This window comes from Anomalospiza imberbis, chromosome 2, assembly GCF_031753505.1.
Source record: "Anomalospiza imberbis isolate Cuckoo-Finch-1a 21T00152 chromosome 2, ASM3175350v1, whole genome shotgun sequence".
NCBI classification, from domain to species: Eukaryota; Metazoa; Chordata; class Aves; order Passeriformes; family Viduidae; genus Anomalospiza; species Anomalospiza imberbis.
In genome coordinates, this window is record NC_089682.1 from 82533668 (window position 1) to 82822025 (window position 288358).

At 40.7% G+C, this 288358-nt stretch overlaps 2 protein-coding genes and 2 long non-coding RNA genes across 5 annotated transcripts; 3 read left to right on the top strand and 1 right to left on the bottom strand.

Annotated features, from left to right (window-relative positions):
- Positions 1-1657: 1657 nt before the first annotated feature.
- Positions 1658-138632, bottom strand: LHFPL6 (LHFPL tetraspan subfamily member 6). 2 transcript variants are annotated; one of them, XM_068182072.1, is made up of 4 exons: positions 138513-138632; positions 134788-135347; positions 15031-15129; positions 1658-2751 (listed from the first exon to the last, which is right to left on the bottom strand). In XM_068182072.1, exons 2-4 carry the CDS (start codon positions 135170-135172, stop codon positions 2633-2635), a joined length of 603 nt encoding a protein of 200 aa, XP_068038173.1. In that variant the 5' UTR covers positions 135173-135347; positions 138513-138632; the 3' UTR covers positions 1658-2632. The 2 variants fall into 2 exon arrangements, with proteins under 2 accessions (XP_068038173.1, XP_068038172.1); XM_068182071.1 differs by lacking the exon at positions 138513-138632 and adding an exon at positions 137836-138220.
- On the top strand, positions 48361-51809 carry LOC137466883 (uncharacterized). Its single transcript, XR_010995326.1, has 3 exons — positions 48361-48917; positions 49263-49383; positions 49785-51809. It is a non-coding gene; the product is annotated as an uncharacterized lncRNA (long non-coding RNA).
- Positions 138633-142666: 4034 nt separating the features above from the next.
- On the top strand, positions 142667-152799 carry LOC137466891 (uncharacterized). Its single transcript, XR_010995328.1, has 2 exons — positions 142667-142954; positions 152212-152799. It is a non-coding gene; the product is annotated as an uncharacterized lncRNA (long non-coding RNA).
- A 1026-nt stretch (positions 152800-153825) lies between these two features.
- Positions 153826-209490, top strand: COG6 (component of oligomeric golgi complex 6). Its single transcript, XM_068182105.1, has 19 exons — positions 153826-153995; positions 154552-154695; positions 155031-155102; positions 158418-158476; positions 169085-169196; positions 171235-171317; positions 171557-171627; positions 172786-172879; positions 177638-177766; positions 177873-177964; positions 182265-182329; positions 186220-186311; positions 187794-187911; positions 196690-196821; positions 197369-197536; positions 199508-199615; positions 201027-201080; positions 203499-203578; positions 207093-209490. Exons 1-19 carry the CDS (start codon positions 153867-153869, stop codon positions 207238-207240), a joined length of 1950 nt encoding a protein of 649 aa, XP_068038206.1. The 5' UTR covers positions 153826-153866; the 3' UTR covers positions 207241-209490.
- Positions 209491-288358: the final 78868 nt, after the last annotated feature.

Below are 288358 nucleotides of genomic sequence, written 5' to 3' on the forward strand. Positions count from 1 at the left end.
TTCTAGTGCAAAATGGATATCAGAACCAAAATGCACAAATACGGACAAACCTAATTAGGCTGTGATTGCTTTATTCATATCACAGCAGCTGAAGGCCATATGATAAACAGCTTCAAAGCAGGTGCAGCATATGTCATTGGCTTGATTATTAAAAATTGACATTTTATTCAAGCCTAAATTTCAAAAAGGAGATTGTATACAAATTCAGTCATGCTATAATGGAACTGCATTGCAACAAAACCCTAATTTTCTTCATGAAGTAATTGCAGGGTTCCAGTTTGTCATGATAAATCAAGCATGAACCCAAGCATAGGAAGAATCTAAAAAAAGTCAAAATGCTCTTCATGATGCACAGTCCAGAATATACCCTTATGAGATTCAAATGTGGAATAGTAACACACATATTTATAGCCAAGTCACAGAAACTTTCTGTAGCCAACCACAGTTTCAGTGGAAGGAAAGGCATGTTTCCACAGTAACGCACTGTACAAAGGCAGCATTTTTTGATTGAGATACACCTGCCAAAGATCTGACTGCAGTCAGGGGAGCCACAGTCAAAGTTGTATTTATATCTCCTTCAGTTTTAATAAAGCAGCAATTCACACCCTAACAGGCATATTTCATATTGTGAGAATATATGGGGTGCTGCTGACCTCCTACAGGAGGTTTGGATATGGTCCTGAGTGCTCATAAGAAGGGATGAGCCTTAAAACCTGGAATCTGGAGGGAAGAGCTCCTGCTTCTGCTAGTGCAACTGGAAGAGCGTGCAGGGAGGCAAACCCCCACAGCATGGTTGGTGTGCTTCTCAGCAGAAGTGCAGTCAGATGAGATGGGGCTATTATGGGCTAATCTGGGAATGTTAAGGTACAATTTTGTTTTCACTGCACAGCACCATAAAGCAAATAAATAGTGCTTAGCCTATAATAAAACTCAATAAAATTCCATTGAGTGATATCAGGATTGATCACTGTAAGCTGACATTGCTATTTCCACATTCCTCCAAAAATCTGCCCAGTGCAATGTACAAAGCACTGGCATGATGCCAGATTTGTTCAGCTCTAAGTGTTATTAACCACCAGAATTGCAACTGAAACATAGATGGTAACATAAATATACACAACAGAAATACAATACTGGGAAAACAGGATCAGAAAAACAAATTTGAAAGGGAATAACATTATTTTAGCTATGATTAAATAAATTGGTTATGAACTTGTAAATTAAGTTCACATTGCTTTAAATAAAGAAAATAAAAGATTGATTTTTTAAGTTTTTTATGTACAGTGCCAGTGTCCTGTGCAGAGAATGCTGCCTGGTAGGTATTTGATCAGAGTTACTGGCATTAAGGAAGTAAAGGCTAATTTCAGTTGGCTAAACTGGGATATACAGTTTTGTGTGAAATTCTGAGTCTGCAGCAGACAGGACAAAATGGAGAAGGTCTTGCTGAAATCTTTCAGGACACCTGACAGCAGCAGCAAAAAAAAGTGGAATACGCCAGAATGTCTCCAGTGGCGGGAGATGTCTATCCTCAGGCAGTGTAACAGAACTCTAAATGTGTCTGTGTTTTACGACAGCATGGTTATAAAAGTCCTGAGTATTTCCAGTGAAGATTTGGGAAGAAACTGTTTCATTTACTGGCACAACCATGCATTGCAAGTATTGATCAAGGAAAAATTTATTTACAGAGATTTTTCAAATACAAACATAAAATAGCACATATTATATATATATTTTACAAAAATGAATATTGAAATAATAAACATGGTACAGCACAATACAACATCAATGAGCTAAACATAACAGCAACAGAAATCTATGTCTGGAAAAAGTTTGCTGTTAGTTGTACATAACCAACAGAGCTCTACAGTACCGTGAGTGGAATTTCCAATGGACGGGAAAACGCCCATTTACTGCATTTCATAAAAAGTACTATAGTAAGGGTACATATGCCAAGTAATTATGTTGTATTTTGTAATAATGCTGAAAACACAGAGTCTTAATAAAAGTTATATAGGGCTGAATAAGCAGTGGATAAATGTTTGGGGAAGAAAAATGTGTAGAGATTATACAAAATACTGATAAAGTGGCTTATTGGTCCTTTTATTAAGTTTAATGTATAGATTAAAAAGTATTGCAACACCAAGTCTTAAACCACCAGAGAGAAGTAAAAAAAAAAAAAAAAAAAAAGAGAAAAAATTAAAAGGAAAAGAAAGAAGAATCGCACCAAAAAAAAGTTTCCCCTCTACTTATTTTGTGCCATGGTCAACATCTGTGCGTGCGTGTGTGCTTTCAGGAGCGCCGCACTGAGGGGCTGCCAGGCGCTACCCCAGCATGTGGGCGCTGCCACCCCTCACCAGCCTGTCCAGTAATTGGTGCATGCAGAATTTCACCATTTGCCAAAGCCGAGTTTTCCTTGCTTATATTTTTGTGGAGCAGACCCTGAGCAGGCTTGGGTGAGAGAGCCGGTCTTTGCCCAGCCCGGCCGGGTGGCTTTACACCACCTTTCACCTCCCTGCCACCCTGGGGCCTCCCGCCGTCCTGCTCCTGAGAGAAAGCACTTGAAAATTCCTTGTCCTTTGTTGTTGTCCAGCAGACCTGGGCGAGCCTGGCAGGGCCCTTGCCCGGGGCCAGCTCAGTAGGGGTATTGCTTCTGCTTCTTGCCCGAGAAGCAGGCAAGCCAGGTGCACACCAGCATGGCGGCCGCCGCGCCCCCGCCCGTGCAGTAGTAGGCCCAGCCGATGTGGCAGGTCCCTGCAAGGCAAACAGAAGGACATGGGTCAGCATTAGAAGTGGGGGGAAGCACCTCTGCCACCACCTTCCCCTTCTGCCTGCCCAGGAAAGCACTTTTCTGAGATTTCGGCCCACTTGTATGCCCACCTCAGACAGGCAACGCGGGGCATAATTCAGGCTTTGCCACTGCAGCGGAAGAGTTTGAAGCTGGATGCGACTGAGAATTGCTGGGTAACCATGACCCAGGGCATGCGGGACCTGCTCACATCCCCTCACACAGGCATTGACCCTGAGCATCCGCAAAGGAGCGCGGTGTCAGGGGATCACCTGTATGGGGACTGCTGTGGGAATGGAAGCACAAAGCCTGGAAATAAAAAATGAACAAATTTTCCTACCCCCGCCTAATGTCACAACCCATTGCTGAAAAATTCACTGATCTTCTGTCTAATGAGTGTCACAATATGGCTTTCAATCCATTTAAAGGCCTCAGCATCTTTATACAGTCAAACTCATCAACTGTAAACCGTGCTGGGGAATCCCACAGTGGAACATAAAGTGATTGCTTCCCTTTCAGGTACTGTGCCTGCAGTAGGGGAGGAGATCAGGAAAACAGCAGCTGCAGCAGGGAGGAAGCCTCTTTAGAGATCTCCAAAAGCAAGGAGATGGCTGCTGCTACTCCTCAGGATTTCAACCCATCTCAAAATCAATTTTCACTTCGGCTGCATCATCTTTGTCTTTTCTGAGTGCCTGGGACTTTTTACCACTGAGGTTCTTTCTGTGTTGTTGAAATCTTGAGTGATACCACCCTGCTTTGAGCAATGAGTGCTCTCAATAAGACACAAGCAGCAATGCAACACTTCTTTCCCAGCCTTCCCAAAAGCAGCAGAAACCATTCTTCCCTTCAGAGAACAGAAGGTATCAACAGAGTTTCCATCTAGAAATAGGTGTCATGCTGGTATTCTGTCCCAGTGGCATCCCTGAGGGCCAGGCTTGAGGTTCAGGCAATTATCAACTCAGCTAATCCTGCCTCAGGCACAAGAAATACAAAATGTCTGTTCATTTTAACATGTCCAAGGCATTTGCATACCTCAAGGCAGACAGCATCGTCACTGCAGGATATTGTCTGGCAGGCTTTGTAAGGAGACATTAGCGGGAGGCAACACTTACACTCCTGGTCACTTTGAAGATCTCAGGCTGACACCACAGCAGGAAGCATAATACTTATTTCATTTCTTTTTCTTCATAACCTTCACAAATTTTTATTTTAAAAATGCCCAGTGAAACAAAGATCCTGATGTTACCAAGAGGACTTGAGGACTTGTGGCCTTGGATTTAGCTCACTAGCTCTCTCCTTAATGTGCGGGAGCAGACACAGAGATTTACGTGGTTTGTCATCTAGTTGTGCTCTGTAGATAACACCATTCTTGTCTTCCTTACAGAAGACCACACAGAGAGCCTGACTTCCTAAAGATAAGGCCATCAGAAACCCTGGAGAGCTGTCAAGTGCCTGGCAATGTCCCTGATGCTGACATTGCCCAATCACTCGCAGTCCATGGAGAGACCTGTCTCTGGGCCACCTATTGCTTTGCCTGTGTACACACCCTGTCTTTAGCTTCTGTTGGGAATTTCAAAACCAGACTTAAGGCTACACCAGATGTTTAAACTCACTGGATCTCTTTGAAAATTATCACATTTATACCAGGGTAGGGTGTGTTACAGCATTTCTTGTGATGAAATGGACTCCATCTGATAGGTCTTTTTAAATTGTGAAATATTCCAAAAACTACTAGAGAATTGTAGTTGCAACTTGAAAAAGTAAATTTTTTCTCATCATGATGTTTCCAGGTAGAGAAAATGTCAAAATACTACCTTAAAAAGAGCCTAAAGGTTCACCTGGTGGCACTGCCCAAACCTGTAACCTAAGCAGGACAAAATTAAGTAAATTTGACCTTTTTATATGGTGTGATTTCAACTTTTGTACCTCGGCAGTGGGAGAGAGTATTTGTGATACATACTAAGAAGAAAGAACTGTTAAATCAGTGTCAGAGATGTGTTCAACAGATACAACACACACATTCACTCTTGGCTGAAGAGCGTAGCATTTATTTCTGTAGACCATGCTCCATCCCCCAAGGAAAGGAACCAAAGGACCACTGCCCTACTTAATGTTCTGAGGCACAGCAGGCAGGCAGCCTCTTGATCTAACAAATGCAGTGTAGTTCACAAGTGTGAGTTGGGTCAAGATGAACAAATGAAAGAATGGGAGAGCAGAAGAATGGATGAAAGAGCCATGAGCTTGACCTTAGAGCAATAATAACACAGCAATAAACCTGGCCATTATTTCCAGCCCATGCCAAGAGCAATGGAAGGAAGGCCTTGGAAAGAACAGCTTGGTCTGTACTCGGATGATGCTGAGCAGAACAGAATTTCAAGCTGTTGTGCTGAAAAAGAGCCTGCAACAGGGCAGGTGCCTGAGGCTTTAGGACTTAGCTACACTTTTCATTGCAAGTATAGTTAAGGATAGATACAAGACCAGAGATAATCCATCTCAAAGGTACCCATTGCAATGAATGCCTACATTGCATAGCCACGTGTCAAAATGAAACAATGACAGGCATTTCATAACCCTGTAGTACACAAGGAGGAAAACATTTTGGAGTTATTGTTTCTGCTTTAGTATTCCCATTTTACCACATGTATGGCCTATTTTAGTCTACTGCATCCTAAAGAAAGATTGTTGGGTATCAATAACTGGGTAATTTAGTTGCAGTTTAAATTGTAAAATGATTTCTGCTTCACATTGTTATAAAACACTCCTTTTAAAATGAACAGAAAGCTTTATAAAAAGCAGAGTGGAGAAGCTATTACTGCACTGACACCAGCAGGACTAGTCATGTTTCAGTGGTAAGCAAATGTTGAAGAGATTTGCAGAACTGGGGCTTAAATTCAACCATCAAATAGAGCAGTTTGCAGTCATGGAGCCTGTCATATAAAAGATTAGAAATCCAGTACTGCAGTTTCTCTTTTTTTTTTTTTTTTTAATGTCAAAGTTCTGAAATGAGAAGCAACAGTACCTAAATACTTGATAGAATTAAAGCAGTTGTTGAAACCATGTCAATTATCACACACACAAAAAGGCAGAAAAGCTTTGTTGTTTCCCTGAAAGATGCATTGGAATACACACATTTATATACATAGGTAGAGGAGTCCCCATCCATTGAGGGTGTGGAGGTGCGAGCAAGAATGTGCACATGCTCTTGCTCCTAAGATGGGCTAGATTTGAGTTTGTGCCAAAGTAAATTCCCAGCAGCTGAAGTGCTCTTCTAGCAGATAGAGATGACAAGCATCACAGCAGCTTGCTGCTCTGCACAGAACTGGTGTCGCTTTTAACAAATCAGTCTTCACCTGACAGGTCAGTATTGAGGGAGAAGCTGTGGCTTCAGCACTTCAGCACTTTGTTAATTCTATATTTTTTAATATATATTTTTAAGAGAGCATAAATAATTGGAGCTCTTGGTTGTTCAGTGAAGCAGGACTGTCCAAGCTGGCTCAGATAAGTTTGTAACCAGCCATTAAGAACTTAATTTTCACTTTTGTTTTACTGGGATTGGCAGCAAGAGAGTGTCAGTATGAACACTGAAATAACAGAATCATGGAGCTTGCAGCTTTAAGCATAGATGGCCATTTTCCAAGCTAATAAAGGAATGAAAGACTGGAAACATTCCACTCTTTCTTAAGAGAATTGAGAAAAATCACGGTCCCTGAGGACAGAGGACAAAAAATTATGGAGAGCAAGGACACTGTCAAAAGGAGATTTACAGAAGAGTCCCATGAAACATAAGACAGTATTTACTAAACCAAAAGAAATCAGTAAATGTGGAAAGGTAGTTTTTCAGTGATGAATGGGCTTACTAAAAAGCACTTCCATGTCTTTTCCTGATTTCTAATGTGAACCTCAAGGCCAGGATATGCATGCCCTTGCTTCCCTCCTCCTCTTGAAATATATAGGCAAACAAAGATGAAGACAAATTAGCAAATGAGTAGAATTTGGCAACAGAAAATATGTAGATACTTGATCTACTATGGAGCTGTGCCAGGATCCAGTTGCCAAAACATAATTTTACCAGGATTTCTATTCATGATGTCTTATAAATAATTATCACATATAGTTATCAAGGTCTTGGAAATAACATATGGTTTCATCTAAAATAACCAATAATTGCCACTTATGAAAAAATATCCTGAATATGAAAGTGTCTTGGATGCAAACCTGTTAATTGCAAGACTTAGTATCTTAAATATTTGTACCTTTTTTGCTGTTAATTTTAAGGCTATCCTGGACTCACAGTCTGGAGTATTTGGCAATCTCTAATCAATTAACCTTAAGTACAGCCTATTTTCCAAGTTGAAGGAGAAAAGGTTTCAGAATTAGCCAGACTGTAGAGAACAAATTATATACCTTCAAAAATAAAACGTACAATTCCTACTTCCAAGAAGTTGTGCAGGAATTCTAATTAACAGATTCACATGAGAGTACAGTACTATAGAGAATGTGAATTCACATAATCAATCAGGCTGTTGGAAAAGTAGTCAGAAAAAAAAAAAGTGTGATGCTAAGGGATATACTGGGATTTGGAACTATGAAAGACATAAACGGATGTAAAAGATAATTAGCTAATTAATAAGAAGTTAAACCTATTTTGAAACAAAGCCAAGATAAATTAAACAGTAGAAGATCTTTTTCTTGATACAGTAACAATGAAAAACTGTCATGTGAAATCAGCTGCAAAAGCAGGAAAAGAAGTTGAAACTTGGAATGCGTCCAGAAAGAATTAAAGTAGTTACATGAAACAAAGAAAGAACACTATATAAGGTAAAACTGCAGCCCAGCAAACAGCCTGATACAAAATAATGAATTCAGTGGAACTGATTACTTTTTCTGTGGTAGATACAACCTTCTCAATGGATTTATCTTTTTAAAAATGTATGATCTTTTAATGCATGTATATTTTTTCAAGCTATTTTGGTTATTTAGAACTGGTCTGTAACTAAATGCAAAAAATTTCACAAAGTTCTGAAGGGTAAAAAAGTGAGGAAAAAATGCCAAATTGAAATTCTTTAGTCTTGCTGTATGCAGACATTCATATATATGATGAAATCCTCCTTTCTTTAGAGGATCATATAATTTTGTTTAATCAAACCTCAAATTTGCTGTAGGTGTGCATTTATCATGGAGCAACAAAGGAGAAACCGATACCCAGTGTCAATTACAATGCTCAAATTCCCAGGAGCAAATAGCTTATGTGCTGCTAATGGGGAGCTCTCTCAGCCTTCTGCAAGAAGTCAGCAGAAAGCTCACCTACTCCAGAAGTGAAATCAATTTCCCCTCTCTTTGAACATAAACAATGCCGAGATTCACACTGGACTAGTACCCCAGACTCCCTTCAGAGACAATGAAGAAGAAAAGTCATTTGTATTGTGTTCTATTTCCTCTTAAACATGTAAAGTACAGCAGATGAACCCTGCTCTGGTAGCTCCTATTTTTCTCTTTTTAACTGGGAAGGGATTCCAAACAATCAGTTCAGTTGCACTTTTTGAATAATAAAGAGTACCAGATAGTTGCTCCAGGTGGTCTGAGTCCCTTCCTGGATGCTGCTGCTTATGTCTAGTGATTGCAGAAGATTCTTGCATGACCATGTCTAATTCAGGCAACAAAAGTATGTGCCTTATCATAGAATGATAAAATGGACAGGGCTGGAAGGGACCTTAAAGATCATCTAGTTCCACTCCCTTTGTTGTGGGCAGGGACACCTTCTACTAGACCCGGCTGCCCAGATCTTCCAACCTGGCCTTGAACATTGCAAGGTATGGGGCATCCACAGCTTCTCTGGGCAACCTGTTCCTGTGGCTCACCGCCCTCACAATAAAGAATGTATTGCTACTATCTAAACCTACTCTTTCAGTTTGAAGCAATTCCCCTTTGACCTGTCACTACATGCTCCTGTAAATAGTCTCTCCTTATGTTAGACAGAATATATGTGGACCTTGATATAATCACCAAAAACTTAGAAAGATTTAAGAATGGAAGCTGTTTGGGTAGCACTAAAGAGGAAATGTTTCTTGATCGAATACTTCCTTTACTAGCACGTAGTTTACTCAGTCATTTATCTAAGAACTCAGCAGCTGCAGCTCAAGTATGCTTCTAAAGGTTGTGCTCAGCCCCAGTCAAAAAATGAATGTCTGAAATCTCCGTGCTGTTTGCAGAGGATCTGCAAACAAGAAAAATGCCTTTTTCATATAGATTGCTTATAGAAAAACACCTTTGAATGTTTTGCCTTTAATAAGATTCTAACAAACTGTCCTCCCTTCTAAATCCTTCTCTTGATTCTTTGGCACTCAATGTCAACACTCAGCCAGATGCTGAAATGATGCCACCTAAGACAAATTAAATAATTGACAAAGCCTTTTTTACATCCACACTGCTTTCTGCTTTCTTTTTATGCTGTTTTAAGTAACTTCACTGTTTGCTTGGAAAGTGCTTCAAAGATCTTTTACTCTAACATTTCCACAGCAAAAGTAATTATGAAGTCAACAGTTTTCTTTAAGATATTTCAAGCCCTCTAAAAGTGGCAGAGGGGAACCTTAATAATAATGATTTTTTGAAACAAATGAGAGAAGTTCCTGAGAGCTTTGGAGGCCAATCCAGCTGCTTGTTTAGTTCAGGATGGGAGTCAGGCTTTTAAGCTTTTCTCCAGACAGAGACTTTGGCCAGGTGTGCTCTTTCACAGCAGTCCACAGACAGATGGGCTGCCACAGATGGCAAGCAAAGGTGTGTGTTTGGAGCTATCTGTTTTGGTTGCTGTTGCAGCTGGACCCCCAGGTCAAGGATGTCTCTGACCATGAAGGAAGAGATAGAGCTACTGTATTTTGTCAAAGAAAGAAAAAATATCTGCCAAGTAGTTCAAAAAAAGTTCTGTTAAAAAATGGAGTTTATCTTAAATTTTGTGTCTTCACTTTTCCTGGCTAATAAGTACTTAGTATCACTTCATACATCTGGTGGTTGGGAAATGGCTGGTGGCTCGTGATGACATGAATCATCTATGTTTCAATAAGTGAATCTTACTCTAGATAAACATTTTGCTGTTTGGGCTCTTAGGTATTGGCCACGTAGTGCTGTTTCACGAGATGCCAGCTGGGGCTCAGTTTTATGAGTTAAATGGAGCATGCCCTGACCTCTCTGAGACCTTCTGTGGAACTTGGCTGCCTCTGCACCTATCATATCAGAAACCAGCATGTAAAACAGAGCTGTTCCCTCTTGCACATCCAGGGAAATCAATGGACAAAAATGAAGTCTCACATTGATTTTAGACTTTTAAAACCAATACAAATGTGTTCACACATGTACACTCACGTTGCCCCTTTAAAACAGGCATGCAAGTTCAGAAGATTTCTTTACACAGCTTAAATATGTAGAATGTGGAAGCTTTTGCAAATGTATAGTGCAGTCTTTGCTTTTGTGCATACTCTCACCTTAATGCAGAGTCCCTCACTTTAATGAACTTCCTGATAAAACACTCCTTTTCATCTGTTTTTCTTGTGTATTACATTTAGAAATGAAAATAAAATTGTATTAGTGCCTCTAGCTCAGCAAAATTGAATATATGCTATATGATACGCCATAATGACGGTTATTTTTGGGAAATTGCCTGCTAATTTCTTTTGCAGACCCAGGGATTTCATAGATCTGACTCACTTTTACACCCTTCAGTGACCAGCTCCATCCTGCTGTGCCATGTCACTGCTGCCCTGAATGAGCCCACAGGCAAGTCCAGGGTGTGAATAATGCAACATAACAGTAACAGTTTGCATGGCAACAAGAGATTAGGATGATTTTAATCCATCCTTAGTGAAAGGCAGCCCCTTTGAGCACTGCTCATTTCCTACTCGAGTCTCCACCTCAGGCACTATTAGCCCATTGCCAAATTATAGTACGAACTTTGACTCAGCCAATAAGCAAGCAACTATGCTGGTTTAAAACATAAACATCTCTTTTTTCTTGCCCTCATTTATTTGAATTGCCCTATTTCTAGGAGTTAACACCCTAAAACAGTGGTAGAAGATTTTTCCTGTTCACAGTCTAGTGTTTCAGTGAGAACTCTGCTCCATGTGTGACCTGTGATCCAGATGGGATGCTGCAATAGGGAGCGGGGCTCCAAGGCCATCACAGAGGTCATGCTGACTGCTGGGAAGCTGGGAGCTACAAGCGGAGCAACACAGCACAGACCTATCATGGCCTTAACCTCTCAACAAGATCGGCAAGAGGTCATTTGTCAAAGGCCTAATCTATCAGTGGGCTTCTTTTCATGATGGCAAAACCATAGTTCTACAGAAGAGTGGGGAGCATGCCCCTACAAGTACACCAGCCTCTTTATGGAGGTCTTTATGGTGTCTATTTATGGAGGTTTTTCCCCATCCCCCTGTCCAAAACAGCTCAACTATTGAATGTAATTTAATCAACAAATGGAGTGGTCCTTGGCAGGGTATCTTCATTTGAAGAATAACTCCTCTTTGTCAGAGATGGATCTATACAACCACTTTTATTTGATTGAAAAAAATTAGCCCAATTAAATACATAAATGTTTAAGTGAATCCTTTGGACATAGCTCACTTAATAAAAACCAAATAAATATCCATTTTTAAAGAGAACAGAAAACTGCTGGGTATTTCACATCGTCAGCTCAGGTTTTCTAGAAAACGGTACTCAAATCCACTTAAATTAAAGGCATAGTTATTTTTCCTGCAGCCTTTTTAAATACTACTTTGGAATCTTCACAGAAATATGTGTGTTTGGCAGGGGTGGAGGGAGGGGTCCCCTCTTCACAATATGGGCCATCTCAGCACTATTTGGATTGACTATTAGTCTAATGCCTTTTCAGAGCACCTGAAGACATGGCATATCTTATCCAGCACACCCACTAAAGATTAGTCTTTTTTTTCCTGGGTTCTTAGCATTGCTATTTATTTATTCTCTCTAGTTAAGAGCATGTTATGGGGGCAGGGGTTTGTTATGTTTTCGTTAAGCAAAAATTTTCATTTAATTATTAATTCTAGTATATTTCTGGGTGACATTACATATCACAGTGCACAATTCAGCTGCTTTTCAAGAAAGTTCTTGTAGTCCCTCTTCTGTACTTGCTTCTCGTTCTTCTTCATCCTCCTCTAATATAGCTTGCAGCTCCTGGCTTTTATTTTCTACCTTCAGCCTCAACCCTTTTTCTCCCTTACTTTTTCTAGGTCCAGAACAAGCATCAGTGCTGAACCCCCACCTTTGCTGGCTCTGTGGTCAAACCTGTTGAGCTTTGACCCTCTCCAAAGTGCACACACATGTTCCCTGTAGCCCAGGCTGCAGCACTTGCTCTGCCATCCTGGAAGAGGAGGCTGAATGCTGTCTGCTCATCAGCATTCCTGTAAACACATCTCCTTTGAGAGCAACCACGAGCTGAATCATCCTCTCTGTGTCATCCTCACTGGCACCCACAGCAGCAGGGGGTGCAGGACTCCCACTGTCACCTTTCTCCCATTAGCAAACCTGTGCAGGGCTCACAGCAGCTCAGATTTTCTGAGCGGATTTTGAATGGAGCGTGGTTCTTCAGACAACCCATTTCACAGGCTCAGGAACAGAAAGCATATCATTGCAGCTTAATCAAATTAAATATTCAAATGAAAGCAATAATTACTTATATTTGTCTTGACACTTAGTAACATTAAATCTTTGAAACATCATTTTTGGCCTGTAGGCTATAATGAGTATGCCAGTCTGTAATAATTCAGAAGAGACCTAGAGGGTTGGGGTTATCACCAAATAAGAGGTATTTATGAAAGCCTAGCAGCATGGTTATTAAATGGCCCTCGGACAGTACCTCTTCTTTACAGATGGTTTAGATAACACACCATCAAACAGACACTGACATTAAGTAAAAAAAAAAACCATAGTTGAGCATTTAAGTTCACTGCCAATGTATGTGGAAAGGAGATGTTTAGTGGCAGGGCTGCCTAGCAGAAATCACTGCAGCAAATTTAAACTTTCATTATGATCTGTTAATTAATGTGTTGACATACAATTGCAGCAGATCAGTGAGACCAGCACTGCTGTCAAGTCTAGGCATGTGTCACACACATGGACTGTGTGCTCCAGCTCCAGAAAACACAGTCAGAGCCTTCACAGTAAATGCAAGACCTTTCATGGTACTTATGAGTACCTGGAAGGAAAGATGCCAGATTACATTTTTCACACTGGTTTCTTCACTGACTTTTAAGGCAGAGTGACTCAATTTATGCAAATATCTGACTCATGAGTCAAGATTGAGACAGTGAAGGCGGTCTTGGAGACTCTGCTTTGACTGTGGACTTGACAGTGTTTAAGGCTAAGTTTGTAACTGCCCAAGTGCTTTGAAGAGCTCACACTGACACAACACTCACCTTCTGTGACTCTGCAGAGAAATAACCTGGAAGGTAATATTCTGCACCTGGGAACAAACACGGGACACAAGCTGGAGCCCCAGAAGAACAGCTGCTCACATGCTTGGCATGGGAGAACAGAAACCAGCGTGCACCAGTGAGGTGCTAGCTGGCCTTTCAAAGGGTGCTCTGTTTAATGGGTTGGCCAGGAATTACTTCAGGCTTCCACACAGGATTGGCCATGGGCAGCGATGAACCTGAATCGTCCCTGTGATGGTTATCACAGAGTTTTGCCTAGTCTTTCTACTACATCCATTGATACATCTTTCCATGGAGCTGGGAATCTAAGTTCTGGAACATTTTTTTTTCTGCTAGTTAACTGCACATTTCTGTTCTTATTGCTCTATCTCCTCTGTGTTTAAATCTTTCTATTATGAGGTGAATAAAAAATATGCAGGAACTTTTTATACTTTGCTGAAGAGCAAGTTCAATATCAACAGCACAGAAGGATATTAGAGTTCAGAATAACAAGGTAAAGCTTCTAGAGTACCTTACACATCCCCTGAGCAACACCATAGGTAATTGCTGATAAGACATCAGTGGCACTGTAGCGATGGGTGCTAATACTGGTTATGAGAATTCCTGGTCCCCTGCCAGATCAAATATACTAAAAACACCACAGGAATTCTGTATGGGGAGCGGCCTGGAGCATCTCCCCCAAAGCAGTAGTTTTAAATCTTTCAACCTCAATTCTTTTGCACATCTTGAAAAGAAATACCTCTGAGATGGAAACAAATCTCTCTACTCCAGAAACATCAGTGTAAAATCAAGAGACGATGCAGCAGGTTTGTCTTTAACCCCAGGAGATCATTTTTGTCTACTATTCCTTGCACTGGGATTCCTTGCACAGGCCCTGCACAAGTCCTGCAGGCACACCTATAGAAAGAATTTTTATGCTTAACTAAGGTTTAGCTTGCAAGAGCTGGAAATGGGGAGCTCTGTATGCTTAGGAGCAGAAGCTCTCAAATCTGTGGCAGGTCAAGGTGCTCAGTCCCTCCTACTCCTTCAGGAGGATTGCAGATCCCCCTCTTCCTCAAGCAGCACAGGATCAGGGGGTACTTATAGACAAGGGTATCAGCAATTGCATTGATGCTTCCAGCTAAACAAGGACTCAGACATGCATTCAGGCATCAGATCCTGATCATCCACATTGCTTAATCCTCAGGTCGCTGCTGTTCCCTTGTTTTCTAGAGCCCCTGAAGAGAAAGCACAGGTGTGAGCCCAGTGTTGCTGCATCCTTGGTTCTCATTCCAGGCACAGTGCAGTCAGCAGCAGTAAGACAAGTAGCTTGTTTGGGAGAAGGCAAACAGAGGTTGCAAGTGTTATTTGCCAGCTTCTCAAGTATGTGAGTAACATACAAATACACTCTAGGCTTGTGTTAGAAGGCCATAAACCTCCCAGAATTCAATGACAGCCAATTGCACTCATGGAGAATTACCTTGACCTGTGCTGTGACAGGATGCCTCTGTCTACCCTGTCAAGACCTCCAGGAGTGTTAGCTCCCATATTGCAAGACCATTAAATCTGATTTATTTCTTAAAATACGCATACATACATATATATATATGCATACATTTTCTTTTATAATGTTCTTCTGGAAAATATTTCCAGAGATCCATCTGAAATCCCCTGCTTTGGCACCATTCCAGAATTATTCAATATGATTAGCCTATCACACACTGGTAGGTTGCTTCCCCAAGCCTGTGCTAATATCCTAGTTTGCTTTTATGGCCAACACATAGAAGAGTCTAATGTGGCTGAGATGCTCTGGTGATGACTCACCCAATTCAAACTGGTTGGAAAGGTTACCACAGGTTTGTCTGACTTCTTCACTGTCCCAGCCAAGAGGATAGAGGGCACAACCAGAGCCAATCAACAAACCTATGGAGAGAAAAGGAAATAAAAGTTTATATAAGCAATTGCCATTAGCTTAAACACAGGTTGCCACTTGGGAATCAATGTGTCAAACTGCAGTTTGGGAATCCTAGAGAAAAAGAAGTCTCTCCTTCTCCTAAAAACAGATGAAAACCATTTGGACCGCTGCCTTCTGCTGCAGTGTTTTAGAGGTGGTCTGTGGGCTGGAGCCAGTCTGAGTGGTTCAGTATCAGAAGACGTGGTCAGCTTCTGAAGCTATTATCGGAGAACTTTTAGACTCCTCTTCTACTCTCCAGAATGGCTTAATATGCAGTTTGGAATACACAACATGTGGTTAAATAGAAGTGTGTTAATGCCAGCATTTACAAGCTGATTGCTTCTGATTAATTAAAACAACAATCAATCAGGGTCCATCCAGGTTCCACCAGGAAAACTGACAGTTGTGCTAATCTGTTGCCATTTTGCTTTGTTTTTCACTCTCTCAAAAGCAAGGTAATAACGGTTTCATACCACTTGATCAATGCATACCACAGGTACACACTCCACAAACTTTTCCTGATTCATTCAGCAGAAGCAACAGAGATCTTGAGTCACGTTGTCATACTTGGTTTAACATTCACAAGGTGTTTTGCTTTCTCCAGACCTCATGCTGCCCCAAACAGACATGTTTTGGCAAATCCTGTTCCTTCACAAGACATCACAGGGAATCAGCAATGCACCCATGCACCATGACTGTTTTGCAGAAGTGGCATTTTTATCATACTGCATTCTCAGCTGTCACTGCAGCAGCTGCCAAAAGGCCGATGTAGCTGGCAAAGCATTTTACACAGACAGCCTAGAGAGAACATTTCAATGTATGTTACAACACTTACTTAAATGTTGCCTCCTTTGCATCAGATCTTATTTATGGGATTGGAAACAAATCACTGTGTAGATAATGGGCTAGGATCACCTGACACTTCACAGGCTGTAAAGCCAAGCAAGCCCTCCCAAGATTTGCAGGGGTGCTTTTTACCTGCTAGGCAGAGTACAAGGTTTCAGCTGTCACTTGCTGCCTTTGGGCATACCTCTTGACCTCACATAATCTTGCTCCTCTTCTCTTGATGATAAGGAGCAGCGTTCCATGGCAAAGCACTTCTGCTGCCGTGCTCCCAGGGCAAAAAAGCCCTGGGTGCTGTGACAGAGTCACTGTGGACATCACACCAGTCTAACAGGAGTCCTGAGAGGGATGATGTGGAACTTGCCATACCTTTCTACTGTCTCCATTCTCAAGATACCTAAGCTTCTCATATTGCTGTAAGATATTTCCTGAAAGATACAGAAATCATTTTATTATGTTCTTGATTTGCTCAAAGACACGCCTGAACAAGGCACTGAAGTACAGAAGTGTTATCTCATCTGTCTTCAAAAGATGTTTAATGCTCTTAACATCTTGGCTGTTAGCAAAGTAGCTCAGCACTTCTCTGCTACTCCTCCAAGCACACCTGACCCTGTTTAAGCCCAATATTAGCTTCCTGGATTTTCCTCCACTAAGTTCAAATTTCTTCTTGCTGCTCAAGCCTACTTCTTCCTTCCCTTGTTGATCAGTCATTGCCTGGTCCTGTCTCTACATCTACATCACATAATGAAAAAAATCCCTGAGGCAGCCCTCTCTCAAATGGAGCATTTACCCAACAGCTGTGACAGGAGAAAAGCAATTAAGGTCATGTGAATGCCAGGTATTTTCAGAACTTTGCCTGATCTGGGTATGGTTGCTTCTAATGTCCTCACTAATATCTTTCAAAATATAATTTCATTTTTCCCCCTAGGGCCATAGAGCTAGGGGCAGCTGGTAGAATCCATGTAAATGAGAATCACTTCTAGTTAAATTCTCAGAAAATATGTTTCTCAGACAAGAGAATTTAGGCCAAAACTGGGTCTACTTTTGTTAAAGGCAGCCTAAGATTCTCAAAAAAAGCCCCTGCTGATTCTCTTTTGAACTGTTAAAGCAAGAAAGGTGTTGTGAAGTGCAGACAGCATGGGTGGTGTGCTAGGAAGGGGCAGGACCTCACAGGGCAAGGAGAAACATCACCACTGATTACGAGAATGGCCGGGGAAGGGAGGAAGAGCACCTAGATTCCAGAGTCGCTTCACAGACCAATGGACTGTGGCAGCCCCAGCCAGTCCTGCCATGGTTCTGACCCCTTCCCACACTGCTCGTGGTGCCCAGTGCCAGCCCAGGCAGCCACAGCTCAGGAGCTGCTCTGCCCAAAGTGAACTGCCCTGGCTGGGCTGTTTGCAATCAACTTGTGCACTTGAACAGACTGTCTGGGAGACTTCTCAAACAAGGGCTCTGTTGCAAGGGCAGGGAGATGCATGCAGGGGGTAGGAAGGACGGCAGGCTTCCACCCGCTGGCCTTGGACCAGATTAAACTGCTGCCAGCCCTTCCTCACAAACAGGTCCTGGGAAAGCCTTCTGCCCAGTTCTTCCAGAAGGGCACAACAGCAGCACTGCAGGCAAGTGAAAGGACTATTAGCATAACAATGCTGCTCCTCAAAACCCAGAACAAGCTCTTACTCAGCCCTTGCCAATTACTCTCCTCAGGTGGCAAGAGTGTCTAGTGCCTATTGCATTCACAGACTGTTTGTTTTCAACACTCTTTAGGTTTTGTTGCAGCATCAGGTTGTTGTTTGGGTTTTTTCCCACGAGTATTGCTCACAGCACTTTCCACTGCCACGCTCCAAACACAGCTCATCCTTTTCCAAACATAAGTACCTGTTTGCTCTTTCTGCCTCTGATGTTACAGTAGATCAGTGATCACAAAACCTTGACAATTTATCTCCTCCTCTATTCAGGCCCCTCTTTTTGCATTTCTGTACATCATGTCTCTAAGTTCAAAGCCCAGTTTCAGTGAAAATAAATTCTGGGTACCAGTCAAAAATTCCTTAGCAATGCAATATACTGTAATGTTGAATTGCTCCAAAGGAGCTCACACATGGATGCTGGCCCTTAAAGCCATTCCAACACTGTCTAACAACCAGCCCACAGCATCCACTGCTGAGCCTCACCATTAGCTGTGCCTCCTATTAAGAGATAAACCAAATAAGGGAAAACTATGTCAGAAAGCCTCCCTATCCCAGTGACAGCTGGCTCTCCAGCTGGGTAGGGGCTTTATCAGCACTGAGTTTCACTTGTAGAGTACCAGTCACTGAGCAGTGCAGCTTCTTTTCCTCTTGCAGCCAGTGCTGACTGGGATGGTGAGCTCAAATGGGAAACTGCTGCCTATTGCTGTTGCTGCCACATGACCCCAAAGCATGAGTGGCAGCATGCTTATGTGCAAAGGACAAGGTATAAAGCCATGGGCAAGCTCACACACTTCTTTGAGTGAACACAACACCTTTCAGAGACCAACAGGGTGCCAGGAGTGCCCATCTGGAAAAAAACATTTATATAAATATTTGTTTTGTCACAGGTACCCACTGGCCACAAGACTTAAAGCTGTTGGTCTGACATGTCCTTTGATATCATTGGTTTTCAGCTGGTTTTGACTGACCTTCAGACAGTTCCCTTTTGTGGTACATATGCACCTGCTGTGCACTTGTGTCCTCCAGTATTTCTTGCAGGCAAGGTTCAGGCCAGGCTCAGGGATTTGCTTTCACCATAAGATTTACACAAAGATTTAGAGCCTGCTAGTCAGCAAGAAAAAGCTTCACAAGCTTTCCTTTATGCCCTGAGGTATATTTATATGTATGAGCATGTGTGTGTCATGTCTCATTGCTTTCAGCAGGATTCTACATGACTTCAATAGGGCTGATGCTGCCTTGGTCTGCATGGGCACTGCAGCTGAGAACTGGCATTTGGGCTCCCTTATTTTATGCACTGGAAGTGTGGAGTGTGCCTCAAAGCCCGTGGTGTTAATAGGATTTGGACAAAAGCCCCTCAGTCCCTCCCTTCCCTTCTAATCAACCCATCCCTGTTTGCAAGCAATTGTGTGGATCAGATCCTGCAAAATCAAAAAGGCTGCATACCATTACCACTAATAATTCATACATGCCCACAGCCAATTTATTTAATCACAGGATGTAGATCCTGCTGAACAGCTGCAACCTTCAGTGAAATATCCAAGTTGAATCCAAGGGCTGCAAACACAGTGGAAATCATTAAGCTAATTTTGCAGCTTCAGTAAAGAGCAGTTATTAGCTTGGCTCAGAAGTCACATTCTGGCCTGCTTTACAGTTATTGCATTTAGCCAGCTATGCTACCCAGGATTCCACACCCATCTTTACAGCTGCTTAAAATGCTTAGGATGACTATAACATTTTTTAAAAAGGAAGAAAACCAAAACCAACAATCTGCTGTAATTACCATCCTCTGTCATCTTCCATTATCCACTACAGTCATGAAAAGAAATTGAAAGGGGGAGGAAATGTGCAAATCTGTGAATGGCTCCTTCACAAAAGGGGCTGCAGCCTCGAGGTGTGAGGGACCCAGTCAGTGGGATGGGGTGAGTCAGCAAGTGGAGGTGCTGGTGGCACATGGCAGCTGTTTTAGATGACGTACCATGTACCAGTGGAGGTGCTGGCACTGTCACAGACCAGCTTTTCTGAAGAAGTTCCATATTTGGGAATGAAACAGGCTCCTTGCCTTGCTCTGTGAAACACTGCTATTGTGAATGCTGCATCTGGCTCAATGTGCTAGCAAGGCATGGGGAGAGACATGCAGGGCTGATTGAGCACAACCAGCCTTGACAATCCAAAGCTGGAATTAAGAGCTTGGCTTCAGTACTTAAGAGGGTCCCAGACAGCCCCATGGCTCTTTGTATGGTCCATGCAGAATGACAGATCCCTTCAAAAAGTGATCTAAAACCAGCCTATGTGGCTAAGTGAGGAGCTGCCCAGACCTACAGATTGTACAACTGCAAACCAGGGGGTCAGACAGTGGATGCCTTAATATTAAAACATCCAGAGTAATCCTTGTCCCTCCCAGATCGCTTTCCCTGTCACTCTTGCTGTGAGTATAATGCATGATTGTATTTTAGTAACACTTAGCACTTGAAAGATGATCTTGTCTGTCTGGAGTGGTGTTTGTGATTGAAAATAATTACATATAACAGGTTCTGCATATGGTGGATGCGGCAGGCAAGGGACAGTAATTACATTAGTGGCTTGGCACAGATCTAGGTCTCATCTTTGAAGTGACAAAGAAATGATTTGTGGCATGCAGCAAACAGCTTACTCCAAGAGGTAAAATATTAACCACTATTAATATCTCCAAGAATAGCCTGGATATGAACAAGTCTTGAACAATAAATACAAAAGGATTAACAAACCAAGAGACGTTAACCAGATTTTGCTGTGGGCAAAATGACTGCACTCATAAACACCAAGACCTATCAGCAAAAGCCAGTGCACAACAAAGGAAACTTGCAAATGCCTGTGGTGGGCTGTCCTCAGATTGCTGCTGAGGCTTCAATGGGAGCCTCCACTCAAGGACCTGATGTGCCTTAAACAATCCATGTAGATATCACATCATAAATTAATTGCAACTGTCCTGACCATTCATAGCTGAAAGTCCTGTTTTACAGCTCTTCCTCTTACTTGTTGAGGGCACAGCTTTCCCTGATTGCTAAATGGCTCATTCTTGGTTATTTTGTCAGTCCATTTGATGACTGCATCCCCCAAAAGTCTGTTGAATAAAGCCAAACCTTCTGTAGTCTCCTTCCTTCTCCCTTGCTAGGTTGATTCTAAGCACATGATTCAGCAAAGTCTGATGATGAAAGCCATCAGTTTTGATGAAAAAAGAGTGGTGGCAATGGCATTGAATGAGGCACTTAGCTTTGGACTCAGCCTCAGAGTCTTGATGCTAAAAAATGCACTTTAAAATGGTAACTGAACCCTTGGTGGCTTTCCTTGATTATGGGCTTGTTAAGAGTTTTTTACATGCATTCATTTTCTGTATATCCTCAGCTCCAGACATTTAAACCCTATGAATGCAGTGAAAGGGACCATAAAGGCCTCCTTCCCCAGCAGTTAGAGGGGTCTGCACTGCTGTAACAGGGACCCTGGGAAGCCTCTGAAGAAGGAAGGAGCCCTTCAGTGGGCCTTATCATTGTAAAAATCCAATTTGTATTTTCACTTAGAAAAATAAAAGGAATGGGCCAGACTTGATATATGTACTGCAAAGAAAAATAAAATCAGAACGGAAGTTTTCTTTTTGTACACTTTCTAGTGAGAAATATCTACTTCAAATTATCTTCCTCCTTTCTCCCTCCCCACCCTGTTATCTACTTTCTCCCCTTTTTCTTTTTCAGATCTGACCAAAAAGAAAATGAATTTCTAATGTATACTGTTCATCTGACAGATATTCAGGCCATATGGAGAAGATGACAGACAATAATTTGGAAGTCATCGCTTTCAAGACCATTTTAATGATGATTCTTCCTTTCACATTTTTTCTCTATTAGCCAGCCTAAATGTTCAAGGATGATAGAAAGTTTTCACATTCCCATCTGTCACTTGAAGGTGCAGTAATCTTGACAAGCAAAACAAAACCAATTTTTAGATGCAGCACGGACTTTGACTCTCTGTTTCTTGCGATTTAAAAACTCACCTCGCTGTAATGATTTTAAAGCATTTATTCCCTATAAAAGGGACTCCAGAGTGTGAAAGTAAAATGGAGCTGGCACTCAAAGTTATCTGTTGCTTTCAGACATACCTTAGCCAACAATGTGCTTAAAGAAGAATTGATTAAAAACTGGGAAGTGAAATACTCCAGTAGACACAGCTTCTGAAGTCCCTGTTCAAAGAACCCTCTGGGAGCTGATACCAAGCACCAATGGAGTGATAGAAGAGGGTCAGAACAGATTGAGACAAACTCCAGAGCCTGGGCAGAACTGCAGGACCCAACAGAAGAAAGAGGGGAGCAGGGCTGTGCCAGGTGCAGGCAGCCTGGCTCCCATGCCTGTGGGAGTCCAGCCTCAATTCAGTTATTGAGGGACAGTGTTTTTGTACTGGCAGTTCCCAGCACTTCACCTAGAACACCCCTTCTTTGGGTTACATTTCTACCTTCTCTCAGCACCATCACTTTGGTGTCTCTGTTGTTCTTCTGTAAAAGAAATGTTATCACACCAATCCCTTCCATTGCTGTTAGTATCTGTCCCTCAGGAAACCCAGACATGGAGCTGAAATGGGCTTTTATTAGGATTAAACACAAGATCAACACTTTGGGCAAAAGTTCTATCTTTAGATAGTAGTCACTAAACATGGGACATTTGACTGGTTCTTTATTGAGCCTGAGCTTAATGTGCCTCATTTGAGAGAGGGTACAATCCTGTGAATTCACAAATGTGAATGAATTCAGTAAGGGACTTCCTTGTCCCAGTGTCCAGGCAGTGGGGGCACACACAGTGAAATAATTCTATGCTGCACCAAATTTTCTCCCATTCCTCCTTCAAGGGTCATGACATGGGAGACAGCAAGTTAGTTCAGGGTTTCACTCAGGTCAAGGTGTTTCTGTCACAGCCGTCCTGTAGCAGGACATTAGAGGGACTCTTACACGCAAAGCAAAATGAAGCATAAGAACAACACAAACCAGAAGAAATAAAACGCTACAACCTTCAGCTTGCAAATCTTGCCTCCAATAACACTGCCTTATCTTGAGAGTGATGGAAATAGGGTTTTCGACCAAGGGCAAAACCCCACCACCCTTTCTCTTCTGGTTCTGGGCTCCAGTTTTTAATTTGCACCATTTGACTTTACTTAGGCCCCCTTTTCTGACCTTCAAGCTCCATGCTTTTCCTGAGACTTTTTGTGTTATTTTGGGTTACTCCACACCATGAGCATGCACTGCCTGGCACCTGCTTGTCTTCCAACCTCAGCAAACAGGCACAGTGAAGAAATGCCACCTGCCTACTATAGCTGTTGGAATTTGAGGCCAGTGGCAGAGGAAGCCTAAGAAAGGTATTACAAATATGTGACAGCATCCAACCAGCCAAGTGCTGTGTCATGGGAGAGTCACACCCCTCACTTTCACTGTGACAGAGCACATGGCAATGGAGGGTACAGATGGGAGTTTTCTGACAGATAAAATATCACTTCACTTTGTTTTTTGTTTGATCAAAGGTGATGTGCTCATTACTACAGAGGTGCTTCAGGCTCAGAGAAGGAAATTTCCCCATGCAGAGATGCTTCCTTTCTAGGTGCCTCAGGTGGCACAGGGCATATCAAACCTGTGCAGATGCCTCTGCAGGGGCAATTGAGTTGAGATCTTTGTCAGTACAATCAGGGGAGTCTAAAAGACATTTTTTCTCATCCTAAAGAATGCATAAACACAGGTCTGTGACTAGGACACATCTAAGCTCACATAAATCTTAAGTCAGCAAAGACATTCACATGGGACTGACAAACATCACATAGAGGCAGCAGGGAAAGCCAATGCATCTGGATTAGCAGCTGGAGGTGGAATAGCCAAAGGAATCTCATATGGCACTAGGCACTTGTAGGTCAATAACTTGAATTGTGCTCCACTGGCAGTACAAACCCAGAGTGGGATTTAACCACCCAAATATGTCACTTTCTGCCAGTTTAATTGCTGTTCAGTATCTTGCTCCTTTAGCTGCTTCTCCAGAGCAGTGTAATGTTCCCCTAAGTCCTCTGTCATACCTGCCAGCCCACACAAAGATTTTGCAGATTCTAGGGTATCTCTAACAGTGCAAGGTATCTAGATTTAGCCTAATGAGTTCCACCGTAGATATCTATTGATCTTAATGTGAGCTTAGAAACCTACCTCAAGGGAAAATAGCTATATAAAGTGTATGAACCCAGCCCAAAGTTACTTACACTTTTCTTTATCCCTTATCTTCTATCCCTCTGCCTTCATTCTGCCCTGAAGATGCAAATATTTCAACTCCTGTCATCAATTCTCTTCCTTTATGGGAAATTACCTGAATTTTAAGGAAGAAGGAAAAGATTGAAGGAAAAACTGTGTTTCTCCTGAGTGTAAACCTGTATGCTTGACTTCAAAAGAAAACAATTTGTATAGAAAAAGGTTGCTGCTTCAAAATGGCCTTGGTTTGCCTCAATTGCTACCAATCAGAACTAGCTTTGGCAAGTCTCTGTGTCATTTCTCCCAGAGTCTGTCACACAATAAAATGATTGACACCAATTGTTCTGAAAAGGATGTGACATGGTCCAGTTAAAGGCAGAGTGAGTCTGCAGAGTGGAACTGAAACGCTTGAAGAGCTCCAGAAAACACTCTGGAGTTTAACTGTCAGCTCATTTCTGTTTGGCAAGCCATGATCAATGCCTGTACATTATAAGCTTTATAGTGGGAAAAAAAAAAAAAAAAAAAAAAAAAAAAAGCCTGAGCATTATCACATGCCATCAGACTTCTTTGTGACAACCCATCTGTGTGCTCACCCCATCGTTTTGTGACTCAGAATCAAATGCTTGACAGTTCAAAGAGTCTAGATCAGCATATGGCATATGGCATAATGTATTTAAATAAATCATTCCATTAGAAACACAAGGGTGACTACTGTGATTAATAAAAGGTAGTTTAATAACTAACTTCCCAAAATGCATAACTCTTCATGTAGTCATAGTAGATAAGGCATATTCCTTTTTATTAATATGAATTTCAATAGCAAATGGAGACTGGCCAAAACTAGACAGAACTTTTCCGAAGCTCCATGCTTGAAGGATTTCCCAGTACGTGAACTGATCTCATGAAAGACTGTAAGGAGAGAATGAAGGAAATATATCCGGCATCAGTGAAGATGCCTAAGCAGAAAAACGGATAAATGGACAGGCATCCCCATATCTTTTCAACACAATCCGTTCAGACTAAGGACTAAGTCTGCAGCACCCTTACTCTTGAGCACTACTCCAGTGATTCCGCTGCTTTTGGAAATATTTGGTCAGGGTTAAACCAAATAATTGCTTTACCATGTCTATTAGTTCACTAATTTATTAAAAAGCAATTGTTTGTAGATGATGAATAAAACAACAAAAGATATCCAGCCAATTTCTTCACTTTGGTGTCATATCGCCAAAGTCACAGGGAAACTGGAATGGATGCAAAGCCTCTATACAGTGGGGGAGTACTGCATACCAGGCTTTTGCCTTTTAAAAGTTTTTTTTTTGGTTGGTTTTATTTCACTTGAGCTGTCCATGGATTAATAGAAGATCAACTGTTGCACATCTCAGTAAAGCTTCAGCTATACTTAAGACTTTAAAGTCATATTTTTAGTACATACTCTGAAGACCCTCTGGCAAACCACAGAGTACTTTCCTAGGAAGTTCATACATGCTACTAGGAAATCTATACCTGCCATAAAAACTGAATGGCTCCGCATTTCTACTGGATAGTCTCTAAGACCCCTCAAATCAAATGAGTTTGGAAATTACTTCTCTAGATAGGAAATAGAGTAAGAAAAATAATGTTGTAAAAGTCAGTGGCAGTCATCAAGCACAGCTGAGAATCACTTTTCATTTTATGCTTTTCTCACTGGTGCTTCACAGGTTTAAGTCTTCTACTCTGCAAAAATGTTCACACCAGCAGAGTAGTTGATACACAGAACTGCAGCCATCCACTGCATCTCTATCTGTACAGTGTATCCACTGCTGATGGATAATGCTCAGACAGCAAAGTTCTCTAAAATACATGGGAGCTGGTGGAGAAGAGGTCAGTTTCATTCACTGTTTGCTGCTATAGCTGCAGCATTTTTAGCAGCTTTTTAAATACCCTTTACATTCACAAGGCTACTTGCAGAGCAAGCAGCTAAGCACATGAATTAATCTATGCATGAACAAAGGTGCATTCAGTGCTCTTTGCCTTTGTGCTGAATTTCAGTGGGAAATCAAAAGAAATGGAGTTAAATCTAAGCAATAATAGACTCCATGTGAAATCGATTGTTCGTATGGCTTCCTCAATTAAACTAAAACCAACTATTACCCCATTCTCAGCTACTTTGTTTTCAGTAAGAGGGGCGGTAAGATTCAACACATCTCCAACTAGAACTGTGTGATACTCAAAATATTGTTTAATACTCTTAGGCTGTCTGTTTTGTTCTGCATGATTTTCACATGCTGAAAAGCTTGCATCATGAGACATATCCAAGAAAAAAAGATATTTTTATTTTTAAAAACAAATAAAAACACAGCTTTTTCTGTGCTTCCTATCCAAAGGCATTCAAATTCAATAACTGACCCAATCTGCAGAGGGAAAAAGTACTCTATCGAGTCAACTTTCCTCAAATAGATCCCATTTTTCAGTTTGCCACAAAATGTGATAAATATAAGTTTGGATAGGAGCTGCAGTTTGTTACAAATGTATTGCACATCTGCAGCTCAGAAAAATTTGGCACTGTCACTTATCCTCTTCAGAGAGACTCCATATGGACAACCTTACCAACATCTCAAACATACCTGACTATTTCTGTTAATGAAAACCAGTGTGTGAGAGGGAAGAACTGAGTAGAAGGGTGTGTTTCTCCCTTCTCATGAGCCCACCTTTGAAATAATTTTGAAATTAGTTTAGTTAAAAAACTAGGGCTGAAAGGGACATGAAAAAGTTATTTAAATCATCTTTCAGCCTCAAAGTTAGGATAAGTTCTACTTGCACCTTCTGAAAGAATTGTTTGTTGAGTCTGTTCTTAGGAGGCCCCTCTCAATGGAGATCTGGAGACCTTTTAAGAGATTCTGTTCTTGTGGCACTGTGTCTGCGACAGAAGCTTTTCACATTGTCTGACCAGTATCTTCCTGTGGCAATTTTAGTTCACCCCTTAAACTATGGACTCTGCTAAACCCATACTAGGGCTGTGAGAAACCATTTTATTTTCTTCCCTGTTTGCACCACCTTTTTCTATAATAAATTAAGCAGGGCCAATTTATTCCTTTTCTTTCTTGCTAGAACTGGCCATTCCATACAGCCTCTTTTTCCTTCCCAGAGGATTTCTGTGGCTGCTGGCTTCCAGTCTATTGGAATTTTCCCTTTAAAAAACAAAAAGCCATGCCAGAATACTATGACAGCAGTTGAAAAACGAATCAAAATTGTTGCTTTCAATGGAGAGAACCCAAAAGGAGAGCTAAATGAAATTAAGAACTTGAAGGTGATGATAATACCAACTAGCAAAACCTTAAATTGAACTGTATGACTCTTGGAGCTCATCTTTGTCCCTTCTTCCTAAAAACTTTTTAGAAATAGTGCTTTATGAGCAGTGGAAGACTCTTCTAGAAATTCTTCACTATAAAGGCTGTCCTTGGTAAAAACCAATCAATGCTTTGATACCATTGCCAGCACTCAATAGTTCTGCTCCAATTTACAAGATCATTGGCTTAATGGATTAATATTTAGTGAATGGAGCATGCAATTCCTAGATACAAGACATGAATTTTTATTTGGACCTAGGAGTAGGGAATGCTAAGGAGCAATATCAGCATTGGCTGGACCTCCTACAAGAATTTCAAGAGAATTTAAGAAAAAAATTCAAGCAGAAAATGAACAGGCTGTGAGGTGAATGCCAGATGGCTGCAGGAGCCACTAACGATGATACTTAGACCATTTAGAAAGTCTTCAAGGAGGAAAAGCCCCTTATTTTCAACTCTCCTCATACCCTGGCTATTGTTTGCATTCTTCTTTCAGAACCAGCTGACTCCTGTGACTTGTCCAGCTCCTCACTGGCCGCTTGTGCCAATGGTTCCTGCTTGAGTCCTTGCAATTTATCTCTCAGATATCAAATGAGCATCCTATGATTTCTGTGATGCAAATAAAACCACCTGCAAGTGATCCCAAGCCAAAGCTTTTGACAGAGTTATGTATTCAGCAAACAGCCCCTGACTGTAGCTGGAGTGCAGCTTTTGGTGTGCAGGCTGAGCTGAGCTACTTACAGAGGCTGCAATTCCTCTGCTGCTCCAGGTCCCAGCAGCTGCCTCCCGTTTTCCACACAATGCTGTACATACAGAACACTGGTCTGCTAAAGCATTCCAAAACATGAGCTCCCTTTATGGCTTGGACAGGGACTGGAGCAGCCATGGTCTCATAAGGGTTATAGGATATGTTTTTAAACTTGTGAAAGTATTACACTTAATATACAAAAGCATGAGTAATTTTCACTGCTGGAAATTGTTGAAAACCAAGTTTATTTTATCATGAGAGAAACCCTGTCACCCTTTGACTTTCTATTTAAAACTAGAATAATACACAGCAACTGCTTTAAGGGAAGGGATATTCCCTCCCTCCTGGATCTGACAAGACTTTTCCTTGTCTGACTTATGTACTCCAGGGACACACTGTAACAAAAATTGTATCCAAAAGCATTAGAGGAGCCCTATAACTAAGTCAGAAACATGGAGATCCCTTTACTCCTGACTTTTCTAAAACGTAAATATTAATTTTAAAGTGATACCATCACAGCTTCCAGGAGCAGCAGTTCATATTTTTCTTTTTTTTTTTTCTCCTGTCTCTTTTACCACCACAAAATCCTTGTTTTGAATTATCAGAACAATAATTAGATTCCAGGAAGGAGGAGGGGGCGGGGCAAGCATTCTTGTCCCCCTGAGAGGAAGAGATAAAAGTTTCATTTCTGAAAGCTGATGTGCCAATGGTGGATAATGGGGAATTGCGATTCCTGCTTAACTGCATGGGAGAGTTCAGTGGAGTTTATTAATAAAACAATTTAGATAAACTCCATTTATGCATTCTTTGTACTAGTATCTTGGCAACTGCTTATTTAGCATCCTGAACACATCAAGAATTTTAAAGAGAAATACTGAAATCTTCCCTCAGACTGTAAAACCTTTGACAGCAGTGAGTCTGGGAAGTAACGAAGAGTTTTCTTTTTCTGCTTCTCCTTATTTTTCTTCCTCCAACCAAAAACAATTTTCTAATATCTTTGGCATAACTACTATAATGAAGCATAATTTATTTGCTCCTTACACAGCCCCCTTAGGATTACTTCTTGCAGATAGCCAATTATAAACTCTTACATACTTTATAGCCCTCATTACGTCTGACAGAGGCACTCTAATAAATAATGCAAAACCCCTTTTGTACCCAGTCTACCTTTAGAGAATACCGGGGTCTGCTAGGGAGGCAAAAAGTGCATTGTAATGCATTCCTATTTCCAAATGGACTGAAAAACTTTCTAGCTTCAGCTTACTTCCTTGGGACACTTTTTTTTCCCAGACTGGACTCCTGTGGTTTGATTCATTACCAGATAAAAATCAAGTTCAAATAGAAGTGGACCATGACATATGGAGTGTCACTGCCATGTCACTTCCTCGTGACATCCTGTCAGCTGCAGACAAGAAAGGAGGTCTGAAAGCAGAACAGCCAGGTTGAATACAAATGAATGAATATTCAGTTGTAGGCTTTTCACAGTAACGAAGCAGAAAGGGTCAAGGCTCAAGGAGCATATTTCACCCTGCCTGTGCTGCCTTTCTAGTGCAACTTCCAGACACTGCTACTGCTCAGATCAAGGCTCTGGAGGAGAGCAAAACAGCTCTGACCATCCCTCAGGTGTTAGGATTTAAAGAGCAGGGTGAGCAACTCAGCCAAGACATGGGGTTGAATATACATAGATAAGGTCCTGTTGGACTGCTTTATTTTTGCCTTTAATTGACATGGTACTATTTTTAAAGGCAAAAGCTGCAACTATAATGACTGAGAAATGTTACCAAGATCACTACAGAGACCTGGGGGGTCCTAAAGGTTACAGCCAAGTACTTTCCCTACCAGGGACTTCTGCACAACCACTGTGTTACTCATTTTGCCTCTTGAAGCCTTCTTTTCCCTACATAAGGAAGAGAGGATAATAGTTCCAAAAGGCACAGGGATTTCTTGCCTCTATGTGGTGCTTTGATGTGGATATTCTCAGTTCAGTCAGAGAGAAAAAGAGAAAGATTTCTGCCAGACTAAGCCTGGGAAAAAGTCCAAGAGGAATGTAAACAATCTATTATCTTGTTTTCAGTTCATATTGTTTATAGATATGTTCTACCACACTGACCTAAGTCCAGTGTGCCAATCAGGTGAAATGTTTTTACTCTAAAACCAAAAAATTTAGTCCTCATGATGTTCTCTATAAAAGAGAAACATACTTTTAAATAAACATTCATTTACATTCTAAAATCATACAAGTCGTTTAGCCCATCCCTGGCTCAACAACATCACTTTGAGACCTTGAGAGAAGGTATTAAAAAGATTTAAAAATCAAAACAACAACCAAATAAACAAACCCAACTTTTCCAAGGGCATAGCTCACCACAGCCCTTGATCCTGGAGAAGTGGGCACAGCTGCTTTCGCAGACTCTGATATGGGCTGCAGAAAGCTGAAGGTTCAACTCCTGGCACCAAAACTAAGCAATATTCACTATATGACACATCTCCTCAGCTAGTGTCTTGATGGCCACGGTGAATTACACAGTCTGAGATTCCAGCAGACTTCTAGGTCTACAGTGTCTTTGATAATCCCGTGTGGCTCAACACAAATGTGGAATGAGCGCATAGAATAAAAGCCTGTGTAGTATGAATTCCTTAGATACAGTTAAGTTAGAGCCCTGCCACTGAGCCCTGCTAGATTATGCAATTAAATCAGCAGCCCTTCGTATAGATGGCTGTGGGGATGGCAACAAACAAGAGAAACAGGGACATTTGCCTTTGCATGCAGCTACAAGGAAATTATCTGCCATTTTAACCACAGGGTTTGACTAATGCACACTGAAGCACTCACCTTCAATTAGCCATTTAACCCAGCAGATCCAGCTGTGATCTGAAGAGGCTGAGATACCACTAAGTGTTTCTCTCACAGGAGCCATAGGGAATGGCCAGAGGATGTGATAAGCAGGTATAATCCAACAGCTGACTAGCTGACTGTTTCCAGGAATGAGCAAAATCCACAGTATCTTTTCAATTTTGTCCACCCCTCCACTTATGATAATCTCAGCACCTACATACCTCATTTGGGAACAACATGTCCCTGAGAAATCATGCAAAAGTGTCACTTGAAGATTCGATACTCTAACTCATGGTTTATGAATGTGTCTTTTGTTTCCTTTTAAAAAATGAAATAAGCATAAATTAAATATGAGAAATGTTTTGCAGTTTGCAGGCAGAAACAACAACTAAACTTTAAAGTGTAAATACCTGCTACTTTTGGTTAAGATAATTGTGGAAACAGCCTTTACATAAAACCTGATCAAGACAAGGTTGAGGTGTCCACAGTCTGGATATTCCTACCTGAAAAACCTGTTGGCAGTGTCAGGGTAACTTCAACAGGATCAACAACAGGAACCAGAATAAGGCCATCTTCCCACCTGGCTGTCACTGAGAGATGGTTTGAAAGGCTTCCTCCTCCCTGTCTGCACCCTTCTGCTTGCAACACTCCCATAATCACTTCTTCCTCACTTGTCCCAACAGGATATTGTCACAAGCATTTACATGGCTGCTTTGTAGAAAATAAGCATTTTTTGCTTCCTGAAGACAAGGAACAACATAGAGTCAGAAATGAGAGTCTGGAAGTGATACTTATTCAAACTTAAGATTAAAAAAATAAAGATTGTGCCATTGTACTCTGCAGCAGATGACTGTGTTCCAGGTCTCTGAGTCTAACATGCAGCAGACCTGCAGAAACTGGAGATGGAAATGTACAATTTGCATCTGGTCCCCAGCTCCCAAGGGGTGGTTCATTCTCTGAGGTAGTCTGCTGCAGAGTACAATTCAATTGTACAATTTCAAAGGTCTCCAAGCAATGAAGGTTTATGGCTTTCTTGGGGCAACTGTTCCACAGCCAAATGGCTTGCTCTGGTGTGATTTCAGGGGTGCAGTTAAATGGAGGCTTGTATCTCTGTCTCACCAGGAAAATACATCTGCACTTAAGAGCTCTCCTAGAAGAATTTTTTTGTGTATATATACACACTAAAGCAAAGCTGCTTCCCAATACTTCACGACAATCTTGTGTGCCATCACATTGACCTTTCATTTCCATTGAGGAGAAAAAGACTCCGCTTGTCTCTTGTTCCCCACCACACAAACACCACACTGTGAGAACAAGCAGAACAACAAACACCAATGGCATCCCCAGGCACAGCAGCCTCCTCTGGAGCATGACAGCTTACCACTGCCTTCGGGATTTGCTCAGTGCCACTTGCTGTGGCTACATGGAGAGCTGAGCAATCAAGACTCTCTCTTCCTGGGTTGAACTCCACGTGCTCCAGCTCATCGTGTGCAGTGCACCACTAACAGGCACAGCTGGTAACACAAGGGGCACCCAACAGGACTGCTCCTCCTCCTCACAAGCCTGCTCCTATACTGGTTAATGGCCACAAAACATGACTTTGGGATAAATTTCATATCACAGAGGATCTTATGTCATGCCGTTTCTGAAAAGAATAGTTAGGCACTCTTACACATTCCCAGCTACATCTTCTTACTCCCTTTCTCCCCTATCCCTCATGAAATTTCAAGATAATGTCAACTAGTTCAGAGAGCCACCCTGGCCAAAAAAAAATCACAACTTTTTACAGGGTTATTATTCTGCTGGTATTAACTCTCCAGGTTGGCATACTGATGAATAATGTAAGTGCCATGCCAAGGGCAAAGGGTCACCCCCTCTCAAGTACCAGTAAATCATCTTAAGCAAATTATCAAACCTGTTTGGAACCCTCCATTCAACCACACAAACACGTTGGGAGCCTAATATGGACCCATCAAAGGAACAAAGGGCGTCTAAACAGAGCTCTGGCACTTAAACAAGTCCTGGAGAGGTGGGCAGTGCTGCCCACACCTGAGAGTAGCTGTGGAGAAACACTGTAAGTGGGGCTGAGAAAAAAGCCTTGGAGACAACTGCACAGAAATAAGACAAAAAAGGGATCTGAGTGCTGCAAATGTGACATTGAGGGATATTCAGAGACAGACAAAATAGAAGCAGGATGAAAGCTGAAAGCTGAAGGAGAACAAACTTTCGAGAAGATGGGAATAGCTTCTATATTCAAGGCAGTTAAGAGGCCAAGGAGCAAAAGATTGTGACAGGAGCCATAAACTTAGATTACTTGCATCAATAAGGAAGAATAAACTGTTGTGTTATAAGAAGGGGCCCTGCAGTCAAAAAGCAATTGGTGTTGGAAAGGGGTTTCTTAAGAGATAATCCTGTCTCAGTTCTCTGATGTATTGCCCTGCTAGCGTACTTCTCACGTTTGTTCATTACAATGATCTGCCTAACTGCCTAATAAGCATCATTCCGTCTGTCATCGCAAAAGGAGCTCATGGCTGCAATAAAAAGCTTGGATGCAATTCAGCAATCCCAAACGTCAGGGCTCTAATTTATTCATTCATTTAGTTTTCAGCGGTGCAATGACACCGGCCACAATAGTATTACATGAGTCTGGTTTAAGTATCCAGGAGAGCTCAGAGAGTGGAAAATTCAATTCCCATTGCCATGGTGAGCGATGTATGCCACTGAACAGAGCTTAACTCCCAGGGTAAGAAGGGTGTTCTCCTTGCAATATTCCTTTTGAGCATAGCCACTGTACTCACAAAGAGCATTATCAAAACTCAGAACTCATTACTTTGACCGGGGTGGGGAGGGGTGTGACAATTCCTCCAAATCTCATTTTTGTGGAAACTCCTTCCAGCAAGCAGTAGTACTGAAAATATGGTGCTGAAAATAATCAAATAGACCTACTATATATCAGGCACTAAAAAAAGTCCTCTGCAAATATGGGCAAGGGAAATGTTTTCTAATTCCTTACAAACTGTCCCAAGACAGGCCTTCTGAGGACTCTTCATCATTACCTGTCACTCAACTGACACTAATTCAGCTGGTTTGGAGTGTTTTCCATAGCAGAAGGGTGTAAGAACATAAACAACTTCCTTTATTTACCTTTCACAACATAAAAAGGAGATGGGCAGATACTTTGCAACAGAAAGTCCTTGCAGTAGGTACAGCTCATTTTTGCTACACAGAGCCATGGCAAAAGTTGCCTTTGACACCCCCCCTGTAGCGATGCACCCCGCCTTGCTCTGATGCAGTACCTCAAAGCAGGGGTGAACAAAACACCACCAGTGACACACTGCATGCCTAGAGCCTGTGTTGCAGTGAATCAGGGACAGCTGCTTTGTACCCAGCTTTACATAACTCTTGACAGGCCTATGAGCATAAGTCAAGGGAAATGTTATTCATATAATTGTAAAAAATAACAGTGGTTTGCAAATGTTTACATGTTCAATTATATATAAGCCCTCCCCAGTGAGTACATTTGTCTCTTTTTGCTTTTCTCTGTCAGTCAAAATGCCTCTCAAATGCAGAAGCTGGATGCTGCAAATGAACATCAATGGAATTCTCCTTCCAGCAGGGCCCATGAAAAGTGGGGACAGAGAAATATGTATTTGTATTCTCTTCTGAAGGGTTCTCTGGCTGGAATTGCCTCAGTTGGAAGCTTGCTAGTTTTAAGAAGCCATTTTGCTTTGGTGAATGCTATGCATGATTTTTTTCCTCCAGTATTTGAAATCAGGGGCAGCCCTTTATCTGTTATCACTGCCTAGGTTACAGATCCCGCAGCCACACCTCTTTCCTCTGACAGATGATGCTTTTACAAGTAGACCCAGAATACTGATGCCTTTTGATGGGAGGAGAGAAAGGTGGCATGCTATATTACTAAAAGACCACTTTAAATTAGAAGGTAGGAGCAAGCTGCCTGCAGGAACAATCTGCCTCATAACAATGGGAGAGCGGAAAAGAGGAGGTCAGGGAAAGGCAAAATGTTTTGTATTTGTGACAGATAAAGCTGTCACAAATACAGAACAGCTTTCCCAGCTGTTTCAGGAGACATGGGAAACTGGATGACTATGACATTCCAAGGTGGAGGTGTCCAGAGGCAGGCTGACTCAGTCTTTGAAGAGGGAGGTGGTATCAGCCACAGGTGCTGCTGCTCATCAGCAAGAAATGAAATGCTTAAGACATTCCCTTATCAGAGTCATTAAAAGTCTATTTTCCCCTCAGTAAAAGAAAATAATCACAAGGTTGCTTGCCTTAACTTTTTTTATTTTAATGAAACTATTTTGCCTCAGTTTCTGTGCAGGAAGATCTTAGGTGACCCATTACAGGTCAGCCAGTGTGACTGATTTAATACAGATGGAAGAAGCTAGAGACAAAGAGTAGCAAAAGTATGACATCATTTTAAAGTAAAATTTATTCCAGCTCCTGGGGAGAATATTGCATTCATCGGGGAGCAAATGAAATGCTTATGTGAGGAGAGAAAGATTCAAAAATTTATTTGTGGGTCTCCTTCCTCACCAGAAAAAGAAGAGTTAATGCTGCTCCTTGGCATCAACTTTATAGTCAAGGAGATTATCACAATCCACTTACGGAGGTGGAGAACAGCAGCACCTTTCCTAAGAGGCAGCAGTCTGCGGGCTGTGCTAGGATGGGATATGCTTGGTGGGCAGCCCTGCTCTCTGCCTTGTGAAACCAAGGGTAGCCATTTGACACGCAGAGAAAAATTAGGTCAAATCACTGCATTAAAGCCAGGCCAGAGAAAACAGTGCCGGTGAGGAACAATAGCTGTGTGACCAATTACAGCAAATGTTGTGATGTGTGCAGGGGCTGCGTTAGATTTTCAGCAAAACCCTTGGGAGATATGTATTATTTATTGACATTACTTTGCCAATTATTTTAATGCAATATTTATTACTGCATTAAACAATAAGCCTTAGATTTTTGTAATGGAAGAGGAAGACGCTTGCTTGGTCTCAAAGCAGAACACCAAAGCACAGCCAGGTCCCACTTGTCCTCCCTCAGAAGTTTATTAATGAATGAACTGCTGCTAACAACACACTCTCTTTTTCTTCCCTGCCCTCCCCCTTTTCTGTCTTGAACTTCCAGCAGAGAATCGAGTCTTTGTTATCACTGAGGCCGTTGGTGAACTTTAACTCCCTGCAGCAGCCTCATGCTGCCCCATGGACCAGGTTCCAGTCCAGAGATGGGTGAAAACATCTCCCATCCACCCTGCCAGCAGGATCAGGACCCAGGGCTGTCCTGTGCCTGTGTCTGGATATGTTTCAGGGTTCTTCAGCACAGAAATGGGCTGGGTATTTGCAGCTATTGAGATGGTATCAGAAGATTCAAAGCATTACAGGGGTAAGAATGGGTTTAATGGATGTTCCTTAATTTCTAGGCTCTCTCTCCATCATATGCAGCCCATACCAAGTAATACACTGGCAAAAATGACGTGGGAAGAAGTAGAAGAAGCCTTGGTAACACCAAAGTGTTTCATTAATGGATCTTGGTTTTCTTCCCTTAGAATTTCTTCAGGACATTAAAAATTGCATTGTATCATAATTTCCTTTTCTAGATGTGAAAAATGCTGTGAGGGGTTCCTGCAATGCAACTAAATTACACTATTAATGCAACTCCAAAGCCTAATTTACAGGCACATTTTTGGATACAAGGCAGAAGGTTCAAAATGAAGTTATTACAGCTATAAGGGGAAATACTGTGGGTCCACTATTTACACTGCAGTGCCTTTGAGGGTTCAGTGGGATTAAGCTGGACTCCAAGGACATTTTAATGTGCTTTGGATCATGCCTGCATTAAGAAAGAGATCACAATGGTTCTTATCAATGTTTGTGGAAAGCAGATGCCAGGGTCTGGTTATTGAGGTTTTATTTCCAGGAAGCATGTAAATCCTCTATTTTATAAACACGTCTCCTTTTTATAATATGAATGACAGATGGAATAAGAGGAAATTGCATAATAAAATGAGTAAAAGCTGATATCAGTTTGAATTTGTTCAGACACTGATGATTATCTCATGCTTTGAATAACAGACATCTGCATGCTTCTCATTAAAGCAGGAGTCTCTGAGCTACCATGTCACAGCTGCAAATTTTCCTAAGTTTTTCAAATAAAATAACTGGTTTAACCAGCAAAACCACCATGTTGTGGTATCTCAAAAAAATTAAACAGCCTTGACTTTTCAGGACTCACTGGCTTGTTTGCATTAACATCAAAGTTCCACAAAAGGAAAACCCCCTGTGGGATTTATAGCATGTAAACAGTCAAATTAATCCAGAGCTTGGTGAGAGATTGACACAAAAGAGTAGAAAGGTGCAAAGCACAGCTTAATTAGACCATTATATTCCACAATGACCAGCACATGGATTATGGAAATCCAGCTTTATTAAAGTCCTGGATATGCTATTTTGGTAGAGAGCTGATATTCCCATTTATATTAAGTTCAGAGAGTAATAATAATAATAATAATAATAATATTACTACATGGACTGAATACAGTATGACCACCTTATGCAGGGAAGCACCCATTTTTTACCTTTTCAGCATTTAAAAGCACTGAGTAAAATAATTTAGCTAAAGTAAGAGCTAGTGTTTTGAGACCGGGGAAAGGGAGAAACACACCTGAATTTCACCAGAGCAATCCAGAGCAATCCAGTTCTAAATCAGATTTGCTTGGACTGGGCCCGGGCCTAAGTAATCTTTAGTTATCACAGCTGGGGCCATGATCAGTGACTGAGGGACAATGAGCTTCATCTTATTTTTTCCATTTCCTGAGGGTTGCAGGCTGCTGGGACTGGTCAGTCATGCCTGCTCACAAGCTAGGTGGGTTTGCTGGGCAATTTTAGGAAGAAAGCTGTTCTTCAGAATAGCCTTAACCAACTATGAAAATTCACCAAAAAATAGGTAGAGTTTGAGGAGGAGTGATAAAGACAAGAGCCAAAAAGATGCTTGGAAATAGGAATGTTTGTAAACTAGGAAATGCAGGTTTTGAGAGCCGAATGGCAACCCTGACAGAAGCATTTGGACAATACTCGCAGGCACATGGTGTGACTCTTTGGAATGGTGCTGTACAAGGCCATGAGTTGGACTCCATGATCCTAATGGGTCTCTTCCAGCTCAGCTTATTCCATAATTCTGTGATTCTGTGAGGTGTGAGATAACTTGTGTGAGCCAGCAAAGACATGACATGATGGAGAGAAGAGTTCATGTAGGAACTGCCAGTGGGTACATGGGAACAAGACATGAGCACAAACAAAAGTGTCTATTCAGTAGATTAATGCAGAGTCAGGAAACTCAAAGGAAATTATGGGGACTTTTTTTTCTCTAAAGGTTAAGCAAAACAGTTGTTCCATAGGAGTATTCACAGGATTAATCATGCTGTTAAATAAACCCCACATCAGGATGCAAGAGTACTGTACTTTGGATGTCCACACCATCCACCCTTCCGAAGCCTGAAACCTTTCCACATAGGACATGTTGCTCCCACTAGCACCATCTCTGCATGGTCCTGGAGGAACCAGCTGTCCTGAAGCCTGCTCAACAACTCCTTACAACTCTGCTAATTCAGGAGTAATTTTAAGTGATAATAGAAGACCCATTATGCCTAACTCATTGCTTTTTAACGCCATCAAAATGGAGGAAAATATTTCTAATGCATGCAAAAATTCAAGCCCTAAGCTTCTTCAAAGACCCCAACAGCTTAGTTGCTATGAATCACTCAGTTATGAGTCATTATGAAATCTATAGGGCTGCTTTTTATCCAGGAACAATCAAAACCTTCATCACAGGACTCCCTGGTGTATTAAGCAGTTGCATATTGTCACACACAAAAAAATTCTGAGACTGTTTTTTCTTGTAACACAGTATTAACTGCATTTGTACAATATAGAATTATATTATTTTCAGCATGGTTTTGTTCCCAGCCACACTATCAGAAAAAAAATACTTATCATTTAGAAATGTCAGCTGAGAAAAATAAATCTAAGGCACATTAAATCATACAACAAAAATTCTGTAAGAAAGCCCCTTACTGCTCCATTCATGTCCTGGAGCTTGCTGATCATTACATATAAAACACACGCTTATTCTCATAAAATGCATTAAGATTTTATGGCACAGTGTCTTGAAATCACTCAGAAACAACCTAGAAATGTCATTAGTGGGTGACTGTGCTATGTGAATTATAGCTTTTGCCCAGTATATTATTTCATACCCTGAGAAATTTGATCTACTCAAATCATAATTATTTTCATTTTCATCTGAACATTAACCCTGCTCCATCTATGGGTGAGTAACTACCCTGGCTCAAAGTCCATTCCCCTTGGAAAGCAAAGCGTACACCAGCACATTAGGAAAACAAAGAGCCAGTCAGTCTCTGTTTCATGTTAAGCTGAACACATCTGGAAAAATAGGTCTTGTTATATTTGGTGCACACTGCATGGCTGCTCTGAGATAGCAAGGCAAGCACCACTATTTCAGATTAAAAAAAGAGTTATAATGTGTTGTTTTCTGACTTGGCAAATAAGATGCTAAATAAATCATGTGAATTATTCAGTGTTGAGAGACAGGTTATAGTTTCTATTTCTGCTCTTTGCTCAGTCTCACATGATTTTAATACATGCAGAGGTGAGGAAAAAAGCCCTTCTTAATCTCTGAAGTATGGCTTCCTCAGTATTGACTGTAAATTGGGTTTTTCTAGGTGAATGGTCAGAATCTGGGTCTGCTGAAGTGACTGCCAGGAATGACAACACAAGGTTAGATCAGCATCTCCATCCACCTAAAACTTCTACAGTTGGGCAAGTCTTTCCCATCTTCCTCCTTTTCCTTCCTGCATCTTTCCAAATGGTGTGCTGAGATGAACACTCATGTTGGCAACTCCCTCTGTATCCTTATATCACCCCAGAAGTCCTGGGGGAGAGGATGACCACCAATGCTATGCACACGTGCTGCCAAATCCTGCTGAAGAGGATTCAGCAGGAACAGCCTGTTCAGCAGGAACAGCCTTCTGCTGGATATTTATGCCTCCCTGCTCAGAGCTCAGGTCTGACAAAAGTTATGATACCTGAAAGTACTCCATCAGAGTAGCAATAAACATTCCCTAATGCAACAGAGTGCCTGACTTACATGAAGCCTTTCTTCACAAGCACTTTAAACAGAGGATTACGGTTCCCTTGACACAGCATAAATCCTAGGTGACATGCTGGATGCCATGAATCAAATCAACACTCCAAGGGCTGCACCAGACAGTGGCTGGCTCCTGAAGGCAAGGGGAGAGAAGAGCCAGAGGAACGCCCCTTCACTGCTTTGTTGTGCTCATTCTGCACAAGAGCTACAAGGCCACTGAGCTAATCACCACCATAAAAACATTATTTCAATGCCTCTTACATGTGACAGCATTCTTTACTACTCTGCCCTGCTAATTTGTCTCAGCTCTCCTCTTTGGTTTTCCTCACTCTGAGAGATACTCTATCAGTACTGGGCCTTTTGGGTAATTAAACCTGCCAGGACGCCTGCCTTTTGTCCTGGGACAGGTGTCCATCACCAGCCAAATACACCCAACAACTCCATTCATGGCTGTCTGTAGATGCACATTTTGATGCACATCACAGGACTGTGAGGCCTTCCAGATTTCACCTTCTCTGTGTGACTTTTGTGATATGCTAGGACAAGGATGGATGTGACCATTCTCTGGCTTAAGACAGGGACATGTGAGAGGAGAGTTTAGATCAGAACCCCACAGGGCATTGCAAACATTGCTGGTCGGTTCATCAGAAAGGCTCATCCCAATAACTGGAAGAGAAGAAGAGGAGATTTTATTGTTTCATTGGCCTTTATTGTTCACTCAAAATTTCCCATCTCATTCATAAATGCATCCAGGCTTGCATTTGGGGAAGGACAAAGACTCAGCTCTCTATTTAAAGGTAAGGATTTTGCAGTACATGTTTCAAAATAAATTGTTGTTGTTTTAAATCACAAGGTTAGACCACATGTAAACTTGGACGAGGGATTACAAGTTCAGCTAAGAAAGACATGCTTTTCAGGTGCTCTCATACACCTTATTTGACTTGCTGGATACTACTTCTTTGGCAATTCTTTCACGGTAGAAATTTTATAATCCTGTATTACACAAATATAAATCAGTGAAGCAGATCAAATATAAATAGATGTAATAATGGCAATAGACTGTATTTTGACTGCTTGTCTTTAAAAAAGAGTGGTTACAGTATCATCCATATTAATACACTTTCCTAGCAAGATTTGAATAATGGCTCAAATGTTATAGAATCAGATTTATAGAATCATAGAATAGTTTGGGTTGAAAGTGACCTTTAAAGGTCATCTGATCCAACCCCCTGCAATAATCAGAGACATCTTCAACTAGATCAGGTTTGTCAAAGCCCTATTCCACTCGACCTTGAATATACCACATACTTCTGGTGTGAAACCAGAAAACTTGTTTAGTCAGTGCGGATATTTGCAATGCATTAATTGTCACATCTCATAGGTATATAGCCTTCCTTGGACATGATGCTACAAAGGCATAAAAAAAAAAGAGTGTCTTGTAATGTAAAAAAAAGGAAAGAGTCTAAAGAACTATGTAAATGGCAGATATGATACAAAGACATTGAAGGAGATAAGTAATCTGAACATATGTAGTATCACAAACACAAAATATAATTTCAGACCAAAGAGAATATAAGAGACATAAGTGACAGCTGTACAGCTGTGTAGATATAAAGATATAGAAATATGGAATTCATATTATAATATCCTTTCCACCTAGAAAGTTGTGGTCAACTTAAGTCGTATTTCTTTCTTTAGAATAATGCAATTGAAACCCCCAAAAATGTCTCTAAGATAAAGAAGTACTTCAATGTTATCATCTATGGTGAAGAGTAAATAAAGAAAAAGTTAAAGAAGTGGTGAGGAAGGACAGAAAGATGCTGGAAGAGCACCCTGTTTAGTTCAACAATACTAGGAGATTCATATTGATCTGGAAATAAGAAATCCATCATCTAATCCTTCTGTGGGGATGGTACTCATGCTGCTATAATAACCTTGGAGCAACTGAGATGTGGAATGCAATTAAAGATGGTGGAATAAAATAGATTGAAGTAAATTATTTTATACTGGAATCTGTCATTTGTCAAAGAATAAACTTTTCCCCTTTCATTCTAAAATGTTCCATAGAATGAAGATCAAACCACTGCCCTAAAATGAGGGTGAAAGCTCCCCCTCTGCAAGTTCATGCCTTAAGTAAGTTTACAGGACATGAGAATTCCAGGATTTCATAACAAAAGTTCAAATTTTTTTCCAAGGGGTAAGTGTCCCCTCAGTCAGATCAGCATCTCTTACCTGACTGATTCCTCTCTTTTTAGCATCAATTGATCTTTCTCATGTACAATATAAAAGTGTACAAACCACCTAATGCTCACATTTCATTTACCCCTGCTCCTTTTTTCTTTTTTTTTTTTTTTGTAAATATTGAGACAAAATCTTATCATTCAAAGTATAGGAATGTTGTGAATTCTAAGAAATTAAAATGAGGAAACCATGTTGCAAAACAGGATGCTTTCTCCCTTAAAATCTTCCACAGAGCAACACGTAAGTAAGTCCCTACAGGCTAAAGTAAATTTAAACACCTTTTGCATTTTTATCAGACATTTCTTTCTAGATTAAAAAAAAATATTGCTTAGTGTGCCTAGTTTCTCCTTCTAGGCTGACACACAAGCTAATGTGCTGCAAATCTTGTGGACTCCTCACTAGGTAGAATTACCTCTTTTTTTTTTTTTTCTGAATTAGCTACATAAAAGATAGAACTTTTACACTCTACAATCTGCAGCCAAATGCAGTGAGACAGCTGCAGTTTTAGAAAGCATCCTGCACTAAATGAAATCCTAACAAATGAAAGTTTAGCGCTTAGAAATATGTCTTTTCAAACTGTCATGTAAAATCTTTTGCCTTTAACTTGTGTTATATCAAAGTTTCCACTCATATCTAGAGCTACAAACTAGATTCATTGCCAGTGTTAGAAATGGACAAGTCCTTTAAAAGCTTCTCCTTTAAAATAATTTTATGTAGTCTTCAAAGCTATAACATCAGAGATATTAACAGCCCCAGAGGCTTTATTTTAAAGACCACATAGAAAAAAGGAAATATTTTAATATTAAAAAGTCTTTTATATAACCCCCTCAGACAGGGAGAGGGGGGAGAACCTCTGCTGAACTTTTTCAAAATATATGAGCCAGTTTTTGCAGCAGATGCTGGAGTTTCTCAGACTGGATGTCAAATTGTATTAGCTACCCTTCTGATGCTCCATCCACTAGAAGGGAAGCTGAGGGTGTTACTGCTATTGGCATATGCACTGTGACAGCATCGGTACAGGAAGGTGTATCCTGGAAAGTACAGCAGTCAATATGCAAAATATAAATCGATTACACGTTTTTGTAGCTTTAATAGCTGTTGTCTGCCAGCCTGAAGCTGTTCAGACTTGGTTACACATCCCTGATAGCACTTGGATGATATAATAGGACTTGCTTTCAATAGACATTACCTATCTTCTATTAAATCTTCCTCCTGTCAAATCTTTTAACCTGTCTGTGAAACTTCACTTCCAGTAACCACGAGAATGTGAACTGGCACTCCTTGCTGCAGGCTAAATTCCATGGAGAAATATTTTGCTATGACCAAACATTTATGTAGTAACCAATGCAATGTCAACAACTGAGGACAATGAAAGATTCCCAGAATGCTCCTTAGACCTCTCTGATGCCTGACAACTCACTGTTGGGTGAGGTTTGCATTTTTTGAAGCTTCTGGATCACAAATGTTCAAGGGGTTCGCATTCTGAATCTGTATTAAGCTTTAATTCAGCCACATTTTTCCTAGGAATGTGAGTTGTGATGTGTTGGGAGTTGCTTCACCACTCAAATATTTTCAGGAAAAAGAGTGATCTAGTAAAAATCAAAGCAAACAGTAGTTTCCATCACTACAAACAGACTGAGAAAAATAAAGGGAAGGTTACAGTGATTTCACAGCCAAATCATACCAATTCCTACTTTTCAGTACATAAGCATCTCTAAGACACCCTCAGCAAGCTTTCTAATACTCATAGGTGTTATCATGTACATGCAGTATGAGATACCTTGCCCTTAACACCTTTTCCTCAAAAGCTAAGGCAGAGTTCATGACAACGTTAAGAAAACACTTCTCTGAAGCAGCAGATGTCAAATCATACTCGCTCGTCTCAGTCTGTGTCCTTACTTGACATAGGTCAAGTCAACTGACCTGCAGCAGAACTGAGGACAGAGCCATGCAATGACTGCTTCAACATCCACATTGAAGGGCCCTGTCACAGGCTGAGTGATTACATGCAAACCAGATCCCTGCAGGTGTGTAGCCCCTCAGTAAGGTGTCTCTAACACAGAGCAATGGAACAGGAAGGCACTATTTCACTTTGCTGCAATGCTTCTGTAGTTTTGTCCTGCTATTCATGGCTGAAGCCATCCATTCTGACTGAAACACATAATTATTTCTCCTATCTTTATTTATTGTTGGTTCACCTTGATTGAAAAATGGCCACTTCCCTTCTTTGAAAGATGTCTGGTGCTTTCTAACATCGGCTAATGGACATCCTTATCAATAGCTGTAATGTATTTGGCATCTCCATGAAGCAGCACACCTTGCTGGACCACAAGAGGAAACTGCAAGCCTGTAAACATCCCTGTCTTCTTGTCATTCTGCTCTCCAAGGATGCCTCTGAGAGATAAGAAGCCTGACAGAGTCTGGACTGTACTGGGAGGCAGAGCAAGGAGAGAGGAAAACCCACTGTGCTATCTCAGGGGTCTCCTCACCAGAGCTGTTATGCAAGCAATCCCTAATTCCAGATGCACATTCAAGAGAAAAATGCGAATGCTTAGCTGTGTTCCTTAAGCAAGCCATGTGTCACATGGGTTTGATTTGAACTGGAAGAGAAAAAATAGGGTACTAGACACCTGGGACTTTCCCATTCATCAGCAATGCATCACCTGGATCTCCCCTGACCTGTTGTATTTTAATCCTGCTGCAAAATCTGAAAGAAAAGTTAAAGTAAATTTCTGACAATCCAACTGCATTAAAGGGGATCACAATTCTACCATCTGACCATCAGGCACTTCAATTCTAAAAAGCTTTCCATTTCTCTCCCCTTTCCAAGGCTTGTGCCAGAAAATGTCACAAAACATACACAAATGAGACATGGCAAAAAAATTGTATAAATGCTCAGCTAAAAGATCTTCTCTAGCAGGTTAACAGGTCTCTGTTGAAGAAAGAGGAAAGCACTTCTACCCCGCAGTGTTAAACAGATGTGCTGGGAGCAGATGTCTGAAAAATTATAGGTTGTATGGCCAGAGTGAGTAAAATTCTTTGTCATGGACACTCCCAAAAAAGAGGGAAAATACAGTTCACAATGATCTGACAGGAAACCTGCAGACCTCCACAGACTCTTAAAGTTTGTTCCAGATGCATATAGTACTCTAAAACTCATACTCTAAAAAGAAGGTCTTGAAATATAATAAGCTTCTATGAAGCTTTAAATTAAGGATCTACATTTATCACACTTTAAATACAACAGATGGGTCCACATAATTAGCAGTTTATCTGCATATATTTGTAGAAAAGAAAAGAAAATGCTTAATGAGCAAGTAAGAAGCCTGTATTTTTCTAAAACTTCCAAGCCTTTGGGCCACAGCTCTATCTTTGCCTCAAATACAAGAATTCCACTGGCATCACGAGGAGCAGTACAGATGGAGGATTCTTTAATCTTTTAAAAGTGAAAAAGGCTTTCAGATGCCCTGCCTCCCCATCCCCACAATTTCTGCAATTCAAAATATGAAAGGAGAAGAAAGAACAACTTTAGGAAAGACTTAGCCTTACTTCAAAAACTGTTAGACCATCAGTTTTAACTTTTTTATGCCTCCACTAATTGCATAGAGCTTTACAGAGCTGCTACTATGAGCCTGACATACTTAGGTTTCTGTTGTAGCCAGTAGTTTTCAGAAGAGACAAACCATTTTTGCCAGTATGCCATAATGGATGTGCCAGGCACAATAAATACCAATGACAGATCATTTTACTTCTTTGATCAGAGATCAAAATTAATCTCATCCAAAAAAAAGGAAGAGAAGTCAAGAGACTATAAGGGCTTATAAAAAAATGTATGAAGGTGAACTTAGCCTTGATTCCTGAACATTCAACTTTCTGTGCTTTAAACCAACCACAATTTCAGCTGTGGTATCACCATTATTCATACACTGACTGAAAGAAGCCTATAGTTTGTTGACTTTCATTTATGCTGCCTTGAACTATTTAAGCACATGAACAAAAAGTCACACACCAATGAACAAGCCAGGTGAGAGGTAAGGAAATAGTTATAAAGTTGTTTTACCCTTACTCAGATGGGAATAATATCCACCTGAATGTCACTATTGCTGAACTGTGGCCCCAAGAGGACTGTGAAACAAGTAAGCATTTAGGACAAACTAGAGGAGACAAAAGCTTGTGGGCTGTTTAGAAAATTCCATGAGTGAGAGAAGTGAAGGAAATACTCCTGATAGCTGGGGAAAGAGGTGGGGAAAAATGAATTGAACCAATTAATAAATGAGGCCAATCACTCTTGTAAATTGTTCTAAGTTCGTTCTTCTTGTAATGGCTCTATATAGAGCAAGAAAGTGAACACTTCATATTTTAACTTGGAAATTGGGCCAGTCTTTTTAATAAACATTTTAGCAAAAAAAAAAAAAAAAATTATACTTGAAATTCTGAATGTGATAGTTTCTGACAAACTTTGGAAGGAAAGTCAGACTTTAAGTTCAGATCTGAATAATGCAATTACTGAGCAGCAGGTACAAGCAGTTACAGACATAACGTGCTGAAGATGATGAAAGTCAAAAAGACGTGTCCTCAGCTTTAGCATGGCAATTCTTCTAACATTTTTTTTATTTAAAGAAAATTAAACTAGGCACTGTAGGCCAGCAAAGGAAACTGGAATCCTTACAGCTAGAATACTTTTTCTTTTCTTTTTTCTTCCTCTCTTCCTCCCCCACTTTCCCCCCTCATCCTCTTTTGTTTTCTCCCTCTCAAAAATCTCTTTTTTAGAAATTGTACAAAAAGAGCAACTGAACAAAAGAACTATCATGTCAAACTATATAAATAACAAGTTCAATAGTTTTTCTGTCAGTTATTCAGAAGAATTTGAATCTATTAAAAATCTGTGACTTTCAATGTATTGAAATTTTATAGGATTAAAAAATCTGAAATTTTAGATTGTCTTATGTCAGTATTTTTCATCCCTGATTTTGTTTCAGGAAATAAATGCTAAATACTATATTTTGCATATTAAATGGTTTGATTTTGCAGAGAAACTAAACATATTGACAATGATATACTCTTTCTAAGGAACAGGTGAATCTTCAGCTAATCCACCATAAGAATCCACTACAGAGCTTAATGGGGTATTAGCCAACACATGACAGTGCAGAGAGCGATGCTTTTGCTGAAATACAATTAAGACACCTCTTTTAAATGAGAGCCTTTTGACAAAGCCATGTATGAGGGGTGCAGACTTATTTCAGGCCTGTGTTGTGCTGCATCTCTCCCTTGGTGCAGGGCAGACTCAGCCAAGGGATGATAATGGGGGATCCCACAGGCAGCTCCCATTCTGCACCAGTGATTACACATCTGTGTGGCCATGCCTTTATCTCACTGTGCACCAACAAGATCTCACGTGAACATCCTCTCTCTGTTTGGCATTGGAAATGATGAATGAGTTGTTTTCTTGTAAGAACACCTTGTAAGAGCTGAAATTACTAAAATGAGGTGAGCACTGCAGAGACAGGGTCTGCCTGGAGTGCTGCACCTGGACTGGAGCTCCACACTGCACACACAGCTCAGCATCCCTGGCATCTCACAGCAGACAAGATTATTTATGCTACTGCCTTTATACTGTTGGATCCACCAAATGCCATCTGAATTGATTCTTTGCAGAGCCTGAGTACCTTTCTTACCAGGGTCATAACAAATCAGCACCTCCCAGCACAGCACAGGTGCCTATGCCTGTGCATCAAAAGCCATTCTCCAAGGCAGCCTTCTGTCTTTAAAAAACTGAGTTTGAAAGGAGCTATAGTGGGTCAGTGCCAAAGAACAGAAAAGACAAAATCATTCACTGTTCTTCTGTACACACGGATGCTGTTAATGTTACAAACCGTATTTCAAAGTGAGTTGCAGCTAGTGAAAATACTTCATTTGCCAGTTCACCCTCTGCTCTAAATTCCTATCAGCTCTTCTTCTCTTTTCACTAACAAAAGGAAAACGTGGGTGATGAAAATTAATGTAAAGAAAATAAAGAGAAAATGTCCCTTTTCAGAAAAAAAAAAAAAAAAAAAACAAAAAAAAACCAAAAAACACAAAAAACACAAAAAACACAAAACAGGGATCAAACTGCTGGAAAAAAAAAAAACAACTGCTGCTGGGTCTCATGTCTCCTCACAGGAAAAGTTTAACTCATTTCTCCAGGACTCAGTGAGACACAAATAATGGTTAGAGGAAGGCAGAGACTCACCGTGTTATTTCATTTGGCAGAAACAGTTGTTCGACCCTCCCCAGTGACAGTAAGACACCTGCATTGAGGGAGGCTTGCAGCAGCAGAACAGTCTCAGCTGAGCCAGCCTGCAGCTGTATGAATGGGGTTTTAGGGTCGCAGAGGGGGTGGATTTAGTGGTAATTCCTCAGGATTGGGTTACAGCCTGTGCAGCCTCACTCATCCAAGGGGTTCTCAAATCCACAAATGCCATTTTGATGTCAGGCTTTCCAGAGTAGGCAAACACACATTACAAAATCTAGTAAGGTGTCTCATTCTGCTGGCAGATATTCAAGTAGGTCTCCAGAGCAGATACCTCAAACCCAGGCAGCTGCCACCTCTAAGCCTTGGTCTTAATTTTTTTCCCTGAAGGTTGCCATTCTCTTAGGCACATACAAAACATCACTCAGAAGGTAACTTTGTGAACTTCCCAGCTGATGGCTGCTTGCTTAAACTAGGTCTTGTTGTGACTCACTGTAGCTCTTGGCTTCTTGGTCTGCTGCCATGTGAAAGTGAGATGATTATTTGGGGACAGTTTCAGGAGAGCTCAGTCCCAGCATTGCCAAAGGCGCAGAGGATACTCTGATCCTCATGAGGGCTATTGACACCTTCGGACACTGCCAAGTCTGTTAAAGAAGTGACATAATTAACCAGGCTTAAAATAATTTAGAGTTCATCCAAAACCATTCCTTTACTGACAACTGTCTGCCTTTACAGTGACTAAGTGACACTACAACACTCACACAAAATCTCCATAGATCATGAAATATGTATTCGAGAAAAGTTTGCCATTGAAAAGGAAAGCAGTTAGAACCACTTGATATGTCAAGTACAACAGAAATCAACTGCATCTATGAAGGAGAACTCATAGGAGAAACAGTAAGCAGTTTCCAGAACTTCAATTTTTCATTCTATTTTCCAGGCTGTCTGAGTAAAGTTCAAGATGCACAAATGACTTATCAAAAGGGATCAGACATGAAGGAAATCAGTAGTCCAGGACAGGCCAAGAAACAGCTTGTGGCAAATCAGAGTATTTTACTCTGGTCAGTAAAGAACTAGCTAGTGAAATATTGATGTGGAACTCCATTAAAAAAAAAAAAAAAAGAGCTAAAAAAAAAAAAAAAGAATGCATAAGAAATATTTTGGAGGCTGTAAAGAATATTGTCCAGAATACTTAGCATGTATAAATACTCAAAAGCCAGAGGTGCTGACAATGATGTTTGAACGAATACAGAGTAAGTTTTAGCATTCCCTTGCTGACTGATGTACTTTCCTTTCAGCATTCAGTTTCAACACAGACTGGAGAGTCATTAAACATCAGGAAAGATCCTGTTTTGGAAATGAAGATGTCTGTGTGGGTGTAAGATTAAATGTTCTCCCATCTTTCAAATGACTCAGTGTCTGAAAGACCCAAATGCAATATTTTGGTTGAAATGCTGTTTAATCCAAGCCTAGCCATAATTTTAAGCATTCATAAAGATCTGCAAAAGGACAAAGCCTGCTATCTGTCATTCTACTGACTTAGGTGATTTTACATCCCTTCTGTTCAGTGCTTGGTTCCCTTGGCTGTGTCGTCAAGATGAAGCAAAACAGCACAGACAGCAGGATTTTATAATGTCATTGACATGGCTGCTACCACCTCTAGTTATTGTTGGAAAGCTATTTGTCTGAAACCTCAATCTGTTTAGCAAATGACAAAAACATGAAGCTGGGAAAAGGAGAGCAGAAGGAAATTTTCTGCAAAGAGTGTGAATTGTGGTTACGGGATGCTGCTGTGTATTCAGGATTTGAGGTACTGCGTAGGATTACACGTGGGCATGGGTCCTCAAGACTCTTTATCCAGTTATAAGGTGCCTTAGAGCAAGAATTGCAATAGGCACACAGTATAAAGAAGCAGGTGAAAATTCACTATGTTTATTTGAATTGGACTAAAATTTTGAAAGCATTATTTTTTACTTGAAGACTTTGTTTCAAAAGACCTAAAGGAACTTCAGGCTGGGCTACATGTCATCTGTCACCCAACAGCCAGCACAAAGCTCAGTGTGAACCTTGGCAAATTCAGTAGGAATATGACCATTGCTTAGCACCTGTCCTGGATCCCCCTGGAACAGCCAGGTGATTTTGCAGTGTAAATATCCAGAATTAATGAACATGGAATGCTGGCCTGATTTCTCTTCCAATAACTAATTGGTGAGGAGCAGAGCTGCTTCCCCAGAGCCTGTCTGGACACACATGCTGCATCAGGCATCACTAATGAAATGAGGGGGGCTTAACACGCTTCAGCTGAACCCAGGCCTGGCATTAAGTGCTCCAACTCTGAAAGCAGCCTTTCCTGAGAAGATCCCACCAGCTGTGAGGCACCATAATCACTGCTTACTTTTGAAATTATTGGCCATGGGTTACGACCTCTGGATTTCAGAAAAAACCACCTGTGACTGTGATTTGTGGTGAGCGTCCTTTACCCAAAGCATTGCAGGCTGTGGAGATTAGAACAGCATGCCTCACGAACTCAGCAATTCCCCCTCGATGTATTTGATGGATGGAGTGTAATCTTGTGGGTACAATATGTTGTTAGGTCAAATCCACCAAACTCCAGCAGCTACTAATACTCAGAGTAGCAGAGAAGGGGCTACAGGCGTGAGGCCAGAGTGGAGGAAAGCCAATCCCAAACCCCCCCTGACATTCACAGCTCTGCATGAACTGCTGCAGGCATACAAGGCAATGCTGCTGCCCCAGAGAGACTCGGGGAGCTGCCACCACCCACTTGTAAACTCAAAGTCCTTCCCCAGCCAGCAGCTCCAGGGCTAAGCTGTAATCCTCTTTCCTAGCTAGAGACAGGGGTTGTGCTACAGACCTTCTCCAGGGCTGAACTCAGCCTGCTGTGGGAAGGCAGTGGGGAGTGGGAGCTCAGTCCCACAGACTATGAAGCTCAAAAGTCATCGGGCAAGTGCATTCTGGAAGCAATTACAGTTTCCTTTCTCCAGGGAACAAGGCTCTCAAATATTGTATTACCTTTCTTCCAGCAAACCCCATGATATTTATTTGCTGTTACACAGTATATACATTATCTACATGAATCTAGTGCTAAACAGTGTTACAAAATGAAAAAGCAGATGATAGTGCTGTCCAACAGCATTAAGCTATAAAATTAAGGCGGTTTGTGAAGTTAGTAAAGCACCAAAATTGAAAATTAAACAGGTCTGCAATGAAAGTGCAGTGAGGGAGAAACAATTATTGAGTAATTATTTCTAGCAGGGTTATGTGATAATTGGCCCCTGAATCAAAAACTAAAACAGCATTGACTTGTTAAAAATTATAATAAATCAGGTGAAGCAAAAAGTATGGTTTGTTGGAGTTTTTTAAAGTATTTGTCATTAAAACAAAAATCCCAAACAAATTTATTTCTGTGTCAACACTCTGAATAACAACAAAGGCCACAAAAACCTCATTTTTTGGCAGATTCACACAAGAGCCGGGCCAATAGCCCATCAGTTCACACATTCAACCAGGGCACCTCAGCAGCAGATTTTGTTCCCTCCTGGCCTCCCCTGCTCTGTGTTGAATTCAGCCCTTGTGAGTCCCTGTGCTTGGGCTTGCATGGAAGAAATAACTATTCAGTGAAGCAAAGAGTGAGAGAGACTGCTTGGGAGGGGAAACTCCTATTTTTCCATCTAGTGCAACAACTATTTAAGTACTTCATATTTAATAAAAGTTTCCACCAGTAGGACAGAAACCAGTCCCCCAGGGAATGGTTTAGCTTTCCCAGGGGACAGAAGCTTGCACCCCTCTGGCATTGAGGGTAACAACTGGTTTGGGCTCTCACTATCCCTCCCTTGGTGACCCTCATCCTGAAAACATCTTCAGCAATCTCAGGGCAAGCTCCCAAATACTTCAAGGATGACTAAATGTCATGCTTTTCAACACAGCAACTACTCGGCGGGGGGAAGGGGTAGGAGGGACGCTGCTTGGTGCACAGGCTTGCTCAAACTGGACTGAATGCTGTATGGGCCTAATTTTGTCATCATCTGGTTCACTGGCTGCTGGGCTTTCATTAATCAACAACAAACACCATGATTGGGTAATTTGGAAAAGTCAATTTGTTTTGAGCTTTCACTTGCTTAGAAACAATCCTGGATGAAGAGAACAGCATGGCTAGAGCGAGTCTTAAGAACAAGCTTTCAGCATCAACCCCTGTTGTCAGGTGTCAGCAGCAGGGGAGTCCCCTGCTAATGCCTTTTACAAGCAAATCCTCTCCCCTCGCTGCAATATCTATCTGTATCATTGTTATTGCTTTCCTGACAATTCATCTGTCTCTCCAAAGAGATAATTGAAATGTCCTGCTGTTTCTCTGAGTTTGTCCTTTGAAGGCCATTAAATCTTACTCAGCTATGTATACCTTAGAGAAAATAACTGCTATGCCATGATTAATCATCTCAGATCCTGACTTATCTGGGAGGTGGAGGTGTACTGAGAATGACTGAGGATGTTGAAGGGTATTATAGCAAACTGAACAAGAAGGAGACAAATGAAAGCCCCTGTGCACTAACTAGAAGAGGGAGAATAAACAACCAAAAACCAGGATTAGAAAAAAAAAAAAGAACTACAACCCAAACAGAACCTCTTCCTACTACTTGCACAATGTTGTCACTGAATATCCCACTGATCTTAGGGAGAAGGTGAAAAGGAAAACACATGGAAATGATTAGTCACGTGAAGGAAGACACTTGAATAAACAGTGTCAGTAAGGGAAGGCAGTCTATAAGGGAAAGCAGAGCTTCTATGTAAGAAAGGAAAGGAGAAAATTATATTATTAAATTCTGGTATTTAAAATGAAGAGAGAATAATAGGTGTAAGGATTAGATTCCTCTCCTTTAAATAAAACCTACAAAAATCCAAAAAGTATATTGGTCTAATTGTGCCTTACTTTTAAATATCATGGGTCCAAGCAACTATCATCCTAATTGACTTTGAAATTCCATTTTCAAGCAAAACCCACTGTTGTAACACCTGCTTCTGGAAAATGTATGTGCCTGAAATGGTATATACCTGCTATGCTGTTCCAGTGGCAGTGATCTAGCAGGAAAGCCACTGTGGAGTTAGACCAGATGGCAAGACAGAAATAGGAAGTCTCTGCAATTTCTTTAAATAAAGAACAACTAGGGGAAAAGCAGAGAAAGCTAAGAAAAAACAAAGTGCAGAGCCAAAAAAGAAAAAAAAGAAAGAAAGAAAAGAGAGCAAAGTAGCAAAGTTTGGTGGATAATGAAAGGAAATGCAACTTGAAATCAGTGTGAGACAATCACTCCTTATCTGCACACAATTAACAGATAACATGGACATCAAAGGCAAACTCTGCTTTTTGCAGTTTCCATATGCTTGTTAACACAGGTTTCTTCATTCAGTAACTTTTCCTCAGTTTGACTATTCAGATAACATCCTATGGCTCTTCTGCCAGTTATTGGAAATGAGAAACCACTAAATCCAATTTTTTATTTGCAAAGTTCCTCTCACCCTGCTTTCCTTGTTAGGCAATTTTCAGACAAAACTTTCACTCTCACAAGAAGTGCTGCTGCCCAATAATTTAAAAGGTTTCCTATAGGACCAAGGTCTGAATACCTTAACTCATACACATTTGTGGTGCCCTGGTGTTGCCACAGAAGGAGATGCAGTCCATGTCAGACCAAACTACCAAGAAGGAGTTCAAAAGTCCAACACAAACCTCCTCTGAGGTGCCATGATCTTGTCTTCTTAAATCTTGTTTAACCTCTTCTTTATGGGGAGACCACCACAGCCTCTTGTTTTTATAGTTACTTTTTAAACAGTACCCAGTGGCCCCAAGAAATTCCAACTCCATCCAAAACTGTGCCTCCACTGCTCCCAGTGCAGGTCGGAGCAGCGATGGTCACTGTCAGCCACTGTCCATGCTGGGTCTGGCACAGGGCCAGCACCGTTTGCCTTGTTCTGCTACATTCACAAAGGGCCTGGGTCCCTTGGTCACAGAGTCATGTCAGGAAAGAGGATCATATTAAAAGGCTCAGGACTGGTGCCAAAATGATACTCAAACTATTCTGAATCCCTGCAATCAGCTTAAATATTACAAAAGAGCAAGCTGCATCCTAATCTACATACCCTCTCCCACTTCATTTATTTTACATTAAGCAATACATTCCTTAAGTTACTACGGAAATTCTTTCTCTGAGCACCATAACTAATTAATCCCTCTGCAAATGGGTAGTGTGGATCCAGAGAAACTGCAAATATGGTGCTTGTCAGTGCCTGATATATATGGCAAAACCTCAACTTTTTGGTCACAGTTGCATCAACACTTAGACAAATTAAAGTCCTCTTGGAGTTACAGGGGGAAATATATCCAAGGCCATAAGCAAGCATATAAAAATTATTTTGATTTTATTGATTCCCTGAGCTGGCACTTAGTCCCGTGCCTTTCAGAGATGTGCTGCCACTGCATATTACAAACACGCCTCTTGTTTCTTTTCACCTTCCCCTCAACAGCAGCTGCCTTGGCAGTAATAAGAGGATGTAAAACATGAATCCTATCCTGCAATGAGCACACATCAGAAAAAAGGCCCCATATCAGAAAAATTGTCCCCACCAGCCATCATGTCACAGCTTTCAAGAAGTCCCAGGAACAACAGCATTTTGAGGCCAAGAATTGCTAAATGATTAAAACTCAACCAGATGCACTGTGCAGCAGAAGCAGCAGCCTCTGTGGAAAATTCAAGAAGGTTATCCTTTGAAAATGCTAATCAAAAGAAAAATGATTCGCTTTGGTACCAGACACTCTTTAAAATAACAAAGAGTGTGCTCATTTGGATTGCAAGACTATTTGTGTAAAGACAGGAAGAACATGGGTTTAGCATAATGATGAGGTCATGTCAGAAGCCAGCCCAGACAAACGTGTCCCCAGGGGCCACCGGTTTAAGGCAACAGAAAGAATCACCATGCTGGACTGCAGGGATTATTTTTTGCTCTGCAAACAGCACACTCCACTCTGTATCAGTGAAAACTTTTTAATCATTCAGCAACACGTGGGCTTTGGCACTGCAAACTCTATGACTTTCTCGAAACACCAATGAATAATAGATGCTGTTGATAGGCATTACAAGAAGCATGTGTTCAGTGTTTCAACCAAATATGGCTGGCCTTGACGTCCAGGACTGTGGGCGCTTGCCAAAACAGAGGAGACATTACCTTTGTTTTCTAGTAGTTCATCATGAAATTCCCAGCTTTCTCCATGCTTGTTGTTCTTAAAGCTGCTACCAATAAGCAGAAGAGAAAGAAAGCCCTACTTGCAGATCAGAACTTGACAAGTATTTGGAAACTACTTTTAATACAGAGCTTCCAATGAGAGCATTCATTGTTCATTTCTTAGCACATACACAGGCACAATATAGCCAAAGCCTGACTTCACCTATTGTCCAAAGAGATAAAGCAGGTTTAAGTGCAAAACTATTAAAATATATTACTGTACAAAGAAGTATTGCTTGGAGAGTGCAGTCCTCAGAAATACATCTCTGCAAAAGTGAGGCAGTGTCATGCCTCACTCATTCTTGAAGGTATTCAAAACTCACCTGGACACAGCCTGAACAACCTGCAGGAATTGTTTTGAGCAGGGGCTTGGGCTAGAGACCTCCAGAGGTCCCTTCTCATCCCTGTGAGCCTGTGCTTGTGGCTCAGTTCAGCCAGGCAGAACTGAGCACTTGCACCTCTGCAGAAATATCTGTTTTAACAGCAGAAGAAATAGAGAAGAAGGTATCATTTCAAACAGGAAAACCACTTAAACATTCTGATTTCATATGAGCATAGTTTAAATGTTAGCTGCATGTTACAATTCAATGAAGCACATTGCCAAGGGCTGGAGCAATATACCCAAACCCACACAATAAAAACAATGTATAGTCCCGAATCTCAGGGCATTTCTGTTGATGACCTTGACCTTAGTCCTTTATTCCATGCTATATCAGAAAAATCAGGGATTATCAGAACATGACAGTTAAACAGGCAACGGTTCATATTTTGATCTCATTCAAAAGAGTTGTTTGAAGTGATTAACTTATTTCTGCGTTGCAATTTCATTCACATACAGTGCAAAGGTGGAGCATTCTATAAAATGGAAGCAATTAGAGCCTGTGCTTTTGTCCAACTAAGTGACCCCTATCTCCTTCTAAGGAAATGTAAACCAGAATTAAGATGATTCTAGGCAGAAAAAAAAAACAAAACATCAAAACTAAACTATAACAGTAATTCATACTAGTTGGCTCTAGATGAGGTACTGAATTCAGATGATAAAGTCAATTCTCTATCAAAGGGTCTTATTAAACCAGAGTGTGGGAATACCCTCCTATGATAAAAGCACATATTAGTCAAGAAATAACTTTCAAGGACGGCTGCTACCAATGAGCATAAATCAAGGACTGCAATTGATTAACTAATTTAAACACTAAAGACAGCTTTGGTTGCTATGGCAATAAAAGAAAGGTCAAAACCCTGATGACCTTGGAGGCTTATGATCCTCTGGGGATTTCAGAACCTAGTCTGGAAATATATTAAAAGATATAATGCTAGCCAGATTGCCTTGTAATAGCTTGGCTGTTTTTTCAGCTGGAAGACCGACTTTGCAGCATGTTTCACACCAGTCTCCAGTGTGCAGCTAGCTCCGACTATCTGATATCTTTTCAGCCTCAAAAATCAGCTGGGATATCTGAAAGCCTCAAACATTTCCTTTGTGCTCTATTGTTGGCGTGTTACTACTCTCAAATTTCAGTTTCCTTTCTCATCGAGCACTTTATTATCAAGTTCTTATTGCTAAGTTAGCTTCCTGGGTAGCTGCTGCTGAATTCATTGTACTTTTCATCCTACATACTACTTAGAGTTTTTCAGAGTCTTTTGATGCATAAAAAGCCACTTTAGAAAGTGGCAGAAAAGCAGCACCTGAACATCCCAGGAGAAACCAACACAGGCCACTGAGCTCAGTGATTTGTTCTATCTGCAGCACCTGAGGATGTGGCCCATGATACTCAGGAAACCTCCTGGCCAAATGTTACTCCTGACTGCTGTTTGACCTCCACTGTCTTCAGTGAGACTTCATTAGGATCCTCCTGCTTTTACCCACCCAACCCAGAGTGCAGCAAGGAACTCAGAAACTCTGCCTGTATTGCGTCTGAATTCAGCTATCACTGAATAACAGGTGCAAGAAGCAAGCAAAAATAAAATGACTGTGTGACCACAACAGCCTTATTGTGGAAAGCATTTGCCAAATTACAATAATTATATAGACAAGCCTATTAGCCTTTTTTTTGAAAACATGCTCTTCATTTCAGGACATACTAAACAGTCATATGTCTTGTGTTTGAGTGCAAACACTGATTTCTCTTGTCAAGATGGTAGGCAGTTTTTCTGAAGACAGAACTACTTCTGCGCAGAAGGGCTCTGCTGTTTCAAAAAAAAATGCTGTTTCTGTGAGGAATTTGTCAGAACATCAAGATTAGCTGTTATTCCCTACTGCATTTGTAAAGACTCAGATTACATTCCAATCCTACTTTCTAGAAAATATCAAAGCATGCTTTCCTCAGTTTTTAATTAAGATGTTTATCTGTAATTGGTATTGCATTAGTATTGTATTGTATTGTCTTAACCAAGGTAGAATACACATTTGTTCTGTCTAAAACCACAGCCACCAAAATTGCCAGCTGCAAACTGGTAAAAACCTTGAGACAAATGCATTCTTGATCATTTGTCTTTAGACTAGTCCCTTAAGCTTATTTATTTGTTATTGGGTTTCAAATTTTAAAAGCTGATCAATTAATTGTAGGACTGTTCTTACCTACCACAGGGTTACTACAGATTTTACAAAGGGTATAGAAAAAGTTATATTTGACGGGCATCACAGAGCAAAGCAGGACAAGAGGGAATCAGTCAATTCATTGGCTGAAGGAAGTTGAAAAGATTCATGGTTTGAGGATGACACTTGAAGCTTTGTGTTACAATGATACTCTAGACAGTGCCTGATTCACCTTCAGCATGCAGGCACAGGGCACCAGAGAACATCAGTTCAGCTAGCGAAGTGACTTACTTTGTTGAAAGGAAAGCATCCAGTTGGCTGGTTCTACTCTTCCTAACAAGAAAACACTCTGGGTCAGCTGCACAGGACATCAGGCTCACTTGAATATTAAGTATTTTAATGGCCACATATCTTCATCCTTTCTTTTTTCCTGCCCTGAATCCATGAAAGCTTTTGTGACAGCTGCATAGTATTTATTTATGTGAGAGCAGATTATGGCCCACTTGGGAATGTCAGTCTTGATGCACAGAGCTCACTCTGCATTGCTCCAGCAAGAGCAGAAGTATTGAGCTTTCCGCCATAAAACTGGAGGGTCCTGGGAAGAATTCAGCCATAAAATTTATAGCTATCAACATATCTACAACCTTCAACCTTACAGCATAGTATTCATATGCTATAAACCTCATCTCCATCCACAGGAGAGCTGCTGGCACTGAGGAAATGAAGTTCTCCCTGGTAACCACACAGATACCCACTTCTTTTTCCTTCTTCAGAGGAGGGTGTAGCAGTTTGACCTTGGCTGGATGTCAGGCACCCACCAGAGCCACTCTATCACTCCCCTCCACAAGTGGACAGGGGAGAGAAACTATAACAAAGGTTTGTGGGTTGATATAAGGTTCATGAGAGATCCCTCACCAAATACCATCACAAGTGAAACAGACTCAAAATGGGGATATTGATTGAATTTATTACTAACAAAATCTGAGCAGGATAATGAGAAGCAAAATAAATCTTAAAAACACCTTTCCCCTACTCCTCCTCCATCCTAGCTCTGCCTCCTACCCCAGCAGCACAAGGAGAAGGAGAATGGGGTTGGTCAGTTCATCACACGTTGTTACTGCCACCGCTCAGAGGGGACAGCCCTGTGCACGTGCCTCTCCATGCACCTTGTGGTGCTCCTTATGGGGCTGTTTCAAAAGCCTTTGGCTCTTCTCCCTGGTCTTCCTCAGGCCGCAGCACCAGGGCATGGTTCAGTGTATGATCCTCACGAGTGACAGTATCTGGGGTGGCGAGGGTGGAGAACAGAGAGACAGAAAACATACAAGCTACCTGTGGACTCTATATCCCTCTTCCCTGACTTTACTTTCCGCCTGCGCCCTATTTCCTCCTCTTGTCTTTGCTCTTGTCCCCCTGCCAGCAGCAGCAGCAGGTGACATCCCTGCCACCACTGCTGTCCCACATTACTGCTGTCCCATCACAGAAGCAAAGCCTGGGCTCCCCCCTCCCCTCTTCCCACCCACCCCCAGCTACGTGGCACTTGCTGAGGTTTACGCTGGAGGAATGTTAATAGGAAAAGCCGGTTGAGCCAGGCAGGCATTCAGCAGATTTTCCACTCTGTGCTGCTGGCAGGCGGGACATGGAGCTCTTGGAACGTGGGCTGGTGACTGGGGCTCCTCGACTGCCAGGCAGCCCAAACGCTGCAGGTTTATCACCTCACCCAGGGACACTGGGGCAGGGAGCGATCGCTGCCACAGGTCACAGGTGCTGTGTGTGTGTCACAGGACTCTTCCAGCAGCCCACGGCTGTGCACTCTGCATCTTGTGGCCATGGATGTGCTATAACAAGTTTAAACAGTGTGGTTTTACCAAGTAAAGGGTGAGTTTGTGTAACATTTAATAGTTTGATTTTCTTCGGACTTTTTCTTAAAGTACATTTGGGCACTATAAGTGTTAAGCTGCAGGTCACTGAGTTTCAAGAAGAGATTTTGGTTGTCATTAAATAATTTAACGTGATTTCAGATTCCAGAGGTGTTACCTCAGTCAAAGTTTGCGCCCAGTTCAATGAGCACATGACCAGAGGGTTGAAGCCCACCTGCAATCCCACCTGGCCCAGCATCCCGGCTGTGGTGGCCTCAGTGGGGACAGGCATTCAATGCCACTGCACCTGGGCAGGTGCTTAAAGAAATAAGGAAGGAAGTCCAGCCCACATCCACACACTCTTGTCTCTCTAGGATGGGTTGAGAGCCAACCCACTATCTCTTACCCCCCCTAAGCTTGAGCCAAACAAGAAGCTTTCCACAGAGCCCAAGAGGAAAGCTGTGAATGAACTGGAAGCTGCTTCTCATGGTGAACTGGGATACAAGGGAAATGACGAGGCCAGGTTGCATTTTTAGCCTAGGCACCAACTAATTTTTCTTTAATCATTTTATGTTTTGCAGTCTCTTTGCCTCTGGTTCTTTTGTATCCTGTATGGAAAAGTTACACACACTATTTATTACCATGGACCACCCAATCACTTTTATTTCACAAATATAGTCTTCTCAAGAAGTCAGACCCAGCAGGGAGTAATTCTCAGTTGTTCCCAAGTATTTAAAAGAGCTTCTGTTTTGATAAAGGAAATACCAGTGCTACAAACCTGCTTTTGTCTAGAATATTGCCTCAGTCACACCAGCAAAACTGGCTCATGCACGCTATTCTTGGCTCCGTAATTCCTGACATGATTCAGTAACCCTAAGCAAAGGCAACATGTTACAATCCATTGCTGGACCTTATCCCATCAGTGCCAAATTGTTATAATTTATCACTAACCCCAGGCAGTCCAAGTTTATTCCTTTCAATATGCAGACTGACATTCACAGTTCTGGGATATTTGATGGTTTTTGCCAGTTTCCCATTTTCAGAATATGTTTGAGCTATACATTCAGCAAATCATGGTAATAATATTAAGACAAAAGCCATCTTATGCAGTTTGGGCACAGGCCAGTTTATACAGCAGAATTTGATGTGAGTAAGCCTTGATTGATGCTCACTACATAAATTCCCCTAGTAATTAACCTGGAGTAATAAGTCCCAGCCATGCTTAGGAGACCACCCTCTTGCCCTCCCTGGCTACAGACTCATCATTTAAATGCTTTAGTGGCTGCTCCTGGCAGGCTGAGGAGGAGCAAAAGCATAAACATTTCTGAGAGTGAGAGAGAAGATGGTGAGGAAGGAAATCACATATCAGTCAGTCCCAGCTGATATCTTATTTTTGTAAGAATGGTATGTCTTGTTCATTTTGCTGATGTGAAATAGAAAAGAGGATGTGGGATATAGAGGATGAATTGATGATGGTGAGAATGGAGGAATTCCAAATGACAAGACAAAGCAGTTCTGGAAATCTCCTTGACCAATTTGCCTGCAGCAGTCTAGCAGGCTTGATTCTCCATTATGCTAGAAATTTCATCCTACTCTGACAAAATAAGTGAGCTTTGCTAACCAGTAAGATGCTGCATTTTTAGAAATATGAAAATCCAAGAAGAAAGAAAAATCCCAAAGGTATTTAAAACCAGGAGAAATCACCCTTCTACTACCTATATAGGGCTCCCCTCCCTTCCTCCCTCTCTCCCTTTTGCTGTGCCTTCTTAAGGAGCAGACACAAGGAGCAAAGAGAATAAAGGCTGTCATGCTTATGGTCCTCAGGATAAGGAATGCATCAAGGGCATAATTGGAGTGTGCTGATCTCCTGTTACTTGTTTTCCAAAGCCTGTAGAAAGATAAGCATAAATTAGAGCAGCTCTGAAGTGGCTATCTTCATATCAGGGGCTGACAGTCTCTGACAATACTCTCTGGAAAACACTGGACCCAAGAATTTCCCATGGCAGCTTATGCTATCTTTACCTTTCCATGGCTTCCCCTAGCACAAACACAGACAATTAAACCCAGTGCACTTACTCACAAGTGTATGGCTGTGGGTTTGTGATTGGGAGGGGAAAAAAAGAGACAATAATAAAAAAAAGTGCTTTTAAATGCACTCCCGAAGCACAGTACTTTAAAAGCACAGGAACAGGATTTTATTCCTTTGTGGTCACAAGCCTCCCAAGCCACAGCCACAGCAGTGTGCAATCCATATGGTTAAACCAGCAAGCAGCAACGTGTATGTGGAAGAACAAGAAGATATTTGAAAAGGTTTTGAGATGATCCTTCCACAGATGGGTCTTTGAAACAGATGCAGTGGGACAGAAGCTCTTCCTGAACTGTAAGACCAAAATTAGGGATTTATTGGGTCACATCAAAGTCCCGCCTAGTTTCCCATCTGGCCATCTGAAGAACAGAGCAAGTCTGTCACAGACCCTTCTCCAGATCATTCCTCCAGGCTTGCAGACTCTGCAGCTCAAGGACTTTCCCAGCCAGAGGCAATGCCCTTATACTCAACAGCCCTTGGGGGATTTTCCTGCCATTAATTACTCTCATAAAAGAGACAGTTCAGCATTTTAAGCAATGCTATGCATGTTTCTTACTACCTGGGTAAAGAAACACCTCCTTTTATTTGTTTTGAACTCACTGCCTGCTAATACTTTTTGATGCCCTTCAGCTTTTCTAATGAATAGGAGAGTCTTTTATTCACTTTTCTTTCTTTCACATTTTTTAAGTCTTTCACATAACCTTTTCAGTAACCTCTTTTCACGCTGAAAAGTCCTACCTACTTAGCCCTTCTGTAGAAGTTATTCAGTAAATTTTAGCCCATATTACAACTTTCATTACACTCTACTTTTTTTTTTTCTTTTCACATTCTAGTCCATATTTTTAGGGAAGGAGGGGAAAGAGAACCAATATTAAACAATATCCATAAACTGTGGAAACCACAGTCTAAGTGAGGGTCTGGTATGCCCTAGAGTCTTTCTCCCACACAGAATCTGGATTGAGCCATCCCAGCCCCTGCAATGTAGTTATGCTTCCAGGACCTGAAAAGTCAACTATTTTTAATGGAAAAACAACATACCAGTTCTTGAAGAGGTTTAACCCATCTCCCTCTTAGCTCCAAAGAACTCTCTGGTACCCCTTCCCCACAGGCCTTTGGTTCTTCCAGTGGCTGTGCTATTCTCAGGAAAGCTCTGAAGGGACCAACAGGAAGCCTTAATACTTCTTCAGGCTCAGCACCTTCTGCATTACCTCTGTGGTACAGCTGGTCTGTCTCTCCTCCAGATATCAGCCACAAACATCACTGCCTCACAAGCCTCTCCACACTTGTCTACCACCCATCCAGTATTATAGTATAATATACCTATATTACATTTCCATATGCTTCATAACCAAGCAACATGAAAGCTTCTATGAAATCTTTTCTTTCTCTTCCCAAAGAATCTACTCAGCTACAAAGAGATTCCCATTGCTGCCTACACCTTTCCCCCCTCTCCTCTCCTCTTCTTTCCATGCAGGCACAATTGCTGAGGCAATCTTCCTTACATATGAGTGAGTGTCTGCTAAAGGTGTTCCAAAGCATTATGGAGAGCTGGGAATTAACAAAAACAGAAAGTGCAATAAAATAATATACACAATATATGAAAAATATTGATTGTGCAGCTGACATTAAAATATTTAAAAACCATGTTTTTTCTATGCTTAGAATTGCCCACCACCTGATTTTGGACAAAGCTTTTGTTGAATATCTTAGTTCAACTTTCTTTTTGTTGTTTGTGATCAGCTGTGTATCCTTGTGTTTGCCTTAGTGCTGTCTTTCAACAACACAGATGAAAGTCTGTCAGAGCATTATCACTTATCACTGTGGCTATATAAAGAGATTTGAGGGCTCTGGGTCTGTTAGGAGTTTTACATTCAATCGTGTTCACCTTGAGAAGGAGAGTTACACAACTACTCCATGTCCATGCAGATAGGATTTCTTGTGAGCAGGAACTAGCACTTTGGGGGGTCATTTGCATAAAACCTTATTAACAAAAGCAAAATCATTTGATCAGAATATCAGAATACTGACTTTCTAATGAAATAAAGTTTGGATGTTGTAAGGAATGTGGATTCCACCTTGACAAATCACCTACGTTCTTTCTTGTTGATCTAGCACTGTAATAAAAGACAATGATCTGGGTTTTGGGTTTTTTTGGTTTTTTTTTTCTCTTTTCCATTCAGCTGTAATAATTTACAACTGATTTTTTTATTTCTTTTCACATAGTGCCCTGGGGCTGCCTCCAACCTTTTCCCCAGAAGCAGTAAGAATTTGGATCCTTTGTTACACAGAAATAAATGTAATATTCATTGTCCAGCAGTGTGATGATTGGTGTGAGGCCATTCAGACTCAAAGCAGCCTCTGCATTTCCTCCTCACTCTGAAGATTAATTTCCTCTCCTGTATCAAGAGCAGTTTGCACTGCCGTCTGTGAGACTGGGAATAAAACCATCACTGCCTCCAAGGGACTGCTCTCTCCTCTGTCACACAGAAACCAGGAGGTTCTGGGACATGTGGAACCCATAGCAAGATGGGCAGAAGCACCTAGAAGACACAAGTCCTCTTCTTTGCAGCAGCTGAAAGGCAACATGCTCCCCAAGGACCTCTTTGGAGATACAAGGCTAAAAATGGCCTCTGGCTGCCATGGATTCACAGCAGCGTGGCTGGTAAGGGCACACGGATCAAAACCACCAATGTCTTTGGAACCTGGCTTCTGCAGGACCTCCAGCTGGAAGTCAGATGGAGAGTTCTGACCCCAATGCCTAAAGATTGTAGTGAAGCTCTCCTCACTCCTTTTCACCTGCACTTGCCCATACCTCATTTTTAAGAAGTCTCCATGGAATCTCCTTAGGCACTGAACAAAGCAAAGCCTGCATCATGACTCCATACCAGACAAGGCAGAATAATTGATCACTTTAATTTGCATCACTCCTTTGTCCCGTCTCTCCATCCTGACATTGTAGGTAACAAACCTATCACCATTTAAAGCCAAAGGGTTAACAATATCATGCATTTCAATCCATATTTGACACTCAAATGAAGAGACTTCACAGTAGGGGCAAGGATCAGAGGAGATTAAAAAGACTCCACACCTCCAAATACCAAATGCCTTTGATTTAGGATTTTATGACATTTATGACATGGCAATGTCAGATTTTGGATTAAAGGTGCCTGAGTCCATAAACTCTGCAGAGGAAATATTCTCACTGGCAAACAAAATAGAGCCAATGGAGGAAAGCAAAGAGAGCATTAATCTAATTCCATAGTGAAAAGATCTTGCCTCCCCCTATATTTAGGCTTGATACAACATTTCAGTAGTAAATAACAACTGTAAAGTCTTGAAAGTATACTGCTCAGGATAGGGACTTGCATTCTACAAGAGGGAAAATGATATTCAGCTCTTAAACAACTGAGTATGAAATTGTTCCATAACACTGAATTTGCAATGTCGAAAACAAGTTAATCTCACAAACAAAAGACAAGGCTACAGGGAAGCATCTCATCCCTGTGCTATTACTAATGATAAACGTATGTGCTCTCAGCCTTGGCAATACAGTGCTCTCTCCCCAGATGAGTAATATGCTCAACCAACCAGCCTTGGAGACAGGAAATGGACAATTTATTTCATCTTTATTTAATGGTCAGCAAACAACACATTACAATTAAACCAGGTCCCATCTTTCATGCCATGCACAAGGACTTTAATCTCATGGGTCTACACTGTAAAGCAAGAGGGAAATTTCTAAGGAAGTTCATTAGTAGAAATGACATTTTACAAATGAATTAAAATATATGTGCACTGTCTGAGACTACAGCTTGGAACACAAACACTTGCAAGGGATTAAGAAACTTCTCTGCTCCTTATTTTCCTGCTGTAGGTTATGAAGATGCAGAATAAAAGATGTCCCCTCCCTTTACAGATGTTGTAGACAGTCAAGAATGGGAACAGGTGAAGAAGCCTTCAAACCTAATGGCCAGTAACATGAGATTCTTTACTGTTCATTCAGGGCATCAGCAAATTGCTTCCCAGTGCCTAAATATAATAATCACTTTTTCTGAGGGATGCTGCTGAAGGCCATGGATGTGTGCTCAAAAGACTACAGACTATGTCCATGCAAAGGGTCAAAAAGAGAAGAGTGGCAAGAGGTCATGAGAATTCCTGACTACTTACTACCTGCTCTTTTCTGAAGATTTGCAGATTCATCATTTTAAAAATGATGAATCATCATTTCAGATTCATCATTCATTCAGATTCATCATTTGCAGATTCATCATTTTAAAAATGTGTCCTGCAGGAAAAACTTCAGGAAGGTCCAAGGCACTCTTCATAGGAATCTCAGATGGGGGGCGGGGGGGGGTGGAGGGTGGGGGGCGGCACTTGATCATCAGCTCCACTTTCATGGGAAAAGTTAGGAAATAAAGATCCTCTTGGGCTTCCACCATGAACAGTAAAAGTATATGGAGAAACACTAAACATATTCTTTTGTTTGTTATGGGTGAAAAATATCCAGGTTTTGTGAAAGTAGAAAAAAGCCAAAACCATGTTAAAAATCCCACAACAGTTAGTTCATTTAATTTTTTTCTGCTAGAAACCAGAGACTTTCTGAGAGTTTTTGGTATTGATATGCATTAAGCAAACTGAAGCATTTCCAGTGCTGGTGAGGAACAACTAGTCCTTCAAAATCACACAGAAACTAAAAAGGTACCTCGAGTTTATGTTCTTTGATTTCCTGTTTGTTACAAGCTTTCGGTTTTAGTCAGATACCAATGCTGCATTACAATGAAGACTACCTGCACAAAATAGAGTTAGTGATATTTACAGCAGGAAAGAACCCGGTAGCAAAATTCCAATCTCCTCTAAGGATTTCAGTTCTTCATTGAAGACTTGAGTGCTGGGCCACAACTAGTTACAGAGAAAGCACACCTCATCCACTCCAGTGACCATTTTCATTTAGTTCTTTTGCTCAACACTCAACAAACACCCAAAAAAAAAGAAAAAAAAAAAGAAAAAGAAAATAAAAAGAAAAAAGGGGGGAAAAAGTCTTTGCTATCACTCAGACATTCCTCAGTCCAACAGAGTACATGCTTAAATTTCTGATGTCTCCATCTCTCCAAGCCAGTCAGATGCAATCTGGAAGCTATGTAGTCCTATTAATCTGGCACAGTGTTTGAACTAATTATGTAGAGACACAGCAATTTTGTTATTTCCAAATACAGATGGATAATCTTCAGTTGGCTCAAGGCTGCATGTACTGACCCTTCTGCACATTGCTAAGACACTTAAAAGAAGTGGGAAGTATTGCAACATATCCAAAAACCAGACTAGAATATGAGTTTAAATGGCTCCATATTGTGCAGAAACATAAAAGCAAATATCTCACCTGGCAAGGGGTTTACATTCTTTAGTGAAATACTCATAGGAACAACAGACTGGACCTTTTTTCCAGGAGTCTAAAGAACAGGCCAGCAGCTATATTTAGTCTTGGTGCTATTAAACCAGTAATGTCTCCTTCATGTTTTTCCTCTAGTCACACACTGATTTTCTCATTTCCTGAAGTCCAGATGAATTCAAGTTTTTATTACATATGCTGTGCTGCAACAATCTGATTTTTATGAAAGACTTTTCACACACACAGAAAGGTAGACTACACACACACACATGTATGCTGCAATTGCTGTACACCAGGAGAGGACTCAGTTCCACATGGATGTGCTCACCTGGTCTTCCTTTGCAGTCAACTGACAGAAACCTTTTGGTGCACAAACTGGAGTTTCTGCACCAAAGCAAGATGATTAAAATCAGCCAGATGAATTAAGAGCCCAGGAGCATCTTCTTCTCCTTCTAGAGTGTACAAAGACATCAATTTCAGGCATAATCATAATGCTGCAAGCATTCAAAGCTAGGATAATGAGTCCCCAATCTAATATTTTAGCCTAAGTATCTTTGTAATTTACACTGTTTCTAGGGCCATTGATTATGAGTTTGACTCCATCTCATAAATACATGATACATTCCACCTCCCTCTGATACTAAGTATACTAAGTATAAGAAAAGTAATTTGTGAATAGGTTTTTGTCATTAGACAGCAACACATAGGTCAGATTCTAATAAGTCTGTGGTTTGGCAAGAAGGCAAGAAAAGTTGGGATTGAGACTTCTGCATATTGATAAGGAAAGAGTACCTCTTCTTGGATCCCTTCTTCACTGTGACTCACCACATCTGCAGCCTACCTGAGGAAATTCTGCTTTTAGGAAGTACCTGATGATCAGCAGGTCACAAATGTGGTAGGAGGTAAGGCTATAGGTCCTGCTCTCTCCTAGCCACTGAATCAGGGACACAGTTCATCCCTGAAGACTGCATGAAAGCTAGGTTATGTACCAGGTGGGTTATCTACCTTCTGGCCTTCCTCATTTAAGAATGATGTACAACATCAGGGCATCTCAGGATGTGGAGGAATTGATGTGGCTTTTTTGTGCCATCTGAAAATACTATTTCATACAATTTAGACAGAGTTTCCAAAGCAATCTTTTCAAAGCTGTCAAAGCTTGGAAAAGTTTTGTTTAGAAAGACTGAAACAATTTTCAGAAATTTTAAAGTCACCCACAGACTTTAATTTTTTAATCACATGATATGTCGGTTTGCAACAGCATCTACCACAGTGCTTTCCTAAGAGCTACCAATAAATAATGGATGGCTCACTCACTGCCTTAATTCTCTTTAAATAAGTAAAGAGGCTCTGAGCACACCAAATTACCACATCATTTCTGATGTCCTAATGGAGTCCCCACTTAAATCAGTTTGAGACAGGAAATCAGGAAAGTACAGTGATCAGACAAGTTTTCCAAGCATTACATTAGCATCAAAAAATAAGCCCAGGAGTGAAATTATTTTACCATATTATGAAAGGCTTTTCCTGAGCCCTGTGAAGCTATTCTAGTTAATTCTTCACAACTACTCCATGCTGGGTCTCAAGTAGCACTAACAAGTAGCAGCTTATAGTAACACACATCTTGACAAACTTTAGTCATCTGAAAGTTAGCCACTTAATGTAAGCTATCCATCAAGCCTCCCCCTTCAATCAGCGAAATGAAATAGGTGCCTGGAGTGATCAAAATTTCTCCAGACTATTAATAAAGGTTGCTCAATTAGATGCTGACTGCAACAGCAAAAATTTTTTATAAGATTTCCATTTCCTATCACTCTAAAGTAAATTTTCACACTTTTGTGGTCCAGTTTGCCACTTCTTAATCCTTCCATTACAGCTATTTATGGAACCATGCTTTTAATCCTGATTTAAACAACTGATGTAACAAGTGTAAAAAAAGCCTTTTTGTGGAGCAGTCCCTAATCAAGGAATAATTGTACAGTCGATGTTGGAAAGCACCTCTTGAAATAATTTAGCCCAAATGCTCTGCTGAATAAGGGCCAGCTAGACCAAGTTGTCCAGGACAGTGTCCAATCAGGTTTTGCATATCTGGCTACAGCCTTGGGCAATCTGCTTCAAAGCATGACATAACCTTAACTCTCATCCAGTGAGTATGAAGGATCTGGATCCATGAGTCATTTTGTGTCCATGAAAACACACATTATTACCAAGTGGTCTGGCCCAGCCTCCTCCATGCTCTTTTCTGTGACCACCAGTGCTGTCATTCTGGTGAGTGCAACAAAACAAAATCAAGGTCACAGTGCATCTAAAGAAATTATTATGCTTGGTAGTGCCCATATTCCATTTGATAGTTTCCCTGGCAAGTTCATCATGCAAGTACAGGATCTTTGTGCTGACACAGAGAGAGGATGGAAACACACCGGACATGTTAGGGAGGGCCAGACCATTCTGTCAGAGAGGCAGAAGGAAGATGACCCAGACCTTCACCTTTCAGTGTCAATCACCCATTAAATCAGCTCAGCAGGCTTGCAAAACCATATCCTTAATTTCCACAAGAGTCTCTTGTGAGGTTAAAAATTAAAAAAATCCATTCCATTTCCCTCTTCTAGCATGGTCCCAGCAACAGCTGTACTAGCACATCCAAAGGGATGGGAATTGCAGATTCAGGAGCAGAAACTACTTAAACCAGGTCTGTCATTGAAATCAGCATCTTGTCAAATGAAACCTCTAAAGACACCTCTTTAGGAGGAAATTAACTGCCCTTTGGAGGTTATTTTTTCTCTCTAAAGTGACTAAAGACATAGCCTAGGTAATTAACTCAGCTTAGGCAGCTAGCATGTAGAGAGTTAAAGGCTGAGATAAATACCCCTCCTGCAGCTGGGTGGACTAAGAAAGCTTGGCCTGCAAATTCATTTGCATTTTGCACTTTTCACAAGGAGAGCTGAAACACCCTGTCCCTTGGCAACCACCAGAGGCCATTTATTTAAACTTGCAAAAGCTTTTGACCAAGCCCCTCTCTAGAGACTTATTAAAAATGAGTAGTCAAGGGATGAGAGGTAACATTTCGTCATGCATTGGAAAATGGCTAAGAGACCGAGATCAAAGATAGTCAGCTTGCTTTTACTGTAGCAAAAGATTAACAGCAGGATGCCTACAATTTCCACTCTAGAGACATTGGTTATTGAATTTATTAATGTTACAGAGGCAAGAGCAACAGCTAGCACTAAAGAAATTATTTATGCTAACCTGTCAGCAACATCCAAGATATAGGAAGCAAAAGCATGAGGTATTTTGTAAGATACACATGGTTCCAACTGATAAAGGTTTGAAAGTGATCTTCTCTTCAGCACCAATATGAAGCATGCAGAAGTGTTTTCAGATGTACTGACCATTATGGTGAGAGGATATTAGATGAAATTCACTTAGAGCATCAGAACAGATATTTCTTTGCTCCTGTGTAATGTTGAAGTCAGCCAGTATACAAGGACATAAGGTTTTGGCATGGAGAAGACAACAAGAAACACCCCGCAGTCTCTCATTCTAGTATTTATTGCTTAATGGAATACCATCAAATTAAACAACATTGTGATATCTCCTGTGAAAGCCAAACTGCTCCACCTTCTGCTGCTTTGACATCTAACTTAGATGACTGTCATCCAAGTGTCCCAATAAAGTTAGCAATTTACTTTTCTTTTAGTGTCTCATAAAGTTAATCTGCTTGAATTAAGTGTGGCATATCATGGTGTTCATTGGCTGGGATGCTCTTTAGGCTCATAATACACCTGTAACATATGACCCCAGTAATACAATTTTGACAGAAAAAATAGCCCATCACAAGGAGAAATTCACATCCAATTCCTGAAGCTGCAGAACCATCACAACATAGCAAAAGCCAGTCTATTGCTAAAGAATGGCAAAGTAATAACATAGAGAATGTTTCCCCCCTGCTTCATGTGGTTGGACACCTCTAAAAGATTCTTTTCAGACACAAAGACAAAAGCTGCAGAGTTACCCATAGGGTATAATTAATCCTACATCATATTAAACCACAGGAAGTAAAAAAGTTGTCCCAGAACCCAGAACAAAAAATTGACAGGCTTTTTAAAATACAGTCTGCAGGTGGGTACATGAAAGTTTTGCACTAAAATGATGGGGACTTGCCATCTGAAATGCATAAACCTATACAAAGTCTAACTACCTCCTGTAAATTGAAGCACCATAAAAATAAAATTGAACAATTACCTTTTGTGGGCAGTGTAGATTGAGCTATATATCAGATTTAACATGACTCCAAAGCAGTAAAATTCCAACAAACACAGCTGAAAGAGTCACAGTCAGCACCTGATTTAAACTTTGGACTGAGGGTACAGAGGGGGTTCAAGAGACAAAATTATCAGAGGGATCATGGCAGTGGCAGGGAGCACAGAAAGCCATTGTGTCACCACATCTATTCAAGAGCTTAAAAGGACTGGAGGAGTTCAAAGTGAGAAAAAAAAATAACACAACAGAGAAGCCACAAACAATAAGGTACAATTCTGCTGCCTGATACATACACAATATTCCAAAAGATTTCAGTGTTCTGGATGAAGGGCAATGAAATTGTTCATGCTTATAATAGCTTGTCTTTCTTTCACTCCTTCCTTTGATATCTCTCCTTAAGCAAAACTGGGACTGGACAAAATCATTCTTCTCAGGAACAATAGCAGGTCTTTAGAGAGAGTTCTCTATTCACTCATTCAGAAGGTGCCTCCATTTGTTCTTTATCTTGTTTTTTAAATTATGCTGACAACCCTGCTAAGGCAGAGAAAGGTGTGGCTGGGAGTTGGGGGGGGGCTGGATTTCTGGGTTTGGGCTCTGTGAGGATTCTCTGTGGGACCTCACCTGGCTGAGTGAGAGCATTTTGTCACTGCAGGGGCATAAATCCTCCAAGGAAATGATGTTAGATGCAATCTTATTCCATCTTGCAACAGAGAGAGATGTTTAATGCATATCTAGCAGACTGGTATGCATATTGCTGAGCTCTACTACTTGTAGTATGGGCTGAGCAGACTACAGTCTGCTCTGATCTGGAAGCCCTTACAGCCACATTACTGAAGTAATGTCCTTAAGCTCAGTCCTGCTGCAGGCCTTTGAGTTAGTACACTATGAAAGAAGGCATGTTAAACTCAAACACAACCTGGCACTAGAGCAGTTTTACGGGTCGTGAAGCCATGATGCTATTCTGTGTCTGGCCAAACCAGAGAGAAAGCAGAAGACCTCACCTTAGCCTGCTCTCACCTGCCTGAAAATGTTCTTCCTTGAAATCCAATGAAACAGTTAGTCCAAGGAAGACTTATTTGGCAGAAACAGGCTTTGTGAAGCTGAGCTGGAAGCATCTGTATTGCATGCCACTGTGGAATGATTCCCATCTTAGCCCTGACAGTCTACCTCCAGCTGGGAAAGTCCCTGATCCCCAAAGGACTTTGACTAAGACAACCACCACAAAATAAACACAAACTACCACCCATAGTCAGCTGCAGGCAGCTTCAGCTTCTGCCCACATGTACACAAATATTTCCATGCCAAAGTATGCAGTAGGGTTTTTTGTTATATCTCCTGGCCAAAGTTAATCTGAGAGGGGGAAAACAAAACCTCTTTTTTTTTTTTTTTTTTTTTTTTGTGTGTGTGTGTGTTAACACTTATTATCACTTACATCCCTCATAGCACTTAAAATTCCTATCCCTCCCCAAGCTTTTGGCTGCTCAGAATTATGATCTAGAAACATGTTTGCCATTCCTCAAAAATTCCTGGGATTTCAAAATTGTTTCCTGTCCTCCTTTAGAATTATCTCAGTATTGACTTTTGAAAAGTCATGAAATGCCTACACCAAACCTCTAAGCACTCCTTCTCTACAGCAGCCATCAGACAGGTTGGTTAGAGCTTCTCTCTTGGCTGGAAGGTTGCAACTGATGTCCCAAAATCCAGTGATTCAGATCAAAGACCTGAGAAAAAGATTCTCACATCTGATTCTGATAAAATGAATTTGCTTCCTCAGAAAGCCCCCAGCCATCATTGCTTTCTATGCCTGTCATATTGGAGGCAGGCAAATGTTTTTACATCTGTTTTATGAACAAATTAGCTAAAAGGCAAGATAAAAGGTTGAACCTCTCTAGGGTCATCTTGAAGATAATGGTAAGGTGTCTTCTCAGCTAGAAAGATGTTAAACGTGACTTAGTGACCCTTTTAGAGACAATTGCTGCTGGTGAGCACTGCAACGGTGACCTCCAGCTGACCTGCCATCAAGCACAGTTTGACCAGGTCTCCACTCTCTTCAGTGAGTGCAGAAGCTCTTCTCCAAGCCGTTTTAGCAAGCCCAGATCAGGGAATTTATGTTCTAAGATGACCAATGAAACTGTGTCATCATTGAAGGGCTGCACCTTGAGGCTGGGGTTAGATGGCTTGCAGCACTTGTCATTTAAGCCAAAGGACAGTTCCTTTCCTCTACCTCCAGGGATTTGTGTGCCACATAGAGGGCAAATGCAGGGCATCCCATGGCCTTTATTTTTTAGCTCCTTCCCTGGTTTTGGTTTGATTGGGTTTTTTTAATGTTTGTTTGTTTGTTTGGGGTTTTTTTTGGTTTTTTTTTTTTCAGCCAGGCCAGTTCCCTGGCTCGGTTTGCTATGTAGTTTCACAAACACCAGCACCAGCACAAGGCTGGGGCCAGCAAGAGCTGTGGATGGGGACTCCCTGAACCCAGTTGAAAAGACTTGTGTGAAACAGTTTGGGCTGGAGAGCACTCAGCCAAAGAAGGGCATGTTCAAACCTGGTAAAAGCTATCTGTGACCTGTATTTTCAAATGTATTTGAGGCATTTAGAGATTCAAGATTGATTATTTCTGAATAACAGGGTAGAACCTACAATAGAGTAGGCTCTCATATCATGTTTGGCTTTGGGAGTTAGCTTGGAAGCTTTTGCCAGTATACTTTCCCAAAAGCTATTCAATCTAGTAAATGGTAGTACAGTCTATGACCTGCCCCTCAAATAATAGGGTACTTAATAAAGATTTTCTGAGGTGCTATCTTGCTTGCTATATGTTTAGATAGCAATTCAGAGACCTAAAAGAAATATATTCCAGTGATTGCACCCTATCACAGTTCCCTTTAAAGATACTTTAAAAAAAATTAGTAGGTTTCAATACTATCGTGATTATTTAAGATTGTGTTTAAATGCCTCAAGGTCAGGTCTGACCTTTTTCTCCCACATAGGAATGTAAGACCTCAATTACACCCCAGTGAGAGAATGCACATTTCCCCCTACTTAAAAATCCATAATGTCATTAAAAATGTATACATTGTTGTTAAATAAATATATGATGCAAAGATTAAATCTATTTGCATTTCCTGCCCTCTGTCAATTATTAATATTGCCCATAACAGAGAGACTAATACCTACACAGTGGGGTATAAACATCCAGAAAACAATATAAGCTTTTCCTTTTGAAAGAGAATTATTTGCTCAGGTTTCACACCTAACAGGAAGCAATTCTGAAATAAGGAGCCTGGTTTTCCACCTGTCAGCACATGACTGAGCAGAACGAGCTGCTGCTCAAATCTGGTCACAGGACCTGGCAAGGGCACGGTCCAGCAGTGGATAAAACCCATGTGTTTGCATTCACAGAGTCAATATGGGAGGAGAAATGTGTATCTGAGGACAAGAACTGGAGTCAGAAACTAAACAATTAACATTGTTTTCATGCCCCTCTGTAATTAACACAGATCAAAGAGGACCTGAAACCATCGATTTTACCAGAAACAGGAGGCAGCAGAGTAAGCACCAGCACTAACAACTCCACAGCGGACACAAAAATACCTATTACAGGCACAGGGCTGCAACACCAACACAAAGCAGCTAGAAAAAAACTTTGAAATGAAATAACAGAATTTTAACACTCCGAGATCTGTCAACATAAGGACAGTGTATGAGAAAAATTGTTGTTTTATAAAGCCAGCAAATAGGGTTTACAGTAATGCAACTTGTATTTGTTACTCAAGGATGTGATGAGGAAGAAAAGCAAGAAACACTCATGCTATTGGTAAAGACATTAAATAAAAAAGGTATATATTAACAGAGACAAGAAGGGAGAAAGGGAGATGTGTCATAGTTCTTTTAATTTTGTGTTTGCAAGCTGATTTTCCTTGCATGCATCAGCTGCACTGCTACCAGCATTTTCTTTCTGTAAAGAGCATTACATTTAAATCCAGCAGTGATGAGTTCTGTGCTTGGCACCACCACGTGAATGTATTTTGACTTTCCATCTGTTTGCCCATAAGAAACCAACAAATGCATGGTGCTTTGCAATCAAGAAGCATAAAGCTCAGACATTACCTGGAAAAGAAAGCAGGAGACATTGCTTGGAACACAAGTAAAAGGCAAAAAAGAATAACTCAAAAACATGAAGGTGATATGCAACAGCCATAGCTCTTCAAAGTCGAGAATAAGCATTTGTCCACTGCATTATTCCATCTCCACGATTGTGTTTGTTTGGAAAGTGATGCCTGTGTGAGCTACACTCAAGGGTGATGTTAAGGGTAATAAAAGTGCCACAACTACAAATCAGCAAATCAGTATAGCATGTGTGAAATACAGAAGAGGAGGGAACTACAAAGTATGAAAAATTTCCAGCAGGAGATAAGGGACAATGAAACAGAAAGTGCTTTTGGCTGTATCTTGTGTTTTTTTGATAGCACTGCCTGGTGTCACTTTATCTTTCTGCCCTTTTGATGTGCCAGGTGAAATGCTCATCTGCTCCATTATATTTTTACACTGACTCCACAGAATCATAACCTATTTGGTTGGAAGGTATTGAAGATGAAATGACCAGACCTTGTTCTGGCAAGGATCAAACATATTTTATAATTTGTGCTAATTTCAGGAAACTTTGGATTGGCAAGTAATTTCTAGACTGAACTTTGATTTCATCATTTTAAGTATGGTGGGTCCAATATGTGCTTTTACCTAAGTACAAATAATCATAACAGTACAAACAATCATTCCATTTCAAAGATTGTTATGATGGTCTATTATTACAAAGCTGCATTAGCTGCTGTATACTTTGTGCTGATGAAGCAGTGGTTTTTGTTGGTTTATACAGTTTCCTGAAGATCAGCCCTTTGGCTGTGCACACCAGAAGACCAATAATGGATTTTTTATTCACTAAAAAATATGTTGTTTGGCACATCCATGGACTTCCGCGTACAATAAATTAACATCATAGCGGAAAGTGAAAAATTGGTCAGATTAATTCTGTGCTTTGCTTGAGCATCTTGCCACAGATAATATTAATAAACAAGATAAGAAATAAAAATATGTTTAAAGCCTTTAAAATAATTCCTATTCATCTGGCTTTACAAAGGACTGTGATCAGTTACAAACTGGATCTTTTATATTTAGATGCCAATAGCAGTTTTCTTTTGATTAGTCTGCCTACAGATGAATTCAGACCCACTGAGAAGCTTTAGTGGTAAAGCTTCTGAAGTTTCTGAATACTGCTACACAATGTTTGCATGTATCTGATCAAAAATTACCATGAAATATATCTGATAAGTATTTATTAAAAGCTGGAGCATGGCAAATTGCTAACTGTACTAGCTTAAAGCAGGTTAAATAGAATATGGCTTCTTGTTATGGTGATATATTCACAGCCATTCCAGATGAAGAGATCTTTATAATCAGAGAACTTCAGAGAACAAGCAGTTGTGACACATAACTTCTGCACTTCTATCTGCTGCCTGGGCCAAAGACAAATGCGCAGCATCCAGTAAGTGCCTGCTCACACCAATATCTGTCACTTTAACCATCAACTGTTCAGCCTTTATTTTTCCCATTAAACTGTGCTTCTCTTTCACTCAGAACAATGCTGCCTACTTTTAAGAAAACTTGAAAAAGGCTTCATCAGAAAAAGCATAGTGAAGTGCAGCTGGTTCATTCTTGTCTCTTGTGAAGGCAAGCAAAAGAGGCAATTTTAAGGCTGCAGAGAAGAGTCACTTTAACCTGGCATAAATCCAGACTGCTTAAAAGAGGTATTCTGGAACTCTCCTGGCTCTTCTTTCCAGCTGTGTCAAGGTTCTGGCTCTAGAATTCATATTGCTGCATGGTGGGGCTCATCTCATCAGGTCAGATAATATTGTTCTTTTTCTTGTTTTTTGGGGTTTTTTTCTGTACAAGTTAACTTCCAGCTGCATTATGAGGTACCTAGCAATGCAAGTTTATGAAAGCTTATGCTGCTCAACAGAGGTGCCAAGAATGAGCCCACTGAGGCAAAGAAGAACGTGGGCCTACCACTCTCAGAGGTAGCAGTGATGTCTCTGGGATGAAAGATCCTTTATAATCATAGTTTCATGTTCAAAAGGCAAAATCCTGTCATGAATGCAACATTCTCAGTGATGGACTTTCCCAATTTAAAAGGCAAACTGCTATCTCAAATTAAAACATCTACCTTTTAGGTAAAGTTGTGCATAATGTGATGACCTGTGGTAAGAGAAGACTATATTCAGTGATACAGAAGTTTCATTTCAGTTTTACAATTTCATCATTGCCACTTAACAATACACTGTTACTAACTTCAGGATCTGTGTTCCATTCTAGTAATGACTGTAACAGTCTCCTGAAGACCAAATATAATTGCAATCCCTTAAAGAGAAAGGGGTAGGGATGGAACTGAAGCTCTGAGCCACTGGTTGTCCCCACTGCTCTATTTTTCACAACTGCAAAAATAAGCTTTCTCAAAAATTACCCTAGGACCTGCTTTAGGGGTCCTAAGTATCACCGATGCAGCCACGCAACCCCATTTAGCCTGGGGTCCAGGGATTTAGCAGACACAAGAATTTAGAGACAAAAAATCCCTGCCTGAAGAAACTATAGTCTTAGGTCTCTATTATCCAAAGTCATGCCAATGGGTGCACGGAGCCTTTCTGAAATCCTGGGAGTCCTATGGGGGCTCTATAAATTTTGGTTTGGACCAGATGTGTAATTAGGAATTCAGGGAAGGCCAAGGAAATGAATGTCCTACAAATCTTTGGGGATCAACTGGCTTGATCCCAAGGAAGATATAAAGGAAAAACGAATTAAGAAGTATGCGAAAGAACATATGTGGAAGAACTGCCTAAAGTAAAAAATGAAGAGTTAGGAAGAAAGGACATAGATACAAGAATGAAAAAAAAAAGAAAATGCTTGGGGGTAACAAAAAGAAGGATTTGGGCCAAAATGTTTGTCAAGCACTCTAAGGAGAAGCAAGACTTGACATTAGTTTGTAAGAGCATAATGTAGCAATGTGACAGGATGGATCTGAGTACAGCAATAAGATCCCAAAGAGGGTGAGCATCTGTCAGAGTCAGTCTCTGTCCAATTTCACGCTCCAGGGAGAGTGGGGAAGCTCAGGCCACCTCATTTTCCACCCAACCACATCAGGCTGACACCCTGAGGCACGAAACTTTCCATGTTGTAGGTATTTATTCCTTAAGCTTGTCACCCCATAATGAACAAGGACCAAAGCTAGTCATCTGCTTATTTGAGAGGGCGCCGGGATCTTGACAGCCTGCTAAGCAAGCAGCAAAGCTAGGGAGGAGTGGAAAAGGTGTGGAAAGAAATGTGAGAGATCTCACAGTTAATATGGAGTGGAGGCAGTGATGTAGTTATAGCCCTACTTTTATTTTCACTCGATGGCACAAAAAGGAAGGTGATGAGAATCTTTTAAATGAAACATGGCATTCCCTTATTAAAGTCTGATTTAGACTTCAGCAGTCTTTCTGCTCTGTATGTGTTTCAGTGCTCCCACACCATGGTCAGCCAAACAGAAGAGTCTTAATAAAATAAATTTCAATGGTAATTACCTGAACAATGAGGGCTTGTTTTCTAAGCAAACAGTCCTTTTGGTGTTGTTATCAAAGATGACAGGGCTAGCCATGTTGTAAATATGAAGAGAAGAGACACGGTCTCATTTATAGATTTAAAAGTCCTGCTAGGCATCTTTGTTTCCTGAGCAAACAAATTTATTGTGGGGACTGCATAGAAAAAAGTCTCATGATCCAGTTTTGTGGGGGCTGCTGCTGCTGGAAACAATTGCCTTGCTGCCAGTTTGTCAAAAGCATCATTGTCCAGCAGCAGGCTGCTGTGGCCCCACCAAGGTCCCAGCATCCCACCCATGTTGCAGTTTGATGCAAGCAGTTCACATCAAAAGTGGAGCAGAGTCAGCATTCTCTGCCCTGTGCTGGAGTGAGCATAGGTAACAAATCTGCTGTATTCCTGGCCTGTGATCCTTGGAGTCACAGGCTTTGCTTGGGCACAGAGACAGAAGTAAGTAACCCCTTCCAATCATTTACAGCAATCTCTCTTACCCACTGTGAATGACATCCCAAGCAGAGTGTTTATATTAAATATATATGGCAGGTGGCCTTAGATCTGAGGATAAACTAGAAAATAACTGGACAACCCTCAGAAACATTATTAATAATGCTTCCAGACAAGGAAGTGTGGGTTTCTCTATCTCATCAGCCTGCCATTGCAGCCACGGTTTGCCATAATAGGATTCAAAGCTACTCCTGAGATTGTATCTGCCCTCAAGGGTAAATAAAGTCAGAGCTGGAACTTTTTGACACAACTTCGTCACTGTCTTATTAATATTCTCAGGTAGTGACCAAAGAATGGACGACACCAGCAATTTTAAGGAAACAATATCTATAATGAAAGTAGCAGCAGTGATGGCCAACAATTACACAAATACTGTTGGGAAGCTTTTCCTCACTTACTTTTCTATGGAGCCCACCTTTCTCCAATACACAGTGGGAGACCACTTAGTTGTTGCTGAGTTCAATGGAAAATGCACAGTTGCCACATAATTCAATATTACAAGCATTTAGGGCCTGACCCAAAGCCAGCTGACATCAATGGCACAACTGCTTTTAAAACTAGGAAGGACTGTGGTTTGGGCTCTCACAGAGAAGTGTTTCCAAGCATAAAGCTTTACAGAAGATTTTTAACTAATGAACAACAGCACTGGAGGGGATGCTATTTGGAAGGTAACATTAAGATTTCAGAATTACTCACTCTAAAAACTGTTGTTTGGTTCAGGTTTGAAAGTCAGTGTGTACCTAAGGAGAGCTATGAGCATTCATTAATCCTTATAATCCCTTCCAATTCACATCTGTTTATAAGGATGCTATTCTGGTCTTGCCGCAGAGAGATTTTCGGGCCAACTCCCGAAACTGCAATGTGGTAAGCACACTGCTTAAAAAAAAAAACCTCTCAGAGGTCATGAGTTTATGCATAGGTATTTTAAAATGCTGCAGTAAAAAAGGCCTGATGCTTTCCAGCCTTAGAACATAGCTCAGGGTTTATAGTGGCTACCTGAGATATGGATTAAATGACAAGGTTCTGTAGCTCCAAGCCACCTCTGCCACTCTAGCCAGCTCTGCATGTGCTCTTGTTTCCATGGCAATGCCCTGGGGTGCATCATGGTCCTCAGGGAGTAAAAAAAGGTACCTGAATGCCATGAGCAGGTACAGAAGTAAACACATGCTGCACCTGGGACCAGCTTTTCTTTCTGGCTGGCAGGCCATGGAGATGAGAAGGCAGGACAGTACTGTTGTGGAAGTGACTCTGCCAGTGCCCCTGGCTCCTGCTCAGTAAAGCTTTCTTTCAAACTAGTGGCTCTTGCAGATATGCAATTCTCTTCACACCTGCATGATAAGGTGTATGCTACTAAAGGCAAAAGATAATTCATCCCAGCATCATCCAGAAGCTCACAAAAGCTCTTTCACTACTAGGGCCCCTTGCTTCTTAGTCAAAGAAGAAGTTAAGTCTCTTCATCCAGTGGGATTAGACCACAATGCCTTCCACCAACTCTGCTGCAACAAACAAGCCCTTTTCAGTGCAAATGCTTTGAGAATCAGGAAAGTAAAGAATTCAGTATGTTGAGATATGGTAGCTTTTGCACTGGTACCTTGATAAGAAAATGATTTAATACAGATATGCAGTTGCATCCTTTGAATTCTCATACACTCTTCAGGCAACTCATGTCACACAGAAGGCCAGCTCGAAGCCTAAATGCAATAAAGACATTGAATGGTTCTTACCTGATGCCTATCTGGGTCTTGGCCATGTGTTTGGAATTTAAGGTGTGTTTGTGGGACTTTAAAGATATGCTGGTTCTGTGCTTGCTTGCATGCTGAATTACTTGTAGTGAGGAACCTTTCTGAATGTCCAAAATATCAACATTTAGCACGGTTGCTATTGAAAGAAACCAAAGATCTCCTGGAAGATTTCTTTACTAATGCATACATCATCATTGCATAAAAGGCTCATGAAAAGGGTTTCCTTTTGTGACCTTTGTCACAAAACCCTCTGGGCAAAGCAGTTTGCAAAGGGTTGTGCAGGGGACTTTGACTGAACCAGTCATGTAGTAGTGGTTTTCCTTAAAAAGTACAATTCAAACTCCAATAAGCTTCTCTACAAGTTCATTCCTCCACTGTACCCACAAGATTTGAGGGCCACAGAGACCTTTCCCAGAAAACTTTGCAGGGAAGTTTGCAAAGACACCAATGACAGAGCTGCAGACACAAAATCTGCTGCAACCTCTCCTGCAGGTTCAGGTGCCCAGCAGCCCCACAAGCTGCATCCCCCCTAAACTGCTGCGTCCTCTTTTAAAGAGACCAGGCTGTTTTACTTTGCTGGAGACACAGGGGAAGGATCTATATGCCCTGCACTGAATGATCTAATGATCTAATTTAATGTGGGGACAAAGCAGCTATTAATTACTTCTATTGATATACAGTAGCTTTATTAATAGAAAAACTGCCAGCAGTGTCAATTGCTCATACACATATGTATGCATATTCGATACAAAGAATTGAAAATAGACTTCCACCTTCTATTGGAACTGTAAGTGGTAGAATAACTTCTGAAATGTGGGATCAGCTTTTAATAATGTTAAAATACTGTTTTGTATCACTTGCATGCCCTAATTTATCTCTGCCAAACAGCAAGGCAGGCCCAGAGCCTTCTAAATTCTGTGATTAACTAGCTTGCTGACCATTTGTGTATTAACATTAGATCTGTGATCGTTTCCCATTGTCAAACTACATACAGAAGAGGATAAAAAATGAGCTGATCATAAGTTTTTAAGGGCAGATGGCATATCTGATGGCAAGAGCAAGCTCTTTCCCCACATCTCCCTTGTACAGAAATTGGAGCATGTGGTGTGATTCAGCAGTTTAAACTCTTTTCCTCCTCCAGCTGTGAGTGCTTACCATTTTCCAGGGCTCTGTCCCAGACTCGTGCACTGCCTGGCAGGGTAAGTGAGTTAGAGAGGGCAGCAGGGATGCATCTGGGTCCCAGTGAGCAGCTGTCCTGCCCCAGAAAGCCCTCTGCATGCTGAGTGCCTTCCCATCCTTTGCCATGCTGAGGAACCAGTGCTGCCAAGGAATACTGGAGCGATGGTAAGAAAACAGGTTCCACTGGTGCCAGTGCCACCACACCATATGGCTGTTTTTGATGTCAGAGGGCTGGATTTGGTGATCCAGGTGTCCCTTGTCTTTCATATAAGAGATGAATGGTATTTAGGTACGGAAGATGTTCAAGAGCAAAGCCATCTTCTCCATGAATGCTGAATGCTGTCACTGATTGAGAAGGCCATCTCACCTGACAAACCTTTGATTTCAAAACACATAAATAAACCTAAAAATCTCCACAATGCAGAGGTTTTTGATGAACCAATTACAAGTTTTTCTTTGCTCACCATAGGTTTTTTCCATTAAAGTCAAACCAAGTTTTCCCTGTGTTAACTTACATGCCCCAGAAGCCGAAATTCTGTGGAGGCTTAATTACAGCTTCACACTGCCAACCCCCTTTGGTGCATCTCCTTGTAAGTCAAACTTAACATATGTTATCAGCAAACTTAAGGCCCTGCAGCAACAACTACATCAACAACTAGGCCCCTGCACAGCTATCCTGCACATCTAGGAGCCTCCAGGAATGGAATACAAAACATTTCCAGCCAGCTTTCATACCATTCAAGTGATGTAATTTATTTACAAGCCACCTTGAATTCCTGTGCTCCTGCCACAGATACCAGGCTGCAGACACAGAGCTATCAGCCCAGTAACAATGTGCTTGCTGCAAGGACTCCTCCAGCACGAGGTCACACATACCTTGGCTATACATCTGCCATGGTATGAGCCATGTGACTCATAAATATTTCTCGCCTTTGGATAAAACAAAGGAGATAACTGCAGCATGTTGAGACAGAGGTTTTCTACAGGCAACCCTGCCTTCTCAGCACAGAGAGGCAGCTCAGCTGCTCTTTCACAGCCTGAAGCATCCCTAACACCTCTACACCCACCAGGACAAGAGAACTCATCAAAGCTGACACATTAGGACCCTGTGTGCTCTTGGCAAAGTCATCTTACCTCCTTAAAACTGAGCCACAAAATGAGCTGAAAGTAGGTAATTTATAAATATATATATGATTTCTACATTAATCCAAACAAGCTTTTTTATATAACTTCATTTTTTTTCACACAAGAACAGATTAACATAGCTGTGTGGAAAAATCCCTACACTAAACAGAGGACACTTTTTTGAGCTGTCCACCCCTTTAGAAGAGACTTGGAAAATCAATTTTGTGCTAGATCACACTTCATTTTTGTTATCAAGTTGAAGAGGGGAAAAATTTGATGGTTATCATAGAATGTTAAGAAACTGGTCCCAGTCCACACTGTCATAGGCAGGGACACATCTCACTAGATCAGCTTGTACAGACAATCGATTTAAAAGTACCTTTAGAGCAGGTGAAGATGGATCCTGATTAGCTGGAGCACTAATCTTATTCCACGTGACCATACTGACATCCTAATATGATTTTTGACTAACGTTCTTAACTTGAATACCTGTCTTAAGTTTTATGCAGCATCCATTATGGAGCTATGAAAGCAATATGGCTCAAGGGAAGGGAGTAATTCTGAAGTCTCAACATGCAGTAAGAAGTAAGATTCTTCTCTTCTCTAGAAGGTTAATTTCAGAAATCCTACAGTGAGGTTGACAGGATTCGTTTTCCAGTTGCCACTGACTTTGCAAACATAATACCAGATGAAGACTGGAGAGAGAGAGGAGGGGGGAAACTGTCTCTTCAAAATGCTGTTTAATTGCAAAGTATCTGTATTGCTTAAGATGTGACTTGCTGACAGGGAGAAAAATATATCAAAGCACAGAGGAGATACATCAAAATAGAAAAATTTAGCTGAATAAATCTCAAGGGATGACAGAGGATCCATTGCTTAGAATTCATATAGAGGGATTTCTTGTCCTGCTTGCATCTTGCATTAAGCAGACTTTTCTTTTTTTCCTTTTTTTCAAGACCAGCCAGAAATTACTCTACACAGATCAGGAGTTGGGATTTAAAGCTAACTGTTGGTGCAGATATAATATCCATGAAAATCAGTTTGAATGGGAGGTGGCTGCTTGCTTGCCCTTGGAGGTGCACTACATTATGCATGCAAATACTATTCTAAAGGCAGATGAACTTCCAACAGATCAGAAGCAGCTGCTTTAAAAATACAAATATGTCACGTAGTTTCATAGTCTAATGTGAGGGCTGATCCCCTCCTTTGAATTCCCTGCCCTAGGCTAGGGTGAGGTAGCAGTCTCATGCAAACCTACTTCAGAGACCAAGGCAAGGAGAGGGTGAGACATTTTCCCAGGGAATTGCCCTTACCAAAGAAGCTCACAGCTAAATGCTAGCTAGGAAATTTCCACCGGCCTGAGTAACGCTTCCAATTGCCTGAATCAGCTCAATTTCTCCATGCAAAGTTACAGTTCCACCTACTCATTAGCGATCAGCAGAAATCAATACTCTGCATTGGCAACTGACATCCTCCATCTAATGGATGAACTGTCATTGCTGTGGTGGCTCAGTGGCATCTGAGGCTTCAAAAAAGAAGCTGAAGGCTGAAGAAAAACTTGTTCACCTAAAATTGATGCCAAAAAGCCTCTTTTAAAATAAAGACAAGGGGAGTACTGAGCTCAGATTTACAGCAAAGGGCATTTGCTGTCTGTCCCTCTCCCACTTACCCCCATGTCTGGGTAAGAATCTATCTGAAAGCCATTTTGCCCTCAGGAGGAAGCAATACAGAAAAAGGCAGCAGTGGAGAGCTATTTTTGGCACGGTGATTTATCAGAGTAGGTGGTTTTCACCCCAACAGCCTCACTCTGTTCCTGAAGGGCAGTAAACCCCATGTCCTCTCGAGCCTCTATTTGTACATCATTCTGGTGGCTTCTGGGTATTCTGTATCCATGTGGTGGTCCTTCTTCTCCTAAACCTCTCTTCCAGAGAATGCCTGGGGAGGTGTTTGTCACCATCACTTTAGGCTTCCAGTAATCAGAGCCCAAGTGACAATTCAGAGAAAGAGCAGAACATTCAGATCTACTCTGAGACACAAAATGGACCACCTGGTGCAATTAATAAAAAATGATGGAACAAGCCTAGGCCATTTGGTTCATCAGAGTTCACTTAGCTTTTCTATTTAACAATCTATTTCTTCCAAGAAGGCAACTTATGATTTACCATGAAACACCAGTGTGTTTCTACCTCGATGGCTTTAGCTTGGAATGCCAGCTGAAAATATGTTTTATTGTTTGTACGTGCGTAGAGACCTAGTTTTGTGGTGAAGACACCTAGTACACACCACCTCTCCTTCCATTCCCTACCTGCTGGGGGCTACTACCACTCTAGGTCATATAGATTTCTCACTTTTCACACCCTTACCACCCTCTAGCCCAAAACTACATCCCATCCCAGAAGTCCTCTGGCACTGGACTAAAGAAGAGGAATGTGCAGGTGTGCTCCAAACTTATCCTCCCCATTACTGCTGAAACTTGGCATGCAGTGTCCCACCCACTTGGAAGAAATGTCCTGGAGTTACTCCTGAACTTAAATGCCATGATCTGGAAATAACAAGGTGAAAAAAATAAGTTTTCACAGTTTTCCATTTAAAATTGATTTCCCCAGTTTTCTATCTGACATTCCTCAGTCAAATCCCAAAGAACTTCTTGACCTGCAACTGCCTATTCATATCAAGGAGTGCATGCAGCATCCCCAAACCTCCCACTGTGTACCAGGGAAATCCGTCTGCTCCAGATCTGCCATATTTCCTCCTCCTGGTCCCCTGGAGCAGCTGACAGCTTTTAACAAGGAGCTCTTTGTTCGATCAAGTACTACACTGGATATTACCAGAACTTTTAAAATGCATGTTTGAAAATTCTCCACTGCCTTTGTAATGGGATTTCTCCCAAGGCCTCACAGGGTCCTCTCCCTTTGCCTTAATGGACACAAGCTTCTGCAGCTCTCACCAGAAAAAGGACTAAATTCAGTTTTCTTCAGCTTTGAAGACTGGCAACAACAGCTGAAAACAAGGAAATCTGAGGAAATCCAAGGAAATCCGAGCAGGTGTCATATCCTGCTTATCCGCTCCCTGACCATAGCCCATATGATAAAAACAATGCTTCTGTACTGAAGAGTAGCCAGATATCTTAGCAGTGTCTCAGGTTTTGATTTATTTCCTGGAAACTGATTTATCAAATGTTCAGCTCTTTTGGTTAACCAGGCAACTGCTACTCCAAAGGCTTTGCTTTGTGAGCTGTTCTCATTAGGTTCATGTGTTTCATGTTTTTACCCACCATTTTCTTCATATTTTCACATAAAATTCCATTTGCTGTGCAGTGACCCAGTTTCACAGCACATCTGACATGCCTTTGATTTTTTTTTTTTTGCTGCCTGCTCTTCACTTACAGGTAAGAGCAAACATAAGAAGTCTGCAGCTGGCTTCTTTGTGCGGGTCATTTAGACAGATTAGAAGCACTGAAGGAAACACTAACTCCGCTTCTGGCTTCAATCAATACTTCCTCTGAGTTTGACACAAGTCTTCTCTATTTTTTAGCAATCCTTTGCTATGTGATACACTGACTGCCTGATCTCTTCAGGCTGAATAGCAACCTGGCAAGTGGCACTTCAGTAGGTTGCTGCAGAACCCAAATAACATGTCCTGCCAAGTCCTATCATTACCCAGCCTTCTTTTTTACGTATGTGTGTAAGTGCCTGTTATGGCAGAAGCACTAGAAGGGAGAATAAAGTGAACAGAAGGGAGAAGACATGTCAGCCTTAACCATGCTTTCCCTGATGGTAACAATTGAACAGTTTCCAGCAAAAATATTTAGTTATGTTCACTGTGTGCACGCTTCAGTATCTTACTGTCGGAATGCATTTGTTAAGTCACCCCAGTAAGTGGATGCATGTGCATATCTATTCATTTCAGCTGAAATGTTCAGGTGTCTCATGCATTACTGATGACTCTGGGGATGCAAAAGGCACTTCCTTCATTTCCTTCCCACTGCCTGGGGAGAGGTAAGAGTCTTGGAGGCAGCAGTGGAGGCATATGACCCAGTGATTCCCCTCTAATCAGCCTTGCAGCAGAGGGAGATCATCCATTTTCTCAGCCACCTGAGGGTAAAGCTGCAGCTGGTTCAAAGTGGTTGACACTGGAAACAGAAGGTGCCTTGGTCACGATGGGTCAGGTAACCTCCCCTGTCTGCTTCCCTCGGTGTCGAAGTCCCAGCCTGGAAGTCTCTGCATTCTCCCCTGACGTGGCTGCAGTTTGGTCCCTTGGGGCTGCTCCAGTCAGAGGGGCTGTGCACCACAGCCAGCCCGAGCCCCCTCCACCTCCAGCTCTGCACACTGGCACAGGCACAGGGATGACCCAGGAGACAGCTGTCTTGGAGGTCTTTCCTCTTCCTTCTCTAGGAGCAAAGCTATGCTCACAAGGGTGCTTTACATTCTCCCCCAGCCCTGTATGTATCCAAGCCTCACACAAGTTAGCTGTCTCTTCAGATCCTTTTTTATCCACTAGGTTTCTGGAGCCACTTCTCCTGTGCTTTGCAGATCAGCATTCGCTGGAATGTGGATGGGGAGCCTACAACACACTGGGATAACAACACACTATAGCAAAAGACAGCTCTGCCTTTCTGAGCATTCCCTCCAGAGCATTTCTCTCTCCGCTTTCAAGATCTCTCATCTCCTAAAAACCCTCAGGCTTTTTTCTTTCATGGCTCTATACTCTTTTAATGTAAGCATGAATCAAATTCTGTTCTTTGTCACTCCCATCTCTAGACCCAGAGTCGCAGAGGAGATTTAAGAAGTTACGCTGGATTTACACCAGGATAATGTGAGAAAAAAATTGGCCGTTTGTCTTTATATTTTAACTGCTTCCCATCATATTTTTTATTTGTGGCAGTGTTATTGTTAGATTTACTTTGATGTTGCTGTTTGAAATTCATTAATCTACAGCGTGCTTTAGGAAAGCTCTTTGTATTTGCTCTTTACTTGGAATATGAAATTACTTTGCTTTAGAAAGTATGTTATAATATTCTAAATTTATGACATTACTATTATCTGAGGAATCTCCAGCTATTCATGCATATTCCCCCTTTGTTTCAGGCCCTTCAAAGTTAGTACAGCTAATTCTACATTTTCTTCTCTTGGCATCAGTTGCTAATTATACTGAATACTATTAAATTACAGATCCCCCTTTTCCTGGAAACTTGCTGGCTGGCAGGGTAAGATTAGATCTGGATATTATATGCAAGATTTTTTTAACTTATCTTAGCTTTAAGATGCAGATACTATATGAAGCTTCAGTGTGATGCTGTCCTTAAAAGCATTAAAAAAATTACATTAAGTAAAATGATGTCACTTCTAATCAGAATTTTTATCCCTTTCTTTCCTGATTAGTGCAGCCTTTAGCAGATTTACTAAATATCTCTGCTAGCTCCAACAGCTTCACTTCATGGCATCTTGAGTCAGCATTTCTGGCAGAAAGCACAGCCATCGAGTGAAATTCATAATGTAAATTAGCATTCAGCACTGGAACCAAGGAGGTCATTAGCAAATGTTTCCAAATGACCTGTGGCAAACCCACTTCCTCACCAGGCCTGGTTTAGGAAAAATCTTAATTATTCCCAGAGGGAATGGGGAAAAGCCTCCTAATGTTCAGCTGGACAACTTGGCAGAGGCAACGGCAGCAGCTGTGCTGGGCTGTGCCAGGGGTGTCCATGCCAGCATGTCCCACAGAGGGCTATCCATGCCTCTCTCCATGCCCAGTGGTCCCTGTGACAGTAAATAATAGTCCTGGTGGCAGGGAGCCACTCTCCACGGAGGACACCTCTCACCCTTGCATCCTTTAGAGGAGCACATCCTGACACCTCCCACTAATTCCCCATCAGGAAAAACTCAGACAATCTCATGTGTCTGTTGTTATTCTCAAAATTAAGTAATTCAATATGTTTAATATAACTTATACTGTAGTAACCTATACATGTGTGACCTACTGCATTTGTCAATTATTGGATTTTTGAGAATTTTCTCACTGATTTTATACATCCATGACTGCATTTACCCATGTCAAAGCTTTTATTTGTAACCTAACTGATAAAGCCAATAAAAACCCATCTACAAATTTGCAGCCTACAAATTCATTCTCTCAGAGGTCCCTATGTAAAGTCCGTGCAGTTGCTTTCATAGCTTTATTTCCTTTGGAAACAAACAGAATTATCATTTTATATATATATAATTAGAAACAAACAGAATTATTTTTAAAAATACTTTATGAAATTTTTAATGTCAGCAGTGAGCTCATTAGCTATTATTTTCTTTACTGGGAAATGCCAAGTGCAGAGCAAATTGCTATCCCTGGCCAAGTCAGGATGGGAAGATCATTCAGCCCAGCAATCCATGAGATGGGCCAAAGGAGAATGCTGGCAGACTAGTGTGACTCCAGACAAAACATACTGAGATATTTGTGCAGAAAACATAGCTTTATCCTGTAACAAGAGTTTGTAGCTCAGGGATTTCCCAAGTCAGAGAGAGTCTCCACATAAAGGTTTACAGTCATTTTCTGCAGCATCTCCTTTCCCTCACCCTTTGCCCAGGTGCTGTGGCCTCAGGGCACTCCCACGCTGGTGGCAGCTGCTAAGATAAGCTAAGGTCAGACTCTGTGTGCCAGGGCAGGTTAGAGAGAAATAAATGGGATTTCTCCCGGGACAGACTAAGGCAGATCAGGCCTCCCTGTGCCACATCTGTGTCCCATCAAAGCTGCTGACAACTTGGCCCTGCAGTGGCATCCAGTGCTGAAGGAGATTCTCCTGAGATTATGTAAAATAAAAAATACTCCCTGCTTGCCACTGGCTGATTCTCCATGGTGCCTTCACTGAAAGGCTGGGTTAGAAGCAGGGAGTTCCCAAAGGTAGTGATGGTGACAACAAGGATGGATGGATGGATGGACGGATGGTGGACAGAGAGACAGATGGGTGGGCTGCTTGCTCATTTACCCCTCCACTACCATCTGTGTGGGAGCTGCTCTCACCAGGGCTTCCTGTTTACTGATGATGTAGATTTAACTTTGGAGGCTTCACCTATAGCCGTTTTTTGAAGCCTGTGCCGGCCACGGGGGTGAAAGTCATGCAGGGGACAGGCAGTAATTAAAGCTGAATTTTGAAGCAGAGGGATTGCTCCTCCTCTTTCTCTCACCCTTTCCTCAAGCCTAATTGCTGGGACAATGTTTCCAGAGCAGATATTTCTTTCCCTGAGTTCATTAAAGAAAATGCAAAGGTGGCAGGACAGGACTGGTGGTGTTGATGAGCTGCCAGGTGACGTGGGATGGCTTCAGGACTCCAGCACTCACTGTGCCTCAGTGCCTCTCCATGAGCAGGACCCCATGCTGTGTACAGCACCGACCCAGAGCCTCTCTTTCACCCTAGAGACATCAGAAGGATTTGGCACCCAGCTGCCCATAGGGCACGTGAGAGGCTGCACACCCTCCTGCATTACCTTCTACCTTACAGTCAGGACACACGACACAAAAGATTCTCAGAGTCCCAATTAAGTGCATAAATCATATAGAACAACACAAAATACGTCTACAGCATTGAAAGACTATGACAATTTCAGGCAGATGGCAAGATAGGAATTAGCACTTCTTTGCAGCACCCAGCCAGAACAGATGCAATACATAATGAGGGTCAGGCAGCAGCACACGGCACAATTCCCTTTGCACTCCCAGCAAACACAGAAACACTAAGTCACTGTGTCACTACAGATTTTGTTGCTGGAAACACGACGAGTGTCAGTTGTCAAGGTAAATTAGTAATGCTGCATAGGCAGGAGCTGGAGGTAGAAAGGGAGCGGTGAAGAGGCAGCTCTAGAGACACAATGCTTCTTAAAGAAGTTTCTCTAAACTCTTCCTTCTCCTGTATACATTTTGCTATTTGTGAGAGGTGCACAAAGTCATTAACTCCCTCTGAAATGGTTGTTTGTTTTAAATTCCTGATGGGAAATATATTGAGTTAATTAAAATTGTTACAACGGCAGTGATTCATGAGGCATCGGACTGCAGAAGAATAATGCAGCTACCTGGCTACCTGTCTTTGGTCCATTTCTTTGTGAATTGCTGTATTTTAACTCTTGAAACAGTAAAACATCAGAGCAAAGCAATGGAAAGTTACTGTGCACTTAACTGTGCAAGAATTATATTCAGAAAGGAAAAAAGTATAGGCCTAATTTGTCAGCAGGTATAAAAATAGATCTTGAGGCATTATCTGAACTTAGGAAAAATTTTTAATTGGCTGCCTGGGGCCCTCCAGTATTTTCATTTTTCTAAATGAATTATGGTATATTCATTATACAATAGGTGACTACCAGTGTGGAAGTGTTTCTGTGCATTCATTCGGTGTTTCATTCACAATCTGAGAAACAAAGCCAACCAGGTGTAACAAGAAATCTCTGTTTAGGTGGTTGAGTTCATTCTTCTTTGTTCTGCTTTTCTGCTGGCGGTACATGAAACCCAAATTTACATGAGTGAAAAATCTTCCTTGGGAAAACTAACTCACACTTTGGGGATCCACTGCCTTGCCAAATAAATTTAAGCTGCTTAAATAGATTTGCAAGGTAGATGCTCAAATGCAGATTAAAATGTGAATCCACTTCCTAGAAAATCATGTAATTTATAAAGGAGAAATCTTCAGACCTTGAGGTAGCCAAAGTGACTTGGCTTTTAAAGGAGATTATCTACAAAAGGCTCCAGCTACCATTCTGTGGGAGATTGGATGCACAACTCTTAAAGCCCCAGAACAAAAGATCAAAGACTGCCTCAGTCAAGCAAAATATTCCAGTGCTGGGTAAATGACTTCTGCTCTGCAAAAGGTATTTTCCCAAACGCTGTATCACAATTTAGATCTACTGACAGGTGCAAACACAGGCTGGAAGAGTGTGAGAAAACATGTCCCATGACTTGTGAGAATGAATTGGTTACCTGAGCACATTCAGAACCTTTGAAAACTGGAGTACAGGGGCCGTAATACTTATGAGAGTAGTGACATAACCTTAGCATAAGTCAATGCTAGTTAATGGCAGCATTTTTAAGGCAGAAGCCTCTGAGGTGGCTTAATGGCAGAAGCCTCTGAGGTGGAACTTTCAGATGTCCAACCATCACACAACACTAAAGGGGCAGCTTTGCAGACCCAACTGTGCCCTTAAAAACTGCATGTCCCTCTTCTCACCAAGCCTCACACCACTACATAGGTGGTAATATCTCTGGACACAGGGGAAAGGTGAGGAGGGACAAAGTAAGGAAATGCATGGCCACTGGTGGGGACAACCTCACCCTTGAGAGGGGCAACAAGTACTCAAAAGTCCCTCTGTCTGCAAAGGCTGTCACATGGGCTTCATACATTCCTGAATCACCCCACCAGCATAAAGACATCAGGGACCAGATTCCCACCACACCGTCTGTGGTGAATTTTTGCAATGTAAAATGAGTGCAGGAGGGCTTAAAATGTGAGTGAGGTTTTAAATAGCCCACAAGGCATGAGAGACACTGCAACATCTGGCTGCTCATCTTCTTCTATCTCAATCAAGTCCCAGATATAATTATGAGGACAGGCAAGAAGCAGACAGGAATAACATGGGAGGAAGACAAATCCCTTCAAACCTGAACATGAAATCATAGCACTTTTATCCTCCAGAGGTTCAGGCAGTCCAGTAAAAGAGTCACATCTAAGAGGCTTTGAATCTGTGTTACATGTGCTATCAGCCTAGCACAGAGCATCAGCACTCAAATAATTATTTCCCCAGCAATCAGCATCAAATCATGGTAAAAGAGAACTGAAGAATTTCTACAAAAGAACATTAACCAGAGAGCTAAATTATAAACCCCATAATGTTGACACAGTCTTCTTGCAACTCCCAACAAGCATATTTTGCATTCCAGCTGACTCAAGGCATGTCATGGGTAGTGGATAAGAGCACTCAGCATGCCTCAGAGAAGCTTGACTTTGAAACAGCAAGCTCTGGAATACTCACTGGAGAGCTAACACATGTCTCCAGAATAAGAAGCACAGTGGGGCCTTTCTGCACTGCCCTGCTTTCTTCCTCTTCCACTAGTGCTCACAGCAGGGGTGGAGGGAAAAAAGAAGACTAAGACATTAGTGCAACAAATGGCAGCCAGCCCTGCAACATCAAGATTTTGTACAATCATTGCATTTAACCACAACATCATGAGACGCGCCTCAAAGAAAATCCCTTTGGCCCACTGTACCTGTTGGCTTTTGGAATGGTTTGTATCATAAAGACAAAAGAGAGCAAGAATACTTCAAAGCAGCAAGGCTTATTGCTAGGTGTACAGGAATGGGTTAAATCACAATGAAAGATAGTGCAGTGGTTGCACATTTTATAATGATTTTTCACAGGTTTTTTTTCTGCTGTCATTTGCAGTGCCTTCCCTAGGGAAATCATTTCTTCACCTCTGTGATGGTGGCATGAATGAAGACTGACCGCTGCCTAGGAAGACACATTTAATTATGTAAGGTGATTGCATCCATACAATAAAAGCCATTTTTTGCCAGAATTCCTATATGTCTCACTTTTATTCCCTTTTACTACTTCTCTATTTTTCTCTGCCACTATTCTAGTAAATTAAATTATATTTTACCTTTTATTTAATTTGATGCCTTTATATAAATCTAATTCTCTAAATTTCAGGCTGTATCTTCTCTGTCTCTGTGGTTGACAAAATTTTATCTTTATAATTAGTAACATTTGGCCACAAATTTCTTTCCAGTCACTCCTATGCCAAAAGAATCCACCAGTAAGCAAAACTTAGCACCTAGACTGGGAAAGTCTGAAAATGCTTTGATGTGAAATAGTTTTATTAGATGCAGACTGATTCTCAAGTGAGTCTACACCAGTAGGCTTAAGCAAGATATATACTTTTATGTGTGCAATAAATCCCACCAGTAGAGAGACTCTGAGGAGAGTTACCACAGAGCAGTGAGAGCACAGTAAATTTGTGCATGAGCCTTATCTTACCTGGGCAGACAAAAGCTTTTATTATAACCCCCATTCCATTAGTAAGTCTTGCCTATAAATATTAGTCATGCAGCACAGAAGAATCAATTTTTTTGATGATGACAAACTAAAGGACAAAATTGAGCACTTATATGCAGGTTGCCTTTGGGCCTTTTGATGATTCACAAATTAGTCCTGACCCTTCTGGATCTAACTCTAAATATTTCACTTCAAATGTTTCTACTCTTTCAAGTACTCCTTAACATAGCTGGAATTTGATCTGTCTACCACTAGAAAATGATTTGACACAGCCTCTGAGTACAGAAAAATGGATGTTTTCAAGAACAGACTCTTTCAATTCCTGTATTCAGGGGAGAAAGATTGGTTTAATTTAGTTTCACATTGTAGGACTAGACTTCCCTTCTATTCAGACTGAGTAGTCCTTTATTTTTCCACGTAGTTCTGTTAAAATCAAGGTTGTTTGTCTTTATCTTAAGCAGAAGCAGACTACATTATCTGAATTATTTTGGTTTCGCATACAGTTCTTCCTTCTAATGGCATAATCTGATTTTTCCCAATGTACTAAGCCACTTCACTTAGGCCTGTTTATGTTGTACTGCAGCTCAAGGCATAACATCTTAAGTTTTATGCTCTTTGTATACACATGATCTGTCACCCTGGCTTAATTTTAGAATGTTCTGAGTAGATCTTTGGCAGGTACAAGGCCTCTTTGGAAACAGTAACAGCTTGTCTGACTTTCACAGTTCGCCAAGAAATAGACACATACAGGACATTTTTGTGTCTTTTAGTGGGATGAGATCTCACTTCTTTCTCTTTCCTCCACAATGCTGGGCAAGTGCAAAGATATTTTTATTGTACCTTTGTGAGAAAAAGATTACATGGGAATATTTTGTTTGGATTTTTTTTTTTGCTAAAATCTTTGTTTTCAGGGACACAGGCATTCAGGATATATCAGAAAGCTTCTTCCTGCTCATTCTGGTTAGGTATGATAATTTTCAACCTTTGGCTCATGAGTTTATTCCCTAATCAGGGCTACAGCACATGTCAAAGCTGTTCACTTTGAATGAAAGGCTTTTCCAGACTGAAAACTCAATTTACTCCTGCTAGTGACATTAAGATAAGCAGTCCCTCAAGGGATCCCAGTCCTTATCTGATATACTGTGTTATTTGCAAGCTCTGGCAGACATTAAGTGGAGTTTCATGTACACACACTTGGGACATGTGTACCCTACTGAACAGCGCTGTTCATTTGCACATCAAATGAAGCTTCCCAGTGGCTCAGTCGAGTCCTGTTCACTTGCTGAATATCATCCCTGTTACAAGAGGCTATGATAATGGCATGCCTATATATCCTAAAGACAAAGGATTACTGCTCTGCAGGAGGTGGCTATCAACCCCATGCCTATCATCTTGTATAATGAATTTCCTGTAACAAAGTAATATCTTTTTATATCCTTTTTTTGAAAAATGAGTTATCCCCTAGGAAAGCTTCATCTGATATCCTTCACAGCCCTCGTCGCAATGCTGACATCAATTACTGATGTTAGCAGCACCAAGGAAAGGTGATGTGCAAACCCAGAACATGTGTCCATACACAACATGCCCATGCCCTCCCACCATTCCCTTTCTCCCCTGCTATTTAACCTGATCCAGTCTCTCCTTCAACTTCATGCTACAAAAAGGCATGCTGCTAAGTCTGAACAAGGCTTTGTGCAGACTTTTTCTGGAATCAAACATAGGTGAATCCATATGAGGACAAGATTCCTAATCATGTGAAGGAATTAAGAATATTAATACAAGTATATTAAATTTAACATTGAAATTGAAGTCATTCAACCAAATTAAACACATAAGTAGGAGCTGCCCTTGAGCATGGAAATGGCCTTCTTTCCACTTAAAGGAGAATTAGTTGTGGAAGCTATCTACCACTAACACAACAAGAGAACCAAGAGCCCGGGGAACTCTACACTTGAAAATGTTTTAGAAGACTAAACAGGGAAATTGTTTAGTCGGAAACAGATTTTTTTTCCTGAGCCTTAGACTCAGAAAAAAAAATCCACTGAGGAGCTGGACTAAAGAAACCTACAGACTGTTGCTTCAATTCACCTCCTAAATATATTACCAGACACATCAGGCAATGTAATAGAAAAGAACAATATTTTCCTGGGGATTTTTTAATAATCTCCCTGCACTGTGATTGATGTCAGTCTCATGGCATGATGCAAAATGGTTCACATTACCTTCAAAAAGGGTATTTCCATTTCTTAAAATAGCTTCTCAGTTTTAGAATAATTTTTGTAGAATCATATTAGACAGCCTGAGAGTGTTAACTTCATACCTACTGAAGATTATAAACATCACCATAAGGAGCCACGGTCAAATGCTGTGTGAAAACTGAGCTTGGCTTTGCAAAAATATAGTGAGTATTCCTGACAGTGGTGGGGGGAGTCAATGTCCTATTTGATGGAAGAACTGATTGCTCTAGGACTAGATAATTTGCACTCACTTGGCCATGGGAAGTCTTAAGCTCCCTCTCTAGGTGATTTGTCACCTGGAGCTCAGGATGTGCACTATAGATCATGAAAGTTCTCAGTGGAACCATTTCTAAGTAATAGAAGAAACACAATAGGTTTCCTAGATAATTAGGAGAAGATATAAGTAGTAAAGGACTGAACCACAGTATAAGCAACAGAGAAAATTGAATACTTGTTCAAAGTGGGCAAGGACTTCACTAGATCAATGTCAGATTATTATATATGCTAGATCAAGCTTTATAATAACTGTGATGGGGAACAGTAACAATCATACCTCAGAGAATTTCATTGCTTCTTTTCAGGTTTTACTTCAAGACAGAGGCCACAATTCATTGCTTAGAGTAACAGAATGCAGTATTTCCTTGCTAGAGGAGAAGATTGTGCATCTACCCATAGCACAATCCTGAAGCTGGGAAAGCACACACAGGATCTAGTTTTTCCATTAAATATCCCAGTAGTGTTAACAAACTGTTTCTTTGGTTTTTCCCAAAATCAGATGATATCACAGTCTTTTCCATAAGCTGTCAAAGCTCATGAGAAGGGATATCAATGTCATGACCCCCAGCTATTGGAAGAGGATGATAAGGTACCAAGCTGTGAAAAGACTTAATTACAAGCATCCAGGAGTTGATTAGAAAAGAAAGAAATCCTGATTTCCAGGCAATCCTTTCTCCAACTCTTGGGCTTGTATTCCATGCAACTGGCAAAGGCAAAGCAAGGAAGTCTACAGTAGGTTTTTAAAAATCTCTCTTGAACCTGTGTTGTCCTTCTCTAAGCTCACATCTAATTCAGCAAGGTCCAAAAGATGCCCAAACTGCTACTAAATGGGTTAGCCTATGTGATGGAAGTTAGTTGGTTTTCCACTAAGCAAGAATTAAAGGCTATACTCAGACTGCCTATAACAAACTTCAAATTTCTCTCGTCTCAGTGAATTCAGTCACAATCAGGCAGTCAAGTTAACAAGAACTTGAGTCTAAACATAAGCATAAACATAAGCATTTGGTGCCACCCAAAATTCCCTAGGGTATCTCAGATCACAGGCCTGGCATGTGTGACATAAGATCTGTGGGAAATCCACGCAATTCTGGAGTGGCAGCTGGAGGCCAGGTAAGGCTCTTTAACACATCTCAAATGATGCTAAACACCAGTGTTAAGGCGACAGAATGGAGATTTTTATCTCCCAGCTCTCTGTTACTTGATCCCTTCTGCATTTCTCAGCTTCTCTGGAAATTGCATGGAAAATCCTGCCACTGAGATTCTGAAGAACTTTGTATCCACTTTGCAGAAGTATTAATAATTATGCAAGGAGGGAGGAAAATCAAGCATCTTTTCTTCCCACCTTAGAGAGATATGAAAAATATACTGTGAAGAGTTAAATACTTGAGTTGGATTAAATTTACCATGTCTGCAAAATTTTCTATCAAAAGGTTACCTTTGATATAATCTTTCAGCCTGCAGACTTCTGCTTCCCAGCCATTAAATTCTGGTGCAATAAACTTTTACAATATGCATCATTATAGGAAACTTAAATAGGCTTAGCTCTTGAGCGAGAATCACAAAGACAGTAGAAGAGAGGGAAGAAATGCTAGGTGTCTGGCTTTTTGAATATTTAAGAAAAGGTTCTTCTTTATTAAATAATGCATATAAGGAGAGGGATTTGGAATTCTGAATTTTCAAGGTCAGGGTGGAAGGAGGCCTGTCTGGAGAGCCATAAATTCCTGATCTCAGCCCTTGCCTCTGCCTCTGTCTTTGCCACATGGCCCTGTGCAGATCAGAGGACTACCCCAACACTGAGCCCCTTAGCTGCAATTGCGATTGAGCCCCTGGGACAAATGGGTTGTTAACACTCACCCCTCTCAAAGAAGAGTCACGGCAATTGCTCTTTTTATTCTTCACAGTATAGTTCTGATACCTGTGAGGACAGGCTTAGAAAAGGTAAATGGCTCAGGTTTATAGCAAAATGGTTGCTGGTGGTTTAAAAGTAAAATTCAGAACCATTTTTCAGCTTATAATGAGCATTGCAATGTAGAACGGGCAGTGGCAGAAAGTCCAAATGAGAGTCAGGAAGGATCAGCCTCCTTGTTATTACAATGGTTTATGGAGATATTTGGCCTCAGATACATTCTCTTTCCTATTCAGCTGGTAATTCATATGTTTAAAGTGTAATGTAATTGTCCACAGAGACCATGTTACACTCCTTTCCAAACCTCCAAGCATGTTGGTTACTCAACAGACCTTCTGTCACACATGGATAAAATGAGAATTCCCTTCCTGAAGAAGAGTTACATTTCCTCTTACATTTGTTTTAGGTATTTATATCTTATTTTGTTCTTTGTGTCCTCTTGGAACATCAGCTATCAGCCTTAGGATGGCTAGGGAGCATACATCAGCCAGTGCTGCATTTCATGGCCAAGTATAAACACAGAGAAAGATTGCTGATCCTCACCCTGTATAATGTGGACTTAGACAGGGGTTGACAAAGTCCACAGTCTTAAAATAACAAATCCTTCATCCTGTCTATACAAGGAATGGAGCAGAGGCACTGTGTCACCTTCAAAGTCTTCTGAGAGGTAGAAGGAGGGAAATATTAAGACAGAAAAACTGTCCTGATATACTCCTTTTCCAATTATTATTCTGCTTCCCTCCTCCCTCAGCCTACAGACAGTTGCCTCAACAAGCAACGCCTTATATTGCTCAAATATTAGATTCCTAGGATTTTCTCCCCTCCTATTGTTCAACAGATTTCAGCTATTCAGGATTTTGTGGGCTCACATTTGGCTTGGCTGTGTGGGTCACTGTGCATCTCTGGGAGACTTAAATCCTTCTTTGATTAAGTGAGCACACAGAGATCACTGGAGTGGGAAGAGGGGAAGAGAATAGCTTGAAACATTGCTCATGATTTGCATTGCAGTGTCATTTGCAATCAACAAGACTCCAGTGCCCTCCATTTAAGATGCTGGATTCCCTCCCACTAGACTTGGTAATACACTTAATTCTTAAAACACCCTGGTGCTTCATTTTATTTCTGGCAGTGCTTATTCTAAAGGTCAAAGTCCTCACTGACTTTCTCAATTGGCAATACTATTTTAATTCATTTTTTTAAACGGCAGAAGGCACACCTCTCATCTGCCCTGGGCCATTTTTGCAAACACAAAGGAAATACAGGGTCCACAGGGCAACCTCTGTAAAAGAGTGCCAACAGGGACACCCCAAACTAGTCCTTCAGAAAAAGCCATAGTAAATGAACAGAACTGCTGGTTAAGAAACTCAAAATATGACTCAGATGCAGAGTGACTATCAAAGCAAAGGGTCCCACAAGTTCCCATCCAGGAGGCAGAAATATATAAATGTTTATTGTGAGTGACATTTATTGGTGTTGGTTCTGATTAAGGGGAACAAAAAAAACCAAGGAATGTTCATTGATGTCTCCACTCTGGCTTTGCAACTTCATTTTAAATCCAAAACAGTGCCTGCCAACAGACAGGGAAGGAGACTCGTTGAAAGGTGAACTATACTCTGTCTTTAGATATATGTTAAGTGCTGCCACACTGAAACCAACTGAGGCCAGAATCTGGCCTTATAAATAAATCTTGGTAGGTTCTAAGTTGGCATATAATTTATTATGAAAGGAAAACTCCATTTTCCCCAGCTTTGAGAAAGGAATAAGGACTGGTGACCACTGCAGATCCTTTCACCCCTGATGGTGAGGTCTAGCACACTTTGCTAAGGTCTGCAATAATGGACCTCAATTTTGCTGTCTTCTGACACTGACTCACCTGAGAAAGGTAATATCTATTTCAAAGAGTTTGTACCTCATAATAAAATGTAAGCCAGTGAAGTCTCTAATTTATTCACATAGGCAAATTAAAAAGCTTTGCCTTAGTCTAATGTGTCAGTTCTTGCAGCATTCCCCCTGCTGTAGCTAATGAAATGTTAACAATTGTGATGCTCTGAAATCTGAGGCTGGGGATGAAACACCCTCAATGCAATGTAAAATACAGAGCCCCCTGTGTGGGCAGGCAGTATTCCCCATCAAGTGACTCCCCATTCCCATTTTAATTTCTTATGAACTTTTTCCAATATTTTTACTTCAAAATTATTCATCTGGAGGTGCTGTCCCATGCAAAGGAAGGCAAAGCTCCTTTTTTAAACACATTGGGGAAAACAGTTCCTCACCCTCATCTGGGTTTGCAAACCAGTTCAGTATTTACCTTTGTCAAAGGAGGAAGGGAAGAGTGTTTGCAAACTTCTGTTTTAGCACATTTGCCTTCTTTGCTGCTGGGAGGTGCAGACTTTGCTCTGAGTGTGAGCTGAGCTGAGTGCTGGGTTTGCTGGTTTGAAGAATGCCTTTCTTCCTGGCCAAATCCCTTGTTTGGAAGCTGCTGCTGCTGCTGCTGCTGCTACTGCTGCTCCCATAATTGCTGAGTTTATTGCTGCCCGAAGCAAATGAGTGAGTAGGAGGAAAAGTAGGAGGAACAGAAAGTGCACTAATCTACTCTTTGCTGAGTTTGTGAGGGGAATAAAGACAAGTATAATTCCTGTAGGCACTCAGTATGGTGATGAGCACGGCAATAGCAGTCAGATATCGCATACTAGCATATTAGCAGGATGAAGAAGGCAAAGGAGGTCTCAGATGGTCACAGCCCAGGAAGCCTCTCACCAGGGTGCTCTGCAGCATGGGTCTCACTCAGGGCTGCACCGACTCCGTGTTGCCTTGCAAGTCCTGTGGCAGGACCTGGTCCCATACTTACTTCATTAAGTCAGGATATGGCCTTGTCTCCCTGAAAAATTAGAGCTCTCTTCTGCAAAGCACAGTGGGTCAGGTCTAAAATATATATATATCAAAGAAAACTAAGAAATATGAAGATATTGACTTATCTGTAAACATCCTTGCTCCAAGACATGTCTACTCATAGATATATTATCTCAAATTTTTTTCTTAGACAAGACTATCTATCAGTATTCTGTACAAGAAGGAAAATGCAAAATGTAGATATCTATCTTTTACTGTAAAGGTCACTTAAACTTATTTCCAAATGATGCAAATTTCATAAAAATGGGAACTCATTCTGTGATCAAAATAATTAATGTGTTTTTTAATAAACCATTGATAGTTTTCCTGCTGCACTGGCCATTTCTCAACATAGTTCTGATATAATAGAGACCACTGAAGGATCTCAAAAATGTGACATATTCAGGAAGATACAATATCTTTTGTTAAACCAACTGATTCAGTTGTGAATATAGGCAGGCTTTTTAGTATCCCAGCTTTTCTTCAAGAAATTTCCAAAGAAGCAAAGTGGTTAGCCCAGCAGTGGAAACACTACATGATAAAAAGCTGATTCACTGGAGACTGAAAACCTGCACTGATTAATGTAGAAGGAAGCTCACAAGTCCTCTGTAAAATCCACAAGGGTTGGGAATGCAAAAGACAAGGTGGGGCAGCAGTGGGCACACAAGGCAAAATTTTTTGGCTTCAAGGGAAGCAAATTACAGGTAGAACCCTAATACTGCAAGTTTCAGACTCCTATCTCTGTGTAACTTGTAATTACATGATTTATTAAGTAGTTTTTCATGTTTAAGTTGACAGAAGGAGATAAGCAAGGTCATTGAAACGCTACAGCCACTTCATGCTCTTGAAGCATATTGGGAATTGCGGCACAAGAGTCCGCACAGAGATGAAGGAGCCCTATTTGTTTATGCTGTTGCTGACTGAATCTGCTGCTGGCATCACAGTTTAAAATTTGAAGCGTATTTAAAGTGGAATTGACTCAACCAAAACATCCAGCAAATCCCCGGAGATACAGATGCAGAACAACAGTGGCAAACTTCCAGCTGCCATAGCAGGCATTCAAAATACTCTAGAAATAAATGACTTAAAAGCTTTAAAAGGATAAGAAAGGCCTGCAAAGCCAGATAGATCTCAGGGCCTGTTCCTGAAGGCCCCAGATGACTTCAACTGATTTCCAGTACTGTCATCTTTCCAGGACAGGCATTAAGAAATGCCTGCCTTTGTTCAGGGGGTTGCCTGCAATTACTACCTTCTACCCCAGCGCTGTGGTTTACATGAGGATGTATTTGGTTCAAACAAAGGGTCTGCCTAGCCCAGTTCCAACCTCTAGCCGAGCCATAAACCATATCCATTGCAAATGAAGAAATGGGGGAACATTTACAACATTTCCCCACACACACTCTCTCAGCTTCTTACTCTTCTCAACTCAGCAGGGTTTCTAAACCTCATATGCTTCACCTGCTTAATGATCCCTTGTAAATATCTCTTTCAAGTACTCCTTTTCAGTCTCTCCTTGAACTTTTGCATTCATAACACCCTTTGGCAGGGAAACCCATGGGTTCATTGCCTGTTATACAGAGAACCACCTTCTTCTGGTAGTTTTGAACATGTCTCCCAAGCAGTCCAGCTGAGGGACGTTTATCCTTGCCCAGGATAACCCACTGAATGTTTAGCCCTTATTCACCTTCTCCATATCCAGGATTTTGTAATTCTTCAGCGTAGCCTAACTATGTAGAGTTTTTCCAGTTCTAGTCCTAAATTCGCGCTTTTTCCTTGGCCCCACAGCCAGGCAGAGACATCTGCCAGATAGGTACAGGTGAGCTTAAAGACGGAAGAATGCCTCAGCACCAAACTTTGGCAAAGGAGAAGAGGTCAGACCCAGCCCCACGTTCAGAGAAGCCTTGCTAGGTGGCACATGCACCACTCACAGTCCAGCTTCTGGTGATACCCGGTCACAGGACACAGCACCGCGCACCTCCTGCCTCATGAGGCAAGGGCTCATCTCTGCAGTTTGACTCAGTGCAGCCCTTCTCCATGGGCCTGGAGACCTGCCAGTAACAAGGTATCAGGCAGCAGCAACCTCTAACACAGACAGGAGCGCCCTGAGATGCTGCTGAGATGCTGAATGGCAGGATGGTCCTTTGTCCCAGAGACTGCTCAGTCTCAAGTGACAAAAACCAATGGGCTGTAGCTTACAAATGTTGGCTATATTTCACCTTACATGATTTATATAAGAGATGTGTGACATGAGTCATATAGAAATATATCCCATATATCCCATATGTCTTTACGGACACACTTTGTATTCCAGACCTATTCTAAATACCTTTGCCTTGGCAGAAGGTGTTTGTGTGTTTGACACATCCTATGTTTTATTTTCATAATTCCCAAGAAAATTAAACTATTTGCACAGAACAAATCAGCTTCTCACATTTAAAAATAAGACAAGTACTTTCTACAATACAAGCTTCCAGAATTATTGTCTGTTGTTTGTGAAATAACTGTACTTTCATTAGACAAGGCAAATTATCTATAGCCTCAGGAAAAATTAATTTCGTGGGATGCAAAAGATTGAAGACCTATTGATAGAGTACAATATATGCTTGGCAGATGTCCCTTGCCTAAGGCATGAAATGGCCTGACTATTATCTTGTCTACAGTTCAAAAGTAATTGTACACATTGCACACAGAGCACCATCCACCCACAGAGCAAACACCTAGTGATGATGGATATCACTATTGATACAATTCACATCTTAAAACTAAAAGTGCTGGGAAAAGGATTGTGAATTCTAAAGGGTAAAATGAATTCATTAACTGCAAAGAACACACACAGTTGCATTTAAGTAGAGCTGTGACAGTAATTGCTGAATTGAATATTTTTTAAAAGCCCTTTTGTTCCTATTGGCATCAAAGCTATTGTTGAACTGTGCTGTACTGTCAGCAACGTGAATATTAGGGGTTTAGATCCATGCATGCAAAAGATCAAAAGTAGTGATGAAGGATTCTGTAATTATTAGTAATTGCTTCCCAAGTGGCCATTTTTTAATAGATTCTTCATAACAAAGTGTTCACTAAAGACTATGGGTTGAACTTATATTTTTATAGCAAGTACATGAGCCCATGGAAATTATTTCACACATTATCATCATAACTGGAAACTACTACTAATAAGAAATACATATGCTACAGAAAGTCTGGGTATCATGATTATGATTATTGTAATTTTAATACAGATGGTAATGTTACATTTTCAATTAGAAGAATTTCAACAAAAAAGCCAGTTAAACTTGGTTTAGACTGAGTAAAGTCTTAATTTCTCTAATTCAGTGTTCAAAATTGCTTCAATCAAGTAAAATATTAATGATGCATCACCTGTGAACTGCCATTGACTCATAAATGGTACTTTCTAGGCTCAAGTATCTATCCACTTAAATGGATGTGAATCCTTACACAGACATACAACCACAAGCACAGGTATGAAGAGAATTATAACAAACCAAAAAAAGGGTTTAAAAGCTCTGTCATGCCTTCCTCTCACATACCAGTACCCATTCTCTTGCCAAATGCATATCTTTAGAGCCTTACATCATATTTGATCCTAAGGTTTGCTTTGGAGCTGCACTTGCTTATTCCAGAACTGATTTTTTCTTGAATAAATAAAAATTAGAACCATGGCACTATTAAAAATAACTCATACATGACAGTACTAGTCCACTAGGTCTCACTGAAAAACACTGAAAACATTTAAGAACTTGAGTGTTCTGCTGTCCAGATGTGGCATTAGGCAGCTTTCTTCAATCTGCTGAGCATGGAGATTATCTTTGAGTACACAACCTACACAGCAGCTACATCTCAGTCAAACCAAGCACCAGGAGGAACAGCTCCACCATGAGCTGGTGTATGTCCTAGAGGGACATTTGGAGTGCCTAACTGCAGCTGTACAGCTCCAGCACTTCTCCCTTCCTGCATGTCAAAGCCCAAATGCAAAGGGTCAGCAGACCATAGAGTAAGAAAGATGCTGACAGGGGAGGCGAAAAGTTTGGGCTTTGTGGGGCAGACACCACAACTTTGGAGAACCGGTCCATACCTCTCCTCTACATCTGATTCTAAAATCAAGATGTAATTTTCAGTGCCTGAAATGTCCTGTTAAAATCACTGCTAGGATTAATTATGCTCTTATGCTCCTCAGGGTAAAAACCCTACTGTGTCTGTCTTCAAAGTCCTGTTTGAATGCCAAGCAAACTAATAAAGAATAATAACAGTGGTGCCTGCACGAAAAGCCATCTCATTCTACTGAAACCAATGGGAAAACTTAGTGCCTTCCACTATGTGCAAAAAGCAATATTCAGCGGTTTGTTTATGACCTCTGAGAAAAACACATTAAAAAAACCCTTCAAGACATACTTCAGTGTGGCCAGGCTTTTTGTTTCAGTTAGGTTGCTTTGCTGAATATGTTAAAGCACTCTACTAACATTGTCACATGACATTATTTCTTATATTATAATCTGCTATGCCTCACAGAATAGCCTCCTTTACCATGACAAATAAATTAACTCTCTTGCAGTTTTCTTTCTGTCAGTCTCAGATGGTTCAGTCTCCCATCTCACTCCTAAGACATATTAGTATCATAATATATATATTTGCTCCAGAATAAATACTAATTTATCATAAAGGCTAAGTGTGAGTTCTGCCCTGACATATACCAGGCTGTAACAGCAGACTTTAGTCAGTCCAGTAGTTTCATTATTGTCCAACAACTTCCTCAATATAATTTCTCAAAATAATTCCTTTCTTTTCACTTTCATCACTGCAAATCAGGAGTAACATCACTGAACTTGATGTTTCCCTTCCAGTAAGGAAGAATTAGGACTGGTATCTCCATGAGGTAAGTGGGGAAACAAATCATGTCACTGTTTTATTTATGTCTCATTTAATTATTCAAGGCACAGCTTGCATTCATCCTCCTTAGTGCCTGTCTTTTTTTTGCATTTCTCCAGCATAGCTTACCCATTCTTCAGTAGGGATTTTGATATCTGTTTAATTCACCATGACTTGTGCCACATTTTTCCCTGCACGCTGCATATTCTGTGCCAGGTGGAGAGGACAGGGGGAAACCCAAAAGGGGAAGCACTTAGAAAGCCCACCAGGATGCATCTTAGATGACAAGAGACTTGGAGGCCCGTTCTCCATTAAGTACAAGGGAGATTTACACCCATAGCTCCCATTGTCATTAATGTAGTTATACATGTAATTTGTCCTATACACTGAGAGGAAAATAAACTTGAGAGAGGAGAAGTAAAGGGTATTTGAGGGGAGAACTATTTAGTATGTAAAGCTTGTGGCTGCCTGTTGGTAATGAATGTGGCAGACATAATAATGGTAATAATAGGAAAAGACACCTACATATCTGAGTTAGGGTTATTGTAATATGGCATACGAACAGAGAACTAAACCATCAAGGAAACCACTAAATATCATCTTGAGGATACAGAAAGAAAATATACTTAAGACTAAAGAGAAAATTAAAAGGAGAGCAAAAGTAGAACTAGGAACAAGCCAAGGAATACAGCAGAGAAATAAGGGGTGCTTTCACCGAAGGAAACAGCAGCTCTCTGAGAATACCAGCTGGCCTGGAAAGTGGCAGAAATAGATGGGATGCCATCAGTGAGAGGCAGAAAGCACAGAGATATTTCTATCCATCAGAACACAAAAGCAAACACATTCAGAAGAGACTGGAATAAATTAGTTTACAGCATGACAAGTGACTCAGACTGTTCAATACAGGAATGTTTAGGTAATGAGATTATGGACCAGAAATAACCACAGAGGCTAAAGCTTAGAAATCAGCACTAATGGAGGACTCCTAAGAGCTTTGTGATTCAGATACTTCACCAGCTCATTCAGTACAAAACATAAGCAGAGGAGCTGGGATAGCACTGATGTTGCAGAAAGACACAGCATGTGAAAGCATATGTCCTGGTGTATCACCTTCCACTTCTTCCTGGTGCCAGACTCACTGGCATTGCTCCTTTATACAGGAATAGCAGTATAGATAAGCACTACAGATACAGATACAGCAATACAGATAAGATGCAATTGCAGCTGTGCTAGGAGTTACCATAAGCCAAATATTATCAAATACACTTACACAAAAAAAAATGCATTTTAAAATGGCTCTATTACTTGAGAAATAATTCTCAGTGAGGAATCACCACCAAAGTAGGGTGACTTTTAGGCAAGTTTCTGACACTCATGAAAGAGCACCATGAAGCAGAGCACCAAATACCAGAGCATAGACAAATGATAAAGCCTTCATCATCTAGGACAACTATTTAGGATAGCCTCTGATTGATGAATTGTTCTCTCCTGTGAGTGTAGACACAGATCACGCATGCAGCTATCTTGTCTTGCAGGTGGGTGAATGCACCCTGAGAATGTTGGTCAGGATCACAAAGGAAGTCTCTGGTCTGAGTCCTGCTCTCAGGCATCTCCTCAGATGCCTTGTTCTATCTCTGAACTGTTAAAACTTTTTCACATGAATGGGGCTACATGAATTTTACGTAGGGACTCGACCCATTGTATGCAAAACAGAACATAAATCAGGAATAATTATTCTAGCATAAAATGGAAAACCTATTTAAAATACTGCTGAATCTTGGTTCTGTAGAAGAAATATTACTGAGTCTAAAGCCTTTAGCTGAGAAAAAGCAAAGTAAATTCAGGTTTTGGGAGGTATGAATTATGAGGAAACACTGATCAGATGTCGCTTCTATAAATAATAACAGCTCATTAATTCTCATTTTGATAATCCACACATTTAAAGAACTCAACAACCCCTTTATCCCCAAGGGTACTACTCATCCCACTTCTCAGCAGAGTTTTAATTTATGTTAGTAACAAGATCTCATATTTCTAGGAATTCATTACTTTTAAAAAACCTATTACACTATTTTATTGGCAGGCTAGAAGATATTATCATAAATAATTGAAACTCGACTACACTTGTTCAGACACTAACAAACTACATTGGCAAGGCATCACATTTGACTCCTTTTTTCAAGCATGTTCTTTCATTCATGGCATAATTTTATGCCTATGGAGTGAGACTCAAAGAAAGATCTACTGAATCTAGTATATGGGGCTTACATGCCAGACGTATGCTGAATGATTTGTTGTGCAGACACAAGTTTCCCAATTAATTGCCAAGCCTTATTAGTGAACAAAGGATGCTGTCACTATCCATGAGAGCAAGTTCACAGTTTCCTGTAATTTAAATGTACAGACATGGGGGCATCCAGTGAAGATCTTGAAACCGAAGTAAGAAAATTAGTAATGTGAGCCTGATGTTAAATAAGGCACAACCTGTAGTCCCAATATTAGCATTCATCAGGCAGAGCTCTCTTATGCAGGGATGATCTGAAGTGTGAAACACAGAAGGATAATCAATCAGGGGAACAGACCTTCCACATGGACAGCAGGCAACCACCTCCATCTAGAGTTGTCCTATGGGACGTAATCCGTGCAGTGGAGCATAACAGATGATAAAGCATTATGCCATGGTGTCATTGACCTGATTCTTAAAAAGATTCAAGGTGTTTTCATGCCCTATGAAGCCAGCTTGGAGGAGGATAATCATATCAATGTGTGATATGGGTGTACTCATAGGTCATCCCCTGGTCTTACAAGAGACTGACTGCTACCAAATAAGGTTGTCTGGAGGCAGCAGGATTCATCTCACCAAACTTTAGCTAAAACTGAAGCATCTTATATGAGCTAATTGTCCAGGCTCTCTCTACACTGACCAGAGGCACCTCCAAACTACATGTTCTCTCTTAATATAGATGGGATGTCACATAGGAGGGACCAAGCTTCTACTGGAGAGGTCCATCTCCCTACACTGCAGAAAGTCCCCCAACCGATGGCTGAAACCATTCACCTGAAAAACTGAGGGAAGCAAAAATTAAAAACAGGAGCAACAAACTTGTGCAAGATTGTCAAGGACTAACAGAGTGAGACAGACAACTGCAAACCCTGTCTCAAAAGAGGAGGTGAAACTACCCATGGTTTTAAACAAAAAAGTACAGAAGTAAACAATGGAAGTTAAGCTTGAGCTGAAATTACTGTTTATATAAATACATCAGAGCAGCTTAGAGCAGATCGGAAAAACAGTTATATAACCTAAGGTGCAACATTGGCCCAAGAATAAATAAGTATGTACTAAGAATACATAAATTCATCCTGAAGATTAGGAGAAGACTTCTAACCACCAAAGGACCAAGGGTCTGGAACAGCCTTTCAGAGTAGTGAGATACTATTTTTGGAATGTCGTTTTCTGTAAAGAAGCTGCTCTGCTATGGTTATGGCATGCTTTAAGACATTATCATGAAGCGTTTAAAACTGCTTGTGCAACCCTTGTTGAAGTACAGGATACACAAATATCAAGTAACTATTCTGAAAAAGAATATTTCAGAAAAGCCTGCTCCAATGTGAGAGATCGTGCATTTTAAAAACTACTTCACATTTAATTCTAAGTGTTAGGATAATTTATCACAGAGGTTTAAAACTGGGCTCTTTTTGTTTGACTGCCAAGTTTCAACACCAGCTTTCCTGAATGTCGGGATCTCACTCTGCATTGTTATCACTGTCACCGAGATCATGAAATTCCCCTTGTGCCCCAGTGGTTCCATAGAAAAAGCAAGTGATTGTGGACACCAGCTTCACAATGGGCAGCCATGAGGTAGAGGCTAACTTCAGCAGCCCATTGCAAATTTGAAATGGGAGGAGAAGGCTAAAATAGAGCACACTGAACTTCAGCTGTCATTTTGGTATTGTGGCTTTGATATTTTTATTCTTCTGAAAATTACATAGTTACCTGCCAGTGTCCAGTCCATCCGACTGGACTTCAAGCAAGCAAACATACAGCAGACAAAATAAGAGATGTGTAAATAAATAACACTGCAAGGCATTTTAAGGGAGAGATTTGAAATCCACTGGGTCTCTGGAAGGGCGTCTTATGTTTGCAGACATATGGAATAGTCATCTTAATTGGCGGTGCTCAATAATATACTGCATGGATTCCGTTCTCTCTGGGAAACCAGTGCAATTCTTTGTAACTTGGTAAGATTTCTGGAGCTGCTGACACCTCCTGCTCCATTATTTGCAAACAGAAAGATTCCAGAGGATCAAAGTCCCCGGAAACATAGATAACCCTGCCATTCTTCCTTTTGTAAACAAAAAACATTAGATATTGCAATCCACAGTGAACATGTTCTTTGTGGGTTTTACACCCACAAAGAGAAGATGGTTACATTTAGAGGACCATGTCTTAAGTTTAAAATAGAAGACAACAAAGGCAGATTAAATAGAGAAGCTACTAACATGGCATAATGGATCGTTTTGGTATAGTATGTTAGGAGGATGCTAACAGCATCATAAAGCACCCAAGCATAATAACAAAAACACTTCAGCTGATGCAGCTCTGAAAAATGCCTTTTTTATGAGAGTATACTTTGAAGAGAAAAACCCTCAAATTTTCACAGCCTGGCCGCAGGCATTAAGTAACAATCAGCTCTCAGAGAAAAGCACAGTTATGTATTACAGCATTTGGAGTTGCTGGGGAAGACAAACTGTATCATGATTACATGCAAAATTAATCCTGAAAAACTGCATTAGAAAGATCCATGACTTGAAATTTCAGATCTATTTGCTTCCCTCCAGAAAGTACTGTTTAAATGTTGGGTACAGGAATCCCACTGAAAAGAACTCCTGAATACAAGGTTCATACAATCCCGGAAAGAAACAATAAAATTGCTTTACCTGTGCTCATTAAATATAAAGTGCATAAACTCTGGCTTTGGAAATCTCATCAGCAGGAAGCTTTTTTCTTCCTTTCTTCTTTTTTTTTTTTTTTACCTACCCCCTGAGGATTACTGAAATCTCTGCATTAACCACCGAATAATGACAATGTTCTGCAGCCTTGAGGTGTGACTAAGGATTTGGTCACAGAGGCTACAGGGTAGGGAACCTAAAAGCTGCCATTGAAAAAATAGATTATAATAGAAATTATTTCCTTTCTAAGCAATTAAGCACCTAACCTTGTTTATCACATGTACTTCTCACTCACAGTGTGCACTTAGGAAAATCTGGAAATGAGAGACAACCCTGCTGTTTCTGTGATGATCATGTAAAAAAAAAAAAAACACAGGTTCAGCAAAGCTCCCTTAAAACTTCTTGCTCTGTAACTCCAACTGCTGCTTCTCAAGTGTTCTCCCTGAAAACATTCACTTTCCACATTCATCATCACCTGTATTTACAGATAGTGTTACATACTAGTCCTTTAGGACTCCACAGATGCTCTGACTGAGGGTCACGCCTTAAGGTTCCAAGTGCACAGACACTATTTTGGTTATGCATGCAGTTTCTGGCATCCTCCTCCTCAGATCTGGGACTGCTCATTCCCACTCTCACTGCATCCTTTCAACTGTGCCAGTGCAAACATTTATGCAGCCATGCTGGGAATCAAACAGGGAAATTGATCCAGCTAAAAATAACTCTTTTTTTTTCCAAGTTAATTTTCAGGCAGAGCAATTCCTGATGTGGCAGGGTGCTGGAAAGGTGGTGGGCAGCAGGATCAGGATGTGAGGCTGAGAGAGCAGGATGCCCCCCTGCATCTGGTTATGCTGGCTCAAGCCGATCAGAACATAAAGTACAAGTTTTCAAGAATTTCCTGTCTGACTATTGAGCATGCTATTTATTGCACTGGTCTTTCAAGCAATAAATGGCTTGAAAAAGAAAAGAACATGAGAACTAGTTGCCCATGTTTTCCCAAAGTGTAGCACAGTGAAGTACAGGCATGGCCCAAAGTGCTTACCTCTTGAAGAAGACAGAAAATACTAAAACATACATTATAATCTGAAGCACACAGGTACAAAAGCAGCAGGTGACATTGCTGATCAGTGCAAAGAAAGGGATGGAAATTATGTCAAAGAAAAGATGTCTTTAACCACTTAGGGAAAGATGGAGGAGAAACAGCAGGAGACTCAAAGTTCCAGGCTGACCAACATGGTGTCGTTGGGGTATCCAGGCTTCAATCACTTTCCAACAGCTCCCTTCATCTCATAGAATCACAGAATTGGTAAGGTTGGAAGGGACCACAGGGGGTCATCTGGTGTAGGCTCCATGCTCAATCAGGATCATCCTTGAGCAAATTTTACTGAATTGTGTCCAGGCAGTTCTTGAAATATCTCCAGTGAGGGAGACTCCACAACCTCTTCAGACAATCTGTTCCAGTGCTCAGACATCAGCAAACTAAAGAAATTCCTCCTTATATTCAGGTTGAACACCCTGTTCTTTGGTTTCTGCCCATTGCCTCTTGTCCAGTGCTCGGCACCACTGAGAAGAGCCTGGTTCCATCCTCATCTTTCCTTCAGATTCTTAAATATAGATGAGGTCCCCTCTCAGCTGTCTCTTGAGGCTGAACAGGCCCAGCTCCCTCAGTGTTTCCTCACAGGAGTAATGCTCCAGTCACTTAATCATTTTTGGACCCCTGCACTGGACCTGCTCCAGGAGCTCCCTGTCTCTCTTGTACTGAGGAGCCCAGAATTGGACACAACACTCCAGATGTGGCCTCAGCAGGGCTGAGTAGAGTAGCAAGATCACCTCCTTTGACCTGCTGGCAACGCTCTTCCTAATGTACCCCAAGATCCAATTGACCTTCTTGGCTACAAGGAGATGCAGCTCATGGACAGCTTGTTGTCTTTCTCCACAGAGGTATTTTCCAGCAGGTCAGCCCCCAGCCTGTCCTGGTACATGGGATTATTCCTCCCCAGGTGCAGGACCCTGCATTTGCCTTTGCTGAACTCCAGACAGTTCATCTCTGCCCATCTCTCCAATCTGTGGAGGTCCTTCTGAAGGGCCACTCCTACCAGCTTTGTGCCAGTGAACTTTCTGAAAAAGCATCTACACATTCACCCAAGTTGATGAGTAAGTGAAACAATACTTGCCCCAGAATTGAACCTGGTGGGACACCACAAGTGACAGGCCTCCAGCTAGATCCTGTGTCCCAGATTGCAAGCCTCAGGGATCTGCCATTTAGAATCCACCTCACTGTCCAATCATTCAGTCCTGAGTTTGCCTATGAGGATGTTGTGAGAGACAGTGTCAAAAACCTTGCTAAAATCAAGGTAGACAATGTGCACTGCTCTACCCTCATGCATCCAGAAAGTTGCACAAGATCCATGAGTAGTGGCCAGTGTGTATTTGTAGCTATGAATCTGGGCTGAAATACTCTTATTACTGGGATGAGTGAGGCAGCATTGGTTTGCTAATAAAAACACCAAGAAAAAAGAAGCCTTAAAAAAAAGCCTTTCACAAAAAGTTATAATTTCTTACAAATTATTTTTCAAAAGCAAGTTTTGAAAGCAATTTTTGCTGTCTCTCCCTCTGGGAGCTGCCTTTTTTATGCCAGTAGGTAGCTGAATGGCATGATGAGGATTAAGGCAGAGCAAATCCAAGTCACATTAGAAACCACTGAGAAATAAGTCTGGTTCATCATTGTCTTAAGGTTAAGTTCAAGGAATTTTTCTAATGTTTAGATCAAAATAAACAGATTTTATCCTACTGATGAATTAATTACAATGTTTGCTTCTTAAAATTACAAAATAAACACAGTTTTGGAAATGGTTAGTGGCTCAAAGTCACAACACTAATTTAAAGGACATTGATCACAGAAAGAAAGATATAATAATGAAAAGGAAAGCCAAATTATTACCTTTGTAGACACACAATACATGTCAATAAAGTTTTAATTTAGCATTTTATTTTCACTAACCTTAGCAACTGTAGATCCAAGTCTCACCCATGAAGAGTTAAGATACACTCAAGGCTAAAGACAAATAGCCCACACTGGTCAAAACCATTTTTTTGTAAAGGCACACTGGGGTTGTGCCTGTACACCCAGAAAACAGGCAGGTGCATATCTGGATTTTGGTTACATGAGGAGTGAACCTGGAGAAATCCCACAGGAATCAATGATATTGTCCTAGCAATAAACAGGTGTATAAGAGTGTAATTTTAGCTAACAGGCATACACACACTCCAGTCTCTCCAGCACTCTTTATACGGCATCAAAAAGGATATATTAAATAAGTAGCATGGTAAGGAATATCTTTATTCTGTACCAAACCCTGCCTTAGAGGGGGAGTTGGAAGCACTCTTGAATTTTAAGTAGCAAGAACTTCAGTAGGAGGTTCACTCTGGCAACAGTTGAAAAGGCTGAAGAAGACAGTCAAACAAAAATGCATCAAATTCCAGAAATTTGATGAGACCTGGTTATGAAGCTGAACAGGGCTGTTTAAAGCAGCTGGCAACTCTCTAATTTATTTCACCTTCCTTTTCATACTGCCAGGGAGAGTCTGCCCCACATGTGAGAACCAAGTCACATCACTGCAGGCCTGATACCATGCCAACTCTCCTGAATAGCTAAAAAAAAAGTCTATTCTGTTTAATTGCCAGGTGTCAAGCAGTCTCATTACAGTGTACAGAAAGCTCTCTGTGCAACAGATCAACCTGAAGAAGCTTATCTTTGTGGTTGCTGTCTATACAGTCATAATTAAATAAAAGCAGATGGAGGAGGCACTAAATAATTATGACTGCAAGATAAATAAAATGCTGGGTAAGTAACTTCAGAAGTATAATTTAAGCATCTTACATAAATAAAAAGTATCAGCATCTCCTGTGATATGTTTTCACACTGAGGTAGTTCAGAAAATTAAAATAATCAAGAAAACAATGAAGTGAAGTATTAAACTAAAAATATTAAATACGTGTGACACACGCATAATAGGAAACAGGTACAAAGTCATTTTGACTCACTCTTCCCACAGGCAAATGCAAATTTTCTGTGTCCTTTGCTAATGCATGTGCCAATTAATCTTGCAATCACAATATCACAAAACTGTGTTGTTTGGCACTTCTTATTTCACAGAACATAAAAGAGTTTCCCCTGTTCTTTACAGCCACAGCTCCATAGAGATCCAATCACTGGAACATGCCAGGGGGTCACTTTAGCTGTGCTAGATCTTGCCTGGCAGGCCCAGCTACGCAGGATTTCCTGTCGTTTTTGCAGTGAGATGTATCGATGCCTCGGTCTTTCTTCAGACATCAGACATAGACCCCAAGGAACTGCGGTGCTCAGTGTATCAAGGTCCCACTTCTAAAAATGGTAAATTTTCCATCAACTTCCAAGCACTGTTTTCCCACCAGGTGCTCAAGGCACAGACACCAAGGCACAACAATCCATTGCACTGCCAAGCTCTTCACACAATGAACTCATGCATGGTGCAGGGGGCTGCCAGCCTGGCTGTGGGCACCTGCTTTCATACCCACTCCCAAAATGATGAAAGGGAGAAAATCTGTTTCTCTTTGCACTCACCGTGATATATGGGGGCATATATCAGTAAAACTATTTCACTCCTGGCTGAGGTGCCCAGCTAAGCATCCCTTCTGGAATCAGAAGATTAAAAAGAAAGAAGAACTTCTCAGATTCCTGCAGCCTGAAGGTTAAAATGCAGGAAGACAGTATATATGGGGAGTTTTTATGCAATGTTTTTCAGCTGTGTTCCTCTTAACATGGCTATATGTAAAGACCAGTTAAGAACATGAGGGTTTGAAGTAAAGTGCAGTGCCAACCTAAAAAGCATGTTCAGTCCACCACTGGTCTTAAATGTTTCTTTCTTTGTAAATATGATGTTGTGTAGCCTGCTGCAAAGTATTGTTTGTTCAGTGCCAGGTAATCTGCAGAGCTATTAATTGCTCCTGTAAAAGATCCAGTTAGAAAGTGGGACAAAATGCTTGAACAAGCTTTTGAAAGAATGCGTAATCCACATTGCCTTAACCCTCTAAATACTTATCTGCATAACATAATAAAAGTGAAGGTATTATGTACTTTACAGATACATAAGATGACCGCTTAATGGCTCTATGAGATCTTTGATCCAAAATCTCCTTTCTGATCTGTGTGACAGATCTATTCCTTGCTTGCATGTTTGCTTGCTTTTCTGGCCAGAAGTTTACAGGACTACTGTTCTTTGTACACAGGGAAAATAAAATGTCCTTAAAAAAACTCACACACATAACAAAGCAGTTTGAATCTACAAATATATAAATGGAAAATGTTTTATTTTCTAAAATGTTCTCTCAGCGGGAGTGACCCAAGACCACAGAAGGTGTCACAAACTCTTGTTTCATCACCCACAAAAGGTAACTAAGCACAGCAAGCTCAGCCATGCTTTTCAGCAATCTAGGGAGTCAACCAGACAGGAAAAGTTGAAAACCAGTCATCTAAACAAGCATATATAATCTTTGTACATAAAAGAAGCTACGACCTCTTTTGAACCATGGGATAATATTCATTATTGCAAGAGAAGCTTCAAAAAGGAAAGAAAATTAGCTGTGTCTTTCAGTTATGACATGCCTTCTGCACAGCTGGACTACACAAAGCCATCTAATTATGGTTGCAAGGAGCTCAACAGGGTAAATTGCCTTGAGAAACAGTCTGTGTTAGCTTGTGACCAACACTGCACAGTCACCATCAGTTTGGGCTGCACACAGTATAAATTTTTATCTGCCTTAAAAATGCCCGGCAGATAATCGTTTACTCATGAACTACTGTAAGGAAGCAGCACATGACACCTGGGTCAGTGGCTACACTTGAACCTAAGACTTGGAAGGCCTCCATTCAACACTTCTGTAAATATAACCTTCAATAAGTTTCTAGCCTCCTAACTGTAAAAGGGAAAAAATATTCCTTTCATCTATGTTGAGGCACTGTGAAGATAAAGATTTTCCAGGAAGATACTTCTATAGCTTACAATATAGAATTCTGTCAATCAGCTTTGCCAGAGATGACATCAAACTGTGTACTCAAATAGTGAGGGAAAAAAAATAATTATGCAGTCTTATTCTCCCTCAAATCTTTCCTATTTTTTCCATCCTGTTTTGCCCATCTCATCCACCTCACGGACTGATTACCTTCATTAGAGATGCACCTGTCTTCTCAGTTTTACTTGTGAGCACTTGAAGATAGGCTGCAATAAAAAATCTGATTGCATCTTGTGAATTCACATTCAAAACTGCTGAAACCATGGTCCTGTGGCAACAGTTGCTTCCCATTCTCATTTATCCACTGTTCAAGATCTCTGGAAACCACACTAACAGTCCCTTTTGTTTACAGCAATCACAGTCTATTTTCAAAGTGGACTTACATTCCCAGTCTGGAAACAGCACCTCTCACCATGTTTGAATGACAGAAGACTCTCCATTGTCCTTGTGTCCTTGTGTCTTCAGAGGTTAAGAAAAATCTCTGATATTTTAAAGAGAATCTAAGTAGTCTGTGTTTAAATGGGAACAACCACTACCATGAGGACTAAGGAATGCTTGCTGGATATGGCATAACGTATTTCAAAGAGTGTTCTGGGAGGAGAGGGGGAAAATGTGAAGAGGAATCAGAGATTTCATGTGAGAGACATGAATGGTTTCCAGATGTTAGATCAAACCCAGGTCACTGTGCCAATGGATCAGTAGACAGGTCACCATGTACTGAATTCAGAGGTAAGTTGAAGTAGTGGAGGCTGTTATGCTCTTGCCAAAGACTAAATTAAGACAATTTTCACAACAAGCAAGCAAAAAAATATAACAAGTTAGGAGGGAAGAAACTAATTACGTCCAGCCTCTTTTCACCCCAAACTTCATCCCCTCCTTGGTCTTTCTCTAGCTTTGGCTTTAGTGTTTGCAGTGGCAGCTGATTCTGTGTAGATTCTTTTTATTATTTACTTTTGCCATGTTCACTGTGTGTTTTTTCCAGAACAAAAGTATGGCAAAAGATTTGTAGTGTCAAAACTAATTAAACAATTAGCTGAGGCATTGTCTCCACCTAAAAATGATGGCCAGCTTCACAAGAGACAGACGAGCTACACAATCTTTCTGTTGGGAAACAGAGACACCCATCTACAGACACAGAGTCTGTCATATCTTCCTACAGGTACTTGCTGCTATTAAAGCAAAACTACTGCTAATCCCTCATTTAGGGTTCTATTTAATGGAACAAATAAAAAGCATGATTTCTGAAAAGGCATCCTATTTGATCTGATGCTTTTCAAACTGGATCCTAACAGCTTTCACTGAGGCTGAATTAACATCTTTTGAAATTTGTAAAGATTATCGCTGACCTATTTAAAACAAAGACAAACAAAACTAATGGGGGAAAAAATTCATTCTGCTCTCTTATTTTTACTACAAAGACAGACAGTTCCACAGCCTAAAATCACAATCAGGTATAAATTTTGACCATTCTCATGAGAGCCACTAAGATGAAAGCATTTGCTTGCTGAGCTTCATTGGCTGAAAAACACTTGACTGGGTACATTTAAAAATGCTGCTTATCTGAACTGTTTTAAGAGATTAGTTTGCATATTTAATGTGTTAATGTTTCACAAGTAAGAAGATTTGCAATGACTTATTGCAGGACATATAACTTGGCAGAGCCCTGAGTCATTTAAGCTGGTACCTTAGTCACTAAATGCCAGCTACACTATTAGACACCACCTCAGAGTCTGTCCATGGCAGTAAGCCAGTTTCGCAGATCCTCTTCCAAAATCCAGTTTAGAGTCTGTCTTTCAGCAGGATATTTCCCAGTGGTTTATATTTTCACTGTCACTAGCATGTCAGTAAGAGTGCATATCTTTTGAGCTCTGATTAATTTTGCCTTGACACTACTGAAAAGCCAAGTATAACTTTAACTCAGGTTCTGAAATGTTAATCAGTTTTGAAATATCCATAGATTGCATATATATCAAGGCCTGTAAGGACTCAGAAACATCTGTCAGGATCCACATGGCATTGGCACTCTCGTTTCTCTCTAGGCCCACAGGGTCAAGTGATCATCAGCACTGATAACGAAATATATAATCTTGAAACAGAAGGATGTGGCCTTCTATTAAAGTTCTTTAAGATAAAAAATATGAATATATAACTCTTCTAAGATATACATTAATTTCCATTCTCAAATAATATTTTGATTACTTACTCTTTCTGAGCTGCCACTGGCCACACTGGTAAAAAAATTTCTCTCTAAATATTGATGTCCAAAAAAAAAAGAATCACAGAATCACAGAATAACAACCATTACCTGAATTGGAAGGGACCCACAAAGATCACTGCATGTGATCTTTAAGTGAATGGCCTATATGGGGATCAAAAATCCTCTGTCTTGGATCTCTGCATAATTAGGTCATAATCATAATATGATTTCTGTGGTTTAAACCTCTACCATTATGTGAGGTATAAAATGTATAGGAATCTCCAGACTTCAGGATATGAAATGCTCATTCTTTTTGTGGAAGAGGAAGAAACTTCCCCCAGAGCAATTTTATTGCTGAGCAGTCTGCTACACTGTGTTAGGCCTGCTACTTATACTGGAGCATTTCATGCTGGAAACACCAAGATTCTGTACTTCAAGCCCTCATGCTAAGACAGAGAATAATATTTATTCTTATATTAAGTCCATAGCCAGAGATTCATGCACTGAAAACTGTGCTCTGGAAAGACCATTCCCAGAAGAAAGGGTAAGGCCATCTTTTCCAGCCAGATCCAAGTCTCAGTGGCACTGTGACAATTTGCAGTGGCTCGGTACCCAGCTCACCATTCAGAAGTGGCAGCTGGAGCACACAGATCTTGCAGCAGCCACTGCCCTTCAGAGACACAGTGGATGCTTGCAGTCACTGCCACAAAGACCCCCTTGCTTTCTTGGTGCAGCTAAGCCTCCTCCTTCTCATGGAACTCAAGATGCAAACTACAGGGAACTGAGATGTAAACTACAATCAGCCTATCCACCAAAAAATGTTGTGCCAGTGTATGTATGGGATTGACCAGTCCCATCACATGGGGAACCTCCAAGAAGGGGGTGCCTTGAGGAAAATTCCCAGCAGATATTCTCCCACCAGAAACTACAGAGCACAAAGGTCTCTCCTGCAAAGAAGCTGGGGAACTGTCCATAATCTCCAGCTTTCCTAAGGTGTTTAAGAAAAACCTGACTTGTTTCAGGATGCTTAAGACTGTGTACATTTGGAGACTCTTTGCCTACAAGGGCACTGTGGAGACCTTAGGGTGGAGGAAAGCAAGACATTCCATTAGTAAAATTGAAAGGACAAGAACCAACACCTTCTAAAGGGCATAAGGAAAAGTTTCCTCAATTAGAAGTCTCATTCTGAAAATAATTTATGGTTTCCCAAGCTTGGCTGCCTTTGCCTTGGCAGTGAGGCACAGATCTGTTGGTCTCTGAGTCACCTCAGAATGCGCAGCTCACTTTTAAGAACTTTTAAGCTTCAGTTTGAATTACTTTTTAATTAGGTATTTTTAAAAATTTTACTGAGAAACCGTAACACATTATTTTTGGAAGTTCAGTTTGGCAGAATGAAAAAGAGCTAGCACTGCACTCTGCAAATAAAGACCTTTTAGAGTGCACCTGAAAACCACTTATACTTTGGCAAAACTACTTATAGCTGTACAAATTTGCCCAGTATTCATTTAGAGAAATGTTGCTCTGCACTGGGGACAAGAGATGCCAGGGCCATGCTGGGGTGCTCGTCTAGCCTTACCCCACCTACCAAAGACTGAGTATCCAACACTAAAAGGAAAACAACTGCATTTGCTGTCTGTATTCCTGTGCTCATATACACACACACCTTCTTACCAAACCAATGTCCTCATCTGTTTTTGATAATGAAACTCACACAGACTTGCTAAGCAGTCTGGGTTGCAGACTTGTCTAACAGCTTTGGGCCGTCAATCCAGCAACAGTCCACTAGGTCTGCTTTTAAAATGAAGCTGTGATTAGCTTGAAGGAAATAAAATTTGCCTCTTACAGCAAGCTCTTTAACTGCACTTTTGACAGTCTTCAATGATACAGAAAGGGAAGGAGCTCATTTTTGCTGTCATGTGAAAAACACTCACAAGCTGACCTGACTTCTCATATATTACTTTTGTACAGAAATTTGCAACAGTGTCTGAATTGTCTTCCCCCACCTGCTCTGCCAAATTATTATGGTACAAGCACTTCAGGAAAAAAAAAGCACAATTGCTTGAAATTACACTAGAGTCAAATGTTGATAAAAAGGTGTCACAGAGGGAATGAAAACTAACTGCTGTGAAATTTAATGAAACCCACTGTGTGCCAAGGGCACAGGCAGCCAAATTGAATTTAAAAAAGTGCCAAGCAGAGAAGCTTGTAATCAGACTAGCCACTATGTTAGATGAGATAAGCAGAATGACTTTTTTCTATCACTAGATCAAAACAGACTGCAATTCTTATGCATGAGATGAAAAGTTACAGTATTTATCTTCCCAGCTTCCTGTGTTCTTAGCACCGGATCTCTGGATTAGTGGCATGAAATGGAATTTGCTATCTCCAGTGTACGGCTTGTCCCAGCCCTTGCACGGTTCTTTACTGACAGTTTTTATTGCAAATTGTTATGGAAAAGAGGAACAAGCTAATCAGAACTGTTAATGGCTCAGCATAAACTATCTTCAGTTGTAGTGTCCCCTTCCACAGCCTGGGCAATGAATTGATGTCAATAGAGGGGAATAGGAAATATAAGATGATGCCAGCATAGGAGAAGGACTCTGTTCAACAGTGCTCACACAGAGAACAGTTGCCAAAACATCACTTCACTGCAGCCGGTTAAGGAATCATTTTACTCCTTAATTATTATAACAGCATTCTTTTGAAATTGTGCTAAGAAAAGCCTGATCTCCCAAAGAGAACTGCTTGCATTCATTGTGGAAGTAATCCCTCAAACTCTGGTTAAGGACATGGGACAAAAAAGCTATGCAGCCCTCTTTGTCGGAAACAGCTTCAGTACACTCATTACTTCAGTTGTTCAGGGGGTTATCAGTAGTCTTAGCTCTGGACAACACAGAGTCTGCACCTTTACCTCACTGATTAATTTTAACATTGCAACCTGCTTGAATTTGCCTGGCCCAAATAGACAGATTCTTCTTTTAATGGTCTGCTGGTGACGCTGGAATACTTTCTGGAGAGAAAGAGAGATTTCAGTACTGAACAAAGCTCTCCAAAGGCAGCCATTGTGTTTCTTATAAAAGGATTTCTCATAAAAATGCCCTGACTTTTATCACGACCTCTTGATTTCGCAGAATGTGCCTGTAATAGTTTCAGGGCTTGTCTTGGCTGTAAAGAGTTTTATGCCAGTATTTAGTGCCATTCATCATGTTTTAACTGCTCTGCCAGAAAAATAACTTGAAAACTAACAGAATTCCTTGAAATCTAAAGCACACTATAGTACAGAAGCCTTAAGTTTCTGATTTTCTTGTGCATAGCCCATGCCACATCTGAAATACCCTCTGCAAGTCAGCAGTACCGAAGAATCCATCTGCCTGCAGGTATGGCAAATGGAATTTTACAAGGAGGTGAAACTCCTCTCCTCTCACAGCCCTCTCCATTCCCACTTCCCCTGCTTCCCTACCCTACCCTGCCTCTGACTGCTCCCTCCTCTGCTCATACCTTTCTGAGGATGCAGTTGAAGTAAATGAGCTTTTAAGGGAATGAAGGTCATCTGAACTTTACCCCCTGAAAGTAATACATTTATCATTTGTTACTAAGTCAACTTACTCCTCTACAAAGCACACAATAAAAGTTTTATCATATTAAAAATCAAATCAACCCAAATCTGCCTCAATTTCGCCTTTTGACTTGTTTTCAGTGAGGACTTCTTTGGAGCAGCAGCTGCCTCTGCCTTTTCCCCTACCACAATGGATTTCAAGAGTTTCATACATTAGAACAACAACCGTAACAGAAGCAACATGGTACACCTGGGAACATTTGTACAAATTTGACAGACAGATTGTACTAATCTCCAAATGACATTCAAAGCTCGTAGTCACGTAGCAGCACCTGGGCCGAGTCAGAGCAAATTTTGAAACAATAAATTTTCTCTCATAGATATACTCACAAAGATTCCTCATCATCACTCTACCCTGGTTTCTATAAATTTCCCAACACAAAGCACTTTTTAGTACATCCTAGTAACCACTCCCAGTGACTGGCATTCAGCTGTATTGTGCCTGACCTGAATGACTTGGGATGCTCTGAATATCAAGTTCATTCTCAATTAAAAAAAAAAAAATTATAAATAGGCTTTCATTTGCCTGAAGACTTGGACAAAAAAATGGAGTTGTGAAGAAGTCAGGCAGTGCACTCCTCAGAAGTTGTAAGGCCATTTCTTATCCATCGCTATGTTAGCAGGTTTCATAGGGTGCTGTATTTCAGAAGCAGCATCTGTTATTCCAGACTGACCAATCATGGCTTTATCTCAATACTTTCTCACTTTGCATTTATTAGAAAACTGTTCTTCTCAAATTAACAATACAAATTTGTATTCCAAAGGCATCTTTATTGGGAAACAATGCAAGACAACTGAACTGTCAGCTTGCAAAAGAAAGGGTCAAATCTTTACATTACTGTAGAAACTACACTATGCTTATCAGAATTCTATATTTTCTGCTTAGTTCTCTCTGAAGCTCTTTGGATTCTGCTACAAGATAAAATAACGATGATTTCTAATAAGTTATTGTTTAGGTTTATATTCATTATAATTTTTCTTCATATTCCTACAAATTACTGCCAAGCTTACATAAAAGTCTGTTCTCCTAGTAAAGAATTGTACCTGCAAATCAATTCAAAGTGGTCAGTCCTCATGAATGATTGGGGCTTATCAGGCTTATGCAAGAAAATGTGGACTCCTCTCACAGTACAGCAATCCTCTCAAGAAAGAGTTTTGTGCTAAGGTGTTAGTCCTGATGGAATAAATATTCCATACCTGGGGAATTAGGTAGAATCTGGTATCCCAAGAAGGTCTCTGCACTGCCACACAGCAGCAACCTCCTTCAAATCCCTCTAGTCACAACAAGTAGCAACGGCGCTGAGCTCCAGATCCTCTCTTCCCCTGGGTTCCATTGCAGAATACTGCTGTTGATTTCAACAGGACAGGCTCTAAGGAAAAGCCAGTCTGGAGGGGAAAAAAAGTCTGCCACTGTTCTCAGATGTACCTGTGACATCAGGGGACTGACAGTGGAACAAACAAAAAAGGAGATCTAATCAAGCCTAGTGAACCAGCCTTATCACCAGCATTGTCTGGGTGCAGTGACCATGCCCAATTTTTCATGCCTGAGAAGATACAGGACAACTTCTAGAAAGGATCTGTCAAATGTAATATTGCCCCTCTGATCTGTGATGTCTTGTGGTGGCAGAGTCATCCCAAAAACAAGGAGAGGATCCTTTCCTGGTTCTCTGTGACTTAAAGCCCTCTTCATATGATCTGAATGTCACTTAGGACCATGCACTTGTGCAGCATAAAAAACATCACTGAAGTCAACAAAGCTGCTCCACAGAGCCAAAGGAAATCCTTGAGCAGGAAGCCAGCCAACACAATGGTCACCACAAGCTAAGCAGCTGTGGTTAGAGTTTTGGTTGTACAAATACACCCTGTGTTTGTTCATTACACCACACTCCTTCCTAATCGCTTGCTGCATGGAATCAATACATTGGCTGCTCTTGAGTTCTACTCCTCACTTCCTTGAAATGATGGAGTTTGAAAACTGCCTTATTTTACTTTGTGTAGCCAAAGTTAAAGTCCTTAGAAGGCAAAAATATGTATTGGAGAAATAAAAGGATGTGAGCAAGAAAAAGAAAATACTGGTTGAATACTGTAAAAAAATTCCATGTGGAATGCATAGTAAGCTCAGTTTCCTAAGAGAAATGAGAAAAAAAAATACAAATTACATAGACATTTGACACCAGACTGGACAAAATCCTGGAAAATACACCACTGGGAACAATTCTATTCTGTCTGTAGGGCATATGACTTCACTTGCACTGGAAAATATTGAAACATTTTGATGGCTAAAAGCAGTTCCAGCAATATTCAAATATCCATTGAAATATCTCAGGAAGCAAAACAAGCCAGATCTCTCAATGCAGAAACAAAATTGCTAACTCCAACCCAGATTTGTTCTCTAATCAATACCAATGTAAAGGATCTGAAATGAGGTACCTCTGAATTTACTCTGATTCCACACAAGCAAAATAGATTATTTGGTCCCCTGCCTCACATTTTCTGAAGTTTCATTAGGCAATGCAAGCAAAACCTTTTGAAATGAAAAGTGTCACAGAAGTGCTGAGCATCATTGTTTCTTTCTAATAAAAAAAGGATAAAACAGCAGGAAGACTGAACTTCATTCTACAGATAAATAAAACACTTTGGGACTTCTTTAGATCAAAAATTCTGTTCTTAATGCAAAATTCTGCTTAAACACAACACAGCTGCAGCAATATTCAAAACATCACTTTCATATTCAACATTAATAGGACAACACGAGAAGTAAAGAGATTCTTCACAGTATTTTAGCAACATTTTTTTAATACATCAGAATTTCCATTTTAAATGTGCTTCCAAAGCACCTAAAATTTTGCTTGCAGAATTTGCTCCAGGCTGAAACTCTGCATGGGGCTTTTTCTTCCTCTGTATTTAGTCAAAATTTATATTAGGATTAAATATAATTTTTAAAAAAACAAAAATGAATATGTATTCAAAATAATTCAGTATAAACAAGTTAATTCACTGGGGTAGCTCTTAAAGAAGAAAGTCATGATGATAACCACACCTGTTTTAGACTAATGTCAAATCCAATAATTCTAAAATAAAAATAGTGATGTAATTTGTACTAAGTGTTACTGACTTCAAAGGACACAAAAAATTTGCACTTGTAAGGGCCTTGATGCCTTTTTTAGGAAGATTTTGAAACACCAGAAGAGTTATGTGAAGTGGTTGAGAACAGAATTAAAAAACTAAGACAGTTAAGTATGACGGCTACTCTCCACATCAGTCTTCTTCAAGTTACATCTCTGTTTCAGCAGGATTACAACCCCTTGTCTGCTCTATACTGCTTGTGACCTTGCTGGCAGGGATGGCCTGCTCAGAGCTACTGATTCTGCACCTTAGGACCAGTAATGTTTATTACTGATCCTTCCTTGCTAATCTGTTTTGTTAAAATGGTCAGTGTTAGCTTAAATTACAAACTTTGCTAACCACGTTTCCTTCAGAGGGACTCTAGGGAAAATCTCACAAAAACCTGTGCTGTTAGAACTGTCAGGGCAGCAGCCTTTAGCAAGGCAGCAGCAGGAACTTCTGTGACCGAGGTGAAGGCAACCATGCAAAACAGTATAATCCCTTGAAAATATACAGAATCTAAGTCTGCACCTTTCTTTACCTCTTTCAGGTAAGTACCTGCTAGCTGGATTCCCTATCAGTCAGACCTGATGGCCTATGCATTCAGGAAAGATTCAAGTAATGCAAGTTCCTATCTAATTAAGAGAGTAGGAATCTAAGTAATGTCCTTTATAAACTGACAGAGGACATACATTGCATTGGTTCATATATTACATGCAGGCTTCAATCCTGAATTTGTCTTATGTTTTAATTCCTATCTGAACACAGCAGAGAGAGAGCTGGCTTATCTTCAACAAAACATATGCTACAGAATCTTTAAGATAATTTCACTGTCTAAATTCCCTTGTCCTGAACATCTTCCCAAACAGTTATACTTCCCTGCCTTACTTATTCTGGACTCCAAACCTAAATCCAAGAAATTGACTCTATGCTGTGCCACAGTATGTGAAGGTAACTTGTAGTGCTGAGAAGCAAAGATTGAACACAGGCACAAGCAGTCAGAGGATTCAGTTTAGCAAGTCAAAGTCTAGCTGAAAAGGGATGAAGCTGCAAAACTACTGCATTTAATCCTTTAGTGGATTGCTAGAAAAAACTGGAGAAAGAACTAGTGTGAAACACACCAGCTGCAAAGCAGCTTCTATACAGGTTGTTCTGGTAAAGAAACCACATCAAAGCACAGCTTAAATGGATTAAAAGCAACCTAAGTATCAGATCTTAAAAGAAAAAAAAAAAGACAAAATATTCCTTGAGAAAGCATAATTTCGCAAGGCTATATTCTTGGTGCTACATTTTTAACATTTGCATTAATGATCTGGAAGAAAAGCAGTCAGAGTAATTCACCACTGGAACAATTTATGGAGATCAGGCTTTTCTCGAACGTACTTAAATTGAGACCGGAAGTTTTTTCTCAGAGATACACTCTAGTTCAAACTGAAATTATATGAAGGCTGTCCTATGACCCATGCTACTGCAGACCTCAGACTAAGCAGTCACAGTGTTCTCTGCTGACTTTATTATTGCTGAATCAATGAGCCTATGACATGACACACAATTACTCACTAGCAACTTTTAACAGTGCCGCTTTCATTGTTTTCTCTTCTTCTGTTACCTTGGTGAGGCTTCTTGTCCTTTCACTTGCCTCTCCTGCAGTGTCTATATGTGCACACATCTGCTGGATTTGTACCCAGCTTGCAGCTTGTTTTTTGTCTAGGATGAGGACTGCCCCATCATGTGCTTACAGGAGTACAGCAAAGTCACTGAAGTTTTGCATCCAACGAGAGGAAGGTGTGACAAAACAGCCCTGAAAGCTAACTTGTGGGTGAAGAAGGGGCCTTGGTGTTTGACAGAAGCAATGACCCTGGCTTGCCTCTCCCCACAGGTTAGCCTTTCAAAAAAAATTTTAGGCTGAAGAGAATGAAAGAACTAAAAGGCCAATTTTGCCTTTTTTTTTAATGTCTGTTTTATTTCAGGCACAAATTACAGGAAGAGATAGCAAGAATATGTACATATAGGGGAAAGGATGAAATTGCTTGGGAAATCCACATAAGAGTCTGAGGTCACTGTTTTCTTTATAGAAGTCCCTTGACCATCTCAGATCTTCCCTGTTCCCACAAGGCTTTTCTCAGTTACATTTTCTCCCTATAGGCAGCAAATTACACTGATCTTAGTCTTCCCAGCAGAAAGCAGAGAGCCTCACTTGAGCTGTCAGATGAAATAATGGTTATAATGCTTACTGGTCAGTGCCTTTTCCTCCAGCTGCACAAAAACCTTTCCTAGAAGTTTCTGGTTTCTGTAGTCAACTGGAACTAGTCTCCCCAGAGCCCCTTTCTTAGCCAGCCTCAGAACCAAGACTGTTTTGTTCCACCTGAACCCCGGAGCTGTCTTTAACTGCCAGCCACACTTCTTGAAATACAACTTTGTTTCAGTGACTCTGTCTCTCCCAAGAGCCTCTTCTTAGTGTTTTAACTGTTTCCCCAAGCAAATCCTTTGAGGGAGAGCTTCTCTACATGACCCCACAAGGCTACAACCTAGTGTTCTTTCCTCCTCTGTCCCTTACACTTCAGTATCATATCACCTGCAAAGTCAGATTTGGCCATTAATATGCCATTAACTTGCAGATTTTGTTTGGACCTCTGTCCTTAGAATCTTTAGACCAAAATCACAAAGGCTTTCTCTGAGATTTCATGACAGACAACACAGAACTAAAATATCACCCCACACTCTCCATTCTCCTTATCTTGAGGGATCGGTCCCTATTTTTCTGCCCTCTGCACCCAGCAAACACTTGCCCTGAGCACCTTATGGGTGATGGAAACTATGATGGCCTCTATTGGCACACAACACTCAGAGAAGGATTCTCCAGCAATTTCATGTACTCCTGAGAACATTTTTCATAAGGCCATGTTTTATTTTCTGAGACAAAATCAGAAGTTGCTAGCAACTGTGTCCCCTTTTCTTCAAATAAAAAAATGTGCCTTTCACCACCCCCTGCTGCAAGAGCTCTCCAGATTTTCTAACCAACAATTTCAAGGACCATAGTTTCAGGAGTTTCAGCACTTCCATGGCACACAAGGGAAGCAAGAGAGAGAAATAAGGAGAGGAAGAGTAGATGCTGCTGAAAACTTTCTTCATTTAATGAAGGGAGTAGCAAAACTTGTGCTTCTTTAGAGTGCAATCAATGAATACTAAAGATAACAGTAAACATGCCAGTTGCTGACAGTCACATGGCTACCCCATAATCATGGAAAGGGTTCACTTCTCACGTGGCACTCAGAATCAGGGTCATAGTGTCAGGTTCAGAGAGGTGTCTCAGCCAGCAGATTGTTCCACGGTTTGTTCCCTCAGATCCATACTCTGAGCTTGGTTTAGCTGTTCTACCCAGCAAAAGGGAGTTCGGAGCTAGTAAAGATTTCATTCCCATCTGCAGACCACTTTAATGAAAAGCATCATCTTGCCAGCGTAATGCTCTTTAAATTGACCATCCTTGCAGTACTTGTGCCTTTTGATCCACTGCCTCTCATAAAACTGGCTAACCTTTAAGTTTATTATGTTCTTAAAAATATTGCTATGTTCTTAAAATCATTGCTCTGCATTTAAAGAGTAAAACTGTTCACCAAATTAGTATGTCATATCTGAGCTACCTACCTTTAAATTTCTAGTTTCTCCATTTAAGTGGAATTGACTTGCCATGGCACAATGAAAAGAAGATCAATAATTAGAGACTCCAATTTGCGATAGATTTGTTAAACTTCACTCCCTGCTGTCATATCCTCAATAGTTATGGTCAAAGCTACATCCTCGCAATCTGTTCTAGCTGCATTACATATGCCTCAGTCTTCCAAACAGACAAAGGAAACCAGCTGGAAACACTGTGCTTAATGTTATCAGTGAAGACTGTATCCATCTACATGACTGTGCCCTCAAGAGGTTACAGACAGCATAACTTCCACCTCAGTTGTCATTTCTTTGAAGCAGTCCAAGACAGATGCCCAGGAAGCATGGTCTGAGAAACCACAGCAGCAGTTTGCCAGCTGTGGACTGCAGACCACTGACATCCACTGCAGAAAAGGCTGGCCTTGGGGAGTTGGACACTTCTTGTCACCCCCAAATTGCCTTAGAAAAAGCTAAAAGCATCGTTTTTCATGTAAGCAATTGCTTTAATGGCTACAGAGCTGCCACGTGATCAGGTATGGGAAAGAAAGAGGCTCCCACAATTACAAATGGGAGGAAAAGTCTATGACGCAATCTTTCTAGTAGGAACAGAAACTCGACACATTTCATCCCAGAGTCACCTTAAAATACATGTATACTCTGTAGCCAGGATCACCTGAAATAGCAAATACAGACTAAGTACATAGGAATAAGCAATATCCAAAGAGCCCTTCTGACTCTGACTAGATCTGCAATTTCTTGCAGGTTCTGCCATTCAATTTTTATCAGAAGAGCAGATTTATGGTAAAAGCACTCATGAATAATTCACTCCCTTGAGCTGCCACATGCAACTTGGGGAAATCCCAGCTATAAAACCTTGGCACCATTTAGCTAGCACAAGCCACACTACTTTTTTACAGGTGTTATTCCACTGACCTACTTGGGAGTTATTCCTCCTTCTCAGTGCTAGAAGAAAAGGATCAGGCTGTTTGCTTACCACCTCTGGTAAGCAAACCTCTCTGCCACGTCTTCATAGCAGTAAAAACGCTTCTAGTGTTGGACTAAGTTTTAGCTTCGGCTCACCACAGCTTCAGTGGCTTGTGCATCTCCTCTGGTCTTGGGCCTCCCATAATAATCCATTATTCATTGGCTAACTTCCTCCTCAAGTCCGTGTTTTTAAATCATATTGAGAAACTTACTTGGATCCTAAACAAAAGGAGCACAAGTAAAGCCATAAACAGCTACACTGAACCTGTCTTTATGTTGGTTTCTAACTTAAAGAGAAATATGGCTTATTCCAACACTCATCCTCTGCCACTGGAACAAGAACCCCAGCAGGGTATGGGTGCAGGTGCCTCAGACAAAAAGAAAGTGAAACCATTTAGCGAACACAGAGGATGAATTAATAGCATCACTCAGTGGCTGCTTATTTTCCTAGGCTTTTCCATATATAAAGCTAGGTCGGAGTTCTTCACAATTAAAAAGAAAACATTTATAAGGGTTTTATTTGATTAGATCTCTAAGTGGAAACCAACTAAAATGACAATGACTGTGCTGCCACCAAGCCACATTCAAAGCCCACATCATGGTATACAGCTATACCTACAACTGCATTACAGGGAACAAAGAGCTGGCATTCCCTGTTTGTAAATAAAGTGTACAGCTCACAGCTATCTTGACATAAAACAAGATAATAATTATAAGCCTAAGTTAGACATCTGAGTAAATGAAGTAATGTCATTTAAACAATTAACCTACACTGATTTACAGTAGCCAAAGATCTGATGAGGGATGTAAGAAACTCCTCTTTACCCTAATATGTCCCTTCAGTTTATCCAAATTACTGGCTTTCACCACCTGGCCTCTCCCTTGTGCCCTCACAGTTAGGTTTTAAGCAGGTTAAGAAATGACAGTCTTCACTTTGGTCTTTTCTTACACACTTCCAGCAGTGCTGAATGAAATATGAGACAACCATAAAAGCCAGTAGAGGAGAAAATTAGACATGCTGTATAACTAATTTCTGAACTGTAAGCAAAGTTGTTGGCAATTTTCATTTCATATCACAGGTTCACATTTCTTTGAACTGCCACCTACTGAGAACAAGCACTAGCTGCTCATGCCCTTCTAGACAGGATGGGATGCTGCCTGGTCAGCTTGGGCAAGCTTCAGAGGTTGCCATGGTGTGCTCTGAAGGAACCTCTCACCTCCTACTCCAGGAGCCACCATCCTTTCTCAGAAAAGGGTGCATGACTGCAACCCACACCGGTGTCATGGGGAGCAGGGTTCCTCCTGCGCCCCCAGGCCACGTGCCCACTGCTGGAGCTATTTGCTGGGATGGCTGTAAGCAAACGGCTGTAAGCTCCCCTGCCAGCCCTGCTCCACAGGCACGCGGGGGAGCACGGCCACGAGAAAGGGGCCCAATGCAATTAAAACCAGGTGAGCCGAGACAGCAGTTGGAAAGAGGGGGTGGTTAAAGCCTGTGACGGCTCTAAGTGAAAATAGTCAGACAAAGCGGGCTTGCAGATTGTCACCGAACTGAGAACTTCCTCCACCCCCAGCTGCCTGGCTGGAACTGTATAATGGAGCAGGTTTCAAGAAACCGCAGCTCCCAGCAGAGTTAACTCTCCAGCAGCTGCTTTACTTTCAAATTGTCAGACAGATTAAACATAGAAATGCCTGTTGGTCACAAAGCTGAGGGAAGGGTGAAGTGATAGGGTCAGCTTGCTCTAAAGTGCAAAAACTACTCAAAAAGTTGGAGACAGGACTCCCTGTGGCCAGGAGGGAGTTACATTGGTATTGTCTGGCTGAAAGCTTGGCACAGGGCCCTTTCCCAGACTCAGCTGTCCTCACCAAGCTGGACAGTTAGTGGAGTTTTTGTCTTGTGCTTCCTTATAAGCTTCAGTCACGGCATGTAACCAGATTGCCCTTGCAGGGCCAGCGCCTGTTTGGAGGGGAAAGAAACGAGGGTTCCACTAGAGTGTCTTTTGGGGCATGAGCCAGGGAGCCTGGCTGGGACCAGATGCTGCAGGGCACCCAAAAATCTGGCACCAGCACTGCCTTAGCACCCAAAGCTCAGAGAAACACATTACCTTATGGGGACAAGTGCGTGTGTGCGATGGAGCAAAAGTGAGTGCCACTGATCTGTGTGTCACTGGTGACAAGAGGGTGATGATTTACTGGGAAAAGTGCCCTGTAAAAAGCATGCTTGTGGATCCTATTTATTGTCTCATACCCTTCAAATACTCTTACAGTTACAAAGACGCCACACAATTACAAGTGAGAAAAAAGAGCAGAGGTAATTCTCCCACAGTCTAGCCCATGGAGCCAACAAACCTGTGGCACCATCAGCAGGCGGCATGGGTCAGCCAGCCCAGCAGGGCTCCTCCCAGGAGATGGTGGGCCACCTCCACCAGGGATAAACAATCCACGCTTCAAACCTGGGCCAAAAGCTTGTTGCCAGATCCGTGCAGCTGCAGAGAGCAGAGTTGGAGGGAGCTCTGCCAGTAATAGGGGTAAGAAGGAGAAAGAGAGGCTGTTCCCACACAACACAGCCTCTCCTTTGCCAAACCACAATGCTTCATGTGGATCTGTAGCCCACATGCTTCTCCAGGTACCTCTAACTCAGCTATGCTGTGCTGGAAACTACAACCCACAAAACTGCTGAGAAGATGCTGGCCCACAGAAGTCAGCTTGCCATGCAAGCTCCCAAAGGTCACATAATGACCAGACAGGGACTTGAGCACAAGAGAGCACAGGCCACTGTGTCTTTGGGCCACATTCAGGCAGCCACACAAGCAGCTCAGTCGCTGAGGGAGCCAAGTGGTCTCCCTTGCTAGAAGAAAGTTTGAATCACCCCCTCCTCTTCCCAAAGCACCAGAAGAGTCTCCACACGAGCAAACAGACAGCCTGGACATCCCCATCCCCTCACTGCAAGAGCACTTACCCCCCAGAAACTGGATTCCTCCTGCCACCCTGCCCACAGTCCTGGAGATGAGCTCGGACACACAGCAGCCCATGAGTGCTGTCAGGGCCACCAAGAGAAGCAGCCCGCAGCCCAGGCCCGTCACCACCGTGCAGATCCTCCACTCGGCACTCGGGATGGCCTGGAAGGAGGCATAGCGGCCACACTGCTCCACCATCACGGTCATCTGGCGGCTCTCATCCCGCACCGGGTAGGAACACCTCCGGAAAGTGCCGAAGGAAACAGACTTCTCCAGCTGAGACCCCAAGAGCCAGTAGGGCATGAAGAAGCCAACACAGGAGGCAGCAGCGCAGAGGAAGGAGAGGAATGCCCAGACGATGCCGGCACAGGTGAGGCTGGAGGCCATCTTTGTATCTGCTCCAAGACCCCTCACGATGGGAAGACACAAAAGTAACTGTGTATTTTAGAGGAGCTTTATGGATAATCCAGAATCTCTCAGCCTTGACAAATCCTCACACTGGGAGAAGCTTGGATCCTAAGAGCCGGGGGGATATTTCCTCCCATCATGAAGTCAAAGGTCCCTAATTAAATAACAAAACACAAAAAAGGAGAAAAACACAAGTTCAGTAACACTAACATTAGAAAAAAATATATTTGTCTGCCAGAGTGTTTTTCCTTTCTAGAAGACTTCTGAAGAAGATATGTCACTTTTCTGTCCCTAAGCAGACCCTACAATCGCTCTCAGTCACACTAGCTTCTGTGGTCAGTGTGATGGTGGTGACCAGCAGCCCAGCTGGAACAGGCTGCTGTGCACATCCAGGAATGCTCTGCAGTCACCTCCAGGGGTTCCCTCACTTTGAGGGCTTGTGTACTTGCCTCACTTTTCTCCACAGTAAGTCCCAATCTTTCCAGTACTGATAGACAAAACAGATAAGATCTTTCTTATCCTTAGTTAGCTAGACCTTCCTCCTGCAATGCCTGGAGAATGTACTTCACTTTATAGATGATCCTGCAGCTTCACTGCAGAACCACCCACAGTGGCTAAGGCATTTCAAGATCAGACTCTTGTGACACAGGTAAAACTTATTAACACACCCCCAAAAGAAGTATGTCATATGAGATGACTTTTTTTCCAGCACTCCAAGTTGTTTGGCATCCCTGTGCAAAAGGAGTCTTTTATCACTTGATGTCCCAAAGTGCCACGCCAGGTGGGCTTCTGCTAAGTGAAGACATTGCCACATCTTTTGGATTCACCCCTACACAACCTCAAGAAGCACACAATTAAAACACAGAGGTCTCTCTTAATATTCCAGCTTGCATTCAGCCCAGTTCTTTTTTGCCTCTTCCCAGCTCAAACCCAGAAAGGAGCCATAACCCCTTTGTATCCTTCTCAGACAACTCCCAGCCTCTCAGCTCAATATCAGTGTGCCCAAGTGCATTTGACTGTCACAGAAACCTACATGCTATTCCCAGAGGCTGGGGGTGTATTTCTCGTTAAATTCATGTTGGATCATTATTCTAACTGCATTTGTAAATTTATGATCATTTCTCACAGTTGCTGCCAAATTAATTCTGATAGCTATTTACAGGGGCTTTTTCTTCTAAGCATGATTAGACGCCAATCAGTGAATCCAATTCATGAAAAGCCAATAAAATGAATACTATTTCAGCACAAGGAGGGAATGTAGAGAAAGTCTGTAAGTGAAATTAGCCATGTGCACCACACAAAAGTTTTTTTTACTTTTAAAACACGAAGAAAAGGAAGTATCTTCTGTAATATTAAAAAGGCCAATACTGCTACTGAAGAAGAGTACACCTATCTACCCGTAGCCTACCCACAGAAATGTCTTTCAACCTGCAAACTGCCAAACCCCAGGGCATAAAAACTTGCCAGAGAGGCATGGGGGGGGGGGGGGTACCATTTCTTCAGAAGCATCATCTAGAGAAGGATCTGTCTGTGTCTTGGCGTGGTACCAAAAGTCTAAGCCAAAATGGGTCGCAGCAGTTAGAGGAGATCATTCCCTGAATCGCAGGAGGAGGTTCGGCTGGAAACAGGGGACAACATGGAGTGTCCCAGGGTAGGACATTGCAAATCCTGCGGCTTCAGCGGGGCAGCAGCTCAGGCTCCCTGGAGCCTGCCAGCTCACAGCCTGGGCGCTCTACCGGGAGGCGGGCTCACCCCTCCGGCCCCGAAACCCCGCTCCCCGCCCTCCAGGGGTAGGAGGGGGCGGCCGAGAGATACGGCTTCCCCCGAGGGAAGGCGGCGGCCGGGAACCAAAACTCGCCGGGGTGATGCCAGGGGAAAACTGCGGGCGAGCGGGCGCAGCGCCCGCGGAGCCAGCAGGGTGGGAGGGTGCCGGGCGGGGAGGGCTGGGGTGCAGGGGACCTGGGAGGGGCAGGGGATCCTACAGGGCCAGGAGACACGGGAGGAGAAGGGGTTTTGGGGACAGGGGGTCCAAGAGGAGCAGAATGGGAGGGAAAGAAGAATGCGGCCGGGGACGGGCTGGAAAGGCAGATGTGCCGAGAGTGTGGAGAATCCCAGCATCCAAGAGGACGGAGAGTCGGGAAACTGCGGGGCCGGGAAGGGAGTGCGGTCCGGAATGGCAGGGAGATACGATAAAGACGGGGGCCCGGGAGAGGAAGCATTCGGGAAGACAAGAGGATGAGAGGACTGGGAATCCGAGCAGGGAAGGGTGTCCAGAGGGTCCGGTGCAACGGGCAAGGGATGCGGCTAGGCTGGGTGTCAGAGCGGGGAAAGGGAATGCAGGAGAGAAAGAGGGTCCGGGGATGCAGGAGATGTGGCCGTGCAGGGTAGGGAGGGGTCGGGGAGAGAAAGGACGTTCTGAAGGCTGGGGGATCCGGAGTCATGAAGGGGATGCAACGTACCGGGAGCGAGAGAGGGCAGGGGTTCGACAAGGGAAGGGGGTGAAAGGGGTCTGTAAGGGACAGGAGATTCAGCCGCGCATGTAGTGCGAGAGAGCCGGTGTCTGGAAGGAGCAGGAGCGGCGAAGGGTCTAGGAGTGCCAGGATGGGGGCAGGCGCGGTGCCGGAGAGCGAAGGGCTACTTACGGACACGCCGGGCGTGGAGGCTGCCCGCCGCGGCTGCCGGGAGCACATGGGCGCGGGGCCGGCGGGAGGCGGCCGCCCCAAGCGACTCTACCCACGGTCCCGGCGCGGAGGCGACGCGGGTGCTCCGAGGCGGGCGGGACCGGGACCGGGACCCTCCCCAGCCTGGCCCGTCCTTTCCTCCGCGCGTTCCTCTCTCCCCCCGTTCGATTCCTCGGGAGGCAGCGCACTCCGCCGCCTCTCCTCCCCCTTCTCCGCCACCGCCTCCCCGGGCGGGACCCGCCGCGGTCGGCGCAGTTGCGGGGCCGCGGACGGGGCCGGGGGCGAGGGGCCGGGCGGCGGCGGGAGAGCAGCGAACGGGAGAACGGGGGCGCGTCCCCGAGCCCTCGCGGGGCGGGGCGGTGGTCCCGACCCCGCGGGGTCGCTGCGGGGGTGGGTCCCGGTTTCCCGAGCCCGCCCTGGGCTGCGACGGGGGGGTCTTAGGTCCCGGGGCCGGAGCGGTGGGTCCCGGGGCCGGGTTGGTGCGGGGCTGGCGGGGAGCGCTGGGCTCGGCGGCTCTGTGCGGGGTGCAAGGGGCGGTGAAGCAGGGGACGGAGAGGAGGAAAGAGCGGGAGAGGAGAGGGGGGAAAGACAGCGAAAAAGGAGTGTTTTAAGGAAAGGGGGAAGGTTGCAGTCCCTACATGGGAAAATATGGTCTAATCTCCTGATGGTGTGCGTGTGATAAGAACTGTGTCTGTCTCTGCATGCGAGCTGCTGATCCAGCATTTTGATCGCGACAGTTCCCGAGTTGGTCTACAGAGAGAGTAAATGTGATCATAGTACCAAGCAGCTCCTCCCGGATGGGTTAGGTCAAGCGGAGAAACAGGAGCTGCAGCCCTTTCCCAGAGTGTCTTAAGTGAGAAAGTTTTGAGGGGTTGCCTTCTGCACAGAGAACCTCTGGGAGAAAAAGACATTTCCCTTTCTGCTTTTTCCTCTACGCCCAGAAACGTAAATATATTTCTCACATACAAGACAATTTTATGACAAGTTTAAATTATGTCAGCACCAGACATGCAAAATCTCTTTGGTAATGTTTCTTTTACAGTCCTGGTGTGTAATTTAAACACCATTCATTAATATTAGTAATGCTAAATGGAAGTGAGGTTTATTGCACTCCGTCTGCATTTACACCATTTAATAGTAATAGCAGCTATTTTCAGAATTGAATTACAAAGTCACTTTATTGTATTTTTAAAATTACACTTCCATTTTTTCCCCTGTAATGCAAAGTCTTAAAATCAGAATATTACTGAAAATGCATACTTTCTCAAGGGATAAGAAATGGGTTGGGAAGTATCTAGCATGATCAAGTTTTCCACCCTAACATTTCAAGTGTATTTAAGGAAACGTGCTCCAAAAAATCAAAGAAGTGGGTAAAATGTAGGCTGAATGCTAGAATATATGCAATAAAATACTCCACAAGGAAGACAATGAAGGCATAACCCCAAAGCAGCCATACTAACAGCTGACTACCCCTAGACTACATTCACCTAGTATACATCTATATTAGCAAGTAATGTGGATCAATCTGGTGTTGGATCTCATGGTGTTGAGGGCCTAAGTGATGTTCACACTTTTCAATAGTTTTTTCTTCAGTTTTACTCCAGGCTGGGTCTGTGAACTGAGCACTCCATGAGAACTCAGAATGCATCTGATACACTCCTGGCACCTGTCTTTTGCTATATTGCTGTCTGAAACCACTCTGTGTACTCACCTCTGCTGGGTAAAATAAAACGTGGTAAGTGAGGATGATCTGGAGATTCACTTCAAAAGCACACCCTTGATCCTTACCAAAACATGAAAGTGGATGTGCCCACGGGGTGTCTGACAGAAAGGGAGCTGGTATGACTTTCCCAAAGCTGAGAGCTGAAGCCTGCTCCACAGCATACCATTCCAGCATCCTCGCCTCAAATCACCTTTCCTCCTGGTGTTGTGCCTCCATCCCCAAGGATGCATGAGCTCTCAGGTCTCCACTTCTGCAAGGAGCTATGCACTTTTTGTAGAGTGTAGACACTCCCTGTTTACCGCTCACATGACTTCACTTGGCTCAGTGTGGTGTTCTACCCCCTGCTATTCATTTTACCAATGCCTAAAATGACAGGGATACTAAGCTAATACTCTGTCAATGGAACTCTGCTCTTAGTGTAAAGAAAGGGAAGTATTGAGAACTGTTATTAAATGGTTGTTTAATTGTTTAAAGACTAAGGTCTGTCATTCTTTTCTTAGCCAAAGGCTTGGGTTATAATGAAACTGTGATAAATATGTCTAAATTAGGCATGTGTTGGGATCAGACATGGGTAGAAATTGCCTGGCATTAAAATGACTGTGGAAAAACTTCTGTTTCACACATGGAAACAGTTTCTCAGTTAAAATTGGCATTGGAAGCCTAGGGAGAAGCAAACAAGCATGAATTTATTCATGCAGTTTATCTCTTCCATGGTATATGCCAAGGTCCCCAAGTCAGTGTTTGCTTTGCTAATGGCATCTCTACAGCAGTTCATTTATTTGCCTTATATGGCCTGTACATTCACTCCCTGAGCTGCTGCCATTCTGCCTTCCCTCATGGAAACTGTACATTGAATTCTGCATCTCTCCTGAAGCATCTCATTTTGCCAACTTTCTCTGAATGCTCCCACAAGTTTGCTTCATGGCTTAGTCACTTGCTAGGAAATAAGCTTTATTTCACAATTCATTTTCTCTCCAGCGAGTTTTGTTTTGATTAGGAACAAATTAAACACATTGTGTATATAAGGTAACATCCAAATTCTCATTCCATTTTCCCCTAATGTTTAAAACTCATCATGCTTCAACTGTATCAACATTTGATTCGTCTTTTAGGGTCATTGTGCATGGAAGTACTTTTCTTGAAAGTTAGCTGAGATATTTCTATCCCAGTCTAACCTGTTCAAAAGAAAAGGGGAGCTATTACATTGTGCTTAAGGATTCACAGTCTTTCTTGCTACCACAAAAGCAGATACCTCCTCAGAATATAGCAATAACAAAACACATGGTCCCTAGGGTCTTGTCTATACTGAAATAGCAGCTGATTTTAAAATTGGTCCTGGTGTTTTGAATTTTAAAATAATCCACTTGTGAGAAATCTTCCTAGCTGGTCAAGGGAACCTGAGCCACAGATTACCCTCTGCTACAACCACTGAAGTCAGACTAAATCAAACACCCATGAATACATTGTCAGAAAACTACCCTAGCAGGGAGATGGAAAAATGCTTATAGATTTTACCATTTTACTTCTCAATCCATTGACTAAGCTGCTGTTACAGCTGGGGCACTACAGACTTGATGGAGCTAATCAGCACAGCAGAATAAAGACAAAAAATCCTGTCACTGCACCTAAATCAATCCTGGCTAATATACACATCACAGGCTCGACCACAGACTCTTTCACTACAGTATGACTTGTAAGACAACATAAAATGCCATAGGGGAATGTTCCTGAACCCAAAGGAAAATGAAGCAGCTACCAAACCTCCATCTCATGCTTCAGTCTTTGACCAGAAAACAAACCAAAAGAGTTTTATCTTTCAGGCCACCATATGTTTTTGGTTGTGTGGTCTGCAGAAAAGTGATCACACCAACATGGTTCCGAGCATCTCACAAAACTGGATCTTCAGGTCGTGTCTGTACTCGATTTTAAATCAAAAAGGAAGGTATAGGTACAAAAATAGACTTGAGGCTATGCACTGGGAGCAACAGAAAGTCAACCCAATTATTCAAATATAGTCACTGAAAACCAAACAGACAAGTACTGTTAGAGAAACAACCTGATAATTAGTATATTTGCCTGAAATTATGTCCGATCTTGCAGCAGCTAGGGAAAAAAAATCAACTAAACAGACAGGAAAAGAGAACCTCAACTCAAACACCTGAAAATTTCTCAGAGGAAGGTAAGAAAACAAATTCAAGTGACCAGATCCTGTCCATCTGTATGGTGTCCTTCCAAGTCAAAGAAATTGCATATTTTCTACTGTGGGTGGAACTAGACACCTTGGGTTTTGAGCTGTCCCATCCAGACCTGAATTTTGGCCTATAAACTTAGCTCTAATCCTCTCTCCACTCTATTTTAATACTATCCTATCATCAACACATTTTTCTTGTGGTTCTAATAGTGGTAAATTTTGTGAATTCTCTTACAAGCAATTTAGAATAAAACTTGCCATATTTCTGAAAGACAGTTGCCTTACACAATGCTGTTGTTGCTAACATCAGTCTTTTAATCTCTGGGTGCATATAAAAATAATACGTCAATGCAAAACAAAAGAGGAAAACAATATTATTTGCCATAAACCCTTTGCATGTTGTTGCATCTTTATGACGTTATTACTTATCATCTATTATATAAAAGCCACCAGGTGCTCTACATTTTGCAAGACTCTAAAATAGTAGCTACAGCTATTGATTTTCTCTTTTGTGTCCTGTTGTTGACAAGCCTGGTGGCTGTGGGATAGGCCAAGGAGCTTTATTCTGCACCAGCCCCTTGGCTGAAGAATTCCGCCCTTGCAAACACAGCCAAAGTGACTGAACTCTGAGATAACAAGTCCCAGACCCATCCTCCTTTACCAGGGAATTGTCTTAGCACAAACTCATGAAAAACATGGCTGGTTTCAATCCTAAATTCCCACTATTCTTAATTGGACTTTTTAAAATAAGTAACATCTGGATGATGGACGAGTGATCTCCCAGTAAGAAATGCTCATCTACTGGAAGCCTGCTTTCTGTGCACGTAGACCCAATACAAATAATTTAATAGTGTCATCTTACTTATGAGTGGGACACCTGTCTATCTTCCCCAGATGCTGGTAAAGAAAGCTGCAGGGAACGTACCGAGAGCAGGTCTTGCCGCGGTGCTTTCCCACACTAAGCGGTGGGCGCGTTTGGAGACGCGGGTTTGTTTAACGACACGTGCAACAGAAAGATGTTTCTTTTCACTTTAAAGCCTCAGACTGGGATCAGCTTTCAGCAGGAGGTCCCAGTTTCCGCGCAGGGCCCGGAGCGCACCGGTGCCCCGGCGATGGGTGCCCGGGGCGGCGGGCGCGGGCGCTGCGCTGCTCGACAGTGACACTCGGTGGGCGGCGAGGCCGGAGCAGGGCTGGGCCGGCCGCGACGGGCGAGCCCGGGGCAGGGGGGTCTCACTCCTCCCGGCCCCGCGGGGCTGCCGCGGGCTCTGCCCTGGCCCCTCCGGAGCGTTTGATGCGGCTGCAGACGAGGAAGGGCGTGTGTGTGAAAAGCGGGGGCAGAGAGCAGAGCGTGCTTCTGTTCTCCATAAAACCTCTGCGATTTGTAACCGCCCTGGGCCGCCGTCCTGAGGCTTCCAAGGTGCCTTTGCAGAACCCAAAGGTGACTTTTAGCGGTTTGGTTAAACTGGGTGTATCTGAGAAGGGGGCTCAAGGCAGCGTCCTGTTCCTCCCCAGTCGTTTTCCACAGAACTGGAGCAGAGCTGCCTCTCCCCGTGAGTTCCAGCAATCACTTGCATCTAGGTCACCCTATTAGATCACATTCCCAAGGATATGGCTAATGATTTCTGGGGTTTTTAGAAAAGAAAGCTGAAAATCCTCGAGTTGGGGACAATGGCCAATTCTTTTTCCAAGTGGAAGCTCATTTCCTCCCCTCCCCTCGTAGCCTGAGGGTTGTACAGAACTAGGGGACTCCACGAAGCTGGAACTTCTGAAATCTCACAGAGATTCACCCACAGAAGAATTGTAATGCCAGCTCTTGTCAGCTGATACCCAAACAGAACCCACTTCCAGGTGTATCAATGTCTGAAACATGTTCCCATTGGGGGAAGAACCAAGTTCTTTTATTTTACAACTCTCCAAAAGGCTTGTCCTTAGTAAATCCTGTATGTATGTAGCACTCATATACCTACAAGGGCATGCATTTACTAGATATACGTGAATACAGATATAGGGATTATATACATATCTCTATAATACATATATAGATATAGAGACAGGAGACCTGTCTGGTCAAGCAAGAACTGCCTTTTGTAAATCCATGTAGGCTGGGCTTGATCCCCTGGTTGTCCTGCATGGGCCATGCAATGGCACTCAGGATATCTCTTCCATAACCTTGCCTGGTGCCCAGGTCAGGCTGACAGGCCTGTAGTTCCCCACATCATCCTTCCAACCCTTCTTGTAGATGGGTGTGACATTTGCTAATTTTCAATCAGCTGGAACTTCTACAGTTAACCAGGACTGCTGGGTGATTGAGAGTGGTTTGGCAAGTTCTTTTCAGGAGTTCCCTCACTACTCTGGGGTGGATCATCAGGGCCCATAGACTTGGGCATGTCTAATTGCCATTGCAGGTCACTAATCATCTCCTTTTGTTTTATCGGGGTTTCACTCATCTCCCATACATGATCTGGGAAGATCTCTTAACCCTCTCTGGGAAGGTCCAGCACTGAGAGTGTTCTCTCGATATTATATTGTAATTAAATAACCTATTCATAGATTGTGCTTTTGCAATATAACTACATATTTCAATATTCCTTTTCCTGATGAAAAAGCTAATTAGCAAGGTCGTTAGTTACCACTTATAAGGGGGAAGATAGTAATTCCACTAATGTGCTCACAGGAACTTCATTTATATTACCTCTTAACCTTTACAAGGATATTACAATTTCAATAATTAATTGCTTTTTGCCATTTAATTTGCAGTTTACCATTTTCAACGGAAATTGCCCATTAAAGCAAGGACTTTTTTTTTTAAGGAAAAAGTTCTTTGCTCAAGGATAGATCACAAGCTGGCCTTACAAAAACTAGATATTTGCTAAGCCATTTTCATATTTGAGTAGAGAGAACTCTGTGCTAGCTCTGCATATTAAAGAACTGCCCACTGCTTGAGTCTTTAGACATTTGCAGAAAAATGAGGCAGAATGGAGCTCAGAATGGAGCTTTGAAGGCAGTGACAAAAAGGGAATTAATTCTTATCCTCTTCCTTCAAATTCTCAAAGGCAATGAATCCTTCCTCTCTTATTGATGCAGTAAGAATTTATTTTCTTCTTCCTTTGCAACCATCTTGTTTCTTCAACTGAAGTTAATTTATGCTACAATACCCATCCATGAGGGCTTCTGTTAACTTCAGTGACTGAAAAAAAAAGAAAAGGAACTTTGGCTCAACCTCATAAAACACAGAAATTCTGTCCATGAATCACCAAGAACTTAGGTATATCCTCAAGACAGTGCCTGACACTTTGGAAAATGAAGCTCAACATATGTATTCCTGCTCACACTCAAGTCTCTTGTAAAACAGCTACTAAATGAATCAGACATAAGCCAGTATCCCTGTGGTAGTATGCTGACATATCTCCACTACTGATAGTAGAAATTGTGTCCAAATCCCATCACACTAAAAGAAATTTAGATAAATATTTGTATATGAGAAGGTGAATAATGCATTCCAAGTGGGCATGTCTGTGATAGAGTGAAAGACATACTTCTGAGAGAGGGATTTGCATGGAGATGGACAGAAGGTGACCAAGAGGCACAGGAGAAGAGGGAACAGAAGTAGCAGTTATGAACTAGACTGCAACATTGATTTATGAATGAAAATGTAAACATTTTTTCTGATTCAGGAGCAAAAATTAAACTAGCCCTTGGGCAGTTCTACCTTTTCAACTGGCAAGTCCATGATATGTCATCCAAAATTATATACATTTGCATGATATGTCACATGCCTACAGGCAGCAACTAGATAATTTTGCTGTGAAAACAAGACATTTTATTTTTTAATTGTAAAATCAAACCTCCTGGGTTTTTTATCCCTTTCCCAGAGAGTATAAGGAGAACCTGGGGTTACACTGGGATTCAAATACAGTATTTCATTTCCACAGTACTGAAGCTGGGGCATATTTTTAGAATTATCTGTAGAGAAGTCAAAAGTCACTGTCAGACAAATAGGGGTAAAAAAAATTGTCTGCTCAACAGTCCAGCGCACAAGTTTTCTATGCAGTCAGAGGAGAAGACTGGGTAGGAATCTGAGGACAAATTGCATTCTGAAAGTGCCTTTCTTTCCATGCTCTGATAGGTGATTAGCTATGGACTTTACTTCTGACTTTTAGGTGTTAGAAAACTGCTGAGATGTATCCCTCTAAAAGTTCTTAATTTTGTCTGCAAGTGTCCAGATATTCAAGTTGAAGAGAGCAATAATAGATTCAGGCCAATTAATATTAAGAGCTCCATATATCAGCAATGGATCAGCAATTACATCACAGTAAAATAATCTGCTTTTTGACCAGTAAAAGGAAAGTCCAGCTCCAGGCCAGCATGGGCATTCTTTGTCATAAGCTTTCTTCAGTGAGGCACAAATATGTTAATTTTGCCAGTTAGCACTGCAATCTTGTTAAAGAACCTGATACTTTTCCTTGAGATATTACCTTGCCCGTATTATTAGTACTCTAGACATTATCACATAAAAGGACATGTATGGGACAGAAGCAGAAAGAAACCTCTAATCATCAAAACTAATGTAAAGATATCCTTTCCAAACCTCTAGACTGGCAGTTCACTCAACATGACATTTGCTTTTTGACAGGCATGTGCTCTGCATGCACAACAATATTTTAAGATGGCATTATTTAAAGAAAGTTGACAGTGATGAGTAATGTATATTCAGACTGATGATACTCTGAAGAGAGCTTTACCTGCATGGACAAGAAAGTTGCTGCTAGTTTGCATGCAAAAGGAAGCTTGGGGTCTATTCTGGGGAACTTGATAATCTCTTGTAATTAGTACTGTAATTGGAGGTTGCTGGAAATGCTCCTTGAGCTTCTGCCAGGGAATGTGAGTGCTTCACAAAGCTGTTGACACCATTCTGTACACCCAGCCTCACCAACCAAGTCAGCTGCAGTAGATGCCAACACAGAACTCCTGCTTTGTCAAAACTCTTGTCTAAGCAGAAAACATACAATGCTTTTTCCTTCCAGTGTAGTCACAGAGCGACACCAGTACTAGCCAGCCCATCACCATGCTCCCCGCAATGTCCTGCAGCCCACTGGTGATCCCAAGACACACTAAGTCACCATCATGCTGCCAGTTCTTGGCAGACACTCACTCCATCCCCACTATTTCAGACTGTAAATTGATAAATATGAGTCACATATACCAAAGTTCAGAAACAACACTTGCCTGCCCTTGGGGACACAATTACTTGTTTCCAGTGCATCAGTCATGGGGATGCTAGTTCTGTAATAATGCCATGAAGGTAGAAATGACCACCAGAAAGGGATGCCAGGTCATTTTAGCAAGAAACAGAAGGTTTAAATGTATTTCATCTGGAGGTGAGCAGATCTTTGCATAGAAATTGTTTGCAATTTGCAGTCAACTGCAGTGACTGCAACCAGTGTCAGGCATTAAGTAATAAGTTATTTTTATACACAGCAGCTCTCCAGAATCTCTGAGGGTGATGGCATCTAGCCAAGGCTTTGGAAGGGCTGTATGAGCTGACACACAAAGATGAATGGTTGAGGCAAGCCCAGATGACAATTCTGATTCAACTTTACAGAAAGAATCAAATCCAAATATACCAGGTAGCTCCACACTGGGGTTGCTGAGAAGCTGTTTGGCTAGGCTCCTGACAGATGTCTGAGAGTGTGACTTCTGGCATTTTGGAAACTTATATTTTGCCTGAAGTAGAAATAAAGTCGCATTAAATTCACCCAAACAGAATTGTTATGAGCACTAAGAAAAGCTATTTATGGCACCCATACCTGTAAAATTAGGTTGATGTTGTATTACTGCTATGAAAATTGCCGTGATCGTCAACATGCTTTTTGCAACTTTTACTAGCAACATCCCTCAAGTGCTCTTTCACAAGACAATGGCTTTTGTGGTGAAGCTGTACAGTTTTTGCCTCATGCCTCACTACTGCTTTTTCCATCAAGAGCTCCTTGTATGCTCATGGCTCCAGATACACTTTTGCCTGACAAAATTGTTAGCTGTCATTTAAAAGGGAGTTTCTACCTGCCAGATGTCCCTGACAATATAATCTTGTCTGTTCTGTGCCACTACAAAATTTGTGCAGGATTTGTTGGGCTAGCAAGGTGAGAATTCTATCATCTTATGCAACTACATCCCAATCAACAGCTACCAGATCCAGCAGAGCAATTACTAACACTAAGGACTGTACTTTGGATACTGACTATGGTAAAGAAATTGCCAGGAGCTGAGAGAAGCCTGTCATACTACCCTGCTTGCGTGGAAGAAGTATGTGTGTAGGTGCAAAAAGGGCAAGAGGGCAGAAGCTGTGTAACAGGAGTTTAAAAGGAGCTTTGGAAAATTCAAATAGGCTTGAAAACACAGACCAGCCAGTCAATGTAATAAAAAAAGGGGGAGGGGAAAGGGCTGCAAAAATGCATTTCATTCTACATGTATGCATCTCTGGTCCTGCGGAATGGAATTATACTATCTTGGAGTCCTGTATGAATCCTGAATGACAGAAATATATGCTACATTTATCACACATCTTCAGTAACTTGAACTCCAAAAACAAAGTGACCACAGTGGTTGGGTTCTGGGAATAACAAAAATGCTTCAGTGGAGAATAGTCATGGTTGATCACTAGCTGGGGGGGCTTAAGGCAATACCTGAGTTTCAACTAAGGCATCACAAGAAACATACCAGAAAAGACAAAGGAGGAAAAACTAAGAGATTTGACAGAGATCCATAAGACATGGATGTTTGACCCACAGGTCAAACTGGATTAAAACACAGCAGCTGGAGTCAAAGTTTGCAGTGGTTATGGTCTTTGTCAAAACTTGTGTTGCTGATGTACTGACTCAAGAGGTATTTTACTAATGCCGTCATTCTTGCAATTTATTAGATTTACCTTTGGCTTGATCCACATCATGACCCTGTCATGACCCCATAGAGGGCCTTTTGGTAATCAGCTGATCTGAGGGCACTGCCCAGTAATTTAGGTATTGCTCTCCAGATTTTCTTTGCTAGACATTGACTTCAGCTGATATCAGGACATAATGAAGGGTACTGGTTTGTTTTCTGATGGTGAATAGTTGTAATTTTTGTTCAGTTGTTTGGGTTATTTTTATTTCACCTATAAAACAGAACACATTCCAGAGACTTTTTGCCAGCAGACAGTCATTGCTTGAAGAGATAGGTCAGCAGGCCTGGCACACATCATTATCATATGTTGTGTCCTGCTTGTACCTTCTTCTGCAAAAATATTCCTTTTTGTTGCTATATTGTCATTATAATGGTAAGCATACTAGTGAGCATATGCAAAGGAAGATAAGCTTTATACTTCAGCCACAGAGACGTGGTGTCGCTAACGTGACGCCATTCATCAGCCACAAGCAGATATTTGTTCTCACATCTCCATGATCTAAACCATGTGTTTCTTTTTTTTTTCTTAGGTGAAATCTGGGCTCTCACTGAAGTGAGCGGCAGTGCCATGACCAATGTAATTGACCTTGCCAGGGATGTGGCCACATACTTTAGACAACCACTTGCTTAGAAAAGTCCTTTATTCTGTAGTGTTCTAGAATCAAATAAATTTAGATTAAACCCTCTTCGTTTTGCTGATACAGTACTTCCCTTGAAATCAATGGTTGAGTTTTTTTAGCAGGAGATGAACAGGAAGATTTCATGGGTTTTGTATGTATTAAAGGGCACACTGTACTGCTAGTGTTATCTTTTTAGTGAGTTATAACAAACAGAAGTTTTATAGCTCCTCAGCCAGGTGGCTGATTCAGCATCACATATATTACAGCCACTACTGCTGACTGTGAGGCATGACAATAAATCCTCAAGTGAGATAGAATGAGCTAACCTAAAACTTCAGAACTGTACGTCCCACTGGACCTTCAAGAGACACAGACTATATGACTACATATTGCTTGTCAGGGTGACCTTTGGCCAAATCATTTCCAGAGTCATATTTCCAATTTCCAGATGATGTCAGTATTGTCTGAGACTTTTTTAAAAAAGGTTAGCTCAGGAAATGGATTGATTTGGAAATGGTCAGGAATGATCAAGAAATGGTCTGGTGAAAAGATTCTACAATATTAACCTCAAGAAAATAAATCATTAAAAAACCCAGCTCTAATTGACTTAAAGACACAGAACATTTTCACGTGTTCCTATATATTGGTTGGATTTTCTAGTCCAACCTTAGCACAAAAAGACATCAAAATACTGGAGAAAGCTAAGGAATAATTTCATGGCAGAGAATTAGTGAAGATTATAAGGCAGTGGTGGATTTCTTTTGGGGTATGCTGTGTGCAGTGGAGAGCCCAGCATAGCCAGGTTCCACTCACCGGATCATCTATAGGGACATCAGCATAAAGGGCTGTAAACATTTTCACAAGGATGACATAGTTGAGCAGCAATATATCATAGCCAGCTTCCTTCAGATGCTCTCCTTCACTGCAGGACCTGAAAATTGTATGCAAAATAGCATTGTCAAATTCTTTTTATCTATTATACTGTAAGAAAAATACAATGAATTATGGGCATTTGTTATATGACCTTTCACGTCCCTGACTTCATAATGCTTCCCATTCCTATGTGCTCTGTGCATCATATTGAGGAAAGTTCTGCATTAGTCCTTCCTTCCTTCCTTCCTTCCTTCCTTCCTTCCTTCCTTCCTTCCTTCCTTCCTTCCTTCCTTCCTTCCTTCCTTCCTTCCTTCCTTCCTTCCTTCCTTCCTTCCTTCCTTCCTTCCTTCCTTCCTTCTCCTTCCTTCCTTCCTTCCTTCCTTCCTTCCTTCCTTCCTTCCTTCCTTCCTTCCTTCCTTCCTTCCTTCCTTCCTTCCTTCCTTCCTTCCTTCCTTCCTTCCTTCCTTCCTTCCTTCCTTCCTTCCTTCCTTCCTTCCTTCCTTCCTTCCTTCCTTCCTTCCTTCCTTCCTTCCTTCCTTCCTTCCTTCCTTCCTTCCTTCCTTCCTTCCTTCCTTCCTTCCTTCCTTCCTTCCCTCCCTCCCTCCTTCCCTCCCTCCTTCCCTCCTTCCCTCCTTCCCTACATTTCCTTTTTCCTTCAAACAGAAATCTTCCTTTCTCACTCTCATTTGCCTATGACAACACCCATAACAAGAGCTATTCCTTCTTCTTTGTGTTTAAGAAAACATTTTCTTTATGCCCTGCTCTGTCACTCCTCTTTTGTCACAGGGTAGGGAAATACATCCAGCCATGTGTTTGACCCCAGTCAGCCTATTCATCCACTTAGGTTTTATTACTACTTAGCCTTTTGTGGAACAAATTCAGGTCACTACTACAAACCTTTCTTTGTCTTCAGAAAGTGCATGTACTCCCAAGCATTTGAAAGTACAGCAGCACTTACTAGCTTTGACTAGGTAGACAGCAGGTGACATTCCCGACCACACCTTGTTCTGCAGGCTGAACTGTACTCCTGTCTGTGCACCAAACGAGTGGTTTGTGAGCACTTTCACCAGCTGCACAGTGGTAACAGCTGTCAAACAGTTTTGCTGTCTGAGAGGGAAAGCCCACAAAACCAGAAACCACCATAGTAAGGAACTAAGCAAATGAACAGAAAACACCCTGTGCCAGGCATTTCTGTACTGACAACTGTAGTTCTGCTGCTGTGTCAAGCTTTGGTAAGTTAACTTGCAGTGGTGTAAATTACACACACTACACAAACTGTCTACCATTGACACACAAAAACTGATAAATGAAATCAAAGTACATTCTGGGAGTTACAGATCACAAAATCCCAAGCATTTTATCCCGCAGCGTACATCCTATTGATTTAACAGGATGTTTGATGGTGGGCAAGCAGACTGGTAAGAATGTCATGCCAAACCCATCTTTGAGATGAACACAAGACATGGCACACCAGCTGAGTTCTAGATGCTGACTTTGTTGCAGTCACATTTAAAGTTCTGTTAAAAAAATCTGTTCTGAGGAAAAATCTACCCTGCAAAAATTATTTGCATCAGAGAGGATTTCTTTTTATAACTGCATCTAATATTCCTAAAAGATGAACAAGATATAAGCACTGGTATCCTCATACAAACAGCTTTTAGACTTGTGAGGTTAAAAAGTGTTCCCTTGATTATTTCTTCTCATTTTTCAAAGGAACATATGCATAGATAAACACATGCTATTTCAGAACTCCATTGGTTCCTGTCAGCCCAATGTTTTACATTAGCTAGAAGCATTCTGGCTCACAAAACACATTCTTGAAGAAACGCACACCCATGAAGAAGCATCTGAAAACAGAACTGGTTGCTTCAAAAGAAAATGCATGTACCAACTAATAGAGGGAATTCTTTCTGGCTCCTCGTATGTTTGTGGTATAACTTGTTGGACAAGACTTGGCAATGGTCATGACTTATCTGACATTTGTGTTTCAGATGTTGGAGCCTTTCTGACTTCAAGGTGTGCCTTCACTCTGTCAACTCATCCATCAGGTTAACAACATTTGAAGTGTTGTTCAAACAACTAACAACATCCAGCTTATAGGTGGGAGGGGATCCTTCTAATAATAGGATTTTCTTGACGTGCTTAAATATTAATTGCTTACACCTGTGATGACTGCAGGCTGTTTTATCTCTTCTGACATGGAGAAGGGAGATCCTGGCTCCTGGAAGCTTAGTCAGAAGTAAAGGACATCTAGAAGGAGATAACATCAGTGTAATAGGGCGGATGAGAAACAGAAACTAAGGAAAACAACATGTCTGAAAATGCTTGAAATCCTTCTTGCTGACTAGCCAAGAATAGAAACAAGGCACTACACAGACTGTTCAGAAAAGCTGGCCTTCTATGTAGAGGATCCATGTGAGGAAGCAAACAAACAAACAAAAATGAAATAGCAAAATATCCTATCACTGTCTCCATCACACTAAGATCTCAAGGGCTCTGGTCATACAGTTTTTTCTTGAGGTAAATGACTCAAACTAAAAGAAAAAATAATTAATGAATAAAACCATCCAGAAGCTTAGTGCTCCACCTTGGGCATAAAGGCAATGTCTACTTGATGTGCTTGCAGTTATTTTCAGCAAGGGTCTTCAGAAGAGCAATGTGAAATCCCCAAACTCCCAAAGAGTTAAGCTACTGCTTGAATCTTTGGGTTTTGACCACACACCATTAGACAGTTGGAAAGGTGGTGCTGTTTTCACAGCTAATACCACGGTGAAACCCGTGTCTTCTTATATAACAGCTGTGCACTGTTGGTCATCCTCTCTCCATGGCATCTTACCTTTATCTGTGTACCTGCTTTCTGTCCTTTGGAAAAGCCCGCAGAAATCCTCTGCTGCACCTCAGCATTTCACACGGGACAAGTGACAATACAACAGGTCATGGTCTTAAGCTGCAGCAGGGGAGGTTTAGGTTGGATGTTAGGAGGAATTTCTTTGCAGAGAGGGTCATTGGGCATCGGAATGGGCTGCCCGGGGACGTGGTGGCGTCACTGTCCCTGGAGGTGTTTAATGAACGACTGGATGTGGCACTCAGTGCTGGGGTCTGGTTGAGGTGCCGTCAGGTCGTAGGTTGGACTCGATCATCTCAGAGATCTTCAGCTTAATTGACTCTGTAATTTTGTGCTCTGGAGTTGTGAGGAGACCTTGGGAAGTCACCCCTGTGTCAGTAAAGGCACAGCAGAAACAAGACAGCCTCCTCATTTTGACACATATTACAGTCACTGCTGTCAGCTTATACAACAGAGATCTCATTTATATTTTCCTTTCTAGCTGTGCTCATAATTAAAGCATTTGTTTTGTGAAATAAATACAGCTATCTGCTCTCATGAAGTGAACCTTCTATCATCCACTCAAAATCCTTTATGTAGTGAGTACATGATTTTTAATTATTAATATTTTAATTTTTATGCATTTTTAATTTATCAGTAAAAACAAACAAAGAAATAAACAGAAAAAGCCCGAGTGCCACCTTGCACCAGGTAAGGCCTGGCTCTACAGCCGGCCTGCGTTAGGCCGGAACCCAATGCTCGGAGCGCGTTTCCGCCGGAGCCGCTCCGTGCGGCGCCACTGTGCCCGGGAGGGCCGCAGCCATGGCCGACACCGCCGCGCCGCCGCCGCCGCCTGCCGCTCCCGCCCCGGGGCTCCCGGCTGCTGCCGGCACCAACCCGCTGTCCCGCAAGCTCAACAAGATCCTGGAGACGCGCCTAGACAATGACAAGGTGGGTCGGGCGGCGGGACGGGGCGGGGGCCGGATGAGCCGTCAGGGGCCGCGGGCCCCGACAGGCTTCGCGGCGGGGAGGCGAGTCCTGCCGTAGCCTCAGTTCCGCTGCGGAGCTGCGGGCGCTCCTTTGCTGCATTAATTACAAATAAAATTAGTTTTCGCTTCTCCAGCAACATGCCGCGCTCCTGTTTTATCCCTTCAGATCGTAGGGAGGTTTGTATTACTTGCCTCGGAAGGGCACTTGTCAAGCTTTTTGTAATTTAAATGTTTTCTTGCTGTGGATAGGTAATTAATTCACAGAAAGTGGTCTTATTGGTTAAAGGTACTGCAAAATTGTGGACAAAGTTTTATGTCATAAGAGAAGAAGAAAGGCTCAGCAATTATTTTAGTTGTTTGCCAACTGATGCGGACTGTGTTAAGGTAGCTTTTCCTGTAAAACCATTTATTAGATGTGCTTTATTTTTAATAAGACCGTGAACTTGGGGTGGGTACAGACTGTTTAACCTCCTTCTTTGTAACTGCATGCAAACTGAAGGTCCTTTGTTATTTTCTAGGAAATGCTGGAAGCACTCAAGGCTCTCTCAACCTTTTTTGTGGAAAACAGTTTGCGCACCCGAAGAAACCTGCGTGGAGACATTGAACGACGAAGCTTGGCCATAAATGAAGAATTTGTGCACATATTCAAGCAAGTTAAAGAGGTAATGTTTTTGCAGGATGACTAGCTATTTTACAAGAGTACTGCTATGTGATTTAAAGATTAAAAAAAGAAAAACTGTTAAAAGAGATTTTAACTTTCCAGGACAGATATACTTTTACAGTAAAATTGTTTCATTTGTTGGAAATTGGATGTTTCAAACAGATTCAAGTCCTGAGTGAATCTTAATGTTTACAGGTGCATTACTCTGCACTGACTAACAGGCAGCCTAGAGCAACAGCATTCCTTGTAACTGGGGCATCTAATTGTGGTGGGAAGCTGGGCCTGGACGCAGCATTTCTGATTAAAAACACAGTTACTGTTATTTGACTTACTTAGGAACTTGAGAGTATAAATGAAGATGTGCAGGCAATGAGCAGCTGCTGTGAAGACATGTCCAGTCGTTTGAAGGTAATATATAAATGGAAGTGCTTTGAATATTTTTCCTTTTGAGGTGTGACTACATTCTTTTGAAAGAGAGGCGGAGAGTTATTTTTGAGGATTAAGAGCAGCAGTAAGATGTTTCCATGCTATGCATGTTATGTTACTTCAGGATATTAATATGCTGCTTCTTACTTCTTTAGAAAATGTATCAAGGAAGAAATTTTAATTTCTTCCAAACTGCAGTTCAAAATGCAGCCATGTACTTATTTTGATAATAGCAATGTGATATCCATGTGTATGTCAGTGGAGAGAAAATATTTTATTAGATTGGATGTGTGTGAGATTTAAGGGTTAATTTGTGTATTTCCATTTAAAATGGCTTTTGTATTGACTGTGTCTCTTGAGTTATGTGTCCGTATAAATACCTCAAGTATGTTCATGGGAAAGTATCTGGTAATTCAAAGGGGGAGACAAATCTGGTGTGCATCTTCAGTTTATTGGTTTTGTTTCTTAACATTGTCTCGGAATGCTGATATGCAACGAAACCAATTCTTTTTCACCCTAATCCTGAATCTGTAATATTTCTGGCAGGGCTGGGGAGTATAGGAAATTTGTGTTTTATGGTGCATTACTAAATCTGGCTTGCTTTTAGGGTACATGTTCAGAATTCAGTGCAGTGATGCATATAAGCGGCTTATGGATGCTGAAGTGTAGATGTTTTGCCAAACCAAACCTGTTCCCAATAGAGCACATAAGTTATAGTATGTGAATAAGAATCCTTCACCAAAAAATCCTGTGAAAACAGTTGTTTTCCTCTCCATATATGTCCGTGTGTGCGGATATTAGATGTCCTCCTACTTAGATAAATAGGTTTCGCAGTCATTGTAAAAATGCTTGTAGCTTGATGAACTTGTACCAAAAAATGTTAGAGTACAGTGTAGCCAACTGCAGTACTTAATGTTCAGTTTTGGAAGGAACTGGGTAATGCACCTCAGAGGTCTCAGATCTCTTTGAACATTGTTAACGTGGATATATTCCCTATTCCCTAGTGCAGTTCAGGAACTGTTAAACTAAGCTCTTAGATGTGGAAATGAGTCAAGTGTCCATGCAGATTTTTGCTCTTTTCTGTCTTTAGATCACGAAGTGTAACTGTCGTCTGTGATATTTTTTTTTCTTTTCCCAGAGTAGAGCCACCCTGCAGAGATTTCTTTTACTGTTGAAGTCAGTAGGTAGTTTTGTTCTGTGCCCCACAGGAGGTTTCCTCTCAAGCCCTGTAGAACTCATAACTTGTCTTGATTCAATCCATATTTTCTTTGTATGAATAAAGTTAATAAGCTCATGAACTAGCTCTCAGTTGTGAAATACTCTGGTGCTTTATCTGTAGTAGGACAGGAAGACTTGCAGGCATGTGCTCAATCTGAGTAAGACAAAAATGAGCTAAATAGAGCAAATAGAAGATACAAAGAGGAGGATTTGGGGCACATAATGCAGAAAAGTGTGCAAAGAGCAGTATATGAAGAAAGCAGAACAAATGTAGGACATGCAAGGGAATAGATTTGGATAAGCCAAAAAGCTTTTTAGCTATGTTATTTTGTAATTTTATAATACCATCTGATCCAAATAACCATATATTGTCACATCTGATTTTAGGACAATGACTTGATAAATACAGTGGCTGAAAGAAGGAGCAAGTGCTAAAATGTAATTCAGTAGGGTTGAAGTATAATGAAATTGATAACTAATATACTGAGGTGGGGAGGAAGAGAAAACAGATCTTGTAGATCTGTTTTGGATCTACAAGAAACATCAAATACCAGCTTCCTGATTTTTCTAGCATGTCTGGCTCATTTCTGATAGTAACCTTGTTAGGTTAGATGTAAGCTCTTATATTTCATACATAAAATAATAATATCTGGCATGTATTTCAATGCACATATGTAAAATCTGGCTTCCTCGTATATCTAGCTAGATTCAGAAAAAATGCTTTTCTTTCTTTTCTGCTGTCCTACTGTTAGCATTGTTCCTGGTAATCAGTACTTCTGCCCAGAAAGTACTGGAAAGGAAGCAAATTTCCTCTTTTTTGTTTATTGAAATTTGCAGTTAAGTTGGATGTGAATTGTTACAGTCCTACTTTCACCTTTCAAAGCATTCCTGTACCTTTACTGCTTTTCTGTTGTAACTAATGTAGTGGCAGATAGAAAGGCTGAAATGAATTAGTGTGTATAGATACTTTTGTTAAACCTCTCATGGGTCTCAAGACTGGCATCTTCAATTTGGCAAGCTGTAATTTGGCTGTAATACAGTATTGAAATTATTCACAGAATGTCTTTATTGCCATTTCCACCTCTTCGCTTGCAGTATTATTCTATATTGAATACATTTTGATTTTAGGATTTTTTTTTGTTAAATCATCACAGTTTTTCTTCATAAGGGATCATTGGCATCCAGTGTGGAGCCAAAAAGGCCAGCTGTCTGTTAGCTTTTCACAGAGCAATAAGTTCCAGAACCCTTTAGTTTCAGTTGCAGCAATCCTTTTAGTTATGCAGCTGCTGTCTGATGTGGAATTGTTTCTGCATGGATTCCCTTGCACTGCCATCACTCAATATTTAGGGCTGTGTTGAATTTCCTAAGTTAGAATAGTAGAATCATTTAGATTGGGAAAGACTTCTGGGATCATTGAGTCCAACCCAGCACTGCCAAGTTCACCACGGTCCCATGTCCCTCAGTGCTACACCAGCCCATCTTTTAAATACCTCCAGGGATTGTGACTCAGCCACCTCCCTGAGCAGCCTGTTCCAATGCCTGACCACCTTTTCAGTGAAGAAATTTTTCCTAATAATTGTCCTTGGTCCATGCAGTTCTGTAAGCTGTTGGACTGTAGAGCTAGGCTTGCTTAGACTAGCAGAGCTGTGTTCATCATCTTTTCTAAAAAGACTGAGCGGACACTGGTACTGGGTAGTTTAGCATCCACAGATATTTGTTTGATTTTTTAATTTTGTGACAGCAAACGATTTACAGTTGATGGGCAAGCAAAATAATTAGAACTATTTCACTAATATTTATAGTTTCTGTATTGAATATAAATGATAAATAAACTGTGTGAATATAACTGTATATAGACATGAAAATATATATGGATAAGGATAAAAATGTATTTATTTTACTACCAGGACAAAGGGAGAGTTAATGAATGCTTGTTTCAAGAAGGCATTTTATTTCAAAGAGTATAGTCTTTAAATTGCCTATATTCAGCTTCAAAAGTATTACCTATTTTAAAGACTGTTTAATACAGTTGATAAGTTTGTGTTTTAAGCATGCTTAACAATTCTAATTTTTTTCTAGGCAGCAAAGGAACAAACTCAGGACTTGATTGTAAAAACCACAAAACTCCAGGCAGAAAAGTATGTATACTACCTTATTTATTTGATAGAATTTTCTTTTAGATGCAACTCTGATACTTTGATTTATGACTCCGTGATTTTTTTCAATGCTATATGTGTTTTTAGCTCAGTTGTACTCTTAGCTTATTGCTAAATGATCCAAAAAGGTAAGAATGTGTGTTATTGTTTGTTTCAATAAAAATTGGTTTTTTAGGAAAAACAATCATTTACAGTGGTAGCACATGCTAAATATGGATGTGGTTTGTCTAAAGTCTGTTAATAATGTAAGTTATATTGTGTCTTAACAGATGTGGACCAACTCAATTTCTGATCAGTTTGACAGGCTTCTTGTTATTAATGCTTGGTATCCAGTGGAAATCTGTCTTTTTCAGGGGCTGTATGAGGGAATGCCAAGTTGGAGTCTAACGTACTCTGCCATGTGTAAAGCTGACTAAAATACATGGGTGCTGTTTAATGAGCCTAGCACAGACCACTTTTTCCATTGTTTCTCCAGCCTCCTGTGGAAGAAAAAAATGTGTATTTTTTGCTTTTCAGTATTTTTATTCCTGAGAAGGGGATAATAGCCAATGATGGATTCAAGCAGTCTTTATTGTTTTTATGGCTAGGATGTATGGTTTTATAGCTTCAGGTTTTCTCGGTGTAGAAGAATGAATCACCTTGCTTTGTGAGCTTTCTTCAGAAAATTATGTACAGTTCACTGGAGGTTAGAAATAATTATTTTGCAGCAGTAAGTTTCCAGTAAAAATTATGGTTTTGGATTGTTCTCGGTGAGCTTTCAAAATCAGTAGTTTTATGATATGAGGTTCAGTAGAAAATCTGTACATATTTTAAACATTGAATGTAGAATAACTGCATAAAATGCAATGCTGTTTCATGTAAAGTGAAAGATTTGGTAACGACACTTTAAGTGAGCAGTAGTCTTAGAAAATACATCATTTTGAATATGAGTATGTAAAGTAGTAGAACATAGAAGTGGTCATATATTTTGTAGTCTCAAGACAGGGAAAGCTGCTTTGATTCCTTGTTCTGAAGCAAAATCTACGCCAAGACCAGTCCTAAGTGGTGTGTGTCTAATTGGCCTTAAATTCCATTAAAGGAGATTATGCAGACTGTACATCAGTACCTCCGCAATATAGCCCTTACTTGCACTAAAGTTTACTTAGAAGCCTTTCTGATAATTCCTTTAAAAGACAGAACATCTCCCTAGTGTGAAGAGGAAAAATGTTTAGGAAATAGTCTGTCCTTCTAAGGGTCTGTGTGACCTCAGAGTGCACATGACCGGAGTGACCTCGTTGTAGGAAGAAGTTTGTAAGTTTATTTTTGAAGTATACCATGAAGTACCCATAAGCAGAAGCCAGAAAGTACTTGTGACTTTTACAGTCTGATAGTTATGGAAGATTCATAATGTCATTTATTAGCGAAGTTGAATTTTTCCCTGCCTAAACGTGTGAAAAATTGTGAAGACTGTTCCATTTGGTTCCATTTGGGACATTTTAGTCATTTGTTCTTTTAACTTGTTAAAGGACTTTTTGTTCTGATGCATTCCTTTGGTTTACATCAGGCATATGAAGAGGCATCTGCTGCCAGATGTTAGGGGATTCTTGGAACACCTGAAATCTTGCCTCTGAAAAAGTGCAGGTCCTAAATTGCTGATGCCTTCAACTTAATGTGACCTTTATTAGCCAGCCAATGAGTAAGTGGTGAAACTGGAAGGACTTGGCTTCTCTGTCTTCTGAGGGTTGTCCCAAAATGCTGTCTGGTTGAAATGAGATTAAAACTGGACCTGTTCTATTATGTTCTTCTATTAGGCTTAGCATTTATGTGACTTACTTTATCTGACCTTGATTTGTAGCTGGAAAAATGTTAGGATTTTATTAGATGATCTGAAACTGAAGGGAGACTGTAAACTTCCAGATGTATTTCATGTATTAATGTTAACTAGGGATTTAAATTATTTTCCTTTTTTTGCCCTACGTGAAAAGGAATGGCTGTCTCAGTGGTTCTGTGTGGGTACTAGGTTTTTAATACTAAGTAGTTTTGTCATTGTATTATCATCATCATATAATTAGTTGTAGTTCAAGATGTTTTCAGTTTTCAAAGCTTCTTACCTGAACTCTTGTTAGTTATTGTAGTCTCTCAGGTTTGTAGTGTGAAGTTAGAGCTGCTCACCTGGAGTTCCCTGTAGGTAATCCTGATGAGCGCATTGGGACTTCCTTTATTGGTGAAATGTGTGAATTTAAGGTATCTGGGTAAATATTTGGGATAGAAATTAGATGTTTGTGTCAGATTTAGGTTAAAACTTCTGCATTCTTGGGTTTTTGCTTTGCAGCATTTTTTTTGTTTGTTTCTTAGTTTGTGAGCTATAGACCTGCTTTGGCATAAATGCTAAATGTAGGGTCTTCCTTAAGTAAGAAATTTTAAAAGTAATTTATACAACTGCATTTTTATAATTGTTAATATGTCAGAGGTGGTGCATTTCTTTGGTCAGGTTGCTTATTCTGAATTTATTTCTTCTGTGAAGTCTAGTTAAAACTACTGTACATCAGAAACAGTTTTCCTTCACACTATTTAAATTATAGTATATGCTTAGCATAGGAACTAGGATGATTTTTTTCCCTTTTTCCTTTAAAACTGAGATTTAACATAACTTAATAGAACCATGTAGTGTGAAATAAAGTAGTCCAGACATCCAACCCATATCTTCATAACAAAAGGTTAAGTTATTGCTTCTCAGTAACACAGAGTCTTGAATAGAGTGTTAATGTATTTAATAACAAACTTTTATTATAAAAGAAAAACTGAGTTAATTTAGACAATTTCTGGTAATTCTTAAAAATCCACTTCTATTTCCGTTATCTTCAGTAGATTACTTCTATTGAGTACACTAATATTACTTTTGGGTTGCATTAGGTTTTTTATGTATAGTAATGAGGAGCTTTGTTTTCAAACAATGATCATCTGTTGTTCTTTAAAAGATGTTTAATTGCTATTGCTAGTAGGCTGATAGAAAAAGGATCTTGCTCCTTGAAGTGAGATTTTAATTATAGCTTCCTCTGACTTGTTGGTTCTCTGGTTCTCTTGTTATACTGACTCTAGTTTTGTTTAATTTTTTGTTTGTTTTTAGTGGGTTTTGTTTATTTTTTGTTGGTTTGTTTGTTTTGGGTTTTTTTTTGTTTTGTTTTGTTTTTTTGGTTTTTTGTTGTTGTTGTTGTTGGTTTTTTTTTGTTTTTTGTTTTTTTTGGGTTTTTTTGGTGGTTTTTTTTTGCTTTGTTTTGTTTTTTGTTTTTTTTGTGTGAGGCTGAAAACTTACTTGTGGTACTGAACTACTTCACTTTGCATACGGGACAAGCGTCCCAGACTTCAGTAATTCCCACACCAGAGAAATAACTTGTTCAGTTCCAAATACTCTATGCGGAATGCTAGAAGCCTGTCTTCATAGTAATTCTACCAGCCACTTAATAATTAGATGATGTGAAAGGTGTTGTGCTGTTTTTGAGGTTAGCCACAAGTTACAGTCATCAATGAAACAACTGAGAGACTAGAAGGTAATACTTGCAATATTAATTCTTATAAAATTAAGTAAGAGCAGTTATGTAAGTGTGTGTATATGCTTGGGGGCTTCACTGAAAATAAGTGCAGAAATGCAAAAGTTGTTGAGGGCTAGAACTAATGTTCTAGAAGTAAAATCACAATATTCTGAAAACTATTATGAAAGAATGGAAATGGCTCAGATATTTCTTGAGTCAGGCTACTGGTTCAGAACTTTAGTGGAGATTATGCACTTGAACACCTTTACAGGCTATCTTATTTTGCTACACTCTCTTAATTGTGTTCTTAAACACAGTGAAATTTGTATTTTGGTGTCAGAATCATTGTTAGTTACATTGATTACAAAAAAAAAGCTATTTACATAGCTCTGGGATTGTTTTACTTTTTAAAATAAAATTGAATATGATTCCCAGACAGGAATGTAAGTGTGTACTTCAGTTTGTTTTAATTGAATCACATTACATTCAGACCTGATTTTTATTTTAAAAATAACAAACACTTGTTTGATTCTTGGAATTTAGTCAATTATTTATATGTCACCTCTGTGCTGAATACAAGCTTAGAAGTCTTAGGAAAAATGTTTCTAAGTGAACATCTGCTTCAGTATGCTGCACTACTGATCTCTCTTTCTTGTCTCTTGGTGGTGCCTTTTTCCTTTTCTAACAAATATCTTTTTTGCCATAGTCAATTTGGAAATTATGCAGGAAGTTCAGCACTATTTGTAGCAGGTTAGAGAGGTTTTCTTTTATCAGCCTGTGCTAAGAAAAGTGGTGATCTGGTGGTTTGCATTGATGAGATGTATTTCATGTGTTGACCTTTTGAAACATGTATTTACATTTATTCCCATGAATGTGCTTCATGAGAAAAAGCAGTGATTGTCTAACCTGAATTATAATTCTATGTGGGACAGAGTGAAGACTTGAAGTTCTGAGGCTCATTTTCTATCCTGATTTGTAGCAAAGTAAAGCATAGGTGACAAGGTGTAGCAGAGGAATAAAGCCAACTAAAATGGATCTGAAAGAAAATAAACAAAACTAACTTGTCACAGTCCAGCCACAACCAGCAGCGAACACACAAAGCCTTATTTTCTTGCTAGCTCTTCATCCTGGCAACTGTGTTGAGACATGAAGTACTCTTGGTCAGTATGAAATGAGGCATGGTTTTAGTTTGAGAAACATTCACCAGAAGTGCAAAATCAGTTATAGTATACCATTTCTGACCAATATTTGTCTGATCTGCTCTGAGGAGAAAAGCCCAGGAATAGAAGGGCCAGAGAGCCTGCAGTCTTACTGGAAATTGATTTTGGTTTTATTGTTTTCCTGCTATCTAATTTAGTTCTCCTTTTGCAGCAGCTTAAGCTCATTTGTTTTGATTTTATTCCAGGTGGATGTAGAGAACAGTGTGTAATTTCCATTCCTTTGGCAACATTGTTGAATTTGATGACAAATTTGGAGTTAGACTAAGCAAGCCCCTTTCAAGTGACTTTATATCAGATTTTATAAAAGATAAACTGAAGATAACAGTCTGTTTGGTATGGAAATATTAAATAGCTCCTCTCTAAAAGATGGAAAAGAATGTGTTCATTGGAAATACATTCCTTTTAAACTTAATCTCTGTGTATAACTTACAAACCATGGATCATGGATCTTAACCATTGCCAAACACTGATTTACCGTGTGTGTTTGCATATCTATATCTGTATATATCACATGATTTCTGCAAAGCTCTGCATATGAAAATTTTGCGTATGATGCATATGCATCATACTTAGAGGAAGCCTTATAAGCATAAAAGTAGAAAATTATTTAATTTCTCAAATTTATTTACAATATGTAAACTTTTTTATTCTAGTATTTGGTAACCTGTTTGGTAAGATTTTAATAATTTCAGTTCAGAACTATTGCTTAACTTTAGATTTAACCTTTTCAATTTTTCCCATTTATTTTTATCACCAAATAAATGTATGAGATGGCAAGGCTGCAGTGTTGCAGGCTATCTGTCTCCAGCTAGGTGTTACAGATGGGAGAGACATTCTAAGTTCAAGTCCACTTTCCTGCTGCCACCTGTTATTTGCATGATGACTTTGGTAAACTCATCAACTGTTCAACACATAACTAGAGCATTATTTTTACATGTTGTGTGTGTTGCTATTTGTGGAACACTTACCCCAAAAGCTCATTCTTTCCAGGAAGAGCCTTTCCCTCATTTCCAACCAAATTATTGGATACAAATTGACCGTTTTCTCATTGTGTCCTTTGTCTTAAGAGTTGCCTTCATCTCCTGTGATAAATTATTTTTTCCATTTCCATGATCATCCCGCTGGCTGTGGTCTAATGGGAATCCATTGTTCTTGCACACAGATGATCAGGATTGTAATCTGTTTTCCAGATGAGGTCTCACTAAAGCCTTCTTTACTATTTTTTGCTATTTTCTTGTATCCTGGAAACATTAGGCAATTCACTGGGTTTTTTATGTCTTCCTATTTTTTAAGTAAGGAGAACATTTCATAATAATCCATAGTGATGGAATGGGTCACTGAATACTTCCTCACAATATTTCAGTTCTGCTTCAATAAGAGATGTGTTTGATGGATAAAATGCAGAACAAAACATTTGTTCTCAGCATTTACAAATGCACTTTTGCACCTCTACTTATTCTTAAGAACGGTTTTCCAATGCTTGTGTGTAACTGTTTTGTTACGTAATATTGTATATTTGCCTTTCACATGACAGAAAAATAATTTTGCAGCTTTATACAGGTCTGTTAAAGATGATTGTTATTTACTTATGAGTTAGAAATACTCCATTATCCTGAGGCTTTAAAAATGTGTTGAATCCTCAGTACCGCAAATTGAAAGTAATTTCAGAATGACTGCTCTGATTCATCCTAAGTAGAAGAAACTAGCAGATTTTTATGCTGTATGTGGTGGCAAGATAAAATTACGCTTTGGAAAAGTCTGCTTCTTTTCCACCTCATTTTTGAGCTGTCTAGGTGATAATCCTAACAAACAGTGCACATTTGTATTTGGTTCAAGGGAAAAGTGCATGAAGTGCATAGTTTTCCCAGCCTCTTGAGTTCTCTTGCAAAAGAATTCTGTTTCCCTGGTAATGATTAAAACTGGGGAAATTGCTTTGTTGGAATCCTGTCCTTTGCCCAAGTTCTAAATTCTACCAATACTTGGCACTTCCCCTTTTGCATCAATGCAGGGCTCCCATAAGCTGTTAGTTTCATTCATTTATGCAGGATTAACTGTGTTAAAAGAAAAAAAAAATTGGGGTAACAATATGGTATGGCCTTTCCTGAGTTGTACTGCACTGCTTAAAATTTAGAAATTATTATATCTACAGAAAGGCCAGTGGGTCTTGAAATGTCCAGTCATCTGCACACAGGTACTGACTGCTGTGAGTTATATGTAAAACAGCCTTACATTGGCTTTTGTTGTTACCTGCATTGTGTTTTGTTAGGCACTTACTGTAGTGAAATGATTGTAGCAACCTTGAGTGACATTTTAATCCATTGCCCTGCCTTAGTAACATAGATTAAATTCCTGTTAGCTTGTATCTGAGGAAATAAATACATAAAAAAATATATATAGAAAAAACTGAATACAGATCTGAGTGTATTGGTCTCAGTAATACTGTACACTGCCAGGCAAAAATGAAAGGTATGTACAGTTTACATATTTTGTTTCTGATCCATCATCTAGGGTATAGGGTCTCTTTCTTGTGCAGATTGATAATGAAGGCAACTTTCACAGTCATCTCAAGCAGAACTGGCTAACCTGGGTTCTGAAAGGGAGTATCCTTTGAAATCCTGTGTGCTTTGTAAAGAGGCCAACAGAAACAGCTTTATCAAAATTCAGACACATGCTTTTGTTTAGGAGAGATGTTTGTCACCACTTCCCAGTCACTATCTTGAGAAAAGTGAATGAAACATTGCTGCCACCTTAAGGTTATATTCTGAGTGCGTTGTGAAGCTTAGCTTGCCCAGTGTGCTTGAGTTTAACGTATTGTCTCTATATTATAAAAGTTAATTATTGGGAGTGCACAGAGTCCATCAGTGTGCAGTTATGCAAAGCCTTAGCCCAAGACACAGCCAAGGATGGGAATGGCTTTACAGCGCAGTATTTGATCAAACCTTGTTCTCCATAGCAGCAAAAACGGAGGGAGGACTGTGAAGAGTGAGGATTTCCAGGAGGAGAGATACGGATTAGCAAGATTATTCTTTTTTTATAAAGGAGTAAAACAGGGCACAGAGTTCCAGGACTGACTCACCAGTATGCTGTTTGTACAGTTACTGACTCTGTTCCTTGTTCTACCACAAGCCTACTTCTACCTGAAAACTGAGAAAACCATTATGCCCAATATACTACACTTCTTAAAATCAGACTTCCTCCTACCCCCAGTTTGGTGGAAGTATACATTCAAAAAATCTGAAGAACAGAAGATAATAATAAATTGAGGTCTCCTATAAGAGCACCTTAAAGTTTATGCACTCAAGAGATACACAGGCTTAAAGAACAGAAGAGTTTCTCAGCATCCCATCTGCTCCTCTCTTTGTTGAAGATTTGTTTCATTTGACCCAAAGAAGGCCTTGTGTTTACCTTCTCTCATCTCTTTGCTACCTTCCTTCTCTTACCTAAAGGGAAGGGTAATCCAGTCTGTTTTCAGCTTTGTGGATTATAATAAATTGAGACTTCCATCCCAAGAGGAGAGACTCAGAGCTATTGAGTCTATTGTAGTTATTCACTAATTTACATTTTCTGTTGTTTAAACCAAATACAGTGGTGGTGATGTTGAGGCATTAGAGTTGCTCAGCAAAAAGTGTGAAACATGAATGCTTTTTTGAAAGCAGCATCACTGTGTTAAATTTTAAGTGTCCTTGGCTGATTTTCAATTTGAGTAGCCATCTTGATGCCTCTAGGGTTTTCTTGGGTCATAATATTTATAATTTTGATTATTACTACTAGTAGTTGTAACTGACAATTGAAATGAGCTCTTCTTATGCCTCAGAGGAGTTCCGAAGTGTAGTTTTCATGAGAGTCTTATAGCAGCAGTGAAGCCAGTGCCTCTTGCCTGTGACAGCTCCTGGTGCTGGCACACTCCAGGCCCTTAGCACAGGCTGTGGTAAACCCAAGGATTCAGTTTGGTGGTAATCTCCACCCCCAAGAAGTAAGAATTTCTGGATTTTTTTCCTGGCAGATTTATGATGCTGTAAACAATGGTGCTGGCACAGTGGGAAGGTCAGTACAGGTTAGGGATGAGCAGGGATGGCTGAGGCAGCCTGAATAGCATGGCTTACACATCATTGCAGTGAGTATATTGGTGCAGAGCAGACTTGCCCCATCTTTCATCTCTGTCGTGAGAATTTCATAGTTACCCTCAGAATGTCTCTCACAGCCCTAATATTGATTTTGAAATACTCTTTTGTTAATATCTTCCTGTCTGTTTCTTGTATGTTTTGTAGACCACTTGTCTATTTGCTTCTTACAGCATTACTTGCTCTCTTTAGATTTCACCACATAAATCTTCCTGCTGAAAATTTACTGAATTTGTTCAAAATGGTGTTGCTCCATTCCCCTTCCACTGTGTTGGAAAGTGCCAGGATGTTTCATGGATGCATCTGTCTGTATAAGTGGTTAAAATCATCCTCCATCACTCTTGTCCCTTCCCTGAGGAACATTTGACTTCATGGAGACCCAGAATTTGGAATTGTAGAGTTTACTTAGAGAAAATTAAATACTTTGACAGTTTTGCAATGCTTAAAATCAATGTAAAGATAAAATCATTATATTTGCCTACGACCCCAGTGAAACCTGAATTATCAATTCAAGATGTGGTGGTATTAAAGCATATGAGTTTTTTGTTTTCCTTTTTGATTAGGTGTCTGCTGTGTAACTTGGAAGTATTGGCTTACTTTCCCCTTTGATCTTCATTTATTTTACTATTAAAGTACTGTTGGATTTTATGTTACTTTCCCTCTCAATGTTCAATGTGCTAGAGTATTGACAATTGCAAAACATTTAATCTGATCTCTAAAAGAGTTTGTGGAACTGCAGGGTGGGAAAGTCATCCATGTCTACAGAATGGAAGTCTGTTTTCCATAATTAGTAGCTGTATGAAGTTCAGACACTAGTTGGATAGTAGAGAAAGGGTAAATAAGTGAAAGCTTACTTTTCAAGCTTTGATCTTTCAAGGAAATTTAATTATATGGTATATAGAAGTATACTTGTCTGTCTTACCACCCTTTTATAACTATGTATTTGTCTTGTAGTAATTATATCACATTGAAAGATTAAATACTCTTAAAGGAATTGAGCTTTATTTTTCTGCAAATAATTAATTAATGCCTTCTCAATGTCCTGAAAAAGTAGTCTTTATTTCCTGGAATACTGTGTGCTCAGATCACAGTTTGAGCAAATTTTCCGTTGCTACAGGAATCCCATTCCATTCCATTTGGGCCCTTCTGTGGTTGTAAGGCACGTGACAAAACCTGTGCAGGAAAATGCTGCCCATGAGATGGTGTTTACATATTGGCTGTGTTTATTTCAGGAACAAGAGAATTAGTCATTGCATTTTGATTGCTTGTGACATTAGTAAATTGATATCCCAACTGTCTTATGTTACAAAGAAATGGATCTGGTCTGCAGAAAAGTAGATTAATCTAGGGTTAATTTTGTAATTTGTAAGTTTTATAGGCTTTTTCTTTCCTTAGTGAATTGGAAAGGTAATAACTGCAAGCATTACAAATGTGCAAGCACAAAGTATCTGGATTAGATAACATGATACAAATGCTGAAGGAATATTATTTTAAAGAACTTAGTAATTTTCAAATGTGTTAAAATATCTCTACATTGTCTTTACTGAATCATCTCTGTGAGCTTAATAGAAAGTCTTAAATGAAAAAGCAGCTCAAGTGTTTGATGGCAAGAATGTGCTATTATAATTTAATAATACCAATTTCTGATGCTGGTTGTATTTCTGAAAGTATAAATATGAAAAATAAGTCTTTGAGATAAGCATAAAAAGCTAATATCCTCTTCACTTTGTTTTATTACAGTCAGAGATTAGAAATGAAAGCACAAGTTGCAGATGCATTCATAGCAAAATTCCAGCTGACACCGGATGAAATGAATCTGCTTCGAGGCACAAAAGATGAGCCAATTACTGAGGTAGCTCAATGAACATTAAAATCTTCACCCTGAACTAAAATGTAGAAATGCCCTGAATTGTACATGAGATATTATTTTTGGTTTGCAATTTAATTTTTAATTGAGGAATGTACCTTTTAAGAGAATGGTGAATTTCTGATGAGTTTGAAATGTGTGATGAAAGATTCAAGTAAAGGAACAGAAAACCAACATTAAATTCTAGTTTATGTAATGAGTTTGAGGCAAATGAGCTCTCATGTAATCAGTTTGAGGCAAAGGAGTTCTCATATAGTTCTACACTTCAAAAAGATCCTTATGAAGTCTGAATTTTCAGTGAAGACATTTTAAAACTTCATGACTCAAAGCAAATGAGAAGCTTTCAGCTCTCTAGCACTGCCACTGTTCATGTGTGTGTACATTTTGCATATTCATGTATATAGGTATTCAGTGACTTGGGACAATTTAAGCTGAGACTTTCCCTTAATGTTATTTAGTTGCTAAAGATACTAGGTGCTGATTCACTTCAGCCACCATCCAAAAAAAGTTTTGGAATATGTTATGGTTTGAATAAGAAGACACAGTAAAAGGACACTTGTTCTACAGTAAAAGCAAACTGAATAATGAAAGAATTGAGTACACTAAATAGACTTTTTTATTATTGTAGTTGCATGGAAAGCTTCACACAGTGTATCAGCAAGTAGTCCAGATTTATCTCATTTTCACAGGCATCCTGTTTGCAGTTAAAGCACTATTAAAAACATGGAACTGATAACCATAAACAGTTCTAATGGAAGCATAAATGGAATGTGCTAAATAATTGTGCACTTGAGTAATTGCTGTATGCTTCTGTACCACAATTAACATGAAAGAACATTCTAGTTCATCAAGTTTCTAGAGAGTGCCTATTGCAGGGAACAATGACAGCAACCCTGTGCCAGTTACTGTATGATTGGTTTGCAGCCAGGGAGGGCTGTTCTTTTTGATACTTTGTCTAAAAAATGTGCAGAAGTAACTGAGATAAAACAGTTGTTCTGCTTTAGTTGGCAGATTTCAGTAACATCATGTGTGTGCATTTCCCCTGTGACCGAGTCAACCAGTGTGCTTAAAACACCTTCAGTCAGTCTTGTGGTTTGGAAATTTTGTGTTATCCCGAAGGAAGAGTGCTTTGGGTTTTTATAAACATGGTCTTTAACACAATTGATGCAAGGCAGTAGATTAAATTGCTGGCCTCTTTTGCTTAGAATGTGTCTATTTTTATGTGATGTGAGCCAGAATGAAACTGTTTTCCAGATGCAATCTCTGTTCAAATCACAATAGATGTAACAAGCAGTTGTATCTGAAATAGCTGGTCTCCTCCAAGGCATTTGAAGTATGTCTTCATAAGAAGTCATGTTTGAAAATGTTACTAGCTTTCCATTTGCACTCGGAAATTAACAAAGTAACCTTTTTATCCATATGTACTTGTCTTCTAGACTTTGTGTTTGTTTTTTTTTTTTCACTGCTGCTGTTGAGTTACTCCACAGAGAAAGGTTGTTCTGGAAAACCATAGTCTAGTCTATTGCAAATGTTTTTTTTTGTTTGTTTTTTTTGGTTTTTTTAAAGAAATTGTAAAGAAATTGTTACTCCATTGTATGAATACAAAAAATATCAAACTGTAATCATTGTACTTTACAATGTTTCATTTTGGTCCTTAGTTTCTATCAGTAATGGGAGACAGTGATGTAATGCGTAGCAGTGTCCTCAAAATCTCCCTAGAGTTACCTAATGGATGTGAAACACACATACTTCACAAGACAGGTTTAGAAACACATATTTTTTTTTTCTCTTGTTGTGGATGAAAAGAATGATACAATGGGAAACCAAAAAATCCTACGGTTCTTAAGATGGAATGAAAGGTAAGTGGCTGAGGTGGGATGTGAATTTTAAAAGCAGCTTTTGGAACACAGACCTGCAAGAAACTTAGGAATGGAATTGAAGGAGGGAGTATGGAGTGCTAGAGATTTGAATAGAAATTACTGCTTTTATACACTGCTTGTATTTTGTTTTTAAATTTCTTTAGGATTTTTTCAAGGCTTTGGGACGAGTAAAACAAATTCATGATGATGTCAAGATTCTCCTCCGAACAAATCAGCAAAGGGCAGGGTAAGTCCTACTTAAATGAGTGCAAGAGAACCATTTACAGTTAAAAGCAGAAGTTAAAGCAAGGTCTCATTCTTTGCTTCATATGACAGAATTAATACACAGAAATATACAGAATATTTAACCAAAAATTTAAAAATACTCAAAATTTTAATATTGGTATGTTTAATTTGACTTGCACATGCCTTTGCTAGTGCTGCCTAAAACAGTATTTGCAAATAAACCTTTTATTTGTCTTGTAGCTTGGAAATTATGGAACAGATGGCTTTACTGCAAGAGACATCTTATGAACGACTTTACAGATGGACTCAAAGTAGGACTAAGAATGTTTTTATGTTTATGATTATTTTTATGATGATTCCAATAATTCCTTCATGGGGTTTGAACTTAGCAAAAACTCTTTCCAAGATACATTAACATTTTGGTTTCCTTCTTAGGGAAAAATGTGTTTTGAACCAGTTAATTGGCAATTCTCTTGTTTTTTGGGCCAATTTTATTATTATAAAAGTGGATTATTTGTTTGTGTTTTTAGTAGATGGTTTTCCACAAAGAACAACTACTACAGTTTGGTAGCCCAAACAAAATTTTAATTGTATTGAATTTCATTTCCTTGTGAGTTAGAGGGAAGTTGTTGGTTTTAATGATTTGGTAGTAAGATCTAGTTTAGTGGGAGGGGTGGTGGATTACTTTTAGAAAAGAAAAAATCCTTTTGTCAGGATGCTCTTTTGAATGATAGTAGGCTTTTTTTTTTTCCCATATGTACCCTGGACGTAACCATCCATGTTCATTGTAACACCTTTATAGTGCCAAATATAGTTGCTTTTTTTATTACTTCCCTCTTCTCCAAAGCAAGAGACTGTCTCACTTACAGTAAGATTCATGATTCATGGGGGGGAAATGGTGCAATGTGGTTTTTATATTATTTAGCTGTTCTCCAGGGGATGCTGAAACCTCAAATAATAGTTGTGGTTTCACCCTAATGAAAAGTCATAATTTTTCTGCCAATGTTCGCTTTAGTTTATATGATTTCCACATTCTTGCTTGGAATGTACAAAATTATATAATTATTTTGATTAAAGAAAAAAAATATCAGAACCAAATGGGAAAACAAACAGCTTGCTTAACTAGTTACTCCATTTTTTCTTAATAGTTTACCTGAAATGGGGTAAACAGTTACAGAGGAGCCCAATAAAAATCTGAATGTTGAATGAGTCAGCATTTATATGTGGGCATGAACAAATAGTAAGCTTCCTTTAATCTTTTTTTTTTTTTTTTTTTTTTTGATGGACATGCATTTTACAGTACTGCTAGCAGGGGAATTTAACTGTATTAACACTAACTAGCTCAGATAGCGTATTCTGAAGTCTTCAAGATTAAAAGCCTTCGAGTTTTTAACTCATTTTCTTGTTTGACGGCTTGTATAAAATGTATTACCGAGTAAAGAATGTGCTTTTATGTTGGTATTTTGTAGATGAATGTAGGACATTGACACAAGAATCATGTGACATTTCTCCAGTTCTCACTCAAGCCATGGAAGCCTTACAAGATAGACCTGTCCTGTACAAGTAAGTAAATGTTAGCTATCATCTCTGACAGAAGCTAGTATTTTGAGCATATTAAACTTAAAGATGGGCATGAATTACAGTGCCAAGGCTGGTGGCATTTTGGTCCTGTGCTAAATTCAAAATTACCCGGAAACTTAAGTTATAAAAAAATCACATTTTGACTACTTTAAATTTGAGAAGTCTTTTCAATGTAATTATGATATAGGAAATGTCATTGGACTTTTTCTAACTTAAAAGTTTCTAATTAAAGTAAAATGTCAGACTGTTTTTATTTAAATGAATTGTGAATTTCTGTTCTCTCATTCTAGGATTTTTCTGAAGTAAAAAAATCCTGTTCAAAACATGTGATTGTGTCATTTAAGTCCCCAGAGTAAAAAATTGGTTAAGGCTAATTAGCTTTTACTGAAGTGCTTGTGGTGGAAAGAATGTTTTCCATTATGAGTTATACAGTATCTATTAAAAAATTCTACATATAGATCTCTAAAGTGTAGAGGTATTTATATATGTGTATCTGTGTAAAATACTACTGTTCTTACTCCAAATTTGCTGAAGTGTTGTTGAAGTAAATGAAATGATACTTAGGAGAGTGAACCACCAGGTGGCACTGTAAGAACTGTTTATTGGGGTGACCATCCCTGAAGAGGTTATTTACACTTCTTTGGGTTTTGGCTTTTGGTTTTCATTGGGCGTTTTTTTGGGTGGTTTTTTTTTTTTTTGGTTTTTTTTTTTGGTTTTTTTTTTTTTTAATGCATTCATCACATTTTGCAACCATTGAAAAATACTTTAAGCCACAGGTATCCAGGGCAGCAGAGTAACAGGCAGCCTTTCAAAGGCTACCCTTGTGCAAAGGTGTAGGTACGTGATGCTGTAAAGCTCCACAGAGCCCTTCAGGCTTGTGGACCTGAAAAGTGCTGTCAGTGTAAGAGAAAGCTCAGATCAGGATATGCTCAGTCAGCTCTGCTGGTTAATGTGAGGGAGTAGTGGTGTCACTTGACCTCCCTGGCTGTTGGATGGTGTGTTGCAGTACTTCAGGCCATAGTTGGGAACTGCAGTCCTTTCTTGCATTCTCTCCTCTACACTCTCTTTTACAGCTGCAAAAAATCTGTCACTATGTTATTCACAACATTTTATAATATTCTTTTTAGATACAGTTTTATTTTCTGTCATAAATACTTTGTTGAATTATGATACTTTGAAACTTCATAAAATCATTGTTTTGCTTTCTTAGTTCAAGGAAAGAAAACCCCATCTTTGCATAAATCCACTGCTGGCCAGTTTAACATGAATCTGCAAAAGAGAATTTTTTTTTTTCTGACTCTTCTGTCTCAAACAACAGTAATAGTATTAACAAAGACAGAATTTGATAGGTAAGACTTTTCCTCTGCCAAAAGGGAAAAAAAACCCATTCCTGTAGATGATGCAGACATGTGTCTCATCATAGATTATCAAGCTTAATTACTTGCTGCAGCATATTATCAAAATTGCAGTACTGATGCTTTACATTTTAAATCTCAAGATTTAGTTTATTTCCTTCCAAAAATTTTTGTATACCTTTAAGTAACAAATTGCTGAGTTCATAATGTAGAAGTTAAGTCACAGAAGAAAATAATTTTAAATAGCTTTTTGTGTACTAGCACTGCTGTGTGAACTAAACACTTGCCCTCCAAATCACTGCCCTTGCATCTAATAAAGACTGATTCAGTTGGGTGAAAATGAATAAGATGGAGAAGGGCAAGAGTTTAGAAACAAATCTACAAATTCTTGTTTCCTTATATTGACTTATTAACTAAAAGTCTCAGAAGGATTGCACCATGGGTGGACTTTTTGGAACTGCAGTCAGTAGGGAATGTAAAATAAACTTTTCAAATTGGTTTCCCCTTCCTGGCTCTAACAGAAAAATTGAAAACTGTTTTCTAGAAAATGCATGGAGACATAGCTGAAAGCAGTGTTCCTCTTCCATCATCCACTTAGGTTAACAAAGTTTTTTTTCTTCCTCTTTCCCCAGTGATCGTTACTGTATATTTTAAACATTAAAGCTGGGTTGAAAAAAAATCCAAATGTTGTTTTCTTCTCCGAACATGAGTATGTGTAATAACATAGTAGTAAACACTGTGTTCTAGTGTAAATAATAGTTATTGCTGAATTTTTTAAGATGCAGGATTTTTAAATGGTTATACCCTGTTCTACTGAGAGCAAAAGGAAAATTAGTAGTTTCCTTTTTAAAACAAAATTATCATTATTGAATGCTGTTTTCAGAACTAATAATGATCACAAAATCTGTTTCACTGCTGTATATTTAATGATCTATTGTATAGCTCTTTATTGGAGAGGAAAAGAAAAAGCTGACTGGTTTCTGTAGACGCTTGAGATTTTTCACTCCAATACTGCTCCTTCTAGACAGTGGGCAGTTGTCAGATGCTAGATCTCTTCCACTTTTAATTGCGTAATTTTTGTAAATAGTAATTTATTAGAATTTTTTGTTAGACTTCTATCAGTTGCAGATATTTACTCTCCAACTTAACAAGTATGGTGTATGAGGAAAAATGCTTCCACAGAAATTTCCAGATTCTTCAATGTGCTCTTTCCTCACCTCTCTAATATAATAATTAGGATTAAAAAGAACAAAACTGAAGGTTCCTGACTTTTATAGCAGAGTAGAAATCTAATTGAACTTAATGTCAAACATTTTTTAAACCATGTATTATTTTCTTTTAAATTCTTTTAAATTCTTTTCTTTTAAATTCTTTTAAATTTTGTTCTCTACCTCTAATAAATGTGAATGCAGTGTTTATTAAATGCAGACTTAAATCAGTGAATAACATTATTTTTATTAATACTATTTTTTATATATATATTCCTCTGCTGGGTGTCATTGGTAAGTGACACCATGCTCACTCTTTGACATTTTTCAGTTACACTGGAAAAATAAACTGTAATGTGTATTTTCTTTCTCTCCTTCATAGTTTGTGTCTTGTTCAAAATGCTTAAATAGGTTTTTAAAAAAATAGAAGTGTTCTCTGACTTGCACATATAACTGGAGTGTTACCAGTGTTCATTTCCCATCCTTCACTTCCTTTCACACTTCAATGCCAACAGAAAGGTAGCCCTCTCCAGAAATGAGCCATGTGTATGTTATTGGCACCTCCTCTACCACCAGCAAGCCATTTGAGATAATGTAATCTGAGCTGTAATTGTTCATCTATTAAATATCTAGCTAAGATTGCATTGATTAAAATCAGTGAACAATTATCATATGAATATGTCTGTCCCTTGTAGTCATGCGGTAGCCTAGAAGGAAGAAGCCTTGTGTTACAGTGCAATAAATTGCTGCTTCTGTCAGTCAGCTGGACCTTATGCAAACAGGAGTGCCAAACCTGTCAAAGATGCTTATGTGTACAAAAATTGAAAAGCTGAGTTTTCATGTATTTGATTCTCGGGGGTAAGGGAATGGGAGGGTCAAGGAAGAGTTCTCTTTAGTATCTGTTTAGTATCAGAGTCAAGAAAATCACAGAGTATGCTGAGTTGGAAGAGACCCACAAGGGTCATGAAGTCCAGCTCCTGGCCCTGCAAAGCACCATCCCCAAGAGTGACACTATGTGCCTGAGAGCATTGTCCAAACACTTCCTGAGCTCTGTTAGGCTTGATGCTGTGATCAGTTCTGCTGGAGAGCCTCTTCCACTGCCCAGCCATGCTCTGGGTGAAGAACCTTTTTTTTAATATCCAACCTAAACCTCACCTGACACAACTTCAGGCCCTTCCCTTGGGTCCTGTCACTAGTCACCACAGAGAAGAGATCAGTGCCTGCCTCTTCTCTTCCTCTCATGGAGGAAGTTGTAACTGCAGTGAGCTCTCCCCTCAGTCTCCTCCAGGCTGAACAGACCAAGTGACCTCAGCCACTCCTCATATGGCTTCCCCTCAAGGCCCTTCACCATCCTTGTTGCCCTCCTTTAAACAATCTCTAACAACTTAATTTCTTGTTCTCTAACAAGTTAAAGTTATTCTCTAACAACTTAAACTTCTTGTTTATATTGCGGCACCCAGAACTGCCGCCAGCACTTGAGGTGAGGCTGCCCTAGCTCAGAGCAGAGTGGTACAATCACCTGCCTTGCCCAGCTGATGATGCTGTGCCTGAAGCCCTTCAGGACACTGCGGTAGCAGTCACTTCATTTTCTTCTCTCACCCTCTTTTCTTTGGTAATAGCAATCTGATCGTGGCAGGACTACAGCCTCTGCCAGTGCTTCTGTGTAGGAAACACAGTGCCAAGTATTTCTTTCAGTGTATTTTGCAATGGTATCAGAGGAGGCACGCTAGAAAAACTGTTCAAATTCAGTAGAAAAACTCCACAAATAATAATCTGACAGGTAATTAATTTAGCCTGGAAACTAAGAGCTATTAAGCCAAGAAAGAAGAGGAGAACAGTGTATATGTGTGCATATATATATATATATATATATATATATATGTAAGATTGTATATTGCAGCACCTGTCTACAATATCAGAAGTCTTGTCTCATCCTACACATTTGCTCTAGAGCAGACAGGCAGGTGACAACATAAAATTTGTCTTCTTTTCTCATGTTTGTCAGATGTACCATAGGCAGAGCAGGATGATAGAAATTCCGACATCATAGTAGAAGCATTGATGCGAAATTTCTAGAATTATAAAAATGTTTACTTGTATTAGCTGTGAGGCTGAACTAATCAACTCTGATAAGGCAGACTGGGTTTTTTAAATCTGTTTTCATGTTTCAATAACAGATACACATTGGATGAATTTGGAACAGCTAGAAGGAGTGCTGTGGTCCGTGGCTTTATAGATGCTCTTACTAGAGGAGGTCTGGGAGGTACTCCCCGCCCTATTGAAATGCACTCTCATGATCCTCTGAGGTACAGTACTAACAATAATATATATGAAATAATCTCTTTTTTTGGCATTTTGAGTTCCTGACACCATAAACCACTAATTTATACAGAAATTTCTGTCTTTCTGTAGGTATGTAGGAGACATGCTGGCCTGGTTGCATCAAGCTACAGCTTCTGAAAAAGAACACTTAGAAGCTATGTTAAAGCTTGTGACTATTCAAGGTAGTACTGGTTTTAAAACATAAATTGTGAAGTGATAGTAAGTCTGTGATAAGTAAGAAAGTGTGACTAATTTCTTAGGCTGGGCTTCAGTTACAAGTCTGAGTTTAAATTTTCCTAAAAAAAATCTCAGAATAGCTGGTGGTTGCATTCTACCAAAAGAAGGCCTGTAACTAAAGAGTATTTCAAAATGCACTCTATTTTACCGTACTTATAATAGATATGCATCAAATTTACAAAGGGACATTTTAGAGTGTAATTGAGAGTTCAGAAATTGTTAGTAATTTATATGAATACATGTCTCTTTGAAAACGTTACATACTATGTTGAAGATTTTCATTATGCCTTTGCTCTTTTGTTTAGTAATTTTTTAAAAATATAATTCCTTGTTTCTGTAAGTCTCCTTGTTCTACAAGGAAAATGGAATTTTCATCTGCCGTTTAACATCATTTCGGGTTTATGGAGGTTGACATAGGCCACTCACAAATAGGTGAAACTTTTTAATATCAAATCTCTCCTTCAATTCGGAACTGCAGATTCTCGTGCTTAGTCTTCAGCCCCTTTGCTTTGTTTTCAGTAGATTGAACCTATACTTTAAAGAGTTTTATCCTGCAGAAGCTTTAGTATGATTTGCCACCATAGTGTCAGAGAAGGATATTTTTTGATAAATTAAGCATATGTACTCAATTGTAACCAAGCTCATTGTGAGAACTTAAATGTGATCTGTACCTGGTGAGCTCTTCAGATTCTATGTCTCAATCCTACTCTGGGTTTTAAACTGAATATGTATTCTGATTTCCCTTACTGCTGTTAAGAATTAATTGCCTTTCGTAATTAATGGTGTGAGAAAAGGAGGCTGTTTAGGAGTTGTTGTAAATCAAAACCAGGAGAAATGCTGGTTTTTAAGTACAGTTACAGTGTACTGTGGAAGTGAATTTAATACTGCTTGCTGACAGTATTTCAGGGAGACAGGAAAGTAAGCCTCATAGTGGTTTTATGGTAGAGAAAAAGACATGACAATTCTTTGTAGATGACTGACCAATGCTTCTGCTGTAACTGGGAGCCCTTCAGGAAAAGCTCCATTTACATGGAGCATGTAAATGTGTCTGGTTCTGCTGTGGGCTGGACTTCTGCTGCAGCATTTTGTTCTGAAATTCTCCCACTTCTTTGTGCAGTGCTTTGCTTAACTAGGAAGTTCTTTGGCCTTCTGACAGGATGTTGGGCTGAGATGATATGACCATGGAATGAGATATATTTAGAGCATTTCAGCCACAGAGCAAGATACTTGATAATATAGAGAATATAAATATCTGGGGGAGAGATTTTCAACAAAAAATCACCAGGACAAAGCCTTTTCCTGGAGAGACTGGTATAAACAAGTGATTCAGTATTTTAGTCTGAAGGAAAAATATGTTTTCCTAAGCTCTCCAGGAGTGGGTCTGCTATCACTGTTGCACAGTTTTCAAGAAATGTAAAGAGGAATTCTTCGTTTCATACTGGGAGCAACAAACTGGGAGCTTGGGAGGTGCTGTCTGTAACTATTCCTCTGTGTCTTTGGGGAGATTTTTTTGATGACAAGGATAGTGATGTGATAAGGTCTGTAAGACAAAACAGTACTTAATAGGATACCACTGGATTTAACAAGAAACAGTTATGGGCAGTGCAACCCCAAAGTACCCAGAGATTATATATTCTTTATAAACACAGGTCCTGAGTTGGTAGTGAGGACAGCATCTGTGGTACTGAAAAACTCAAGCTGAATTTTCTGTGCTGTTGTGCAGTCTTTAGGTATCTGGCTGTGCAGGCTAGAGTAAAAATAGAGTTAATTTCATGTAGCCATTTAAAAAGTGGACATCTTGTTTATTTGCAGTTAGAGATATGGACAGAGATTTGCATCTTCAGAGTGCAGTGCTTCCTAACAAAATTTGAAACCTAAAGTAAGCATTTCTGGAGGCTTTAATCACAAACTGGGAGTTTTTTTCATTCCCCTATAGAGGGAGCCCAAGCAACTGCCATAGATAAGACACCTACCTGGCGGTCTGAAGTTAGGTCAGTCAGATATTTTTACTTCAATCTCAGCTTGAGTAGTTTTTTGCAGATGGAACCACTTATATTATTTTCCTTCAGGTGTGTCTGTACTGAGTTCAGATTTCTGTTTAAATTCTCCTATAAGCTCTGTGTACTTTCAGGACTGTGGAGAGTGTGGCAAATCACAGCTGTACAAAAATTTCCCTTCTCAAAAGCCAAGCAAAAAAAAAAGCCACTTGTATACCTGTTGGTGGATATAGTCCCACTGGATGAAAAACTGTATGTGTGGCACTTCTTTTTTTTTGAGAAACGTTTCCATCCCAGTTTTTACTTTAAAGTGACCAAACTATGTAGCCCATAAACCAGAGCATGCAAGGATGGCTTTTAAAAAGTTTTAAAATGTTAAGCTTGCAAAAATTAACTGTTTCAGATTAATCTGACCAAAAATGCTATTAAAATTTTAAGTGCTGAAAGCACATTCAGAAAAGTTTAAGTCTTTTGCTGGACAAGCATAAAGCATCTGGTTTTCCTCTTCAGAGTTTAGGTATTCTATAGCTATCAGGAGCCTTCCAGTCATAAAGAAATCTTCCACTTGCAAGGAATGGAGAATTGCAGGCATTTTAAGAGATGCAGTAGAAACCCATTTTTTGTGGAGTTACAGGAACTCAGATGGAGAACAGAAGCTAAACAAAGTACAAAAAAGATCTCTCCTTTTATAGAAGGATACTCAGAGAAAAATTATATATGGTGTAGCAAAGAGTTGGAAGCATATCTTCAGTTATGAGCTATATTCTAAAAGTTATTTTGGACCTTTGAGAATTGTTTATTCTGTAATTCTTTTGTGTCAAACTTGCACCACTTATATAACCCATTCTGCTGGAAGATTTCAGTGCTTTTGGAATCCAGATATTCTAATTGGACATGAAAATACATGCAAAGGCACAAGCATGTGGTATCTCAAAATTTTTATTCCCTGTCCTTTGGTATTCGAACTTGTGTATTTTTTGAGCTAAAATTTTCATACCAAACAACTTGTTTTTAAGTCAATCTGGTCTAGATACACTATTGCAAATATGTGCTAGGTACTTGTAACATTGATGAGCAGTACAAGTGTGACTGTTCCTACTAAAAAATATGTAAATTGCTAAGGTCTGTCTGGGAGCTAGCCATTACGTAAAAGAGCATGCATGCTGTGGTTTGTAATCTTACTTTTTGCCTTGATATCAATACTCAAGTATATAAGCATATTTTTATTACCAGTTCAGAATGTTGAAATTCTTAGAGCCACCACACTGAATTCAGTTGTTACTGCTTGTATGGCTTTTCATGTAACTTGGTGTAAAGAGGCATTGGCACAGATCTCTGATCTTTCATTATTTTTACTCTCTGAAGTAATCTGTCTCAGTCTGAAATAAGCAAAATATAGCTTTGGGTCACCTGATTTCTGTCACATGTCACAGTCAGTTTGTTTTCTTTCACTTCATGGGTCCCATCTGAAGATGAACTCCTGTTGACAAGTTTTAAATTAGAATTAAAGTATTGCTTTCTCCATAAATCTGTTCTGAGTTGTTACTGAAGTGAGAGCTTGAAGATCTGTTGCTTTCAGTTTGATTGATTTATGACAGCACTGGTTGCCATGCAACAATTCATTTGTGTTTCGTGATAAGATGGGGCAATATTCTCTTTTGTACATCGTTCTATGAAAGACGAGTTTCAATTGCTGCTGGGGAGGAAGCATTTGCCAGTGCTGCAGCACGCAGTAGTGTGGAGGTACACATGTCACTTCATTAGTAACAATGCCACGAGCTCGTCAGTAACCAGCGCTGACAGACACGTGCGTTTGCCAGTCAGGTCTTTCACAATGGGGTGTACTGCTGCTCCTTGAGCGTCTCACCAGCCTGCTTGTTTTTTTGGTGTTTTTTTAGTTTAAGTTCATGAAGTGCTAATATTGAGCCTTACTGACATAGCTTCTTGCTAAATCATTTATTCTTCCCCTTGCTGTTTCTACCTCAAATTCCCACGCACTGTGTTGCACTAGGAAGCGATTGCATAGCAAAAGGTAATGACTTTGGGACTGTTTTGCCATGCAGCTATTTCTTAATGGTTAGATTGGAAGTACGGTGGAGGTGTGAACTAGTAGTGTGGAGAAAAGAACACACAGTTCATAATGCTTTTTATGGAGGAGTACCTCCTACATTTGTTTATTTGTTTTATAGTCTTGAAGAAAAGAGAATTACATTTGCATAATCTTAGCATGTGTTTGCATTAACTATAGGTGTGGAAGAAAATATTCAAGAAGTAGTTGGGCACATCACAGAAGGTGTCTGCAGGCCTCTGAAGGTGAAGTATTTTGTTTTCCTTAGCACTCTAAATACAAAAGCTGTTCTGTCATGTTTTTTCAGAACTTGTGCTCCCATCTCTTCAGTGTATTTTCATTGCCCTTGGTTAAGAATTAGATAGTCAACTTCTGAAGGATTTTTTATCAAATTAAAGATTCCTTTGTTCATAGATGTCTGGTTTATAATAGTCATATAATGAGAGATACTAGGATGCTAAATTTGAGTCTTGATTTTGGTTTACTTTTCCTATATTGAGGAGTGCTGATGTGTAAAATTACAGCTTTGTGATAAGTGTATGGGAATAGCTGTAGTGGGTCAAATGAAAAATCAATGTAATTTACTAACCTGTTTTTCATAGTGATCATTATGCTTAGGGAAGAGTGTACAGGTTGTGCAGTTGTGTTATGCTTCTGTAGGATAGTTTCCTTGCCTCTTTTTGAATATACTAGGGACTTACTGAGCCGTAACGTCTTTGTGTATAATAGATCTCAATACTTGTTTTCTTGCATGAACATGTCAAATTGATACAAACTGATGATATTCACAACATATCCTTCAGGAGGGAAGAGAACGTTTCAACTCTTGTTGTGTGAAAAGCTAGTTCCTTTTGTGGTTTGTGGTGGTTTTTTTTTTGTTTGGGTTTTTTTGGTTTTTTGGTTTTTTTTTGTTTTTTTGGTGGTTTGGTTTTCTTGGGTTTGTTTTAATAAATCCACTTCGTGTTTTAAAGACACCATGAAAAATTGTTTCCTAATTACCATCTTTATGCTACCTCAGTTTTTCATATTTGTGACCTCTTTCTATACTTGTCTTTTTTTCAAACTACAGCCTTAGTAAATTTAGGGGACACATGTGATAGAAAACATTAATGATGATCCATCAGATGATTGACTGACTTGTCTGTTGCATGTGCTTCACATAAGCACTGAAGTAATCAAGGTGATGAGGCTGATACCAATTATTGCCTGACTGTGCAGTGTATAAATCCAGGTGGTTTTAAAGCAAAATCTACTGTGCCTAAATACGATTATAATAAATTTCTCTTAGGATTCTGTAGCTATAACAACCATATCCACTTGGCAAATACTAGTCTCAAATGTCAACATCTAGTTTGTTGATACTATACCTAAATTTCTGATAAGAAAAGGATAAAGTCTGGAGAAGGGTAAAATTCAAAAAGGTACCATTTAGAAAGTCACAGAATTACAGAATTGAGGTTAGCAACGATATCTGGAGGTCACTTGGTCCAAACTCCCAGCTCAGGCTGGGCCACCTAGAGCTGGTTGCCCATGACTGTGTCCAGGTGACTTTTAAATACTTCCAAGGATGGAGGCTCCACAGCCTCCCTGGGCAACATATGCCAGTGCTCAGCTACCTACCTATACAGTAAAGAAAAAGTGTTCCCTGATGTTCAGACAGAATCTCTTGTATTTCAATTTTGTGCCTGTTGCCACAGAATTATGATCATCCTTCACAACCTTTTAATTTTTGATCTGTTGGAAGACACCTGTCTTAATAGACACACAATCACCACAGCTTTATATTTTTGGAAGATATTTCCAAACTTTCTGTGCTCTTGAATCAGTTCTGTTAATACTGAATGCTGATGTTTGAGTTCAGTAATCCTGTGCATTCTAACAAAGTGATTAGGAATGAAATCAAACTCCTGTGTAAATCAGAGGAAGTTTTGGTCTTGATCTAAGTGCTTGTGATTTTTATAGCTAAGTACACAGTAACTTTAATTTCACTTGCCAAACTCTTTACACTTACGTCCTGCTGGTCTCTTTACAAATAATCCCCTGAAATATTGTTGTTAGTTACTGTGCTAGTAAAAAAAAAAATCCTAGAAGAACAATTAAAACCTTCCCATTGTATTCTGTGTTTTAATAGAATGCAACTTAGATTAATTCACTGCCATTCTAGACTTTCCAGTAAAAAGTATGAACTTTTTAAAGTTATTTAAAAAGCTTTTAATTTTTTTTTCTTTTTCTTGGGGAAACTTACTGTTTCCCCAGGGAAAAAAAAAAAAGGTAGAAAAAAATCCCCCCCGAGAAACCCCCAAGCAGAAGAACCTTGATATAATGCAGAAAAGGTAATTAGATAATTGCAAGCCACCATATTCAGAGGAACAACAGTAATAGATTCAGTTTGGAGGAGTCTTTTCTACAATACATTGTAGAAGGGTTATACTTACATGCAATCTAAATTGCCCACATTTATTACTGTTAGTTGGTTTGTGTTTTAGGCACTCAAGTGACTCTTGAATACTGCCTAGTGGTAGATCTTACCACAGACCTCATTTCAGATGGAGGTAGGAGAATCCTAAAAAAACATTTAAATTAAACTCGTTGTCTTTTCCATAACATTAAGATGAATTCAAAACAAAATGTCTTAGATGCCCTTTGTGGATTGCAGGTTATGGTTGGCTAATAACAGGACATACAGGACTGAAAAGTAGAAAGAGCTCTAAGTCCAGAGCTTCCCTGAACAGGTTAGGTTGTGTCACTTGCAAATTTTGGTTCTCCAGTGCCATGAAGACTTCTGTATGGGAAGCAGTAGTTCTTCTTTTCCCACTTTGTCTTTTTAATTTTTATTTTTCTCTCGTGACCCTAAAATCTAATTTTTTTTCCTCTCCTTCTTCCTGTTTAGTCTTGTTCAGTTTTTAATTATTTTATGTACCTACAGTTATTCCTTTTTTTTTTTTTTTTTTTTTTTGGTCAATGTATTGTTTTCCCTCTTTTTCCCCTGCCTGCCCTATTCTCAATTGCTGTACAACTAGAATATACTTAGTATTCATGCCCACAGGACCTTTTAGGTAACACTGGAGACATTTATTTGTATATAGACCTTTGTATATACAAACACATTGAAGAGCAAAGTTCACCTTTGTGTTGAAATAAACTTCATGCACTAAGTATTGCAAATAGAGTTAAAAAGTATTATTTGGTTTTGGTCTGTGAATTAGATGCAAACTGAAAGGATTGAGGAAACATAATCTTAGTTGATTCTCCCTGCAGCTGGCTCTGAGAAGAAGGGACTGCAGCGTATCATGTTCCATTGAATAGCAAATAACTTGGGAGAGTGGGTGGTGGCTGCTCATTTCTGTGTAGCCTTTTCACAGTCAGGCACGTGGGAGAGCAGTGCAGGGATAAGTCACTGTCTATTCTGCCTCATAACTGCACAAAGATTGACCCTGGGGCAACTTTTTATGAGTGGATTGAGACTCTGTACCATGGAGACAAGACATCAGCTGTCCAATTGTAAAGATACTCAGCACCATTTTGTTGTGTAGCCAGTATCTCCTGGTTGAGATAAATGGTCAACTTAGCTGGTTATTAGTTATAGATATATCTAACTAAATACTGACAGGAGATATATACACTCTCCTTTAAGGGAAGAATTTATTCATCCAGGTGAAATTTGTTTCTTAGGCAAAACACCTAATATTTTCATGTTCTGAATTTCCACGTGGTGCTAGAAATCTATTGCTATAGTTTGGTGATTCTGCAGCATTGCAGCCGTTCTTGCTATTCAGTGCTGGGGAAGACTCCGGTATGTACTGGTATTAATCCATCAAATTATCTCATTATTTTTAAATTTACAATAACAGCAGAAGTCTGTAGGGACTGTAGGATTTTTGGGAGGCTTTTTGAGTTTATAGTTTTAATTTTTTTAAGAGTGCATATACATTTGTGTTCTCTGCCCAGATGCTTGGCAGCCCAGAAGCACTTCAGTTCAACCCAAACATTAACGTTAACTGGACATTGTCTTTTAAAATTTATTTCTGGTTGAATTTATTTTTCAAAAATCAGAGATATATTACATATAAAGTCATAGAAGGCTGGCTTTGAGAATTTATGACCTGAAGGACGTTTATATTTGTTCATGCTACAGGTTAGAATTGAGCAGGTGATTGTTGCCGAGCCAGGAGCAGTTTTACTGTACAAGATTTCTAATTTGCTCAAGTTCTACCACCATACAATCAGGTATGAAAAATTTAAAAATATTTTTAAAATGCCCTTTTTTCCCTAGTTGTGTATGTAAGAACAAATCTGCAAGGAAGAGTACTTTTGTTGCTTAGTTGTTGCTCTGCGCTATAACATCAAGAAGAAACATATGTGATATCAAGCAGAATCCATTTACCCGTTACCATTCCTCAGTTCATATCAAAACTGCTTTGGAATACAGCATCAATTTGCCACAATAACTATTTCTTTATTTTTCTATGTAGATTCAAATAGTATACAAAAAAACTCTACACAACATTTCATATGACAGAGTCATATGAAATGTTTGGTTTGTTTGGTTATTGTTTTTCTTTTGTTTAAAACAGTTTTGTTTTGATAACTTTTTTTCTCCCTAATTATGCACTCCCTTATCTCACTGTTGAAGATGTACTGATTACCTTCCACGCTCTTAGAGGTCACCAGGAATACAGAAACTGGAGAAAAGCCAGAGCTGCTAATTTATATATATATGTTGTGGCATATGCTGTAGTTCATGTTGGTTAGAAATAGCAGTAGGAGAAAAATCTTCCTCCACAGCCCTGGACTGAACTGCTGAGAATTTGAAACATTAGTATTACTAGTTGAGCTTCTCTGTCTGAAAATACTTCCAGTGTTGGGCAGACTGGGATAAGTTGTTCTTGGGCGCCTCCCAGCTTGGTGCAAGCTTTGAAATGTGATGTTAAAATGGAAGGTCATAGGCAGTCTTATCTGTTGGTTTCTGTCTTGTTAACAGCACAGTTTTTAAAGACCACTGAAGTACCTTCTACCAGCTGAATAATTTCCTCTTCATAGGGAAGTTGCACCTTAGTAGTGAAAGGAAAAGCAGTTTGAGAAATGATCTATTAAAACAAGATTACAATCTGAAAATTAAGATATAGGTTTAGTCCTATTATGACCCAATGAATTTTCACCGAGAGTTTGTGGCTTAAGAGTGCAATTCCTATAGCCAGAGGGAGAGGACAGGAGCACAGTCCTGTAGTGCCATTTAAGGGTTATGTGGTGTCTGTGCTAAGTGTGATAGTTTAACACTCGGAATAGCAAGGCATGAATTCTTACAGTTTTGGGGATGCCCAGCATCTCAGTGAAGAAATGAGAGAAGTAATGCTATCCCTAACAGGTAGTGTGATAGAATGTTGTTAACCCTTTTTGTTATGTAATTTTTTTTTTTATAACAGAAGTGGATTTATTGCATAAGAAAGCAAAAATCCAGTCAATTTTAGTACTCTACAAAAAAGTTTGTGCAAGTTTGATAGCCTGTGTTCAATATTTGCTTAATGACATACTTGATGAATCTTGTTCTTACAGTCAGTTTATCTCTCAGCCATTATGGAAAACTGTTCCCTGCAATTATTTGTTCTAATTTTAAACTTTGAAAATAATATTTTTAAAATTATATTTAAGTATGTGACCATCATGTTGTCCCCCCTTTAGATTCGTTAAATAATTTTAATTTTTTTTCAGTGGTATTGTAGGAAACAGTGCAGCCACACTGTTGACAACAATTGAAGAAATGCATTTGTTGAGCAAGAAAATATTCTTTAATAGCCTGAGTCTTCATGCAAGTAAACTAATGGACAAGGTTTGTTTCAAAATTGTACAGCTTTCACGTTTCAAAACATGCTTACCTTTTGTCTGGTAAGATTACTAGGTAAATATCTGTTTTATATGTCAGCTTTTCCTAAAGGTGAAGTCTCATATTTTCAATATTTTAGTCATAGAACTACATTACAAACTTGCTGTTTATATCTTAATTGTAATAATAGTGGAGGTTTTGTACATTTGTATCTAAAATCCTGTGGTTAGCAATATTCTTTTGAAGAACAGAATATTTTTACATATTTTTAAAATCTACAAGAAGCAACAAAAATAGGAAATTTTCTTAAGTGCCATAAAGCAAAGTCAGGTGATTGAGCTGTATAATTTGTATTAATGCATCATCAGATCAGATTTGTATTAATGCATCATTAAGCATCATCAGTTAATTATGCATCATTCCTTTTTTGAAGGTGCAAGGTATATCCCAAAATGATAAGCTAAGTAAAAACCAAATTTGGGCTTTTCTGTCTATTATAAAAGTAGTTTTAACACAGGAAGATTGCTGTAACATTTGTAAATGCATTTCTAAATTATTTAACCTACAAAAAAAGAGAAAAAAATACTTCATTTTCCAGAAACTATTTTTTGTGTGGACTTGTAATTTGCTAACCACTCAGGTTTTCTGAGTTTTGTCAGTATTGTTCTGTGGTCCCAAATGAGTTCTGATTCAGACAGTCTGGTCCTAATTTCCTGTGTTTCTGCAGGGGCTGGGGAATGACTTTTTCAAAGAAGCAGTTGTTCTTCCTCTTCTCTCCCAGATATCCATCCCAGTGACTCCTTTCAGTGGTTTCATTTGTTGATTGGGTTACTCCTTAGCTGCTACCACCCACAGTCCATGCATTGTTGCTGTCAGGTATTTCCATTTGAATCCAGGATCATATCAGTAATAGATCCTGTGCTATTAATGCTTCTTCAAGGATCAGCTAAAGCTGTTCCTAAAACATGCAATCGCCAAGCCAACGTGAATTTACCAAAAAACGTTTCATTTCCCAGTAAGTAAGCTAGAATAAAATATCTGTGTAAATTTTCCTTACATGAAAAGAAATCAGTGATGGACCATATCAAAAATGACTGCTCTTTGCTTACAAAGTGCTTAAGGGAAAAAAAAAATCTTGGCTCAAAAACATCTCTTTATTCATCTCTTTTTTATTTATTTATTCTGTTGGGTATTAATTACATCTATACTCAATTAGGATCCAGCATGATTTTCCTACTCATGTAACTCACAGTCTGTGAGGTTTTGTTTTGGGTGATACGCTGTTTTCAGTTTGGAAATGTGTAGAATTCAGAAGAAGGATGATAAAGGAATTATGATCCCCTAGTCCATAGAGTGTGTTGTTTCTATTGTCACTGTGGGAAGGTTGTGTATTCCTCTTTGCCCTCTTAGTTCCTCTTCCCTCAGCCTCCAGTCTGGATGTAGCTGGTTCTAGATGCTGTCATTGTTTTATAAAGTAGTCAAATTTGCTATTACTGGCCTTAAATAAAGGCAGTGATTGCAATGCCACCTTTGGTGGTGTGTTGTTACAAGTAATGAATGACATACCAAGCCTACCATGTAATGGGAAAAGATCAGTATATTGCTCTTTCTTGGAAACACATTTATAAATTAAGTCTGAAATATCAACAATATTACATTGCCTATGTGCCCTATGAAGATCTTTCTTCAGAATATAATTGAGGTCAAAAGCTTAAAGAGATTTAGAGGACTGTTAGATATATGGGTAACAAAGGCTTCCACAATTATTTATTAATCTGCTTTAGGAGTTAACACTGAGGTAACTCTATGTCTGAGAAGAAATCTTCCTGTTCTAATGTGTAGTTCTTGTAACTGAGTTTTTGATAGTTCTCAGTAGCACCTTATATTATTACCCTTTATGAGTCGATTACTGAATTGATAGAATGATGTCTTACCTCTTCATAACTGAAATTAGTTTTGCTTCATAAAAAATACAAAATTTATAGGCTGATTGCAGTCAGAGAAATATTAGTTTGCATGAGATAAAGATGGTTCTTTTATCATAAATTTAATTCTCTTGTTACTTAGTTTTATGTGTAAAGATAAGCAGGTTTTATGCCTTTTCTTTGTCTTTGTAAATTTAGTAGTGAATGTCACAATGCCTTTACATTTTAAGGAAACTGAAGGTTGCTTTTTACCATGCTTTTTTTAAATGCTTATTCAGACCAAAATTGTGTATATGTATTAGTAGGATTTTCTTCACATCCCAGCCTTTTTCCAGCTTTTTGCCAGCTATGAATGCAATGCAATTGCTTCCAGATTTTTTTTTTATTTTCAGAGAACATTAAAACCCTGGAAGATAGACCTTTTGTGCTTACATAGGCAGTTACAAAAGCTTCATTGTTGTTCATGTTGTGCAGCTAGAGGATATTCACTGGGAAAATTAGTAAATTATTTTTCACTTGAACAATCTGGGACTTATGGTTTCTTACTTCAATTTAGATTATGCATCTTAAGGCATTGATAAGCCTGTTCCAAAAAATAACAATTCTCCCATACTTTGATTAAAATATGATCCTTAAGACAATTTGAATAATTTTGGAAATACATTTAAATGCAAATGGGATGTTCTGAAGTAAAAATACTTCTATTTCTATAATTTTAAGTGCCTCTTCTGTTTAGATTATTGGAAGGTGGTGAATAGTCTGTCAAGTTGAAAATTTTAAGAGTAGTATTTCCTCAGTATCATCTATTATTGCTGATAATTTTCTTTTTTTATATCTACATTGTCTCTAGTAGTTGATAGACCAGAATATGATTTAAGCAAATATTTCACTTAAGTATAGCTAGTGGGGAACATTTTTTTAAACAAAGCAGGTTTCATTAAATGTGCTAACTCCTCAAAATCCCATCCTTAGGATGCAGACAAATGACAGGATGGTAATTGGATGTCCTTATCGCCATAGACAATTTAATTCCCTAGATTATTGATTATCCTGAGTTGAGCATTGTCTTCAATCTGCCTGGGATGTAATTTCTAAAGCACAGTGGGAAACTGAGACTTCAGGCTGTTCTTTCTAGGACAAGAAAATAGCTTCCTCTTCACATCTATTTTTGAGAAGAGTCCCATATTACATAAGGAGTGTCACTAGTGTGGAGGTGTATGGAAGCTTTTAGGCAGTCATAGATCAGGATTCTCTTTCTTGGTTGTCAAGCCATCGGTGTAAATGATTGAGGGAAATCCCTGGTTACTTCAGAATACTTACTGGTTTGCCCAGAAGCACTTTGCTATGAACTTTTTTTTTCATTACATAAGAAAATCTCAAGCATCCTGGTTGGAATCTGAAAATAAAATACTCAGGAGCTCTCAACTTCCAACTGTTCTGAGAAAGCTTTTTTTATGGTGTTCTTATTCTGGCTTCTCAGGTAGCTCTGTTTGAGCTGAAACCCCTGTAACAGAAATATTCAGCAGACTGCTGAAAGTGAGTCCATTGTTACCAAAGAAATGCAATACACAAGGGAGTCCCATTGGTTCCAACACTTCTTGAAACCTGTTACAAAGCTTGGTAACAGTTATTGCAAAGCCGCTTTTTTTTGGGGGGGTTTAAAATGCCATTCACAACTTTGAGATTCTCAGGCTGCTGTAGGGCTCAATGTTGACATCCTACAGAAGCTGTGCATCACCAGCCACCTCCTGTGTCATTGAAGGTTTGGTGTATCAGCTCACTGGAGACTCTGTCTCTCCTTTACCTTAGTGGCTCTTACCCTTCAGAGCCAGTGTTGGGCATTCTTGCCAGTACTTTCTAGTTTTGGTAGCAATTGATTTGTTCTGGTTCTTGGTTGAACTAGAATGTTTTTTTGCCAGTATTGGTGTCCTTATGCTGAAAAAATTGTGTTTGTATTTGTTACTTTTTAGCTTTTTTGGACCCAGCCATGGGTCTACCAACCATGCTAGGAAAGCGGATCAGAATTATCATTAAAATCCTTACATATCCTTTTCCATGTTTCTTTTCACGCTGTGCTTATAAATCTAATGTATAGGAATTCAGGATTCTGCTTGTGTTACTCATTGTCTAATTCTAAGAACAGCCCATTACAGATGACTATTTTACAGATGATTATAAATCCAGGAGAAGATAGTGAATGAAAGTAATTGTCAGAAGAGCAGAAACTGTTCCAGTGAAACTGGGAGTAAAGTTCAGAGTACCTAATGGATTGGAGTGGATGAACTGCTCTTTCAGTCCCCTCAGTATGGGAGTCATTTAATATCATGAATCCATTGGTGAGGCATTTTAACAAGTGTGTTAGACCAACTGATGTCAACATTTTTTGTTGGACCACCTGTTAAATTAGGAGAGTGGGAATTTTCAAGCCCACATGTCCTTCCTCTGGTTTCACTAGTGTTCCAGAACAATTATTAAAGGAAAGAATAATTGCAAACATTTAATAAAATGGAATGACAATTATCATAAGGGCACTAATGAAGATTGTGCCAAACTCCAGTCGTCTGTTGTCTGAGCTGTTAGAAGACTATCAGTAGAGTATCCCAAATTAAGTTTTGGGATTATTATTCCTTAATGCTGTTCTTTTTAGAGTAGATGTATGCTAATTAAATGCTGTGATTGCATTATCTTTTAAGTTTGTCAATGAGAGAGATATTAAAATGTTGCATGGGAATAATTGTAAACTTGTCCTTCATAATTTGATTCCTGCCAGAACGAAACCTATTAGGTTTCTGGGAAATTAGATGTGGGGCAGATTGAATAAGACTGATTATTATTGTTGTGTTCTGAATGTTATTGTGCTTTTAAATGGATCCATGAGAACAAAGCAAAACCTAGTTATCTTTTCTTCCAAGACCAGTTTGATAGCTGAAAAGAAAAGCATGTCATTAGGCATTCTACTTTGTTGACCTCTGTAGGATCCTAATAGGACCAGAAAATCTTAAAACAGCTTCTCTGATAAGACATGCAGTCAGGTTTCTTGGAGTGCTGGTGAATATTGTCTCAGCTGAGGAGAATGGATGGACTCTGCAGTTGATGCTGCTCAGTGTTAACTGACAGCATGAAAAATTCATAAGATTTTTACACGGTTCCACTCTGTAGTACTTTGGATTCAGCCCCTGATGGTGGGTTTTTTTTAAAAGGCTGTATTTAAAGCTGATTAGGCTCTTATAAAAGCCACTAATCTTCCATTTGAAACTTGTAAGTAGGGCTTTCTCTATGGAGTTCTATGTTTTAAATTACCATTTTGTTTTATTTGGTAGTAGTATCACAGAATTAAAGAATGGATGAGTTCAGCAGGAAACTAGAAACCATCTAGTCCAAATGTCTTGCTCATGACACAGAGTGTCAGCTAGAGCAGGTTGCCCAGGACTTGCTCTAGCTGAAGTTTTAATATCACAAAGGATAGACTCTAAAACCTCATTGTGCAGCTGTCTCCAGTGCTTGACTAATCTCACTGTAAAAATTTTTTTCCTGTGTTTTAATCTGTGCCCATTGCCTCTTGACCTGTTACTGGACACCACTGAGAAGCGTCTGGCTCCATCCTGATCCCTCACTTCACATATTTATACACATTTATAACATCTCCCCTGAGCCTTCTCTTTTCCACGCAGAACACAGCCTCTCCTTGTGTAGGAGGTATTCCATTCCCTTCATGAACGTTGTAACTGTTGACTTTCTAATGTTAAAGTACCGCAATATATAAAGTTCTGGTCGACTGTGCAGTATTTTCAGAATAAAATTTACCCTTTCTTAAAATGTAACCTTTTCTGTAAATGAGAAAGGGAAACAATTAACATACATGCACACTTCTCAATTGCTGATGCTGCCTTTTCTTTTTTCTGTATTTTTCTTTGCTGTTTGTAAAATTCTATAAGACATCCTTTGAGCTACTTGCTCTTATAGATAGAGCAACCTGCTCTATGTTTGGAGGAAGATTACTGGCTTGGTATCTGTTTCCCACTAATTAATATGCAGAAAAGAAGATACAAATTTTTGTACTAAAGCTTATGTACAACTTTTAGGACACATTTCAGAATTCATTTCAGTTTTGTATTTCGGATTTTAAAAATTGATAATTTCTTGGGGTTTTTGAAAGGCTGAAGAGCTGTTTGGCATCATTTCTGTATGACTGAACTGATAGTTAAAACAAATTAGAGACTTAATACTGTGTTAGAGTATGTTTTAATACAGTTGAACTCTCTGCTGTGGAACTTCCCTAATCATGTTTTAGTTAGCTGCTGTCTAGCTTGCATCTGAAAGAGGTACTTCAAAAGTAGAACTCAGCATGTATTTGAAACCTATTTTTCTGGAAATAGGATAAATTATAATGATCTCTTAGTGCATGTAAAACATTCAGGGCATCAGTTCTTTTTTTATTAGAATAGTGATTAGTACTCATGAGTTGGAGTTCATAGGTTCCTGTATAAATTTGAAGTGTCTGTTTTTAAATTTTCTGGTTTGATTTTGAAAAAAAAGCCCTCACTTTGTATTTTTTTATTCTTGTGACAAAAGTTAGAATTTTTAAAATTAATATAACACTACTTTGATTCTCTTTCCACTTACTGATACTGTTGTCTCTATTGCATTAGTCAGAAATTTCAGGGTAACCCAAATAAAATCTAGTGATCTAAATCTTTTTTCCTTGCCATATTTTCTTCTTCCGTTCTATTGTTCCTTGTTCTTACCTAGAAGACAGTGGACTCTAAAGGAACAGGCAGGTGAAAGATGAAGCTAATTTAAGAGCTTCTGAGCACTAGCTACCTCAGGAGACAAAAATTCTGTGCAAAGCAGCCTGAAATTATAATTGCCATGATCTATTTGTGTGTTGGAAGTGAAAGCTCCATCAAACTCTAGTCTCAGAGTAACGCCAAAATATCGCTGAACATGGTCCAGTTCAAGTCTGAGAATGGTGTGTTCAGGACACAATCAATAGCCCTAATAATAATAAGAAGAAGCAAGAAGGAAGTCATTCAATGCTGTAAATTTCAGTAAACTTTACTGCTTATCAGCACTGAGTAAGTGCCTCTTTTTGAATTGCTGCTGCTTTATTGCTAGAATATTTGTTTCATGCTTTCAAGACTGCTTGGGCTGTACAACTATTCTTTGAACCTACTACATTTAGTTTTCCATTAGTTTTTTCAGTTCAGTATACTCTCTTTTGGAAAGTGAGAATAGAAGAACATTTTATATTCAGAAGGATGAAAAAAGTTTTTGTTAAATCTGTCACTGGTAACTGTGTGGGGACATGTATGGTATCTCAAATGTTTCAGAGCACAAAGTGTGAAAGTTCAGCCTGGTTTCAAAGAGAGAGATTTTTTTTTTTCTTTCTTTGTTCATCAGGTAGAGATTAATTTCTAGAAGATTCTGTAGTGTTCAGCTCTAAAGATGTTTGCTGTGTTTTCCTTGGTTTCTTTGGCCATCAGCCTCTGCGCCTTGGATTTTTTTCTTTTTTTAACTTTAAGATTCAGGCATCCACATTACTATGCCATTCATCAGTACTTCTCATTTGGGAAAGTATGGAACATGTTGCCTATGACTTGGAACCATTCAAAGCTGGCTGCCTTTTTGTTAGAGCTGGAGTCTTAAGAGTACTGCAGAAGTGCATGCTGCATTGCTCTTCTGTGGCCAGATACCCTGACTGATTCACATGGGCAAGTCCTGTCCAAACTTACTTCTCCCTACCTCCTTCTGGAGAGATTATGCCTTTAAGTCTTAATTTACTCTGTATTGCTGGGGGTCTCCTTACCCCCACATGATCCAGCCGCCTCTGTGTTTGCCCTTGCATGGGCAGAACAGAGGAAGGTGGGAAGTGGATTGTTGACAGAAGGCAATGAGGTGATAGAAAGGGTTTGGAGGCAGCAGGAAGCCAGTTTAAGGAGCATTGGAGACAAAAAGATGCAGCTATGTTTGGAGTGGAACCTAAGAAATGTGTGTTACAAAAAAGAGGTGCTAGATTTTCTAAAAATGTTTTGTTAAGTGTTTAATGAGTATCTCGCTGTTTCAAAGAAAAAGCTAAAGTATATGAACCTGGTTAAAAATAACACAGAGTTTCAGTCCATTTCAGGGGGCCCAAATTTCATAATGTGACTTGGAAAGTATATTTTTTTCCCTAATATACACAAACTTTCCTTCTTTATTTTTTAAACATCTGCATTACCTGCTTCTTACCTTTGCATAAGCTAGCATATCAGTTTGGGTAGTCTCGTTGCAGTTCATGTAAGTGTACTTGAGTTAGCTTGTGTGCAGTTCATTTGTGTACTGGCAGTTTAAGGTACAGACTTGCTGGGGATTGAGTCTGTTGCATTTATGACTGCAGCTTGCATACTCAGCATCACAAGAGCTGCGCAGTGTTGTCAAGAACTGCTGCAGCATGGCTCTCATCTCCCAGAGCCCTGCCTGCACTAGATTCTGAAGTGTTTGCAGGAGGTCCTGCTCAAAGTGAACTCAGTGGTGCCAACAAGGTGGCTACTCTTTGGCACCTAATCTAGTAAATGGTTTTTTTTTCGACTGCCAAAACCAGTAGAGTTTGAGTTTCTCCAAATGGTAAAGGAGGTATAGTCTGAAGGAAATGAGAAATTCGGTGTTGCTTGTTTGGCACTGAATGAGGTGGTTATGCTGAAAGTTGCAGGCAGTTATTGTCTGAAATGTGCTAGATTTGTCCAGTTTCGAATTAAAGTTCTCTGTATGCCTGTATGTAATTTTGTTAATAGCTCATTGCATTTGTGCTGACAGACTGGATGGTATTTGCTGTAAATTAGATTAATAAAAGTCACCACAAACAGATAATCTTGTTCTTCAGGTTGAGCTCCCACCTCCTGATCTTGGCCCAAGCTCTGCTCTAAATCAGACACTTAACTTGCTACGGGAGGTTCTGGCATCTCATGACTCATCTGTTATTCCACTGGATGCCCGTCAGGCTGACTTTGTGCAGGTACAAGAATGTTTGACTGCTCAGTTTGTGAAGAGGAGGGAGAGGGGCAAAAAAAGAATGTGTAAGTTAGCTTCAGTGTACAAAGGTAGATGGAGCATTAATCTTTTTGTCTGGTCCCCTTTTGGAGCTTTCTGTCAAACCAGAGTTTGTAATGTGCATAACAGGGTGACTAACAATATGGATAATTACAGTTGAGTATGGAGTGCTACTCTCAACACAGTATCTAAATTCAGTTATTCAATTACTACTCCATTAAGTAAATACACCCTCAAGATTGCACAATTACCAATTATCTAATCTGGGTTATTCTTCCTCCTGCTAGGCTGGAATCTGTTCTTGTCAGGTTTTTATACTTTCCCCATCACTGTGGTAGGTGATCACCTGCTGACAAATCCAGTAGAAAACTGCTTTCACAGTTGGAAACTCTCATTCCTCTTTATTCTGCTTTGGGGAATAAATACGTGATAGAGACAGAATGAGGTTAGAAGCCTCGTGTGACATGATTTCCTCCCTCCCCTCCCTCTTTTCTGTATGTTTGCTATTTTAGGTTCTGTCTTGTGTGCTAGATCCATTGTTACAGATGTGTACTATGTCTGCTAGTAATTTGGGCACAGCTGATATGGCAACCTACATGGTAAATTCACTTTACATGATGAGGACTACTCTGGCTCTCTTTGAATTCACTGACAAACGTCTAGAAATGTTGCAGTTTCAGGTAAGCTTTAGCACCCCCAAAAGAAAATGAACTTATTACTGATTTTTGCACATTGTAAGTTGTGCTGTGAACATATTTATCTTAAAATCAACCCAAAGACAACATTATCAAAAACGGGGAAATGGGATAAGAGGGCTTCTTATCAGGGACCATGAGCAGATAGCATCTTTCATTTTAAACAGACCAAAAATTATTAAAAGATTTGGGTTTGTTTGGTTTAGTTGCAGATAAACCCAGACCAATGAACATTTTCATTATCCTAATCATTCTAATATTTATCTGCAAACTGTATGAAAAGAAGCAAATGGAAATTAAAAGCTCAGCCAAATGGCTGACTGTCTTCCATCATACAGTTAGTACATCATCTACAGTTAGATCATCATCTGTTTTGTACTAGAATATTGGGTAGCTGAAGTTACTGCTTCAGTCCTGCTTTCTGCCTCACTTTTCTCATTTGTTTGGTTTCCCCTCACATCCCGGGATAATAGTTCATAAGTGGTACAATTTTGAAATGGAAGCCAAAATTTAGAAACTGTTGACTACAAAAACTTGGCCACGGCCCATTTATATTTTGCTACATGAGTATGTCTGCATTATATCTCAGGAGAGCCTTTGGAGCTGGGGGGCTTGAAAAAAGTCACAAATTCTTATTTGAAGAGATCAGCAAGGATTGGCTGAGAGCCATTTTTCACTTTCTAATCCTAATCAGAATTTCTAGCACCTTTTAGCTATGAAACAAACAAACAGACAACCTCACCAAACTGTCTAGGTATTTCTAATTTCTTTTATCAGAGTTCCTTTCACAGGAAATGTTGCAATTGATGTATTCTTCAGAAAAGTAGTAGAGCTGAAGCTTACACATTTAATACCATTTACTTTCTTCAAACATTTTACAAATACAGGAACAGACTGAAAAAATCTTTAAGATTATACATAAGTAGGTTATTCAAGTGGAGTTAGAATGGCATATTTAATAGGAGAAACATTTTTTTATAGAAAAAGAATGCACTAAGACATTTAAAAAGTACAAATTGAAATACTAAGATTTCCCTTCTGATTTAAAAAGGAAAGTGTGTTATTCCAAACAATTTTAGGAAGTAAAAAGGTGAGCTCTTTAAGTATTAGGCAAAAGAGTCTTACCTTTTACTAGAATTCAATATATTTTTTTTTCTTTTCTTTAGGATTGGAAGAAAAATTTGTGGGGTAGTTATCTGTAAAAATGAAGTAATAATGTATATATACTCAAATATCTTTCTGAGACTGCTCAAACTGAAAAATGATTGCTGTGACTGGATTTAGGGATTAGGTTTTCCTGCAAAGTAAAGATTCTGTTAAGAATCTAAAATAGTCTTACAGGTTTTTTCATGTGAAGATAATTAAAAAAAGTAGATAACTAATTTCATTGTCTGTTGTTCTTTCAGTTGACTTTTTTCAAATGTTTATCAGTATTGAATTTAAAATCAATTCTGAGTATGACTTAGTTTCAGTTTTATTTTCCTTATGAAAGACTGTCTCTTGTTTATTGTAAAATTGCCATGTTATTGTCAGTATTTTCAATAAGAGTGGAATGGTTTTTATCACATATTTTCAAGGAATTATAGCAAAATTAAATTATATAGGAATTTTTAAGATCAAGGCTACAATCTTCATTTTTGGTGGTGTTGTATTTACAGATACAAAATAATAGGTTCTTTTATTAGACATGAAATAATTCTCTGCATTTTTATTATTGGTTCTCTGCATTCTCTGTTATTGGTTCTCTGCATTTTTAATATTGGTAATATGGAAGATGTAAATGGATAAAATAATTATGCTGTATGTACTTGTAGCATTTCCTTGTTTGTTGATCACTCTCTTTATTAGTGTTTTCTTTTGTTTATTATTTGTGTTTCTAGATGTTTTAACCCCAGAACTTGTTACATTTAATATTCTCATACAGTCTTTATAAATACCTTATGCTTAACATTTCAGATTGACGCTCATTTAGATACACTCATAAATGAGCAAGCTTCCTATGTGCTAACGAGAGCTGGTCTGAGTTACATTTATAACGCTCTGCAGCAACACAAACCAGAGCAGGTGAGCTTACAGAATTTACATGAGGGGGTGCCAAACACTGGCCAGCTAGTAGAATTTTGGCACTAATGTTTTTGCAAATTGACCTTCCTCTGAAAGCAAAGGTTCGGTAATGTTGGTTTTTTCACGTAGGACCAGGACTATCAGACGCAGGCACCTTGCAGCTACAGATTTTTTTACTGTGTATTCAGCAGGCCTAGCAGGGTTGTTGTGCAACAGTCCTGTCTGGTACACACTGGGTCTGAATACCAGTACTCCCATGGCACCTAGGACATGTTAGACTTGCTTTGTATGTAAGCAGCATTCAGCTTCTTCATTGCCTCCTATAGCACCACGCATGGAGTCCATAGATAGCTGCATGCCTTTGGTAATTGCTTCTTTTATTCTTCTGTGGAAAGCTGGCAGATGAGTTTAGTAGTAGTTTGAAATAGTTTCTTCTTTCGCCCTTATTTGTTGCTGTAGCTATTCTAGTACCAAGACAGTGAGATTCTCAAAGTGAAAACTTGAGATTTCTTAGAGGAGCTGAAAACTGGAATTCAGAGCTCACGCTCTCCCTTTCTTGTGAAGCACAGTTGCAGTGTGGTAGGTGTTAATACAGCCCTTCTTCCCTTCAGCTGTGCTTATGTCCTTTTGTGATCTTTTGTAGAAGTGAAAAACAGTGTTTTCTGGAGAAAGCAGAACTCTCTTGGAGAGCTTTATGTTGTTTCTTCAGCTAATAATTTTGCATAAAGTGCCTAAACAGATTTTTATGTATAAAGATGAATAAATAAATGCATAAATAATCAGATTAATTACTCAACTTTGTTTTCTATTCACGAGCCTAGCTCCTGTTTTAAAACCCATTTCAAGTTGACTGGGGCAGGTTGTTAAGGGGATGTAGCAATTTTCATTTCTATCTGTACAGCTGCCTGGCTGCAAAGGTGATGTTGTCGCAGAATGTGCTAGGGAGTTGAGCAGCATTTGTGCATTGTACTGCCCTACTAACACAGAAGGGTTATTGAGAAGCAGGTCTGAATTCTTCATGGTCCAAGATCAGATAGATAGAGCAAGGTTGTTGTCTCTTACGTCCGGATTACCAAGGGGATGTAGCAGGTTTGCAGTTCAGTTTTTATTCTAGACCTTGTGGAAGCCTATTTTTTGCTTTATTTAATGGTGAAGAAGGAAGAAAAGCTTTTGAAAGGACATATTAAGAATTCCGTATTTTCAGCTTTTAATTTAAGGGAGTGGTAGAATACAAATGAGCTGTTAACAGCATTTCAGTACTGAAATGGTGATAGTTTCCAAACAGTTAAGATCCTGTAGCAGGACCAAATAAAAATTAACTACTGAACCGATTGTAGACTTTATGATTTTATCTTTTTCTATATGCTAGGATGACCTTTTTTTATCCCCTTGTTTGCTTATTGATTCTTAGGGTCCTCTTTCAAATTTGTCAAGTATGGATTCTGTATCCCTGAAGGTTGCAATGGTAAGCATTTATAACTTTCATATTATGGTGGTGATGCTGTGACATGGTAAAGAATACTGTTAATTATGTGATTAGAAGATATTCATCTGTAGTAGAAGATATTCATTTAATCAGTCCTACACTTTAAGAATAGCTGAATTGCATAGCTGGGAATACTTTCTTCATTTGTAGTAATTTGACCACTTGAAGTAATAAATACATAAATTATTTCTGAAGGGTAGTAGTAGAATATTATTTTCTAAGCCTTGAGATGCAGATCTTTACTTACAAGAATGCTGTCCCATGAGTCGTCTTAAATTGCTAAAAGCAAATACTTAGCTCTAATTAGTTTTAATCACCAAAGTTTCTTTTTTTGCCTCTATGCTTTGAAATATAGGTTCTGCTATAATTTATAATCTTAGTCCTAAGGCTTTGATTTTATGCAAATAGTTCAGCTTTACTCAGAAGTTAGATTCTGGGTATATGTCACAGTTATGGTTTTTTTTAAGTTGAAAGCTACAATATATTTTAAAGCAAATCATCAGCTGATACTTTTTCTTAGAGTGTGTGAAGGCTATTTTGCATAGAGATAGCAATACCACAGTTCAGTAGGCAATAATGTATAATCTCTCACTCTTCTTGCTTAGGCAAGTTTAGCTTTATTCTAAAAGTTTAACTCTAAAGGCCTGCTCATACAGCACTGTATGTACACACCCATGGAGAAAAAAGGGGATTTAAAAAGGTTTTTAAAAAAACTTGTATGTTGAATGCATCCCAATGTGTAACCCATTTTTTTCTGTTCAGGATTTAAACCAGCAATTCCCAAGCTGGTTGGATGAACAGAGCTCTGGCACAGAGCACTTAGTAGTTTACTCAGATCAACATGCATTCTTACTAAAACTTAGGAATTTTGCATTTAAAATATCTTCTATTTATCATAGTCTTGTAGACTCACAACAAATTTAAAGGCTGCAGCTTGGAGACCTTCTCTTTAAATCATACCTAAGTAACACTTAGGTTATCTGTGGTGGTACATAATAATTTCCCTTGAATAGTTAAGAATCCAGCTGTTTTATTTTTTTCATTACTGAACATCTTCTTCTGTGAACACACTTTAACCAGAATGGAACCAAGTATGCTGAAATCAAACCTCCATAAATCCCATCTATCAGCCTAATCTATTGGCTTCTCAGAATTTAAACCAGGGGGGAGTACTTGCAGCCAGATACACTGCCTCCCATTTATGCTTGAAAGTTTTCCAGGTTCCAGCCTTTTAAGTTGTTCATGTGTGCTTGCAAATGCAATGCTTGTTAAGTTCATACCCCTCTCAGCAAATGCTCCCTTGCTTTCCAAACCAGGACAAAAAACCCCCAAAAACTAATTTGTAAGAACTTTGACTTCATTACTCATTTTTGTCTATGTTTTAAACAATGGATCAATGGGGATTTTAGGATTTACCTGCTTGAGAATATTAATTCAGTGAATGAATGAACAGGAAGGTTGCCATCACTAGATAAACTTACTTAGGGCCTTGTCTTAGTGAGTAATTCCAAGGATGGAGATTATACAGGTTTTTTGTATAATCTGTTCAATGTTTGATGACATTCCTGATAAGAATTTTTCCTCTCACTGTCTAATTAAAATGCTTCTTAGTCTAATATGTGTTCAGTATTCCTTCTGTTTTCACCTGTGAGAAGACCTGGATTCATCTTCTCAGTAGTCACCCATTTGACCACACAGTCACAGAATGGTTTGGGTTGTAACAGACCTTAAGGACCATCTTCTTCCAACCTTCCTGCTATGGGCCAGGAGTACTTTCCACTAGACCAGGTTGCTCAAAATCCCATCCAGCCTGGCCATGAACACTGCCAGGAATGGGGCAGCCACAATTTTTCTGATTGACTGTTGAAGACAGGAGTAATGTTTTTTCTTAGCATCAAAGCACTGCTCTTCTTATCACTATATTCTGTGAGAAAGAGAAGTAGGCTTAGAAGCAGTTCAAGAAGCCTAAAGTGAAGGATTTGCTCTTTATTTTTCTAGCATAAGCAGTGACTCCCTGCCAAAAAGTAAAAAGAAACATTCAAAAAGAATCAAGCAACATGTCTAATTTGGACAGAATAGATAGTAGATAGCTCTGAAGCTGTCTTGTATTCCCTCTGCATCGAATAGACTCGGTGTGATCTTCAGTGTTGTATAAGTTCCTGCACCAGATGCATAGGAAGCTTAGATGAATAATTATAGAAGCTGAATTCTCATTATTTGCCCTCCACTCATATTCCTTAGAGTCAGAACCAAAATTTTGGTGGTAGAAGTACTGAAGTCAATAATTTGTTTTGGACAATTAAGTTATGTCAGAGATGTTTTCAGAAATTGTGGTTTTACCTATTTTTGTGTAATAGCAAGGCGTTAATATGTTGGTCTCATATTCTCTTCTCAAAGGCTCAGTTTGATCGCTATCTGTCTGCTCCAGATAGTCTGTTAATGTCCCAGCTGAATTTCCTTCTGAGTGCCACTGTGAAGTAAGTACCTTGCCTCTGAATTTCTGTTATGACTGAATAATGGTCACAGAGATGAATTTGATTCAGTTTTAGTGAATCATGATGAGAATTCAAGTTATTAGTGGTGGTGATATTTGCATTGTCCTTCAGGTCACAATTCAGTTGAGTTCTGACTCTCCTCTTTTTGAACAAGCAATGAGGAGTATCTAATTCTTTAACTTTCTGAAGTAGTTACCTTTGATTTTAGAGACACCATCAAGGTGAATTGCATTTTGAACGTATTCTGCTGTGTTGGCAGTTTTTTGTCAACTTAGTTGTAAATTGGTTTAGAACTATTTTGTAAGCTTTCCAAAGACAGGTGAAATATATAATTCTCCAAGTTTTCTTTTATCCCCGCTGCTTTGTCAGTTCTAGAATTTTTACCTTTGTTGTCTTCTGCTGTAGAATATTGGCATTCTGTCTCATTGAATATTTTGCTGAGATTATTTTACTTTTCACCCAATGTATTTTTTTAGCGATTTCTTCTTTGAAGTATGGAAGTAAGAACTTTATTTTTTATATTTTACCTTGTTTTTTGAATATAACTGAACCCCAAGGCTAGGGAAAGTGCCACGAATTTCTTTCCAATTAAATGTGAACCACATGAAGACTTTCTGTAGTACTTAAACTCAGAGCATTATATGTTGCACTGATCAAAACTTTCCTTGACATTATTTTTCACACTTTTGTGAAGAATGCAGGTAACCGAATATGCCAGAAACCGAGACAAGTACATCACATTTTACATAATGCAACAGTATTTGGAGTTTCATTACTGGTTTTTGTCCTCAGTGGGGTTGTAGAGCATCTTTAAATTAAAAAATTATGTGTCAGGGGAAAAATAATTATTGTTGGGAATTGAATAGGACAGTTCGTTTGGAAAGGACCTACATTGATCAGCTAATCCAGCTCCCAGGTTGTTGTGCTGCATTGCTCAGGTTGTCCTCATCCAAAGACTTCCAGTGTCACACCATACAGGTGGAGCATGGCTGGGCACAGGGAGTGCTGGTGTTTTTCAGTTAGCATTGGGTGTCTCTGCCAGATTTGCCATTCCCATAGCTCAGCTGGCAGAGCTGACCCTGTTGTGGGAGAGCTCTACTCTCTATACAGATGAAACAGGGTAGCTTGACCAGTAATGTCATTGAGACATGACAACTTCTGCTTCTCAGTGTCAGGGCATTAAACCTGTATTTTAGCTCTTGATGTATTTTCTTAAATGTGGGTCTATTTAAAAATCATAATGACAGTAAATGTATTTTGAAAGCCTCAACTTTTCATTGCTAACACAGAGGCAATTTTAAGACTTTATGCTACCATAATGACTGGCACAGTGAAGTTACTTGAACTTAATCAATCCTTCTGTCAGATGAACCAAGATAAACTGGTTATGTAGGCACTCTTAGCCTTATCCCATTGATAAGCTTTTTAAACCTCTCAGCACATGTTAAGCTGAATTTGTGTCATCTTGCAGCAGTGGACATTTGAGTGGTAAGAGGGAAGGTGTGTAAGGTGATTGCTATAGCTGCTTCAACTCAGCTAATAGGCAGGTTATTAACCTACTATAATCAGTGCTATAGGTAAGGTTCTGCTCAGAATAAAAACAATCAGTTAGCCCATTAGCCTTCAGGCAATTAGCTTTAAACACAAGCAATCCTTCTGAAATTAAAATACCCATTTACAGAGATGCTTGTAGAATCACTGTCTGGATAGTCAATATTTTTTATAGTAAATAAGCCTTGAAAATTCTGAATGTTCTCAAAATTCAAGCAAAACATTTAACCAGTGCTATATTTTTAATCCCTGGCTATAGTAGTTGGAATTTTCAATTTTGAAGGCATTTTTCTGAAGATCAGATAATTGAGAGCTCTAACCTATGAGGTCTTTGGTTCTCAGAATCAGACCACATGCTTTGATGAGGGACCAGCGTATTATATACTCATGGCCACTATCATTTAAGCTTTGCAACTGTGAATCCTTCCAACACTACCAGTGCATGCTCTTTTCTTTCAAATTCCTTCACTCATTTAAAAAGCCTTAAGCTATATATTCATATGGTTGTTGGTCTTGAAAAGCTCTTTTCATTTGTGTTGGATCACAAAAACTGAATGCTGAAATTACTATTTTTAGCAAGTGCTGCCATTTGTGTTAGTAATAAATGTATCATGTTGTTATGGCAACTGAAATCCTAATGTACTGATTAATGGTACTGACATTATTTGATTGAACAACACGTGATTCTGTTCCATTCTCTGAATATTTTAACAAACTTTTTTTTTTATTTATTCATTTGGTGCATTAGTTCTACACAAATTCAGTGTGCAATGCTTTCATAAAAGATTGTCATGTTACGATACCTTAGTGATCCCAAGCTGAGGTCAGAGACAGTTGTCTTACCTGAACACCCTGAATATATTTCTCTTGTAATAGGTTTGGATTTGCTATTATAAGTGCAGTCTTTTTTTCAGGTATTCTAATAACCTAGTAGTACTGGCATTTGATGCTGTATATAAAAAAACTGGATACTGTGTGTCAGAACAAAATGCGGGTTTCGTCTTCTAATCTGCTTTCTCATAGCTTCTGTTCCTTAATGTTTCCTGTAAAGACTAAGATTTTTATACTTGATCTTTGAAATTTCTTTAACTTGTCAATTCCCAGCAGTCTGTGAATTCAGCCCTGATTTTAGTGGATGCAGTTTTGTTGTCTTTGTTTCTCTGCTGCATATTACAGCCGGGCTGAATCTGGATTTGTTGTTACCTTGGTTTCTTCAGCTTCCGTTGGAGTTCCCGTTGCATGGGGTTGGCCGTAAAATAGTTGTAACTGCTCTTCCTAATAGATAAAAGTTCATCTGCTACTGTAAGCACCATCACCATGATGATTAAAGTAAACTGATTCAATGGGCAATGAAGATTAAAATTATTAGGTTGTCTTTAAAAAAATACTAAACTTTCCAGTTAAATTTAGCATTCAGTCTCTGCATTGTTACTTGTTTATCTTCAGAAAAAATAATAGGACACAGACTTCATAGCATTGTTGGTAAAAGGTTGTGTTTTAAATCTCTGACCACTATCACTAGTTTTTGTCAGATTATGGAATCATTATGGTATCTTGCTGTCAAGATAAAGCAAATAGAATATATTTGCTAGTAGATGAAAAAAAGGTATGTATTTACAAACACAATAAGAAGCCACTGGAGGCAGAAGATAGATCACTAAGTTTATCAGTCTTTTAAAAGATACAGGCGAGTGCAGGTGGGAAACTGATGTCCGCAAATCAAATCCTTCTATTACCTTTTTCTTGACTGTAGAAATAAAGAAGATTCTGTCTTGGTTATCAGGTCATATATGTGAGTTTATCTGTGTATGATACAACAAGAGAAAGAGCCTTCTTTTTAAAAATTTTTAATGTTTATTTATAATGTTTATCTTCAATTCCTTATTTGTAGTACAGTTATATTCCCTACAAGTTACAAATTATGTTATTTTGTTTTGATTTTTAGAGAGCAGATAATAAAACAGTCAACAGAACTCGTCTGCAGAGCTTACAGTGAGTTATATGCAGCTGTGATGGATCCTTCAAATGAATATAAGGATCCAGAAACCATCCTACACAGATCTCCTCATCAAGTTCAGGCACTCCTTTCATAGTCTTGCATCCCCCAGATTAATCAGAATCCATAATTCTGTATTTCTTGAGTATTTGCATTGAATTATTTTTCTGCTTTGAATTTGGATGTGTAACTGTATAATTAAAATATGTAGGAATGCAGTTTTCTTTAATCTGCTTGGCAGAAGTCTAGTCTTTCCTGTGTCTTTGAATTCTTTCAATAGGCCAGAAAATAGAATATAGATTGAAAATAATTTTAATCTATTTCTCTGATGGAAGTGGACCTTGACAATGTGCAATCTCTTTGAAAAAGGAGAAAAGCTTTTTTCCTTGCTGTACATAATCCTTTGAACTACAGGTTTAACTAATGTCTGTTATGACCTCACAAATATTTTTATTTGCTCTATTGTCTGTTCTCTCACTCTTTTTCTCAGCCTGCCATCAGTAAACACCGATAACTGAAATTTTAATACAACTGATACACTTTGAATGACTCATGCATCACTTTGCAGCTCATAAATCATTTCAGAGTATTTGATGCTCTTTTGCAAATCCTGTTGATTAAATCTTTGAGGCAAAATTTGTGTGGTTTTTTTGCAATCTGTTATCTGGTGTTCTCTGTCAGGAAAAGAAATGTTTGAACTACATGCTTGTATATAACTTGGAAGTTAATGCTTTAAATTATTTTTATAATTCTGTTTTACTGGAAGGATTTTGGTTTAGTGCAATTGTTTTCAATAAGAATCTTTGTATCATTTGAAACATACTGATCTCCTAAGGCTGGGACCAGTAACAATGTAGGTTAGGAAAGTGATTTGCACAACAGTATGGCCATTCCTCCCTCACATGTACATGATTTTTGTTTTGTTTGTTTTTATGTACAGAAAAAGTCCATCTGCTCTAGTACAAGTACTTACTCAGTTCATAATCCACCAAGAAGTTTTCATGGTTTACATGACTTGGGGAAGCTGGGGTGTCTAGATGTCCCAGCCTAATGCATAGAAAGCCATAAGTGAAGCTTTCATTTCTTTCCTCCTTTGGTGCAAGCTGAAGCTTCCCTCTGTAGAAGCCCTGATATTACAGAGTTATGATTTAGGGAACTTCTGCTTCCAGGAAAAGAGGAAAATAAGAAAGTAGGATATGTGTTCTCTGTTGAGTCTTGTGGTAATTATCTGCAAATTCCTTAAAAGTAGTTATTCTTTAAGAAAGTACTGTTAAAGAGAAACCTTCAGGAAACAAAAAGTTAGTAAAATGGATTTGTGACTAGGTTTTTTTGTTCATTTGTTTTTAAAGGATAATTTAAGCAAAGTGTTTTGTTGGAAGCATTTAACTTTTTCTTCTCTTTGTTACTGTAGGAATGCCACAGAGTTATTACAGTCACCTAAGTTTAGTCTCACAATATATGTGGCTTATTTTATGTACATCAAGGGGGAGAGGAGCAGTCATTCATATTGAATAACTTATTTTACTTTTATTAGTAGTAATAGTCCACATATAAAATACATACTTGGTGGCAGCCAAGTCTGCAGCTTAGTGTATGCTTGCAAAAGAGCGAGACATAAAGAATAGCAGCAATATATTCTAGCCGCTTGGAAGACTCATTGCACAAAATACATTCAGTGCACTCAGAAAGCAGCTTCTGTGGTAATGCCACAATAAAGCAATAGCTCCTTTTCCAAATGGGAGTAATTTGTTGGTATAGAAAGTGTAAGTGTCCCTGGAGTTCTTGGGCCAGGCATAAATCTTTCTGTAAATATGAATGTTAGATTTATTCTGTTTAAAATATCTAGACCTGTAAGACAAAAAATTCCAGAAGCTTAGAAAAGCTCTAATGGAAAATTAATAGGTAAGTCTCTTTCTATTACTCAGATTTTGCATTGCCATAGTATACCTTCAGGCGGCTGTTCATTGTTGTTTAATAATGTTAATATTGCTTAATATGCCAGTAATTGTTATCTAATATATGAAAATTATATCAGTTGTGAAAGGACTATAAATTAGCTTGAGATGAGCATACTCATAAGAGTGAACTTTTTCCTGAAATAACACTCAACCTCAGTCTCCAATAATCAGTAGCTTGCATGAGGATTTGTAAGAAGTTGCTTCCTGTGTTTGATTCCTTGTAGAGACGTACTTACGATTTAGTCTTCTCTTAGTAAAAATGCAAGAGCTATAGAAGTTGTAGTTTAGGAAAATTAAAGTCAATAGCTAATTTTGGTCTGTGCAATTAAAGTTAATGACCAATGGTCACTAATAAGAAAGGACATCAATAAAAATATTTGACTTACTGACACTTGTTTTCCATGTTGTTATTTTCTCTTCCTTGCCTTGCTATGAGTAGGAAGGAAAATATTGGATTATGACCTGCCTTTTCCATCTTGGTGTTTCTGACCCTTTTATTTTACAAATTCCCAGGATTACCTTGGTGCTGCAGTCCGCTGATTAGCTAGAGGATCCATAAGCATTTCAGTAAATGAAATTACTCTGGGTGTTGGTAGCTGGCCCATTTTCAGACCAGTTACTGCAGCTCTGACTTGAGCATCCCATGCCTGAAGAGATGCTCCTGTGGCTGGGCTGAGTCAGTCAGCCCTTCTGCTGTTGGTCCTTATCACTTTTCCTGGAGAGAGCGACTCCCCTCTCTGTGCTGGGCCGCAACTGAGGAAGGTGGGAAAAGAGAGGGGTTTGCACACTGCCCACAGTAGGCAGCACTCACTGTGTGTGACATGCTGACAGCCCTGTTCTGAGAACAGATGTGTTGTCTGGTACAAAGAGCACTTTCCTGGGAAGTGGGAGAGCTGGGTTCTGGGCCAAAGGAGTTTGGAATCAACATATCCCATCTTCTGGCAAGCACCCGGCCCTCTGACTGTTGTGCAGTATGAGATGGGGCAGGTCTGTTTCTTCTCTTTAGAGTTCAGCAGCTGTGCATAAATCAGCGCTAAATATGGGAGGCAGGAGATGGAATAAGCAAGGAGGAGTGTGGCCCTGTGACACGTACATAAGGGGTCTCTGGGACCTCCAAGGTCTGGATCTTCCTCCATTTGTTACATCAGGACCTTATGTTTGATTCCAATACATGAGTCCCTGAAATGGAATCAAGTTCTCAGGACTTTATCATCCACAGAGTATCCAGTAAGCAGCAAGATATGAAGTTGGGCTTGGGTTGGACCCAAGGTGGTTGATCTGTGCTGGTAGCAATTCCTATGTGTTCACTCCTACATGTACAATTTCCTCCTTCCTGCTTTATAAATGTGCACACCACTGAGGAAATACAATATAAAAGTTGTTTTAATTACAGCAAGCAAGCAGCAGTCCAGCCATGGTGATTTTTTGTTTTCTATTACAGGAAAAGAGAAGCTTGCAGGGGTTTGGAAAGGTGATAATCTATTTGTTTTCCAGCATTTCAGAGTGCTCCTCCCTGTTCACTAAGATTTATGACTCTAGCCCTGCATTTTGTCTGTTAGACTCAGCTGTAATTATTTTTATTAATGTTTTGAAATATGTGTTGAGGGAAAATATTTCAGAACTGCTAAACTTTTCCATTTGTTTAAAAAAATGTAACTGTTCTTTGATCCCTTTGCTTGCCTTGCTGAATCACTTTGTGGGCAACCCAGGGGGTGGGACATTTATAAAATTTTGAAAATTAAACAAAGAGGTTAGACATATTTCCATGAGCAAAACACACCCTCCAGAAAGGAACACAGAGATGGGTGTGGGTTTATTTGAAATCCACTGCCACCTGCTTCTGAGGGAAAGTGTGGGAAAAGAGACATTTGCTAATGATGAGAACACCCATCCAAAATGGCCTGGCTAGGGTTAGATGCTGCAAATGGATGTTTAATTGATGTTATGTTTGAGAAGTTAAGAGGATTTTCAAAAATGGTGTAACTCAGCTCTCATGTTGAATTTACTTGGTAAAGATTTCCAGAACTGCTCCATCTTTTCCCTACCAGTCTTAAGAATTTTGCAAACTTTATTTCAAGCCAATCCAGCAACTGTAGCACAAATTCTAACCCTTGAATATTTAGAGTAAAATGAGATGCTTTGAGTCAGCCAGTGCATACAAAGCGGTAGTTGAACACAGAGCAAATGTGTTTCTTGAAAGAATTTAAAAAAATGGGAAATTAATATAATTTGAACTCAGATATTTGTCCTGAGGGGTTGGAGAGGCAATGCCATTCATGTTGCAGGGCAGATCTCTCTGGTAATCCACTACACAGTAGCAGTCAGTTTCAGTTTTTCAGAATCAAACTCCTTGGAAGTTTTTAAATGTGCTCATTGTGCTGTGCTGTGCTAAGCTGTTGTTTGCCCAGCGAGGTGGCCAAGCTGTGATCCAGGGGGGATGTCCATGCCTGGTGTACGTTGTTACCAAATGCTCAAAAGGTGGGTGAATCTCTTGGCACACAAAGATCCTTTTCCAATATCCTAACTATCTCCATCCTTTAGTAAAAGAGGCACTTTGTGCAGAGCTAATGCAGATCTGAACTAAACACAGGACATTGCTCCTGGCTTGGTCCTCGTCCAACTGTTTATCCACCTGGAAATGGTGCTGGTAGATCTCCAGCAATCTGCAGAATCCTCTGGTGCAAAGCTAAGGAAGGGCAAAGTACAAAGGAGCCCTTGACACCTGAAAATACACACTTTTGTACATTACTTACATATCTTGTGTGCATTAAGGCCTAAATTGGGGTATGACCCCCTCATGCTACAGTTGTCACACCAATTTTGCATACACTGAAAAGATGAACCACAAAGGCTTTGCTCTTAAAAAAAGGAGTTTGTTTTGACTAGCTTGCTTTAGTAATAAGGAAACCTTGATGGAACAAGATATGGCTGAAAGGTGTTTGATAGATTACTGCAGAGGAGCTGGCAGAAAAGAAAGAGACTGTTGCATGTTTCATATTCAGACAATGAAGCTTTCACTTGCTGCCTGGTTCACAGATGTGGCATTGTCAAATTGCAGGAAAATGCCTGGCAGACTGTATCATTGACTATTTTAGGGAGGAAAAAAAATCAGAACACTATTTATAGAAGCCACACAAATAAGTACTGAGTTCTTATCAGCCAAAAATAACATTAGTTGTGATTTATCAAAGTAATCTTTATTTTATGGAAAATGGATAATAGGGTGTAATTTAATCCTCTGTGAATGTAATGTATATTTCAAAGGGTTCTTTTTTGTCAATAAAACCATTTGTTGTACTTGTTAAACTAATTAGTCTAGTTGCTGTTTCTTAGGACAGGATAAAAGATGCCCATTAATGAAAAAGGGGAGGAAAAGATGGGTTTGAAAGTTTGTGAAAAATTTTGTACTCATTGCAAGCCAGTTTTCTGAACAAAACAGATTTTGCCTCTCACTGCAAGCCTGTGTTAACTGAGTTTGTGCAGATTATACATTTTTCTTCTTTAATTAAAAAATAAACTATTACACCAAAAAATTAATCTAATCTGTGCTTCACCTGCTCCAGGCATCAGGGTCTCCTCCAACTTTTTTGGCTACCAATACTAGCACAAGCTACCAACCCCAGAGCTGAGCGCTAGCAGTGAGGGTGATGTTCCTGGCTGTTTCTTTCTCCTCTGCATTTTTTCCACCATAAGCAAACACATTCCAGGAGTAACAGAGAAAGTGAAAAGGGAAGAAAATTGAGCAGTCTGGGTGCATCCTGTGCCAGTCCCTGGCCAGCCAGGCACCTTTTGCTGGGTGAGGGAAAGTTTTGCAGGGGCAGAGCATGGGGCTGAAGCTCTGTTGAGTCTTGGCTCTGAGAGGGGTTCTGGCAGCAGTGCCAGACTGTAGAGGCAGGACATGAGATCATTCTTTGGATCTGCAGTTGACCTTAAAAGATCAGAAAGTCAGAAGTGGGTAAGAGTCAGAAGATAAGATATATTTTATTATAATATTTTCCTTTTTTCCTTAGTGTTCTGGTGTCCTTGTTTGTAGCCTGGCAGCCTCATGAACATTTAATAGGAATTTATGAATCATTTTCAGAGAAGGACTCTTAAAAGATCAGCTCTTAAAGGTCTTCTTCCTTAAAAGTGTCTCAGAATATGCTCCTTAGAAGGACCAAGTTATGGAGAAATTCTTAATGGTCTTTTCCTGGTTGTCTGTAGCAGTTTTGCATGATCATCCCAGTTTCTTGATTCTCCTTGTACTCTCTGTTGTAGAAACTGTCCAAGTGCAACATTTCTAATTGTGAATTACTGCATCCAGTGGTTTCAAAGGACCTCAGATCTCCCAGACACCGAGGTGAGAAGCCTTGGTCACACGTCCAGCTCCCAGGGCCCCACTGTAGAGCAGATCTGCCCTTTCCAGCCCTTCCCCACCTTGCTCTGAGGACACCTGCCTACTTCAGCAGGAGAGACTTGCCCCTGTACACAAAGGACAGTTATCTGCTGCCTCCATTACCTCTGTCCTGAGTACAACTCACAGCTTGGGATAGGGCTGTCCATCTCCTTCTCTGCTGAAAAGAACGAACAGGAGAATTACCAAGCTACTTGATTTTTGTAGGTGAAATAAAGCCTTCACTTCAGCAGCCATGCAGTCAGTAATCTGAGTGGCAAGTTCAACCCTTCTGCCTTTGGATCTGGTGGTCCTGCTGCCTCTTACCTAAATACTGTGGGAACAAAACTTTATCTCTGTGAAGATCCATCCCCAGCTGTGGCTCAGAGAGAAAGGCTCACCAGATCTGTGCCTCAGATCTGGTGCTCCAGTCCACCCCAGCAGAACAGACTGGGTGTCTTCTCACAGCAGCCCTGCTAACACTGCGAGACAGAGCTGAGGTACCCCATGGGCTTCCAGGACAGTGACCCAAGCAAATGCCAAGATCAGCTTGCCAGCACTTTCTTGTGGAAAGGGCTCTGAATCTGAGGATGCTCTATCCTTGCTGTGCTCCCTTTGGTTTCAGTAATAATTTCTACTTGAACACACTCATGCACCATTTGGTTATTTTATAAAATACATGAATTTCTGTTGATCCCCTTACCTAGGCCTTCTTGGCAGCAGTTAGAAATATCACAGTAGTGATAACAATATGTCAACTTTCTAATTAAATCAGATCAGTTTAGAAAGTTCTTTGAGTTTTATGTTTCTATACCCAGAATGACAAAAGGACTGAAAACTGCCAACCATACCCAGAGCTGCACCAAAAGCAGTGTGGCCAGGAGAGTGAGTGAGTTGATTGTGCCCCTCTAATCTGCTCTTGTGAAATCCCTCCTGGAGTACTGTGTTCAGCTCTGGGGCCCCCAGCATAAGTAGAAGTGGACTTTTAGAAGGAACACTTCCAACCCCTCTGATTGCTGAGGCAGAGCCCAGGGAGAGAGGTGATTTCCACACAGGGAAGTGCAGAATCTGTTCCAGTAATCCATACTGGGCAGAGAAAAATAGCGATTTTACTTTCAAGCTTACATTTTTATGTAAACACTGAATGAATGATGTAGCTTTTACTTTGGGGAATTGATATGGACTGAGAAAATTGCAGAAAGGTGAGATGTGGTATTTTTTACCGGTATTTTTTCTGTCCTGCAGAGCCTGTTGTCTTTCATAAACAGGTGTGGAGGTGTCTGTGGTTGTGAACATGTTCTTCCTTTTTCTTCTTGGAAATCCACTCTCAATTAGTCTGGAACATTAGATAAACTGGTGCTAATGAAATAAAAGGTTTTATTAGGTTACACAACGGTATGCAGTGACTTAGAGGACAAAGTGAAATATTTACTCAGGCTAACTTTAGGAAACAAAACAGCTAAAGAGATCACAAGTAAAACAGCTGAAAATAAAAATTGCAGGTGTCAGGTAGATTTGTAAATTAATTATGGGGATAAATAACATAAGGGTGTTATGTGGAGAGCAATTTACTTTCTTTTCTCTAACTTTCCATTCTAAGTCTTTGCAGTTACCTCCAAACACCCACTACATGATTGAACTTCAGATCAACTCTGCAAAACTCTTCAGCATATGATTAAGACCATGGGAATGTAAACATGTACTTAACTTGGAGTCCAACAGGTGCTTGAGGCCCAAAGGCACCTCTTATTCAGGACATGGCTCACACTGATGTCAGGAGAACAGGACTTGGTGCTCAGAGTGATGCTTTTCTGATCAGGTCAAGAAAATTGCTTCAGAAGAGATTAACTGTGCTGTGGAATTGCTTATCTCCCCCCACAGACACCACAGTGGTGACCAAACTGGAAACTGAGTTTGTTTGGGTTGGCATAGCTTTAAGTAACTAGAGATTCCAGCATGGCCTTAAATGCCACAATCCCAGCAGAAACAAAATAATTCAATGGGCACTTACCCACCCAGGTACATACACACACTCCTGTCTGTATTTTTCCAGACAGAATGTGTAGGCTGCAACCTTTCCCAGATATTTTTGAGCAATGTCCTCCTCAGCACGTCTGGGATGTCATGAGACCTAAGCTCTGCAAGTGCCAGCCTGGAACCCAGCTCATGAACAGCCTGCTGCTCCACACTCATTCAACAGGTGCTTACTCTGACTGCAGCCACAGCAAGAGGAGTTTGTACAGCAAAATTGAGGCTGAGACCTCCTAATTGCCTCACACTCCTCCATCTGAAAAACTCAACAGTTGGTGCAAACCCCAAACTCCTGAGCAGAGATGACTTTACATGATTTAGTAGGCATTTATTTCTCTCATCTCCCTTATTTCTCCCCCCCTATTTTCTCACCAGGTAAGCAAGTACACATTCCTGAGCAGCACCAGCATTTCTGAGATTGATTTTAGTGATTTTCTGGATGCAGAAATGCAGTGGATTTAAAACATGCTGTTTGGGTACTGAGATTTACAGAAGCAGAAAGTTTTTCACTTCCCACATACACTTACCCTGGGTACATTTTCTGTACTCATGATGTTCTTGGTCTAGAAAAGTTGCTCCAAGTGTTGCCTAAGTGGAAACCAGAATCAGCTCGGAGCTCTGTTGCAGGTGACTGAAGTGCGTGGAGTGGCAGAAGGTGAAGCATGGGACTGCCTGATTTTTTCATAGTTTGTTTTTCCATTGAGTTGCCAAAGCTGTAGAAGTTCCTACACACAATTTAGCACACAAGTAATCCTACTGCATGTATATATTTCAAATGCAGCAGGTGAATTCAAAGGAAGGGGACATGTGCACACCTATGTTCTCGTGGCCTCCATCCCACAGGCAGCTGAAAGACTGCAGTTTGTTTGAAGTTTGGTCCCTCAGCAGAGGTACAATCTTGAAATAACCTTTAAGAGTGTACCATCACACCTGAGTTTTTTCTGACTGCAACTGAAGACAGAGAAATAATATTCAAGGTCAAGGGCTGAATCCAACAAATGCACTTAGAGGAAAACTCCCAATCCAGCTCTCTCCATGGAGAAGACCACTGACCGTGAGATTTTAACAAACCAGTAGACAAAAAAATGTTCCTTTCTGCATTTCAGTGTATTAAAAATATGAGCAAAAATTTATACATGTATATTGGCCAGTGTTTACACTTTCAGAGAATCTCCCATTAACCTCAGATTTAATAGATTAAAATGAATATATTCACTGCAATTTTATTCCCTCCTAAAAGGAAAAAGAGACAAATTTAATAATTAACTGTGTAACTTAGACATTGATGCTGCTTGTTGTTAAAAGAGCACAGAACATGGAAATTCCCTGGCACACTTATTTTCCATTTATCTGTTTTCTAAACCATACTTTTCAATAGTCCACATATTTAAAGCTCAATCTTCACAGTATGTCCCAATTTTTGCTATGCAAGTGGAAATACATGGAGTGCTGTGAAATTTAGATCCAGATTTTTAAGACACCCATTCTGTCCAGTTTCAAGACATAATACAGAACATTTGCAAATCCTTTATGACTCTCCTATATACACATTGTTATTTTAGAATCAAGCTGTTAAATATGTTGCCTGTGGCTGATTCCTTGTGAAAAAATCTTAACTGCAGCAATGCTCAAAAGCAGGTTTTGGTCCAAAAACCCTGATGGAGAAAGAAAGCAGGAGAAAACAACATGTGCAGTGTACACTTCAAATGCAACAGAGCAAGAGTTAGCTTAAATACTTTAATCAAAAGGTGAAAAGCAGTTTGCTTTGGCAGTTTGTATCTCCTTGCCTGTAGATCCCAGCTCCTGAGAACGGGAAACCCTAAAATCACAAGTCAGTAAAGAAGACAGTCTATAGAATCAGAGGAAGTGTGCGGGATGGGAGCAAGGGACGATATGATTTGCAGAAAGACATGCATGGAAAATGCTCATGAGAGGCAGAGATTATTTCAGGCAGAAATTAAGATACAAGTGGCCCAGAAAACATGACAGGAAGCTGCTCTAGACCTTAATGGCAGAGTGAAAGACAGAGGAAGGGCTGGCAAGCTCAGATAAAGGAGGTGGTTGCAGCCTGAGTGATGGGGACGGGGACTGTGCAGAGGCTGCCAGAACACAGGGAAGGAGGGAAAGGTATTTCTGTGGATAGCAGGGCACTCTTTCTTCCACCGTTTCAGAGAGGTGGGGAGGGGGAGTGAGCAGCAAGATCAGAGGGTACTCGCTGAGCAATGAAACAGGAGAAATTTACACAGAGCTAGTGATCACTCTGGAGTGAAGGATCCTGCCCTGTGCTCGAAATGACAGGCAAGAATAAAGGTTTTTCAGGTTTCATGTAATGACAGTTGAGAAAAGCCCATCTATGTCAGAAACATCAATACAGTATATTGCAGACATTCACATGCCAGGCACGGAGAAAGAAAACCCCCTTCATTTAGAAAACACCAGAGTCACTTTCACCTTTCCATAAGCTGCCAAGCCCCACAGCTGGCACAGTCTTTGTTCCCATTTGCAGTGCCACAGGCTGTGTGATGCAGCCTGCAGATGATGGACACAGGAGGGTCTGTGCCTGTCCCCTGTCCCTGTGCAGAAGATGGAGGGGCTCTGGAGAGCCTTGGAGGATGCTTGGGAGAGGCAGTAGGGATGCACTCTGCCAGTGTGTGACCCTTTCTGCTTTTGACACCGGCATTAGAATTTAGTGAGCTCTGTGGGAAGAGAAAGGGAAGTGAGAAGAACAGATGGAAATTGCCCTGCCTGAGCTCCAGCAACCATGATGCCATTGTTTGCTAATGATGTGGAGTGGTTTGCTTGGAGCAGGGGAACAAGCAAGGGAGAGGTTTGCAGAGCCCGTAGTGGAAACAGCAAAGCAGGAAATCTGGGTTTCTTTTGTGGTTGTCACCACTGGTGGGGAAGTCACTTAATCTCTGTGCTTCAGTTCCCCCACCCTGGGTGTTGTAAACACTCTATGGGAGTCAAGAATAGGCTCTGGTCCTGGCGGGGTGGGAGTAGCCTGAACGCACACATGTGTGAGGAATGGGCTTCTCTGCTGCGTTTTCACATCCAAAACCACAGCTCTGAATAAGCAGATATTTTATTACCCTGATGCTGACAGTTTCATCTGAATCTTTCCTCTCTCCTTGTTATCTAGCCATAAGGTACAGGAGAAAGGCAAGGAGGAGGCTCTGCCCAGGCCTTCTCGTGCATCCACTTGAGTCTGCTTGCAGCAGGAGATTAAATTTGCTTACCTGCCCTTCTTACTCTGCCTCTCCAGCAGTGTTGTAGATGGATGCCAGATCTCTGCCGGAAATAGAGATTTTTGGTGTTTACTTGAGTTAACAAAATGAATTAAGCATTTAAGTTTTAGTTTGCAAAATTATGTGTTGAATTTTAACCTTTTACTTAAAGAAACCTCTGCCATAGTACAAAGGGCATAGGAAAATGCAAATTTCTGAAGCTTCTCACATAAAGAACAATACCAAGGGATGCAAAGAACCCAGATAAAAGGGCTCCTCTGTCTCCAAGCCTATCAAGACTGACAGACGTACTCAGATAGGCACCAAAGGACCAAAAGCGCACACACAAAGGAGAAAAGTTCAAAAGTTCAATCATGAGGAAGACCGCAATCTTCAGCCTCAAGAGACCACCAGAGACCCCCGCAGGACCACAACAGCAAACCACGTGTGCCCAGAAGGGCGTGGACATATTTAGTATGAGAGGCGAGGACAGGCGGGGCCAGGGGTTGAATATGCATGGAAAAGTTGTGTAATGTATTGCATGTGGAACACCTTTGTGAATAAAGGTGTGGGTCAGACCGAGTCTCAGGGCACAAGTTTTCAGAGAGATATCTCACTTGTGCCGGGCGCCAGCAGTACATACCCACTTCATAACTACCCGAGGTTGTGGAGTCTATTTCTTTATTCTGCGTATCGCTTCATGCCCTCATCTGAAGCACCATTTAGCAAAGACTATGAGGTAGTAAAGGGTAAGAATAGTTGCCTACTTAAATACTAAATGAGGTCCTAAAGCCAGAACAAGCAGCCTAGCATCAAATTATTTAGAAGGTAGCTCAGGTCTAAAGCATGAATGCGTGCCTGTGGAGGGCAATTCTAGGCTTATAAGCACCTACAGAAAAACAGTTTTGGCCCTGCCTAGGAATTCACCCAAAGTAATTGCAGCTTTAAGGCTTTGCTTATATTTTTGCTGCTGTTCATGTTTATTGAAAAAGATTATTTCATCATGTTCCACCTAGCCAGATGAAATTTTTCACTGAGAGCTGTGTCTGCTGTCTAAATAATTGTTTCTTGTACATTAGAGGCAGAACTGACTTTCTCCAGCCCCTTATACTGCTGGTTCATCCTATAAAACCATTGTTAAGCTGGTCATGGGGAGTAGAGATGGGGAATAGGAGTAGAGATAGCACAGATATTTACCCTTGCCTGGGTTGTCCTTATAAATATTTAAGATCTCTTACCTAATAACTGAAGATTTGTTTTACATAATACCCTTTTCCTATTTTCTTCTCTTCTTCTGCCCTTAACTTTTCTATATCAAAATCATCTGAGTCTCTTTATCTTGTCACTTTGGAACCGTTTTTTTGTTGCTAATGCAGTTTCCCTCTTTTATCTCCCTTTCCTTGCAAAGTCTCCTTGCCTTTGTGCCCTTTTCCAGGATCATCATCTTCTATCACAAACTGCAGACTGTATCTTTCAGCCTTCTTCCCTAGTGGTAGATTTTAATCCTTAGTCCTTGTCACTTGCGACTAATTGGATTGCTTTCATAACTCATAGACATTTGCACTGGGAATTTCCCCTGTGGTAATTTAAATTTAAGTAGCTCCGCTCTCAGTTGTTACTATTTTCAATCAGTTACTTTTCATTGTAAAAAATCAGGTTCAGGGTGGGTTTTCCTCTAACTTCTTTATTTTGAAGACCATTAAGGTGTATTCTCTAGAAAAGGGGATTTCTTTTTTAGACTTTTCCTTTGTTTTGTTTTTGTTTTCTGGTTTTTGTTTATTTGTTTGTTTATTTGATTTGTGTGTTTGCTTCTTTTAACAGTCACAAAACCTAGAAGAGAAGGTTTTGATTTAATTTCCCCCTCTTCCTACATCCAGCAGTTGCTCAAGCCCTTTCTCCTGTTTTCTATCTCTTGGCTCCTTGCCCCCCAGAGTTGCCTGGGATTTCTTTCATGGCACTGTGTGAAGTAGTGCCTTCCCTAAGGCCTCAATATCAAATCTCTAATTGCTCTAAGCACCATGTTCTTCCTGTGCTCTTTAGGCTGCATCTTCATTTTTCAGTGGCTTCTCTATTTCTTGTTCAGTACTGCTTTTACTTACAGATATTTTAGAATAATTCTGACCTTCTCGGGGTGTCTATACTTATTTTGGTGGGGATTTTTGTTTTGTTTTTGTTGGTTGTTTTGTTTTTAATAGATAGACTCTACATCTCATACTGGTGGAAACAGCCATCCTGTAAGACCTTGGTGCACCCTTGGATCTCATGCAGATGAGTGTGTGTTCTCTACACCTATAGGGGGATACAGTAGACTCAAAAACAGCTATAGGGAATGGCAATTAAAATGATGAGGAGAATGGAGAAAACTGCCTATGAAGAGAAACTGAAAAGGCTGGATTGCCTCGATTTGGAGAAGAGAAGGCTGAGGAAGGATATGACAGAAGCTTACAAAACATGAAGGGGACTGTAAGGAGAATAAAAAGCTATTGTTCACCTCATCCATCAGTAGAAGAAGTGTGTGGACTCAATGAAATATGAATGAATTTGTAACAGAGACTAGCAAGAAAAATTTTAGATGGCAAATAGAGAAATTTGGGAACTTGTTGCCACTGGAGGTTGTGGAGATGGACAGTACCATAAAATGCAAATGGCCTGGAGGAAAAAAGTCATGAACAGTAGATGAATAAACAGAATCTGAAGAAAATTAACCAGGATGTCCCCTCTAACCTCCCTAATCCTGTAATTGCTGTGTGGTGCACTGCACAGACAGTGGGCTTTGAGTGGCACCAAGGCTTGTGTGCTGTGCCCAGAGATCCAGGACACACAGACATTGATCTGATCTGATCTGAGAGGGCATTTCCTGCACTCTCCTGCCTTTCCTGTTTATTGCTAGAGATCATTAAACAGCAAGAATATTACCATGCAGAGAGAAGAAAGACCAGGAGCATGGCCTTTTGGGGAGAATGAATGCTCAGAGGATGGCAGAGTTAATAGGAGTCAACAAAATTTCAGAGGGCTCAGGTGAGGCTGAGACACTGAGAATGCTCAGCAGCATAAGGCAGAGGGAAGATGTGATGCAAATGGGTCTCCTTCTACACCAAACTATCTTGTTAGATAAAAATTGCAAGAGAGGAAAACTGATTTGTAGTTTTGCCCTACTGCAACTCACTGTGGTTGTAGTGATAATGAAATAATCCAGTAAGGAAATATGGCACTCCTGCAAACTGTTACGAAATGGACTATGGGTTTATGAGGGCTGCTCAATCTGTAATTTTTAAAAACAATATGCCCCCTGGTCTTTAGCCTTGTCTACCCAAACTGTGAGCACTTTCAGCCAGGGACCATCTCTGTATATCTAGTACCTGAGAAACATGATTTAATTTGGCATGTAATGCCATTCTGTAAGTACTTTTTCCTTTGAATGGTTGTGCTGTAATGTCAGAGTATGTAAATCCAGTAAATACATCCACTGATGTTATAAGGTGGGAAAATCATAAGTGAGCAAGAGAAGCATTTTCCTGTTGTGTATAATCACCATCTGGGAATTAGAAACACAGAGGTTTTAAACCACCATTGAGCATGTGCAAGGTGAATATCAGAAGTTTGTCATGGTGAATAAACTTTGTTTATTCAAATATGTGTCTTTTGCAAGACATAATATACTTCATGTTTAGAAAATCTCCAGCCCATGATGGAGCTGGGACCTGGTGTGAAGGTGGATCTCTTACCACTCCCCTTCATGAAATCCTGACCACCCTGCTTGGCTCTTCTCCCGAAAATTGTAAGCAGGAGGGGAGTCAGCTTAACTTTAGATCTGGTCTAGGATAGAAGATTTGCAACTCCAGTTTATTTGTAATACAGAAAATGTTAAAACATGCAAGCACATAATCAGTAACCAAAGGATAATCTTTTAAAAAACAGGGGGTTTTTTTTGTGCAAACCTGTTCCCATTGTCAGTATTTCTGCATGATTCCTGTTTAGCTTTTGCTAGAGAGTAATTTCACAATCAGCTTCAGCTAGTTCATTTTCCAGAAACCCAAACTGAAACTTAAAATAAAATTGACTTATAAAAAGAACTCTAAAATATGCATAACATAGGAAAAGAAAGGAGGGAAAGGTTTGCCTTGAACCCTGATAAAGAGGTGAAGTGTAATACTACCCTGCTCCCTATTTATCCAGTTCAACAAGCAGCTGTGTTTGGTCCAGCCAAGTGAAAACAGCAGCAAAATGTTCCTGTTTATACTGGGGCTCCTTTAAATCTGTTTTGGCGGCTGTTTCCTTAGCTCTAATTTATCAAAAAAAAACAAGACACCAGGAAAGAGTGGTTCTAGTTGAAAACCTTGAGGCAGGGATTTTTGCAGGCATCAGTGGTGCTGAGCAAAGTTGTCCAAAAAAGCTATCCAAGTCTCAGCCAGAGCCAGGCATTGCTGATCTCCACACACTGAATCTGCAGGAATTTGGGCGGTTAAAGGCTGGACACAAGCCAGAGGTTGTAAAACCAGGACACTTGAATCCTGTTTTGTGGCAGATGCTTGTGTTAGCGTCTTTCTCTCCTACAGAAATCTTTCATCTGTCTGTGTTAATTAAGACCCACCAAGAGCCAGGCTGGCCCCAGCAACAAGTCCCCTCACCACTGACTCCTGGAGCATTTCTGTCATCTAAAGTTGATGGTGTCTTTTTAAATGCAGCCTCAGCCCTCATGCAGGTAGGAAAAAAAATCCAACAAACAAACAACAAACAAAAAAACTCCTCAATTCCTTTTTCCCTACTATTCGACTTGTCAGAACATCAGCACTGAAGAAACTGGATACCTTTCATTTCAGCAAGGGGAGGAGAGGCACTTTTATCACCTTTTCACATCATGACTGAGGATAAATAAAAAAAAAATAAAAGAAAATCAAATGTTTCAAGTTGAGTGAATCCTCGGGAGGTGCTGCAGTTTGTCAGATTACATGAAGATTTTCTGAGACTTTCGAAATATTTTCAGATTAAAGACTTTCTTGGAAACTGATGTCTTTCTCTCCTTTTACCTGAGGACTGTAAAATATAGCCTGAAATTCACTTGGTTGGACAACAGAGAAAGAGATCCCCACCCCAGGATGTCGTTATTGAGTGCACCCTCAGCAAATTTGCAGGTGACATCAAGCTGAGGGTTAAAGTTGACACACTGAAGGATGGGATGCCATCCAGAGGGACCTGGACAACCCTTGGGGGCCCTGGGGAACCTCATGAGATTCAACAAGGCCAAGTGCAAGGTGCTGCACCTGGCTTGGGGCAACCTCCAGCATCTACACAGGCTGGGGGATGGGCAGATCGAGAGCAGCCCTGCCCAGAAGGACTTGGGGTGCTGGCAGGGGAGAGGCTGGACATGACCCAGCAATGTGCACTCCCAGCCCAAAAAGCCAAACATGTCCTGGGCTGCATCCAAAGCAGTGTGGGCAGCAGGGTGAGGGAGGGAATTCTGCCCCTCTGCTCTCATGAGAACTCACCTGGAATGTTGCATCCAGCCCTGGGGTGCCCAGCACAGGACCTCTTGGACCTCTTGGAGCAGGTCCAAAGGAGGGCCATGAAGATGATTAGAGGAATGGAGCACCTCTCCTATGGGGAAGGCTGAGAGAATTTGATTATCCTGGAAAAAAGAAGGCTTTAAGGGGACCTAATTGTGACCTTTCAGTAGCTTGAGGGATCTTACAAGAAAGGAAGGAGACTGTTCACAAGAGCATTTAGTGACAGGACAAGGGGGAATAGTTTCAAACTGAAAGAGAGTAGGCTTAGTTATTAGGAAAAAAAATCTTTACAGTGAGGGGAGTGAGACCTGCAACAGTATGCTCAGTGAAATTCTGGATCCTCCCTCCCTGAAGGTGTTCAAGACCAGATTGGATGGAACCTATGGCAAGGGGATTGGAATTAAATGATCTTTAAGGTCACTTCCAACCAGTCCATTCTATGATTCTGTGACTCTATGACTGTCCTTTAACCTGCAGATTATAGGAGCCAGGACTGCATATATTTGTTGGGGTAAAGTTGCTACCTAACATTTGTAGTTTGTCAGTCTGTTTTGTATCTGCACTGCTGATTTTTGCTTGGAATAGTCAGCCACAGTTGTGCATGGTATTGTGATTGCTACCTGCATAACCCCTGTGATTTCAGGTTACCTGAAGAACACTGTGCTATTGAGATACTGCTCAGAAATGCAAATATGGACTGTGGGAATGCCCAGAAAAGATGGTTTCCCGTCTGACTTCTATTTTTGCAAGGGAAGATAAATATTATACAGTGGAAAGAACAAAAACATGATGGGAGTTGAGAGCATGAGGCAACAGGAGAAGATAGAAAAGTTCTTCAGATGAAGGTTTTTGCAAAACAACAAATACACTTGCTTTGAAAGCCACAGACATTGTTTTCACATGACAATAGCTCTCATACAGGGGCCTCGGGCTCAATGTAATCTTATAAGGTATTTTTAGATGAGGGTGGCTATTGCTGCTATCAGAGTGTCTAACCTCAACTATCCCTTAGTGTGCCAGTTCCTTGCTTACTTTCCAAATCTCTTGCCTTGGCCTTCCACAATAGCTCAGATTTCTGAATCTTCTGTGTATGAGCAGATTTCTCCCAAATAGTTGTTGTAGTCTGTAATGAAAGTCTGTGAGTTCAAAGCAAGGCTTAGACAATACCAATACATACAAACTCAGAGGTAAAAGACAGAAAGTTGGAAGTTCATTTAGAAGGCATAACTATGAAAAGGTGAACAATTCCCTTTTTCTTCTTCTTCTTCTCCTCTGCCCTTTTTGTATCATTCAGACAATGTGGGCTTTTTCAAGGAGATGTTTTATCTATAACTTTGTGAAGTTAAGTCTATCATTATCTTCAAATTGTTGAGAGCTTCAGGAATGAAATGTTGTGGTCACCTAAAAGCTACTTTGCAAAACACTCTTGGTGCAACAAAACCATCATGTTATGAAAAAGAGAAAATTAATTAAAACCTGAGACAACTGCAATGCAACAATTCTGTAATTGGAAATAATTTCCAGCAATTAATTGATGTTCATTTACAGGGATGGGACTATGGTCCAAAACAGGACTTGCAGACAAAACAGCTTGCTCACTGGGTCTAAGGCCTTGCCCAAAGTGGATGGAGGAGAGGGGGCAATGTGGCAACGTGAGGTCTAAGTAGACCCTCAGCAAGCCAGTTTTTAGAGCAGCCTGGAACATAAGTCATTGTGTGGCTGAATCAATTTCAGCTATAAAAGTTGCCACCAAAGTGACATATGATTGATAGCTGATAACACCTTTAATCTTACGCTGCCTGAGTCATCCTCATTACAATTAGCACACCAAGAGCAGCTGGTAAATTAGGGGTGTAATTGCCTTAACATCCCAACAGTCAAGAAAGAGAAGAATGAAACTCCCAAATTAACCCCAGTTTCCTGGAGGTGAGTCTCCTTCTCATGGAGTGTGCACCTGCAATCATGAATCAGCTACACCTTTTTGATGTCCAAACTTATGCAGAGAAAATTGGTTTGGAGGTTATTCCCCAAAAAGTCAGAAGGCAGCAGGGATGAAGCAGGGTCTGTGTCACACAGGGAAGGATGAGTCTGTGCAAGAAAGGGTACCAAGGCATGAAAATCAGGAGTTGTGTCTGCAGCAAGGGCATGCCTTCTTCTGACACCATATTTACCAGTAGATCTCCTCTACAGTGTTTTTTTCAAAGTTTATACAGTCCTCCCCAGCAATGCAGGCAAGTGTCTTCCAGAGGACACTGGTGACAGAACTGTCATCTGCCACAACAGGTTCAGTTTCATCCATAACCTCAAAGGCAGTTTATCTCAGCTGCCCAGCATATACATTGCAATGATAGATAAATTGGTGCCTCTTCTCCTTAGTGGGGATGGAGCCAGTGCCTAGATCCAGCATTATGGATCAGAGAGACTCTTCAGAGAGTAATCCAGTGTCCCAAATATTGTAGAGCTAATAAAACACAGGGCACGCATCAGTCCCAGTCCTGTTGCATCTTCCCCCTCTTTGTTCATCTCCTACTGTCAGGAATGTTGATGCATTTCCTGTATAACCACCCAGCTCTTTCTGACCAGAAAAATGACTGCTCTTCCCTTTGAGGCTCTGGAGAACTGCTGCCAAGAAAAAGTAAAGATGTGTCTGGTGTTGTGGTGAACTGTGAAGACAAGGACAGCACACCTCTCCTTTCTGAGAAAACTGGGGCATCACATTCTCTCTTTAATCTCAGAGCTTTGTGATACCGTTCTTGATTTCCATAATATTTCAAAATGTTTGAGGGGTGTTGGGGATAGCTTAGCAGGGATACATTTTTGTACTCTTCCTTAGGTAAGTGTCACCACATCAGAAACAGGATCTCTGGGCTGCACAGGTCTGTCAATTCTCATCTTCTTAACATGCTCGTATGTATTTCTATGCCAATATTTTCCACTCGATGAAAGAGCTTTTTGAAATTTTACTCTAATACATTCACAGGCAACAAACTTATCTACTCTCTGTCTTCGATTTGCAAGACTAAACAAGCTGACAGCTTTCTCTGTCCATTCATAGAAAAGGTCTCATTTCCCTCAAACATACCCCACTGTGAGAACTCTGCTTGGAGAAGCCAAGGGATTCCTATGATGTGCGCAGAAAATTACCAGGCATGAAACATTTCTGAAAAATACTGTGGTTTAAGGCATCCTATAATCAGCATTTTTTACTTTTTCTTCTTAGCACATTGAGGTTACCTATTAAAATGGATAAATGTCCTAAAAAACCAATTCAAATCCTTAAAATGAAATTTCAATAAATAGAAAATCCATAAAATAAGTGTAACATTTATTTTAATATAAGCATTTTCAGTAAAAGAATTTTAATAAAACACACAGCCTTATGTTACAAGTCAAAATAGCATTAGTAGTTTCAATGATGCTTTAAATTAAGCTGATTTATACATGCATTATTTAATATCTTTAAGCAATATTTGCCTCATTTCATATAGATTTCAGGTTGCTTTTGACAGTTTATATATAGTAGCTAACTCCTTAACACATTTGTGAATGTGATTAATTTATTTTTAGTTGTTTATGGGAAGTTAATAGGTTTCTGTTAGTAGCAATGATGGTAAAATTCTCCCAAAGCATGGCAGTTACAGATGCAAGCATTATAAAGACTAAATAGTGTGTATCATCTTATAATTTTTTCCTTGAGATAATACAAAATGAGGCACAGTCAGTTAAGATATTAATCCTGTATGTTTAAAGTCCCTGACAATGAAACTATTTTATGAAATAGCTTTTAAGGCAGTTATAAGAGCGGTTCTCTCTCCATTAACACCCACACACACATTAAGCAAGCCTCCATTTCACTCTGATAATTTTAGAACTGGATAGATTTGTTATGAAGCTGAGAAAGCAACAAACTCTGTGTTTCTTTTGTGCTGCCTGCAAAATGGGGGAAATGATCTCCAGAAGCAGGTGTCCCTTATACAAAAGTGAGCCACAGACAGCAGGGCTTGCACTCAGGTGATGCCCCTGTGTCTCCTGAGGAGCTGCTGTCATTTTATGAGGACCATCACTGCTGGGACCCCAAAATAACATTTTGCAAACATTTAATGTCACAAAAATCGTCTGCTTATGACAGAGGTGGGACAGGGCACAAAACTGATTGTCAAAGGCTGCATCACTACTGCTCATTCCAATTCATCCTGGGGGGTGTATGTATGTATCACATAGTGCTATATATATATAGACATCTATATATGCACAGTCACATCTGCTTTAGAATGGAACACCAGTGAGGCACTTAAACCCAAAGTGATGGTCTGAAGAGGTAAAAAAAGGCTGTGGGGAGAGGCAGACCTAAGGCAGACCTCAGCAGGATGTGGCTACAGCAGGCACTGCGAGTGCTTTGCCTCTTTTCTCAGCCTTGCCTACTCTTAGCAAGCTGCTGTGCTGCCACCGCGGATCCCCCCGCTTATGGCTCTACAGCTGGGACGCTGTAGGTACAGCTTAGGTGAGCACCCAACTCCCAGTGGAGCTCAAGCAGGAGCTGGATCTTCAGACTTACCTCCCTCTGTCCCTCTGCCCCCTCCCTCTCTCCTCTCCCCCTTCTCCTTTGCTCTTACAGCTCATTAACTCGCTGATTTCAACCTTGGTCCCAGCAGATTCTCACAGAGGCAGAGCAGCAGCTGAGCTGCACAGACAATTTGTGTGTTATTATCTAAAAGGAATTGCTGCTGATCGATTGACAGGAGGGCAAACTAAGGGACAACAGATTCTCCCCTCCTTTTCCTTCCTTCCTTCCTTCCTTCCTTCCTTCCTTCCTTCCTTCCTTCCTTCCTTCCTTCCTTCCTTCCTTCCTTCCTTCCTTCCTTCCTCCCTTCCTCCCTTCCTCCCTTCCTCCCTTCCTCCCTTCCTCCCTTCCTCCCTTCCTCCCTTCCTCCCTTCCTCCCTTCCTCCCTTCCTCCCTTCCTCCCTTCCTCCCTTCCTCCCTTCCTCCCTCCCTCCCTTCCTCCCTTCCTCCCTTCCCCTTCCCCTTCCCCTTCCCCTTCCCCTTCCCCTTCCCCTTCTTTTGGGCAGTAAGAGGGAAATAGCTTGTGCCACTCAGCGAGGATCAGGCACCAATATGGGTAATGAAAATATGCACAATTCTGTGATATAAGATGAAAAGCTTAGGAACTGAAGCACTCAGGCTTAGGGGGAAAGCCTGGCTCGTAGCTCATGGGCATTCAGAAGAGATCCTCAGCGGCTGCAGTTGGTGCTGCCCAGTTTCACTCACTTGCAGATGAAGCAGGTGTTGCTGTGGCAGGAGACAGAGCGGTGGTGCCAGAGCAGCGTGGCTGTGAGGACGTGACCTGCGGGGGTCTGTGCCCCGTGCACTGCTGTCAGACCCCCTGGCACCTCTCTGTTCCTTTCATGGCCATGACAAGGAGGGCTATCTGGAGAAACTATCGTGCATCAGGCCTGTGTCTGTCTCAGAGTTTGTAGTGACAAAACCAGCAGGATAACCTCTTCAGAGAAATACCACCCAGCAATGCTAGAGCTGCTGGGTACACAGAGCAACTGTGGGATTTTTTCAGTTAATAGTTCATGTGCTCCTGTGGCTCCATGTTGATCCCATTTCCTCTATGTCAGGATGAGATCCCACTGTCAGGAGAAACTCCAACATAACCACAGCACTGAGGAGAGGTCCCCTGTCTAGAGCATTAGCTGCCACAAAAGCTGTCCCAAGAAGAGCTACTGGTTACCACTGGTTCTGCTGGTTTTTGTGCTGGTGTCAGCCAAATCTCTTCAGGATGGCACAAGAAGGATGGGTACAGAGGGGAGCTTTGCTTCACCAGAGGCTGGAAGGAGAGCACAGAACAGCAGGGTGGGAATCAGGTGTGGAAACTCAGCAGAGCAAATAAATTAGCATCCTGTCCCCGGTGGGAAAAGTGTTCCCATGCTGCTTACAAAGCCAACAGAGAAAATGGGTATTTCTGGGCCACTGCCCTGTGCAGGGAGTGATGGAGGGCAGCCAGCTCAGAAGGAAACCCTGCAGCGCTGGCGGCTGCCTCTGAGCAGGGGAAGTCTCTGTCGTGGTGGGCCTTGCTCTGCCCTCTTAAGCATTATTATTTAGACTCTTCATTTCCTCATGTTTGCTTTAGAGCAACAGATAGTTGCACCACATGATACTTACTTGTGTTTTGCCTTGGTGCCAAGTGCTATTACCCTGTATTCTCTGTATTGAAATGTAACAGGGACACCACTTGCTTGCTGAAGTTTATTCTCCCAGCGCATAAGACAGAAAAAAGCCAGATTTTTTTCCTGCAGTCTTACACACAGGAGGATGAGTAAAACCCCACCCAAGTAGGGTTGCACTTCAGCAACTCTTAAGCACATCCGCTTTACAGCAGCATGTGCTTAAATGATTTGCTAAATCAGGACCTTCAAATGGAGCCAAAGCCATTTCAGGAAAAAGGCCCCAGTGCCAGCAATTAGATGGGGACTAGCCAGATCCAAATTTTTTGTGTTTATTATAGGAAGGTATTTTATCTACTAGTGCATTCTTTCAAGTCATACATATAACTCTTCCACAAGTAATCCAGGAGGTCAAAAAACATTTTGCAAAGCTTCCAAGATGCAAAGACACAATAAGAGGAAATAATGATTTTTTCCATTAAATAGCAAAAACAGAAAGAAGGGTGCCACTTCTCTGGAAATCACATTGATTCTCCTGCTCCTCTGAGGCTCTTCTAGGAAACAGGACTGGGTTCCTTTGGTTCCCTTTGAAGAGGACAATGTCACTGAATTTCAAGCCATTCATTTGCAGAGAACAAAGACAAATATTTTCCTGAACTTTGACTACTGAATGAGGGAAAGAAATGTTTATAAATAGACACTGATGTTATTGATGACATACTTGGCTGAAATCACAAAGGCTTATCAGAATTCAGGGGCTTCTGAAGTAGGGTTTGTAAATTTCTACTATGTGTGTAAGTGAGCTATTTCCTGTAAATCAATGTACCTTACTTTTGACTTCAGCTTAATAGCAAACATACCCTCCAAAACAAATGACACAATCATTGCTTTAGCTCTACATGACCTCTGTCCTATACCGTTCTGTTCTTTTGTCTTTTTCTTTCAGCAGAAAATTTGTACTCATCATAAGCTTCAATTAAGGTAAATGAGTGCTATAAATCTGGAATCCATGAATGTATAATCAGCAAACAAAGGCTGGTTTCTTGGATGTTTTTATTAAGAGGATGTACCTTAATGAATAGATAGCAACAAATGCTAGAGATGACAACAGCATGACAAAGTGGGGACTTGCTTTATACGGTTTTAAGAGTGCTTATTCTGATAATTTAGGAGACCAGAAGAATAACATGAAGCAAACACACTAGTTCAGAGATCAGAGAAAGAAAACAACCCCAGTTTTTCTTTTTCTTCAGACCACAGAAAGTATATAGGTAGAGGTCTCTGTATTCTGATTTATGTTGCTAGCAACATTTTCATGGCTAGTCCCTCCTGCCAAGTGATGTAAACAAACAATATCCTGAACTTGTTGGAGCCCAGCCAGTTTATCAGACCTTCATGTGCCCTCGTCTATTGCTCAGAGCTGCCTTGTGGAAAGCACACTGTTGGCCAAGCAGCAGAAGCTGATTGAACTGGCTCTCACACCACTGGTGAGCCTGGTCCACAGCTCTATCTTGCCCGTTCTTTCCAAGCCAGTACCATGATCTAATGCACATAATTTGTCCTGCAGAGCTTCTGGAGTAGACCTGTTGTGTCATTTCTCAGGCACAAAGTCGGCAGAAGGCAGTTTGTCTGTCTCTTTCATGGCTCACAGAGTGCCCAGCTGAATCACCATAAAGTGGGAACCTGCAGCACCGTGAGCTTTCCCTGTTCTATGAACTGAGGTAAGCGAGCAGCCCAGCCTTGCTCTCCCATGGGCACTGGCACATCACAGGGTCCCTCGGGAGGCTGACCCTTGGGCCCTGCTCACTGCCACGTGCACCAGGATGGGAAAAGGTAAATATGTCATGTGGTGCTCTTTGGACAAGGGCTGTTTGCCAGCCTTTAGAAGAGATTGAGGCTCTTGTTTCACAGCTGAAGGGGGGAAAGTGAAAACATTTGGGAGTTGGTCCTGTCTGACTAAACACATTTCTCTATCTAAATGGGATCTCTAAATTGCTAAGTCTTCAGTAGTGTTTTCATTGGTAATGTAACGTTACTCAGAAACCTCTTACACTGAGCAAAAGATGAAAAAACTCACCCCAACAAGCAGTCAGGGCTTAAGATCACTTTGAGATTTATGAATTTGAAATTATCTTCTCAAATTCAAAATGGCTGTCCAGAGAGAGGGAGAAGATAGCCTGGACCATCTCACGCATCTACGACACGAACCAGGCAGAGCAGAAACAAAGCCAGACCTCTCTGAGCAGGTGCGTATGGGACCTTCCTGCCAGCGCTGCTTGCCTGTGTGGATTCTCTGATGTCCAAACAAGAATCAGTTTATCATCCATCACCTCCCTTCATGATAATTTTCATCTAAAGGGAGGAATTAAACCACTGAATTCTCACATTATAGAGACAGAAGAGACACATGCCTGCAATTTTTCTAGGATTATGTATTAACCTTAGGAAAAAAGAGTTATTTATCTGCGAGAGTAGAAGATGGTATAGCAGGTATTCCTAAAATCAGAAGTGCTTACTGAAAAACCTAGCAGGATGTATTCCATTAGCTAAGAGGAATCTTTGCTGTATACCTTCACCCATACAAACAGCCTGCTCCTCTCCCTGATGAGCACAAACACATGCACAGCTCCCCACTTCATGATGGCACCGAGATCAAAGACAAAACCTCCCTCCACTTGAGTGGAGCAGTTGGGTGCCCAGTGAGCTCCTGTCCAGCCATGCAATGTAAGAGAAGAAGGTCATCAGCATGGTGAACAAATGTATGTAAAATACACACACACTTCCCTTGTCTAAACCCTCCATGCATTTCATGCGGCATGGATGCAAGATAGCCCATGCTGGAGAACCCCATGTGTTTGTCCATGGCACGATCACCATCATTGCAAGGCATCACATTGCCCTGCTGTGCTAACACTGCACTGGAGAGCTGGACATGCAGCATCATCCTTTAAATCTTTCACTATTTTCACCAGACACCTGTTTTTGTGCCATTAGCCCAATGAAAATTTGTCTCAGTGAATACCAGGTACATTTCTCCAGCAACATGGCTGGGACAAGAAATCCACTGAGCCATAAGATGCCCAGAGTCTGTGAAAACAACTTTGGCCTTGATTTTGCATGGGGCTTAAATTCACCATTCCCAGGTGACGGCTGCAGTGTGCTGTGCAGGGACAGGGATATAGATGGACTAAAACATCCTGGGCCACTGCTCCTCCTGCCAGCTGGACACTACTGGAGCCATCCTTGGGTCTGGAAAAGTCTAATGCTCTGTCAGGTAAGTGTGCTTGAAGGCCTGAAACTCTCCTTTGTGAAGGTTCCATGCATGACTGAGATCAGGCTTGAGGTATGCTGGGAGAATTAGGAATTCATTCCCTTGCTGCAAGCTCAGTATGGGGAATTTTCTCTGTAATATCTGAGTGCTGCTTTATAATAAGAAACTAATTACTGTAAATGAAGTAAGGCTCAGTGCAACTAGAGAATTAAATGTAAAATATAATCATGCCTTGTATCGACAGGACAGCAAGTAATTGGCTACTTTCCTGCAATTTTCACCTCAGTTCACCTTGGTATGCAGTCACTTCACTGCTCTGCCTCAAACGTTGTTTCTGTGCCAAGTTAATAAGGCTGCAATCTTTTACATTAATTTTAAGAGGTTTTGGAGCAAGCCCTGCACATGTGGGAATTACAGCTGCAGTGTGATGGTGCTGCCTGCTGACTCTGAAGCTTTCATTCACAGAGCTCATCACACACCAGTCCATAGGCAGGCAGCCAGAAATGCACTTGTTAGCTCCTTGTAGATACACCTGTGAGGTGATTACAGCAGCACAAATGGATTTTTGTGAACTGGTAGTCACTGAAAAAGCCAGTGCTTTTCACAGATGCAGGCCACTGGGTCTGACCCAGTAAAGCAAACTAAAGTCAGATCAAACCATTCAACTCTGTCAGTTTGTGAGGATGTTTCAGCAGTGCTGTGTTTGGTACCATTCATCAAAATGAAGAAATTACTGTATAACTAATAGTTACAAGATACTTCCTTTTCTATTCATACTCCAGGGTATTTTGGGCTTCCAGGTTTACTACCTCTGTCTGTCTGGAAAATGTTGAACTTGCCTTGGCTATTTCCTTGAGCAATATGGCAACAACCAGCTGGGGAATACTTTCAGTTACTGATCCCGCTGTCTATTTCTGGAGTAATTTACTGAATATATAATATTTTAGTAATCACTGAAGCAGACCCTGGTCCCCAGCTGCCAGTTTACAGATCCTATGGATTTTCTGTCCTCATCTCTTGCTTAATGTTTAAATATTGAATAGTTATTCTTTATTGATAAATATTTAAGTGAGATAGGTATGCTTCTGAGGGCTCTTACAAGGGGGACGGCTGATGAGAATTAAAAAGAGAGGAACTGATTTGAAGCCAAATGTAAATCACAGTGAGAATATGACCTGAGTCTCTTATCCCTTGGATGAACAGCCATAGAACTCTAGACTTAAGGAACAGGACTATTGCAGTGTAGGCAGCCAACACCTTTGAAGGTATTTGCTGGTTCATTCTTTAGGCAATGTCTCTGGGATCCACCCAGGGCAATCCGATACAAATTCCTAGAACAAAGACCCTATGTGCAAATGAGAGCATTCTGCCAAGCTTACTGCAGCTGTTCCCTGACAAGAGGAGAATGCCCCAAGTTGTTCCAGAAGAGTTTTAGATTGGATATCAGTATTGTCAAGCATCAGCACAAGCTGCCCAAGGAAGTGTTGGGATCAACACTGTCCCTGGACATATTTAAAAGATGTGCAGATGTGACACTGAGGGACAGGGTTTAGAGGTGGGCTTGGCAGTGCTGAGTTAATGGACTGAGCAACCATGAAGATTTTTTCCACGCTAGATGATTCTATGATGCTATGGCAACACCAGTGGCTTTTCTGTCCTCTTCCTAGGCATAAAACTAGCAGGAGCTCCATTTCCTCTTTCCTCTAGCTGATTATGGAGCTTTCTTGGCCTTTCCTTACCACCATAAGCATTAGCTTTTCCGCTGTGCTGGGATTTGTATTGATTTGGGTCTTAGTTTCAAAATACAGCAGCCCTGGCTACAAGCATGTTACTGCATCTGTACTTGTAAACATGCTGAAAGGTGCACAGGATCATGTCTCTGGAGACAGCTGAGCATCTCACAGGTCTGTAGAACACAGCAAGAAGAGGAAAGAGCAAGACATGTCATATATGGTTATATATATTGATGACATATATATTCATCTAGAGGTCTAAGGGGGAGACAGAAGAAAAATGGTTCTCATGAGCAGATCTGGTCATGACCAGTACGACTGTCGTTAAACTGACTCCCTAAGGGATTTTTTTTTGGTACTTCAGCATAAACATGCAGGTATATTTTTCTTTTGAACTGTGCCTCACCCATGTGCTTGGAGCCACACTCACCTGCCCTCTGCCCCTTCAGAGTCTGGAAAGTGAGACAGCTTCAGCTGAGAAGACCACAACTGTGCCCAAAAGGTAGTCAAGATGGTTGCAGCACTGCAGAAGAAGAAGCTTTCAGCTCAAAGCAGGCAGGGAATAGAAGATGTATGCCCATTCTTTGGCCTGCAAAATCATTCCAAGGCCTCTTGCCAACTTCTCACCACCAAGATGTGGTAGAAATGGAGTTTTTTGATCTCAGCTTGGTTTTATCTGACTTGTTGTTTTACACACAAAACATGGCCAGCTCTAGAGCTACCCAGGGACAGAGAGCCAACTGCTAAGTGGGATTTTACATCTTAATTTTATTCATGGGAGCAGATTAGTGGATTAGTCATATTTTTTTCAAGTCCTGGTCCATAATATTTCAGAGTCCCAACTGTAAAAAACAGGATAGTTTCCAGCTTTTGGAACTGTTTGGGAAAGAATTAATTTCTTGTGAGGAATGTGAAGTCAAAAGTGAAAACTGCTTTGGTGCATGAACACACATCTCAGTCAGTTCCTGGGATAGAGGTGTTAATAAGTGCCATGGATACAATAAAGCAGAGGACTTGTTTCCTGGTGGAGTGATATTTCTTTCTGTTTATTCATATTATGCTTATTATAACATTATCAGCATGAAGAGGGTTATAATAATGAGGGCAGCAGAGATAAGATCATGTGCCTGCACAGGCTGCGGGTACCTTGCACACAGCTTGATCCTATTCAAAGGCTTAAACATACTTAAATCCTGTCCAAATCCTTTATCACTTTAAGACTCTTATGGCTTTAATGCTTCAAAAATACACCCTGGATCACTCAGCCTGACAAACTGGAAAGAGAGGAAAGGCTGGAACTTTTGATAGCATGGCATCTGGGGCTTGTGCCTTGTACACCTAGCTCAGGTTTCTCAGAAAATCCTCAGTGGCCAGGCAGGATTCCCCTGGGACCAGGGGCAGGAGGAGGCTCCCTGACCCTTGTCTCTGAGAAATGGGATGGTGCTGGGCATCATGGACATAGGAACACGTTCCTTTCTGGGAGAAATGAGATGGAAGTGGGTTCATGGTGCTGTAAATGAAAGCCTGGCAGTGGGCTGTTTGAAAAGGTCAGTGTTCTTCTCATGCTGACACCCCTTATCTTGGAACAGGACAGTGCCAGAGATCCATATCACCAGTGTTTTAGGCTAGCAATTGCAGGGGTGGAGGGTTTATTTTCCAGTCTGTGCGCTCACCCTGCTTGGCATGACAGAGACCTTGCACTGGCTAGAGCCTATAGCTTTGATTGCAATATGAAGAAAGAAAAATGACAACAGCAAAGTCACTCTTTGGAGCTGGAGTTTGCTCTGCAGGGAGATCTCTTTTTAACTTTAAAGTTTAGGTAGTGAGGGAAGGCATTATTATCCACCAAAGTTCTTTTTCCAAAGACAAAATAAGAGGTTAGTAGATTTGACATTAAAGGATGTTTTTAAAGTGTTCTTTTGCAGTATATTTTGTTGTATATATCCACCAAGTGTGGGAATAAAATGTCATACTTAGGGGTTTACTCATCATGAGGCTTCTCTTATTTCAATGAAAATAATTGATCCCAGACATGTACATGAAATAGTGCTTTGCAAAGAACCACATACTGTACCAAATGATGCATACTGTACTCAGATTAGAACTTGGTGTCAACTCATGTGAATTATTTGCAAGGCAAAATACAGAGGAATTCTCTCCAGGGTAACACTGAGGTTACACCAGTTCATTTAGCAAAGATAAATCAGCTTCTGGGCTGGAAAAATAGAGCTTTATGATCTGCTTGTGGGGCTGTTCTGGTTCAAATATGAGTGTGCCAGCAGCAAATGCTAACAGGAACAGTAAGACACATGTCAGAGATCAGCAGCAGCGACCATTTTCCAGCACACACTGCAGGCGGTGCACTGGGGATGAGCTCCCGCTGTGGCTGAGCAGGGACAGGCACACAGGTGATGCTGAGCTCCAACTGCACAGGGGATGCAGGCTGGGTGCCCTGCCTCGTCTCCTCATCACCTCCCCACCCCAGCCTCCGTGCAATTGTGGCCCAAAGTAACTGAGAGTGACAGGGCAGCTGGGATGACAGGGCGATGGCACCCACACAGCCTTCCTACTGCTGCTGACAGACACTCATCAGGAGGGAACAGCATGTTTTTGGGTTAGGTGCTACCTCCCCACCTATGCCTGCTCTCATGACAGCACAGCCTCTTCAGTCTGCAGGTTCAGACTGCCTGATTCACCACTAAACTTGTACCATCCTGCAAAACCCTCTTATGTTGTCAAGCCAGACCTCACAGAAATTGCTCTGTGGGCTAATGCTCGTAACTGCCATGTACATCAGTGACAGCGTGCATGTGCCAGCCCAAACTAGGCACCTGCCAGATTCATCTGGACACAAACTTCTATCAGCTAATTTGATCTTTTAACACCAGGACACCTCAGGTCACATATGAATCTCATACAGCACAGCCTCACCTGAGAAGCCTCTTCAGTGCCCTGAAGTGCTGACTACAGTTCAGATCCCTGAAGCTATTTTGGCTGTATATAGGGGGATATTGCATCCCTGCCTTCTTAGACTTGTATCACACTCCTCCTCATGGCAAAGATGCAGTGCTATGACCCCTACTCTGCCCTTCATCCAGTTGGGAATTTCTCTCTTCTCAGAGAAGCCCATGGACTCATCCAACTCCTTGATACTCTATGACTGATGGAAGGGCAAAAAGTGCAAAAGGGTCTGCAATGCTTCTCAGGGCCAGAGGCTGCCTCCATAGGCACTGAGGGTCAGAGTTACGAGCTTGCTGTCCAACAGCAACAAATTGTGGGAGCTATAGGGTCCACAGGACTCCACATCCAGATTTGATGTGCTCCAGCAGTGACCATGACCAATTATTAGTAGCAAATTTGGGGAAATTTAAATTTCCCTGAATTACTTGACATTTACATAGTCTTTCTGATGACAGGCCAAATAGATATGGGGGGGGGGGGGGCAGTTTGTTTGTTTGTTTTCTTAAACTTTAATTTGCTGTTGTTGTCATTGTTAGGGTTTTTGTTTGGGTTTGGTGGGTTTTTTGTTTGGTTGGTTGGTTGAGTTTTTATTGTTTGTTTTCTGTTTTATTTTGTTTTATGTTATGTTCATGTGCTTGTTTTATCTTCATTTCCATCCCTGCTTTCTGTTTTTCCAACACTGGGAGACAGTGCACCCTTGCAATATTTCTGATGTGACTTACACCCAAAGGAGCTGGCTCCATATGATGGAGACTTGCAGCCTTCATAGGCAATTCATCACATGAACTACGGATTTCACATTACCTTCCCTTGTCAATCAACTGCCCAAGAAATCCCAGCATTCAAAGATGAACAAACATATCCTTTACAGTTTGTCCTAGAGAAAGGGAGAAGTCCATGAAGGGATACTGCACAGCCCTGTGCATGGAGTCTGCAGAGGACACCAGCATCACAAACTCAGAGATGGGTCTGTCATGCAAGCTTGTCCATCTCCAGAAAAAATTGACACCTAATAATCTGATCCTTTAGTACTCTGACAACTTGGGAAATCTACCTGTGTCCATCTTCTGAGCTTGGTTCTGAGGATCAAGTTTACCTATATGTATCTTTGTAAGACTTTAACACTGGTGTTTGTTTGCATCTGTGTTTGGGGGGGGGGGGGGGTTATGCACTTTTTTTTTTTTTTTCCTTTCATTCTCTTTGATCTTACATATGAACATCTGGAGCCATAGAAAGAGAAAATTCTTGCATCACCTATAGACGTGAAAATCACCCTCACAAATGTCATGTACAAACAAACAGGCAAAATGATGGCACCCTCTGTCAAACTAGATTTTTCAATCACAGCTGTGTGCTGAAGGAGGTCTGGGTGGGAGGGATGGACATGTCACTTTCTACCTCTGGTCTAAACTCCTGCTGTGACTTGTGAAAGAAATCAAGGAAGGGAAAAGCATCCAGCTGTCTTCCTGCATTTAGACATCTTGTGTCTTTCTCAAGCTGGTTGAAGCATCTGCACGTAGAGCCACCGCCGCTTGAGCAATCTGTCTCTGGGACAGCCCCAGGGGTGTTCATGACCTGTGCGGGCTGGGGCTGTGTGACCAGGGTTTGCACAACCTGGGCCAGACAGCTCCGTGGTGCAGAGCAGGGTGAAGCAGATGTTGTGAAAGTCATCTAGGTGGCAGTAGCCTGAAGGCAAATGAGACTCTCATTTCTCATCCCTTACCTCTCCTGGACACAACCCAGCCCTCAGTATGGCACTGCATTCCTCTCACATTGGGATTTACTCCTGAAGAACTGCTACATCAAACCTAGGATACAATAGTGTGAACATGGCAAAACTAGAACCACTCGGCCTCCCCAGCAGCCCCTTCTCTCCCTCTTTGATCACCTATCAAGTGCTAGGCAGGTTTTATTGCAAATATCTGTTTTCTAAAAATGACTTGACCATTCATTCTTTCCATTTCTAGCAATCAATGAGAAATGGAGAGCTTGGAGGGAAGCTCTGGGCACTTCATGCTGCTGCCAGCAGCTGTGGTAAGCCACTTGGACCTGAAGCAAGCACAAGGATATTTCTTCTAGCCTCCTCATACCAGAAGCCACAAAAGCTCCTGCAGGATGCTGAAACAACTTTGGAGACTTCTGTAGCAAAGACTCAGATCCTTAGGGACTTCACTTGTACCACACCCAGAAAGTAGGAGGACCCTTCTACATATTTGGCCGCTACATTGAAAGTGGGTCAAAGCCAAAGTTGCTGAGGAATAAAAACAGCCCATTCCACTGTCCAACAGCCAAAGACAATATGATGGCAATAGAGATGCATCTCAGAGATTTGGGAACAAGAACATTCTCCTAAATTGTACTGATAATTTTCCTGCAAGAAGTAAATTTAACTTGTCCTCTCCATTGGCAGCCACATCTTAGGAAGCTTCTCTCGTGTCTTGGTTTGCATTGTGCTTTCTTCCAGGGCTGGGTAGACAGGTGTATTTTAAACTGGGATTAAGAAAGGCAAGACATCTGAGGTCAAGAACATTAGCAGTGAAATTTTGTTTAGCTAGACAGATCACTGACTGCACTGTACTGCAAGAGGTCCAGTTCAGCTGGCCTGGCCCAGCTGTTGAGGTAAGAGGCAGTCTTGCACCTTTCAACAATGCTGTGGGTTTATTTCCCAGCAGAAACACTTGAACTCTGTCCAAGAGAATACTGCCTCTCACTTTTCCCCCTAGCACAGGAGGACAAGCAGGCCTGCTTGAACAGGAGTTCGCATTTCTTCCTGCCTTGCTCTCAGAAGGCATGTGAGCTAAGTCTTATCGCTCCAATCTCTGCGGGCCTGAGCCTCTGGTGTTAAGAGAGTTCAGGACCACACAGAATCAGATGCTACATTAAGTGGATGAGTCCAAAGCTGAGGCTAACGCTGAGAACTGTGTAGTAGGAAAGCAGATACTGCATTAGCTGAGTGCCATGATGCTTTCAAACATTCTTTGATACCATGATGCTGGGGTTTGTATTTTATAAGCACAATCTGAACACTTTGGTGAGCTATTTTGCAAAATTCTGCTAATCAGTTGCAGTATCACCTATGCATTTCATATTCTTTTAATCAGAATGTTACCCCATCACTTATTTCACCATAATGATCCTGAAAAAGGTCTAAAAAGGTTAAATGCACTACTCCAATGGCAAGGAGCTTGGCAATGAAAACATAATTTTACAAGTTGCTGCCAGACAGTGAGTTGCAAAAGATTCACTGTGACCAGCAAGGAGACTGGATATTGCCTTCCCCAAAAGTCTTTGGAGTATAAATATTTTTTATCAGCTGCGTAAAATACCAATGCAATGAGTATGTGTGAGAATGCCGACCAGGCTGCAGCATGTCTGCCTGACCACAAAGGGAGTCTGGGACGGAGAAGGCTGTGATGGATATAGGCTGGGAATCTTCTCCTTGGGACAGGCAGCAACAAAGGGTTTCTAGGATTTTGCAAGACAATAATTTCTCTGACCTCTGAATGCAGAAGGACACTCATAGCAGTCATGCCCCCTAAAGCCTGATTGCTATTGTTCTGTTTACTTAAGCACCTCCCCAGTTCTAAATAAGTAGCAGCAGATGCCGGGCAGCACTAACACTAATAAATTGATTATTGGTAGCTCAGAGAGATTCTCCCAGTGCTGGTCCCCTCTTGTGTGGGTCCACTACTGCTCCAGCTGTCACCAGGGAAAAGTTGCATTTGCTGCAATTTTGTTTTGTATCTCCTCCCTGCCTCCCCCACAGTGTACATTATGGAAAAAGTAAGAGTGGGCAATACCCTACATTCACTGAGAAACAGCTGTGAAGTAGCCTTATCAGGGGGATTTTCCAAAATTTCAAGGTCTGGTTTAGCATTTCATTTTGACACTTGTTTGTCTTGATTTATCAGGGGAAAAGAGGACCAGCCAACTGCGATATTCCAGAAGGTTTTCCTCAGTTGTACTCATGGTGAGAAGTGTGCCAAACCGATAGCAGAAGGTTTGGTGATGTTTTTATTCAGTAAATCATCTGGTAATTTTAACATGTGAGGCAGTTTTGAGCCATAAATGCCCTGATCAAAGCTCCCTGTTCCTCAGCATGCCAGCCCTGCTACTGCAATCTTCAGTTCCTCAGCAAAAGTGGAAAATATGAAGGCACTTTCTCAGATGTACTCTCCCATATTCCAGCTATCTATGGCTCAGGGAAGAGAAGCTGTCCTTATTCATGACCTCCATGAGCTCTTCTTGTATGAAGTGGTGAAAATTACTTACTGATGCTTCCCTCCCTTTTCTCTCATATCTCAAACTGAAGTACAAAACTCAAAGTTCAAGACAGAATGAGGGGATGGATCATGGCCTCAAACAGCAGCAGGAATCCTGGAAGAACAGTGAAAAAGAAAGGAAACCAAAGTAGTTGGCTGTGCAACATTGTGATATTTTTATGCCATAGCAATGTCAGATTCAGCTCCTTCTTGCAAATTTCAAGAGTTTCAGAGATTATGTTTTCAAATATTGTTGTTTCAGATAAATATTAGTTCTACCAAACATATATCTATGTATTTCATAGCTTAGTGCCATCTCTCTAAAGAAGGGATAGAACAAATACTGCACAACTTGAGCAACTCATTACACTTCATTAAGAGAAACTATTGTATATGTAAAAATCCAGGGAAGGAGCAACCTACAGGAAAGCACATTCCTGTAATCCTTAAAAATAATCAACAAATTCCCAGAAATTAGGGAATGATTGGAAGGCTATACTGATTGAATAGTTAAGCCCGAACAGATGATTCACGTACTCTAATCAGCAAAAATACATGGAGAGAAACTTGAAAACCACTTAGCTGCTGAATTGCTTGGCCCAGTGGTAGTTGTCGCTTGTTTTTATTGGCCATTAATTAATGGATACATTTAAAAGGCTAAATATAAAAAGGCCCCTTACAAAAAATGACTGTGGCAAACCGAACGCTGTGTTTGACCGTGACAGCTGGAGGAAAGGTCTCTGCGTGGTTATCGCCGTCACTCCAACTCACTCATCTGGAGCCTCTGCTGCCGTTTTGCGTCTGCCTGCTCTGGGCACAAGAGCTGTTTGTCTCAGGGCTGCGTGTTCCTCGGAGCCACGGAGAGCGCTGGGAGCAGCCCAGGGCTGTGCCTGGGATGTAACCCCCCCATGCGCTACATGCGGCTTTTCCCCGCACCAGCTGTGGAGATAATTTAATTTGTCCATGGAGCTTTGGTCACACTTGTCTGCACTTCTGAGCGCTGGCAACTGTGCTGCCTGGAGGTGGGGTGGGCTTCAGGCATCTCTGTGTGCATTTATAACTGCGCTGTGCCCCGCGACCGGAGGCAGCTGACAGCGGCAGTCAGGGGGACCGAGCCCAGGACTCTCGTGCCTGCTCTCCGACCAGCCACTGTCAATCAGGATGCTGAGATTTAAATTTCATTAAATTTAAACAGCTAATCTGTTTCCACAGTGAAATGTCTCTCAGCTGGAAAATGCTGTTTCCATTAAGACAAACTTTTTTTTTAAATTTTGTTTTTTTGCATGCAAGTTATTTTCAAAAAATTGGTCAGAGGCCATCAGTAAAAAGCATTCCTATTCAGCCTTTTTGAGATGAAATTTTATTTTCCATTTGAAAGCAACTTTTCTATTTCATATTAAGAACTTTTCAGATGTTCTAAGTCCCAGAAAAATATAGCATTTTCATTTTTTCCCTAAAACTTATTCTGACGAGAAGCATTATTTTTCTCTTTTCAACATTGTCTTCTAAATGGTTTATTCTTTTTGTCATTTTCTCATCTTCCATTCCCAAAAAGAAAGAAATTTTGAATCACCAACTGTCCTTTGAAATGTAAAAAGTTTGTTCCCACAGAGTGCTTTTTAACAGAAGGAATATATTTCAGTGAGTGTTCCTACCATAAAGAGCTTCCAGTAAAAACTGGTTTAAAAGTCATTTAATTTAAATTTCTTTTTCCGCATAAGCTTCTGCTGGTGCTCACTATTGTTTCTAGGTCTCTGTTCTTCATTCATAGCAGACTCATTCTGACCTCAAATCCCATTTCCTACTAAGCCTGGGAATAGGAATTCATAACTTCACTGGGTATCAAATACCACAGATTTGGTGGAGATACTGCTTTTACAACATTTCATAAGCTCCTCTCCTCACAGCAGTCTCCTTGTCCCATAGGCATAAATGTGGAGTCTGTCTCTCTTTTCCTACTAAAATTAAGTCTACTTTACAGGTCCCAACAACCTCCTTTCCAATCCTCTGATAAACATCTGATTACACTCAGGGCATTTGTTCACAATCCCCATTCAGTTTCAAAATTTGCTGCTTCTCTATCAAGCCTGAAAAACCTCTTGCCTACCTGAAAGCCTGTCTGCTTTTTCAAACTACACTTTTTGTCCAATAAGAGAAAATATCTCTACCTGCAGACTTTACCTTGCCTTTTATTGCAGCTCTATTGTACAACAACTATTATTCTCAGAGACAGACATCATGAAGCAGAGCATGAGACAGCAGGAGGAGAGCAGAATACCGGCATTATGCCAATACCATGTTGTAGACCCTGGAGTAAGATTCAGGGCACCAAATACAGACATATCTGCTTGCATCCTCTGTCTGCCGAGGAGGTCCCACTCTTGGTGTCAGGATAAGGCCAGGCTACTTCACACAAACCCTGCTCTTCCATAGGAGCACTCCGAGACACACCATAGGGAACAGCCCTCCTATGCACATTCCGTCTTTAAGAGAGTTGCTAAAGTAGGACAAGAGAGTCTTCTAATTTGGAGAAGCCAATGCAACTAGAGCTGAAATATCCAGTGAAGAACAAAGCCAAAATCCAACAGCCCTTCCAACATCATAACTTCATCAGATGAGAACGTTTTGTGTACATTGGGCCAATTTATTCTGGAGCACAAAGCTGTAGCCACACACAGCCCACCCCACTATTTCCTGTGGGAGTCACTAAAAAAATCTTCTGTCCTTCCATTTCCCTGACCAAAATATTTCTAAATATTCTGGGGGGATCTTGCAGGCAACCATATGACTACATTTAGGAAGCAAGCAAAAAACAGCAGGCAGTCACCAGGGGATGCACATTCATTCCTTCTGTATCTCGCTGAAGTTTTTATGAAAGAGAACTTAACCTTTCTTTGGCTTGCAAAGCCCTAACCAATTAATTGCTATTTATACAAGATAATTCCTTATAATTGTAATAGGAAGAAATTCCTCCTATCCAAATCCTTAGAGGGCATAAGAAATACAAGAACAATAAAGTGTATCTAGCCCTGAATATTTGACCTCTTCTACTAAATTTTAGAATCAGAGTGGAGTAATTATTCCAGCATAAATGCCCTTCTATTTCAGAACATAATGTCTACCTAGGGAACTATCATGGAATCACGCAATCTGTTGGTCATTTGCCCATGTAGATTAGACCTAAATCTTATTTTCCTGCAGTTCCTCAACTACTGTTTTGCTTCAGATATAATTTAAAGAAAGGGAAATTCATACCATGTGCTTGAACTCTTCTGCCAAATGAAAATCAGTAGGGTATTCTGACTGTAAATCTTAAAAAGTATTAAGTGGAATCGGTTGTTTAGTAAATCTCAGAGACAATGAATTAACTTAAGAGCTACATTGGAGATAATTCTCCAAATAAGATAGATTACCAAGCAAAAATTTTGTAACAAAGGAGAGCAAGCTGAAATTAAGCCTGTGGGGAAAACTTTTTTTCATAGTTTGAGCTTTCTCCTCTTCCTAAACCTGTTTCATCATTATAATGGGATTACTGATTAATGGCTCAAGCAAAGGACTTAGGATACATGAGCTTCATTTTAGGGTGCACCAGGAAAGCACCTGGGTTACAAGAGAGTAATGCCTGAACTACCTTCAGTTCTGTAGAAAGTTCCTGCGGGAATTTGTTATAAATGGAGACAAGAGCTTAGACAAGTCCTGTCCTTGACTCAGATTTCTCGCAGTACCTCTGTTTGGGGTGGCCTGCACCCCAGATTGCTCTCGTTTGCAAGTTCTTAATAATGGCCCATTAGGTCTATTACAAAATGAATTATTTATTGAATGGACACAAAATTAACAGACTTTAAACAGGCTGCTTACTACACCCTTCAGGTGGTTATCACAGATATCATAGTGGCCTCTTTCCACTGCAACCTCAACTTGCTCACAGCAGCCTAAACCATGGGCATCAGTGTCAAAATTTTATACCATTGACAGGCAAACTAAATCCCCCCTTGGGTTTTTTCACAAGAGGCCCTCAGCCCAACCACAGCAGAATATTTTCTTCTTTTGAGTATGTGTCTTTCCTTACTGGGAACATTCAGAACATTTGTTGCTGGAGGGGTTGTGTAGCTCTTAGTTACCTTGGTGACCCTCAACATTTCCTATAGCCCTGTCACAGCCATCACCTGCTGCTGCTGGGCCCCTCCTCTGCCTTCCCACCCTTTGTCCTTCATGCCTCCAAAGCAGCATGTCTGCAAGGCCAAGAAAGCTGCCATGGCAGTTCAGCTCTGCTGCAGTGTCAGTTTTGAGCACTACATGTCTTGAGCAAACTTACAGGAAGCTTGGAGCGAAGTTTGAGTTGGAGCCCGTGGATGATTAAATAGTGTGGTGTGAATTGTTGTAATCAGAACAATCAGAAAACCAGTTTCTGAATGCTCTGAACTGCAGCCAAATAAGTTGTCCTGAACTGCAGTATATAGAAAACATCAGACCTGTCATGCTAGTTTCACATTATTTCATGATCTTCCCAACAACTCCATCCTCAGACAGGCACAAGTTTATTCACAAGTTAATGCACAGAATCAGATGTACGACTAGATATATATAACAATATAATTAATATTTCAGAGAAGTATGATGTAGTACAAATACCTAGGGTGCCCCAGGATATCCTAAAAAGGAGAAGTCACCTGTGAAAGTCAATGAGCTTTTCTCTTGGCTTAAAAGAAATCAGCATGTAACCTTAAAAATGCAATGTTCAAGAAGGTCACTGGGTTTTTTGTCACTTTTTAATGTGCTTTTGCTATAAAATAAAACTCTCTTTGCTGCCATTAAAACATCATCCAAAATATGATAGCCTTGATATTGTTGAGTCTGCAACAGAGTATAAACACATTCTATTGGCAACATTGCATGAAATAAGCACTTTCAAGTGACCTTCAGAGTGGTACCACAACACATCATATTCTTCATTATTATTATTTCAAGGCTGTTCACCATAATATGTGAAGTATGAGCCAGACAAGCAAAATTGCATCTCACTGAGCTGATTTTTAATGTCTTGATTTGTCAAGTAATGGGGTGTCTGTTGGCATACATGATTCTCATTCACATACACTGGTGATAATTGCAGGAGAGTATCCAGAGCAGCTATTTTTCAAGCACTCAATATTGACGATTATCGTGAAGAATTTCCTAGCCTGTCCTGGATATAATTAACAGCTTGAGCAAAACATCTTATTTACTGCTATTGCTAAGCTCTTCTGAATAGACTTTCAGGGTGGTGAATTGACTGGTGCATGCAATCTTTAAAGGATCAGATTGATGGTGCGTGCTGCGAAGACAAAAGGATCTCTGACAAATAACAAGAAGTCTACTTTGTGGATTTCACTGAAGAAGGGCTTCAGGTATTAAGGGGAATAAAGGCTGCAGTGTGATGGGCTGTATTTTAACTCTGCATGGAGTTGATCAGCAGCCCTGAAAAACTCTTTTAAACAGTAATTTACACAGTTCTGGAGGGGAAAAAAGCTTCTGTTCATTGTTTGCACATTAGAGTAAATAACATTTGATGACAGGAAAAGGAACATTTGGCTCTCTCCGCCCTAGGACTCTGAATTTGTCTTTTAAATTGCTCACTTATGGTTATGCAGTGGATTCTTTAATGTCTTTCTTGTAGCATCCTGAGTTTGGAGGTTGCTGTATTTTTTTTTTTAATTAGTGCTTCCCTAGCCCACCTTGGGATGCTTGGCAGGGACTGGGAAAGGTACAATGGCTGAATTGATGTCTGCCTCTGCCCCACCAGAGCTGTTGGCTTTTAAAATAACCATGCCTGATTACAGGATGGCCATGGACTGACTGTGAGAGCTCAGCTCATTAAAATTGGACTTGAATAATATAGCTTGACCCACTTACTCAACCCAAGCGATCAGTCACTATTTTTACATAGAAAAATGCTTCAGGAGTCTGAGTGTGGTCTCTCCAAAGCAGTGGAGGGTTATTCTCCTCACCAGTTTCTCGTCTGCCTCTCATAAACACCGGGAGTGTCAGGTTTAACATACCGGTATCTGCTGATGAGAGAAACATTTTGCTGCTGCAAACCCTGGGTTGTTGCCACCTGTGGCTGTCCCCAGCAGACCAGGCTGCTTTCTGGGGGCTTGCTTGGAGGTGACATGTTATGGGCAGAGCTGCCTGCACAGTGGACTTGCAGCACTCGGGCTGCAGCTGGTTTGATTATTATTAACAAGCACTCAAACCTTATGCTAAAATTTCACTGTAAAATCTCCCCCTACCTTCTCCCTTGTTTCTCCCAGAGGAGAAGGTGGCTGCTAGCCAAGCAGCTTTTTTAAGACATGTTTTCCAGACAGGTGTCTATAGACCTATTTTTTGGGAAAGGGAAGGAGAGGTAATGCCAGAGGAAGCCATAGCTGCTGAGCCTATGCTGAATCACGTAGGCTTTGCAGTGGTCTGCATTCCAGGAGGATCTCATCCCATGGCTGGGGAGCTCTGCACCAACACAGAGCTGCAGTGTGAGTTCTGGGCACCCCTCCAGGAGTGTTTGCCTTCTCATTTTACTTAACCATTTTTGTTAAAGTTGAAAAACAAACCAGCCATAAATCTTTGCATTGGTTTTGGTACCTTGTTTTGTTGGCTTTTTTCTCCAAGCCTCAAATATATAGCAGAATTGAACCTGACAATGTTGTCTTTATGTACATCATAATCTTTCTACTAATTCTACTAATTCACCTCATGCCATGCTGGAAATATGCCTGACAAGTGTTTGTAATTTGAAGGGAAAGTGAAAAAAAACAAACAAACAAACAAACAAAAAAAAACCTATATCACTTGCAAATTAATGATTTTTTTTTTTCTTTTTGAAAAAATGATCTGCTCTAATTTCCAGCACCCTGTTCTTGTAGATGTTATCAGTATGAGAAAATCAAGGTGATGCTGAAGCAGGCTGTTCACAGATCTGCTAAGAACCATTCCAGGCCTTTGCATGTTTGTTTGTTTGAGTTTTTTTAAGTGCATGAATAGTTTACAAACTCAGCAGTATCTCAGGTGACTTTGGACAAGATTTTGCCACTTTGTCTCCCATTATATACTGTGGTACTGCACGGCTCCAGATGCCATTCTTTGCCTAGTCAAGGCTGTTAAAATCATTTAGTTACCTCACTCCTGTTAATGATCTGGGCCCTTGATCTTCCTGAATCCCAAAGTGCCCTAAACAAGCATCCTTTGTTACACCTGTTTTCTCAAAACTGTGGATTTCCACACTCTAGACCAGTCCTACAGAGACTTAGGAAGTCAAGTAGAAAGACAAAACTTTTGAATTATCACAGTAATTACAAAAGAGAGAGAGAACAGGAAGGGGGAGGAGGGAAAATTACTTTGAACACATTGAGTAGCAAAATAAAAATTCATTAATGAAGCTGGAATGAACATTTCAGAGAAGACCATTGCAGAAAATAACTGGGAAACATAAACATATGCTCATCTCATCTCCTCTAGGGCCCTGTTGGAGAGGAAATGCAACCATGGAGGAACTTTCAAAGCAAAGCACAGGATTTCTGGTCCTCCTCCTGTTTTTGTCTCTTGGACACAGACCAGAGCAGCACAGCAATATCCACGGTAAATATTCCTTGCTGGTCAGTGCCAGCAAGAGGAAGAATATAGGTTCAAGCCAAACATCATGACTGACCTGGTGTGCCCTGACAGCCAGAACCCTCTGCATGGGGAGAGGGACAAGCGAGTGTCATGTGCCTGTGCACTGCTGCAGCACCATGCAGCGCAGAGGCACGGCACAGCGCTCCTTGTACGATCAGTCCCCCATCTCTGACCGCTCTGGGCAGAAATGTTCCTGTTGATCAGATTCCCAAGACAGAGCCTCTGTCACAAGTCAGAAGGGCACAGCAGAGACTAGAGGGGAGCATGCTGCATGCAAATACCACATCCACCCCAAATCTAGCAGTGGGTTGTTGAGCTATGCATTTACTAACACATGCAGTAATTTTTAACAGAAAATCTGTCATATTTTGACTCAAGCATTCTAATTGTATACAGTAATAAAAACTGCTGACTGTAAAAATTCAGTTCATTAGTTGCTGAAAAAGCTGATTTCAACCAGGAAAAGAAAAACTGTCTTACCAAAGCTTGAAATTGCTGCACTACAATGAGTTAATACAGACTGCAGCTTGTTAAAAGGACAGAGATGAACCAGCACATATATGTAGGGAGGTTTATGCTAGCACCTACTCCTACGGGGTATGAGTCAGGACAGCACTGTTGCTCTTTCACTTTTATAAGCCTTAAACTTCTTTGGAAGCTTTTCAACTACTCCAAAATTTCAGGTACAGTTTTTCAACAGGCTAACCAGCTAAAATGTCTGCATGGTAATAGAAACAAGTTTTTAAAAAAATTAACACCGGTAAGAGAGAAGGAAAAAGAAGTAAAAGGAAAGAGAAAAAGAAAAAGAAAAAGAAAAAGAAAAAGAAAAAGAAAAAGAAAAAGAAAAAGAAAAAGAAAAAGAAAAAGAAAAAGAAGAAAAAGAAAAAGAAAAAGAAAAAGAAAAAGAAAAAGAAAAAGAAAAAGAAAAAGAAAAAGAAAACTGGGTCCATTTAAGAGTAACAGTACCAGAGTAAAACTGAAGGTCTATGCCTTGAATGTTTGAGGCATTGTACAGATGCATACTGTTTTAAAGGTGATTTGCTAACTTGACTTAATCAGGGATTTATTCTTAGCTGCAATCCAGTCCAGACTCTTTCTTAATTTGATACAGGTCTGATCTGTAGTGTTTATGGTATATTAATTCAGAAGGTACCACTCTCTCCTTTAAAGCAAAACAATAAAAAAATCCCAAACTCATTGCAACATGAACGATGCTTTAGAATTTTCTTCATTTCCACAGGTTTCTTTTCCTTCAGATAATTAAGTCTTATGAGTAGGTTTTATTCAGCTGTTTTCCCATACTATTTACAGCTAGAAGCAATTTTTCATTCCTCTTCAGACCCATACATACATGGAAAAGGCCAGTTTAGCTTCAGAGGTATGTGCTAAGGATGATAATGGTACACACCAACTTACGCATAATATGTGTAAATGTTGGTGTTGTCTGGGCTAAATTTTAGGTTTAGAAATTCCTCCCAATGCATCAGCAAGAAATTGGAGAGCTCAAAAAGACAGGTCTGCTACAGATCCTCATCACAACATGATCCAGACCTCCTGCAAGTGTACCAGCACCTTGGCCCTTTTCAAATATCCTGTTGGAGGTACTGAAGGTGGGGGTTATGGCACTCCTGAAAGAAGGTGGGAAGGTGTGCCTTCATAGAGTCTTTAAACCTGGTTCCCAGAAGTTACATACCCTACTGGGAGTTATTTGAATTAGACAGTCTCATCCTTGTTGCCAACACTGAACTCCTGCACAGCCAGGAAAGTGAACACTGAGCAATCTGTAACAGCTAGCAGAGAAAGCACAGGAAAAGAAGAACAATTATCCTGATGAGCCATGGCTGAGGGGGCTTCTGCCAAGAGAAGGAGGGCCAGAGCTGTCATTCATGGAAGTTTTAAAGGAGGTACAAATGTGCAGAAAAACCCACAAAAGAAGGGCCAGGACTTTCTGAGAATTTTCTTTCTGACACACCATTTGTTGAGCTGTACTCAGCCATTTCCAGTTTTGAAGCCTTTGTGCATTTCTTCCTTCACATATAAAATTGAAAGTAATAATACTTTAAAAAGTCTACATGTCTGACAAAATTCAACACCTCTCTGGGTAAATACATCCCACTGCGCCCTGTAGCTTTCATTGTGAATCAGAAGAGATGACTAATGCCATAACTGCTTATTAAAAAGAAAATTATTAATTTCTTTGTGAGCTAAAGTCTTAGAATTCTTTTTAACACTTTAAAACCAAGGAAAATTAGTTTTGGTGATATAAAGCACAGGCATTTGGGTTTTTTGTAGATGTAAAAGAGCGTTTTTTTCTCAAGAGCTATTGCTGATTTTTCTTTTTGCTTGACAGATGAGCTTATCAAGTGTCACTGACATTTTTGCAGTACTGTGCTAAAATATGCTTCATTTGCTACTCATCTGAGTACTTCAGATATGTGTCATTCAGATGGCAATAAAGGCCTGATCCAGCAATCATGTGGGCTGGAAATGCCTCAGTTTCCTAGAGACCTCTTGGTTTCACTCCCAGTGTCTTAACCAAGAGTAGGAGATAACCTGGTGAAGAGAGCTCTTTCCCAGGCAGTGGAAAGTGATGATTTGAACGTCCTCAGGCTGGTTCAGAACGCCTTTCACCACCTTTGGTGCACTCTTCTCAGTTTTTAAGGCAGCTGAAGGATGTACTTAGGCATTCAGTGCGCTTCTAGGCAAGAATAAACTTACACAATGAAGAATCTGTTGCTTATCCTCTGCATCTGTGAGCACTTAATCCTCAAAAACCACCAGCCATTTGAAACAATACTGTAACTGGGGCCTCAAACAACAATACCTGATTGAAAAGCCAAGTAGAAATTAATAGAAAAAAATTTGGGTGATAGAGACCACTGCAGTCACCTCATCCAGCTCTGTACTGAAAGGAGAGCTAACTTCTAAGCTAGATCCGAGGGTGGAAGGGTCCTGTAAGCCAAGATCTTGTTATATCCAAGGATGTAGATTTCCCCAGCCTCTTTGGACCACCTGATCCAGTTCTACAGAAGCGGTTTCACAAGCACTAAATGTAGAGGAAAATCACTTCCCTGAACCAGCTGGCATCTGCTGATGCAGCTCAGGATCCTCCTGACCTTCTTCACTCAAACTTGTTGCCCTCCTGGACCTCCAGGTTTCTGTCTGTAGAGCTGCTTTCTGGGCAGTTTGTCCACAACTCATAGTGCTGGTTGGGATTATTACATGTTTGCACTCACTTCCATTAAACTTCATGAGGTTTCTGCCAGCTTGTTTCGTGATCTTGCTCATGAATCACATGACACATCATTGAATAGGAGCCCTGCTTTCTGTTTCCTCTCCCTACTTTGGTGTCGTTGGTGTACTTGCCATGGTTTCATTGTGTTCCATTATATATACTATTAATAAGATATCAAACAGTATCAACCCCTTTATCAAATACTAAAGAATGTCACTCATAGCTGGTGGTCAGTTCAAGCTATTGGCCTTTATTATTTCAGTGGGAAAGCCCAGATAGATTTTTTTCACCAGCTTTGTGGTCCATCCACCACATCCAGACCTTCCCAATTTGAGCAAATGGTGCTATGGGACAGTGCATTTAAAGCCTTGCTAACAGGGTTTTGTTTTCTGAGCCAGTCATCTCACCAAAGAACACAATCAGACAGTCAGACATGATTTGCCCTTGGTACTGGGACTTCTCCTGGAAGCCATGTCCAGGCTCATGAATTGTGGGTGTCCTGTGCAGAGCCGGGAGTTTGGCTTTGATGACCCTTGTGAGTCCCTTCCAGCTCAGGATATTCTGTTATTGTATGATAAAGTGATGATACTTCTATGATCAAAATGCCAGGTCAGTAATCTTTCTCTCTTTTCTCTCTATGTCTTCCAGAAGAATTTGCTCCAGTGTCTTCCCAGAGATTAGGACTGGGATGATCCCGACCAATAATCAATTGACTGGTTTGCTACTCATTTCATAGCAAAGCTTCGTGCTCTCAAGCCACTCTTTTATCCAAAGTGGAAGACCCCCTCCTCCCCGCCCCCCCCCGCCCACCTCCTCTTTCAGACCTTTTTAAAGACAGTCCATGGCACTAGGCATCAGCTAAACTCTCTTATTGCATCCCTCTGATCCTAACGGAAAGGTTGTGGCAGGGATACATTGGTTACTGGAGATTTCTATTTACTTCTCTCTTAGCAGCAGATGCAGCCTCTAGAAGAAAACATCCAAAGGGAGATATTTAGTTCCAGAGGTCATATTTGTAGTTTATTGTTATGAGATTATAGCACATGAGCTGCTTTGCCTTACACTATTGGTTTTCACATGCTTTGCAGAATTTGAAGATTCTTAAATACTGGAAAACAGTCTTAATGTATTGCACCTCTGACAGTAAATGTATCCTTTCATTGAAAAGATTTGGTTGTTAGGTTTCTTTACTTTATGGAGATTGATGAGATTTACCTTACACTTAGGGCTATGCAAATAATTGATTTTGGAGTCCAATGGCAGAACACAGCTAAAGCCAAACCCAATATTTTGAAGTCTTTCTTGCCAAAATAAAAAACTGAAATATTTTATTTTCTTTTTGAAAAGAAGATTGAGCTCAATCAGAGACCAAATGTTTCACTTCATTTTATTTTTAGCAAAAAAATGAAACTAAACAAAACCAACCCCCCCAAAACCCTAAACACACACCAGCAAAACACCAACAACTAAGAGGTAAAGTCACAAAACCACCATGGGGCAAATTGTCCATTTTATTTGTTTTCCCAGTGTTTGGCAGACTTCCTGATCACAGAATCGTCACCGAATCTTGAGTTTGTGAGGATCTGGAGATCCTCTAGGCTAATCTCTGTGCTCAAAGTAAGGCAGATGAGAGTAGCTTAATCTGCAAAGCAGGCTCCATGTGAGTCCACACTTTCCACAGGACAAACTCTGCATCTTTCTTGCCGTGTGTTTGCAATGTCACTTTACTGGCACCAGCCTAAGTGGCTGCCGGAAGGTTGAGCAGAACATGAAATGTCACACAGGCACTAGGATACAGATTGTTACACTAGTTAACAGAGTGAAAATCCCTCCCAAATAATTTTTACTTTTTTAGAAAAATTGAATAAATCTTAGCTATTTTGCTAATTAATACTCCTCTTCTGCAAAGAGAAGATACACAGCAGAGATAGGATAAGGCACAGCAGTTCCCACACTGCTGAAGAAGCTTACATAAAGCAAGCTATTAATGACTCTTACAAAGCATAAGTCTTTGATTTTTTTTTTTTTTTCTGCTTGGTACTGATTTCCCATAATGAAACCCTTAAAGTGAAGAATACACTCTTGAGTGGTGGTGTATGATCCTGCAGGGCTTGCTCCTCTCTTGCTCCTTGTCAGCAGAAGGAGGACCTTGTGTAGGAAGAGATGGCTACACAGGTGAGGAGGCTGGGTCACTGCTGTATGTTTGTAGCCAGCCCCGGACTCATGGCTGCTCCAAATGGTACCCTCAGCATTCAGGGCACCTCAAAGCTATGTGCTATGCGTCTGTCATTATTGTAGTTTGGCCAGAGCTAAACTGTTAGAGACAGATTTGACCTTGGCCATTTTGAGGACCTTGCTAATACAGCTCAGGAACAAGGTACTATGACAAGTAAATGCCCAGCTTTCACCTTGCTGACAACAGATTTGGCTGCTCATTTGGTGCACCCTTCCTTCAGCTTGCTTGTGAAGATGGAGACCCAGCAAGCCCCTGTGGTGTTACACACTATTCCACAAGGACCAGATCCAGCCAGTCCCTTGCACCTGCTGAAATTTTACCTGGCTCTCCTTTTATAAATAAGGAGGTTGCATGAGGTAGCCTGTTCCCACACCTGAACTGTCTCACATTTGGCTGAAAGGTTTTGGGGTATGGCTTAGGGCAACATTTGCAAGGAAAGACAAGGACTTCCATTCTGGTGTGGTGGTGGTGTGGGAACAAGCTACATGACTTTTCCAGGCTCTGTGTCCTGTGGTGCTTCTCTTCAGCTTTACCTTGAAATCCCTTGCCCTTGTTTCTTTTCCTCCACAGTACATTCATCTCTGATACTGGCAAAAGGCATGTGGAGAGCCTACACCCTTTCCAAATGTCTAATATTTAGGCAGAAGGACCAGAGCAGAAGGAGAATTCTACATCCAGTTTTTTCCTGTGCCACAGTCACAGCAAACTGCTTGCAGTATGCAAAATTTCTGTGGCATGTGGTGAATGGGAGACAAGCTTTACTGTTTAGGTTTGAGTTAGAGCTGAGGAGTGTTAGACTAGAAGATTCACTTAGTAAAATAGTTCTACAATGTCCTCAGAAAAAACAGGAATTTTCACCACAGCACCAGATTTGAGCCTTTATTTATATTGAAGGAATTTTGGACACCTTGTAATGGATCCCCAGATCACTGATGTTGGGGGCCCATGGGTAAGGAAAGTGAAATGACTCCTCAGACAGCACTATTCAGTGAGTCACTAGCAGGGGTGGATACAGAATTCAAGGACCCGTGATGTTGAAGTCTGTGTAAAAACAACTTGTTGCCACTGGGTTGTCAATTGTTTTGGCCTCTCTTTTAGACATGAGAATAGAATGGGTCATAAACAGTGCTGCAGACATGAACAGAAGAATTTAAGGCAGTTTTACAGACAGAGAGAATGTTAAAGCTGGTTGAAAGTTCTTCTGATAAGTGACTCAGAATGTGTTGGACTCTACAAAATTAGTCATTTATTAAAAAGTGTAAGAATCATTTCTTAATCTATTAATGAATGCACTCTACTGTAAAGTGTGACTAACTTCCCATAAAATGAGAACAAAACTGTGGGTGCACATAGTAACTTTGTTATCTTCCTGCCATAACTCAGTCTGTTTCTGCAGTCTGTATAGGCACATTCAGGAACCGAGTCCACAGGTGGCTGAAGGCAGTTGGGGAGGGCTGACAAACACACTCCTTGAGGGGAAACCTTTTCTTGGAAATCTGACTCTATACTTATTTGGAAGACAGAGAAAGCAGCAGCAGCCTCTCTCATTTTCTTCACCAAGCCTAGACCTGTTTCCAGTCAAGGTATTAGTCCCAGCCACTTTTTAACTGTTGTGGTTTTACAGACCCAGCCCTTATTTTATATTTAGGCCATTTTCTTGTAAGAAGTCACAGCTGTGACTGTCATTTTACTACAGCGAAATGTGTCAACAGGACCAAGAATAGCAGCTGTCTATCAGACCCGCACCTAGTGTGTTAATGGAGATACCAGGCATTGGAAACAAAACAAAAGGCACAGAAACAGAGAAGGCAGCTCTACAGTGAAAATCATATTTGAAACACTATGCTTACTTATTTTCTTCCCTAAAACAGAGGGTAGAGATTTTTTAAAAATTAACTCAGAGAGGCTTATTATGTCCAGACCAATCAAAGGTAATTGAATTTACTGGGATAAACCTTCTGCTGGGAGGACTGGAAGGTCCAGAGTCATCTGTACCTCTTCACCATCACCCCAGCCGCCTATTTTGATTGATATTAGTTGAGAACTTCTGACTTCCAGCTTCATAGGAAAATATACACGGCCTAGGAGTACAGCATGAGACTTGAGAGGAGGTTGTCTCAGCTCTGCCACAACTGCCTCAGTTCCAGACATAAAAACTTTCACTTCAGATGGAGCTGCTCAATTTTGAGATCCTGTGGTCTGTGGTGCAAAGGCCAGCTCTCACTCAGTAACTAGCAGAGTCCCTAAGGGATCTGAGACCTTGTGGCACTCCTATTGCTCAGATGCTCAAATCTTTCATTTAATCTGCTACTCAGCTTCTGGGCACAGAAAACTTTTACTGAAGCCACCAAGATTTCTGTGGCTTTAAGGACTAGTGTGTAGTAGTAATTGCCTATAGATGATTACACATTATGATTTAGTTGCCCTTCAAAATCTGTCAGGAAAATTTCAAGTGCCTTGACAAATCCTGCTTCATAACCCCAAACAAACACATAGTAATCAGTATGTTGAGAGAGACATAAGCAAATAAGAGAGTCTGCCTTAGCCTGCCTGAGTTACTAGTTGTTGGGACAATTTTTAAAACTACAGGTTCCCTGAGGCACAAAGCAGAGGTAGCTGAAAGCACTTCCTTCAGCATCTGTACTGATGCTCAAGTGGTTCACACTAAAAGGTTTTAGAACAGGGTTCCTGGGATTTTTTTTCTGGGAGGGCTATTAAATGAATTGAACATTAGGCTGGGGCCAGATAACAAACTTAATGTGAAATGAAATTTCCTTCTGTTTAGGGATGTAATGTAACAAGCTTTACAAATTGACACTGAAGTAGAGAAAATACAACAGCATTTATTTTTCCATTTTCAAGGGAGACACATGAAGGGAATTTCATTTCCAATAACTTAAGACAAATGGTTCAAAACCTTCCTCAGCCTGAAGGACTGAGCAAAGGTAGCCCCCAACACAGATCTGCACATGCCACTCCTAAAGGAGATTAATCCAGATCCCGCAAGACTGATGGGTCTAGAAGACACCTCAAATAAGTTTGCTAACTCAATATGGGATAACAGGAGGGCTCAGAGGAGTGCTTAGGGACAGAAAAGTTGTAGAAATTAAACTCATTATTGCCTTTTCCAGCAGCCAGTCTGGGCTGGTCAGTTTTGCACAACATTGCAGTGTTTTATGGAAGGAATTTGGGTGCAGGGAAGGGAGAAAGAGTGGTACAGTAATGCGTACTGTGCCTTTTCGAAAAAGAAAAATACCATCAATAATTTTTATCATGTTACTCTAAAACATACAAAGAAGGAGTGTATCAGGTCAAAGGATTAAAGCACTGATGGAAATGGAGTTTGTTCAGTCTTCGACTCAGCCATATCAGCATGACGCACCTAGTTAAGAGATTCTGAGTTTCTAAAAATGAGAAAAACCTGACACCTTTTTGAAATAGCCTATGGTAATATACTTCCTTAACCTTAGGTGACCCAATGCTTGGGTCTGATTAAATGCTTATTTTTCAGAATGATATGTAGAAATGGCAAAAGCATCACTTCTTTCCATATCTTGTTTCACTGGTTAATGCAACTTTTGTTCTTCTCGGTCCGGTCTCGGGCAGCTGGGGCGCCCAGCTAGGCACTGCCTTCTGGTGAGACTGAGGCTGCCGCGTGCTCGGAGGCTCTAGGGCTGAGCGCTCCGGGGTGGGTAGTGCAGCTTTCGTAGCAGTACGCTGAGAGGAGACAAAGGGACGAGAGAAGGCACACCTTGTCCCGTGTGGCTGAGAACTGTTTATTTCCCGCGTGGCCGCAGCGGTGGTCAGAGCAGCATTCCCATGTCACGTGCGAGGACAAAATGGCGATTGAAGAAAGGCAGCATTGGGTTAAATAGGGGGTGGGCAGACAGGGGCGGAAGCCCCACTTGCCCAATGGGGACAGACGACAGGGGAGTGACGTGGACCACGGCAACCTACGGGAACATTACAGAGGTGGGTACAGCGCTCTGGGACAAATAGGATTACAAGGATGGGGTGACTGGCACAGAACTTTCAGGAATAAACAGGGGGTGGCTATAAGATGGACATGTAAGAGCTCCTATGGTAGACAGCTTGGAGCAGACCATTGTGAGGGGGAAATAGGGGTACAGAGAACCAACCTAACTAACATTTATTAAAATCCCTAACTGAACCAACCCGGCATACAACAGGTTAACCCTATTTGCCTGAGTTCTCAACCAAACTGAAAGCCCTCTCAGTATAATGTTTTGCCCTCCCAAGGGACATCAATACATATTATGGTCATTCTCCAAAAACCAGGTTGCAGTTCAGCCTTGGTTTGGATAAACAGACCTAGCTCTCCCTATACTGCATTTTTCGCAGACCTCAAAACATTTTTATGGCTCCTGTTATGACCTTGGACACAAGTAGTGTGCTTCAGGGAACTCTGCAGAGTGAGGGCTGAACCCATGAGAGTGTGGCTCTGCTTCAGACACTCTTGTAAGAGATTAAAGATCTGGGATGAAAAAGATATGTGTTCCCCATGACTGCTGAGTGGTTCCTCAGGGGGAGAGCTTCAAAGCAAGGAATCTAAAAGACCAAAAGTATCTTAAATACAGATATTTCAGCAAAGAAAAAAAATATATTCAATTCAATATGCAAACAGTTAAATCAGGCAACACAGATGGATAATAACTTAAAAAATAATTTGTATTTATGAGTTTGTGTTCACAACCACCACTGTCAACTGATTGTACCATTTGTCACTAAATAACAGGCAATGTTGAGATCACACTCTCCTATTATTAGAAATGTAATAGTCATATCTTTTTAAAAAACCTGTTTTTAAATCTGTTGCCACCTGGAAAACTAGTTTAAACAGATCAAGAGTTAAGGTTACCTACAAATATTCTGGGCAGAAACATAATTAGGGCTGTTATTAGGATTATCATTTAGTAGGCAGTATAGATGAGACTGAAAAGATAAGCCACTATCAGTTGTGGTTGAGGGCTAAAGTGATTATTAAGCTTGTAAGTTCAGGCCATGTGTTTTCCTGGAAATGTGGATGTAAGGTTGAATAGCTTCCAAAAACCCAAGGTGGGACTGCAGGTGATTTCTCCTAAAAAACTTTTCCAGTGTGGCACCATCAGCAAACAGGTAAAGTGCTGGTGTATGCCAGAGCCTCCTTGTAGCTCTCCAGCTCCAGGGCAGTTAATCATGTGGCATGAGGTTGCAAAGTGGGGCCTAAAGCTGCATGCCAAGCAGCCTCATGTGTATGCCATCTGAAGTGGCCCCCTTGGGGCCCACACTTTCCATCCCAGATGGTTCACTCTGGACTCTAAGCACTCAGCACTGCTGCACAGCACCTGCAAGGGCAGGCTGTGGTAAGAAGAAATTTTATGCTAGGATGGAAGATTGAAATAATTTTTGCATTGAACCATGGTGAACAGGTTGAACCCTTAAAAAAACATATTTCAGGATGTGCAACAGCCCGAGTACTCTGCATGTGCCTGCAGTGCATGACTGGTGGACATAGAATCATAGGATGGTTCAAGTTGGAAGGGACCTTAAAGATCACCTGGATTCAACCCGTTTGCCATGGGCAGGGACACCCTCCACTAGCACAGGTTGCTCAAATCCATGTGGGTGAAAACATTAAACTGATCTAGTTGAAGATATTTCTGCTCACTGCAGTGGAGTTGGACTAGATGACCTTCAGAGGTCCCTTTCAGCCCAAACCACTTTATTATTTTGTGTGGGATCACCACTTGGAGCATCTTCCTGAACAGAGTGAGCAGTCAGCTCTGCAGCACCAGCTGTTCTTCTCCTCTGCTACCTTTCGCCTCATTGAGACCAACAACTGCCCAGCAACTCACCCTCCCTTGGGAGCTGCATTTTCCAACTTCCAGGCCTTTACCACAGCTGCCACCAGGGATTCATTGCTGTAGCTTCTTGTCACATGGAAATCCTCATGGGATTGGGTACTGGGACCTGTGTGCTTCCACTTGCCTCCCTGGCATCTGCAGGGGGAACTGGTGGCACCTGCAAATAGATGTCTGCATTGCACCAGAACTCCCCAGCAGGGACCTTCCAACACACAGCAAAGAGCACAAGAAATGACAAAGAGCAGCTTGGTGCCACAGGCAACTGGCAGAGGTCAGCATGTCTCTGCAGGGACTGTAAAGATTAACGTGGCTGTCTCGTGCTCAAACAGGCTTACTAACCCAGAAGATGCAGGCACTCCCCACCAGCCCTTTTTTTCTGCTGCTGTGGCTTCAAAGAACCCAGGAGATATAAGAAGGGAGATGGAAATGATGCAGGTTTGATGGGGTTGGTGGGCTCTGTCACAGGAACAGGCCTGTTCCTTGGAGCAGACTAAGCATTCCTACAAACACAGAAAACCAATGGCAGCCCCTGATTCTTTGAAGTTGATGATGTTTTGCAGCTTGCTGAGCTGCTTAGTGGGAAACCCTCATTTTGTTTTCAGAAACAGAAATAAATTGCTTTCCTTCATATACCTGATATTTTTCTTCCTCTTGAAATACTCAATGGACCTGTTTTTATCTGTGCAGTGTTTACTTTCCAGGAGGCTTTGCCACATTTGCAGCTTCATGAGGTTTTTTTGCCTCAAGCTCCTCCACAAAATAGACAGTGAGCCCAGGGCTGGTCTCTGCTTTTGGGAGGGCAAATCTGCTCCCAAGACAGAAAGGATGGCCCTTCTCATGACTTTTTCTTTTCTTGGTTCTATTTTGACATTTTATCTGCCTTCATGCTACATGAACAGGAAGCTATAGGGACAGCCACAAATCATCTTGCTGCCTTATGTCCTTCAGCTCCTCTATTTTTACACTTGTTTTTGTAAAAGTGCCTCAACATTTACAGGATGAAATGGTGATGGCAGAATGTCTCTGATTACAAATTCCATTACATCTAAGAAGACCAAGCGCCATTCCCCTTATTCAAACCCAGCCAAGGATCTTTCCTACTCTGAATTTATAGTAACCATAATTCCAGAAGATCCACAGATACCTCTCAGTGGCTTTTTTTTCAGCACAAATAGGTTTTACAGCTGGGCGAGGTCTTGCATTACAGAGAAATTTATGCCTAAAGATCTACTCTTAATTAGTCCTTCAGCTACTTGAGGTGGTTACAAATCCATCCACAGCACCCACTGGAAGATATAAAAAACCTACTCCCCTAATTTAATGTACAAAAGTATTTGTTATTCCACCGACAGTCTGGATAGCAGGAAGGAAGATGTCAGGAAACTTTAGATTTGTGTCAGACCTCTCAATTTTCTCAGTAGTAGGGAAACGCCCTCCTCTTTTTTTTCCTCTTTGTACAGTCTGAAATGTGACCAGTTGCACCAGTTCAGTGTTGCTGTGAATAGACAGTCGTAGAGGTCCTAATAGGTAGAAAAGCACACTTACTTATTTCTGCTTGCCCTAAAACTTTTGCTAAGGTTTTGCAGAAGCTCATTGTGGCAGATTCACTCTGCACACATAATAAAAAATAGTCCTTGATACAAGAAGTGCATAGCTAGGAGGTGAAACCTACAGAAAACTGTATATGGGGTTTCTTTTACTGTCACGAGTAGTGGCTTGTTTGAGATAATAGGGCAAGCATGTCTGTAAGTACTACTGATTTACTGAATTAATAAATAATCTCCCTTGCACATCATTGCTTCTTTAAAAGAACAAACAAACAAAGAAACAACAGCAACCAATAACAACAAAAAACCAACAAACCTGGAGAGTTGTCATTAAGCAGACCAGCCTGGCTTCATATGGTTGACCACAGGAACAAAGTCCTATGAGGTCATTCTCCATGGTGCATATCTTCCCAGTGGTTTTCCTAATTCATTACTTAATTTAGCAGTGTATTGGTCTACACCCAATCAGTTTTGTACCTTAGCATCTTTGATGTTGGTCTTTCTAGTAAGAGCGTCCATACAGCCTTCTTCAAATCCAATGGCACAAGAAATCCTTTTTACCCAAAATTTTACCCTGATAGATTTCCAGCAATAGTATACAACAGCAAATTCATTAAGTCAAAGAAGCTATGTCAGTCATTGCAGAATTATATACAGTTTGCCATAATAATTATGTGAATTGGAAAATAGGAATATTTATAACTGAAAATGTAAACTTCCCCAAGCTGGCCTCACTGGGTTCTGTAAATGCTTTAAATAGTTTTTATTTTCTATGCCACAACCTCTCTTTTTCTGCCAGCACATTTAAACATGAATAGCTCTTTTACAATACTGCTGTGGAGTTTCTGCATCTACCACAGAGCCAGATTCAACCTCATGTTCTCTTTGAGCATTTCATATAGTAAATTTCTTCTTTAATAAGTGAATCCCATGTTGAAGTAAAGCTAGCATTTCATGTGGGCTCTACATTCAGAAGAGTAGACAGATGAAATTATGCCAAGTGACACCAAACAAGGATAGAATCAAAGAATCATTTAGGTTGGAAAAGAACTCTAGGATTATCCAGTATAGCCATTGTCCTAACACCATGAAATCCACCATGAAACCATGTCTCCAAGTGCCACATACTCACATCTTTTAAATTCCTCCAGGGAGGGTGAGCCTGCTACTTCCCTGGCCAGCATGTTCAAATGCCTGACATACCTTTAGGTGAAGAAAATATTCTTAATATCCAACCTAATCCTCCTCTGGTGAAACTTGAGCCATTTTGTCTTGTCCTATCACAAATTACCTGGGAGATGAGACTGATCCCACATGTCACTACAACCTCCTTTCAGGTGGTTGTAGAGAGCAGTAAGATCCTTACTGAGCCTTTTTTCCACGCTAAACACCCCCATCTCCGTCAGCTACTCCTCATCAGACTTGTTCTCCAGACCCTTCACCAGCTCTATTGCCCTTCTCTGGATTTGCTTCAGCCCCTCAATGTCCTTCTTGGAGTGAGGGGCCCAGACCTGGGCAAAGGATTTGAGTCCAGTGCTGACTACAGGGAAAAATCCTTGCCCTGATCCTGCTGGCCATACTATTCCTGATACATGCCAAGGTGCATTGGCCTTCTTGGCCCCCTGGGCACACTGATGGATCATGTTCAGATGCTGTTGACCAGCGCCCCCAGATCCCTTTCTGCTGAGAGGCTTTCCAGGTACTCACTAGCTGTAGTGTTGCACAGGGTTGCTGTGACCCAAGTGGGACCTGTCATTTTACCTTGTTGACCCTTATACAATTGGCCCTGGCTCATCGATCCAGCCTGCCCAGAGCCCTCTGTAGAATTTGCCCCATGGAGGGTTCTATAGAGAACAGCAGATCTGGAGAGATAACAGATCAAGACTGGCCTGCTGATCAACACTCCTCCCCAGCCCCAAACTGACTGAGGATACACTCAGTTCCCTTGTCCAGATTGTTGGTAAAGACATTAAACAGAACTGGCCTCAATCCTGTGCCCTGGGATCACCACTAGTGACCAGCTGCCAACTGGATGTAACTTCATTGTGGATGTAACAATTCTCTGGGCCTGGACTCCAGACAGGTTTTTACCCAGTGGAGAGTGCACCCGTCCAAGCCCTGAGCAGCCAGTTTCTCCAGGAGAATGCTGTGGGAAATGGTGTCAAAGGCTTTACTAAAGCCCAGGAAGCCATTCTATAGCTATTCCCTCATTCTTTAAGCTGATCACCCTTTCATAGAAAGAGATCATGCTGGTCAAGCAGGACCTGCCTTTCATACACCAGCGGTGGCTGGGCCTCATTTTCCAGTTGTCCTGTACATGCCACAGGTTGGCACAAAAGATGATCTGCTTCATGACTTTGCCCAGTACCAAGGTCATACTGCCAGGCCTGTAATTCCCCTAACCCTTCCTCCAGCCTTTCTTGTACTATTTTCTAGCCTCCTGTCAACAGGGACGTCTCCCCATCAGGGCTGTTGATAAATGATGGAAAGTGGCTCGGTGTGCACTTCTGCCAGCTCCCTCAGTACCCTTAGATGGATCCCACTGGGCCCCAAAGACTTGTGTGGTTCTCAGTGGCATAGCAGATTGCAGACCATTCCCTCCTGGATTGTGGGGGCTTCGTTCTGCTCCCCATCCCTTGTCTTAGAGCTCAGGGGGCTGAGCACCTGAAGAATAACTGGTCTTACTATTAAAGACTGAGACAAAGACAGCATTAAATACTTCAACCATTTTCCTCATCCTTTGTCCCTGTTTCCTCCCACATCCAATAAAGGATGGAGATTGTTCTTAGACACACATTTTTGGCTGATGTGTTTATAGAAACATTTTTTGTTGCCTTTTACAGCAGTGGCCAGATTAACTTTGGTCCTTCTAATTGTCTTCCTACATAACTTCATGTTATCCTTGTAGTTCTTCTAAGTTTCCCTCCGAAGGTGATAAGCTCATCTGTTCCCCAAGTTCCAGCCAAAACTCTCTGTTCAGCCAGGCTGGTCTTCTTCCCCACTGGCTCATCTTCCAGCACATGGGGACAGCCTGCTCCCGCATCTTTAAAATTTGCTTCTTGAAGAATGTGCAACCTTCCTGGACTCCTTTGCCCTTCAGGACTGCCTCCCAAGGGACTCTGTCAGCCACGCTTCTAAATTGGTCTTAGAACTTAAAATCCATATAATAATAGACAGGAACCTACCTCTTGGCACTGATTAAAGTAATTTGGATTTTTTCCACTGACTTTACTAGTAAATATATTGTGTTGTCAATTTTTGTCTCCTTTTCTCTCAGCAAAATTTTTCTTCCTTGGTGCACACTGTGAGTCTCTTGTATGTGATGAAGAGCTGTGTAAGACATTTTCCACTCTTCTTTATTTGATTCTTTCATAGCATTTTCTATGCTGGTGTGTGGGCCTTACGTGACTGGTACAAATGCAGAACTGGCAGAAGATGCTATAGATGCAGATAAGAAGAAAAAAAGAAGCACGTGACATCTTTTAGAAGGAAGAATTTCTGTATTAAATACTCACTGCCTTGCCAAGCTGCAAAAATGTCAGTGTCTGGAAATAACAGATCTCCATTTTTTCTTTAAAAACTTATAAAATATATATAATATAAGCAAACTCAACATGTTCAGCACAGAGAGAGTCTAGATGGAGGTTACAGAGCTTAAAAGGAGTCACTGACTTTCTAAATAAGCTTTAAATCCATGGTTAAAGCAAATATAGTGATGCAAAATCATACTATGGAAGAGCAAAATAAGAGCCTAAATATTATGCTATGCTGAGCTTGCTCTAATCAAATTCATTTAATCCCATTATTTTCTTTCTTGCGTATCACAGATGAAAACAATGGAGCCGTCTTGGCAAGAAGCCAGTCTGAAACCATCTATTACCCTCCATACTGAAGTTCTGACAAGGAGAACAAGGCAGCTGCCCTTACAGTAATTGATATTAATGACTCAGGTTAGAGACCATTGTGCCAGCTTGGGACTGACAACAAAGAGAAATCACAGCCCAGCTCCATGGTAATAGGGACAGTAGTCTGCAGACAGATGGATAAAATGGGAGCAGAGCAGTGTAGTCCTTTAAAAAAAAATATTTTGTCTTGGATGTTATTTAGATGAGACATCAATATATATATTAAATGAGAACAAGAATTGCAATTGAAATTGGCAGTGTCTTTCTGTGCCATTTCTCTGAGGTGTCCTGCACTGTGTCTGTGGGCTGGAAAAGGCAGATGCGAGGTGCACATTGGCCAGGACAATTGCATCCCAAGGCATGGTGCAGTGCAGGGGGGAGCTGCCTAAAGGTTCAGCCCCAGCTGTTCCCCAGCAAGCCTTGGACTGAGCCCAGGGCCTGTCCAGACTCCATTCCCAGGCTTCTTACAATATTCATAGTAAGGTTATTTTCAGTGTTTTGTGGAAGTCTGTTCTAGTTTTATCAGATGCCTTCAGACTTCACACATTTTTGCTGAAAATCAGTGCTTGCTTTCAAATTAGCTGGAGCTATTCTAGCCAGCAGAAACAGTGATTTGCATTGGTGAAAACCAAAGTGATTGTACCTACCCTGTATAACTTCTGACAGGCTCTGCTCTGACAAAACATTGCTCAAGGCTGAAATGTAAGGATGGAGTGGCAGCCCTTACAATACAGTATTTACACCAGGGAGCAGAAATTTTGCAGTGCTGCTTAGTTTAGTTTGTGACAGGCTTTGGTTTTCAGTTTATTAAGGGAAAAGCAGTAAAAGGGACAAATATATGCAAGTGGCCTCTGTTGTATCAACGTGGGGACAGATGTTGTGTTGTGACCCTGAGAGTGATACACCACTGTGGGCTGTCTTAGGCCTAACTCAGGTTTCCCTGGTCTTCTTCATGTGCTATTTTCTCTTGCTGCCTTAACCTACTCCAAGCTTTCATATCCCTTAGCCCCCAAACTGTGTGGAACATGACACAGATCATGTGAACAGTGATTACCACATACCACTGTTCAGCCTCTTGGGGTGTTGTGTCTTTGGGCCATCTTATCATCAAGGTGTTGAGAAGCTCAATATTGCAACATATGCTGTCTGTTAAAATAAATGTAGTGTCTATGTTGTCATTGTTGTTGAGTAAAAGGCTTTCCTAAGTAGGTCCTTGAGAAATACATTTTCTTCTTGACCTAATTCTCTTCAAAAGACTGAGAGCTAGAGTCAAGTGCATCACACTTTTGAAATGAAAATAGCACTCAAGCTTGCTCTATAATTTCTGGTCTCTCATGTAAGCATCTGCTGACATTCCCTTCAAACTTTGACTGCTTTTGCACCTCTGGAGTATTTTAGCATAAAGTGAAAAAAATGAAGATTTTCAAAAAGAAAAATTAGTCTGTATGTCCCTCCCCACTATTCAGGAAGAAAGCAAATCCCTGGCTTACTACACAAATATCAACACTGGAAATGCTCCTGCTTTCCCAGCCTCTTCTCTACTGTCACACCACTGAAGTCCAAATAACACAAAGCATTTACTCACTATATGTCTGGGCTGAAAATTATTTAACAACACAATAATCTGAAATGCCAAGACACAATTAAAATCTGATTTTAACTGTTAGTTTTAAGCCAAAAGATATTCAAAACTGTGATTTAGTCTGCTATTACAAAGAATAGGGTAAAATTTCAGGAAGCAAATGCTTATCTGATAGAGGAGAGACCATAATCAGGCAGGTAGCTTTTCCAGTGGGAGGCTTATCCCCTGCACTACCTTTTTTTTAGATCATGGATCAGATAATATTTGAAGATATTTTGAAACCTACAGAAGGCAGGGAGGTGATTATACAGAGACAGACAGGTCCCACCAAGGGCAAATCCTGCCTGACTAATCTAGTGGTCTTCTAAGTGACTGCATCAGTGGACAAGGTAAGAGCTACAAATACCCTCTCTGTGGCCTTTTGTAAGTACCTTGATAAGGTCCCCACAACATTTTTACCTCTAAATTGGAGTGATATGGATTTGATGGATGAACTGTTGGATGGGTAATTGGCTGGATGTCCACTCAGTGACTCAAAGACCAAGGGCAAGTACTGGGTCCAACACTGATTAACATCTTCATAAACACAGTGGTGCGCTTGACACACCTGAGAGAAGAGATGCCATCCAGGGGAATATTGGCAGGCTTGAGGGGTGGATTTACATGAGGATCATGAAGTTCAATTAGGACAAGTCCAAGGTCCTGCATCTGGGTGAGGACAATCCCCAATACCAGTACAGACTGGGTGAGGAATGAATTGAGAATCATAGAATCCTAGAATGATCTGTCCTGAAGAAAGAATTTGGGTATATCGGTGAGTGTAAAATGGGACGTGAGCCAGCACTGTGCATTTGCAGCATGGAAAGCCAACTGCAACGAGTACAGACAGCAGGCTGAGGAATTCAATTCTCTACTCTGCTCTGGTGAGACCCCACCTGGAGTAGTGCATCCAGCTCTGGAGCCTTCAGCACAGGAAAGACATGGACCTGTTGGAGCAGGTGCAGAGGAGGATCACAAAATGGTCAGAGGACTAGAAAACTTCTCCTATCAAGAAAGACTTCAGTCTGGAAAAGGTTCTGGGGAGACCCTCATGTGGCCTTTCAATATACAAAAGAGACTTTGAGAAAGACTTTTCACCAAGGCCTGTAGTGACAGCATGAGGGACAATGGTATTAAAATGAGAGTGGGTAGATTTAGATGCTATATAACAAAGAATTTTTTTTACCATGAGGGTGATGACACAATGGAACAGGCTTCTCAGAAAAGTTGTGGATATCCCATCATTGGAAGTGCTTAAGGACAGGTTGGAAAGAGCTTTGAGCAACTTGATCTTGTGAAAGGTGTCACTGCCCTTGGCAGGTGAGTTGGACTAGATGATCTTTAGGGGTGTCTTCCAATGAAAAACCATTCTAGGAGTCTATGAAATCCACTAAGTATATCCATATATATATGTGTGTGCATGCGTATAAATGAAAAAAAAAGTAATGTCCCAAACAGTTCCAGACATTTAGTGCCTTTTTCCCCTTTTCTTGTGCTTGAGATGCTTTTGAGACCTTTCCATTGTCTCTAGGATGCCACAGCTAGAGAATGTTAAAAGATTCAACAGTATAGTGTGACTTCTGGGCCAAAAGCAGCCCATGAGGAGTTCATACATAGCCAAAGTAAAAGACCATAGCCTGAAGTAAATCTTTACAGGTGGATAATCCTAATTCCTAGATGTGAAAGGAGACATATAGAGCCCACAGTGCCACTACCATCTCCTTATGGGAACATCTCCCAGAGTACTCATAAGCTCTCAGCTGTGTGAGGTCTGCCAGAAACGTCCTGTGGTTGTCAAACTTGGACACCTCAACTCTGTGTTTTGCAGAGTAGAAAAGGTCACTATTTCTTTATAGCTCTATGTGATGTCTCTTTTCTCAGTCTTGGCAAGTTCAACTTGTACTACTCCCTCCTTAGCTTTGGTTCTCCTTTCTCTTTATATTTGCCTTTGTAATCTTTATTTACGCACCTTTTCACACTCTGTCCTCTGGGCTCAGAATTTCTTTCCTAGGGGACAAGGAAATGTCTCCTCTCATATCTATAGAATTCATACCCTTTTATGAATTGCCCAGATACAAGACTGGGTTTTTTTCTCAGTCTGAGTATTCATAGACAGAATCTTCCTTTATGCCTCAAGTGAAGTCTTGTCGTCACAACAGAATTACTGACATTGTTTACAAAAGTCCAGATTGTACATTAACATGAATTCTCCACTTGTGCCAAATTCTATAAGAAGCAGCTCATAAGACAGTCCATTAAAAAAAAAAAATTAAAGTATACATGTTTCAGAAAAAATAGCATTTACTGTCTGGAGATCTGGATCTTCCTACTTAAATCGATAGCTTTTCTTTTAAGCACCATGGATGCCTGAAGGCACTGTATGATCATCCATTTGCCCATATTTTTCTGAGCAAAGGTGAATCTCACTTTTTCTTCCAAGAAGTATTTGGCAAATACTGAAATGTCTTCATATATGAGACTGGCATACTGGGTTTAAATCTTAAGGCTCATAGACAACAGTAAGCCCACCTGTTACACTAATAGTGTTCAGATATTCTTCAATTTACAGTGAAACAAATGGGTTCCAGCCCAATATGTTGTCTGGTCTGTGACTACAAGACAAATTCAGGGTCATGACTGCCCTTCAAGCCTTGAATTTGTGTGTGATGGGAGCTGGAAGGTTTGCTTGATTAAGATTTTAGTTCAGGTAAGGGTAGATTGTTCTTGAATAAAAAAGTCTTAGCTATAATACTTAACTGTGCTAGTCAAAGCCTGTCAAACCCTTCAGATAATGTAATGAATCTTGTAAATGGAGTAACTGATATGCCTCTCCGAGTGTCACACTCCAGCTAGTCTTCAAAAGATGAGAATGACACTGATGCTATTAGTTACTAGGGACTACACGATTACAGAATCACAAGCAGTGTTCCCCAGGGCTCACTAGTGGGGCCAGTTCTGTTTAATATCACAGAACACAGAATCACAGAATCAGCTGAGTTAGAAGAGACCCACAAGGATCATCAAGTCTATCTCCTGACCCTGCACAGAATCATCCCCAAGAGTCACACCATGTGCCTGAGAGCATTGTTCAAACACTTCTTGCCACTTTCCTGGGGAACCTGTTCCAGTGCCCAGCTACCCTCTGGGTGAAAAAAACCTTTTCCTGATATCCAATCTAAACCTCTGACACAACTTCAGGCCATTCTCTTGGGTCCTGTCACTGGTCACCACAAAGAAGAGATCAGTGCCTGCCTCTTCTCCTCCCCTCATGAGGAAGTTGTAACTGCAGTGAGCTCTCTTCTCAGTCTCCTCTTCTCCAGGCTGAACAGACCAAGTGACCTCAGCCATTCCTCATGCAGCTTCCCCTCAAGGCCCTTCACCATCCTTGTTGCCCTCCTTTGAACACTCTCTAACAGCTTAATGTCTTATTTTTATTGTGGCACCCAGAACTGTCCCCATCACTTGAGGTGAGGCAGCCCCAGTACAGAGCAGAGCAGGACAATCCCCTCCCTTGCCCAGCTGGCAATGCTGTGCCTGATGCATCCCAAGACAGGGTTGGCCACCCTGGCTCAGATTCAACTTTTCATCAACCAGGACCTCCAGGTCCCTTTCCTCAGTGCTGCTCTCCAGCCTCTCAATCCCCAGTCTTTCCATACATCCAGCATTGTCCCATCCCAGGTGCAGAATCTGGCACTTTCACTTGTTGAACTTAATATGGTTGGTGATTGCCCAGCCCTCTAGATTGTCAGGGTCTCTCTGCAGGCCTACCAGCCTTTGAAGCAGTCAACACTTCCAGTTTTATATCATCTGCAAACTTGTTTAGTATTCCTTCCAGTCCTGCATCCAAGCCCAAAATAAAGATGTTGAAAAGCACAGGGCCAAGGATGGAGCCCTGCAGAACCCACTAGCAACAGGGTGCCAGTCTGATATCACCCCATGCACTAAACCTTTGCCCCATGTACTCAGCACTGGTGAGGCCACACCTCAAACCCTGTGTTTGGTTAACTCTGGGCCCCTCACTACAAGAAGGATATTGGGATGCTGGAGTGTGTCCAGGGGAAGAAGTGGCTTCAAGTTGCACCAGGGAAAGTTTAGATTGTATATTAGGAAAAATTTCTTCATGGAGAGGTTTGTCAGGCATTGGTTATTCAGTTAAGTAGCGAAACCACAGTCCCTGAAAGTGTCAAAAAAACTTGTGGATGGGGCACTTGGGATTATGGTTTAGTAGTGAACACAGTAGTGGTGTTGGGTTAACAGATGGATTGGATAATCCTAGAATTATTTTCCAACCTAACCACTTGTATGAATTTAAGTGCAGCATTAGAAAGGTCACAAATAGCTATCAAAAACCCTTATAGCCATACCTGATAAGACTTAAATACATTAAAGTGAGCAGTGAAACAAAATTTGTACCACCTTCTACCAGTAATATATAGAAGAAGTCCTTGGTGTTTAAGGTGCAGGTTTTGCTGAACTATCATCCCCATCAAAATAATTTAATTCTAGCTGGCACTGATTTTCAGATCTGCTGTTCTCAGAGGTTTAGAGAGATCTTTAGATATTGTCTGGAGAAGGGAAGCCCTCCATTTACTACTTGCTTGCCAATAAATCAACCAGGAGGGTGCAGCCTACAAGCATGCGTTTGGGTATTCTGCAATGTTTACAGCCCATGGTCGTTTATCAAGGGTGAATTGAATTAGTGTGCAATTTGGAAGAAGTAGCTTCTCTCTGGAAGAGATGAGCATACACTGAACCATGGTATTGATTCATAGTTCAGTTTGTTCAGTTATGCACTCGATAGAATTGGGATGATAATTTGTACATTTCAGTGTCCACATGATAATCACTTCTTTTCTCAATGGTTTCACACTGTTTTCTATTACTCCAGCTTACTAGCAGCTCAGGTGAAGCATAGTTTATACGGCCTCAATTGCTAAGGCTGGATCTGGACAAACAGTGTAATAAATTTTGCTGATGTTGATTTGGAAAGCTTAGGTGCACAATTTTGGTTTCTACTCCTTGACACAAGGTTGCCAAAATTACTGAAGCCCCACCAGTGTAAGACAGAAGCACAATTTTCTCCTGCTGTTTTTTATTTGGTAGACATACACATTAGCAGGAACTCAAAGTCCCTTTTCTTGTAAAGACGTCAGGGGCAAAATGTTAGGCTATAGTATTACCTGGTATTATAAAGCCCTCTGAAGCAGGCAGAGTCCAGTGAGTTCTCAGCAGGATGGGAACAGTGGCTCATTCACATCACAGCTATATGCTATTTTTGGCATGCAGTTCACTTTTCCTTATTAGAAAAATAAAAACTACTCAAATAGAAAGTTATTCTAGCTTGGTGTATATACCAATTTGGCTGCTTTCAGCCATATTGATTTCCTTTCACCTGCAAAAACTTACTTTTTTTGAAATCTGCAGAATTTTGTTTGAGGCTGGCTCTTTTCAAGCTCTCTTTGTCTCTGTACTTCCCCTCTGACTATGGAAAAGGGTTATCCCTTGGGAATGATGATGGATCTGGTTATGTGCCAATGGGGAGAAGGAGTCAAGGTAGACAAACAAAGGGTGGTGAATGCTCAGAGTAAATTTGGCTTTCTGTGAGCAAAGCACATACCCATGGGAAGAGGTGGCCCCTCATACAGAGACTGTGGGGATGCCACATGTAGGCAGTGTGCCCATACAACTCTCAATGTTTCCCTTTTACATAACTTCTCTCCAACTTCTAAAAACAACCTCTGGAGCTGGCTGGGTCAAGGATTTTCAAAGAACTAAGACAAGGTTGATTTTGTGCCTTCCACAGAGATTAAGCAGAAAAATGTAACTAATAATGTCTGGAAACCTTGTTCTTTTATTGTTTTAATTGAAATACTCCATCTGAACACTAAAACAAGGCCTGATTCAGGGCAAGTCAGTTCTAATGGCATCACTCCAAGATGGTTTTTGCTTTATCCATACCAATCCATTTTTGCACAAAGGTAGTAACTTAACATATTAGTACTTACTGACGTATATCAACATAATATATAAGGTGTAAGAAAAGATGAGATGGTCTATTTTTTATAGGCTTTACTGAGGGGATGAGATTATACAGTTGTACAATATAACTTTTCCTTATTAGGAGAATAAAATCTCTAGCGCTGGAAAGCATCTCTTGGTCATCTGAAGTATTTCTGATTTTCTCCAGTGTCTTCTTGTTATTTAAAAGGAATGTAATTCACATCCATAGTGGTCATGGGTTATTTTCTGGACTAGATCTCTATCATGATGGCAGGCATATATTATACAGTAAAATCATGCAGGGCCAAGCGTAGTTTCCATTTCATTCTGAATGAATGGAGTAATAAGTGAAAGATGAAAAACTCTTCATTTCAGCTTGTGTTTATGGAGATCAGCTCCCTCCCAGACTAACACAGAAAAGAGAATTGAATTTTGTCAAAATTATCCAGCTTTGTTTATATACATATATATAAATAAATAAAATATATATAACCTAAACTGCTTTCTCGAAGTTGTGTTGAGTTTAACCAGAACTAAACAGGAGAGACCTCCACCTGAGTCTGAATTGGAACTCACCCAAAGCCCAAAGCAGGTACTGCTTCAACTTACCAGCTTATAGAGGAGGTTAGCATGTCCTGACACCACCTGAGCACTGCAGGAACCACATCTCTTGTGAGTCTTGGATTGAATCAGGTCTTAGTTGTGGTTAACCCAGGATATAAGTATTGGCTTTATTGCCATGCTCCACCTAAAGACGATGACTTCATGAAAAGAGGGATTCATCCCAGATCAGAACTAGACATTTGATTCAAGCTAGCTGTCTTCTTCATTTACAGTGATAGATACAGGGATACCCAGAGGAACATTCACAGAGAGCCCAGGTGGCTAGTTTAGACTAATTTCATAATTACCAGGAAACTTTTGGACAAAAATTTCACAGTTGAAATTTCTGCAGTTGTAATATTTTGCTATTACAACCAACTGCTCCTTTGTTCCTTAACTTTCCAGATGACATCTTCCCTCTTCCTGAGGCACCTCAAAGCAGGAGCTTTCTGAAGTGATTGGCTTCCATATCATGTGAAAAGTTCACTTTTTTCAAAAGACAGCTCTTTTTCCTCTGTTTTTTCACAAACTGGCAGCACCAGTCTGAATAAAACCAATGGAAAATATGCACTGGAAAGTCCTCATGAGCTAGGAGAAGAAGTGACAGAAGGAGATTTTCTATGTTCATTTTAATTTAATTTCCACGATTGTAAGAAAACAGGATGGTAAGATTTTTCTCTTGCCTCTTTTCTTAGTTCTTGTTCCATCTGTAACTATCCAGGAAGAGATTAGAAAGAATGGGTTGTTCAAACTGTTTGTCCATGAAAGTATCTGTTGCAAGAATTATTTTTTCTCTCAAAGATCTAAAATGCTTCATTTTACCAGACAGACTAGATTAATGCTGTGAAGTAGTTATACAAAAACAGTTGAATTTTTTTTTTAATGAATCTACTTAGTTGTATTTGCATCTGGTCTGGTTTTGCTTTCCACAAACATTCATGCAAATAAGTTTTTTGGAACAGTCTTTTTCAAAGTATATATTAAAGATGAGCAGTCAAATGTATATGCAAAGGAAATTTTACATTGCCTTTCTGCAAGTCTTCAGAAGCAAAAAACTCAGGAGTATTAGGTTTATTCCCAATGTCAAGAAGCTGGAAGAATACAGAGTAGCTGAAGTGACACGTCCAAAACAAGAAATCCAGGTCTTATTTCAAGGGTGCAATCCTAGTTCCCCTGAATTCATTAGCGGAATGCCATACATTTCACATTGACAAGATTTTATTATACTTCTAAGGTACTGAGTCCACTTTTTTTTAGCCTAAGGGTTAGACAATGCTGACTCAATAAACTTTAAAAATCCCTTTATGTTTTGGAGACCTTTAAATAGCACAGAGTAGTCAAATAATCTTTTTCCATTACTGCTCCAGGTTAATTTTAGAAAATTTTTGGGCTGTGTCACTTGCAGAAAAGTTATTTTGCCATCCCTGGCTATGCCGTCCTGTTCCTTCCCTCACACCTGGCACTCTGGTTGATTTGTTCAGCTTGACTGATAAGCTGAGCTAGCAGAAATAAAAGCTTGTGAGCTGGCTTAGGGACAGACTGGCTTCGTTGTGATAAGCCCCCCGATCTGTTTGGCAGCTTGGCTGTATAAAAAGAGGAGTCTGTGGAGGGAAGGTGTCAGCAACACTGGCTCTGGGCGGGGGTGGCATGACATGGGACTGCCTCTACATCGCTTTCAAGCCAGAAGTGTAGAAAGAGACACCTTTAGCTGCTCCTCTGACCCTTCTGGACATTTTACCTCAAAAAGGTGGAAAAGTAGAGATGCTTTTTCAGTTTTTAGTAGTAGACAAGGGTTGTTCAGGAAGCAGGCAGCAAAGCAGCACACAAGAACATGATAATTTGGAAAAGGAGAGTTTTCAGTCCTGTATCAAAGACAGGGAGGCACAATCTCCTCCTTCCTGGTACTGGCAACATTTGTTAAAACAAATGCCCCCCTCCACACCACGTGCTTTCCCCTTGGTCTGGGCCTGTGCCCCAAGGAGTTCACAAGTTCTAAACCCAGCTGGTGCTCCAAAGGCTCCAGGGTAATGCATCTGAGGTGCCATGTTGCTCTGTTCTCCTTTCCTCACTCCCACAGCACAGCCTGCCAGGCTGCTCCTGCTCCCCTGTGTTCCAGGATACACTGCCACTGCATTCACGTGGATGTTATGGCACTCACAGCTCTGTTACCTGTCTTGGCATTAGGAAGCAGCACTGAACTGCCTCTCCCATATGTCAGTTTGGAAGCCAGTGCCTCCACAGAAGCAGGGCAACCACCTCTTTCCACTACCAGTGGAAATCCCTCCAGCATCAGGATGTCAAAACTTTGGCCTTTATCTAATCTTGTCCATCCACCCCTTCCCACCATTCACTATCGATGTCTCCACAGCTGTAGATGTGTTTTGCTGTAGCCAAACTCAGTCATTTCAGGTTCCCACAGGAGTACTGTTTCTAAACCCTTATAATTTTCCACTGTGCCTCTGTTGAAATAGAGAACACTGAAAGTCTTTTATGGAGGAGGCTTATAAAATATGAACATCTGTTTGTTATGAAACTTAATGCTGTCAGCCTGTAAGAGCCATCTAGAAAAGTATTTAACTCAAAGTGCTCTTTGTGTGTATTGGAACAAACTGCTTATATAGGTATATTGGAGGGGACACCTGCCTCAGGTAAGATTTATTTCAAGATAGTGTCATTGGGGATTTAGAAATTATTCAAAACAGAGAATGTGAATTCTCCTGAGATTCCTCTCCAAGGTACATTTAAAATGCCATATTTTCTTGGCTTAAGACCACTATCAGACATGTTTTGTTACCTGGAAATACCTGCATTACTTCAGTTTTGGCTGAGATGGTTGCTCTATGAAGTAAAAGTCACTGGCATTCACCAGCTACAAGTGATGGTTGACAAAGTGATGTGTTAATATTCTGTGGCTACAAAATGCTGCCTCACATGAGTTGATTCCAATGGAAAGTTAACAATGGGCTTATCTTTGAAGGGATACTATTGAATTATATTTGGTGTAGTAGGTGGTTTTATACCTTGCTTTTTTATCAAACTGGTTTAATAAGCAGCATGAAAACAGGAAAAGACTAAACAGTGAGCTTTGTTCAAAGCATTCATCAGCTCATCTATGTATCTGAGAGGGATGAGAGACTTACTCTTTTAAAAAAATTATTCTTTCATATTAATAGGCCACTTGATACATTGCCACATGTGAGTGTCAAATATTGCCAATACTGGTGACAGTGGGATCTTAGAAATTAGGAATGGAAGAAGGTCATTAGATTTACAGTCGGCCCTTCTTGTCTTGATACACCGCTAAATGACTTTCTCTGGTGTGTTCTGCAGTTGCATTTTAAATGAGTCCAAAGTTATACTCTGTTAGTCAGTAAATGGGGCTGAGGAACTCAGAGCCAGAGGAAGTGTGCAGGTTAAGTGTCAAGTCAAAAGAATTTGTTCCTAGTGGAATTTTTTTTTTTCCAAAGACTGTTTACTGTTTTGCATTAATTCAAATGGAGCCAAGAAGACTCAAACTGACAAAGCTGTGCCTCAAAAAATAAAGTGCAAAACAAAACTTGCTGGTGATGTTTTAAAGAAACACTGAAATATAGTTGGACCATATTGCATCTCTAGGTTTTTCAAGGATTATCATTTTTTTATCATGATTTGTGTACTTTTCCCCCTTTTTGCTTTATGAGCAACAGAGAAAAAGAGGGGAGAGTACAGGATACACAAAATAACTGTATCACACACACAGAGTTATAAAAGGGAAGGTTCCTTCTACTCTGTTTAGTCAGATTATCTCAGCTGTAACTTGAAACACTAGAAGATCCAAATGGAAACTGAACAGAGGGTAAATTTAAAAGTTTCTAAGAGATGCTGTAAAATATTTCAGCTTAAACTTTGACAAACATTTATTTGTGTGCACACGGTCAGTTTAAACCGATGTATAACAAAATCATTTGAAGTGTAACACAGCCTGCAACACACTGTCTTTCATACCATCATGTGAAATATCAGCTTAGCAAATATTATGCTTTTGTAAAAATTGCCATTTGTCTTACAAACCAAGACAAACTTCTGGTGCTATGGCCAAGTTCAGTTCACAGTTGCTGGACCATGCACGGGCAGGCTCATTTGTGAGATACGACTGCATATGCATGCAGGGCATGTAACATCTCCTGTTGTTGTAATAATGCACTGATATGATTATCCCTGGGTCTATTTGGGCTGGTTATTATTAAGTTTCCAACATATTATCTTTTATCTATAATTTGTAGCTTTGATAGCCTTAAGTCCCTGAACACACTGAAGAGATTACTAGGGATAGTTCATCCTGGAGGGTATCATAGCTAAGAGACTTCTGGAAATGCATGATACTGTCCATCCCCTCCCAAGCCAAAAGAGGCCAGGATGTGAGGATGTATGCTCAGGTCTCAACCTCACAGGCAGCAGAGCTGATTCCAGCTGTGCTCTGCAGATCAGGGCCTCAGGGCATGCAGCCGCTCCCCTGCCCCATTAATTGTCCAGAAAGGCACAAAGAAAACAAAAGGGCTGCTCTCTTAGTTTTGCAGTAAGCAGACCTCTTTATCAGCCCCCAAAGCCTCTCAGAGATGCACCCTCAGTAAGCAGCCCTGTGCTATGAGCTCAATAGTTTGGCACAAATTCAGCTGTACTCCAGCATTTAACCACATTAAATGTGATTACTTTGCTCATACTAACTCTCCTCCTAAATAAGCAAGGCTTCACAAAATAAGAAACCACAAAAATACCTGAAGCAATTAATTTTTTATTGACATGATGCTACCAACTCCAAGTGCCAGATTAAATTAAAACTCACTCCAAACGATCAAAAGATGCCCAGCCAGCCTACTGCTTGCAAAGCTCCACTCAGTCATGATGATCGTGTTTTGAAAACAGGAGTAGACAAAATCCAAGGGATGTCTTACAGCCTTCTGGCTGTATTTAAGGCTAAGGGGAATGGGCCTTCATCACAGTTTCAAACCACAGCATAAACAATAGTTCTTGGTACCAAGAAAAATTACAGAGACTTTTAGACGATCAGGTGAAGGGATTAAATACAGAACAAACCACCTTCCTGCAATTATTCACTATACTATAGCTTATATTTAGTCACAAAGGACTTCATGATCAATATATAGCAAAGACAATTTCTGAACATTAGAGGCAACAAAATGTGTTACTGATATCTTTGCTTTTTGAATAATCAGTCTTGGTTATTTACAAAACATTTCCTATGGACATGACTTAAAATACTCTTGGAGTTGCATTCTCTAACAGTGCAAGTGATTATATTTTTTAACTGTTCACGAAATGGCATTATATTGGCTTGTTCTATACAATTTGGAAAGACAATAGGTTGTAGTCACTAAAACACTGTTTTGTTATGTGTTTCTTCATTTTCTACTGGCAGTACTCAGGGAATTAGGGTGGGATTCCACTCCTGGACTGATAAACTCATTTTGGAGAAACAGGGTGTCTGAACTATGTGCAACTCAGATGAACACAAGAAACAGCCAGGGTGAGTTGGGTTCAGAGGCTGCAGGACTATTTGCAATATACTCTCTTTTGCTGCAACTGAGTTCACACACATCCTAAGGGAGAGCTTGGGCCCATCTTTAAAAGGATTTCTATTCAGTGGAAACCCTGCTGCCTTTTCCAACTTCACAAAGCTCAGCAGGACTCTGCAGGATGGCTCAGTGGATACTTGGCCATACCAAGAAACCTAACTGGAAGTTACCCACAACAAGTCAGTCTTGCTTCTCATTTCAGGGTGTAAACTGGAAGTAATCCAAACAAAGTGAATCCTAGATATACCTCCAGTGATAAATGCATTGTTTTCAGAGGGTGATCCCAGCAGGGTCCATAGTGATCCATAACCAATAGCTGTCTTGGCAGAATCCAAAGAAACAGTTAAAATTCTGCTCGTTGAAACGCTCCCTGGGCAAGGCTCTTCTCCAAGATCAGTGTATGTCGCACTCAGCATTGATGTTTTGCCTTTCCTACATGTGAAGAGCTCTCACAGCTGACAGTATCAAAGAGCAGATATATCAAAGCTCAGGGGTGCCCTGCAGATCCAGGAATAGTACTTTGCCTCCCTACAGCAATTCACACAAGGTGCAATGTATACTACACATGGCACGGAAATAAATTTGTCATTTTCATAAGATTCCTTGTGATTTTTCAAACCTCAAGAGTGAACACCAAGCAATATGTTTGTGTGACTGGAACACCCTTGTGTGTGCAGTCTCCTGTTTCCACACATTTTTGGTCTCATCGGGTATTCCTCTTTCCAGTGAATCAGGTATTGGAATATTAATCTTTACATAAGTGGAGGATTATAGAAATTTTTCATCTTCTCAGGTCTAAGTGTGCTTTCATTTCCCTGATTTTAAATTTTTTCCCCAGGCCCACTTGTTCCTCAGTGTTTTGTACACTGCTGTTCTGAAAACAAACACAAACTAGATAAGACTCTGTCTATCAAAAATTAAGTCTATGCTAACTGGAAGGAAGAAGAAGGGGGGGAAAAAGTAGCATAAATATGCTTGCAGCCATACTTCAGGGCGCACTTCAAAGCAACTCCATGTGGGGCTCCAGGAGGTACTTTCCCACATACACAGAGGCAAGAGTTCTGTGCAGAGCTGCATACATGAACGTTAAAAAAAAAGTTAGGCTACTTCAGTAATTCATCTATAACTTTGATGTAGATCTCTTATTGCTAACGATATGTGTGCCATGCCTTTTGGGAACTGTGTTATACACTACTAGGCCAATATTCACTGGTACATCTTCTGGCACCCTTGGAAGAGGCACTTCTATAAGAGGCTAGCAAAGAAGAAAAGGAAATACTATGTATTTTTTTCATTTGAGGTCTTAGACATGCTAATATCTCCAAATACATCTTCTGAACATCTGTAGTCACCTGAGAAGCTGCTCCATAAATAAGGCCTCACACTTTAAAAATTCCTTCATAATCAAATTTGAGGGAGAAATGATGCTCATTTCTCACCCAAGTTTTTCCATAATAAGTCTCAGGAGAAAAAAAAATTCCTTCCAGAAAACTCTCTTTCTCCAGGCACTCACATTCTTGTAAACATATTGAACTCAACAGAAATAAAATTAGCCTCACTGGCTCTGCTCCCAACACCTTACAATCAAAGGACAGTCCCTGTACAGATATTGTTTCTATTGCATCCTCACTGGGCAGTAAAACACATACCTAAAGAAGTAGTGAAAGAGAAGACATAAAATTTAAAGAAGGGGTAAAAGTGAGAAAAAGCATGCAAGAAATGCAGATGCCAGAAGAGACAGCTATTTCAATCTGCACAGCATGAACAGACTGATGCCCAGGGCAATGACAGGTGTTGGGAAAGGCTGATTTTAGGATGTGAACTTGTTTTGGAGTGGTTTTGCTAGAATAGTAAGCACAAGCTCAGTCACCATCAGCACAATGCCTTTCCCTGGTAATTTAACTATGCAGAAACAGTTGCTGAGGTTTTAGCTCCAGCTGAAATCTTCACTGGCCTCTAATTAACTTCACATTTATTAGGCTTGGGAGAGATCTTCCCTGCAATACAATTTAGTGAAGATGAATGGAATCCCAACATAAAATCTTTTTCTAGTGATGTCTTTGGGACATCAGGATAACACATCAAGTGCCACACCCATTCCCATCCTCTCTCTTCCTGTGTCCCACTCTAGTGGCAGAGTATATGAAAATCTCATCCTAGGATGTGAGACCCATGAGTTCTCATCTCCATGAGAAGCAAAGCATGCAGGTATCTCTTGGGGGAGGACTCCTTGGCAGATAGATGCATTTGTGTCACACCAATAGAGGCAGAAATTGCTTCAATTTTGTATGCACTTAACTACGCCAAACTGACACAGTACAGAGACCTGGTAATACAAAAATCTGGACACCTTTTGTGTGTTGAAGCAAAAATAGACAGTTAAATAAAATAATTTTTTAAAAAATTAAGCAAATGCATTACATTAAACTTGGGGTCTCGATGCTTTGAGAGAGAATATTGGTGAATATAGTAAAAATACAAATCAGGCAAACTGGGATTTCTTGATTTTTGTAGTTGAACAGGTGATTGCTTAAAAGACTGAGCAATAAAGATCTCAAAAATGCTTCAAATGTATCTTGACTAACAAAAGCTAGGGAAAAACTAATGTATTTATCTGGTGAGCAGAGATATAGTCTCTAAAATTGCTAAATCTCTTCTGTCTTGAAGTGACAGTAATCAAACTTCAAAGAAAAGATCAAGCAAGCAAAGGAAAGGTATAGGAGTTTCTTGGAGACACAGATTTTTTGATTCTCATAGAGTTTTAGTTCCTTTTCTTCTTAAGTTATTATTAAGGCAAAGCCTTCTTCCATGGCCTCTCTGGATTGTCTTCTTTTCATTAAGTTGACAATGCATTTGATATACAGGAGTAATTTGTTTTTTCCTGAGTTTTAGCTTTTAATACCTTTTCCTTCCAACAAGCACTCATACAATAAACTGCTGGGATTGACAGTGAACTTCAAAGAGAGCAGTATGCATTCCTGCCCTAGGCAACTTAATTTGTAACCTCTGTCCTCTCACCTCCTTCCAAAATTGTGATAAACAAGCACAATTCCACCTGATATACAGTATGATGTAAACAGTGTAAATAATTAAGTGTGACTAATGCAACTTAAGTCCCACTTTTCCTTCTGCAAAGATTTTTCAATGCTGGCAACTGATCCACTTACTAGAAACCCATTAAGCTGGCTCTGATTGGCAGGATTTATACAACACAATATCACTTTTCCATTTGTCCTCCTGACTGGTTCTGTGAAGAGGTGCCAAAATCATAGAATCATAGAATGGTTAGTGTCAGAGGGGACCTTAAAGATGATCTAGTTCATCTAGTTCCAACCACTCAGCCATGGAAACTTCCACCTGACCAGGTTACCCACAACCCCATCCAGCCTAGTCTTGAGCATTTCCAGGGATGGGGAGTCCACAATCTCTTTGGGTGGCTTTTTCCAGTGCCTCACCACCCTCACAGTAAAGAATTTCATCCTAATATCTAATCTAAACCTTTCCTCCTTCAGCTTAAATCCATTTCCCCTTGTCCTATCTCTACATGCCCTTGTGGAAAGTCCTTCTCTAGCTCTCTTGCTGGCCCTATTTAGGTACCTTTCAAGCCTGTCAAGGCCCCTCTGGATAGCCTCCCTTCCCTCCAGCATGCTGACCACACCACACAGCTTGACAAAGTTGCTCAGGGTGCACTCAATCCCACTCTCCATGTTACTCACAAAGATGTTAAAACTTCACAATCCCAATACAGACCCTTGAGGAACACCACCTGTTGCTCGTCTCCACTAAACCATTGATTGCAACTCCTTCAATGCCACCATCCAGACAATTCCTTTTCCATTGAGTGGTCCATCTGTCAAAATCATGTCTCTCCAGTTTAGAGGAAAAATGCCGTGGTCTAGAAAGAAAAAGAAGGAAGAGAATGGAAGAGCAGACCCCGACTCAATCAGGAATTATTCCAGATCTCTGCAAGTGTAGTGAAAAGGTGGAAGATGTTGAAATATCAAGCAGACACACAAGTGGTAGGTACCAACCACAGGTATGAAAAAGAAAACCATGAGGGAAAACCAGAGTGGTGATCAATGGGTATCAGCTGGTGTCAGCGAGAGCTACCAGTCTTCCTCTGCTGAGATTTATAGGTTTTGCTGTGAAGGCAGTACAGGCAGACATGATAAAAAAGAGCTGGATAGATCTCCAGCACTCAAGATATATCATCCACCATACTGTATGAAGCAGTATGACTCAGACCACTGATATCATTTAATTTCCAAGTCCCATTAAATTATATTGATAACAATTTTGAGAACTATACCCTCACAATAAAAATTGCTTTCCTTTCCCAGCAGTACACTTTTAATTTACTGGTATTTTCCCATTCTTCTCCTCCTCGAGTTTAATTTCCCAAACTTTCTGTTTTCTCTTCTGTATGCGCTTACTTTCCAGTGTGCTTTATTTGGGGAAAAAATGCCTGCACATTTTCTATCAGAGAACAAATAATACAATATACTTCTGCATACCATATGAAGCCCAATTGCATTTTTGTTTCCTTATACATCTAGGGAACTCATTAAAGAGTCAAAGATCTCATTCTCCAATCAAATAAGCCAGGTGAAGTGTGGCACGGACCGGTAACTACAATGCTGCATTCTGGCTGTGCTGCTTATGCAGACAATAAGGACATTTCCAATAAAACAAAAATAAACAGTTAACACAGAGTTGTGAACTCCAATAGGCTTCAGCTTATTGCCTTTGCAGGAGCACACTGTACCAGTGAAGTACAGAAATTAGGCATTCAGGCAAATGATCCGGGGGTTGGTGACAGAGTGCAATCTTTCAGACCTTCGGAGCTATTTAGCTGCTCTCAAAACACACACACAACAACTCTGATAATTACACTCACTGCAAAACCTAGGCATGGTGCACTGGAAGCCTTTTAGGGGCTCTTCATAATTTCCTGCCTTTGCCAGAATAAGGCCAATTTACTCCTATTTCAGCGGGCTTGGGCAGAGTGAGAAAAGAGAGACTGGGTCGTCAGCGTTATTGAAAAGATTCATGATTAGTCACACTCACTTGAAGGCAAGTTACTTGCCAGACACTACACCACTCATTAAAAGGCCTTCAAGCTGGCAGCCCTCCAGCAGCTGCAAAACAGCTCCAGAGCTGGCAGACCCAAGATGACCCCTGAAGCCCCATGTTGTCCTGCACACTGGAGTGCAAAAGGCCAGGCCAAGCATGCCTGGGTGTGATTGGCATCCCAGGAGTTCAGCAAGTTGACTCATGTTCTACAGTGAGGGAAAATTAAAAAAAAAAAAATATTTCATAGCGCATCTGTTGTTAATGTCAAGGTAATACCTTTTGAGTCCGAAATTATTGCCTTTGCATGATCCCCATTTCTTGGTAATTTCACACTTGCGTGGCCAGAAGATTCTTTCAGTGATATGGGAATTTGGAGAGTTTCCTAACCTGACTCAGTTCTGTTCTGATTCCTGCAGGAGATGCTGGGATTTGTTGGAAATGCCCTGCTAGCTCAGGCCTACAAGAGCTGGTTTCCCATTTGTGGTGTCATTTCCATGCCCTTGACTTTGTCACTGCTTTTATGTAAGAACAGAGCATAAACAATTCATACCTCTCCCCCACATGCTTGCTTTGGATTTGCCCTTTCTTGTTCAGTGCCAGCTAAAGCCAAACTGCCCCAATATTTTCAGCACCTGATGAATGCTAAATTCTCACCCCCATTTCAGAAGCTTCAGAAGAACCAGATGTTCACATGTACCTTACTACACGTCCAGACTGTTTTAAAACAGGATGTAAGATGCAGCATTAGCAACTCATATGTAGCTCACTTAACCCTGGAACTCTGTGGGACGCACAGGAGTAGGGGTTGGTAAGATGGCCAAGCCAGGCCAGAAGCTCCCTGGCTATCAACAGCACAGTTCTTCTCCTCTCTCTCCCTCTCATCTCACCATCACCTATTTCAGGTCTCCTATCCCACCCCCAGCTCCAGCTCTCACATCCCTCAAATATTCGAAAAGCTAACCAATCCCTGCAAGCTCCCAGAGCAGTCCACACAGTGAGATAGCGGCTCCAGAGAGATGGTTAAACCACATCCACTGCAGTGAAGGTAGATAGTCACGCTCTTGACACCTTGGAGAAGTCCTTGCAGCCTGGTGGATCAGCATGGACCTAGGCCAACATGAGCACTATTCTCAGCTGAGCCATTGAAGGACTTAATCCCAAATGGAGAGCAGCACGTGTGAGTGGATATGGGGAAGAACTACTTCTCTGAATAATGTGAAGTAAAGTAGTATTTCCAAGAGGAAAAGTTCTGTTTAGTAAATCACTCTTGTTTTTCCCTACTTCTCTTGTAAAGAAGTTTCTAATAGAAAACTAGTGCAAAACATGCTCCTATTACGTTAGATTTGCATATTGTATATACAGGGAGTGTATACTGCAGTATATGAATAGCAGTCCACACGAAGAAAAAATAATCCTCCACTTTTTTTTTCCTTTTTGGGTAAAATATACCATCAGCAGCAAGTTCACACCTTGAGTGGTTGGTGGGACTTCAGCTTTTTTCCTTTCCACAGCAGACACTGTGTTTTTAATATCTCTGCTGCACCAACACCTCTGAGGAATCCTCACAGCATGGTGGGGATGGCAGTGCTAATCTCGTCCCCTCTGTCATCCCACAAAGCTCAGAGCCAAACCATTCCCCAGCAAAAGGCAAGGGAGAACTCTTACCAACACAGAATCCTGGATGACAACTCTCCCTATTTTCCTGGCTGTGTGGTAGCTCTGAAGAACTTTGTGTCAGTTTTCATATGATGGACACTGAGCATTATGTGTTCTAGCTTGGGTTTTTATATACTTAGTGCTGGGCACATTCTCTGGCTCTGTGCAAGTTTGGAAGCCATGCAGGTCACACCTCATCTATTCCAGCTCTCTGCCCCCATCCTCACTAGAAACCTGAGAGTGCTTCTAGGCCTAGCAAAAGGTTACCTTTGCTTTCTCCAGTGGTCCTCATTTCCACTCACTGGGATATAAATCCCTGTTGTTCCCTCCATCCTTGCCTTCCAGATATACTGGTCACAGGATTGCAGTATAAAGTGACTCGGTGAAATCATTTGAACTCAAAGCAAAATTGAACTATTCCCTGCTATATCTACCTATCTCTTTGTATTCAAGAAAGGACTGGATGTGGCACTTATTGCCATGGTCTAGTTGACAAAGGTGGTGATCAGTTTAAGGTTGGACTCCATCTCAGGGGTCATTTCCAACATAAATGATTTTGTGATTCTGATTCTTTATCTGTACATCATCCCTTTGTGGGTGGTTCAATTTTTTCAGCCTTATCCTTCCACCATCACAGCCTGTGGATGCTCTGACAACAGCTGAGGAGGGGGTGAGCAATGGGCCGCTGAGACACCAGAGCACAGGAAAGTTTAGACTGGAGGTCAATACATACTGTGTAACAACATTATCCCAGTCCAACTGCAGGACTCTCCT

Bases quoted from the DNA above. Each gene is read 5' to 3' on its own strand.
- COG6 (XM_068182105.1), top strand. From the start codon at position 153,867: ATGGCCGACACCGCCGCGCCGCCGCCGCCGCCTGCCGCTCCCGCCCCG. The intron at 177,965-182,264 runs GTAGTACTGGTT...CATTAACTATAG, and splicing joins AAAGCTTGTGACTATTCAAG to GTGTGGAAGAAAATATTCAA. The intron at 197,537-199,507 runs GTAAGCTTTAGC...TTAACATTTCAG, and splicing joins TAGAAATGTTGCAGTTTCAG to ATTGACGCTCATTTAGATAC.
- LHFPL6 (XM_068182072.1), bottom strand. From the start codon at position 135,172: ATGGCCTCCAGCCTCACCTGTGCCGGCATCGTCTGGGCATTCCTCTCC. The intron at 15,130-134,787 runs GTAAGTGCTCTT...TTCTCTCCATAG, and splicing joins AGGAATCCAGTTTCTGGGGG to GTTTGTTGATTGGCTCTGGT. The intron at 2,752-15,030 runs GTGAGTCATCAC...TTTGCCTTGCAG, and splicing joins TTCCAACCAGTTTGAATTGG to GGACCTGCCACATCGGCTGG.